Source organism: Sylvia atricapilla, chromosome 3, assembly GCF_009819655.1.
Source record: "Sylvia atricapilla isolate bSylAtr1 chromosome 3, bSylAtr1.pri, whole genome shotgun sequence".
Lineage (NCBI taxonomy): Eukaryota > Metazoa > Chordata > Aves > Passeriformes > Sylviidae > Sylvia > Sylvia atricapilla.
The window spans coordinates 15,076,748-15,359,169 of record NC_089142.1 but is presented as its reverse complement, the minus strand read 5'-3'; the positions used below and the strand labels follow the sequence as shown (position 1 = coordinate 15,359,169).

The following is a 282,422-nucleotide window of genomic DNA, read 5'->3' as shown; positions in this document are numbered from 1 at the left end:
CTCAGTGGCCCGATTAAACCACTGAAGACTCAGCTCATGAAAAACTGAATATACTAATAAAACTGTGAGTCATCATTCCTTTTTTTATTGATTCTTGTTATCTTTCTGTATCTGAGGCAACAATAAACATGATTTATATGCACTGCCTTTAATTTCCCGTGGTGTTCTAATCTCACAGTGGTGTAGGGGGAAAAGTCAATGAAGATGGATGGTGAGCAGACTGCAAACTGGGAGGCAGATTTCGCCAGAAATTGGGGTGTGGCAGGAGATCACATTGCAGAGATAAGTAACGTTTACATCTCTAGAGCTGATGCCATTTAGAATACATTAAAAGAAAAAGAATGATGTGATGGGTAAGGCAGGAAGATGGTCCTGTCTGTACCCACAGAAAGTGCCCATTTAAATCTCCTTTGTGGATGAATTGGAATGATTGCTTTACACTTATGATGCTTAACACTTATGAGCCTTTCTTACCTCTTCACACTGCTGGGCAGAGACAATTTCTGTGAAAATGTCTTCTATAAGGTCCAAATAATATAATTTATATTGGTGGAACCTGCTACAGAAGTTTTCCTCGCTGAGTCACATGGACAGCATAACACACACGGATCACAGGAATTCCAGTGCCTTCATTTACATTTTCTATGTCCCATGGGTGTTTGATGGAGAGCTGCCTGGAAATAGGCTGTAGGCTCCTTGGCAGGATCTTTCACAAAAAATTAATTCAATCTTCTAAAATATAGGCAGACTAGAAGAAAATTACTACAGGCTATTTTCCGGTTCCTTCCCTTCCTTTCTTTCGGACGCATTGTTGGGGCTTTTTTGTTTTGAAACAACATTGAATTAGCTGTGAAATCATCCCCTTTCATTTATTGTCTCTGATAACATCCTTTTTATGACTGTATTCCAGTTACTGCTGAAATGGTGCCATTTCACTAAATGCTGTTTATCTTTGCAAAAATGATGGTTTAGCCTGCAGCTTCTGGCAGAGCCATGACCCTCGTGCCTCCACAAGGACCTCTGCATATGATACAAGAAAGGCACCACTGGCTGCCTGTGACAATCTGAATGAAGATGAGATGCCAGAGCACTTGGCTGAAATGGGAATCAGTGCTGAGGACAGCTACCAGGAAACTGCTTAGGAGTGCAAGTGCAGATACTTACTGACTTCCTTCTAAAATTACTTACTGTGGCTCAAGATATCAAGAGCATTGGTGTGCAAACAGGTCAGTCATGGGCACAGAAAATGTAGAAGTAAAGCAACTGGGCTTCTCAAAATGCTGTATACCTCTGTAGAGAGTGCCTCAGGGAGAAAAAGAAAAAGCCTTTCCAAGGAATAGCTTTTTGTAGGGCCATTGCAGCAATTGTAGAGGGATATCCCTGGAAGCCCAGCTTTGTCTCCAGTTGCTGTTATTGGAATAAGGAAAAGGTCACATTCTAAGGCAACAATAGCTTAAGCCTTTATGAGCAGCTCCTTCTTTATGGTTCATTTTGTGGCCTCACCAATAAATTATTTTACAGTTTCTCCCAGAGAAAGGCAGCCCTACAGTTAGAGAAAAACCCTTTGGGTTCTGTTTCTCAGCTCCACTATCCTTCTCTTCTCCAGTGAACACAGAGATCCTTAACCTACTTTTACGTTATTATGAGGCTCAGAGCCTGTGCTGCTCCCTTTGAGGACAACTGGAAAGCTGCCACTGACTTCAAAAAGAGCATGGGCAGGCTTCTCATTAGTTAACATTTGTAAAGTGCTTGGAGGTACTTGGACAAGAGATGTTACATAAATGCAATCAATATTGTCACTTGGCTGTCAATGCTGCAAGGCTGTGCTGCACCTTTGTCAGCAGGATCTCCATTCACACTCAGCACCACATGGCTGAGGATTAGGGGTTAGTTAAATGCAGATAAATAATCTCCTCAAATTCAATGCAACTATTCATCTACATAAATAAAGCTTCTATCTTTGTCTAAATAAGCAATTCTCTTGTTTGTGTGGAAACCCTTTAGAAATATATATTAACACTAACTCTTGTTTCTGGTGCAACTATAAAGCATAGCTACTTGTTGAGGAGTTGTATGTTTCAATCATCACAGATGCCTTGGGAATAGCAATATAACAATAGATACAGGAGGTGAATGCTATTTAATACTAACAATTCCACTGCTCATGTTGACTTTTGCCAGTTAATAGTCAAAATGAGCTTTGTTTTCCAGTGACACAGAGTCCACTAACACTGATGAGTTGTTTAGGTTACCTAAGTACTTTGGTGCCATTTGTTCCTTTCACAATCCATGAGAATAAAGTTATTTCTTTTTCATTTTACAGAATTCATATCAATATTCCAGATTCTGTGGGCGTTTCTTAGTGGTTCCATGCATTAACTTTTTGAGTTAACTTTGGGCAGTATTGCTTGACTGTATCATCTTGAGGCCACTACAACTGGAGATTTGAAAAAGAAGTTAGAGGCTTGGGAAGAGACTCCAATAAATGCAGTGTATAGAAATCACCTACTGCAATGTGGCAGCAAGTGCTGACAAAGAAAGGTGGATATGCTCCCCTGAGGAGGATCCATGGCACGGGGCTGGTAGAAAGAGGCAGATTTCAGATGAGTCTCTGCTCCTTGCACCAGTAGTGGCAGTAGGCTAAACAGTGAAATCCAATGACTGAAAGGCAGTGACAAGCACAAATCCCTGTCCTGTGTAGACAACTCACATTCATACACAGGCTTGATGTTGTATGAGCAGAGACATCATGCAGTATGAGAACTATAATAATATATGATTGATTTAATTATGTTCCATGAACCATTGCCTTTTTTTCCTAAAAATTCAGTCCACAAGATAAAATCCGGCATCAAGTCTTTTGATAGATTTTCTAATATGATGTAAACTTCCCCTTTTCTATCACACCCCTGAAATTCTCCATCAGCATTCCATATGCATTTTTTGTTACTGAGAGCCTAAAATTTAAAATTTTAGTAGTTCCTTTTGTGTATTGTCAGCACTTTGTTGTATTAATCAGTTGGGTTATTCTTAGCAAAAACAATGACATGTAAATTATTAACATGGCCGTGTATCTACCTTACTTGTTTGAGGTAATTAGCAAAGAAATATGAAGATCATCTGTGGATAATATACTTAAAGAACCAAGCATTCTTGTAAAAGTTAACATTATTCAATTACAAAACTAAAATTATAATGAGTCAAGAGGAAACCTACTGTGTATTTGAAAGGGCAACTAAAATGCACTTGATCAAATCAAAATCCCCACATTTTTTTCATGTCCAGCACATAAAGAAAGCAATTCTTATTGTAGACAGCTGGTTTAGTAGTCCTTAAGGAGGAGGTACAAGGAGGTTTAGGCAAACATTTGCAAGCAGTGCAACTGAGCTGTACTTTTCATTTCTTAGACACAGAAAGTGTCTTAGACACTTAGAGTGTGATGGGAAGAAGCATTTAGCCCATTATTCCAGTCATGACCCAGCAATCATGATGCCAGTTCATGCATCATTGATACATTTGGTATTTGAATACTTTGAGACACAGCCTTTCTACAGTAGTGGATGTTATTCACTGTAATTGTTATTCACTTGGACTGTTGCTTTGCAGCCACTTTTAAGGTTAGTGTTTTCAGAGCTGCTGTTCCCTTCTGTACAAATATGACTTCTCATTCTCTTACTTTATTTGTCAATATTAAATTGTGGAACACTTCTCTGCATTCTGTTTAGTGATTTTTCTAATAGTAATTTCTCTAAAAGTTAGGTTTGTATTTTCAATTTCTGCTCCATCAGTCTTTGTGCTGCACAGGGATATTAAAGCCAGCTCAAGAGGAGCTCACTGTAGGCTCGTGTTGCTGAACAAACCCAGCTGTTTCCAGGCCTCACCAGTTCCCCTCAGCCATATGCCAGCTCCAAAGTTCAAACAATTTCTCAGCCAGTTTGATGACTGATGAGTAGATTGGATAGAGATTTGGAATTTGTCTGCAATTTGCCAGTGATAACCCAGAAGTGGAATGTTAATGCTGCTCTCTGAGTTAGTCAGATGTGGGAAGCTTTTTACAAAACTTCATTGCACTATGTGGACAAAAACTTCCTTCTCTCTCTAATGCTTGAGAGTAGCTATTTTACACAGTCTTCAGGGTGACTGATTAAAAAATTAATGTATAGTTGCTTAAATAGTTTAAATGCTGAAGTGTGTTAAATCATCAAGCTGGAGTAATAAGGATGGGTATTTTCTCTACTCTACTTCTATTCAAATTCAGCCAACTCAGTATTTTATGCCTGAAAAAGATTTACACTGACATTTGAAGAGAAATGTCGAATATATGTTCCTTGTTTAAAATGTGTTCATAGAATCACTAGAATATCCTGGGCTGGAGGAGACTTGTGAGGACTATTAGTCCAGCTCCTGGCCCTGCACAGGACAAGCCCAAGTCACATCATGTTCCTGAAAGCATTGTCCAAATACTTCTTGAACTCTGTCAACCTTGGTGCTGTGACCAATTCTGCAGGAAGCCTGTTCCAATGCCTGACTGCCCTCTGGGTGAAGAATCTTTACCTAATACTCAGCCTAGACCTCCCATGAGTGAGAACAGATTAAGTGACAAGGTTGGTGATTGGCAGTGCCTGACTATAATGCATTGAACCTGAAGCTCCTTCAGACTGGGATTCCATTTTGCAGGGAGAAGACAAAAAAGTATTTCCTTCAGTTCTGAATATGTGGGGAGAGCTGGCTTTATTCTTCCTACTCACCTCCAACATCCATCATTTATAGAATTGGGAGTCTTTGCTCACAAGGAGGCTGGGGAGAGTCATGCTGTCATTGCAGTATCACCTCCTGCATTAAGTGCCACAGGGTTGCCCAGTGTTGTCTAATCTAGAACACAAATATGATGTCTTGATATTAAAATTGACAGAAAAATTAACAAGGAATATGCAAAAAAACTCAGTGTTGCAATTTTTTCTTGTTTATAGTGAGACTATATCTAGCACTAGTTTCATTTGCATGAAAGGTAGAGGATATTTCTCCTGGCCATTTATTCAGGCAGACCCAGTCCTGCCTGGAGCCAGCAGTCAGTCATCGCTTGTGCAGCTCCACTGAAACAGATGGAGTTGGCCTCTGCTAAATGTTATCCACCCTTTTAAATAGTTATGCAATCAAGTCTGGATCTTACACCTATGTACTTTTTCTTAGTAGTTTTTTTAAAAAGACTTTTTCAGTTATGTAGCCCCTTTTCCTGTGCATTGCTTCACAAGAGTGGACAACTCTTGACTTGGAAGTGGTGTGCACCATAGAACACTGACTTCATGCTTGAAAAACTACATGGATTTGTCATTTCCAGCAACTTGGTCTTTTCTTTCAATAATTGTGTTTATGAACTGAAGCAAAAGATGTAGAATATAGACCAGCACAGAGACAAAACCAGCAGCTGATTGCACAATATGGACAGCTGTTTTATGTTTTCACAGAACATTCAGGAAATATTTTGTTATATTTGGTACTCACACCCTCTTAATTCAAAGAGGCTCTAATTTATATCAACTAAATATTGTAGCAGTGAAAATCCTTGTGGCAAGCACAAGAGGTTTGTGGTAAAACAAGAGACATAAAAAACTGTCCGAAACATTTTATGTCAGCTATTTAACTTGTTAGAGCTGATTTGTTAATTGACTGTGGCTACCTATACAGACTGTTATCCATTTAAATTTTAATATGGATCTTAAATACACGTAAATTCTGCCCAAATGCTGAATATTCTCCTTCTGATGTCAAAGCCCCACTTACTACTGAACAACAGCTCCAATTTGTTGAGAGAATACCCTGTGCTATGACTGCAGTGGTCAGAGAATCAGATATGACCAGTATGGAAGATATTAGGTCCTGGGGTTTTTTTCTGGATTTGGCCACCTCTCCCACAGGTGAATGGAACTATTAGTTTCAATGCTCAGATTTCTTTTCATTGAGTTCTTAAGAGCACATGACCTGTATCATTCTTGTTGTAGAATCAAACTAATGATGTGCCTACCAAGAATTTTGAACCTTTTTCATTCTTTCTTTGCTCATTTCAAACTTATCTTCAATTCTGGAGAAAAAGCCATATAGCCATGATCAAGTTTGGAACAATTTTTATCAAATGTTGTGATTTCTGTGGATATCCATATTCCTTTTAAATCATGCCTAGTTTGGCAATCATATGAGTGCACTATTTGTAATTCACCAACATTCAGTTATACACTACATTGTAAAGTTTATTGCTGAACAGTTTCTTATTTCTTAGTTTATTTCTCATCAGTTTACTATTGTAGCTAAGTAAGGACATACATACATGAATGCTGAGAGGAAACTGACTTTGGGTGGTTAAAAGGAGCCAACATTTTCAATTACATTTTCAGGTTATTATTTCTTACCCCTAGCAGAAAGGTAGCATCCAGACTTCAAAATGAGATGCTAAGATTTTATTATTAATTGCAGGCTGGCTATGGGTAATTGATATAAACGGTTATAGTTCTAATGACTTCACCACAATAACTTAATTAAGCAATTGAACCTGACAGGCAGTGCATGGTACAGGGATTATTGCAGGCCTTTAATAAAACATAAAATAAAACCCAGGGAATTTCAGCTACCATGAAACTTCTGAAAACAAATCTGTCCACCTTGTAAAAAAAAAAAGAAACCAATGGAATTTTAGGTTAGCAGAAAAAGAAAATGGTTAGTCTTGCATTTAGTAGTCTAAGGATATTTATCACCACTCAGAAAAATCTGCTTATAATACTGCATTTATTTCTCATAACCCATTGCAGGATGACTTTTACCCTGGAACCAAGATTCAAACAATAGTTTCATGCTAAGATATTTTCCCATGTATTCTGACAAAAAGCAAGAATCATTAGGAAACCAACCTGAAGATGTTCTTTAGAGGAGTGAGCAGAGATGGAGACAATCTTCTCTCATTAAGTTTGTCTGCTTTTCTGGAGACAGCTGAAAAGACAATCCAAAGAAATAGTATTAGCAGCTAAGAGTTAGTGGGATGGAGCCCAGTTTACTTGAGCCAAGCCCTGTATTACTGTCAGAGCTTTGCCAGCTGACAATATAGTTTGCAGCAGATGAGTTTTTATTGACTAAAGGCTTAGTTCTAGAGCCAGTTATGTAATACAGAAATGCCCAAATCATTTACTTAGCTAAAACAGTGAGGTGAGCTGAAATTCTGCTGTGCTAACAAAAAGCTAGGTACTTATCACAACCACTCTACTGACAGCGACTACTAGCACAGGTGTGCTATAATGCTTTGCAAAACTTTACCTTCGAGTATTTCAAATCTAAATGTAATGTGTCAGAAAAGGAATGAGAAGATTAGGCCAGTCAAAGCCAAACTAGGAGTTACTTTCCTTTTTCAAGCTTTTGAGTTTAGCATGCTGCATCCTATATGGAGAAATTCTAAAGAATTTGTTTAAGCCGCTTTCAATCTGGAGTAATGAAATCAAGACTAACATGGAGCATATTATGTTGCAATAAAGTTTTGATGCCTTAAACTTTAGCTTTCATGCTTTTCAGATTCTGTGCTGCCTAGGGGTGTAGTTCTGAGCCTCATATTAAATGTTAGTAAGCTCTCTTCACAGAGTAGGTAGACAAAACAAATCCTTTCCCAGATGGAGACCAAGAACAATGGTTGTGAGTTTTCAGACCCAAAAGCATAAACAACAGTGGGCTGAAGAGAGAACACAAGGAGAGGACGGAGCTTCATAATGTGAAGCTGTAATTGGACAATTAACCCCAATACGCAAATGGACAAAAGTTTATAAAAGTGTAAGACGTTTTGATGGGTCATCCATTTTGTGACCATTTTGGGTCCATCTTGGGTGTAGCCCTGGTCAGGCTGCCCAAGGTGTATCTTTAAAGGCTTTTTAATAAATATCTACTTTATCCTCAGCTCTGTCTAGTCTCTGTTCTAGGTCAGCCTTCCCAAGGCATCAGTTCAGCTTTGTTTTGATCCTTGCTTTTCCATTTGAGCTCTACTATGAGGTCTTCCTGGTCTGTGTTCAGTCTTAAGTACCTGAAGGGAACTGATTGTTCTTGTTGGATGTTTGATCGGTGTCAAGTGTAGACAATAGTTAGGTACCAACACTTAGCACAGACTCCTCACTGTATCAACATTGCATTGCATTTTGAAGGCTATTAAAAAAACCCAACTGACTTCATCTTCTGCTCTCTTCCCACATCCCCCTTGGACTTACCAAATATATCAAATATCCCCCTCCCATCTAACATTGGTGACAGGCTGTCTTCACAGGAGCACGTGCTGCCCATTGAGGATCAGAGGATGGAACAACGGAGTTGTTTGACCTACGCTGGAGTTAGCAGGCAGTCAAATGAAGAAGATGCCATTTCTATTTAGTTTGCTGGCATCTGAACAACCACTGGTAAATGAGTTGATGCTGATGAAGGAGGAAAAGAGCTGTGAAGGTGCCTGATGAACTTCTCATGGCAGTCCTGATCTAAATGCCACAGAGGCATTTCTGTCACTTTGGCACCAGAACGAGGGCTGACATTCCTTTTGTTTCCCTTTCTAGTTATCTCTCTGATATGCTTTCTTCCTTGGGCTGAGGATAATCACATTAGGAACATACTGTGCTTCTATGTTTAGATCTCTAATTAATTAATTCAATAGGGTAAGTATAATTAGCCTCACTTTGAGCCACTGTAAGAAGACAAAACAATTTGCTCTACATTTCACCTCAAATCATTTATATATATGCTTTTATATCTATGAAAATTCCCCATTGTATTGCTTCTAGTAATAAGTTGTCACACTTACTTCCACACCCTGTGTCCCACATCTCACTTCCAAGCATTTATTTCCAAGTGAACTCAGTATTAGACTTTTGCCCACATTACCCTGTGATGCAGATGAGAGGCACAGCCTCACATAGCAGCAGTGAATCTGCCTTGCAGGTCACCAAAGGTAAGGAATGAAAACTTTGAAAATTTTCCTGTTTACTCTAAATAAACAGATACATGTTGACATTTAATTTCTCCTAGTCAGCTATTTGTAAGCACACTCACTTCTTAAAGGAAGTACAAAGTTATGTGTAGAGGTTCAGTAATTTTGAAAAAGATAGACTGTAGCAGATGAATCCCAACACAGTTTTCTATTCAGTTGTCATTCTTTGCTATAACAGACTGAAAAGGTGCATTCATAAGCCAGAGTCATTCAGAAAGTTAATTTTTTTTTATCTCTATTTTATGTGATTTTTTTAAAGAAGGGAAAATTTAAAGAAATTTTGAAAATGTTTTTGGCAATTGCATCCACAGCAGCACATGTATTCTGTTCAGCACAATCATTACATGGAGCACACAAACCCCCTGTTTTCATTTGTTGAGACTGACTTTTAAGAAGCTTTCTCACCAGTGCATACAGTTTGGTCTGTATGTCCGTTTTTGTGGCCATTATTAACTCGCAGTGTGGGCTATAAACCCAGGCTTCCTCATCTGGTGCCAACTGGCATCTGTCACCACTCCCTCCTTATCTGCTACCTCTGCCAGTTCCCAGTGTGAAATGAGGCCACACCACGCTATCGTCGGGATTAGACCTAATGCACTGAGTTCTGTCTGCCCTGTTTATTTTTACCAACTTATTTAGATTCCCAGTCTGGGCATCTGATGTCCAGAAATGCTGGTGTTTTAATAAGCAGTAAATCCACACAGATGCAAAGCCTGACTATTTCCTCTTGCATTATTTTGTGTGTCCTTAGAGGGCATGCAGGAGATGCAAAATCCTACAGCACAGAAAGCCCTGCAAAAGTTGTTTCCACACCACTGCCATGTGTGTGTGCAGGTTATAGAAGGACCAGGGGACATGAGGAAGGACAATTGCCTGACTGTGACAAGAGGCACCTGGAGCCAATTGAGCTAATGCCCTGCAGGTATTGACCAGATAATTGTTCTGCTACCATTTCCTAAACTAGTTGTATCTGTATTAGATACTGGGATAAAATGGATGAACAATAAATGGATGTAAAACTTCCTCCTCTAATCGTAATGATGATTAGATAAAAAACATATGATTCATTTATAACCCTGATCTGAAACTGATGGAACTAAACCTAAAGTAAATCAGATGCCAAGGCACAAAAGAGCAGGGACACAAACATGAGATGAGAAGTTTGGTTCTCCTGCATGGAAGAACGTAAGGGAACTCCACAAAGAGAGAAAGCATCTAGCAGCTATTTAATGCCAATGCAGAAGTATCCTTACAGTCTTTCCTAAGGGTTCCAGTCCAGTCCATTTTTAGACACAGCCAATCTCTTACTAGAAATTTCAGGTAGGAATACATTGCACTGTTGGACAGCATTTTTCTTCACAAGCTAAAGAGAGTTCTCATTTTCTTCCCTTCATTTTTTCCTTATTACTACACAAAATTTTTCAGCATCATGAGTGTTTACACCTTTTTAATACTTATTTGTCTGTTAAATCCCCCAGTACCTTCTCTACTTTCCTTAAATTAGCAACCACAAGTAACTAGTTGGAAAGTAATAAAAACATCAGGCTGTCATTTAATAAAACAAGGTTAGCAAGGTTAAGACAAAAATGGAAATTAAGCAAGCCTCCAAAGCAAAAAGCTGCAGAACACTTCCAGAGGGTGTAATGAATTTCAAAATTTTATGCATGTTCATAAAGGAATTAGATTAATGGAAGAAAAACACTTCAAGTGCAGTGAAAAGGAAGATGTCATCTCTCAGCAAGTCAGTGAGTTGTAGATCACTGAGGAATGAGTGGTGAGCTGGGGAAGAATCACACATGCTTCCCAAGCACCTTGTGTCAGGCACTTTCAGGGAAGACTAATGATCTAGATGGACCTCTGGCCTGGTTCAATACATCAGTTCTTACCATTTTTTATTATCCCTTTGGGATGGGTGGATTGCCTGTTTGATTGATGTAATTTATCTACTGTATTACACAGAAACTCCGCCAAGAAAACAAATTGCTATATTCATCATAATGTTGCTGGGACAGAGGTCGACAGTGCAGGGCAGCACTTCTGGGCTGATAAAGGTACAGCCTCACAGCCTGGGAGAGGGTTTCAGAGAGAGATGCTTAAGGTGTGTGCTTGCGTGGGGGAGAGATGGACTGGATAAATGCACAGCAGCACGAGTCCACTCGGGTTTTGCTCTCCCCACCTCCCGCGGCAGAGGACAGATGCTCTCCGGGCAGCTGAGCGAGGAGCAGCAGAGAGGAGCTGCGGCAGCCCCGCAGCGCTGGGGCCGGCCGGGGCCGGGAGCGGGGCTGAGCTCCGAAGGGTCTGTGCTGCCGGGGCCCGCTCACCGCAGCCCAGCGCGCTGCTCCTGACCAGCAAAACATCAGCACCCTGCCGTGCAACAGCGCTTGAAGTGCAGAAGAGTCATGTTTTCCCTGCGTGAAGTTCATCAAGAGGGGCTCCAGGACATTGACAGAGGTTTCGCTAACCAAAACTTGCACTTCCAGGCCATTACAACCTCAGGATTGTACTTTCTTATGCACAGATTCCTCTTTTCTCGCTTCACTTTCTGGCTCAGTCAACAGGGATGGTTGGCTTCTAACAAGTTCAGCACAACTGAGGGCAAGTGCCCAGAGCTAAGTGATGGTACTTGGATCAGAAGAAGGTGAAAGAGCTGATAGAGACTCATGGGCACAAACCAGAAGGGGTTTCAGATCTCTGTCTCCTTATCACTTCAAAGAAAACTACATTCATTTAGTCCAAGGAAATGAAACGTAATGCTGGCATTCATTTTTTTTAGTTTTTCTCAGTAATTTAAGAAATCAGACTACTGAAGTTTCAAAAATAAACAACACTTGACTGTTCCTGTAAGTTTAAATAAACAGCCATTTATTTAGAAATACCAAACCCAAACATCTGACATATAGCACTTGCTACTGGGAGAAGCATTGTCCAAACCAGTCAACCTTCAGCTTGATTTATTACTACCCAGCAAAAACAGACCTCTGCCACAAGCAAGGCATTGCAGCCTACAGTCCTGCCAGTCAGCTGTAGTCTCTGATTATATTTGTCCATAAAAAGACCTAATAATCATAACCCAAATAATTATTGAATTTTGGGGGTTTACTGGTTTCATTATTTGAGTTAATTTTTATCTTAGTTATAGTTATTATTGTATTTATCTAGCTGTCTATCAACATAAAGAAAGAAGGAGTCACAGAGCAATTACTGTTTTCTTGATCTTTCCATGTATTCTGTGACTGCCTAACCAGAGCTAAGATGGTGACAAACATCCGTGTTCTTCCATTCAGTTCAGCATAGTTTTCTTATTTGTGGAAGCAAGAAAAATATTGTCTCTACCAGTTCAGTGCTCTGTTCCTATCAGTTTCAGTGCTCTGATGCATTTCACTCTTTTTTTTTCTGTAATTCACTCCCCTTTCCAAGTTATAAAATATTTGGGCCAGGTACTCTGCTCTAAATTGAGTTAAACCTGCTGAGGACAAGTTTCAAGAGCTCATGAGTAAAAAAGAACCTTGTTCATCTATTTGTTTTCACCTTATTAAACCAAAGCTAGATTGTATTATGTATCCAATTGCATTATAATCATCTTAGTACATGTGTCTGCAGTAGTCAGCAACTCACAAGCATATGGTTATATGGATGGTTTTATGCCTGAAATACTTCCAGTGGTTTTGGGGGTTATTCCAGTATCAACATCCTCGTGTGTGTTTGTGTGTGCAGGATCAGGGTCACAGCTTTCAGGGAAGTCATTTCTAAACAGGAGCATGACACGCTACATTTCACACTGTGACAGATCTCTAGTAATACTCAAATCTTCAAGAAATATTCTCACAAGAGTGTGACTCAAACCAGCCTCGGCTGTCAGCACACGTAAGGGATCAAATGCTCAGAAAAAAAGAAGTTTCAAAGCAAGAAGCCAAAGCAGCATAACTATGCTTATGTACTGCAGGGCAAAACCCAGCTGCCAGCTGGGTGACCTAAACGTGGTGATTGCAAATTAAAAGGAAAAATGAAGATGATGAAGAGTGTTAGACTGAGGGCTAGTTAAGGAGTTTACATGACTTGGCTTTGGCTTTTGTCTGCCTGATTTTGAGGTTTGGTGTTTCTACCCCAAGAGCACAGTTGGGATTTGTGGGGTGTTATCAGTATTAAATACTTTTCATGGCATAAACTACTAACAAATAAATATTTTCACAAAGCAGCACACACTTAAACCACTTAAAAGTTTATAATTATTACTTCTATTTTCCTGCTTTCAATCCCAACTTCAGAATTATTTACCAAACTTTGCATTCTGCATTTTTTTTTTTGTGAATGTAGCAGGTTTTCTACATTATGTTTACTTGTTAACTTAATTTTTTTCTCTCTGGAGTGTCATAGGCTACCTTACGTGTTGATGTACTAGACAACTAGAAAATATTTTTAATTTAATCAGTGTAGCCATATGATGTCGCAATCTCCTTATGACTAAGCAATATGTTATCAATAAAGCCTTGTGCTTATGGTCTGTGGACACGCATGGGATTTCACCTGATATTTATTGTCTCTTTCCTACCCTTCCATCACTCTCCTCATTCTCCTCTCAGCAGGGGAAACAAGTACAACTTCTTTTATTTTCCTTTTAGGTGTAGGTCCTTTGCAGTCCTGGCATCCTCCCCTCTATTTTCTCTGTGTCCATCCTAACTGGTTCTGGTACTGCTTTTTAGAACAGTAGTTTTGGTCATGTTTATTTCCCCCCTTTGAGGATGTTTAGTAGGGAGCATCTTTTCTGATATTTTTCACTGCCATCATGACTAAGGTGTTATGCAGAGCTGTGGTTCTGCTCAGTCAGGGGCTTCATCACATCTGCCATGGACAGACAACACTCCTTGGCATCTCCTCCTACTTGTGATCCTCAAACTGCTGCCATTTATGCACTTGCTAGGCCAGTTCAGTACAAGTAACCTTCTGGAAAAGATGTGGTTGCTTACCAGCGCTCAGCCCAGGAGAATGGCATCTCAAATGACATATTTATAACACATCTTCATTTAAATAGAAATAACCACATTCCAGTGATTTTAACCCCCCGAATTCAAAACACATCCATTTCTGGCTTTTCCAGGGATTTGCTTCTGGTTTGAACTATCTTTTAGTGACCACAGCTGTTCCTCCATGTCTCTGTATGCTTCTTTGAGCTATGTAAAGAATTGCTAACATTCAGTATGGTCCACACATCCAGGCTGATAATTCAGTACCGCTTTCTCTCATGATGAATGACTGCAGACCTAATGATGGGTTCTCCAGATAATGGGTTATGGCCTCTGTGAAGTTTGGTTTCAGCTTTCCCCCCGAGGGATTGGTTGCCTCTTCCAGGTAAGAGGCTCTCTCGATTTAAAGTGAACTCGTGCTGCAGTTGGTTCTTCAGTCGCAGTGTTTCTAGCTTCCCCCTCCACGCCCTGATCATCTCCTTTCATTAAACACTCAGGAATTTCGTGTGGAATTAAGACAGCAGGTGGGCATTCGGGTTCAGACGGGCAGGATCTCCCTCTGGAGGCCTCCAACAGCAACTGCTTCTCTCCTTTGGTTTCAGAAACCCCGCCGAGAAGCGCTTTGGCAGAACCAAAATGCTGCTGAATATCAGCTCTCTCACCTCGGACAGGACGCATTTGATTTCTGAATTGCCTTACACCACCAATCCTTCCGGCAAATGTGGCTGCTTTTTGCCAGCAGCTCCAAAAGCTCTTGGAATGGCGCCTCTCCCCGCTCCATCCCAAGGGCAAAGGCGGGAGAAGGGCCGAGGGGTTCCCTGGGAGAAGGGCCGAAGGGCCGGGCAGCAGCGCAGGGGCGCCCTCGGGGCTCTCGGAGCCACCCGAGCCGGCTCATCTGACAGGAGCACCGACTGCAGAAACCTGCTAGAAATGAGTCTCGCTTCTATCAGAAATGAGATAATGAAAAGATACTAGATGATAAGGATGATAAGGAACCAGAGGAAAAACTAAACCAGCACATAATGAAGCTTCTAATGCTAAGGTTTGAAAAGCGTGCGAGGACAGCATGAGCTGCTTAGGGCTTTAGACGTGTTCAGGGGTTAGTCCCACATGGGGGGGACTTCAGTGTCATAGTCCCACATCCAGCCAGTTAAATCGCTTTTTCTGAAATATGCTCGGCATAAAATGAAGTATTTCTGGGCATAGGGAGGAAGATATGCAGGCTACCAGATTTTCCCAATGAAATATTCCGGATTTTATAAAAGGTTTACAATTGTGACTCTGAAAATAATAAACGCGCCTTTTTTTTTTTTTTTTTCGTTAACTGTAGTAACTTGTATCAAGAACTTAGAATCAACATTTATTGTAGAGACGATGTTGAATTAAGTGAGTTTCACTTGGTATCTTCCACTTTACTTGTACCTTTTTTCTTCACTTTCATGAGTCTTTTGAACCCATGTTCATCAGGTCTCCCAGTAATAAGCTGCTCTCCATTACAGTTGTAAAGGATGCTATCAGACTGAAACCCAGCAAGAGGGAAAGGTTGTTTGAAAAGTTGTATTTCAGCATCAATATCTGTGTATAAATAAAAGGCTTCCATTGAATTTCAGCCAGCTAAGCTGGTAAAAAAATTCTGACTAAAGAACTCAGACTGAAATTTATTTGGAAATTCTACTGGTTAGCAAATCAAACACCTTGAAATCAAAAAGCATCCTTAGTAGTTTTAAGATAGGAACTTGTTTCAGTAACAGTTAAAAGATGTGTTTCATATTTTAAAAGTATATCTAAGCTTAAAAAAATGGGGAAAAAAGTTGATGATCTGAAGGGAAGATTGCGGGGCAAACCCATGCCTATCTGTAAACACAACAAGAACTGTATTCTGAATAATACAAATAACTCTCAGGTATAAGTTGTTGGAAGGTAAAATGTTTGTCTGCTTTGTTAGTGACGTGGGAATAAAGAAAACGGAAAGGTAAGCAAAAATATTCCTGCTCCCGTAGTAGCTAAATGCAGAATTGACTTCCATCACTAAGAGGCGCTGCTGCATCAGGCCCATGGGCGACTCTTGCTCGTCACACGGTGAGGTGGAGCCACGCGTAAATAAATGCCTGCACACACAGATTTGCAGGGTTTTTTTAATGCTGGAATGTGTATATATTATCATCTATCTATCTATCTATCTATCTATCTATCTATCTATCTATCTATCTATCTATCTATCTATCTATCTATCTATCTTTATTGATCTCTGAATTAATATTCTTCTTTCAATTAAAAAAAATCTTTCAGCTTAAAAAATACACTTTACTGATTGGCTGTTCTATCTTCCACCAGAATTATCCTGTATTTTCACTAAGCTGTGAAAGATTTTGTGCTGCACTTGTGATATAGGAAACCGTTCTGCAAGTTATGATGATGCAGACAGCAAATTCTTGGTGCCTGGAGGCTGTGTGAGTCCTCAAGCTGGTAATGTACATTAAAAGGAATTTTAGATCTATAGAGCCAACTCCCCTTTCATCAGAGGATCTAAGATCAGGCTTCTTACCGTGATACACAGAGCATGTTAAGCAAGATTTCACTCCTTCAGTTGCAAAGATGGAGTTTCAGGAGGGGGCATAGCTAAGCCAGAAATACACACAAATATTGTTAAAATTTTTCGTGCCGCTAAGGTGGCTGCTACCAATTGGTAGAACTTGTTCTAATTTGCAAAGGAGTTTTTTCATCAGAGTTCACAGCAGGCTGGATTTGGACTGGGATGGAACAGGGTAGGAATCTCAGAAAGGATTTGCAGTTGATAAGGGTGAATAAACCTATAAAACGAACCTGTACAAGGCTGCAATGATCACCACTCCAGCATGCAGCAGGCCTAGAAAGCACAGGCTGGGCTTAGTAGGCTTGTCTTGGGTTTGTTTTTTATATCCTTGCTGTGGGCACTGGAAATCCTAAAGATAAAAATAAAAGACTATAGGGTTATTAGTGGTCCATATGACTCTTCCAAGATAGTTTTTAGGAAAAGGAAGAGAAACACAAACAGTACTGCACTCTTTGAAGAAATGCAGAGAAGAATATCAGTACTGATTAAAAAGAAACTATCATCTCAAAAGAGTGTTTGACATATAACAATATGACAATTTGAATTTAATTGATTTACATTCATTACAATTGCTCTGTGAACCATTCTCCTCTTTAAAGTTAACTTAAGAGCTTTTATTTAAAAGGAGACAAACCATTAAAAAGAAATGGGAGACAAAATACATTTGCAAAGGCTTTTGCAGATATAGGCTCTCACATTTTTTGCATTAAGAAAGAAACCCCAAATGAGCACAGAAGAAAGTAGTAGTTACAACCAAACCACAGCAATGTTTACTGCTTTCCACCCCTTGAAGATTATTTAACAATTAAATTAGAGGAGGAATGTTTTTCTATTGTGATTTGTGATGGTGAAACTATAAAGCAATGTACTTGTTATGGTTTGAAAACAAACCGAGTGAGAGGCTCCAAGTCAGAAATACAATTTAATGAGAAGAAAAGGGGAAGAAAAAAAAAAAAAAAAAAAAAAAAAAAAAAAAAAAAAAAAAAAAAAAGATAAAATAAAATTAATGCGGTAATATAAAAAAAGACCACTGACAGATTCAGAATACAATCTGAACAGAGTGATGGAAGAAGTCCAGGTGAGGTGATCCTCCTGAAGGAGTGATCTCGTACAAAGGTCTGGTAGCTCTGGTCCTCTGGGAATCCAGTGGGTAAGGGCTGCCTGTACTGTCCCAAATCCCAGCTTATATCCAGGTGAGAATGCTTGGCTCCTCCCCCTGGGTGGAGCATCTCACAATGGGATGATGAGTCACACAGGAGGCCCTTGATGGCCCATTAAAGAGAGATAGCTCCTGAAGGGAGTTATCTATGAGTCATGCACAAGGCATTGATGGGCCATTAACTGAATATGGTGATAGAATACATCCTAAACTACAACCCTTTTCAAAGAAACGAGTGTAAGGGTATAGTTTCAAACACAGCAAAGCTGCAAAAATGCAGCCTGCCTCCCCTTACCCACCCTTGGCTTTAGCCCTTGAGCTGGTACTTGCCTGATCAAATCACAGGCCAATTAAAAAGTTTAAACTGACAGAAAAATGCACTACTCACTGAAAAAATACAAGTCAATTCATTTTTTCCAGGTCATTTCCCTTAGCTCAGACACCAGGTGGTCAGACAAGCTCCAGTGCAAGGGACAGCATGGGAAGAGGTGCCATGGGGATGGGATCAAGTGTCCATTTGGGCAGCAGTTGCTGCCTCAGCTCACGTGGATCATCTGACTGAAACATCACTTTCGGCCTTCATCTCTTTCTCATGTGTGAAATCCCGTGTGATTTTTGGACAGCCTTCCTCTTGTGGCTGAAGCCTCTTCTAAGCTTTGTCTCTGTGATTTATCATAGAGCAGAATCATAGAATCATAAAATCATTAAGGCTGGAAAAGAACCCTGAGTCCAACCTTTGACCTAACACAACCATATCAATTAAACCATAGCACTGAGTGCCATGTCCAGGCATTTCTTGCACACCTCCAGGGATGGTGACTCAACCACCTCCCAGGGCCACCCTCTCCAATGCTTAACCAACCTTCCAGTGAATTCTTCCTGATGTCCAACATGAACACACTATCCTGGCACAGCTTCAGGCTGTGTCCTCTTGTCCTCTCACTGTTGCCTGGGAGAATAGACCAACTCCCACCTGGCCACAGCCACCTTCCAGGCAGTTGTAGAGACTGATAGGTCACCCTGAGACTCCTCTTCTCCAGGCTAAACAACCCAAGATCCTCTTCAAGACATTAACAATTATGATATCTTTTTCTCTTCAACTGGAAGATCAGTGTGGTTTCCAACGCATTTTCTGCTAGTTAACCTTCAGAAAAAAAATCAGTTCCAATCAAGAACTCAGAGAATTTATATATATTCTTCCTATTTCCTTTGCTACACGAGCATACCAGAAATAGTCAAGGGACATTTTGGACTTCCAAGTTACTCTCTCCAGCTGCTCTTCAAACCTGTAAAGCAGATTACAAAGATGCGCTGTCAAGATGCTTACTCCTTCTGCCACTGCCACTCCTGATGATGGTGTTGCATGGAGAGGGGCCTGACCCACCAGGCCATGCTCAGGTCCTCACCAAAGGCTCACAGTCCTCTGGAAAACTCTGCTTTCCAACAGGACAAGTTATGAAGGAGGCAAAGGGTATTATACCAGAGGTCAAGAAGATATAAGATTTGGCTCTAACATAGCAGTGATACAGCGTTGTGGGATAACAAGGAGCTGAAAAGCCCTTCAGCATGTTGCATTCTCTGTAGGTGTCAGGACAGGAAGGTAACATGAAGGGTGGTTTGTATCATCTTAAGCATTCACACCCCATGCCTCCAATTATCCCTGTGAGAACAGAGACTTGTTTCCTTTTTAAATTATGCTATTCTTTTGGCATCAGATGCCTAAAAATTACCAACATTGTTCAGTGTTGTGCAAAAGAAAAAAAATCTTTTCTGGATTTAAGAGCAATTGTTCCACTGTGATAGTTTGTAAGTAGGAGACAGTGGCAGACTCGAGACGCAAAATTCAGTTCATGCAGACTACAGCAAAACAGGAAAATGGGTCAGCCTCTTCAAGTAGAGGGGGATTTATAATTGTCAATATATAGAGTAGGAACATAGTAAAAATATTCAGTGGAGCTTAACCTCTTAAAAATTTCAACTGCACTTTAGTTATAAAAATACTAAGAGTCCATGAAGGAAATTCTGCCTAATTTCCAGTATATCTTTGTGTAAATATTTCTCACTGTAGCAAATCATCAAGAAATCATCAAAGCAGACAATATGACACTTATATTTCTGTCTTCAGCAATCATCATAAAGCTACATATTCCTTTAGAATGGTAAAGGCATAACAGCAGAGGTGGCATCAGAATTTGTTTTCATTTCTCAGCATTAAGATTTTGGTGCAAAATATTCTAAATAAAAATTAATTGATTATGTGGTGATTGCATTTGTGTGAATACTTTGCTTTCCCATGAGGTCTGTCTTTACTACATCCCAGTACAGCATCAGCAGTGTCCGTCCTTTGCTTTATAGTTCAAGCTCAACAATTCCTTCCATCTCCAGAGCCACGACAGAATTCATAATTGAACAACTCCATGTAAAGGAAAAGTGCCTTCTGCCATAATTAAACATTCCCTCTGTGCTGTAAACGTCATAATAAATCAACCTACATGCTGAAATCTTTCAAATTACTAAAATTCTTGTATCTCAAACTCTTGTAATAATTCTTTAATTTCAAAGCCCATCAGCAAGGTTAAATAACAAATAATCTAAAGGAATAGTAAAGGGACAAAAAAATAACATTTATCTGATAATATAGTGACCATGTATTCCATGCAAAATGTCCCACAACAGCAAGGGAATGACTGTATTTCAACAAACAAAGCAAATCCCACAGCATTTCTCCTTCACTTTCCCATGGTGCGAAATTTGGAATAATTGTCTTGCTGAATGTTGCAGCTTCTACTCAACTTTCACTGTTATTTTTTTTGAATTCTGTAAGGATCTAAAACACATAAACTCTTCTGCTTGTCCCCAGCTTAAAAAAAACGGATCAGTTGATGAGTAGCACAGAAATATTGTGAAAACTCTAGGCTGATGTTCATTATGCTTATAATTTTTTCCTGTAGCAATTGTGATCAGAAACTAACCTTTAACTAAAATGATATCTAATATTCCTCTTCCAGAACTGGGCATGATGAAGATAAACAATGGTCATAAGTCTTGTGATAAAATAAGCTCAGCATGCAAATGTAGCATATTAGGAATATCTTACGCATGAAGATGGAAAAATATAGTACAAGAGGTAAAAGTAAATCAACACACAGGATGGCAGTCACCTCAAGACTAAACAATTTTTGGGTCCTGGGAATTCTTGTCAGTATGGATTCATCCACACAACACATTATGTCAAATCCTTTTTTCCCAATTAAACAGAATGGAGTCTTATTATCTGATTGTTTTTCTGGCAAAGACACTGTGTTTTCCTCTTGTGCTTCTAAAATAGAGAGGCAGACTCTAAACAGCTGGACATTCAACAGAAATGATCTCATTCTTTAAATCTGTAGCGTCAAAACAAGACAGAAATAACCTTTGAGTGCAATGAAAATTTTTTTAAGACTAAGGCCCCATGCAGGAAATGGGACACTCAATTGTTCTTAAGACCTTTGATATGTATCTGTCAGAAGAAATCTAAACTGACTTTTGGAAAGGAAGAATAAAGTGGACTGAGAACTTTCTTGTAGCTGCACCATAATTAGGTTATTGTTGCCAGGCTAATTTATAATCACTGAAAGCCTCTGCTTTCCCCTTTGACTTCATGAAGAATATGACTGCAGGACGGAGTAAGTTTTTCCAGTAGCCTGGGTAATCCCCGTTTTTCCCACCCATGACTAAAACCACTCTTTGCATTAGTGGTTTTCAGCTGCACTTCAGATCTGAAAGCAGAACTCTTATCAGTTACTGAAAAAAAATCCAAGACATTGTGACCAATACTACTGACAGAGCTACAAACCCTCATGCCAATAACGGGTATGGTCCAAAAAAAAAAACCCCTTTGTATTCCCAAGACACCAAGATTTTAATATAAACCCTGAAGTATCAGGGTTTTTCAGGGTTTGTTGTGGCTCCGTGAGTGCCAGAGTCCTCAGGAAGCAATGGAAACAGAGACGAGATATGTGTGCAACTTCCCAAAAAGTCCTTAACTCCTGGTTCCCATACACCACTGCTTAGTGTCAAAATACTAGGGGATTTTCGGAGGTGGAATTTTGGAAGTTTGAGTCCCTGAGGAGTTTTGTACGAGTAGGGTTTTATTTTGGTTGAATTTTGTGGTTTGATTTTTTTATTGGATCAAGAGTTTGAATAAATTTTCTGGGTAATCTGGAACAGATTAAACCTCCAAGGTGAGAGACAACTGCCAATGGAAGAAAAGTTCCTGCTCACAAAGGCTTGTCTTTCTCCCATTTACTTGAAAAGTTGTTCTACTTCTACACATGTGCCTTTGTACTTAAGGATATAATTTATTGTGATAACAAACAGGATACTTTGGTCTCCGGGAGCAGCTGCAAGGGGCTTTGGAGCAGTGGTGTGGAAAGAGCAACATCCTTCCTGCAACAACCAGCAAGAACAGCAGCCAGCCCAGCACAGAGCCAAACTACAGTCAGCAGTCTTGGTTCATCTCAATCTAAATCCCCCCGGAATTCCTGCAGCAAACAGTGTTTGACAAGCTCCTCTGATGAGCCTGCCACAAAGACCACTTATTACCTGAATTTCTGCCCCAGGTTCCATTTCTTCCCATCATCCTGGCAGTTACCCAGGCTGTGCAATGGGGGCTAAGATCACTTTCTTTTTCAGGGGAAGAGGGACTTTAGGAGGAGGCAGGAAGTTCAAGCCCAGTAGCTGTGTGAAGGGGACCACTGCTGTTGTGGGGCTCGTGGGAAACCACAACCAGCAAACTTTTGATGTCCCATGACCTAGAGTGTCAGAACAGAGTGGTGCAGATGGACTGCAAGCCAGCTGTCCTGCAGTTCAGGGCCAGGCTGTCCCATGCACTGCTGTCACATCCTCCAGACCAGTTGGAATTTATGCACACCTTACTAATTCTGAAATTTCCTCAAAGATCTGACAAAATTGCTTGAAAATAAAGAAGCTTTGCCCATATGTGGATGCAGAAAATGTCATAAATTATTAGAGCCAGTCAAAACCAAAATCACTGAGATCTTTTAATATTTTGCTCTAAATCAGGACATCTCTAAAATCAGAGGATCATACAATGGCATGGGTTGGAAGTGACTCTAAAGACCATGTAGCTCCAACCCCCTTGCCATGGTCAGGGACATCTCCCACTAGATCAGGTTGCTCAGAGCTCCCTCCAGCCTGGCCGTGAACACTTTACGGGATGGGACATCTACGATCTCCCTGGGCATCCTGTTCCAGTACCTCACCACCATCACAATAAAGAACTTCCTTCTAATATCTAATCTAAATCTACTTTCTTTTACTTTGAGTCCATTCCACCTTGTTCTGTCACTACAAGTGCTTGTAAAAATGAGAAATTCTCAAGTATTTGGTTTATAATTATAAATGTAAGGATTATAAACAGGCATTTTACGTAGACATGAAATGTTTCCTTCTTTAACACATTAACCTTTCAAAGAGGCAGAAAAAAACACTATTCACTTGAATTTTTTTTTCCCACTTATAAATATTGTTTTTAACCTGACATTTTGCTATTTTGGAGACAGGATATTGAAACAAAGCAATCTGTTTCATCACCATCACCATGCAGCCACGAGGCTGGGGTCTGATCAGGCATCTTGTGTTCTACACCTGCAAAAATAGACATGTCCCAGGTTGAGTTTCCATGATGGGAAATTACATCCTTTTAGCCAATCAAAAATGGATAATGGAGGTATGAAATGGGCAGAGCTATGACCAAAAGCTGAAAGGGCCTTGTCAGACTTGGTTCAGCAGACTCATGCTTTCACACAAAGTGCTCTCTGAGTGGAGATTTACCAAATCTTTTGTCATTGGAAAAACTGTGCAAATGATTTGCATATTCCATTTTTCTATGCTTTTCTGTGAACCAGTGCCTTGGAAAATAGACTGTTCTTCACAGCCAAGAACTCTCTTCAGTCAAGAACTCTCTGAAGAAGGAAATCTAAATGTCAGAAACCCTCAAGTGCTGCAGGATATTGCCTCAAGTCCAGTCAATTATTCCACCTTTTTAAAGTTTTCCAGAATTGTTGTTCCTCAGCACGGGACCCTGAGCCACTACTTCTTAACCTAGTCCAAGTGTCATGGATAATGGTGACTGGTTTCATGAGCAGCTTCTTACTGACCCAAACACCCTACAGGAACGTCTTTGGTAGACTGCAAATACCACACAAAACTACCAAGACTCTACAATCAGAGTAAGTTTCTGCTGCAGCACAGAAAAGTGTTTATGGAAGCCAGCACTTGAACATATTCTTAGATTTTAGAGACTGAAAGACTTTATGTCTGCTTTTCTGACTACTCATCCATCACAAACCTTTAAATGGAAAAGCAAAGTTTACATATTTTGTGAGAGCCCAGTTTGCTCAAGTTTTGGGAACTCAAGCCCCTCCTGCAAGACATTCAGTCTGGTCCAAACTCCCTTTTCAAATTTAAAGATGGATATGAATACATTTGAAATAACTCCCAACCATTGTCCTGGACTCAGGAGAAAATGAAGAAGAAATGAGAAAATTCTTGCCCAAGCAGTTATGAAAAGGGCCATTTTGGCTGTTGTTCTCCTCTGTGTTTCCAAAGTAAATCTTCTTGTCTCTTGCCTGTCTGCTCATACACACCCTGGCAGTTCTACCTGACTGACACCATCTGTTCTTCCCATGCTTGGGGACAGAAATTAGTCTCTTCCATCTCTGTAAGAAACCATATAAAAACAAATGCTAAAAATGTATTGGCTGTCTCTAATACACTGCAATGGCTTAAACCAGTGATATTTACATAGTGAGCCACATTAAATGACCAAATTTTTTTGCAAGATGTTGCAAATATTTGTTGACAGTAAATATGTGACATGAATATCCAGAATGTCTATGAGAAAGTGGTATTAAAACAACATTTCTGCAGATCACTGTTCAAAATAAAGGCTTGGAAATTTGTAGCTGAAGTATGTTTGCTACCTTAATGTAATTTGTAGATTTATCTTAAGGCCTGAAATTTAGTGAAAAAGAAGTATTTAATAAAACCAAAAGCACATAACAAACCAAGGTCTTCAATGTTTAAGCAAAGAGAATAAATGTTGGTTGTGGAGAGGAACTATGACTCTGAAAATTAACCACACCCCCCCCATAGGATTCTTTCTCTACACTTTATCTTGTCATCTGGGATGCAACATTGCTGTATTATGTTGCTTTGGGTCCAACGGATTTTTAACTAAACTGACAAAGAAGTGTAAATCCTTAAGGCAAACCCCCCAATATTAGTCAATTTTATCAGAATTAACTATTAACTATCAGCAGGATTTCATGTAGAAACTTGCTGAGAAACTTCAAATTTTTTTTAAAAAATGGATACTGTAGTAACTGTGAGCTAAAAAAACTAATGAGTGCTTAAAGCTTGAAATCTTAGGTCTTATTTATAGAAAGTCTGAAGGGTGGTAACCTACAAAGGCAGTTACTGATATTTCAGCTTCCTCTGCTTTAAGGAGAAATATTTCTATGTCTGTGAAATAAGCAGCGTAGAAAACTCTTAAATTCATCTTATGTAGCTTTATTGGCTGCTTCATTCAAGCAAGAGCAGGCTGACACTGCCATAGCAATGTCAGATGTTGTTTGCTTAATAAAATGTCTTTCTGATTAGATTGTGGGCAGATATCTTGACATTAAAACTATTAGACTGTGGTGGAATTCACTTAATTTAGGAATAAGTTTCTCACAAGCATTTTATTTCTTCTTTCAGGCAGTGAAATCAGAATTAAACATATATTCATCTTTCTATAATCAAGGCATGTTGTAAAGGATCTCCCACACAGCCCTTACTGTGACTCTGCTTGCAGGGAACAATAACCTAACGCTTCTCCAGGGGACATCCCCTTAAAGAGACCTTGAACGTTTTTCTGAGAAATCTGTTCCTATTTGACGCTGTCAGATTAAATATCTCTGTTTCAAGACAGTGTCCTACTGTTGGTGACTGGGTCTTTCCTGTTATTTTTTCCTACTACTTCCAAATAGTGGGGTAGTATCAACATGTTTCTTGAAGTTCTCTGGCAGTTTCCAAAATTCTAAATCACAATTAGACATGCAGTATCACACCCTGTGCACTTTCTGCCACAAGGGAAGATCAAGCCTTACAGCCTTTCTGCCTGAAGATGTTTTTTGCATCTCTTCCTGATGAGGTACTAATTTATATCCCAGAAATTGACTATAAAATATTAAATATCAGAGTTGTATCATATTTACCTTGGTTTTATAGCAACACATATTACTGAGCAAGGTGCAGGGCAAAGGGGATTCCTGTACCATACTGACATAACATCAGTGTGCTAAGTTACATTACCAGATGTAACACCTAAGTGTAACAAAATTTGAAGGTCATTATCATGGTCTGTTGCAATGGTGTCATACAGTCTTCAAAAAACACAGAAGTTATGAATAGACACTATGTTACCATTAGCAAGCAGTTTGCCTAAGAGATTTTTTAAGACTAAAAGTGGTAAGTAGTGTCCAGTCAGAATGAACTCCAGTACTACACACAGTAAAGGTCAAAACTGAAATATCTGGCAGACGCAGAGACTGACAGCATGTTGTGTGACATAATTCTGTCCATCTCACTACAGAGACTTCTTTATCACCACCAACAAAATAATTGGGTTAGAAAGGGAAAAAAACCTGGTGATTTCTACAATTTCTCTTCTATAAGAAGAGTGAAAATAACTTGTCTGAGCTTAATACCATCATCACAGTGAACTTGTACCACCGTACAAATGCTCTCCAGTGACTGCAAATCGAAATTAAGTATTTTATACTCAGTTAGATGCTTGTCTGTTTATGTGTACAGGAGATTTTGTGCCTTCAGGGTTGGTGGCATACATGTGCACACTTCAAATAATACCTTCTCACTAAGCAAAGCCAGCACTGCCTCTAGACAAAACCTACTGCAAGCACTGGCTACTGGGCAAAAGCAGAAATGGCAACTGGTTTACATATGGAATTGACTTGCTCTTGAGCCTCCAGTCAAGCTTTCCTCAGGATATTGTGGAAGGAAATACTGAGTGGCTTTTTCTCTTCCTTGAGCTATTATTAATTGACATTATTTCGATAGTTCCACTGCCATCCACCTTTTTCCTTGGCTTTCAGTTTACTGGTGAAAGTAATGTCTAAACAGAGAGTACACATGAGGCAGGGATTACCTGCCAGCTTCTTCCTTTTAGTGTCATTTAACTGCATAAACTAGGGAACTGTAAAACTGTGAGATAAAAGAACAGAGTATTTCAAAGAATAACACTGAAGATGCTATATCATAGCATTAAGATATAAAGGCTTATTGTGGGAGTAGCTGGGTTTGCAACCTCAACTAGTTATCAAAATGGGCAAGGAGCTGCTGTTTTAAACAATGTGTGTCCTCTCCTGCCATGGAGATGCCACATACATACCCCACTTTCAAAAGAAAAGCATAAACAGCCTTGCTGGCTGCATGGAGAACAGTCACCACTAATGAGGCTCTGCTTCTTTCGCTTTTCTGTGAAAAAAGGTCTACAGATATTTTTGTTCACAGGCATGAAAGAAAGGGATGAAGAAGATGCTGACTTCGAAACTCTGAGTGCTCACAGAAATTGCAGACCAGTGACAGGTAATTTATTTATTGTCACTCTGTTGTGAAATCACCATATTAATTTCCCACCATTGTGGGAAGATTAGCTACTATGTATTCTGGTGGCCTTAAGTGTAGAAATAACCTGCCTTTAGAGGTCGAAAAAACTGTCCCTGAAAATGCTTATTATCTTGGTGCATGAGAATCCATTAATACAGTGAAGGTGGGATGCAGTTGGAAGGGATGAATTTTAGAAGACACTTAGTAGAAAGTAATGGAAAGTAGGTACAAAACCTAACTGGACACCAATATGCCAAGAGTAGTTATTAATGGACCTGCTGTTTAAATTGAGGAGTTGATCAAGAAGCCTATTTCTATCAAGCTTGGGGGCACAGAAACCTGGCCCAGGTCCAGTTTAATTCAAAGTTTCATTTGTAACATGGATGATGGACTATGCCACATTTCTATTAAATTTACAGACAACAGGAAACTGCAGAAGACTGAAAGGATATTGGCTGACAGGATTAGAATTCAAAATGGTTTGGACTTACAGGAAAAATATTCAGAAGAAGACTTTAGAGGGAATTCAGAGCAAGTGTTGGAAACCTATATACTTAGGCCATGTTTCCACAGTCATGTGAGATTCACCTTTATCACCTTACTTAGTAGCAGATACAATGTTTATCATCATAATTTGCAACCTATTACCACAGGAGCAACATGCCATGTTCATCTCTACCTTCAGCAGCAGCAGTAGGCTGGATATCTACCTGGAAGTGGTCAGAGAGCTGTGTGAAGAGGAATGGAACCATTCAAAGCTCATCACACACATCACAAAGGGACAATTGTACAGCCATCCATGGTACTAAATTTGGGCTGCTGTAGTTCTGCCATCTGCAGGACTTCCCAGCTACATTCCCATTCTGTTATTTTTGCTACTGCTGCTTCTAATTCAACCGCATGCTGAGAGAGTTCAGGGGGCTGACAGCTGGCTCTGCCAAGAAAGTGATTATTTTTTTGTCAGAGCAGCTCTCAGAGTCAGCTTACCACATAATTCTATGAGCTTGTGCAATGTGAGGGGTGGGAATGTGTCTAGGGCTGAATGGGGCAGCAGGAACTCAGCAGTTCAGATGTGATCAGCTCCAGGTGCCATAGCACTGTAAACAGAGAGAGGCCTCAACTAAGACTTTTGGAAGTCACTGTAGCCGTGTGAATAAAGGGACTCCCCCTTTGAAATAATCATCCCATGAGAATAGGAGTGTCTCAGATGTGGGATGAGCATCCATAGGTGGCTGTAGAAAATGTACTCGATCACCTGATGGCCAGAGGAATATTCCTTAAAGGGAAGAAAAATCTCAGACTAACTTGAAAAGGATTCTGCTTCTCTGCACGGCATTTGCGGGAGCAGAGAGGAGCAGATGGCACCAGACAGAGAACAAGAAGCCGAAATGGAGCCCCGGTCACCACCTGTGCCTGCCACAGCTTGTTCACTCACCCGGGACAAATGGGAGGGGCAGATTGTGGAGATTGCCCTCACCGACTGTGCTGTGCACAATCCCTGACCACTGCTGGCTGTGCTGGGAAATTATGCATGTGCTGGAGTGAAAGCAATGAACAACTGTGTTCTGCAAATCCTGCTCCTAGTCTGTTTTAAGGAGTTATTCCTGCACCCACCCTCTGCCTCTGCCAGACCTGACATAGGGCTGGCAAGGCCTGGATCCCCCAGACTGCTGGTTCATTGATTATTCCCAACACCATGTTAATAATCCTCCAAATTACTCTTGCAATTCTTCTGCTTGGCGAAAGTGCAGACAACCCAGAGCTGTTAAAGTGTAACAGAATTTGTTAAAATGTAACAAAGGCTGAGCTACACGAAGACAATGGCAGTTCTGAAAGGCAGAAGGGACTGTGGAGAACTGGAAAGGTTGGAATCATGTATCCTTCTGTGTCCATCCCATCTAGTGACTCTTACAATCCACTGTTCCTCAGTCAGAAGGATTTTTCAGTGCTAGAAGGCATCCTGTTGTCCTGGGGAAATATAACCACTGCCACACGTAGGGCACAAATGCCATGGTGTGGTGGTGGAGGAGGATGCAGGAGAGCAGAAGGTGGCACATTGAGCAGAGATCCCTTGGCCACTGCCTCTACCACTCCATCACCTGCTCTCTCTCCAACAAAAGCACAGAAGATACGATCACCTGGATAGAAACCATGAGGGAGCAATAAAAGCAATTGGAGGTCTAGAAACACAAGGAAGGAAATGAAGAATAAAGGATATTTATCCTGTGGAGGAAAAACAAAGGGAAACCTCATAATAGTCTTCAGAACTTTTTAGTGGAGAGGAGCAGAGCAGTGGAATTAAACTGTTTGCAGCAGTTACACTCACTAAGATTTTAGGATCTGGTCCAACAAGGCCTATGAGGAAGCTGGTGATACAATCTTGGGATGAATTGATGACCTGTGCCACCTCTGACTAAACTTTTATGATCTTACAATTAACACACATCATTGCATTTGAATCCTAGAGCAGACAAAGCAATAAAGAGATTCATTAGATATGAAAGAGGATTACAGGGATTTGGTTAAGAATATTGCTGTAATCAGAGTCCCCTCTTAGCACACTGAAAGGATTCTGCTCACAAATCAGAGGCCCAGATAACTCTGCAATCCATACTCCCAACACCATTCCTCTTCAGTCTTCAAGTTATTATTCAATTGCTCTTTTAACTACCTTTATTACAATTTGCTTGAATTCATTTAACTCAAATAAAAAAAATAATTACTCATATTTACCAAAATCAGAAGGATTTCATAAATTGTACTTTTGTATATATTATATGTTGCCACCTATCTGAGCACCGTTCTGTGGATTTAGGACTGCTAAATAACATTAAGTTCTTTATCCTTCTATCATTATCCTAAAGTTCTTCTTGGGTCCTTTAGTGTGTTGCATTAACAAGTACACTCTGGGAAAATGCTTCTGGAATCACCTCCTGTCTTTTAAGATAGCATCAAAATGGTTATAGTAATTATTTTGTCAACCAAACCCATTTTATTGAACTACCTGCATGATCTGTTTTGAAATTAATGATAACAATGAAACAGAAGATCAGCACAGGAACTCTTTCAACAGTTTTTACTCCTCAGTTAAATTACTCAATGAAAACAGTAGTTTTGCTGAGCTTTTCCACTTTTTACTGTCCTTTAGCAGCTAGCTTGTCCTTTTACTGATGCATTTCTCTACCTGAATCTCATTGTTTGTGTCATTTCAGCTGCCTGGGTGAGCTCATGCAGTGCTACAAGGAGAGGAAGCCTGGAAGCAGTGCCTGGTTTTTTTGCATCCCAAAGGACAGGGTGAAAAGTCATTTTAGTGCTTTGCTATTTCTTACACTCCAGTGCAGAATGGCAATGTAGAATACAAGTTGTGATCATCAGATTCCAGATTCTTTGTTGGTAAAATGAATCCTGGAAGAGCAGACATCCTGGTACACTGCAGGTTTATTCTGGATCCTATTACTGTTTCCTATCCCCTGTTTCCAAACACACAATCTTAATTGCTTTGTGATTCAAAAGGTTGACCAGTTTACTGAGTTCTAGGGGGGTTGTACCTGGGAGAATGGGGAGCTGATTTGAGAGCAATTGCTGTGATTCTTCCCTTTACTTCCAAACAGATTATCTTTTTCTAAACACAAGAAAAATCAAAATAATAGTGTATAATTCCATAGCTCCCATCCTCAAATCTTTCCTATTCAAAACCTGATTAAAAATCCCTTCTCCTTTCTCAGCTTTTTCTCAGATCACCAGTATCAGACTTCTGTGGGTGTGCCCTATTCCAGATTTATTTATTTATTTATTTATTTATTTATTTATTTATTTACCTGAGTGATACTTTGGCCTCCTTTTGTAAAGAAAACCCAAAAAGGACAAAACAATACCCAACAGATTCCTCTGTATATATATATGTGCTTTCTTTTGGATGAAGCCAGCTCGTGCTTCAGCCTCTTTTTTTCTATTAAAGTGTTTAGTAACTTCTTAATCTTAAATGAGGAATGCTATATACAACAGTATACTCATCCTTGATGAATGTCCTGATAAATCCTGATTTTTTGACTGCAGTATAGGAATTTGGGCCAAGTGGGAAAGAATATCATAAAGCAATCCTTTTATTTTTCATGTGAATTTTGCAGAGGTTTCAAATATGCTTAAATTAGCTTTGTAGACTGCACTTCCCTTGGCCTTTGTCTTCTCTTCTGTTTATTTATGCTATTTTAGCCCCTCCAGCAATATTCAATAAATAATAATTTCCTTTCTGTTAAAAACTGCCATTGTATAATTTTTGTTCAAATGCAGGTTTCCTATAGCTTTAGCTGAAAATCACCATCACCACCAGCCTGAGGAAGCTTAATTCAATAAGTTGTTAGTGCAGGCTAGTGCTTAAGAATTTACCTCACAGAAATTAGGAAAATGAAAGCAAACACATATACAGTTTGGCTATGTTTCTACACAATCCTACATGAAGTGAAAGTCAAAGGATTTATTGTTTCTGTTACAGGTTGCATATCAAAATACACTTGATATGTTAGCAGTTTTGATAAGCATATGACAGAAGGAGCCAACAGAAGTGCATTTCCCATTGATACTGAGTCTGTAAGACTGATTCAGCTTCAGGCTGATTTCCAGTTTGCAGACTCAATAGACATTCAGTGCTAGTGGCAGAAAGATTAACTGCCTGCTTTTCCAACAGAAAACTCCTCAGAAAGGAGAGACATCTTGGGATTTTTGAGATCAAAAAATTAATATGTCCTGCCCATTCAAGAGACAGAAGGGTTTTTTTAGTATTCACTGAGTGGAATTCTTCTTATCTTTTCTCAGACTGAAAATAAAAGTGCATTGAGAGATTTTATCCTAGAATGACTGTAGCATGCAATGTCTTCACTAGCTGTGACAAAAGCAACTTACAAGATGAGTTTCCAGACAGATATTTAGTCTTACTCTGGTACCTTTACTGTGCTACTCATGCAGACATCCCTCCATCACTGCAGATTTACTGCTGCCTCCCCACAGACATGCCAGCAAGCTCACGTTCTTCCTTTGAAACAACACACTTTGCTGTATATACTTATCTAATCTGAAAAGCTTTAAATCATCCTGGGACCTCCTTAACAGAGGACAGATCCTAAAACATCATCTTTATTTAAAGCTTTGTTGGCAAGTTCTTTGTGAGACATACAGTAAATGCATTCAAATGAAAAACAGGTCACCCCACAGCACCTTGCCACTGAATCATTGCATACCTCCCTTTCCTGTGCTTCAGATGCAAGTACTGGGTTTTGCCACTCCACTACATTTTAGCTATTTTCCTTTAATAAAGGGAATCCAAAGCATCACCGAATCTAAGTTTTCAACTTGTTCTGTTGCTAAGTTTTATAAAATCTTGGCATAAATGAAAACTTTGTAATAAAATGAGGTCAATGCAGGACTGCAAGGTCACTGAAGAGCACGTGTTACACTGTACCATCGAGTCAAAGTGAGCTACCAGTAACAAACCATGACAATGGCAACAGAAGTTGTAATGATTTGTGGCTGCCTCACAGTTGTTCCGAGTTCTCCACAAACCCTAGCACTTGTCATGCATGTAGGATGTCAGAACCTGCTAACAATAGTGTATGAAAACAACACACTGTTTTGCAACAAACAGGCATTATGTTAATGAACAAAGCCTAATCACTCTTTTGGACTAGATAATTATCCCCCTTGTACTTCTGGAAAGGCAGAATTGCACAAAGGAGAACTGCACTAGCTCAGACATGTGGTCAAATAATGGCCCAACTGAGACCTCAGTGCCTGTGGGTAGGTTTTATTATTGCTGTAAAGCAATGATAATTTGTGGTAGCTAGAGACAGAACTTGTCCTCTGCAAAATCCTATAACAGTGCTTTAATTAACTTTTCCAGAGTTTTCCAGACAGTGCTTGCAGTCTATAGCAGAGCTGACTAGCATCACACAGCACCAGGGAAAAACAGAGCATTAAAACACATAATGGACACAGGCTGTCACAGGGAACTCCGAATGAGGATAGAGAGGTCAAGCACCAGCAAGAGGTCATTTTATGTAAACAGAAGTGGAGAGCACTAAATTTAGTCAGCTGATTATTTATCTCATATTACATTTTGCTTGAACATTTGGCTGTGGAATACAAAAATGCTAATGTGACTCCATGGATATTCTTGAGAGCATAATAAATTTGTAGAGTAGATAGATAATCTCATTGAAATAAATACTTTGGACCATGCTGAAAATAGCACTCAGGACAATACCACTTAGACATTAGAGATATTACAATAATTGGTTTCATGTAAAACAGATAGCTAAAGACATTGGATTAGTTCCCAGGAGTGTGCTAGACTACATCATTGAAGATGGGTTCTTTAATTGAATGCATATAGGAATAGACATAACAGCTTGAGCCATACACAGTATGTCACAAACCTTAACAATTATGGCTACATTTCATTTTGTACACCATCCCATCCCCATAAAATAGCTTATTTCAAATTTAAAAGTACAGAATCCAATATATTTGCTTAAGAGACATTTTATATTCTTTGAGGAAGGAGACACATCCTCCTGCTTTTTACTGAAAAGAACCAAGTACAATCCTGGAGCAATATAAATAATAAATCTCTCTCTTACACATTTATAAAGACTCCATCAGTATGATACATATTTAACATACAAGCACTTTATATTTCATTATATATGTATGTGAAAATTAACTCCACTTTCTAGGTTTCCATATATTTTCCTGTATAACTGGTTTGAAAATATGGGCTACTTATTTTTATTTTCCCTTTTTTAGTTTTATTTTCCATTCTTTGGGTTTTGCTTCCCTTTTTTTTTTTTTTTTTTTTAGTACCTTTATGGAAGCTGAAAGACTGTTTGCATCTATGTTTATCCTTTTCCTACATTTTAATTTTTTAAAAAGGAGATGCTGATATCTAGACTGTTTTTTGTTTAAGTGCACGAAACTAAGAATTTTTATTGGTAGAGTGTACCTATACTGTTCCAATTTTGCAGTTGCATATGTGGAAAAGTAAAAACAGAGCAACTCAAGCCATAAGGATCATAGATTAATCCAGGGAAATAATCAGACATCCTGCATTAGAGAACTTCCTCAGATTTTTGGGGTTTTTTTGGTGTTTGTTTTGGTTTTTTTTTTCCCCCAGAAAGATAAGTATTGTAACCCAAATCTCTACCTTCAGCCAAAACCAACTCTGCATTGTAATGGCTCTCTTACGAGCATTATCACAAGACAATAGCAGCTTTGGAAACAGAGTGCTGTGTTTTCTGTAAGTGTAAAGATAATGAAAATATGTGAATGGAAATCATGTGATTTCCTTGGAATGCTTTATTAAACCTCTTGATTGACTCTCATAAATTGCTTTGCAATTACTGCACTAATTCTTTTCCCTGGTTAGAGATGAAACAATGTAGTATATACTCAACAAGTTTTCTAACACTTATAAAGGCATCAGAAAAAGTCTGAGCTGCCTTCAAAAGAGCATATGTGCTTTGAAGCATATACGGGAATTTTTTATAAGTTTTGCAGAATCTATTCTTCTCCTACAGGACAAAATTAGATTGTAAAACCATAAATATCAAATTAGGTTGCTTGCAGTTTACACCAGTGTAGCCTCATTTCAGAGGTGCTTAGAAACCACAGGAGGGAGTGGATTGCATCAGCTCTCAGCCTGGTGAAGACACTTTCCATAACTCGCCATGCATGCACGCAGCAATTGTGAAGCAAATCCTCATCTCAGGTTACTTTGACCCTCACGGACAGTCTAGTTGTGTGGAGCCAGATTGCCTTCACGAGCTGCTACTTGGGGTACTAATGCAGGGGAATTACGTGGCTGCCTTAAGGCTCCTTACATGCATCACAGTAAGCAACTGCGCTGCATCCAAGAACTACTGCATTCGAATTCTTAATGCCAAGTCAGTTACTGGTGTTTATTTTTTTGTTTCCTTCAAACAGTATTGTAAATGTTTATGTTAGCATGAAGTAAAGATTAAAAAAAATTTTTAATCATCTCCTACACACCAAGCAACATGCTGGCATGTGATTTGTTTCACTTCATTGATAATATGCTCAGAGCCTTTTGTGCTGAGGCATGAAAAGTTAATTACTTGCAGCACAGGGTATTTGTTACATGTCCTTGTGTTAGTATTTTCTGGATAGACTATTTAAATGAATTTTGAGGTACTAGTATTTTTTTGGTGTTGTTATTCTAATGCACATCATGATTACGTACATTTTTCATCCTATCTGGACTTTAACAATGGATTGCTTTCTCTTTTTCCTTTGGGTACTGATGACACATTCTTTTAGCCACTGAGAGCTGTGTGCTAATTACCACTTTTCACTATCTTTTAGATATTATACAGTGACACCAAAAGAAAGACTGTCAGATACCTTAAGAGAGTGAGTGTAACTCAGTTCAAATACAAATAAAGCTGATGTAAAAGGACTGAGCTTTGTGGCATCCATAAGTCTGTACATTTCTACTGAAGTTCGTCACTGTCTGCCACTAATCCCACAAAGCTCAGTAGGGATCAGCTGCTGATAACACCAATGAAAGGGGGTCTTCGTTACAACACTCTGGGTTTTTGTACATATTGAAGACCTTGTGAGCCTCATTCAGATTTGTCTGTTACTTAGCAAATATTAACAGTGTGTACAATGCAGTGCTTCAGACAAATCTGTATTTTCTCAGTGTTTTTTGTGTTATTTCCATTTATCAGAAATGTTTTATATACAATTCATGTTTATGATTTAATTTATTATCAACAACAAATGCCTCATAAAAATTATGATTTTTTTGTCTTCTCTTTAGTGGCAAAATAATGATTGCACAGATAAAGTTCAAAGCTAGAATGTTTTACCTGTGGTGGATTTATTATTCCCATTATAAAAGTTGTGTTGAAAGAGTTAAAGCTGGTTAGCTAGTTATCTCAATTCTCCCCGTTTAATGAAATTATTTTGTTTCCTTAAACTGCATTTAATAAGTAATAATAAGAAAGAGTGGAAAATTAATACACATCTTGCTGTATTGATTTAGGTTTAGTTCATTCTGTTTTCTCTCTGAAGTCTACAGGCCTTTCGGTGTTGCCTAATCTATTCATTTCTGACATGCACATCTTTCTACTGCCTAAACGCCTGTGCTGGTCTTGAAATAGCCTCAGAGGTTATTTAAATCCACATGCTTTGCTTTTTCACCTGTTCACCATTCCCTGCATACTTCTATTATATACTTCAACACATTATAATTGTAGTCTAAGAAACTCCATTGTCTATTGAGTCTAACTTAACACTGAACCACATTATCCAAGGATAGTCCCTACATCCATAGTCCTGCAGCCGCAGGAACACTGCTACATCTCCCCTTGAGTTCTGAAAGTGCCTGGCAGCAATTCCATACTCGAGACTGCATTTTAAAATTTAAATTTTAAAATTTAAAACTAGTATTGGAGGGTAATGACTCAGGTTATGCAGATACAGGTAAGATGTGAGCACAGTTAAGACTGTGGTACTATGGCAAGTATGATGAGAGCAGACTGCACAGTTATTTTTAGATGACAGGGCAGGAAATAAAATGATGTGCTTAAAACCCACAAAATGCTAAATTCAAACCTACAAAGTGTAGAGTCATTGTGACTGAAGCAGCCATAATTAGCAAAGTGAGGCACCAAGGCTGGTGAGAAGGCTGGAAGGCCTGTCCTGTCCTGCCTTCCTCTAGGTTGGAGCAAAGGCAGCTGAGGGGGTGAGTCCATTGCTCTTTAAATCTTCCTGAGGAATGGACATGGGGAGAAAGGGAGGTGATGAGCTCTTTTCCCTGGGATGCAGTGACAGGACATACAGGAATGGTTCCAAGCTGCACCAGGGAAGGTTCAGACAAGACATCATGAACATTTCTTTACTCTGAGGGTGGTCAAACACTGGAACAGGCTTCCTTGAGAGACAACCAATGCCCTGAGCCTGTCAGTGTTTAAAAGGCATTTGGACACCATCCTTAACAACACTGAATGCTGTTTAATGACATTTAATGTCAGCCCTGGCACCTGGCAGTCAGGCCGTTGGAGAGATGGTCACCCTGGGTTCTATCCAGCTGAAACACTCTATCCCAGTCTATCCATATAGTCACAGTGCCATGCCATGCAAACTACATCTTCTCAGTATAACTTCTCCATTGAATCCTTCTGCCTGAGCGTCCTTAGGCAGAGGCTGGCCCAAGCTGTACAGACTCCCTAGGGTGTTTCCCTACCACTCAGGGTAGCTATGAGCAGTTCCCTCAGGAGGATGCAGACTTTCTGTAAGCCTGGAATGCCAGATAGCTAAATACAATTGTCAGTAGCTAAGAACACCTCTGGACCGTGATCTTGTTCAGGCAAAATTCAAGACCAGAACCACCACTCTGAAGAGAGTTCAATTCTGTACTGTCTAGGACCTGTCATGTCCCCTACCAGCAAGAAGTTGTCTCACCAAGTAAACTAATTTCCTACCATCTTCCATGGATTCCAGATCATCAGATACTGGCAAACAAAAAATGTAGCAAAGGATAGCCCCTGAAAGGCATCCAAGGCAGCTAGTTCATATAATCATAGGAAAGGTTTGGGCTGGAGAAGACCTTAAAGATCACCCAGTTCCAGTGCCCATGACAAGGGCAGGGACACCTTCCACCAGAGCATGTTGCTTAAAGTTGATCACTGCCAGATATTCCCATTCAAGGCAGTTGATCTTGCATATGTTTGAATAAGTGAGAACTTTACCATACAAAGATAGAAGATACTAGACTAGTAGACTTATATTTTTTGTTTCTAAATGTATTCTCCACTTTAAAGGTCATCATACTTTATTTAGCAGACATTCATGAAGTGCTTGATCTTATATGCTACACTCTTAATTGCAAGCCTGACTCTGGGAAACAAAATAGAGTTATGCTCTTCTGTTTAAATTATACTTTGTTTTGAGCCATGCCTTATTACAATACAGAAACTTTGAATTTCTATGCTTGTTTTCCATGTTAAAGCCAGGTGAACCTCAGTCTTAGTTCTCTTTTTTTAGGCTTTGTGTACTGAATTTAATTTCTTAGGGTTTTCTAGTATTCTAAGTAGCTTTTTGAAGACAGACCAATTTCTAGTTTCTAAATTCCAGTGGGGCAACACAGCACTCCTCTCTTCTGAACTGAGTTTCAGGAATTGGTCCTTTACAGCAGATTTGTGAGATGAATAAAGGTGCTTTGTGCTTCACAAAAATACAGGTTCTTTTTTTTTTCTTTCTAAAAATTCTTGAATCTGAGAACATTCCTCATCTTTTCATTTTGTGCCCATGGGAATTAATGTCTCTTCATTCCTAAACACCATCCAGTTGTCTTCCATGTAAGTGCTGTCACCTGAAACTTTGCTGATTCTGGCACTGAACTGTAATTCTTTAATTTCTCAGAAGAGAAACCACCTTATCTCAAGCTATAGGTCAGGGCAGTGTATTGAATATGGTCTGGTGAGTGCAAAAGTGGCTGACAGACTGCTGACCTTGCCTATTTTCATGGTGATCTGGAGCTGTAAGATCACAATAAGTTCAAAAAGTCATGCCTATGTAAGGGTACCTCCACTGTGTAGTCTTTAGATACAGCTGAGCTGCTGACTGGAAGGATGTGGTTCAGCATGACCTGAACCTTGAGAAGTGACCCTTCAGGATGTGCTTGTTCTCACAAACATTGTGTGAGATACTGCAGAGATACCTACAACTGCCTGGGCACTAGAAAGACTGAGTTTCCCTCTGCAGATGTTGCTCTCCTCCCCTCATGTCAGCAGGCTGGTTTGTGGCTGTGGTGGTTATGGATGGTGACACAGGGTGAGGGAGCAGCCCAGCCAGCGGAAACGCAAGCCCTGCAGATGAATGTTAGAAGAATCTCTCTGGGACTGTGGCAGTCAGTATCCCCGAGGGCTTCCCATCTGATGTGTGTTCCTGAGATGGCCCAAGGGCCTGAGACTTGATCCACGCAACACAACACAGCCCGAGGCTCCGTGAGCGGGGTGGCACTCAAAGGCATCCTGAAAGACAACACACAGCAGTGCACACATTCATCCAGGGCATACCTTACATCTACTGTGACCCTAGGATATTAACATTGAATTTCAAATAAAATACATGGTGTAGCTCTGCCAAATCTCAGTAAGCAAAATTCTGATTACACTGAAGGATGTTTCAGTCTTGTCCAGTTTCACCCTTGGTGCAGCATGCCCCCCACTGCTGGTTTAAATAACCTCTTTGGGAAGTTTTGAGGGAAACAGAAAAAATGCCAACACTCTTCTCCATGTTTTCCTTCTTGCTTTTGTCTACACACTGTTATTTCAGTTACAGGTGATGTTGTTGCTATTAATATTAGGCAAAATAAATCTTCTAAAATTCTCCACAAAAGTCTGAGAGCAATGCAAAGGTACATGATGCAATGTAGTAAGAGTGGGAAAAGCATACAATCACATGCTTGAAACAGAGATTTTGAAGTAGGTACTTCCAAATGCAAAAGGATCTAAAAAATATATATTTTTCTGAGCTAACTTTTTAAATTTGCAGAATTCACACTTATTTGTAGAAATTAATCTCCGGAAACAGACCTATGAGACCAAATAATTCTTCAAATAGGATTTATTTTCAAATTAATTCTAAAAGAGCAGACACACTTGCTATTCTAAAGCTGCTACATGTTGTAATTGGTATCATTAAAACATGAGTTAAATCTCCAAAATCATAGAATAGACTTAAAAATTACCAGATATCTGCCCTTTTGGGGATTAACACATTTGGAAGTCATGAGAAACCTTTCTCCAAAACTGTGGTAACAAATTTTCAAAAATGGAAGCTGTTTTGAAAGCGTTTCTCTGAACAATCAACACCAAGGATTGATACTTCATGGAAAGAATGTAAGAAGTGGGATGAAATGACAGAATCTACTAATAAGGCTCACCACAAAGTGATTTACTTATCTGCTATGAATTATATGTACTATAGAAATTTCCTGAGTTTAACATCCACCTGCCTGAAAATTGTCACCCAGTAATTAGCAGCTGCCAGACTACATGTATTTGTATGCTTATTTTTAAAGTTCAAAGATAAGTGATGACGCTAATGAAATTTTTTACAAACCATCTTCTTGTTGTGTTCCCTCAAAACATCCTCAACAGAATTAACAAATACACCTCAGAATCACTGTAAGTATTGACCACACACAAAGAAGGCAAAGAAAACATATCTCCTCAAACTATCTAAAGCTACCAAAGAAAGAAATTCTGTGAGAGCCCATTGACATTAAATAAAGATAGAGCAAATAGAAACAATCTGTCATGGAGCTGGTCAGTGGAAGGCAATAATGACACATCTGCTGTGGGTTAGAAAAAACAACCTTACACATTTTGGGTCCTATCCTAGGCAGCTGCTTGAGGGATCAGCATATTCTAACCAGATCATCATGTTCTTTCTCTGCTATTCTCACAAGTCCCTTAGCATGTCCTCTCATTGAACAGGCATTAATTTTGCCTCTGAACCATGAGGTTTACCTCCAACTCTGACACGGTAAATTTCAATGACAGAAAGTCTTTTGCGCTTTCTCTCATGCTGACCCTTATTCTTGCAATAATTCCCCCTTATACACACCAATCTATCACATAATCCTTCTTGAAAATCCTACTTAAAATGTCTAAAGAAACATTTGGGCAGCAGTCTGTGAAGATCATTGACTGTAATACAGACCAATAATGGTCCAGTGTTTCCTTATATTCACTCAACTGCCTTTCATTAGCTAATTTTAGATATTAGGATCTCCAGAGGCTGCCTTATTTTTCTGTTTCTATAGCACCTGGTCCTCACTTTGAGCTCTCACTTAGTAGCAGTGATGCAAATAAAGATTTTGACATACAGATAAGATTTCTAAAGGCTCAAAACCAACCATACAAATAAACAAAAAGATAAGAGAATCAGTTATTTTAAAATCTGTCTTGATATTTTGAAGATCTGACATGTTTTTAACAACACTGACTGATGTAACCATTTATGCTGATTTATTGTCAATGTTGGAAGAAATGTTTGTACAAATCAAGTATTCTGATTAATGGAACTGTAATCTATGTATATCTAGGAGATGAGAACCTTTTCAGCAATGTGCAGAGCATGAATCTTTGGAAAGTATTTTTACTATTTTTTCCTCTTTAGTAGAAGACCTCTAACTGAGTGTCTGGGTTAAAGAAGGCAGGGAGAAGGAATGCAGGGGGAAGGCAGGCAGGCAGGCAGGCAGGCAGGCAGGCAGGCAGGCAGGCAGGCAGGCAGGCAGGCAGGCAGGCAGGCAGGCAGGCAGGCAGGAAGGAAGGAAGGAAGGAAGGAAGGAAGGAAGGAAGGAAGGAAGGAAGGAAGGAAGGAAGGAAGGAAGGAAGGAAGGAAGGAAGGAAGGAAGGAAGGAAGGAAGGAAGGAAGGAAGGAAGGAAGGAAGGAAGGAAGAGTCCAAAACCAGAACAGGAGGAGCCATGGTGAGGAAGCAAGCAGGAAAAACCTAGAGACAAAATAGTAGAACCCCATCCTGCACAAGCAGGCTTTGTTCACAGCTGTCTCATTATGAAGCCATTCCACTTCAATACTTATTCACAGGTTCAAAGAATGGAGTGTTCAATTATCACTCATAAATACCTAAAGGGCAGAGTGTAGGGGTAGATGAGCCTGAGTATAATATTGGGACCAGAAAGTCTAATAATACCCTTGAATATAACAATGAAGGAGTAGAGAACCAGAAGAATAATTCATTGAGGTGTTAGAACTATAAAAATGATGGAAAGGCTGAGGAAACAGCCTTTCAGTGAGAGACACAAGACTCACACACACACTAATAAAAGTGTTACTGCAAAGTAATGAGGTGCCATGTGTCAGCTGACTCACAGTCACCACCTGGAAACTCAGCCTGGGTTTGTGGCCAATGCAAAGCATTTCAAATTAACTCTTCCCTCTTTGGAAGAGGGGAGTTGTTCAGTTTGGTTTATCAAGAAATAAGCTGGGAAATTATTTCATTATTTCATGTACAAGAATACTTAAAAGGAGAAAAGCCTGAGTACCAAATAGTTCCTTAACTACTGAAAAATTGGAATAATAGCTGTAGATTCAATTAGCTGGTATCCTAAAACACAACAGAAGCAGAGAATTCTCTGAACTGTTCAGTCTTCAAGTCTAAACAACTTCCAGAAAGTTTACCCAAGCACAAATCTTTTGTTTCATAGAGACAAGCTGAGGCAAAGGCAGCCTATCAAGCAAAAAGGCCTTGCAGTTATATTGGGATGGCAAATTTAGAATCTATCTCAGTTAAAGACAGAAGATCAGATACCACTGCAATCATCTAACCTAACCTGCTGTACGAAATAAAAGCTGTAGAATTCAAAGACTCACTGCATGATGGTACTGTCTGCCCCGTTTTCAGCTGGGATAGAGTTTATCTCCTTCTTCCCAGCTGGCAGTCCTGTGTTTGGAATTTAGTATAATGTTGATACTACACCAATTTAGTTGTTGCCAAGTAGTGTTTACTCCAAATCAAGGACTTTCTATTTCCCATGCTCTGCCCTGTAAGCAGGTGCACAAGAAGCCAGGAGGTTGCATAACTGGGACTGTGATCGGGCCAAATGGATATTCTGAACCAGAGAATGTTATGTTCATCATATAAACTGGGGTTGGCTCGGGGCATCAACCACTGCTCCGTGATGGGACAGCTATTGGTCAATGGCTGGTGAGCACTGTCCTGTGTATCACTTGTTCATCTTCAGTTTTAGTCCTCTCTCTCTCCTCAATAAAATGACTATTTTAATCATTATTATTATAATAATATTTATTTTGTTTCCATTATTTAATGGTTCTTAGCTCAACCCACAAGTTTTTCTTTATTTTGTGATTTTCCTCCCCACTGGGCAGAGCAGCAGTGATGAGTGTCTGTATGGTACTTCATTGCTTTGCACTGGGCTGGAATTAAACCACAATGCCATCTCAGCTGTATCTACTCCAATATCAAACTGTGGATGCAACCACTAGAGGCTGCATTATTATGTTGCAGATTTGCGCTATATCTGATAGAAGAGCTGCTTCCGAAAGTCCCAGTCTAGTAGTATTTGCCTTTCAGACCCCAAGTTTTTCATCCTCTTCAAAATGCCAAAATAAATAGGCCACACTGGAAGCTATGGTAGGCACTTTAAGAATGCTAGTGTTTACTAAGTTCGGGTAAGACTGTGATTAGTGTTGCTTTAAAAGTACCACCATCAGCTGACGCAAAAATAAGACGTAAGATCACAGACTTCTAGCAAGAATGAATAATTATACCCAGCTATATTTATTTATTATGTGATGTACAAATACAGACAGGAAGTTTAATGCACTAGTAGCAGAACCACGTATACCTTCACATGTTGTAGTAACTGATCATGCATGAGTACTAACAAAGAGAGTGGCAAAGAAGTTAAAAGCAAAACAACAGTGGTGACTTTCATAGCAGAAAATAAGGAATGATTAGGATGGAAAAACTATTAACAGTTAAAAATGGAAAGAACATGCACATAGTCCCTGTTCATTCATTTGATTTACTACAACCAGTAAAATAAATATGGTTTACAAGCTTTATTATTTATGCTAAAGGATCTAGCAAGGATTGCAAAGGGCAGTAACATCTGGGAAGGCCTAGAGTTATTTATTAGGACATTTTACAAACGGCAGCAAAAGAGTACCTGCTTACTCATCTGAATTCCCTGAAGAGTTTTAAAACAGAGTAATAAAGAATCACTTACAGAAAGCTAATAACTGTATCACCAGAGGGGAGTGAAAGAGCCACAGGAGAGTTTCTGGGCCAAAACACAGACTTCTGAAGCTTTCTTCAGGAATTAGCTACAAGTCCTAAGGGCTTGGAGAGCTAAAGAAACCACTGCCGTGGATCACATCCCCGTATTGCCAATGCAAGCTGCACCATGCCCGTGCAGTGACACCTTGCCAGCGTCCCTTTTCCTGCGTCAGTCACAAACGCCACAGCTCGGGCTGAGAGTCACCCTTTTTGCCTTGAGTAATCCTTGTGGCTTTATACTAAAGAAAAAAGCACCACCTCTGATAGCTTTTATTCCTCGACTACAGAAAAAGCTTTCTAAGAATTTAGATTTAAACGTTACTTCGCCTAAAAGTATTTTTGCACGGACTTCTTGAGAACGACAGCATTTCTCTTTAGCTCCCTCGAAACGAGACAGCGAACTCGTAAAACAGATTAAACTGTTGAAACATAAATTACGAGCTGTGAGAGAAGAGACTGTCCCCGCACCTGTGGACAGTCCCGGAGAGGACAGCGAGGAGACTCGTCCTGTGGGCTTCAACCTGTTCCCCCTCGCACCAGGCAGGCGCCGCGCCTCACCTTCCCCTGCCCTTGGGTTTTTGTTGTTAAACACCACCCGAACCACAGGGCTGGATCCGTCCTGCCTGTCGCCGGGATTACCCAGCCGGCGCCTGCCACCTCCTCTCCCCTCGGGGCTCGGGGAGGACGGACTGAGGGCGGCAGAGGGAGGGGGCCGCCATCTTCCCAGGGCGGGCGCCGGCGGCGAGAGCGCGGCAGCAGGTCCGCTCGGGGGGCTGCAGGGGCCGCGCCCCCGCCCCGCCGGCGAGTGAGGAGCGAGGGAGGAGGAGGAAAGCGAGCGGGAGAAAGCGAGCGGGAGGGCGGGGTGTGGAGGCAGCGCCCGCGGCTGGGCGTGTGCCCGGCCCCCGGTGCTGCGTGACCGCGCGGGAGGAGCGGGAGGAGGAGTGTGGGTGCGGGGAATTTCCTTGTGTGGCGGCGGAGGAACAACACCGCTCCAGACGGCGGGGCTGCGAGGAGGGCGCTGCCGCCGCCGCCGGTTGCCGAGCGATGTGAGGGGGAGCCCCCCCTGCGCCCTCCCCTCCCTGCCCCTGCAGCCGCCTGCTTTCCCCCCTCCCTCCCCTCGCTCATCCCCGCCCCGCCATGCCGGACCAGATCTCCGTGTCGGAATTCGTGTCCGAGACCAATGAGGATTACAAGTCACCCACCGCCTCCAACTTCACCACCCGGATGGCCCAGTGCAGGAACACGGTGGCGGCCATCGAGGAGGTGAGCCCGGGCGGGGGGCGCGGGGCGCGCAGCCCTCTCTGGCCTGGCTGCAGAGAACAAGGCGCTACCGGCGCTGGCTCCTGCCGCTCCCTCTCCCGCCCGGCCCCGAGCAGCGCCCTCGGCTGCCGCTCGGAGGAAATGGGGCTCGCCCGAGTGGAGAGGGGAAAGAAAAGGAGCGGGGGAAGGGCCGGGGCGCCGCTCCCCCGGCCCGCGGGGCTCTCGCTCCGCCCGCCCCCAGCGCACGGCGGGGCGCGATCGCCCGCCGCCCTCAGCTGGGGCCGCCCGAGCCGTCGCTTCTCGCTCCTCCCGACGCCCGAGGAGCCCCGATCCGGGCGGTTCCGCCCGCTTTCCCCGTAACTGGGGGGTGGAACTTGAACTCGGCAGTCTCCTCCGTCAGCCCCTTCCTTCCCAGCGACACCTGAACCGCCTTGGCCTCTCCAGCTGCCGCGTGCGGCTTCGGCTTTCCCTGTTTGTCCTTTCCTTGAGTGTGTGTGTCTGCCTGCCTCCGGGCACAGGTGGGATTTAATCCGCTTTCCAGTTCCCGCACACAGAAATTTAAACGCACTTCCCCGGGCCATAGGGTTTAAGGCCGCCTTCCCCGGGGATCCGCTCCCTCAGGGCCGTGCCCGCCCGTCGGTGTGCGGGCTCCCGGCTCCTGTTCCTTGCCTCCTCCGGGACGGCCGGGCTGCGGGTGCCTGCCGGGAGCCGCTTTTGTCTCACCGGGTGTTCCTCTGTCTTTAAAGATACTCGGAACGTGCTGTTGAACCTCATGGGGAGAGCCCGCTCTCTCTCCCACGGGGAATATCTGCCAGCACTCGGGAGAGGGAGGCTCTTTTCCCTCCTGTTTCAAATCAGAGGGAAATCTGGGACAGGTCTGAACACAGTGAGAGCACATTCCATATCGCAGTCATACACGCACAATGAAATGAGAAGCGTCTGTGTATCTTGACTCCTCTAGCAGCTTCTCTGAGGTAACTTGTAGGAGGGGGGAGCCTTACTTGTGCTGCAGATTAATTTGCTCCATCTACCTGTTACATCAGTTCTTACAGTGTGTGTTTAGTTGAATTGTTTTGCAGTAAGCATATATTTTAAAAACAGCCTGTTCAGCAAAAAGAATCTTGTCAGTTGTTGATGTCCCTTCTTACAAAAGAAGTGCCACTAGCAATGGATTATTAACGTGTCTTAAGTGAACAAAACCCAGGTTAGGTGTTTAAACACCCTTTTCAGGATTTTCCTGTTTTGCCAGTTCCCAAAACCACTACAGCAAGGAGTTGAATTCAAAATAATCTTGTTCCTGAGGTAATTTTCTGCCCTGCAAGCTTGCACTTAAATGCCTGGATTTAATTATGCTTTATTAACCCAATAGTCTTAAGACCAACAATTCTGTAACAAAGACAACCTCTACCTGAATATTTATAGTAATGAATAATTTTAATTGTGAGGTAGAACTCCTTAATAATTGAATAATACAAGATCGAAGTTGGTATAAGTATCTGGGTCAAAAGAAGTTTTGTGAGATTTAGAGATTTTTATTACAGTTTAACTGTAAAAAATAGTTTTTTTCTGTAAGTGGAATTTAGTGGATTGGTGTTTGATTTTTAATGAAACTCAAGCAGAACATGAAATCTTGTTTTGTATCTGCATGTTTCTGCTATTAGATGCTGTCTGCTATCTTAGTACAAAATTATCTTTAGCAATAATGATGATAAAGAATGAGCCTAGTAAAGTTTGCTAGGCAGGAGGTGAGAGATTGCAGAGACTGGCAGTAGTTGTTAATGGTATTGATCTCTCTGGCACTTCTGGCAAAATATCAGCAGTTCCTGTCTGTTTGTGCTGGTGTCTGAAAGCATGTGTGGAATTGACTACTGAATCTTTTTCTCTGTAATTTGTCAAGAACAACAAATATATTTTCATGGTTTCAAAATGGTGAATTTTTTTTTCAGCCTTAGACTTCTTTGGTTTGGAAATACTCAAGTCCTTCAGCATGACGTGCCTGGTTTTTCAGGTTAAATGTGATTCTGGGATAAAAAGCTGTCTATAAATTGTGTAATAGGAAGTCAGGGCTCAGCACCTTTTTTCTGGGAGCTGGACAAGAAGTAGCTCATCAACTTGTTGTGAACTAAAGCTTATTACAGAATGCATCTAAAATGTTCAGGGAATTCAAAGAAGCTCTGCACTTGCAGTGGCACTGGTGGTGTGAAGCCTTGGCTTCCAGAGCACACTGCTCTCTTGCAGCAGGCAGTGTAGTTCTGGGGACTGGGAAGTCCATAGTATATGATTGAGGGAATGTGTTACTTTAAAGCAATTAATGGGTAAACTAAAACTGGCTGACTGCTGACTTTGTATATGCATTGGTTTGAACAAATGACTGTAAGACCTAGTTTATTAACTGAAGACACATTTTTGGTTCTCAGGATATTGTATACATTTATTAAATCAACAAATTAAGTGATTAATACTGATACTTAGAGGATGTCTCTTCTACTCCCAGAAAATCCGGTTCTGGAATGGAATATTCAACTGCCTGCATGAAGCCAGCTCTGGCCTCCCAAGTCTGGTGCTCCCTTGGGAGCAGTGCAGAAGCACAGGAGTGGGAGGCTGCTGTGACTGACTCAGCTGTCCACAAACACAGATATGTCTTCACATCCCACTGGGATGTCTTTTGCACTTAACTTTGCTGGCTACTAGTTTTGTAATTCTGTCTTTGTTGATTAGCAGGTATCTAATAGTGGCTTAAAAGTTTAGTTAATGATGCTTTCCCTGGTGGAGTGGAAGAGGCTTGTTAAGTGAGGAAATCAGTAAGATGTTGGACCATTAAAAATGTATCATTTATCTGTGTATCTTTGTGGGCAGTGGTATTGCCTTAAATCTGAACTTGGATTAATTGACCTCTATCAGTTTCACAGTATGGTTGATTCTTAGTATCAATTGAAAATACTTCCAGTTTTACTGCTTTATGTGATTATATACACTGATTATAGACCATGGATCAAGGCTTTTGAGATCACAGAAACACCTGCATTGCAGTTTGGGAGCCTGATGCCTGTTCAAACACTTGCAGAAAGAGCATCTGATTCTTTGCTGAATCTGTTTCTTTGCTCTCAGTAGTGGAAAAGGGATTAGGAGAGCCATGCTTGTGGAACACAAAGTGATTTCAAAGGAAAAGGAATCATATAATTTCTGCATTGTTCTTGGATTAGGATGCTAACATGTTTAGCAAAATGTTGGGAATATTTCACTTCTTCTGAAACAAAATTGTTCGTGAGGAATATGTCTCAGGCCCTTACAGGTTACTGTTGAATCTTTACATGTGTGATAGTGACTAAGATTAAATAAGTTTTAATTGATAGAGTGCAGAGCATGGTCACATGATTGGGGGAGGGATTGCTTGAAATCAGTAATCTGCTCTGACAACTGCAGCCTTTTTAATTGTCTGTTTCTATTAAAGGTCACAGGATCCAAAAATTTGTGGTGACCATGCATTATGAATGCTAAAAAATCTGGTTTCAGTAATGCTGTTACTTAGAACACACACTTCTGTCTTTTATATGCTGTAAGCAAAATAAAATAGTCCCTAAATTGTAATGAAATCTGCAAAGTGGTTCTAGTAACTGTGATAATTTAAAAGATTTTTAGAAATTAGTGTAATGAGTAATTGAATGACTAGAATCTAATCGTGCCACTTTTTTTTTTTTTTTTTTTTTTTTTTTTTAAGCATGAGTTAAGTTTTACAATAAAGAGTGGAAGTTTTATCTTTGGACTGTTTATTGGGGGCAAGTGCTGGACAAGTAAGTAGGATAGGGAGCAGTTTTGCAGGCTACTGTGTAAACAGAGAGTAGCAGACAGTCCCTGTGCTGAGGACATTTCCATCTCAGTTCAGGACTGAGGTACAAAATTTACCCACCTACCTAAAGTTCACTGCATGCACGGATTTCCCTGGGAAGGGAGGAGAATGGAAACTCTAAGAGGAGTTTAGTAGGTTACTGGAGCATCTCCACGGCACAGTGGCAGTTGCCACTGGGATAAATGTGCTCTAAAAAGTAGAGAGGACAGACATGTGGTGGAAATATTTAAAGTGTACAACCAAAAGAAGCAGTATGGTGGCACCAAAGATGGTTTTAGTACTCTGGATAGAAATAGGTTTCAGTTGCTTACAGTCTATTTAAAAAACACTCAAGGAATTAATGTTAGAAGCATAACTTGTTATTTCAGGTCTCTACTTGAAGAGTAGAGAGTTTTATAGGTCCCATTCCATGATGATTATACCTCAATAATTCTGTTATTTTACACTTTAAGAATTTTTTTAAAATTATCAATCTTGCAAATGCAACATGTCATTTCTGTATCAAAGCCTTTTCTTCCTGTCATTTATAATGCAATTTTCTATCAGAAATGGCAACATCTTGCCACCCAAGGCAATCCACAGTTTTCAGCTGGCTTGGAGTGGTGTAAGGGATCGATGCTTATTGAATTTCATTCCCTCTTGTATGGTACAATTCTGTAATATTCTCTTCTGCATTTTGGTTCTGCAAAGCTAACAAGGGGAGATGTAATAACAGCTTGGTAGGGTGGAGGAATGTGAGCCTGGATACATGGATACATATGTATATTTACTTTTTGCTGGTTACATTTATAGGCCTGGATTCTGTTTTCCTATAGTTGATGAATGTGCCTTGCATTTCAAAGTTACATGAGGAGGGTGTTTCTGTATAGGTTGAGAAGCAGTAGGAAGTGTCATATACTTTAGTGCATTTTGAGAAATTTACTATGATTTCTTGGATGTTTCTTTTTAATAAAATATATCTTTATACCCACTATAGCATGCTCTTTAGTAGAACATATTTGCACACTTTCTTACCTCATTACTAAATACACTTCCATAAATACATGTTGTTTAAAACTTTTTTTGTGTTCCACTTCTGCTTCCTTTCTGGAATCATGATTCTCTGTCATCAGCATCCAAAGAGGTTTCTGGAAAAGTCATTATAACACAAAAGGCATGATGATTTCAAAAGGAGTGTAGGAATTGTTTTCTTTTTGAAAGGAATATAGAGGATGAAAATTGCAGAAATACAGGAGCTAAACTGTATGTCTTCAGCTGGAGCTTTGTGCATATTTTCAAATAGACAGTTTAAACCTTAAACCTTTAACATCAACATGCAGTCAGTTAAAACAGTGTCAAACCACAGAAAGAGATTTCTGTGCACATCACCTTAGTGCATTTGGTGATGAATCTGCTTCACATTAACAAATGCTCTCGTTCCTCCTAGGAGAATGAATGAAAAATATGGATTTATAAAGAAAAATATCTGTCTTTCTAAAGTATTTTACTAATTGGGGTTTTGTGTTTTGAGTTTTCCATAATGTTGCTGTGTTTTTCAGAACCATCTTATTTGAATCTTGTGTACTTCATGCTGATGCTAGAAGAGGGTAATGTAGAAAGTAGCTACTTCTGCTTAGGTTTAATCCACCTTCACTTCCTCTTCTAACCTTCATGGTGTTCTCTGTATACCATAATATGCAGCAGTGTTAGGTAAAGATGAAGCCTTTATTCTGAAAGGCATTGCAAAGTCACAGGACAAAAGCATAATCCCTGCTCCAGAGTCCTTACATGACAGTCCACATGTCAAGTGGATCTGGCTGATCAATACAGGTGAAGAAATGCAAGAGAACTTGGTGCACCTGACTAGTGCAGTGTGTTAGTAGCTGAACACTGTGAAGTGTTTTCTTTTTATTCATATCTATTGGAGTAGTGGTTATTAAGCACTTAGTTCAGCTCTTAAATCTACTATATTTTTATGATTTCCATCTTCCATGTGAGTATGTGTATGTATTACATCCAACCATTCCCTGTGTAAACTCCAGCACTGCACCTTCTGAACCTCACTCTTGACAGCCCACACAATCTGTCTGCCCCAGTTTCCCAGAAACAACTTTTCCACTTAAAGCTCCACCAAAGTCTGGTCTGGCCATATTTAGGCTAACTCCTCCCTCTCTTGTCTTGGGTATCAGGCTTCTTTGTGCTTTCAAAATATTTACAGTCTCCTTATCTTTCTTAATTTCTTGAAACTCCTTTGCTACAGCTCTTGCTGCTGCTTTGTCCTACGTCTGTGGAGGTCCCTGCCTTGGCCCCAGCCCTGTCCAAGGTACTGGAGCAATGACTGGAGCTTAGGTGGGCTTCATGCTGAGATGAAATTCCTCTCATGGAAGTGCCAGTGGCAAGAGCCTTCATTTGTTCTCAGCCCTTGCTGTCTCCAAATAAATCTTATATTCTTGGTGAAGTTGCTAGAGAGGGAAGAAGTAATGTTAGAGTCAGGCATCTGTCATGGGAAGCCAAGATCCTGACTTTTATACAGAAGCTGGAGGGGCTAATGTGAGAATCACTGGTTTAAAGGAAAGAATCAAGTTGTGGAAACAAGTGAAGTGTCTATCTATCTATCCATCTGTCTATCTATAGGAGGAAAGTCATTAAACTGAGAGCTGGTGAGTTCAATAGAACCAAAGGGGTCATGTAATAAAGCCTGAAAAATGTTCATTAAATATCCCAGGAAAGGGGAAAATTGTGAGAAAATCTACAGACTTGAAACAGCTCAGGAAGAATGTCACAGATTATCTGAGCCTGTTAGACATGTGGAGAAAAAAACAGGTATTCAGAGGAAAGTTTTATATGAAAGAATATGTGTAAAGATGCAGTACAAATTTGCGAAAGTCAAGTTTCTTTAGAAGTGACAGGAGGCAGTAAAGGAAACAAAAACACTCTTAAGCACGTAGAATTGCAAGGAGAAAAAGAAGACATAATATGCTGTTAGAACGTGATAATATTAAAGATAATGTAGTTATTGCCAAATCTAAACAAATGCTTGCTGCAGTTTTTGAGCTCAAAGTGTAGGAGAAGACAGAATGGATGGTGAGAATAGAGATGCAAGTAAGCAAGGCAATAAACAAAATTGTGAACTTAAAGCACTCAGTTTGTTGGGGCTTCAGACAAACCCTCTGAAGACTGGCATATCTGATGTAGCACAGAGGGTTAAAAAGGCAGGCAGGAATGGAAAGAAGAGGAAAAATATTTGCATCTAAAAAAAAAGTATTGCAATGAATGCAGAAGTGCAGACCATGACTGTTAAGTTGAGGAGAGGTGTTCTTACTCAAAGATTACAAATATTCCTGGATGAGTGGCAAGCACGTTCTGGTCTCCTCCTGCTTCCAGAAATGCTTGAAAAACACTCTAAACATGCATTTACAGCAATTACAGCTATTCAAGACACCAGTGCTTTCACATTTGTAGTGTAGTCAAATGTTCAAGAGGTTCACATTAGGAGAAATTGTGTGTCTCCTTGTTTACTCTTTCAGTAGTGCTGGAAGCTGCTTCTGGGAAAACAGAATTACTGAGAATCATACTTGTAAAGCTGTACAAGGTTGTTATACCAGGGTTTCGTATAGCATTAAAATCTCTCCTTTGGTCCATTTTAACTGTGAATGATTTTTTTTTCTTTTTTTTTCCTTTAACCCAACTGGAAAATGTAGTTCTAGTTATGGAACAAGCAGAAGCTTGAAGTTTGTTTGTATTAACTTTACTGCAAATTGAGGGCAGGACTTCTTCTCTTTGTTTTGGTAACCTTTTCTCCATGTAATCTCATGTTTGTTAATATGAAGCTTAAGCTCTGTATGCAAAATGTTTACTGTACAGCTGCTCTTGGTGGGGACAGAGACAGCAGCTCAAAGAGTTTTAGTATTAGAGGTGAGATTTTCTGTGATTAAGGTGACCACAATCTTCTTTTGTTTAAAGTAAATATGGACTTCTTTTCTGCAGTTTACATCAATCTAGGGATTAAGTGGTCAAGTCCATTTGGCTGGGAAGCAACAAAAAATGGTAACACAAGAAAGGGAAGACTCATAAAGTAATGGGCACCTGAAATGTTTAAGAGGTAGCATGGAGATCAGTCTAATGTGAAGAACAAAAAAAGAAAATTGGAATTGAAAACAAATTGAGAGAGTTATCCAGAAGCAGAAGTACTGTGAAGGCATATGAGGAATTGAAGGGTCAGGAATTGCCATCTGGGGAGAAGCATTAAGGAGGGGATAAGGAAATGCATAAAAAGTCTGAGGAAGTTCTGAGGAACTGGAGTTGACAGGAACTGCAAAGGAAGAGGGAGTGTGGCAGTGTTCACACAGGAAGGAGGGTGAAAACACAGGCCTGAGCACGTGGGGGCAGGGCTGATGTGAAAAGGAGCCGTGTGGAAAGGAGACGGGCAGGAATATAGGGAAGGGGTAGTGGTGGAGGACAGGGAATGATGGTGCTCTCTTAGCTGTATCCTACTGTGTAGTTTAGGAATGGAAGAAGGAATTCTGTATGTTCCCCAGAAAATGTGATGTAATACTAATAATTATGCAGACTTTATGAGATATTATACATATCTAAATTTTATTTGGAAAGAGAAATTAATTTACCTTACAGGGGAGAATTTATGGATGAAGGAACTGAGATACAGTATTGTTACTGAACAGGCTTTTTCTTATGAGCAATGATGCTTTGCAGGAAATTAGCTTGGGTGATGTAATTCAGTACTTTTCATCTCAAGTAGTTGGCTTTGTTTTCAAGTGAGTAGGTGTTGGACAGAATTTGAAAAATTCGCTTCTTTGTGTGTGTGAACTCTGCTTCACAAAAATATTTACTATGTCAGTGACATACTGTGCAGTGAAGTGTATTTCTTTGGAGTACATTCTTTAAGAGGTGGCTGTAAAAGTTAACATGAAAGAAGTTATAGTAGAAATTCTAGCATCTGACTTGTTAAACCAAGAAGAAATAGAGAACTTAGAGAGAAGGCTGAAATTCTGCTCCTTGTTGTCTTGGAGCAGTGTGGTGTCCAGAACCATCTGCTGTTTGTGGACCCCTCAGCTAGCCCTGATTAAAGATCAGATTATCAATGTAGTTGTAGCCTGAAATGTATAATTCTGTCTGGGCATTATGCTAAGTATGTGTATAGATGAATCAAAACAGCTGAAGTGATTAGAGCTGAACAAATTACTTTCACATCCCTAAAGCTTTGTAGTACATCTAAAAAGCATATAGGAAGGCAAAATGGTACTGAAGGGATGTGGATGTTCTTACAGATTATTTTCTCATGTTTTTTGGTTTCTGTTCATTGTTAGTGAAAGATTTCTTTCCTAGAATATGCAGTTTCAAGGAAACTTAGACTGTATTCTATGGAAGTAAACTCAGAAACAAATGCATTTAATGATAATTTTAAGCCACTTCAATCAAACAGGATTACTGTTTGGCTATGGCAATAGGAGTAGAAATTTCCTTAGCATTTGCAAACACAGAAACCCTGCTCCATAGTCACAGGCAAAACATGCAGTTTGGAGTTTTCCAAAGCACATGTTTTTAATAATTTGTTTATTTTTCAGCACTGTAGGTGTGTGTTGCACAACGATAGAAAAAATGCCAGCAGAGTCCTCCTACACTCTGAGCTCCGTGTAGACTAGATGCTAATTGTGTTGATGAGAATAGCATTGAAGCAGTAAATCTTTTGTAAGCTGCTTTTTGTTTGGTTTCATTCATTCTTCTCCTTAGTTCAATCTCTCCTGTTGCTTAAATGGTCTGGATGTAGATGACAAGTTTTTCAGACAAGTATTTCCAGCCCAGTCTGGGCTGTTGTAGGGATGGAGTGGCCACATTTGGCTCAGCCCTCCCTTCCCCAGGCCATAGGGATGTGGCACTGATGTGAGGACACACACACGATGTTTGGTTCCATTCAGCCATTTGTCTCTTCTGCTTCAATCAGCTTCAATCAGTTGATTCAGTGGCTCTTCCCTATTTCATTTAAGAACAGAAGTTCTGATAGGCGTGGACATGCTTCTCTGTTCTAAATTGCTTCAATTTTAAATGTTGTTCTTTGTCTTAGGTAATGTCTTCTCTTAAGTAACAGTTGTGTGTGAGTTTACCTTTCTAATGCTTCATTGATGATACAGAGAAGTACCATCTGTTCAGTTTTATAGATACCTTCCATGACATGAACTCTCTCATTATTTTGCCAAAGTCCACTCTGGGGATAAAGCTTTTATTTTTGCAGCAATGTTATGTAAATGAGTATTGTATATCTACTGTTTGGTACACTAATAATTGCATCACTTATGATTTGTTTACACTTTGAAGCAGCTGTCTCTAGTGACAGGAATGTCTGAACTGTTAATTTTAGTTATACTTAAACCTGCTGAAATTCCAGTAGAATTTAAGATCATTGCTTTCAAGACTGTAGTAGTGTCCTGTGATTTCTGTGTTGAGCACCTAAAATGAATGGCAATTCAGATGCATTCTTTCATTTAAGTGTATTGATACTGAGACCATGCAGAGTTTTTCAAAGGTATAGTGAATTACAGAGAATCTGGAGTGAAAATCACAGGCTGAAGTCTGGAAGCAACTATAGAACAGAAATAGTTTTATAATGTTTCAAGAGAAAATAAGTTTTCTCATTTGACATTGGCTTTTATGTGTAATAATGCACCATTAGTATTATAGGTACATGCTGTTAATAAATTTCTACCCTGATAATAGAGAGATGATGTCCAGTACTTTACCTCTGGTGAACCTTGTTTTGACAGCTGGTTCTGTGTGTCCCCAGGAACAGTTGGTTCATTTGAGGTGATTTGTCTTACTCTCCTGAAGTCCCCTCTAGATACCTCTGCCATTCTTTGTTGTGGGAATATGGTGTCCTAAGGGTTTCTGGTATGTCATAAACAAGATACAGTTTGTGTGCCTTCTGTTCCCTTTCAGAAGGGACACCTTGTATGTGTCTGTCAGAGATGTTTGTGACACCAATTTTTTTTTTTTTTTCTGTTAAGAAGCTCTCAGAGTTAAGACTGTTAAGACTGAAGTTGATTTTGCTATGTTGCTGTAGACTCTTTTCTAGGCTAATTTCTTGTCTTTAGAATTATTGGATACATAAAGAAGAAGAAGAAGTCAAAGGAGTGTTGGATGGGGGGGATAGATCAGTTTATGGCATCCATCTGATCTGTGCAAGACACACTGCAAAGGTTCTCATTTTTAGCATAGAGTAAGTGCATCATACATAGGCAGGAACAAAACTGTTTAGGTTTTCATTGTTTGATAGAGATTGTGACAGGAGTGTCTGCCTGGTTCAAGTAGAGGTTTTGAAGTCTACAAATTCCAAATTAGACCACTAATATGGGAACTTTTGAGTATGTGAGAGTGTTTTGATTTGTTAATTGCTCCCATAAATAACTAAAAATTCTCTTTTCAGAAAGCTTATCACGTGCAGAATAAAAGGGCATTATGTTCTGCAAAGATTAATTCTTGTTGCTTCTGATGGTGTCTAAAAAGATTTAATACTGGGGAAAAGAGTTACTGAATTTAAAAATCTGCAAAAGGAAAATCCCATCAGCCAGCTCATCATAATGCTGTTGAGTGATAGAGGGTGAGGATCAACTTCTTCCAGCAGCTGGACTCTGAACCATGAATTGCTTTGATCGATCATGACAGCACACAGAAATGCAAAAACATGAAGTTAGAAAAAAGTCTCTTGCAGGGTGAGGACCAAAGAATTCTGACATGGGTTAAGGGTTGGTAAATGTTACTCGTCCATTCAAGACTTAAATCATGTTGCCTATGTTACTTTATTTTACATGGTGATAGATCTTACGATGTTGAAGGATGTAATATTAAATAAATGGAGATGGATATCAGGAATTGGCTACTACAACTGAAAGAATAAACAACAATTAAATATTAAAAAAGGGAGTTTTATTTACACACCCTCTGTTCATAAATGAACAACTGTAAAGAGTAAGTGCATAATCTATTACATTACTTATGATATCTTTATTTAAAGTCCAGTCATCTTGTCTTTGAAAGCAGATAGCTGCAGTGTTGGAGAAGGAAAATGTATTTCTCGGTGTAAAAATTAGTTAATGCAGGAGGTGCATGTGTTCTGGAGAAACAGTTGGCATAAGCAGCTTCCACTCTTTCTCTAAGCATGAGATTTTATTTCACAAAAATGCTTGATGTCTGTTTCCCAGTTAAGTTTCCCAGTTAAGTATCTGTCGCATTTCTAATTTTTTGTTGTGAGGGAAGCCTGTGGAAATCGATTAATACACAGGTGCAGCGCCTGTTTTGTTTAGTGTGAAACAGTCTCATTTAGTGACTTGTATTAATAATGTAACATTTTGTATCTCTGAACCTCTGATTTGGTATTTCTCTTCTGATACAGGTGGTCTGTTAGAGAATTCTGGTTTTTAGGCATCCCCTCTTTGTTTTAATAAATGCATTGTACAAAGTCATGCTCAGGTCTGATTTTATACACAACACAAAGCAGTGCCAAATTCTCCCATCATTTCCCTTTGCAGAAGAATTACCTTGCACTTTCAAGTATTAAATTCCCCGAGCACAGTGGTATTGCTTTTTTCCACCATGCATATCCTTAGCTCAACAGTTTACTACATTCTTCTGCCAAATACACCAGTGCTTGTTTAAACAGATTGCTTTGGCATTGGGCCCACAAGAACCACGAACCCAGATGCTGGAGAAAGAATATTTTTGTGGAAAGGGACCTTTCAGAGATGATTCTGCAGAAACTCTGTTCTTTTTTTGCAGGTTTGTCTCTGAACCTTCAGTGTCTTTAAGCTGACAGGTCTCACACCAAAGAGCTTATTTATACAAATTAACTGTCATAGCTACTGCAGTTTTTCACATGCATACTCCAAGTCAAGTAATTGCCCCAAATTGAAGTGTCTTTTTTTTAATTACTGTTGTTCTAGGATACATTCAGACGCTACAATGCCTTGTCCCAGACTGTACCTGTAAGGGTTTTTTTCCACCCTTTGTATCAGTCCCTCTGTGAATGTGCAAGGTGATCAGTGGAAGGAAACTGGAGAGGATTTAGAAAAGAAACCAATACATCGAAGGAGGAAATGACATAACAGTGGAGAATGGAAAGATGATTCTGGAGAGGGATAACATAATTTAGGAAGGTTTTTTACCACCCTCTGTAGCAGAAAAGTGGATTGAAGCCAGCAGTGTTGACAGTTCATTTCTAGTAGAAAAATAACAAACTGAGACAGAATGTCTGTGGATATCTCTGATCTTTTGAGTCAGCAAGGATTAATTACCGCAAATATCAGATTGCCTGTAAAGATACACCAGAAAAGCCAAGCTATTGTGCTTCCTGGATCCAAGTATAAAAAACTTGCTGTTAATTTTTAAACAAGACCAGTCCAGTGCAGCACAAGAGCCTTGTCTTGTTCTGCTGTCACTACAGTAACTATTTGATTGCCTCTCTTTTCCTTAACTGACCGAGTTTCTTCCTGTTCCCGTTTGGTTTGGGGAAGGATATTCCTCTATGTGTTCAGCATCTGCAGCAGCCTCTGGCACTATCTGAAGTACTGGAATAGATGAAGTGCAGGATTTAGGACTTGTTGAGTAGCCCGATGTTTTAAAGCAAATTGCTAAAATCAAGCATGAGATCTGGTTTTGTTTTAAAGAGATAATGTTAAGGTAACTGTGTACAGTAGATCAAATATCAGTGTGTTAATATGTTTTTGTATATTTGTCAGTTAGGTGTTCAGTATAGGGAAGAACATGTAAGTGCCTGACCCCAGGATAATTTTTCTAATGACGTGATGATTTATTTCTCAAAATTTTGTTACTGCTTTAACAGTACTTCCAAGCATTTTTTTGTGGTTGTTCCAATGAACTCTTATTTTACAAAATGGTAACCCTGAGACTTTCCTCAAATTCAGATCCAGTTGTATGAATACTCTCAGCAAAATTCCATCCAAATAGCTGAAAATGTGAAATAGTTACTTTTACACTTTCCAAAAGGAAGCTGCTGTGTTAGAGATATTAAACTGTTTTAAATAATAAATAAAGTAAAGGTGATGGCTGGCTCCTTCCTCTTCCTCTGTCACTACTTCCCAATGGTATGCTGACAGGATTATTTTTTTTCTTTCCCTTGTCTGAAATGAGAAAATTTGGGCTTCTTGTTTCTCTCAAGAATAGCCTGTTGGGCTGTGCAGTGTTTATGGTTGAGAGTATCTCGCTCTTTTGTTTTTAAACTCATTACTGGAAACTGAGGGATTATCCTGGGGAAGGATGTGTACGTGCTTTTCCTTGCTTGCTGCCCCGAACATCTGCTCTTGGCTGCTCCTGATAGAGGATATCAGGTTAAATGCAGTGTTGATCTGATCCAGTATTGCTGTTTTTCTATTGCTTCACAGAGAATTAATTATTTTCTGGGCCACAAAAAAAAAAGACACTAGTGTGAGAAGACTTGTGTAGAGATAAAGACCCAGACTTCTGCTGTACCTTTGGAACAAGAGGTGCTTAATGAAATACTGGAGCCTGGGGACTCTCCTCTTATGCTTCTACTGCCCTGGATTTCCCCGTACCCTTTGGCTCTGTAAAAGGTGCCAAAATCATCTCTGGGATGTTCAGTTTCTGAGTTTCTGTCTTCCTGCTATTTTTCCTCCCTCAGTTAAATATGCTAATAATAGAACAGTTTGTTTCTCCTCTCTCCACTGGAAAGAGCAAATAAAACATTAGTCTTTTGTGCCTACCATCTATATTGCACAGATCTGTTTAGACAATATAGAGTTGGGGATTGATGCTAATCTTTTTCTTTTCTGGTTTTTTTTGGGGGGTGAAGCAGCACAATCAAATATTTTAAAATTGTATACCCTAGTGGGCTTAAATCTTTCTAGGCAATGTGAAACAGACTTAAACAGAAATTATTATTATTATTATTATTATTATTATTATTATTATTATTATTATTATTATTTAGATCGAGGCATACAGAGTAGGATGTAAAATAGCATTTCAGGATGTTTCAGTAGTCTCAGACTGATTTCTTCCTGGTAAGATGGATTTGGTTCTAATTAGTTGACACATTTTACTGTTCAAAGTAGAAACCTTTGAAGCAGCAAAAATGGAAATTGGCCTTTGGCAAGTGAAACTGGACCTTGTTCCTACATGTGGAAAAAAGCTTTGCTACTTATCGCTGGTATCTTGAGTCCTCTGTCTTGTGTTCCTTTAAAAATCCACATTTGATTTTGATATGCTTGTTCCCCTCCCTAGTATACTTCTGATTATAAAGTAATTTACCTTAAAAAGTGTTTTCATCAGATTGTCATCAGAAATCACATGATTGTAAATGAACAGAAGACATAAATACTGTATTTGGAAAAAAGATTGCACAGACAAGGACACACTCAAGAAGGTGACTTTCAAGTTTCTGTTTCAGTTCACGTGCATAACACCACTTCCACAATAATGCGACTCTTTATGTACTGTAGAAAAGTTTTTTTTCCCCTTTAAGTCAAAGCTATATTTATTTGTTTTAGCAATAGAGAAGTTTGAGTGCTCATCAGTAGAAGCTGAGTGGGACCATGAAAATTATTTATGTGGCCTCCTAGACTCAGTTGTGTTGAAACAAATGCTAGAGTAAGCAGTCTTACAACAGAGTTTTTTGAGACAAAACTAGAAATTTTTCATGCGAGGACAGAATGATCCCACCATGTGAAATACATTGTCAGTTTTCTTCTTGTTCAGGATTTCACTGGGTATTTTAAGCAAATTAAAAAGAAATGCTATTATATGTAACATCTGAAGTAATTTCAAAATTCCTTGTTTCTGAAACTACTGAGAATGCACGAAGAAGTTGAATTAGGGTGCATTTTGATGCATTTGTGTGCATTGGTATAGTGTGGGTATATTCATGAAACAAACACAAGCTTAGAAATGTGAACTGTAATGAAGCTACAGCTGGATTTAAAACTGGTTTTCCAGTGCTAAGATGTGGACAAAGAAAAGGACAATGAAATATGAAGAACAGCACTAAAGACAAGGAGCTGACATTTTCAAGTTTTATACTGAAATGACTCCTTTGAAACACTAGATGTGAATAAACACCAATTTCAATTGTGTTCAATTAAACAAGGGCAAAGTCCTCCTCTCTATTTTTTGGTCTGTAAGCAAGACTGAAATACAGTATTAAAGATGCAAAGCTTTTCAGTATTTTGCCCATTGGTTGTAGGCACACACAGGCAGTGTTAAATGTCACACACTATGGGAAGATTGCACCGAGGGAGGGAGGAATAGACAAAACCTCCTACAAGAGCAAGTGTGGTTTTCTTACTACAGTTGGAAACATAGTAATTGTATTTCATAAATATATCCAGGTCCCTCTTCAAAGGGCTAGGTATTTGTTTTCCTTGATTCCTGTTTGGAAAGCTTTCCAAAACGGAATTTTCCCCCCCAATTTCTAGTCAGTTTGTTAAGGTTCAGGTAGAGCTTTGCACTGACACAGCTGAAAAGACCAGCAGGGAATGAAGACAGGACCCAAAAAAGCCTGACCTGTACAATTAAGGTTTTAGGTTTTGCTTATTGTGCTGTCCTTGATACTGTCAGTGGGATATTTTCCCCATTATCCTTTGTTTTGAATTTTATGTGGACCAGCTCTGTGAAATGGGGGGGTGATGCTCGAGTTGGCACTGGTGTATTAGAGGCATTAGCTGCCATTTCTGTCTGACTCTGGTTATGCTGTGCCTTGTGGGTTTGTTCCTCTGCTGCCTGATCCTGGTGAAAGTGGAAGTTGGTTGAGGGTAGCTTCAAACCAAAATGATGACTTTAGTTAAGGAAGAGGATTTGAGTTTTTTTCCTTACTGGGAGTTTGTGCTTTCTTTCTTTCTTTACTGGGAGTTTGAGGCAGTCTTGGGCGAGAGGATTTTATGAACTCAAAGACCAGTCTGGATCCCTGACCATGGTAATACAATTAATCCCATGCATTTATTCTTCCAATATTTCTCTTCCTTAAGAATTATCTTCCCCAAACTAAGGTGCAAATATTTAGTATTTTCTCAGCTGCACACACAAATCTAAGACTTAGCTGAGAACTGAATTTGTAAGTTTGAAGTCTCTGGCTGTCAGCCTTCTCTTTCGACTTTTGCCTGTTTTGCTTGTATTTGGAGACATTCCTTTCACTTGGACTCTAAGAGAGTGATTGCCCTTTGATGCAGCCATCAATGAAATTATTCCTCTGTAGGCAGCTGATCTGAGGTTGCTTTTCTGGGGTTATTTTTAGAAATCACCAAATATACAATGAGGGAATTAACTTCATGTACTCCCATCTAAACAGGTGACTAATCTAACTTTGAAGATCACACTAGATACAGACTTGTTTTAGTAGATGGAATGCAAGTTGCTGAAGAGGGTAAACAGATCAGGCATGGCTTTTATGGGCTTGCTTAGATTGTTTTATTTTCCCCTTCCTCTGTACTTCAGAATTCCTGATGAAAAGGTCTCTGCATTCTCCTACTAATATGTTTCAGATGTGAGCTATAGAGATGCTGGAGGTAAAACCTCCAATGGTTATAGCAGTACCACAGTGCTGTAACCATTAATGTTAAGGCACTGTCTAAATTGCTTGGTTTCCATGGAATAATGTGAAGATTTTGTTCAGCTGTTTGAGTCTAAATAGATTCAGTTTAAGAATACTACCAGAATCAGGGGGCTTAATACTTCTTTTTGCATTCACTATTAAATATTAATTATATTTAAAATAATTGGATGGATTCCTAGGGGCTGGCTTTTTCACATTGTGTCTCTTACACAAATGATTAACAATAAAACAATGGTAGGTCAGATGTGTAACTGTTGCAATTCTTTGAAATGTTATGAATGAAAACTGGAATTAATTTTGTGGGTTTTCTTTGTTTTATCATGTATCATGCTAAACAGCTCTTGGCATAATACAATTTGTAGTGTTCAGTATTGTTCTTCAGTGGGGTCTAAAGACATCACCATCTCTGGAAACTATATTTTCTTCAAGTTTCACAACTTTTTATTTTTGTAATTAATTTGTATAACCATAATTCTGCTTCTCTGTTCTGGAACAATTCCACATTTTTAGCCTGCTCATATTTCACTTCAGTAAGCAAAATGGTTGCCTGCTTTTACTCCTTTCTTTGAAACAAATTGATTATAAGTGCTTGAGCATTCTGGGCAAGATTTAAACTTGAATTTTATACAATGTTGGGGAAAGCTTAGCCTAGTGTTAAACTGTGTAAAAGATATCTGAGAGATATGCAATTTATTTTGCTCAGCACAGCAGTTAGAAAGTTCACATAGTTGAGAATGCAATTAACTAAATTATCCAGGAAAACTGAAATTAAATTCCATTTTCAATATTCTGCCTGGGGAAGTGATATTGCTCGTTTCTCCAGCAATGCCAGAACAAATGATGGGTGAAAACTGTTTTAAGCTTCTTTAATAATTTAGCATGGAAAGATGATAGTGTGTAAATTGTTTCCTGCTGAGTGTACGTGGTGCTGGTCACCAGCCAGGGATGGAGGAGGTGTTTTTTTGGGCAAGGGGTCAGAATAGGTTGCATGGATGGGGGTGGAAGCAAATGGCAAGTAATTTATTAATTATGCAAATAAAGTTAACTGTGTAATAGTTGTAACTGCAGCAGGTTTCCAGGGCAGAAATTTGCCAAAGGACAATCCACTATTATGTTTTTCTCTTTTTTTTTAGGCTCTGGATGTTGACCGGACTGTTCTCTATAAAATGAAGAAATCTGTCAAAGCCATAAATTTATCTGGTCTGGGTAAGTACATAATTCCTGTTAGTTTATATTGGTGAAATTGGAAGATTTAAGCGCTCAGATGTCATACTGAATCAGAAAGAGTTATACTGGTAACTCTGAGAAGAGAAATATGTGCATTTTAAATGGCAATCTTGAACTAGCTGTTTGATCATGACCTCAGTAAGGATGAGATATTGTGGGGTAGCTGAACCTCTTTTGCTGCCATATTGGTACCAAGTGGTGAAGCTGTGCTCTCCTCTTCTCACTGGATGTAGTCTACCTGCTCCCTCTGTCATGCCTGCTGCTTGGCAGATCCCTAGGTGAGTTTTTAAGCTTGTATAAAGCTGCATATGCAGTGAGATCAACTTAATTGGGATTAAGTGAGCACCTGAAGTGGTAGGGCCATGTGTATCTTCAAAAGATGAGTGTGTAAGGGGGTGAAATTACCTCCCTTTGGCAGCAATAAGAAGCTACATTTGATCTACTGCTTTGTGAAACCTCAGTCTCCCTGGTGGCTTCCACTTATGTATGTTGAGAACTTCATGACAAGAGGAGCTGATGAGCTGCAACTTTTTATTGTCATGGTGTAAAAAATCAGATATTTTTCTTACAATGCTGTATAAAATACAAAGAACTATTGCTGTATGCATTTTTAAATGTGTGCCAATCTCTTAGGGTTATGTATGTTTATCTTCTTTGAAAAAAATTACCGAAGCTTTTGTTTTTGTGGATCAGCAGAATTTTGTGAATAAGAAACAGCATTTGTTTTTATGCATAAGAAATGGCATTTGGTTGGCTTTTGTTCTCACTGTGCAGTTCACAGCAATTAGAGCTAACAAAACCTATATTAAATGCAAAATAGATAGGCCTGTCAACCTTGGAGAGCCACCAATATCTGACAGAACTTGTGATCATGGTGGTGTTCAGACAAGGTTAGAACAAGAACTCTTGTTGTGGTATAATTCATCTCAGCTAATTGAAAGGAAGTTCCTTGTCGAATGTTGTAAAGCTGTTATCTTTGGATTTGGAGAGTCCAGTTTAAGATTCATCAGGAGCTGTTCCATTGATTTGGCATCCTTTCTTCTCTTCTTTTTCTTGCTTGGCTGGTTTTTTTTGGCTATTGAGGGTTTTTTTAATTGTATTCTAGAGTGCTAGACTGTGCCTCATAATCAGGGTACCTGTTAGAGCATTGTAACAAGAGTCTTTGCATAAAGTCAGTACCTTGCCTGTGTTTTAAATTTGTGCTGTCCACTCAGTCTTGACAAGAAAGGTTTGGAGGCATTCATCTTCCACCAGCAGAAACATCACTAACCAAGCCACTTGTCAACCCCTGGAGTTTCTTTTTGCAAAACAAATCCCATGGTCCTACACTCAGAAGAGTACAGTGACTGGATTTTTAGTATAGGTTCCCTAAATAGTTAATATACATGTTTTGTCTTTCTTTTTTAATGTGAGAGTTAACAAACCATTACTAAGGATTACCTAGTGACTCCGAATTTGTACATAGCCTGGGTTCTTACTTAAAGAAAGCCTCTAAACCCTCAAAACTGGATCAAGTTTCTTATTTTGATGGATTTCATACTTTTTGTTTGTAGATAAACTTTTAAAATTTGTCAGGAATACACCATAGAACAGGAAGAGTATTTTGGAGGGTTCCATGAGAAAAGTAGTTTTTTGTTTTCTTCAGAATCATGTGGGGAGTACCAGCTCAGTTAATAGTACTGCTGCAATAAACTACCATCAGCATTCTGGCGAATGTCTCAGAATCCAGAAGAGCAGTTCCTGGGATGCTGGGGAATAGAAGACTCCTGGGGGTGCCAGGTGGAATGGGTGTTGTCCTTGTTTCCTCGGGTAAAAAGTCAGCATGGCTCAGCTACTAGTTGCACATCTAACCATAACACTTAAAGGTATCAGCCTTTTCACCTTGCAGGGGTAGCTTTCTCTTTTTGCTGTAGGGATTGTGGCCTGACCTCTTCTCTCACCTGGGTTCATGTAAGCTAAGCTGGATGCAGGAAGCACCAAGAATGCAGAAAGCAGTGTGGAAATAATTCACCTTACTGGGTAGATGTGAGATCTAAGGGGAGCTGTGACCTGCCATATCCTCATTTTTGCTGCCTGTGCCAGTTCCCTGAAAGCTTGTTCAGCTGTATATATGTCACACAATAGAATTAGTTGACCATCCTTACTTGACTCTACAGCAAAATTTTTGCTGAGTACTCAGCCCTTGCTGTTGATGGTGAGGAAAAGAAATAACTTTTGGTGATAGTACTCACTTTTTAAATGTAATAGCTATCTGCAAACTATAGGCTGCAAATTGAAGTCACAGGCTGCAAATTCAAGTGCCCAAGTTAAAGACTTGTAGAATTAATACTGTTGGTGTAATTTCCATTCTTTGTGTACATTATGTTAATTTAAGCGTCTTTAATTAAATGGTGTTTTACCACTTCTGCAGAGGTTTTTGTTTCATATGTTGGAAACTGGAGAAAATTTGTTGCTATTTGAGAAACAAAGTTCTTGAATGGCTGTCCATAGAGGACACATGAACACACAGGCTAGCTTTTAGTCTGGAGCATGAAAAGTTTATTGAATGGGTTGTATAACTAATTCACTGTAATTTGGGAAAGGACATAGTATCAAAAATTCTTTGGATATTAATGTGTTGATGTGTACAAATGGGCTTGAAATGAAACTGAATCAATGCTTGTTTGAACAGATTAATCCTCTCTAAATAATCTCCAAGGTTTATGCTAGTCTCATGTAATGACCAAGACAGTCTTTGTCCTTATTAATGCATAATTTGTTTTCTAGGTTATGGAGTTTGTTTTTTTGTTTGTTTTTTTCTTGACTTCCTTTGAAGCTTTAGAAATTGTCTACAGCTAGAATAAGAAATAGGCAATGTTAACTTTCTTAAGTGCCCACTTGGTGTGCTTTGTCTACATGCTCAAGCTTGACATGGTCACTAAACTTGGGTTCAGAAATACATTCTGTTTCTGTTTTATTCCACAGATCAAATTGACTTTTGCCAAAGGGACTTTTTATGCCTGTCTAAACAGGCAATTAACCTGGTGACCTAGGAGTAAACCACTTGGGCAAAGTAATTAAGACTGAAGCCTCTCAGATTTCCTTTATATTTGAATCAGGGGAATTTATTTTATGCCTAGATTTCCTCTCATGTCCTGGGCTGAATATCCCCCCAACATGTGCAACTCAAAGCTTTCTGAACGTTGATTTTAGGTGTGTGCTGGATGAATTGTCCTGGTGTAGCCCAGGACCACTGGACAACTTCTAGGGCAGAGCTTCTGGTTTTGTTGTCTCAGAAAGGAATCTGGTTGTCATGAACCAGAGCTCCTTTCAGAACTGAACTGGCCTGTGGTAAATGCAGATTGCTTGGATTTGCTTCATATTCCACAGCTGCCCTGAATCAGAGAAGTAATGTGGGTATGGTTTTGCCTTCCTTCATAATGTGGTTTATAGTCCTTTTCTCTAGGATGACCCAAGTGTGTTTGATCTATTGCCTTCTGTTTAGAGATCTAAGACTTTGCCAGCACACTTTAGCTCCTCTGTTTGTTTTTCAGCACACAGTAAAACATAATAGCACAGAGTTAAAATAAGAAAGTGTTAATAGAAGACTCTAAAATCTGAAAGTTCATTATAGGAGTTGGGAGTTGTTATGAAGTCTCTCCTACAGTGCAGAAATACTATGGGTCTTTCTAGAGTGTCAGATGTTTGTCTTATCTTGGCACATTGTCATTTGTACAACATGTGGATAGGTACATGCAAACCAGAGTTAGTGAGATGTGTCATACTTCTGGCTTATCAGTGTTATTTGTAAATAATGACTGTTTTTTGTATCAAGCAAACATTTTTAGCAATAACTCTGGAAAGTTGTTTCCTTTAAAAAAAACCCTCAATTGTGATTTCAATAACCTTATATCTACTGATGATGTCTTCATGTTTTGCTCTTTTTGAAGCTCACGTGGAAAATGAAGAACAGTATACACAAGCACTGGAGAAGTTTGGTGGCAACTGTGTTTGCAGGGATGACCCAGATTTGGGAACAGCGTTTTTAAAATTTTCTGTGTTTACAAAGGAATTAACTGCACTCTTCAAAAATCTGGTAAGAATTGCTTAAGAAAAACATGGAATTTTAAAGCCAAAGGCTGTATTTCGGAATTATAATAGCTCTTCATATTGAAGATAATTTATGCTCTAGCAACCACTTCTTAAAAAATTCTCAGCTTATGAAAATACCTCATGTTCTAGGCTTTCCCCTTGCAGAAGTCAAAACTCTACCCAAACCAAAGAAACCAGGAAAGAAACCACCACAAAACAGAAACAGAACAAACCCCCTTCTTCCAACACTTCTTACACCTAAAAGCCTCCCACAATAAAGTTGTTAAAACATGCATTATAAAACACACACCTCAATTTACTTTAAAACTGTGAAACCAGCAAAACCCAACTTGATTTACTGTATGATCATGATGTTTTTACTTTACTTTTTCCCACTTTCCATTTGTATTTGTAAAAGGAGATTTTAGTTGCTGTGGAAGGCTGGTTTTGCTTCTCAGGGAAGTAAGTCAGGGAAACAAAATCAAGCAAAACGCTAAAACAACAGTATCCTCTGGGGAGCTATTGGGGACCAATCCTCCAGCTGAAGCCAGTAAGTCTTAAAAGCCTCTTTGGTGAGCCAAATGGGATGGAGCCAAATGGAAGAATGGAATTTTTAATTATAAATGGAGAATTTTCAGCCTCAATTTCACATTAATCAGAGGGTACAAAAAGGACAGATTCTGATTATATCCTATGGAACAGAGCTTTCCCGTATCTTAAGTACCAAATTTACTTGAATTCACAGAACTCTTATACCGGGAGCTAGGAAGGGGAAATGACCCAGATTCCCAGGAGCATTTAAAAGTCTGTGTCTGCTGAAATCAGTGGCATGGAGACACATCAAATGCTTTTGTGAGACTAGACCAAATGTCTGTAGTTTGCAGCCAGCTGGTCATAATCACATCTTTGGGGAATGTTTCCAGCTGATGGGATTTAGGGCAGTTCCATTCACTCTGTGATGCTGTCCTCTCTTTTTACCCAATGATGATATTGATGAATACAGCCACAAATGTATTTATCAACAAGGAAATGTATTTTGCATTGATTGCATAGATCTGAACTTCTCTGGGTGGACAAATATTATATTCTGTACCAGAAGAGACATCCTGATTCAGTGTGAGTCAGTTATCTCAAGTCTCTCATACAGGGGCAGGCAGCTCCTATGGAAAGGAAAATGGAATGGGTCTTCTAATTGATACCTTCTGTTGACTAAAGCTCCCTCTGTATCATGTATTAATTCCAGTATGATGAATTCATTAGGCAAATGGATCTGGGAAATCTGATGTTTAGGTGGTTCTAAAAAACAATCTATTAAAAGCTATACCCCCTCCCCAGAAAAATCTTTTAATGTATCACATTTCAAGAATATTTCTGAAAGCTAGAAGGTGTTGGTTTTTCACCAAAAATCTTAGCTATTTGTTCTCTTAAAACCAGAAACTACTATATTTGGAAAATGTTTCTGACAAGAGAAACTTTTCTTCCATACTTTGGAAAGGAAAAACACCAAAACATCTATAGGAAGTTGAAATGCATGTTTTTGTTACCTTTTGTTATCGACCTGAGTGTTTTGTGTGTCTTCTCCAAGAAATATTTGTAGTTCTTTTTGCTGTGAACCAGTGGGTTTATTTTTAGGAGCGGCTATGGCCTTTTGCTTCAGTTTGTGTGTATAAGAAGAGAATAGGTCATAAGAGAGTAGCTAAGTCTGTAGTTTTTCTCAGTTTGTGGTTCTTATTTTCTCTATTTTTGAAGGGAAGAATAGTTTTGCATAGCCATGAATGCAATTTTTTTTAAATATTGCAATAGCTTAGGCACCTTCTCTCTTTAATACAGTCTGGTGAAGAGCAGGTCTCTGTAAAGTTCTGCTCCTTCCTTATAGGCCTCCTATTATTGAGGTTTGAAGTTTTTTGTTTTTTCCTGACTAGCAAAAGAAACCTAATGGTCCTTGACTTTGGTGTCTCAATAGGAAAATAGTTTCCTCCAGAAAGAAATACATATTAAAAAAAAAAAGATATGAACTTCATTATTGCTTGCAAATGCCATATTTATGAAAAAGAAATCTAGAATAATGAAAAAATATAGCTTTATGTAGCTTTGCCTGTTAGAAGTTAATGCCACTAGAATAAATTTTTTTGTCACTTTGAAAATCTGTTCATAAATTCAGTGTTTGAGGCTTAGCTTTCTAAAAGGTTAAAATGGTATTGACCAGTATAAAAGTTCTGTGCAGTCATTGGCAATAATTTGGGGTGTATTTTGTTTGTCATAGACATATGTGCATTCTCACAATGAGGTGACATACCCAACTCTGAATGCTTTTACTGACATTAAAAACATGCCTCTCCTCTGATGTTTCCTTGTAGCACTCCACACATTTTGGTTGTAAATATTTTCATCAAAAATGTAGCCAGGGCCGTGCAACCTGCTGCTGTGGAAAAAAACCATTCTGAAAGGTACTCTTTAAATAGACCTATCTCTGGAGTTTCACAGGGTGCTGAATTTCCACAGAAGATTTTAACTGAAGTGGATGGGGAATGTGCAAGGAAGTGAGAGGACATGTTCAGACTGGAACAGATGCCAAAGCTATTAACACTGGCAAAGCTGTAGGGCTACTGTCAAGTTTTGCTTTGTCATATATTTTACTTTTGTTTCTAGAAGCTGATGTGTTCTGTCAGCTCTTGGCCTGGATGGCATTTAGAGCTGTAGCTCCAAAGTGCTTCTGCACAAAGATTTTCCTTAAATTGGTTCTTAGTAAGGTAGAGAAAAGCCATTATAAAGTTGTTCTGCTTTAACTGGAGTTTCAGGTGCTTGTTTTTCCTAGTAATTTTAAAAGTTTCCCAAAAGACTTTGAAGTTTTTATGGCCTTATCAAGGCATCAGTTTTTTAAAGTATTTCCGTAACAGCTGAAATTGTTTTTGGGTTTAATCCTAAAACCTGTATGCTATTCAAGTTAAAGTTTAGGTCTTTGGGTTTTTATAAGTGTGCTTATAACCTTTTATAACTTTGCTGCTTTTATGTGTGCACTTTCAAATAGTGCATAACATTCAAAAATGCCCCACCCCAACCTTTGTAGTTTTTCTTAACTTTTGAAGTGATTTATAAATGCATCTTCAAGATATGAATTGATATTTTCTGTGTACAAGATCCTTGTAACCATTTGTTTTAGCCATTCTACCCAGTTTGCATGATTTGGATCACTTTGTGATATATACTATGCAATTATTTTCTCTTGCCAAAGCTCTGATCTCAACTTACAAATTTTTCTTCAACTTCTGTTTTTTAAGAGGGTTGAGCAATCAATTTGTCTTTTTGGTAGTGAAAGATGTGAAAATACTAGAGGCCATTTTCAGAGGTAACATACTACATTTTCTGGCAAGCACAATATTGCTTGGTGATGGCAACCTTGTTACTAATTCCTAATATAATTACACCGCCCACTAGAGTAGGAGGAGCTCCCAGGTAGGTTAGGTCAGTGTGGCACTTGCTTGTAGTGTTAATTACTCTGTCTTCTTAGGTAGGGATAAAGGTGTGAGCCTTAATCCAAAAAATGTTAGGACAAGGAAAGGCTCATTGCAATACGTTTCCACTTTAAATATTTTCTCCTTTAAGTCCTATTAAATTGCTACACTGAGAAGAAATAAACTCTAGTTGTGCATCTTTGTCAACAGTCCTTGGAAAGGGGTTTGATCAGTGAAGATGAAGTAGCTATTTAATAAATACCATTTTCTGTATTTGCTGTTGTTATACATGCTCTTGTCCTTTCTTTTTCATTTATGTAAATTTAAAGCTAATGGAATAAGCTGGATTGAGAAGAGTAGATCTGATATTTCAGCTCTGTGGAAGGTAGCTGGGAGTAAGAGATTCTATTTTCTATTAATAATCCTTTGATTTTTAATCAGAAAAAAGGGAAGAACAGCAATGATATTTTTCTGACCATATGCTCTTGCTTTACTTACTTTTTTAAATGTAAGGAGAAAGAAAATTTGCTTAACTGTAAAACATAACAGCAAAACTGAAGGAATTATCTTTTCTGTATTATATAATGAACTTGAAAAACTTATGCCCAGATTTTTCTTTGTTTACACCAAGGTTTTAAAAAACAATGTTTGATGCCTGAACCTTCATGAACATATTTTTGTTTAGAAGGACTCACTTAAAAAAACTCTACAGGTATATATATTTGAGATTGGAGTATTATATATGGACCTTAATGATTTAAGTTGTGAGCTATCTGTTTTTCGCCAGTACACTTGGGGAAAACTTGGCTAATACTAAAAATTAAAATTAAATAGTACTGTTTGATTTATGCTTGTATAGATATAAACCAAGATGTAATAATTCCTCCTTAGCAGCATGGGTTCAGCTCCTGGAATCAAATCTTTATTTTTTTGCCAAAGGGTATTGATCCAACTGGAGGAAATTCAGAGGACAGTAATAAAACATGATTATGGCTTCAATAGGTAGGTTCATGAGGAAAGTTTAGAAGAATTTTAAATGTATGGTTTGCTTCACAGATAAAACTCTGGTTGTGGAAGAGGAAAATAATAAATTGTATATAAATGGGATCTCACTCTGAAACTATTAGGTGAAGATTTCCCAGAGAAAGTGATAGAAGCCTGCCACTTAGGTCTTTCAACCTAGCTTAGAAAACGTGCACCCTGGAATTCTCCACTGGCAAGGAAGAAGGGCTAGAATAATGGCAAATCTTGTCCTTCCTTTGCTTTTGTAATTCTTCATTTTATGCTTTTCAGATTTCCCATGAAATACTTCCTAATAGAGAAGTTCCCAGTTTGTAGTTTGTGTATTGGTGCTAATAATGGGGCTGATTCTAAGTAGTCAATGGTGGCAACACTTAATGTCTTATGTGAAGACCTATTTCTAGGCAGCTGTGCCAGCAGCTCCATGTGGACACTTAGTGGTGCTCAGCTCCTCCCTGTGGCGTGGTGGGTGGTGTCCCAGCTCAGCCACACCTGTGCTGCAGGGGACAGGTGGCAGAGAAGGGGCAGCATGGTGTCCTTGTGTGTGAGGGGAAGGCATGGTGCCAAGAGGAAAGTTTGTGCTGCCAGTTTTTGTTGCAGCTTTCTCTGATGTCTTGGGGGTAGATGCTAAACCTTAAAGTTCAGACAGTGTCTCATCTGTAGTGGGTGTTCTGATTTCCACTTTCTACCTGCTGTGTTGATTTGCCTTGTCCTACTAATGTTCATGTGACTAGAAAAATTATTGGAAACTATTAAATCCAGTAGCACTTGCCATTAAAAAAACAAACAAACAAACAAACAAAAACAAAACAAAAAAACACCAAAAAACACTTAATGATTTGTCAGCAGGCATTACTGCCATCATCTGCCCACACCCAAGCTCAATGATGATTGAGAAGCCCACAGGCAAGTACAGGGACTGCATCTGAAGTTTAGTAATGGCAGTAGGAGACATATTGTACTGCTAAACTGCCTGAATTTTAGTTTAAACTGGAAAAGTTTCAAGTTCTGCATGTTAAGAAAAGTATTTCACATCTGAAGTATACTGAAAAGGCTTTTTTTCCCCTTTTTGCTTGGATTTAGCAAACAAAACCTACAGAAGTATTGCAGGCACCAGTATCCAAAGCTCTTATGGAAAAGAGCTTTACTTTAAAGTAATCAGGCGGGCAAGCAAACAGCGAATTTAAATGTTTAACCATAGGCCCTTAAAGCACTTTAACATCTTTCCCCTTTACAAATGCTGGCTTGCTTGTTGCCTCTACCAGCACTTCTGGCAGCTCTGTGTTTTGTTTATATGTTCTCTCCCCTGCCATTTCTTCTTCTCTGAGCCTTCTCCGACTTAGAAAGTTTTAATTTTTTACCCTGTCATCTTATTGGAAACTGTCAGAGGAAAACTGCAAGTGCCAAAGGAGCAGCGTTCGAAGTGGAAACGAGGTCAACTATTTTTTTCCTTTCTTTTTTTTAAACATACGGAATTTGCTAGTTTTCTCTGAGATGGGATGACTTGAATTTCTGTGAAGCTTTCTTGCAGCTTTATGTATTTTTTTAAAGCGTATCTTAAAACATAAAGTAACCAAAATGTAGAGGCCATTGCATATGTTCTACCTCCTTGTACTCTGCACACAGAGTAGGAGCTGCAACATATTAGTTCTTCTCTGCATACCAAAAATGGGTCTGTATTTTTAGATAGTTCAGCTTATGCTTCTCAAGAAAGAAGGGGAAAAAATGTAAGATCTCTCATCTGTATATTGCTTTGCTGACTTATAAATATGAGGGAATATGATTCATCTAACTAGGTTAATAATGACAAGTTCATGCATTATGTATGATTACTTTTGTTGCAAATACAATAGGAGCATAGGGGAATACAATAGACTGATAGTAATATACAGGTGATGGCACACAGAAGGAATTAATTTGAATAAGCAAACATTCAAAACTTTTTAAAAGAATGTAGAGATTTTATACTGTGGGTTGGTGGGGTTTTTTTGTTTGGTTTTTTGTTTGTTTGTTTGTTTTTAATTTTTATTTTTAATTTTAAGTTGCGTTGGACTCCAGGACACATGGTGTGCAATTCTAGCAAATATCCATAACTATTTTGGAGTCCAGTTGATGTTTACACATGATTATGTTTGGGATAATACTTCAGGTTTTTTTTTTTTTTTTTATGACTTACAGAAAAATCAGTTGTCTCGAGTCTGCTGTTGAGAAATGCTTTGTTCTTTATTCCTGTCTACTGAATTTGAAGAATAATTAAATGGAGGCAATGAAAGTATTGTTCCTTAAGTTAGACATTTGACTACATCATACTTACAAAATAGAATAACAAAGTAGAAAACTTCGCATGGGATGGTATCTTGAAAGATACCTCTTCTCTCTTCCAGCTGAATAACCATTCTGGATGTGCACTTGTAACTTCTAGAAGTTTTGGAGGGTTTTTTTGTAGTTGACGTGCAGTTTAAACCTTTTCACTTATCTCCTGCATCTGCAGCATATAAATTAATTGTCTTTGGGAATGATTGTGTTGATGTGTGCATGTGGTAGTACTGCTGAGGACTTTAAGGTGGATGGTTTCCAGCACTGCTAGCTAAGCGTGTGTACCTGTTGCTCATTCAGTTTTTACAGGAAGTACTTGAAAAAACCAACCCAAACACAGATGAAATTCAACTAGTTAATTCTGAAGGGCTGTGGTTGAGTCTTGTAGCTTGTTGGGGAGGAGAAGAAGTAGGGTAGAGGAGGGAAAATGTGATTTGTTTAAAGAGTTTGAAAGACCATATTTTCCATATTTTTTAGCTTTCCCATGCAGAGACAATCTGTGTAACCTTTTAAATTGATGAAGGTTCAGTTTAACTGGGGACTGAAATTTCAATCAAATGCAGTAGGGTAATTTCTTCAAGGAGCAAAGGTGGGGACAGCAGAGCTTTGCTTGTTTGTTTTAACAACAGCTGTTACATATCAGAGAATATGTTCTAGTGAGGCCACCAAGTAACTAGAGGGTGATAATATTTTGTATTTTTCAATTCTGGGGAGACTGAAGCATCAATAATTGGAAATAATTTTGTCTTGAAATTTTAGTAGTCTTCCATCTCTGGATGGATTACACTAAAGGGGACTTTGATGTCCCTGACATTATTCCTGAAGAAGTGAAAGCATTTGTTCCTACACAATACAAAGTTCTTTCTCTAATTTGAATATTTGAAATCCATCTTCATATAGGGATTTCAGAGTTTCTTGAAATAAATCACATTTTAACAGAACAGCATAAAATACCAAAAAAAGAAGTAACTCAACCAAGGGCAACTTTTAGTGAACTGCTGAAAAAGTTGTTCTGATTTTTTTTCTCATCGTGTTACTCTAAATTTTTCTGGGTTTTACTCCTCAGAGCAACCAATCCTTCTGAGTAGTTACAGTTTAAACTCTCTGCCTAGGCATTATGGTCCATACCTTGAATGTTTTCCCTGAATCATAAAGGAGTGGGCATACAGTGTTTTCCTAGCTGTTTTATTCCTAGTCTTTCTTTGTTCTTTTTCCTTATTAAAATATTATAATACAGGTACTTACCAAAAACCATGACTATTTTACCACTGTGTTCATTTGAAGTAATTTTTATTGTTTTGAAGTACTTATTTTCTCTTTAATTACTTACATGCTGAAGACCTCATAAAATTCTTATTTCAAAGTTTGTTTGAGATAAATAAGGCAGATGTATTACTTTTTAAAAGCAAATGGAAAATACTGGAACGGTGGCTATTTTTCAGGCCACCATTCTTTGTCTTTATAACTTCTGTCAGAATAAGATTCAATGTATTGGGAGAGTGGCAGATATGTTCTATGGAATAGGTCTGAAGAGGCTGGAAAGTAAACAAAGTTAATGTAAAATATGCTCGTGAACTTAAAATTGTCAGTGCTAAAAAACAGCATAATTATTTTCATATAATTTAAACGGGGAAATAAGGCAATGTAAAAATTAGTGGTCTTATTTTGCAGACACTGTTGGATAAGATATTTATAATCAGCACTAATTCTGGAGGTTTCCTGCTGGCTTGGGTTATAGTGTTTCCAGAGTGAGTTTAATTAACTCTTGTTGCTTTCATCTTTGATTACTGGCTGTGCTGATAAGCATCTCCATAAGGCAGGGATAGGAGATTAATATGTAAGATTTCCTGGTGAAACTTTCTGAAATGTGTGTATTAAGACAGTTTGTTCTGTGTCTAAATATATTAACTGATTTGGTGTAATTTTCTTATTACAGATTCAGAATATGAACAACATAATCACTTTTCCCTTGGACAGTTTGCTGAAGGGAGACCTGAAAGGAGTAAAAGGGGTATGTCTTTCTATATAGAAAGGATCGTTGTTGGTACAATAGATACATTTAGCAAGTGTATTAATGTTATGTGTCCGAAGGCATAGGATACTCAAGTAATATATTAGCACAATAAACGAGACTTTGGAGGTTTTGTTTGTTTTCTGGGTTGTGGTTTTTGGTGGGTGTTTTTTGTTTTTTGGGTTTTGTTTTGTTGTTTTGTTTTTTGGTGAATCAAGTAATTCCTGCTGTTTGTGGATTCACATACCACATATTCTTGACTGTGTATACAAAATATTTGAGAAGCTTTAAAAGCAGGCCTGAGATGTAGAAGATAAGCAGGGAAAGAGGTGTAAGATTTAGATTTTTACTTCGTTGAGTAAAGGGTAGTACTATATTTTAAAGGATTATTAGCATTCTAGCATTTAGCATTCTAAGCTTACCTGGAACTATTAAGAAACACACATTAGCCTGTATGAGCATAGGATTTTTCTTAAAGAAGCTGAAATTTGTTTGTTTATGCCCCAAGGACATTTCCTATTTGAAATAATGGCAACTTAGGACTCAAATGTTTGTGATAAATTTCAGAGCCTATGGTGAGCAAACTTACTTGGCTTATGCTTTGTTTACCAGTGAGCAAACAGGAAGTGACTGGCAGCTATTGTTCCAGGACATGGAAGGAAGGAGAAAAATATGTACATAGACTTTTTTCTGTAAATTACTGGAGGATAAATAGATTATTTAGTAGGCTAGACTTACTATCTTTGTGTTGTATCCTTACCACATTTCACTTGTGTTCTTCTCTGAGTCAGAATAAATACATTTCTCACAATACAGTGTTTCCCCACTGCGTTGAGAATATAATCAAATGGTACTTCAGTTAATTTAATAGTTGTCTCAGTACCTAACTAACATGTAAGAATTAGTTCCTAACATGTAGTTGCAAAGTTTTTACAGTGTCTGACAGCTAACATTTTTTGTAGTTGTCTGTTATCTTGAACTTCATCAAAATTTCACCTCTTGCATTTTTAGACATCAGTGAAATAACTTTACAACTTGTTAAGATCATTTTATCCAAACTACCATATTTAGAGAAAAGAAGATAAAGGAATTTGGAATATAAGTAATTCAGAATTCTCAGGGAATTAGTTATACTGAGCCATAAGGTCTATACTGTTCCCATTAAGTCAGTGGAAAATGGATTTTTTAAACTTTAGTGTGATGAATCAAGTTCTTAGCCAAAGCTATACTGCTGCCTGGGGGCAGGGACTTCTTTGCAGTAGAGCCAGAGATAGAATGATGAGAAACTAGTTACTTTGATTAACTGATAGTGTGGTCTTGGGATAACATGTTGTTATACCTTTTAAGAAGTAAAATGGAGCTGTAAAAGTCATAGTAAAAAGCATCGTAGAGATGCTTTTAAAAACATGAGTGTATTCATTCTCTTTACAAGATTGGTTTTCCTGTGTGCAAGACTGCTTTTGCACAACCCTTGGGCTCAAGAAAGAGTAGAATCCCTTGTTCTAGTAGGCACTGCAAGTGGCCAAGATGTGTGTTCATTGTTAGAGCCACAGTATTTTTCATGTAAATAGCTGGCTGTTATTTTTTCTCTTTTTTTGACAGGACCTGAAAAAACCCTTTGATAAAGCTTGGAAGGACTATGAAACAAAAGTGTATGTATCTTCTCAACTTTTATTTAAGAGGGAAATGTAACTGAAATCTGTAGAGGTTGTTACTTAATGCTAAGGTTGGATGCTCTCAGCAGATGCAGCATGTACTAGAAGTGGATGTACACCTATCTGAGGCTTGTAAGTTGTGTCTTATGTTGTGGATCTGACTCAGCTTAGCATAAGCCACTTGTTTGAAGTTACCAGATGCACTGTATGAACAGCTATAAACTATGTTTATAAAACCCAGAATTTTATGTCCAGCTAAATAAATTGAATGAGTCAACAAAGCTCAACACCTAATATCAAACACAATTGATTCTGGCTCCTAGTAAATCTGAAGTAGTTCAGTGCCCTACATCAGAGACAGTTGTTTCCAGGGTTGGCCAGGTCAATTGTATCAGTACAGCTGACAGTCTCCTAAGAAGAATTTTGTTGTGAGTTTTATTCCACATTACAGTATTACCTGGATTATGACTATCAGTTTTGTGTCACATGTCCAGTATCTTTGTTCTTCTGAAATAATGCTGCCTTGTATCAGATCATCTCTGATGGTACAGGTCCAAGAGAATAATGTATGATGACACTATTTAACACAAATAACTTGCAGATCCACAGCCAATTAGACTGGCTGAAAATCTAGCATCATTGTGTATTTTTTTAAATTGCACAAAGTTATAATGATTCTCTGGTGCCCTGTTAGTTAGTCTGTCTGAAGTCTTCAGAAATTATTCCTGTAGCTTGTTCTCCCACAAAAACAACCAGTTAGCTAATTTTCATTATTCCTTTTGTGAATAACAATGAGAATGGCCTAGTTATTGCTTTCTAGCATCAAATTGTAAGGAAGACCTGTGTGGCTTTTGGTTTTTGAAACTGCCCAGCTATAGCTGGATTTTCATAAAAAGACATTCTGAAATACTGAGATAAACCTCTGGTCTGTCATTCTAAATCCATAGAAGATTGTGGTGGTTCCAGTGTTATGTGTTCCTGGCATGAGTGAGCAGTCTCATTTGGTGCCATACCAATTATTGACTATTGAAGTAATTAAGATTTCTAATCATTGCCTATGGCAGTAGTCGGTGTCTGAGGACAGGCCTTAAAGAATAGTCCTGTAATTTAGTCTGCTGTTGTCTAGCACTGCTTGATTGCTGGATGTGAAAGCTTGTTGTGTATGACTATTCATACTGACTTCCCACAAAGTTTATGCGGAGAATTTAAAATAAATTCGTGCACTGCTGGGACATACGCCAAGAACAATGTTACTACTGGGCCAAGACCTCGAGTGCTTTTAGGATTTCTGATCTAATATTCACTAGGATGAGTGTGTTGAAATGATGTAAAGATTTGTACTTGATCATCAGTTTGCTCAGAGCTGGTGTTTCAGAGTCAGATATACCAGAAATATTTTCAGTTGTCATTTAATTTAATTAGTTACTTGAGAAGTAATAAGTCCCCTTAGAAAATGTATTTGTGTATTTTGGGATTTTCATTTGATGTTATGGACACGTTGGAAATGTTGTTCTGTGTGCTGTGTCATTCAGGATCTGAAAACATGATGCTGACGATGTGTTTTCTATCTGTGGGATTGAATCCATTGCTACTTGTATGATATAATGATATTTTTTCTTTTTCTTTCAACTGGCAATCCTTTAGAAAACTTGTTTTATGACTGTGTTCAAGTAAGACACTTGGGTTTTGATCTGAAATGGATTTCCTTTTTCCACTTGCAGTTATCTGTGCTTTCTGCAAGATTTTTTTAACAAATGAAGCAGACCTCCTTGACAATGCTCATTTCTAAGCCATTTATGTGTCAGGTTATTCAACGTGCAAAAGTCGAAGATAGCCCATATTCATCAGGAAATTCTTTCAGATCCATGAACCATTTTTTTGGTATTTCTAAGTGGTATGCTGGTACAATTACTGAGTGCTCTATTTTATTTTAAGTGGTTAGATGTAAGCTCCACATCAATATTTCAAAGTTTTAAGCTCTTAGTCCAGCCTGTTGGACTCCTTGACTTTGATCAAGACCAAAGTATCACCTGAGCCTGAGGCTCAGGGTAGGGAGCCTGGGAATTCTGTGTATAAGAAAATTCTTTCAAACAATGGGCTGCTCTTCTTTTGCCTTTTTTGTAGGTTACTCTACAACAACAGAAATTATTTTTCATGGAATAAAGTTGGCAGTCAGGGAGTGTTGTTTTTTGGTGCAAGCTGTGTTGCTTTATACCAAGGAGCAGACCAGTTTTCCATGGTTTTATTGAGTTAAACTCAAGTCTTGGAACTTCCATGAGACCCTTGCCCCTGCAGCAGGACTGTGGTATTTGTCAGAGCTCTTGTGCATAAGATCAGTTCCCAGATAAATTGAGATGTTACGAGCTGTCATTATGGAGCATTTATCTTTAAAAACCAGAAATGGGAAATTTAATGATGTGATTTTCAATTTAGGATGAGAATATTAATTTGAGCTTGAATCTGTTCAGGTCAGCTGTTTTCTCATACTAATTTTTGGACATAGGAAAACACTGAGATTTTTCTTGGTTGCTATTGTACATGCTGCTGAGGTTTCTTAAGAAAAGAACTTTTCATTCTGTGGCTGTCCCGAATGCATCTAAACTTCCTTATAGCTGTGTGCTTTGGTCTGTAGCAGTGGGTGGATGCAGAGTCACCTCAAGAATTCTTAATTGCAAATTTTGGAGGTTTTGTTGTGGTATCTTCATGCTCTCTGGTTTAATAAAAAGGACAAAGGAACTGAGAGAGGTAACTTCAGTCTCACCTACACCTTGTATTGTCAGAGTAGAATGGTGGACATAGGTGCTGATTGCCAGAGGTTTGCTCAGCCTTCTTCAGTCTGTTATTTTTGATAACTCCTTGTTTGGATTGTGCCTAAAACCAGTTCTAAGTGTGTGTTTAGTGAGCTGTCTTTTCCAGTGGTATTTCTTCACATATGTAAATAATTCTTTTAAAAATTCTTCCTGGTTATTTTTTTTTCCTTTTACTTTTCTCTTTGGGTTAACAAACTATTCAAGGCTGCTAGGCTGCTCTTTTTCTGCACGTACCTCTGTATCATATGCTTAACATAGTATTAGTATTGTTCATCTGCATTATTTTGTCACAAGTACAGACCTGTGAAGCTACATGCCAAATAATGAAGTGGTATTTTTGTAGTCTGTTGGGAAGTGACAATTTTCATATAGATTGCTGTCTTTATAAGGAAAAAAATTTAAGCTTATTTGTCACACTGCCTCATCTCTCTTACTTGCACCTTTGAGATGACCTCTTTGGTGTAAATATACCCAAGAGTGACCTATTTGAAAAGAAAGGAAGTTAATTTAAAAATGGTACCTGCTTTGCTTTATTCCCATAACAATTTTTGAGCTGCTGCTTTAACCTCTGTACATAATTAAATGTGTTTAAAAATTCCTGTGTATCTAGTTCTTGTTTGGAAGAGAGATGTTAAGATCCATTCTGATGCTTCTGGATCACCATCCATCATTGTCGATTACTATGCACCTCCTTTGCCCTATAGTCACCTATCTTCTCAGACTGTTTTCCTTAGGATCATCTTAGCTGAAGTAACTGAGGGAAGCTGGATCCCTATTTCTTTGTAGCCTCAGGCTGCTCTTGAATGAGGCAGTATGAGGAGCATATAACCTATAGATTCATGCAAACCTACCTCATTCGAAAATTGGGACTATCCTGAGGTGACATTCATGAATAATTTATCTTTTCTCACCATCAATCATTAACATGACTCCGTTGGAGCCATTAAAATTTTTAAATGTTTTTAAAGCCTTAAAGCAGTGCATTTCTCAGGAGACCTCAGTTCAGTTGTTGTTTCCCACATCAGAGCTGGGAGATGCTGCTGGCCATCACAGCAGTGCAGCGGGACCGCTCTGTGTCCTTCGGGAGAGCTGCTTCACACTGGGCTCTTTTCCTTCCGAGGCTCTTGCTTTCCCCCCGTGTACTTAAACACTAATGGCAGGCGTGCCACGGGACCATATGGGGAAGGAGTACACATGTCATAAAAACTGCTCATTCTCCCAGCAGACAGATCGCATTCAGCAAGGCGCTGAGCCAGATATCACCCACATGCTTCACTTGGATCCTTCCTGTTGTGGTAGATTCTGAGGTAAAGACTTGGTATCAATTTTACACAGGAAATAGAAGTATAAACTTACTGAAGCATATTATTCACAATTTTTTTTAGCTGCATATGTCTGTATTCTGGAAATAAATATGATTTTCCTGAAAAGAAAAACATATTAATTTTTTAAAATAGAGTTGTCTTATTTTGGGACCTGTAAATGCCTATTATCTTCAGAAGCCTTCTTTAACAAGTGTGCTAATATTATGAAATGTAAAGGTTTAATGGAAACTAACAAGCTATTTCTGGGAAGGCTGATTACCTCTCCTCCTTTGCCATTCTCCTTTTAAAAACTGGGCATGAGGTCTCTTGCACAACTGAGTAAAGAGAACAAGTTGTTTGAATGGGCTTCTGGCATTTTAAGATCCAGGCATTAACAATACATTACTGAGAAGAAATGCAAGCACTGATATCTTGAAATAACTATAATTGATTTGTTTCTGAACTATTTGAAGGCAGTGGAAAAATGAACAAAGTCAAATACAGTCATCTGTTAAGATTCTGCACAATTATTTGTTTAATTGATGCTATTTCCAGTTTCGTAAACTTATGTTTTACACAATATGAAAAAATTTTATCTGAAAATTCTTCAAGCATTTCTCAATATACTTCTTCAGAACTGTAACTTGACTCAGTAGACCACTGGTATTCATAGCTCCTAGATACTCTGCCTTGTTTCCTTTTAATGCAAGTACATAAGACAAAGTGGATATGGCAGCTTGTGAATAGTGTTACAGAATGAAAGTGCTAAACACTTTCAGGTTGCTTAGAGTCATAGAATAATACAATCAATAAAGTTTGAAAATACCTTTAAGATGATCAAATTCAACCATAAATCTAACACTGCCAAGTCCACATCTAAAGCATCTCCCTAAGTATTACATCTACACATCTAAGTGCCTGCAGGGATAGCAACTCAACCACTCCCCTTGGCAGCCTGTTCCAATGCTTGACAACCCTTTCCAGAAGAATTTTTTTTCTAATATCCAATCAAAACTTCCCCTGGTGTAACTTGAGGCAGTTTCTTTTTGTCCTATTGCTTGTTACCTGTGAGAGGAAACTGAAATTCCATTCCTAAAACCTCCTTTCTGCTAGTTATAAAGAGTGATAAGGTCCCCCGAGCCTCATTTTCAACAACGTAGAGAATCCCATCTCCTTCAGCCACCTCAGACTTGTGCTCCAGACCCTTCAACAGTTCTGTTGCTCTTCTGTGGACTTGCTCCAGTACCTCAATGTCTTTGAGGGGCCCAGAACAGGACACAGCACTTGAGGTGTGGCCTCACTGGTGCAGAGTACAGGGGGATGGTCATTGCTCTGGTCCTGTTAACCACACTACTACTGATGCAGGCCAGAATGCCATTGGCCTTCTTGGCCACCTGGGCACATGCTGGCTCATGTTCAGCTGGTTTCTGACCAGGACTGCCAGGCTCTTTTCTGACAGACAGCTTTCCAGCCACTCTGCCGGCAGCCTGTAGCGCTGCCTGGGGTTGTTGCAATCCAAGGCAGGGACCTGGCACTTGGCCTTATTCAACTTCATACCATTGGTCTTCCCCTATCGATCCAGCCTGTCCAGATCCCTCAGCAGTGCCTTCCTACCCTCCAGCAGATCCACTTTCCCTTCCCAGCTTAGTGTCATTTGAAAACTTACTGGGAATGCACTCAATCCCCTTTTCCAGGTGATTCATAGAGATATTACTCAGGACTGCTCCAAAGCTGAGCCTGGGGAATACCACCAGTCACCAGCTGGAGTAATTCCATTCACACCATCACCTGCAGGCTCTCCAGGCAATTTTTTTTGCCCAGTGAACAGTGTACCTGTTCAAGCCATGAGCAGCCAGTTTCTCCAGGAGAATCCTGTGGGAAACAGTGTCAAAGGCTATACTGAAGTCCAGTTAACTACATCCACAATATACTGTTTCAAGTCTAAGAATTCATATTTAGCATTTTTATTTTGAAAGACACTACCTACAATTTAAATGGAAAATTCTTGGAATGAATATGCAGATGTTATATATGAAATAATGAAAATATCTGAGCACATTTCACTCCTTCTGCCCTCTTCCCCTTTATCATTCAGAGCAGGATGTATGGAAGGGAAACTTTTCCAGCATTTCCAAAAGGAAAGGGTGAATTCTTCATTGAGGACATGAGTGATAGGAGAGACATGCTTTATTGTGAGCACTGAGAGGCAGTAGGGTGAAATAAAATGGAGGCTCTTTCACCCACACTCAACCTGGCTTACTGCTCTGTGGAGGAGAGGAAGAATGACAGAGTTGCTTCCCAGCCAGCCAGTTCACTACTGCTGCATGTATACCGGGTGCTCTGATTGTTTACCCTTATTGACTGGCAGAAAATAAATACAAGTCTTTGCTGCTTATTTATACCATTATCTGTATGAGAAAATAGTTTTATTTGAAATGAAAATTGTTAAAAATGGGCCAGGAGACCTGCTCCTTTGAAAGGCCTTTATTAGTCAGCTCTTTCAAGGGGGAACTCGAGGAGTCGCCTGCGCCGTCGCCGCTCCTGTCGCCGTTGTCGCCCTTTTGGCCGTCCTCGCCCGTATCGCAGTTTTCGTCCCGGCCACCGCTGAGGAGGTGTCAGGTGAATCTGCTGCTCTCGTTGCAGAGTCGGGAGTTCCAGCTTCACGGGAATCCCCAGGAACTCAACTGGGCTCGTGTGGTCTAGGGGTGCCACTGTTTCCTAGTCTCCTTGTGGTCATGGCGAGGCGGCAGAAGCAGAATTCAGTCCCTAGGTAGCTGAGGGTCTTCTCGTTGTTGTAGTGTCTCTCTTTTATCTGGATTTTGTGCTGGGTCGCGGCTTTTGGGTCCGCTTGCCGGCAGCTGCACTTCGGTTTTGGAGCGGTGCACCATGGAAGTCCTTGGATTTTCCTATTAGGCGGGGCCAGCAGTTCGAGGAGCCGGCGAGGAATGGGGACAGCCTAGCCCGACGGAAGGGGAAGGGAACCCGGGGTTTTAGACGAGGTATAGAACTTGGAATAAGGTTTTGAGGGTACAAATTTTGGTACAAACAGCATAGCTTTCTTGGCAGACAGGGTACAACTGGCATAACATTTTAAACAGCATAACTTTCCTACCAAATGACAGACTGTGTCAAAAATGGCAATTTCTTACATTTTATTCATTTAAAAAATTGTAATTTATATTGAAATAAGGTTGCTTTTTAAATTGAAGTGGTAAAAATAGTCTTATATTGGAAAGTGAATGAGTGAGACCATTCACTTTGTATCTATTTGACTTTACTGTTGTAATTCTTCATCTTGTATTTCAGCTTTGCTTGTCTGTTACCCACATCTGAGCTCACTGTATGTTATGTGCAGCTGTGTTGTAAATGGACTGATGTGTGCTCACATCTTAATCTTAGTCAGCAAAGTCTGCATATGTGATATGTGCTGCATGAGCTCCAAGAATAGCAGCATTACAAAACATTTGCTGCTTTATTATTGCTTCTAGGGGTTTTTTTTGAGTTTTCACAATTTTCCTATTAATTTGGATTAATTGATCTGCCCGGAAAACCTGAATGCCCTGCAACATTTGGAAATCCCACAGTGTAGTGTTACAGGACTGTTTTTGCCAAAAGAATTTGGTTAATGTCACAATAGACTGACGCTCGAAGCTGAGTTGATCCTTGCATTTGGATAGGACACTCAGCCAGCCTTTAGTACCCAGAAGATTTGCATGCAAAACGGCTGCGAAGGGTTTCTTTGTTTCTCTAAAAACAAAGTGTCCTGTAGTATCAGTCAGATAGGAGGCAGCACGTTATTGTGGTAAAACAACAGTTTCTGAGTTACAAAGATGAAGATGTAGTTAGATATTAAAAGCATAAATAATGAGGAACTGCAAATGGGAAATGCACCAGATATGTATCTCTGATACTTGTCACTCACAGATGATTTGGGGTTTTTAGTAAAGTAGCTTCTTGAGGTTTTTGAAGACAGGTAGCCCGAAGCTCCACCAAATGGCTTCAAGGATATCTTTCTCTGAATTACTTGATAGAGGTCAGTATGTTTTCATCTTGGTTTAACTATTTTTTTGCCTGTGGAGTATGATTTGTCCTTTAAAGAGCAGAAAGAACTCTTTTACCAAAATCTAGCTTTCTTTAGGAGGAATACAATGTATGCTGTGATATTGTGCATAATGTTTGACTCTTTGGCAGTGTTAGCTGTCTTTTGGTTTAGAATCTTTTTAGTACTGAGAGATCCCTTATGACATGCTAATAAACTCCTAAGATTTTGGAGGTGGTTTCATTTTCTTATGCTTGAGTATTATTCTCTGTAAAAAATGAAAAAACTATACAATAGTAATTGGTAGTTATTAGCCTTCTCTCACCTGGTCGCATGTTAGTGAGTTCTCTGGCCTCAACAACTGTTAGGTTAATTTGGAAATTGAGAGAACTGAAACATCCTGGCTCTTTCTTCTGAGGTTTAACTGTTTTAGAACTATCAAGTATGATATAATGTAAACTCTTCTAGAGTGTGTGCTAGAAAGGAGCTGCATTTTCATTATTTTCTGGTTTTTCTAATGGTTTATCTTTCTTGTTCAGGATTGTCTGGTTAATTCTTTTGTCTGGACTCTTGTTTTCTGTGCCTTCAAAATAGTGTAATTGTGTGAGAGTGCTGACTTATTCTTCATGAAAACAGAACATTCTGGAACTGACTTTTAATTCAGGTGACTGGAGGTTTGCAGAGTATTTATTTCAAAGGAGAGGAGCATCCTTCTAAATGTCTGCTTCTGGCGGGATGTGATGGGCTGAGGGAGGAGCACAGTGCTGGCTGGATGTGCTGGCTGCTGGAGTATTGCACAGAGCTGGCTCTGCTCTGCCTGCCCATGCTGAAAGCACAGTGGAGCTTTTTGTATTGCTGCTCAAAATGCTTCCTAGTGGGAATGCTGAGGGGAAGAATTAATGGAATTAATTCTTGTTTCCCCTTGCTGCTTAAGGTGTAATAGGAGGCAGTTCCTCATTTTTGAGGAGTGTAAGTGCAGAATATTTTGTTGACTTGAAGTCCTCAGACCTTCTAGACATTTTCCCATAAGCTGTTAGGGTAATGTTAACATCAGGTTAAGAGAGTACTTGAGACGTGTCATCTTTTCAGAGAGAGAGCTAAGAGACACTTGACTACCCAAGAGGAGGTAGGACAGTTGTGTGTGTTATTTATTCCTCTGATCTCCTTCCTGTATTCCTGTGTAGTGCTTCCTCGTGTTCAAAAACAGTATAGCATTTCCTCAGGAAGCTCTTTTCAGAATTTTGAGGTTCTAGACAGTATGAGTAGCAAATGAAAAGTCTTCAAAAAGTAAACACCCTTATGTATTTTCTTTCCTTAATGTATGTAATTTTTTTTCTATATTTTACTTGTCTAACTCGGTTGTCAAATTATGCTACTGCATTTAGGAATAATGTGGAGAATAGCTTTAACAAATGCAGAAGTGAGTTTATGGGAATATGCCAGGCATTGGTTATTCATTTATATTCCACAGGAGAACCTGTTTTATTCAGAGCTCTTGGAAAACGTTCATGGAAACTTTTAGGGAATTAGGACAGCTGGTCTAGCAGACTTTGAAGTCTGCAACACAGCCGGCTGGTCGGCATTCCCAGTGCCAACTGGCTCAGCAGCAAGTACAGACAGCAACTGTGATTTTGGCTTAGGAAACCCTGTATATATAGAAGATGACTTGATGACAGGCAAGACTCAATAAATCTGGTGACATAATTGAACTTCGTTAACCAGTGTTTGCTCTGTTGGGATTAAACATCTCCCTATGTTTTCAATTAAAACTCATTATTTTTCCCGTATTTTCTTTCTTTGGAGCAAGAACTTAGTATGTTCTTCTCGTTGATTGTCTTTTGGAATATCTGTCAGAACATTACTTTAACAGATGATTAATTATATTTCAGCTACTGTATGTCATTGCTGAGCTTTAGTCATTGTCAAATTTCAAATGAAATGTCATCTGGAAGTAAGTTGTATGCAAAGCTACAGGAGTTTGGCTCCGCATCTGTCAGTAGACTTCGTGAATAATCTGATTTCCTGAGAGGCTGTGGATTTCTCACTTCATTGACTGATTCTTTTTGCTTATAGTACAAAAATAGAGAAGGAGAAAAAAGAGCATGCTAAGCTGCATGGGATGATTCGTACAGAAATAAGTGGAGCTGAAATTGCAGAAGAGATGGAGAAAGAAAGAAGGTTCTTCCAGTTACAGATGTGTGAGGTAAGATTCAGTGTGAAATTATTATTGTTCCGCTGCTGTTTTTGGGAAAAGTTTGAAAAATGCAATTATTTAAGAGTATCTGTGATATTAAAGGGAAATGCCAAGTTATTTGTTGACTCCATTTGTGAAAACATATTTGTTTAATTGTTCTGATGGGCAACTTTGCCCATCAGAACAATTGCTGGGAATTTAGATATTTTCTAATTTCACTTAACAGGTAAATTAATGCAAATAAAACACTAAGAGATGATAATAAATAAGTCTTTGTACTACTACTTCACCGTAAGTTATTTCAAGCCCTTGATCATTCTCTGAATTGTTCCCTGTGCTGACAGCTGTTGTGTTATTAGGAGGAGAGGCTCTAGTCTAGCACAGTGCTTGGTTGGTGCAGGAAAAAAGTGCTAGGGCTGGAATCCAGTTGTCTTTCAAGCTGTTTCAGGATGTTTCTACTTCAAAATCTCTGTGATTTTGCAGTATGTTAAATCTGATGTGAATATTTTTGGTTCGTTTCATTTAAGGATATGTCTGGTTCTGTGGTTGGGAATTCAAGTTGCTGTGTTCTTTTTTAGTACACATTAGCCCCAAAATACAACGTGGGTGTTTCTGCTGCCTTTCCTGTGATGATGATAGCTAATTTGACTCAGATGCCAGCATAGCATAACTACAGTTGTCCTGAATATTACTTTTAGTAACTACATGCACTCATACTTAAGAGAAAAGTTTCACATTCCTATACAGAATCAGACTAAAATGTTCAAAACTGATAAAGGGATTTCAGTAACAAATAAACATATGGATGTTGTCAGCTAATTGCCCATCTGTATCCTTCCTAAGAAACAACTAGGAACAGATGCTTCTCTCTTGCTGTGTCACAATAAAGGAAGAGTTCACTTTAGTCAGTTGTACTGATAATGAAGGGTGAAGTCTGTGAAATTGGATCAAATTACCTTAAATGTGGAATAGCTGAAGTGTATCCTGTATTTCTTCTGATTTTGAGGATAAGAAGTTATACCCAGTTACCTCTAAAGAATCGTGATAAAGGACTTTGGTTTTGTTTTGATAGTAAATCAGAAGGGTGACATATTGAAGTTTTATCATACAGGTTAGTACAGTAACTAATTAACTAGTACAAACTAGGTCTCTATAAATTATGAAAGTGAACTGAATTCCAAATTCCTAGAGCTCCATTTTAAATTAACAGGAGCTGGAAAAGTGATTGTTGTAACTAAATATTGTCCAGTGCACATCTCTCATTTAGGCTGATCATTTGTTCACCTGAAGCAGCATAAGAAGCTGCAACATTGTAAGCTGGCACTTGGATACTGCCTTGCTTTAGTTGATTTAAAACATTTAGGGTGAGAAGGGGAAACCCAGATGCATTAGAGCATCATTAAGAAGACATTCACTTTTCTTGGATGTCACTGTCCAAGTTGGGGTTAAAATTCATTGTCATTTAATGGACAGTTAAAGACTTTGATATTTGATCAATTATACTTCTGTTTGCATGGCTGACACATTGTATGCTATGGTATTTGGGGAGGAGCTGCCACTTAATGTGGACTTTGATTGTGCCTTATGCAAAAGGACAGTAATTACACTTCTTTTGTGCCTGACAGTAGATTCTTTGAAAAATCTGCTGCTAAACTATAATTTGTTGTAATTACCACATATAAGGATTTGATAACTATAAAATCAACAGACAAATTTTGAAACTTTTAAAAATAATCCCTCACCTTTTTTTTTAAGTAAACTGCGTTCCTTCTTAATGACATCTGTTTAGAAATGAATTTAACAGCAAGTGAGATACATTTTCAGATGTGCTGCTAGGTGTAAGAATGGGTTCCTAAATGTACTCCACAAACCCTCTCATGCTTTCTTTAACAGAGGCTTTCCTTAGAAGCCCTGAAGGATATTCTTACAATTTGAACAACTCATAGTGAAATATCCTCACAGGATATCAAAATTCAGTAGTGACAAGAATTCTTTTTGTGTGATTTAACTCCTGAAGCCAGTTTCTGCTGTGTTTTCTTTTAGATTTTGTAAATCTGTGACTGTTAAAACTTGTTGAAATATAACTGAAAATAAAATGTTAAAAAAAAGCCTGTAGCAGTAATAAGTAATTTGTTTTGTGAATTACTGTTTTAATAGTACCTGCTGAAAGTCAATGAAATCAAGATTAAAAAAGGAGTGGACTTGCTTCAGAACTTGATCAAGTATTTTCATGCTCAGTGCAAGTATGTTTTGGTTTTTTTTATCTCTACACTAACTGGAACAATGTTTTGTTTTCAGCGCTTGACATCACTTTTCTAGAATTTTCAAAATAAATCTTAAAGATTCAGCTGTTCTTGCTGATGTCTTTTGACAGGTTGCTTTTCTCAGATTAGTCATAGCTTTTGTTGCTATAGTCTGAAAAATGTAATGAGATTGATCTTGTTACATTGAATATAATTGTATGTTCCAAAGGAATACTGAACATTAATTCACCATGTTTATAAACTACTCTTGAAACAGGGCTTTTAATTTGATCTGTTACTTAGTGGTACATTAGTTTTGATGGACTTCTTTGAGTGTATCTAAATGAATTCTGTACTCAAGAAAAATAAGTTGCATAAGCAGTGGAATAAACCTATATTGAAAGAGTCACTCTTTTTCTAGTTTATTGGAGGAGGACCCAGTAGTAAAACACATAGCTCTCATTAGAATTATGTGCTTGTCTTATGATGGTGTTACAAATCTGTAGCAATGAAGTCACAGCTATAAACCTGAAAGAGCCACTGCTAACTTGTTGAAGTCATGTAATTTTTCATCCTAAAACACCAGTCTGCCTCTATGTATTTTTTCCTTAAATAGCTGTATTGCTTTTAAAATCAGCTTCACTTGTAGTGTCATTAACCTTCTCTTTCCATTTAATAAAATTTTAGCAACATGAATGTGTGTTATACTGTCACTTTCATGACTACTTCCCAGAATGAGAATATATTATGTTGCAAACAGTGCAGCAATATTTAATCAAATACACATGTAACTGTGATTTCTTAAAATTTATTTTTTAAATCTCAAATAATTTTTTAAGAACTGGAATACTTGGCATAGATAGCATAGTCAAAGATGTAGCATATTCAGCTTGCATGTAGACCATAATTAATACTTGGGAAACAAAGGGATTCTCCTTTAGTAAAAAGACTGCATCAGACATAAAATTATGTGGCTTCAAGAAATTACAATTATTTTATAACTACCAGAGCTTTTGCTGTTCTGCAAATAAATCTTAATTGTTCTGGGCCTTCACAAAGTGTGATGAGAACTTGTATTTGAGATGAGAATGAGGAAAATTTATGTGGCAGTGGATTGTGGCAATTCTGAATCTAATTGGAGATTTTTCATGTTAGAATAAGCTATGATGGAAATAAAGAGGTGGATCAGTCAAAGATGGGTTAAAAAAAGTTTACTGTTTTGAAGCTTACAGGGTGACATAATAATATGCATGTCCTACTTTAGCAACTTTTTAAGCAGAATATACAAAGTAAGGTTTCATAACAGCTTGCTTTTTGCTTTTCTTTTTAAGTTTCTTTCAGGATGGGTTAAAAGCAGTTGAAAGTCTCAAACCTTCAATTGAGACACTCTCGACAGATCTTTATACAGTGAGTTGCAACATTTCACGTTTGTGTAAAAAATTTAGTTTTTTACAGTAGAAGCATGATTCTTTTGGTTCAGGCTGCCTAACTGTTCTAATAGTCAGCATTTAAGGTTTAGAGTAGATTGTTGGTAAAATCTTGTTTTATAATGGCATTCAGAAGCCTTAGTTTCAGTTCAGGACCCCACTGTGTAAACTGTTGTGAAAACAGCCTTTGCTCTGAAGTGTTTATTAAGTGGAAAATAACATGTGGTTTCAAATGGAGCACAAGGAGGCAAGAGCATTGTGAGGTAATATCCAGGTCTTAACTCAGCATTATCCTAACCATTATCAAGTTTTGTATCTGAAGATACAAAGGAAAATAAACGGATCACATTATCCTTTCTGTTTGCTTTCATTCTTGCTGAATATTTCTCAGAAAATTATCCAATTATGCAGCAAATTTGAAAGATCTGCATTAAAAAAAAGAAAAATTTATTTTTAACCTGTGTTTTTCTTCATTCAAGATTAAACAAGCACAAGATGAAGAACGAAGACAATTAACACAGCTCAGAGATATTTTAAAATCAGCACTCCAAGTTGATCAGAAAGAGGTGAGCATATAAGGTGGTTTAACTTTGGAATGCCTATTTTAATTACTTGTAATGTAATGTTAATATTTAAAATGAAGTTATTTTGGCTTTTATCAGACATTTAGTTCATTTTGTTAATTCATCTTTGTTTTGATGCTCATGTTGAATGTTTCTGACAAAGGCATTAAAAAAAAAAAATGAATGCCCACTAAAAAGATGAGACTTACTGAAAAATAATTTCTTTTTGTTACCTGTATTGTGCAATACTTCAGATGGTGCACTGTTGCTCAAACTGAGAATGAAAGAACTTGGGCAATATCAAGAAGACTCTATTCATGGAACCTGATCTCACAATATTGTTCCAAACTGTACAATGATTATGTAAAACTGAACTTCAAATCCCAAAACACCTCTGTCATCATCTGCACAAATGACAGTCAAGTTTGCTACTCAGCTGCAAAACGCCAGTGTTCAGATGTGCAAGAGCTGAGTCAGTTTGGCAGTCTAATAAGTATTTTTTGAGTTCCAGTTATGATTGCCATTAGATTTAATGAATTCTGGAGTAGTTTCAAACTCTGATCTGGAAGTAAGCATCTTCTGTATGATGTAATCCTAAATATTGGGTCTGCTTTTGTTTCAGATTGCTAGTGCCTCCTCTTCATATAAATAAATGCCAGCCAGCTTCCTTTGTGGAGCTGCTGGGCCATGAGTAAGTGGTGAATGAACCCCACCCCCTTTTCAGATTCTCTTTCTGAGAGGGATCACAGTGAAATAGTTTAGTCTACAGAGCTCAGACTTCCTTGATCTTTTCCGGTCTTGCTTTGATCTTCCCATAAAGGTTATGGTGACTCCTGGCTTTTACTGCTGACAGACGATGGTTGTTGGGCAATGTAATCTAGTGAAAGATGTCCTTACCCACAGCCAGGGGTTGGACTTGGTCTTTAAAGGCCCCTCCCAACACAAAGCCACGTGATTCTGTGACTTGCTGACAGGCATTTGGAATGGTCTCGAATATTCTTCACTTTGTTACCTTGGGTAGTTTGCGGTAATGACCGTCATGTACTAAGTCCCATAAGATCAGCAGGCACTTTCTTAGATTCTGCTGGCCATTCAGGGCTCACTGATTTGCCAAAAACTTCCAAATTTCAGCTTGGTAGAGGGAGACACTGTGGAAATGGTGACTACTTTGGGTTAGTCATTGACTGCCTACTCCCAAGGAGTCTTTGCTGTTCAGGGTGTGTTAGCAGGTGTCGTCTTTTAACTGGGTCTGTGCTCAAGAGAGATAGCAGAAGTAGTTGGCTTTCATGGTTGCTGGGAATATCTTATCAGTGATACTGATATTAAATATATATGGAAGATGTGACAAGTACACATTTTTTCATGGACTCAAAACTTACTGATACACATAAATTTATTCTTTCTATTGGGTTTGTGACATTTAAAAATACAAGCATAGAAAGTGCTTTATGCTATTATCATTATTTATTAATTCTTCAAATTTAGATATAGATGCCTATTTGCAGAGCATGAGAATTATTATAATTATTTTTAAAGCTTTTTGAAAACATCAATTAAGCAGTGGGATACCAAAGAGTTCTTATATAATTTACTGTACAATCCACTAATATAATTCTTGTTGCACTGTAATTTTCTTTACTATAACTGATTTCTTTTTCCTTCCTGAAATGCATTTACATTTTGTGACCGAAGTCTAGGAGAGTAAGTGTTACTATGTTTTAATGAAAATAGTGGCATGATTTCCATTCAGATTTCAAGAAACTGGATTTTTTTCCTCTGAGCTTTTGTCTGTTGGCATGAAAAGACTGCTTCTTTCTCCTCTTTGGTATATTTTATTACCCCAAAAAACCAACCAAATAAAAATCCAGAAAAACAAACAAACAATCCATTATTAAAAAAATCAGATTTTTCTTGGGAAAGAAAATTGTTATAAGACAAATTGGTGATTTCCTTTGTACTTTGTTTTGGAAATTAAATCCAGTTGCTTGATTTGACGTTCTTGCAAGATTTTGAAGATATATGTACTTTTAATTTAAATGGACTTTATGTATGAAATGACAGAATGTTGACAAATATTGTTCCTGTTATGTTTAAAAAATTGAACACACACAAGCACTCTTAGACAACCTTTTTTTGTTGTGCCTATATGCATAGTTTCTTCCTGCACACAACTTCCTCAAACATGGTTTGTATTGAAACTTCTTTTTGAAATGTTATTTTGTGTACACATTCATAATTTTTAATTTTTAAGCTTTTATTTTTCAATTGTAGAAGTTCTGCAAGTTTCAGAGTCAACCTTAGAGTTGTATTGCCTTAACTGTTCTTGTTCCCATGACCTTGGGTGAGGTCATCTCCTGTGACTGTAGTGTTTAGATTTGTTTTTGCTTCTTTGGTAGAACCTATAATCTATTTAGGCCACTGCAAAAAAAGGGTAAATGTTGTGTTTCTTGACAAAGATTATGGTAGTTTTGCTGTAGGAGAAGCTGCCAGCAGGGGATTCTGGTAGATATATATTAGCAGAGAAAAGATAGATACATCTTTTGAAGATTTGTGGGGCTGTAATAGGGATAGGGATGGGATAGATAAGGGATGGATCACTGGAACTTCTTTTTGGCAATGATCCTGCAAATGTCACAGAAGCTCAGGTTCTGGGAGAGCTATAAGTGCTTTTTTTGGCAGCTTTACACACAGGAGTGATATAAACAGTCTAAAAATCCTGCTCCATGGGAGCTGTAGAATGTCTAGCCAAAATTTGTTGTGTATAGGTTGAAGCACCTTTTATGAAAAGTTCCGTTGTGTTCATGTGGTGGGGCTGATAAATAGGATCTTAGAATATTTATCAGTAGTAACAGACCATCTTTGGAGAATACCGTTTTCACATTTTTTTCATTTTTTAGCTCTGCTGTTCAGCTTCTCTTAGATGTCAGTATATGTTTATAGACTTTGGAAGAGAGAATTTTAAACCTTTCTATGGTCAGTGAAGTGATTCACTAAGAACATGCTGCAAATTTTAAATGACTCAACTCTTTTTATATGCCTATCTGTATTTCAAAGTTGATAAAGTAGTCAAAGTTCAGTTCCTTAGGCTTGTGTACTTCAGCCTGTTCTGATATTGTTATGGTCAAAATATACTGAAAATGACAATACTCTGCACTAGGTGTGTAATACTCTGCACTAGGTGTGTGTCCTCTATCCTGTGGTGATCCATTTCCTCCCATAAGTAATGTACATTGTTTCTGCAATGAGGCTTTTGGGTCTGACCCTGTTATCTGTGATTTGTATCTCTGTTTGTGCAGTATGCACACCAGAAATAAGGGAAGATCCTTGGAGAGCCTGCTTATGGAAAAGGCGTGCTGGAAGGAAGGATGTTAATTGTGATGGTGATTTGTGGGGTAGTTACTGTCTCTTAGGTGCTGAAACTAAGTCATGAACTTCTTGTCAGACAGCTGTGGAAAACCATCATTTGGCAATCACATTGGACGGTATTGATCTGGACATGGCCTGAACTGAGAATTTAAAATGGACAATATGTTTGTCCTTAAGATCTTTTCATGAAATAGTATTAAATTTTTGAGATATTGTACATAGGCATGAATGTGTGGAAATACACGTCAGCTGCTGCGGCTTCCTCTCCTGCTGAAATAAGGCAGGAAGCTTGTGTTATTGGTTTGCCAGTTTGGCCAAACACAGCAGCTGAGCATAAACAGATGAAGGGAGGTAGCTGAAATGAGGCAGAAAATAATGCACAAAAAGTAGCAGCACAGACTAAAGTAATGGGAACGGTGCTATGAGCAGGTGTTGGAGGTCATCAGTAATCTTTACGTAATTGAGGATGGGGAGAACTGAAATTAATTTCCTGTCAGGCCTCTAATCTTGAGAATGGAGTTCCTTTACTGTCTAATGGGAGGCAGAGATCAAGGCATTGGCAGGGCACAATAGGCAGTGTCAGATCAGATTTTCTTCAAAAGTCAGTAAATGTATGCGTGCAATGGTTTTTAATGAGTGACAGGAATATTTAAAAAATGTTCTGGCTTTGTGTTGTGTAGAGTGCAAAACCAAATAATTCTGTGTAAACAAACAAGAAAAGAAGGATGAACAGACTGGTTTAAATCTGAAAACATGCTTTGGCAGGCACAGACAGCTAAGTGGTAGTTTTTTAGGGCTTTTAAAAGGCTCAGATGATGTTGTAGCTACCTGGTATGGCTTCCTGGGTCACCTGCTGAGAGGCAGGGAGATGACACAGGTGGCTTCTCTTGAAAAGGAGCACCAAGGAATGCTGCGGCCTGTGCTGTGCTCAGCTTGTGGCTCTTAGGACTACTGAGCTCTAGCAGTGTATTCAGGATGAGCCTGAAATCTGCAGCTTGGAAGTTGGAGTCCTAAGTTCTGAACAGAAGTGTAGGTGGGAGCTCTGTCCCTACCATCATGTTTAGAATAGCTCATAGTCATATAAGTGAGCTACTTTGTGTCTTTTTTCCTTACTACGCTTGTATTATATGCCATATATAGCACAAGAGTAATTATGTCCATAGAGCAATGATAGCAGAAAAGAAAAAAAATGAAAATTTTAAGTAATAGTCATTGTTACTGTGTGCATTTAAAAGTCCACTCTGTCATGCTACTGCTGTTAATATGGTGTGACACATCAGATTCCTCATTTTCAGGTTCTTATTTTTTAAGAGATTGGACTCTTGCAGCAGTGGGTCCTGCCTCTGGGTAGTTCTGAGAGCAGTGAGAAGAGTTCAATTAATCCTTGTCTCTTGCTGTCTCAGAATTCTACTTTCTTCCAGATATTTTGCTTTAAATTATTATTTTTTGAAAATGACTTTTTAATTTGCCTGTATGACTCCTGAACTATGTTTCTAGGAGGACTCTTCAGCTTTTCAGACAATAACTTTACTCAGTTTCCCCAAAGAAAATCAAATTGAAATATACAATTATTTTTTTCAATGGAAGAGTGCACTAGCAACTGCAGGTAATAATAGTCTTCAATATTCGTACCTTGCAGTGTTTACATGAGTTGGAAAGGCCACTGCTCAATTGGATTTTTGATTAAAACCCCTATATATTAAGGCCAAGAGTAAATCTAAATAAAGGAAACTAAATATATTTTGGCAGTTGCTGATAATGGATCCTTCTCAAATATATTTTGTACCCTCTGAAAAAAGAAATGGATCTTGTTCTCTCTCACTGAGGAGGAAAAGTGTGCTTCATTTGACTTGTTGGATTAGAGCAGGAAGGAAAAGCTCTTGAAAGTTATTAATGGGGGTAGTTTGGTTGAAAGTGTGGAATGCATCACAAATTGCTGTTGATTATTTCAGGATTCTCAGATTCGTCAGAGTACAGCTTACAGTTTACATCAGCCTCAGGGAAACAAGGAACATGGCACTGAGCGGAGTGGCAGTCTCTACAAGAAAAGTGATGGGTAAGTACTGCTGGAGTTTGCTGGGAGAAATATTGGGTCCTAGGAGCTCAAGCAATGTAATACAAAATATATTTAAAACTGTCAACTTTTTTTTTTTTCCCTTTAAACTAGAATCAGAAAAGTGTGGCAGAAAAGGAAGTGCTCAGTTAAAAATGGTTTTCTTACAATTTCCCATGGTACAGTAAGTATTTGTTTACAGTATTTTATGTACATGGTTGCTAATACAGAAAGGCAAGCTATGCTGGTCTATATTTATGATTTGGAATTAGCTAGATTCCTGTTTCACCGTTTTGAATATGAGGGATGTATTTTTAAGGCTGCCTTTTAGAAATATACCAAGACATACACAGTGTCTAAAAATAAAGCTATTTTAATGTTCATTACTGTTAATGGGGAAAAAAGGCTTTTTTAGTGACTCAGTTCATGTAAATGTTCATATTTTACCAGGCTATCTAAAAATATAAATTCTAACTTTCTTTTTTTTTTTTAAAGATATGATTGGGCATTAAGCCATTTTTCAGATACGAGTTAAAGAACTTCTTATATTTGCAAGATAAACTGAGAGTTTGCTGAATTGCTTTTTTCTGCTGCTTTATGGTAGTCTGTTAGCTCTTTAGGAGTAGCTGTTGAGGAAAATCAAGTCTAAAAACAACTTCTATCAGAATGATAGGAAATAGAGAGTTACATATTCCTTTTTATTACTGCTACTAATATTTGAACACATTAACTATAACTATTACACATTTGTTAAAATTTTAAAACTTTATGCTTTCATCGTTTGGACCTTTTGCACATTGCCTTCAACTTAATTTTCTTTTCCTGGAACATTTTTTATATTGTTTTCTCAAAACTTTTAAGAAAGTTTCTTGAGGCAAAAAATAACTCAGTGACAGTATTTCCCATTCTTGGTCTAATAAACAGTCCTGTTTCTTGGTCCTGTTATGAACTGTTCTGTTCTTCATCCTGTTATGCCTGTTGCTATGACTACAAGTTGACCCTGGCAGCAAAAATGAATCAATCTCTCATTTGTGCATCTAACCACAAGCAGCTGCCTTCAGAATTGATAATCAGGAGTTAGAAGGAGTGTAAATTAAGGCCTGCAAAGCAGAGTCATTACTGTGGCTTTGGAATTGTCCACTTGTTTAGGCCTCTTCTCGTTTGGGTGTGTAGGAGGGTGTCTTTATTGGAGAGAAGTCTGTTGTATTCTGTGCCACTGTCTCCATGTGCTGTCATTGTTTGATGTTGGACATGTTCTACTGGTACCAGTAGGAATGTAGGTGGGACAGCTTGGAGCTGGCAGAGGCTACAAAATTTACTTGTGGAGCAGAATTTGAAAACTTTCTCTTGCAAGTACAGTTACTGAGTCTATCAAGATACTGTTTTCTTCTCTTTCTATAAGCTGTCTACCAGATGCTCTGACATTTTTAGAAGCAGTAAATTCCCACTGAAATGAGTGGAGCCGTAGCTGAAAATCAGTTCCTAAGGCAGATATTCAAATGTGAATTTAGATAGGTGTGTTTCACAGGTTTGATTCGATGTTTTTATATTACAACACTTCTTGTTTTAAAATATACTCCTAAAAGGTATTTTCACTTATATGCTCACTTCCCTCTTATGTATTGATGACAGCTTTATGTAAAAAATTAATGAGTGTTTCACAGACACTGAAACAGGTAGAAGTGATTTTTGTTCATTAAAAGTTTTCTAGGCTGCTCTGAGTGTCTTCTGAGAATATGGAAGGAACAACATTGATTTCCAAGCTTCTCAGGGTTGATATCTCCTGGTCTCTGAAATATGGTGTGTTGTTCTCTCATCCCAGCAGTTCAGCAAAATCTCAGAAATTCAGTTGTCAGTTTTGCTTTCTTAATCAAATACAAATTTGTAAATACTTCTCCTTTAAAGGCTAAGTATTCTTCATGGATTTCTCTTTGGTCGTGTGGCCTCTTTATGAGGGACTACTTTGTCAGTCCATAGAACAGCTGTCTTCAAGCAATTGCAGGTGCTTAAACTTGCTTGCCAAGTGCTCCTGATAGATGGAGAGAATATATTTGGTTCTCTGTCAGTCAGTCAGCTGTGACCCTGTATGTGCCTGCCTGCACTGGCATATGTGCAGAGGTTATACTTTTAGACAAGTAAAAGCTTCAAAGAAATCAGCATTTGTACACTGAACGTACATGGATGAAAACACAATGATAGAAGAAGATTGAAACATGTAACTAGGAATTCATAAGTCCTTTCTAGATCAAGAAATCACAAGGTAAAAAGATTTCAGAAATGTCAGATTCCTCAAAGCTGGATTTTGTTTAAGAAGGTTCACTGGTTGTTTGCAAAGAAAAGAATATAAGAGAGACTCCTTATCAAATTTTTTTGTTGATCTTTCTTTACTGCTGAAAACTTCACTGTGATGATTAAAAGGACAATCTGAAGGCAAAACAATTTCATCTTTCTATTCTGAAGTTGATCACTGATATCCAGAAAAAATGCATGATGAAATCAGCCAACCAGTCTGTTAAGTGGACGTATTTGTTCATGCCTTTTGTAAAACCAGCTCTATATCTCTTGTATTGTCTCAGAGACCTAACTTTTTAATTCCTACACTTCTGTTTGTTGCTAGGACAGTTTATAAATCAGTTTTGCTGGATATGGGGTTGCCGTTTCTGCAGGAAGGAACGTGAGTTGATGCTCAGGTCTGTGTATGGCATGAAAGGTGGCAGCACTTCTCAGGGTGTTGGCATGTTAACATGGGTGTCCAAAAACTCAGCAGTAGTCTGAAATTTAATTGTCTAATCAGAGACTTGATCAGGAAAGTGAATCTCAGAGGTTTCAAACAAGTTGTGTAATAGTAGTTATATTTGTTAGTTTTTTCCACATGTGGTGTCTCCTAATCCTGCCAAGTGTCTGAATCAGTGTGGCTAAGGAGCTCACACAGCCTTACCTCCCTTTGTCTTCAAGCTTCAACTTCTCCCCAGGCAGCACCTGCCATGTGATGGAAGTGAGTTGTCCACAAGCAATGGGCACAGGCCAGGGAGGCTGCTGGAGAAAAGCTGTTATTTGGCTGCAGGATGGAAACATGAATGAGGTGCTATCAGCCACATGCACAGGATTTTTAATACCCTTGTTAATGCTGACTTCAGGTTAGGAGTTCTTCAGATAAAAGCTTAAGAATATGTATGGATTCCAACATCAGCATATTGGCCCAGGATCTGTTATTGTTGTTGCGGCTGTTTTTTTGGGTTCTCAGATTGTGATACTGAGCTCTTACACTGCCATTCTCCTGTCCTGAGGGACAAGTCCTGTGTGCATTGGTCCTTCAGACCTCTCTGAAGTATTCTGCTGCATTCATTTACAACTTTGTATTTCTTAAGTTGGAGAAAACTAAGTAGGTCCCAAATGCATTTCAGATCCAAAGTCCTGGGGCAAGAGGATTTTCTCTTAAACATGAATTGCATTTTTACATTCTGATAGAGCCTGTGAGAAAGGTATATATGAGTTGCCCAGTGTCTATATAATTAATAATTTATAAGTTTTTAATATATTTATATATAATTTATAACTAAATAATTAAAACTGTATGCACTTTTACTACTAAAAAGAAGCCTGGAATTTGAAAAGCTATTTATTAGGCAGAGAATACAATGCGATTGTCAATAAATTGTCATCTTGCTGCCTCCAAAACCTCTCTTGGGTATAATTTGTTTTACATTGCCCAGCAAGTGACCTGCACATTTATTGTTTCAAAGCTTGCATGACTTTGTTTTGTCTGCTGCTTATGCTGGGCAAAGCATGAGCCTGCTATTTTTCAAGGACACCGTGCTTATTTTTTTCCATAACAGGAAAAAAAATACACAATTGTTTCCTTGCTTATGTTTGTCCATGGTTTTGATTTTTTTTAAACTGGTCTTTATATATGATGATACTATTCTTCTTGGCCAGCTACATTGTTTTATCAGATCATTTCAAGGGAGTCTGTAATCTTTTCACTTGCTGCCCCTTGTTTTTTGAATTAAATGTTTTAATCAGTAAATTTAGATGAGATTGTGAGAATGTCTACATTTCTTATGATTCATTGTAATTTAATGACAATATGTGATAGTACAGCTTCATTTGGTAATAGTTTTGTTTAGATGTTTAAATCCTATTTTAGTAGCTTAATCTATTAATACTGTTAGAATGAACAGTAAGTGTGGAAATGTGTTTGTGAGTATTGCCGTCCTTATAATAGTCCTTTCCTAATGGTTTAAATTACTGATTTTTAGCTATTATTGTCTAGAGCAAAGATTGACTAGTTAAATCTGCTTTATGATTAATTATTCTAAAAAAAGAGTGAAACTAGTTATCAATTGTAGAAAGTGAAAGTCATTCCTCAAGTCAAGGTTGCAAACCAGTCTTTCTAGGTCCTACCCAAGGTCTGTAGCACAGGTAGCTTAAGGGAAAGAAGGGAGCAGAAGTGCTGTTTGAAAAATCTTTGTAGCCTTTATGTGTCTTTGAAAGTGCACATTCCTTGGGAATCTTGCTCTTAGTAGAACACTGTCACTTTCTATTCAAAAAGGCTCTGAAATAGCTGAGAGGAACTTGACTAGAAAATACGTATCATTATAAAATATACATTATTTCACTAGATGCTTTAGTAATCAGCTAGCTCAATTTACTTTTACATATGTTTGCAACAAGACTTCTCTGTGAAAACTTATTTTCCTTCACTTGGTTCCCTTTACTGATTTGAAAATTCAGCATTTGTTCTTAACTGGTTATCTGGGGACCCCTTAAAGACATTAGTGGGAGTCAAAATAATTAATTATTGAAAATTAAACAAGTAATTTTTAAAAACTAAATGTCTGAATGTTAGGGGATTAAATATAAGGATCAACCTGTCTCTTTTTTGTACCCAGTTCCTTCAGGTAAGTGTTCCTGGTTAGTGGTAATTGAAGAGATTCTACCCTTCTTCCTTTTAAAATTCTAATGTGTATCCAGTTACCAGTAGACAAAAAAGTCAAATAAAAGTAGCTTATGAACCATGATGCAGAAGAAAACATGAATGAAGACCTGGGGACCTAAAAAATTTAACAGCCATTTGTCAGGTCTTTTTGGCCAATGGGACCTTATCCAATGCTTGCAATCTGCAGGGTTCAGTCAGTATGGATATACTAAAATGTGTATGTTTTGTCTTCAAATAGGCTAACCGACCTCCAGCAAAGCTCAATCTGTTAACCTGCCAAGTGAAAACAAACCCAGAGGAGAAAAAGTGTTTTGACCTCATATCACGTAGGTTTGTTGTTCAGGTCTTTTTACTTGCAGCTCATAGCAGAATTTTGCATTATTTCTGTAGATGTGTCAGTAATCCACAAGAACATTTCTGCCATTGTAGAGTGCTTCCCTTTATAAAATGCCCTTCCTATGACAATTTGACCTTTCAGTTATTTTAGCATAATGCAACCAGCTCTGCCTGTTTCTTTGGAAAATCACTTCTTTTTACAAGCTGTCTTCACTTCTTTTTTGTACTTAATTTTTTGCTGTCTTACAACAGAGTAACTATTTTTTTGCTATGACATTGCTGTTCATACTGGAAGTGTCCTAGCTGATCATCTTGAAAAGTTACAACTTTTGCACAAGATCAAAAGACTCTTGTAAAACTTTTTAAAATTTAAGTCTGGTGGTTGCTGTGCAACTGTGAAGAAAATGCTAAAAACATTTTTGTTTTATCTCATAATAGATAGAAAGGTGAGATAAAGAATCTACGTGTTAAACCCACCAAAAGTGAATAATTTTTGGATCAGAATGTGATGATACAAAATATCACTAGACTATTTTACTGAAATACATACCTCAAATTAGCTGGGGAGAAGAATATAAATATATTCCTTATTTGTTTCTTTATTGAAGCATAAAGTTCTTCTGCATTTGTAAATGTAAACTGTGCTGCTTATGTGAATAGACTCGAATGCTTGTCTGCAGCATACAACTAATTCATTTCTGCTCAAGCAACTGGGCTTCCCTGTTTACTTTTGCAGTTTCTTTCTTTGTTGATGACCATGTAATGTTTTGCCCAGTATCAGCTTATTGAAATGTTACCACGCACTTGAAAGGGCATAACTGGCCTCTTAGACTTCTCCAAATGACATTTTACTTTGTTTTACTGTAGAGTTAAAAAATTTCCTTGTTCTTCACAAAATGCAAATTGCTGTATCGTGGCAAGATAAAATCTCTTAATGTAGCAGTTTCCTTTCTGTTCTTGCATATGTGTTCACTGTCTTATTATTTTTCATGCTTGAAGCTATATTTTAATACCTTTTAGCCTGAATATTTTTCAAACTTTAGAAATGTTCATCTTAGAATATTTTTGCCAGTAGCTTTTCCTCTGTTGTTCTCACCAACTATTTGCACTCCAGCTCAGTCATTAAACTGTATCATATCTCATTCTCCATAGACTTTAAACATATTATGCCTTTTTTTTTTTAGTAATACACTATGATAACAATACTTAGAATTAGAAAAATAATAGTGAATTAAAAATTGTGACCTTGGTTTAATTGAAACAGCTTAGGGCTCATACTGGTTGTAGTTTGGACTTTGTGTCTGTCAGATTTTTTCTGAAGTTTGTGATTACTGGGTTTTTAGAGCTCGTTTGAACTCTTTAAGTCTTTCTCACATACACAGATAAACTCAAATATGGACTCTATATTTTACTCCCCTCTGTCCCAGCAGAATTTTATATGTGTGATTACTGAGGTTATATCCAGAACATGGAACTTTTCCTTTGCTTTCCTGCTTTTTTGTGATAAGAGCACAGCACTGAAGAAAGCAGCTTCTGTTTAAAATGCATCAAGCCACCTTGTGTAAACACGGATGTAATCATAGATAAACTGTAGGTAGTAAGGTGAAACTTCTTAAATAGACTTTTTGTCTGTCGACACACTCCAGTGATGAGAATAGGGACCTCAGGAATCAATCAAATTTAGATTTTATTGAGAGATTTCTGCAAAATGAGTTTTTCAATAACTTTTTTTTAATCAGTATGTGAATTATTTATTGTGCAGATGACAGAACATATCACTTTCAAGCAGAGGATGAACAGGAATGTCAAATGTGAGTTACTTTGCTAATTTTATTTTTTACTGATTTTTATTGATCTACTGAAACTTGCTTTGAAGTTCAGAAGTGCCATAACACTTAATAGCAAAATATTACTGCCATTTTAGATGGACATCTGTGCTACAAAACAGCAAAGAGGAAGCTTTAAATAATGCATTCAAAGGAGATGATAACACAGGAGAAAATAATATTGTCCAGGAACTGACAAAAGAAATTATATCTGAAGTCCAGAGGATGACTGGAAATGATGTTTGTTGTGACTGTGGAGCACAAGGTGACTCAATTAAGCATATTTCTAATGGGTAAAAATTCTTTGTTTCATGAGATATTTAAGCTAATGTTTCATGCTTTTACTTTTTACTCATTATTTCACAAAAATATATACATAGTAGAATATGCTAACAGTTTAATGGAACTACTTTAGTAAGATTGATTTGATACATGCTTATTTTCAGAGGGGAAAAAAGTTAATAAGAAGCTTATTTTTCTCCCATGTTTTTTGCTAATTGTAGCTTTTAATCAAATGAACTTACGTAAAATATGGGTCAATAATGTAAGATTTAGGTAAAACTGAGCAGCCATAAGTTATTTGAAGCATTTTCTTAATACACCTTTTTTCTTTTTTTTTTTTTTCATCATGCTTCACTTAGTCAGACAGGGAATATGTCTAAGGCTGTACTCATCTTGAGGAGAATGCTCCTGCTGACTTTAGTTTGCTGTGTTGGTTTTGTTGATCAATGAATTTCTACTTTAACCCTCTTCAAATTATTTTAAAAATCCTGCTGTTTCCTGTGTTCTTTTATGTTGCAGGGGCACTGCAGGACTTAGGGTTTTTTGATGTAAAACTGTAGCTGCAAACATCAGCTCAGATGCTGTATTGCACTTTACAAATCAATAGTCACTTCCACCAATAGGTCTTGTATAAGACTATGGGAAGACTCAAGCCTGCTGTCTTAGAAAAGGAGAGTGTAAATGGCAACTAACAAACCTTTATCAAACAAATTAATTGCTAACATGTTTAATCTTCAGAAATTAATTATTTGGCTGGAAGATGAAGGAATTATGTAGCAAATGCAAAATACCAAGAGAAAAGATGGTCCAGGGCTATGAAAGAGGAAAGAGCCCTAGTATATTTGAAGTAGTTGAGTGAGAATCTTGTACTGTGTGCTGTGTGTGCACTTTTGAATCACTTCTGCTTCACTTAGTCAAAAATCTATATTTGAAGTACAAAAGAACTCCAACCCTGTAAACATTGTTATTTCAGCTTAAACTGCACCTGTGTTCTCAGTTGAGAGTCTGACACCACTGTGTGACACCACTGTTATACTGGTGGTGGGAAAATGCAGTTCCTGAAAGTTGTTTGAAGAATGACAAACTGGAGTGGTTAAGGGGCTCCCTTGGGAGCAGTGACTTGCACAAAAAATAAAAAAAATTCTCCTCTTTACTTCTTTCAGCATTAAAAAAAGATCTGTGGTTTTTTTCCCCAGATAGAGTAAATGTAAGGACATAATTTTTTAAAAAAATGTACAAGAATCTTATTTTACAGAATTTCCTTTCTGTATTTTGTGTTTTTAAATGAAATAATTGTCTGAATGAATTTTAATTCTGTGGGTGCCTTCTGTTTCAGATCCTACCTGGCTTTCAACAAATTTGGGAATTTTAACTTGCATTGAATGCTCAGGAATCCATAGAGAACTTGGTGTTCACTATTCCAGAATGCAATCACTTACATTAGATGTGCTGGGAACATCTGAACTTTTGGTAATCAAATTGCTTTTATTAACTTAAAAATAGTTCTGTAAAATGCTTCTAACACAAGTATATTTTTTGTCACTTTAGCAAGATGTTCCCATTTTGAAGTTGTCTCTGGATAAAAACAATTCAGGAAAGCTTAATTTTCAAAGTTTATTGGAACCTTCTGGAACATAGTGTCCTACTGTAAACTTTTATTTAGAACTCAAATTAGTAGAGGCTTCATATTTTTTGTGTTTTCAAATCTTTTTATCCTGAGTTGCCTTTTAAAAGAATGCAGCTGTTTGACATACAAATGTGCCCCAGATTAAAAATTGGAGGACTTCACAAATACTTAACCCATTAATTATTTAGAATTATTTTAGAAAACAACTTTAATCTCCAAAGGAAGAAAATGTATTCAGCTTTGCTGCACAAAGAAGTTACCACTTATCAGCTGCTCTGTGACAGTTTGTATGTCTGTTCTTACCCAGGACAAAGTATTTGCATTTATTGTATGAACTGGTGTCTTGATGGAGTATTCTGCAGTTATTTGTTCATGTAGTAAAGCCCAGTTGAAAATTCACATCCAAAAAAGTCCTTAATCTGTTTGTTATTGCTGACATAGCAGCAGACCAAGGAATCAGAAATAAGAGGTCCCAACTTTCATTTCCCCTTGTTCTCCCCTTGTTATGTGTGTGGCTAATAACTGAACATGTTTATTAATTGAACTGTCGGATATTGGGTTTTTGCAGCTTGCAAAGAATATTGGGAATGCTGGATTTAATGAGATTATGGAATTCTGTCTTCCCGTTGATGAGATGGTCAAACCTAATCCAAGCAGTGATATGTAAGTAAAGAGCCTCTACTTCTGAGAAAGGCTAAAGAGAAATATTAAATTTAATTTAATATTGTTAAGGGGTTGTGCCATTATGGTTTGCACTGGAAGGCCATGTAAGATGGGTAATATCTTATTTATGGTCTTATAGCTGAGGAGTAAACCTTTCTTCAGATGCTTTGCATGTCTGTTTCAATGAGCTTTATCTGACTGTACCTTTTGTAATAGTAAGCACTATCTTACCAACTCTTTGAAACATGATTTGTGGGACAGAAATAAATTAACTGTGACTTGTTGGGAACCTTAAAGACATACAAGGATAGGGATTAAAACCAAAGCAATTAATTTTGTTCTATTTGAAAACAAAAAAATTGTAATAAAGTGTGTATTTACTTGAAAGACACAGAACAGCATTTAGAAACTACACCTAGGACCAAAGTGCGTGTGGAATGAAGACAGAATGTTTAACTGAATTCCTCGAAAGCACTGAACAGTGATGGCAGAGATACAGCAAGGACAGCTGCCTACTTGGCTGGATACTACTCATCATAAAAGACCTAGTATACAATGCAGAAACAAACCCAGAAGAGTTGGCTCTGGATGAAGCTGATTTTACATTAGGTGGATTTTTAGCATTCTGACAAAACCAGTGTTCAACAAGGCAGTTTAGATAATTTTTGACGACTACTATCAGTAATAATTCAGAATATTAATATTAACAATTTAAATTACTAATAATTTTACCATATGCTGAATCAGTATAATAAGAACACTTCTAAAAATTTGTATTTAAGAAGATCATTTAGTTTGATACCTCTGCTTATCAAATTTGGGGCTATTTTATTGAAATGAGAACCTGAATGCTATCAAATGCTTTATGAACTGGAGTTATCCATTGTTATTACTTACTGAGGTTTTTTACTTCTTGCCCGTTACGTAGTATCTAGATGATGAGGTATGACTTTGTTAAATGCCTTCTGTGCAATGCTGTGTACATCCCAAGAGCTGATAAGGAATTATGCCTTTGGGAGACAAGCAAGCTCCTGTTTTGCAGTGATGGGAAGAGGAGTAGATGTGTTACTGGGCATCAGCAGCAGAAGTGATAACTTGTGCTGAGTCAGGTGGACCAGGTTTTCATCTTGGTTTAGAAATGTCACTAAAAGCTCCAACACATCCTCCCTGTTATAGCTGTGATGAAGAGTTTAAAGGACATACTCACTGCTGTGAATTCAAATTCAAGGCCTGTGCAGAGGTATAAGATAGTTGTTGGTGGCGGGGTTTTTTTGTTTTTGTTTTTGTTTTTTTTTCTTTTGTTTTGTTTGTGGGGGTTTTTTGGTTTTTTTTTTTTTTTTTTTTTTTTTTTTTTTTTTTTTTTTTTAATATCCCATGCCTTTCATCCCTTTCCAGCATGTATAGGAATACCAAGTCAGGTAAACATAAACCTGCAAGGCAAAATAAACCAACATTATGAAGTCTTGATGTATCTTGTGTACATAGAACTGGGTAGTCTTGATCTCAACATCATGAGAGAATTTGGAGGAAGAAATTCGTGGTCTGTATTCATATTGGATATTTGATTCATTTTCTGTAACTACATTTCATACTTGAAATATGAGACTGCATTGTTACATGCATATTTTAGAAGAAAAATTATCATAATGAGTGATTTCAAATTACTTGCATGTATTTATGGAAATGCTAATGTATATCTTCAGCTGAAAGTTATAGAAGTAAATCTATTCAATTTCAGGAATGCAAGAAAAGATTATATTACTGCCAAGTATATTGAGAGAAAATATGCAAGGAAGAAGCATGCAGACAATGCAGCTAAATTGCATGCTCTTTGTGAAGCAGTGAAATCAAGAGACATTCTTGGATTAGTTCAAGTGTATGCTGACGGTGTGGATCTCACAGAAAAAATTCCACTGGCCAATGGCCATGTAAGTGTTGTAAATTTTATAGGACAGATTATTTTAAGTGCAATATGCATACATTCATTAAAAATATTTAAAACAATATCTGAAACACTGTTCTGAATGCATGTCCTTTTAATGATATAATTTAACAATATAAAAGAAGATACTAAATAGTTTATTCTAAAATTGTTTCTAAGCATTACCTTATTTTAAATTTATTAAAACATTAAACATAAAATAATTCATTGATCTGTTAGTTTTCAACCCATTTATTTATTTTAAAGGAACAAAAGGGACAGATGTTTAAATGGTAGCGTTTGAATATTTTGAAATTACATGTTTTAATTGATTTAATGAATGTCTTACTAAAATTTCTTCAGAGGAAGAAGAAATAAATGTCTTTTTTCATTTTTTTCTCAGGAGCAAGATGAAACAGCACTGCACCTTGCTGTTAGATCAGTTGATCGAACATCCCTTCATATAGTTGACTTTTTAGTGCAGAACAGGTAAGTATGGAAAGCTGAATATTGACATTGCTTTTATGCAAAGTAATATAAATATTAAATAAATATAAATGCTAAAGTACTAGAGCTGTATTTGCAAATGTAATTTTATTCTTTAAAAATCTTCTCATGAGAATGACTTAATAATGTAGGGTAGGAAACTTAAGTTTAATTACCTTTCTTCTTTCTTGTACTCCAAAAGTGGCAATCTAGATAAGCAAACCTGTAAAGGTAGCACAGCCCTGCATTATTGCTGTCTAACAGACAACGTTGAGTGCCTCAAACTGCTGCTGAGAGGGAAGGCTTCTATTGAAATAGGTAAAAGGGTAATGTGTTCTTCGATTTCCTATTTGCCATTGCTTCAGATAAGAAACAGTGAAGTTGGAATATGTGTGTTTTCTCCTCCACAGTGTATCATAATTCTGTAAATATAATCTTCATTATTAGAGAGTCAATATTCACTGTTTATTTCAAGTTTAAAATTGACTTGTATATTACACTTAGTGTTTTAACAGATCTAGATTTTTAATTGCTGTTTTGTTGTCAAGTAAATATACTGCCATTTCATACCTATCATTCATATGTATATGACATGTTGAATTGCTATTGCTTGTCATGTTCAGAGGGTTGATATGAGTTGGACCTACCTCTGAAAGAAAGAGATGAGTTTTTGAGTGTGTTGGTCTAGTACTTCAGTATGCGGGTTTGTCTTCAGCAATGGATGTGTTAATAGTGCCACCTCTCATCATACATTTCTTTTTTTGCTGTACTATAGCAAATGAAGCAGGAGAGACTCCACTTGATATAGCTAAACGTTTAAAACATACTCACTGTGAAGAGTTGGTGAGTATTGTGATATTCTGTGTGTGCATTTCATGTCTCATTGTTTAAGCTGAATATTCAGTGAATATATTACAGATGAAATAGTGGTGTACTAGAAATAGTCATATCCTCAGAAATAGTTATATGCTTACATAAAGTTATATGCTTTTGAGAAAGCATTTTTTTTGAGAAAAAAACTGTCTTTTTCTTCAGATGTGTCAGAAATGCTAAAATCTTTGAGGCCAGGGGTGATTCTATTGAGCTGCTAGTCACAGATGCAGAAGTAAGATTGCCTCAGTGGATTTTTGGATGACACTAAGTTGTGTGGGAGTGTTGATCTGCTGGACAGTAGGAAGGCTCTGCTGAGGGATCTGGATGGGCTGAGGCCAGTGGTAGGAGGTTCAACAAGGTCAAGTCTTGTATCCAAGGTCACAACACAAGGTCACAACAACCCTTTGCAGTGCTACAGGCTGGGGCAGAGGGCTGGAAAGCTGCCTGGTGGAAAATGACCTCATGGTGCTCGTCAGAAGGCAGCTGAACATGAGCCAGCTGTGCCCAGGTGGCCGAGAAGGCCAGTGGCATCCCGGCCTGTATCAGCAATAGTATGGCCAGCAGTGACCAGGCAGTGATCGTGCCTCACCTTGGCATTGGTGAGGCCACACCTTGAGTCCTGTGTCCAGTTCTGTGCCCCTCACTAAAAAAAAAAGACTTAGAGGGGCTGGAATGAGTCCAGTGAAGGGCAGCAGAGCTGGTGAAGGGTCTGGAGCACGAGACTTACAAGGAGTGTCTGAAGGAGCTGAGATTCTTTAGGATGTTAAAAAAGATGCTCGGTGGTGACCTTGTCACCCTCTACAACTACCTGAAAGAAGGCTGTAGACAGGTGGGCATCTGTCCCTTCTCCCAAGTAACAAGCAACAGTATAAGTGGGTATGGCCTCTGGTTGCAGCAGAGGAGGTTTGGATTGGATAGTAGGAAAAATTTCTGCGGAAAGGGTTGTCAAGCATTGGAACATGCTACCCAAGGGACTGGTTGCGTCACCTTCCATGGAGGTATTTTGAAATGGTGTAGATCTGGGACTTAGGGCTGTGGTTTAGTGGTGGATGTAGTGGGTTTGGGTTCATGGTTGGACTTAATGATCTAAAGATCTTTTCCAACCTAAATGATTCTAAGTGTCTGACATCTCCTTGAAATCTAATTACTAAAGTACTTTTTATGAGTGAAGGCCGTGGATGAAGGCCATTATCTCATTGCCCAGAGAAGTTGTGGGTGCCCCATTATATTAGGAGAGTCAAGGTTTCTTTAATAAGTGACACTGATTCAAGAAAACTGCCATTGTAGTTTATTTCTTTGAATAGCAATTTCTAAATCAAAGCAAATACAATGTGATGCTTCTTGTCAGAAAATGGAGAATGGATCTGCAGTGGTTAATGAAATGTCTAGTTGCTTTTGATGTATTTGTGTTGCATTTGGCAACACGGCTTAATTTAAATTTACTTCAGTGCATTAACTTTCCAGATTTCTGAAATCAAGATTCTTGCTATATGTGAACTTTGTTTGCTTTTAAATATATTGTTTTAAAATAAGTGCTGCACATAATGGAAGTGTCAACTGTGATCTTTTTTGTTTTCCTTAGCTTACTCAAGCACTGTCTGGAAGATTTAATTCTCATGTTCACGTAGAATATGAATGGCGGTTACTTCATGAAGATCTGGATGAAAGTGATGATGATGTGGATGAAAAGCTGCAGGTTTGTATCAACATTATTTTTATGTACACATGTATGTGTGTGATGTTCATAATTATTTCAGTAACTTTGCTTTTCTACTATAGGTATGAGAACACTGTGAAATAAATTTCTGTAGTGAAATGCAGTAGTTTAAATTTTTGTTTCTGGAATTACAGTTGGTCTTCTTTTTGCTCTTAAAACAGGACCATGTGGTGCAAAATTATAATTAGCCATGTGTTATATCTTCTTTTCAATCAAGTCAATAGTTGATTTTAACACATCAGTAATATTTAGTTCTGCTGATTGTGAAGCAGATCTAACATGAACTAGGAAAATTGCCTTTACAAAGCAAGGCACCTCAGACTATCTCCTAACGTTTGTGGAACATCTCAGTCAATGGCTCTAATTTTAGAACACTTTATGCATTGTTTTGTCTTCAGCTGAACCTGTGCATTAAATATGCTACATCCATTAACAACAGGGTAGGGTCTTAATTCTGAATCTTCATGTATAAAATAATTTTTCATTTTCACACTTTCAATACCTGAAACGTCTAGTGGAGTTGTGGTACTTTTTTCTTTCTACAAACTTTAGCATTTTAATATTTCTCTTGCAAAATTCCCCATATCAACTAGGGCATGAATTGCTAACACTAAATAAATAACATAAAACCAAGTCTCATGTGTTGGGTTTTTCTTTGTTTTCAGAAATATTAAAGCCTGACAGTCACAGGTTCATTTCCATTACCTTCACAGAATATCTTTAAAATTGTTAGGTCATCAGACCATTAAATTGGCTTAAATGTTTTGGAGACTATTTTTGACATCAATAGTTTCTCTGTTGCAAAATACCATTTTTACAATGCTCTGTGTGCATAGGACTCATTTCCCCATGTCCTGTCACTCTAGTCCAAAATAGCTGTTACCTCTGGTGCTTAACTTGAACGAGTTAGCAGTAGAAGGTGTCACAGGCCATTCCTTCTAAAGCACAATTTCTACCCTCTGAGACTCTTCTTAAGATTTTTCCTTAAAATTTTGGTATCTGTGAAAGAATCTGGAATCTGTGAGCTGCTAGATCCAGTTCTTCTGCATAAACATACTCTATCTGCATGTTTATGAATTCCTATGTATTTTATCACCCTCCAGATAATAACAGTAGTAATGATTGTTTTGATAAAACACGTGGAAACATTTAGAGGTCTCAATTTTTCCAGATGTAAAAGTTTTTGGTAATTTGCAAATACAAATCCTTTCTGGCATGATCTAAGTTTGTGTTTTGATCTCTTCTTGTCCTTCACTTTCTTCATTGTTGCCAGTTGCTTTCTGCAGTTGATTAGGGTTTTTTTGACTAGTCTCTGAGCTCCGTCTCATATAGGAAAATATCTGCTGATCAGCAGTGTGGCTAAAATAATGAAGCTCCTACTTCATCACCTACTATTAATGGATTTATACTGCAGGGACTTTTGAAAGGAGATTAAAGACTATTAATCACAGAGTCACAGTGTCTCTGACTACATTGTTTGCACGGGTGAATGCTGCTGTTTCTTAGGATCACATCAGAGTTTTGTTTTTAAATGTCAAGCTACTAGGTGTGTCTTGCTGGTAAGACAATTGAATAGATTTGTAATCTATGTCAGAAAAGATCGTGTCTGAAATTTAAATTCTTCTAGTCCAGAATATTTCATATAAAAGAGAGTGTAACCTAAAAGAAGGTTAAAATAATTCAGCTGGTTTCTGCTGTTGGTGTACACTGTGGCTGCCTGGTCCTACCTCAGCTTTTACCTCCACTCTGGCATACATTTGTCCATGTATTGAACTGCTTCAGTTTGGTGAGCCAGTGAAAAGCTGAATCATAAACACAAAAAAGAATATTCTGCCAGTTTAGAAAACAGAAGAAGGTGTGGGCTGAAACAAGTCTCAGAACTAGGACAGTGGAAAGGTTAGGAAATGGAGAGTGTCAGCCAGTGAGGAGTGAGGCTGCTGAGCCAAAGCAAGGGTAGAGACTATCATGTACATCATTCTGATAAATCTTGGAGCTATAGTGCTATGCTGTAACATATCTAAAGGCCCTATGAGTCCAATCCAGAAGTAAGCACTGAATGTATTCAGATGAAAATCAATTGCTTGTTAGTGATACTGCTGATGTAAATCTTTATTCTGCCTAAATGCTGTTACTGTAAATGGTTATTTTAATTTCATACAGACAATATGTCAGTATGACATGTTTATGTAGCACTATTTCTGAAGGTATATTTATGCTGTCTGGGCTGTGGATTGTTAAATCCCATTGCTGTACAAGCTACATGAATTTGTAACTCCAGCTATTTTAATTATCATTTGATAACAGTAATGACTATGCTTGCTGTTGAAACAGGAAGAATAATGCTAAGTGCAGATAATTGCTGTAAATCTCAAAACCAGCAAATCAGATACAATTTGATAACATGTGTGGGATAAGTAATGTTCCATCCTAGCTGCCAGTTGAAGTAATCTCCCAAACTTATCCAGTGATACTAGTGAGCTAAAAACAGTTAATGAGAAGTTTTGGCTACTCATGTGTTGTAGGCTGAGCTAGAGGTAGACTACCTAGATGGAATCTTGTCTGGGTTTTGAGGTCATGATCATTTGGGATTTAGCTCTGCTGAACTTCAGATGAGGCTTAGGACCTTCAGTTGTTTATTTAGTTTTGAAAATACTGCTGGATATTTTGGTGCAGGGAAACTTTACTTGATCCAGTCTGAAAATCTATATTGGTTATCTGTGTAAGTATAGTCTTGTCTATATAGGGATACAGTATTATCCTGTAGCAGGGTACTACAGAAGAAATGAGAATATATTAATAGTTTTGAAGTGCAATTCACCTTTAATCTTTTGTTGTTATTGTTAGAGTGCATAGTTATGTTGTCTTGAAGAGGGCAGAATGTATGTTTTAAGTTATGTATTGAAAGCAACAAAAATGCATTTTAGAAGCCATTTTTTCTTTCTAGAAACGAGTAACTTTCTATCAACGAATAAATAAAGTGAGTACAACTAATGTGGTATCAATGAGTACTTTTTTTTATTGTGTTAAAGCAACCCAGTCCCAACCGGAGGGAGGACCGGCCTGTCAGCTTCTACCAACTTGGATCAAACCAGCTTCAGCCTAATGTAGCATCCTTGGCAAGAGATGCAGCAAACATTGCTAAGGACAAACAAAGAGGATTTATGCCAAGTATATTACAGAATGAAACATATGGAGCAATACTCAGTGGCAGTCCACCTCCCATTCAGCCTGCAGTACCTGTTACAAGTAGTGCACCTCCTCTACCTCCAAGGAATATTGGCAAAGGTACTAGAAAATATCATTGTATATTAAAAGAATAGGATCATAACTTTTTTGTAAAAATAATTTAATTTTTAGCTTTTCTCTTATAGTTATTTTGCAAAGGTAAGTATTGGAACAATTATTGATGGCCTCCTTGTGTATCCTTGAAGTGAATCTACATAACGTGTTCAGAGATTGATTTTTTTGGTATACCTGCCAGACAGTACACAATAGTGTTTGGGAAAACAATACCCAGATAACCTCACCAGAGTTAAACTATGTATTAAAAGGATGGCTTCAGTCAATGTAGTTCATAAATTATTTTATTTTGTTATATTCAATCTTTTCATACTTCTCTTTCTTGAAGTTATCATTGTCAGAGTTCAGTGTAAAGATAAAATTTCAATAGCATTTGTGTGCTATGAAACTTTGCTTAAGACCTCAGAGGATGGAGAGTGTATGCAGAACATGAGATTCTACTCTTGCAAATTCTTCTCTTAAATACATGCTTCAGGGTTGTTGAAATAAAAGTGTAAGTGTCATGATGTGGAGAACTAGATGATTTTAGAAACCTGATAGCTGACTGAAAATACAGCTGCCAATTTCTGATTGTCCCCAGATCATTAGAACAGTGTAAAAGTATGTGTCTCATCCTGATTCAGAGGGCTGTGTGCTTGCAAAATCTGCCATTAAAGCTGATGCTGTGAACTTCATTCTTATCTTCAAATGTAATCTGTTTGCATCATGGTAAAGAAACATAGAGCAATCTGTATAGGTCTTCTTTGTACAGGTCATATTTGGTGTGTTTCATTGTTTTAATGCCTTTATTAATCCACCATCTTTCGTGGAGGCTGAATTTATGTATTCAATTCAATTCAAGAAGAGTTACTATTAAACATGGTTTTCTATGGTGTTGTAATTCAGACTCTGTAAGAGCAGATATGATCAGGAAATGTTCTAGGCACACATGGATAGCTTCTGCCTTTGGGGGCCCTGTACAGAGGTCAGAATGCAGGACTCTACACACCAGTGATTGTGCCTAAGATGGCAAACTGATCTTCTGTGTAATAAGAAAAGTCAGTTATGGAATGGCTGCATAAAAGGGGCAGAAAAACTGAGCAGAAAAGCATGGGTTTGAGTTACTTGGAAAGGGTAGCATGGGACTGGGAGAAGTTTAGTTGTGTGTAAAACTTAACCAAGGAGGGATTACTTTAACATTTCACATGAACTCGAAGTTTAATATCTAGACAACATTTTTTTAGTTGGTGGAAAGGAATATTTTCCCCACCAAACAGGAAAATTGAATCAAGGAGCTTGCCTGGTTTGTTTAACTGTTAGATTATATCTCTGAATTAGTAATACAATTGAATAGTTAAAAAGACTGTTTTACCCTTCGATATTATTTTAATCATGGCAAATCATACCCACAGTTTGCCCTTGATTAAATGACACATTTCAAAAAGTGTCATTTTAATTTCATTCCCAACCCCAAACTTATTGGCATCACTGTAATGCAACTCATGCTATGAAGACTTGCTGTCTGCCTTTAGATTATTAGCTGATATTCTTTACTCTAGCAATGTGTTAGCCTATTCATTTATACACTTAGTTAAAAGCTATAATAGTATCATTGACCGTAGCTTCTTGTCAATTGCTGATGTTGTTAATGTTATGTCTATTATTGCTCTTTTATCCTCATAGCCTTGGGCTGTTTTCCAAGTCTTCTGGGTCTTTTATGCTTTTCCCTGCAACCTAATATTTGTTCATACCTTACTCTGTTTCATCTTTTCTTAATATGATACTCATGTGCTGAGTAGGGAGAAATGGCATAATATGTGCAAAATACTGGCTTTATAAAGAAAACCTATGGAGTGTTTGTATGTAATGAGGAAGCAACTCTTCAGAATGAAGTCATTTAAGAGGCTCTGAAGAAGTACGTTGTGACTGTTTCACAACTAGTTATTACAGCTTCTTGCTTGAGTGAAATTCAGGTTTACAGTTTTATTTTGTTTCTAAGTCAAAACTGATGTTTCATTTTGAGTCAGCAATGTATGCTCATGCTTGTGGAAGAGTGAGGTCCTTTTCTTGCCATACCTGAGAAAATTACAGTTATCAGTCAGGGATTAAAGAAGGTAGCAAGACTTGTTTTCTGCCTTCTTACTGAGAAATCTGCTTTTTCAAGTATTGACGTATTTTAAAGTAATGACTGGAGACAAATTCTGTTTAGGTAAAGTGTTAGAAGTTTCTGGGTGAAGTCTTGCTGTGTAATTTTTAACACCAGACTGGTTTCTGCTCTGGCATTCCATCAGGATGCAGTGACTATAGGTGTTGAATATAGTCTTGCTGATTATAGTGGTCTAGCCACATCATTTCTGAAAGCACAGGTGTGAATATTAACACTTTGTGCTTAGGGTAAGCAATAATAATAATGCAGTATTTTCCTCTCTTTTTAGTTCAGCCTTCAGTTCTTGGCAGTGGTATTCAGACAATTTCTTCATCTAATGCAATGTGGAAGACAAATTCTTTAGGAGTGGAAAGTGTAAGCAGGCAGAGGTCTTCATCAGATCCACCAGCTATTCATCCCCCTGTGCCGCCATTGCGTGTAACATCTACAAGTATGTTTCCACTTTCCCCTGTTTTCCCTTCTACTGTATCTAATCACAGTTGCCTTATTTTTCCATTTCCACAACTCATACTTCCTCTTTGGTGACTGTAGCTTTGGCCTATCGTTCCCATCCAGTAACAAACTGTCTTCTCTGATGCTCCAGTGAGGACTGTATGGTCAGCAGGAAACACCATCTATTACTAGAGCTAAAAGGCTCTATATATCTATATATGTAGTTTTAGTACTGTGTTTCTCACTAGTTGTAAAGGTGAGTGTTACATGTAAGCCTGGGGCTGTGTCTCCACACTGTGCTTGATTCTTGCAGACCGCTGGAATGCAAAAGGATGTTTTGATTCATTGCCAGCTGCTCTTGTGGTGGTTTTAATAATTCAATAGCAATTTTAGTTAATTGCTAAACCTAGTCTGCTGTTAGTTGTGAATCAGAACAAGATTTTAAGAAAATGTGTTCCTCTGAATAAAATTTGCCAGATATTATTCACTTGGTTACTTTTCCATAAAACACAGACTGAAGGCCTTGACTGAGTAAATATTAGCTCTTTAAAAAATGTTTTCTGATCTACTGTTTTCAAGAATATGTCTGACTTCGGTAAGAATTTTCTTTGCTTGCACTTTCATGCTTGAATAAATTTAAGTACTTGTGAGCTCTCCAACTTTGACTAGGTGAAACAAAAGGTAAACTGCTTTCCAGAGAGGTCTTCCTTCCATTACATGTAATAAAGCATTTTTCTTAGATGAGGATAAGTCCTGTAACAGGAGAACCTGTAATGAGAAGCCAAGAAATGAAATGGTAAATAGAAATTTAATTCCATGTTTCTGTCTGACTTTCCTATATAGATGTACTTTCTCCAGCACCACCACCTCCAGTGGCAAAGACAGCCAGCATTATAGAAGCTTTGAACCAGCAATCCAAACAGCAGCCAGCTCCTCCACAAACCAAGCCAACTCCACCACCACTGCCCCCACAACCTCCTAGCAGAATCTCTCAGAGAAAGCCTATTCCTGGGTAACTGATTCATTTTAGTGATTAATATAATTCATCATTTTTAGTAACTTAATTTATCTATAACATGCAATCATCAATGAAGCATGCATGCTTTTGCCAGTGATGTGTTCTAGAGGGTGGGAATGAACAGAAGGCAGATGTTGAGGATGTGGATGACAAGGATTCCTACAGTAAAAATAAGACAGCCTAGTGATTTAAGGTTATATGACTTGCAGAATATTTCCAGAACACCTGGCTATGATGAAGATAAAAAACCACAAAAAATATTCAATTCCTTATTCCCATCTAGTAACAAATAGGAGATAATGGGATCTAATGTCTGATTGTGCCATTTATTGTTCATGCTTTGCATAAGTTCTACTCCATTGAATCTTTTCATTCATGGCAGAAGTAAAGAGACGTGGAAAAGAAAATAACCCAACTTTTAAATTTGCAGAAAAATAAGTTAGGAGGGACAAATGCACTGGATAACAGGATCATATCCAAAGCATCCTTGAGAAACTGAAGTAGTAGACAAGGGAAAAGAAGGGTGTCATTCAGTAACTCTTAGTAATTAAGGTAACTACAGGAATGAAACATGGAGAGCAGTAGAGTGTGGGTAAGCGAAAGTCCTCATAAAAAGGATCTGTAAGGACATAGTAGGTAAGGCAGATGACCTAGTGCTGTTGTGGAAGAGTTAGGGTATAGTTTTACCATAGTCTCCAAATGATAGGAATTAATTCTCTCAACTGACTCAATATCAGTGGTGCCTCAGCAAGACTGCTGTGTTCAGTTTGGGGCATTGATCATCACAATCATTTCATCATAAGATGAAAATTACTGAGGTGGGAACCAGAGAAGATCAATAAGGTAATGAGAAGCCTAGAAAATAGGGCCTTTGGGAAAATTTTGGAAGAAATAAGGTTTCATTTGCAAATTGGGACTGAAAGATGAAAGCAACCTTGACCCTTGAGCTCTTTTCTAGCCCTTCTTTGGCATGTACCATACTATCTAAAAGGTAGACACAAATTGCTGTAATGTGGATGCATAATTTTAAGAAAAAAAAATAAAATAACAGTGAAAGGAACTTCAGTTCTTGGGAAAAGAGACAAATTGCAATAATCAAACCTGTATTATTTTTCTGCCTTATTTTTTAAAATGAAGTGTAACTTTCAATTCACTTAATCAAAAATACAGAAGGAAAGTAGTATTTTTAAAAGCAAAATATGATTCAGATTTTACTGAAGACATGCCAAGACATGTAATTTGGAAAGTACTCTATATTGTTGCTTTTTGAGTTCTTGTTTGTTTCTGAAATGGACCAATTTCCCCACTTTCTGCACAGGACTGAGAAGTCATCTGGCTTAACTAACAAAGGGCAGACCAGAGGACTTGGGTCTCTACAGCAACCTGGTAATTGTGGTTTAGAGATTTATTTTGTTGCAATTAAGCTGTCATAACAATCAAAGGGAAAGTGTGGGTTTGTTGAGATTTTCTTTATTTACCATACGCATTTAAATATAATCAGTACCAACATTCTTCTTGTTTCTTTTTGTGATCGTGTAGGCCCTGATGCCTCAAGTTCTTTAGCATGAGCAGAGCTATGAGCCAGTTAAAGTCAATAATGGGACCATGTAATAAGCAGAATCACAGAATGGTTGATGTTGGGAGGGTCCTCCTCAGGTCATTGGGTTTAACCCCTTTCCTCAAGTAAGGACTACAGGAGTGGATCAACCAAGAACTGTGGGGAGAGGATGCAGAATCCGCAGCTTTTCTGGGCAACCTGTGCCAGTGCTGGGTCACCCTCAGAGTAACAAAGTATTTCCTCACAGTTACAAAGTGTTTCCTGGTGTTCAGACAGAGGCTCCTGTGTTTCAGTTTGTGTCCACTGCCTCTGGTCCTGCTTTTCTGCCAAGTGGCCACCAACATATATTGGTGGGTGGCCTGTCCATCCCCACGTGCAGGATTTTGCACTTCTTTGCTGTAGATTTTCCCCTGATGTCTGGACCAGGATTCCTGAAGACCTCTCTTGCTAGTAAAACATCAGGCAAAGAAGGCATTCAGTAGCTCAACCTTTTCCATATACTGTGTAACCAGAATCTCATCTTATTCAACAAGGGGTCCACACATATTCTCTAATTTTCCTTTTGTTGCCTATGGATTTGACCTTGTTGTCTTTGACATCCCATGCTAGATTCAATTCCAGCTGGGCTATAGCTTTTCTAACCTCACCTTAAAACCTACTCAAACAAAGGATGCATTTTGAAAATTTTTGGGTTTTTTCCCTGTAGTTTGCATATGTCATAAACAAGGTGTGAGATACACATTTTAAGATAGAAAAATGTGTTTCTGGCTTGAAAATCCAGAGCTTATGTAGTGTCACTTTTAATTAAATTGCAAATTGATATTGCTCTTTTCATGATAGTAAACAGAGTTCATTATTCAGAGTTTGTTTTTCACTTTGCGTTTTTTTGTTGTTCAAAGTAACTACCTTTATGGGACATGACAATAATGTAATCCCCATAAAATCTCTCCAGTAAAGTTTGTGCAGATTCTGTGGTGGTTGTAGTGGAATTTCTCCTCCCTTGTTCCCCCTTCTACTACATATTTTGTATTCATTTGTTATTACTGTGATTCTTTTTAATTTCCTCTTGACACATCCCAGGAGATTTGCTAATGGCTGTCTTCTGTGTGTGTCAGGAGTCTCCTGTGAAGGATACAGCACCTTGATAATGATGGTCTTTAGTAGGAAAGAAAGGCTTTAACAGCATACAGTCTGTAGTGAAGGAAAGAGGGAATAGGATATTTGGTTCTGCTCTCATCTATTTTCTCTTTCGTAGCATATCTGCACTGTTAATTGTCTTAGGTAGTTATCTTTGGGAAAAGTGGCCTTTTTGGTAAGGAAAAGGATGGAATTCTGTTCAGTTATTTAGAAAGAACCAGTAAAAATTAAATACTCATGGGATATAAAATTATTTATATACTTTTAAGAATAATTAGTTTGATTTCAATTGATACCATCACTCTTCCATTTTTTGAAAGCATGCCTAATATTTACTTGGTTTATTTACCTTAGCAGGAGAGTCATCTTCTGTATGTGACATTCCAGGAACACAGACTGGTTCTACAGCAAATACTTTGGCACAAATCCAGCCACCAGCACCAATGCCAAGGAAATCACAAATAGTAAGTACAAAATGTGGTGTTTGATTTTGTTGATCTTCTGCATTCTGTCAGACACACTGTAGACGTGAAGATGTGTCCTGCTATAATGAAAGTGTGAGAACCATGAAACATACAAGGCCTGTATCCTGTGTTCAAATTTCTGTGTGACTTGTACTAAATAGGAAAACATTTTTTCTTGAATTTCCTGTAGGATAGTATGTGATTTTAAGTTTAAAAAAGCAAAACAGTTGAATTCTTTGCTCGTGTTCAGATGTGACCAACACAGAATTATGTTTGACTTATTGGAGATAGATAAGCTTTATGAGTTAGTGACCCGATGGTGAGCTTGGTGAGTCACTTGTAACACATGGCTTCATTCTCAGTCTTCACTTCAAGTAAGTTATAAGGGAACTCTTGTGCTTTTATAATGGACAAAGATATACTGACAGTTGTTCACATAGGCAGTTGAAATGACTTCAAACAAGACTAGTAGGAGTCAAGCTCAAAACACAAGAAACTGATTGTTTGTGCTGTTGGTTCTCAGCATTCACCTGGTGACAGGAGAGAAATATCTTGGTAAGCATATCCCCAACAGAAAGTGGTTAATTCTGTATCTTTCTTCTCCACCCTTCCCCAGCCTTACAGTGACTGTTAGAAAAGAAATGCTGGATTTAGATGGACTCTTGATCTGATTCTGTGGCTTTTTATACTCTTTACTTATTTTTAATCTAAGACTATGAATGGTAACACATACTAGTGTTAGTACATGTAATCTTGTACTGGTGTAGGTAAAGGGATGTATTTCCAGATGTCAGTGGAGCTGTACATCATGTGTAGTTGACTTGGTCTTTAGTCCTTGCTTCAATTTTATGTTGCTTTCTTGTGTGATAGATGTAAGTGATTCATATCCTTGATGATGACACTGTATCTGGAGGAAGCAAATCACAATATGGAGAGCCTGTACATTTCCGAGATGCTGTGTGTGACTGGGTCTGGGCTGTTTCATACATTCTGTGTAGCAGTGTGGTTCAATGGTAAATAATAAACAGAGGTGCTCTTCTGGGCTCTGCAAGAGTCTTGTTAATGGCTTGTAATGAAAAGAGCTGCTTCCTTCAGTCCTCTCTCTCTCCCTTCATCCATTTTTCCTTAACCATGTCCACTGAGATAGCAGTTCTCCACGGCAGAGTTTGGTGTGTTTGTGTGCACACTGGTCTGGAGTGCACAGAGCCCTTGTTAGCTGGTTCTCATTTGATAATGATGAGAAGCCTCAGAGATATCATCTTGCATTAATTAAGACTATAAAATTTTCTGGTTTCTTGCCTCCCCCACTCTTGTGCAGCTAAGTTACCGTCCATCTTGCATTAAAATAGCCTTCACTTTTTAGGCCAGAAAAAATTAAATGGTCTAAGTAGTTGTCATACTTACTCTGTGAAGCTGTTGGACTCTGATCCTAATTTTATTGTGTGTGCTGGGATTCAAGTGTAAGCACTGGTTACATCCTTTCAGCACATCTGAAACAGCTCCAAACCTGACTTGTATAAACTGAAGTTGTAGTTTCTCAATATTGTTCTCTCTCTCTCTCTCTCTTTTTTTTTTTTTTTTTTTTTTTTTTTTTTAATTTATTTTATAGGGCAAAATGATTTAGCTATGAAGGAGTGGGCTGTGCTGGCTAGTTTTGGGGTCAATGTCTTCAATGTTTAATGTTAATTACACAAAATATGAATAACATATCTGACTCTCCAGCTGTCTCTAGGTCTTCAGTAAGGTGAATTCTGTGACTGAGCATATCAGCTGGGTGGTTTTCTTCTGTCACAGGACAGAGAAGTAAGGGAAAATCTGGCTCAGGAGTGTGATTGATTTAGCTAAAGCACCTTGACTATCTAGCTAAAGCATCTTAGCTGAGATTTAGTCAAGGGCCCCTCAGCTAAAGAGCTTTAGCTAGATCAGTCTAGCTAAAGTTCTTTGGCTAAATTGCTCCGTTTAGCCTTATACTCCTGGCATTTTTTGCTAAGTCTTTACCCTGCCAGGGAATCCAGAGGCCAGCCCAGGTTTAGAAAATGATTGCAGAAATGCTCCTTGCATAAAGAAAAGACAGATCTAGTTGTACATGCACATTTAGCCAGTGGCTTATCTCCTACACACTGAATTTACCCAATAGCCTGTTTATCAGCTGGAAATTCCTGATTCGCTTTTTGCTGTCTTTTTTTTCTTAATGTGATATTTAGATTTTTGAAACCATATTGTAGATACATGGGAAACTTCCCTAGAAGAATTTATTCCTCTGGGAATGAGATCTATTTTAATTTCCTTGCCTTCTTAAGAACAAGAAATACCTGTAATTACTGCACTTTGAAGTTAGTAATTATATCACTGTTGTACTAATGTGAAGCTTTTTCCTTTTGACCTAAAAGGTAGCTGTGGTTCAGACTGTCACTTGTCTGAGAGGGAGTGTCTGGAAAAATTGCTGTGCTGCAGTACCAGGCTGGCAGCTCACAGGGGTTAGAGAGCCTCAGGGTGTGCCTGCCATAGAGCTTTGTTTATATTCGAATTTATATAGAATTTATACTAGAATGCAAATGGTGCTTCTAGAGGAGTATAACAATCATGCTGCCTCCATCCTTCCCCATCCACATTCCCTTTATTTCTCTGCATGGTAGTCGGCTCTTACAAAATTATACAGTAGGAGACCATTGGACAGTCCTGTCCTCAGCAGAGCCATTTTGCTGGTGGAGAAAAGGAGAGTTGTAAATGGAGTCTCTTGTCCCTTTTCAAGCTTCCTGCCCCATGGCTGACCTAACTAGAGACTGGGACCACGCACTGGGGGAACTCCAGATGGTGATGAGACCATCTTTTCCTTATGCCATGTGGAACTTCTGTTCCAAACAGCCACTGCATTAACGGCCATCTCAGACCTAAATGGCACTTACAGCTCTGCTCTGACACCTTAGGGTAGAAAGGAGAGGTTTTTGTTCCCTGTGGCTGGGAAAAGAGTGGACTCATGGTGGAAAGCTTTACACTCTGCCTCCAGCTCTTGAGCTTCTTCAATTGTTGAGTTGTTTTGCATGGAAACATTGTGTAGGCAGCATTATTGTTGGTCTGCAACAGAGAATGAAGAGGCTGAAAAGAAATGCAGCAGCAGACTGCACTGGAAAAGGTGTGAGATGAGGAAAACCAGAGTGAAACAATTTTGATATCACTTTGCACAGAACATGGCTAGGACTGAGTCCCACTGCCATTCTGGAATATTGCAACTCCTTACTAAACTTTACCTTTGAAAGTGCTGCCACAAGACACGTATGGCTGGCAGTCTTCAGAATACTGCTGGGAGGCAGAGGATGTTTTGGTGTGTTTGTACACTACTGAAATGGGTTTAGCAAATTAAAAAGGAGCATGTTGGCAGGTGGCTCAGGCCTCCTGATAATTGTGCTGCTGTTACATTTGCACAGAACTCAATCACCCCGTCTTCTGAATAAAATCATGCTCACCGCAGTGATGTAGATCTCTAAAGACAGGTTTGTGTGAGCCAACATGGAGAATCTCTAAGGGAAACATGGCCTATGTTATTGGCACAGTGGTCCCAAAAAGCTGTGGGTTGTGCCAGATTCAGCCTGAAGCATGAGCACCCAGCATAAAAAATATAGCTGACCTCTAACCTATTAAAAATAGCAGTTGGAAGCAGTTCTGAAACTTTGTTTAGATAACACCAAGTCTACTCTGTCTCTTCTATGCTGTATTATTTACATTCAGATTTTTTTTTTCAGTCAAAAACTAAACCCAAGAGAGTAAAAGCAATTTACAACTGTGTAGCAGATAACCCAGATGAACTGACTTTTTCAGAGGGAGATATTATTGTAGTTGATGGTGAAGAAGATCAGGAGTGGTGGGTGAGTATTTTGCATTTTGTGTTGACATGCTTTGAAAGAAAGAAAATAAATCTTAGAGGTTGACATTCATTTTAGAAGATCCCCTGCTGGGTTTCCAAATAAAAGTTTCATCTCATGGAAACCTGAGATGAAATTTCAAAAGTCAAACTTCAGACAAGCTTTTAGCTTTTCTCATTCAGGAAAAAAAAAAAAAAAGAAAAAAAGAAATCTGATTAGTAGGGTTCGCAATACACTGGAGACATGGTCTGCATAATCCAGAAAATTTTTGGATTGTCAGCCATTAAAGAATCTGCTATTACAGGTGCTATGTAGTGGGTGTCTGTCCTGGTTTGGGACAAATTTGGAAGGGAACTTCCACAGGGATGTTCCCTAAATGGCAGAATTAAGCAGCCCTTCCCCCCACCTGTTCAGGAGATAAACCTCCTTCGAGAAAAGTGGAAAAAACTGTTTATTTAACAAGCAAAGTATTCACAAGCATAAAAATGGATACTATTAAACAATAAAACCTCTTGCTGTTCTGAAGAGAGATAGCAAATTCAGGAAGTCCTTGTTGTGGGGTTTAGCTTGTAGTCTCTTATCTGTCCCTCCTGTGCTGGAAAATGCCACGTTCTGGTTCCTGGTGGGCCATAGGCATGAGCTGCTGGTGTTTTTCTGAGTTTTCAGTCCAGAGCAGGCTGATCAGTTCCAAGAAAAAGAAAAGGCACTGTCTGGGGAACTTCTCTGCCTCAGCTAGCTAAAAAACTAACTAAAGCATATCTAAAAGCAAAGGAAAGTTCTCTCCTGCTGTCTGTGCTGCAGACAACACACACTGAAGAGAGAGAGCTGAAGCTCTTATCTCTATGTTTTGGATACATTTGCCTCAGACATTCCACTGCTTCTCCTTCTCTCCCCCTTTGTTCTCAGATCTAGTTTTAAAGGTGCAGAACCTGTTTCTGGGCTAAACAGACAACTGGGGATACAAATACAATACAGCATCATAAAGTCACCCCAGAACAGCATCCGAGGAGAGCTCTGTATTGTCCTCCGTCTTCAGATGCCTAGGACTGAGTCTATTTGAGCTCAGAAACCATCTGAAGTATTTATATTCCAGAGTCTCATTGGCTAAAACAAAATATTGGAAAATTATTGTGCATGAAAACACTTGCCTTAATCTGTTAGCTATTGAAGAACAGAGCTTCAGATTGCTTCCAAATTGACAATAATGCTGTATAAACACAAATAGATTAATGTAAAACCTGAAACTTTTGAAGCTTGATCTATCTTTATGCCTCACAATGATGGTTAAAGAGGCAACTCAACAGAGGCCAAATGTGGGCTGACAGGCATTACAGATTGCTCTGGAATTATGCAGCAGTGGTGCTGTAGTAAGATGTTTTATATTCAAAGAACTGGATAAAACTTTCAGATTTAATAAAAACCCAACCTATAGCTGAAAAACATGGACCCTGTAGGACTGAGTTTTCCTACTGGCAGAAGAAAAGTAGCACTACTGCAGAAAAGATTTGGTGAGAGGCTTGTACTTCAGGCAGGAAGGTCACTGGTATTCATTTTGGTGATACTGAAATGTCATTTCAAGATTTAACTTGAAAAATATTTTGACTCTTTCAGATTGGTCATATTGATGGAGATCCCAGTCGGAAAGGAGCTTTCCCTGTATCATTTGTGCACTTTATTGTTGACTAGATTGCTACTGATAAGTGGAGACATTTCTCATTTCCAGCAGTCACAGAAATAAGTTTTGTTCTATTTCATTTCACCTACCTATCTGCAGCCACCTTGCCAGAGCACTGCCCAAGTCCTAGGTACTGTAGCTTACTTTTTTATTGCCATTGTTCTGATTTTGGGACTTTTAAACTTTTTTCTACGTGAAAACTTCTCATAAGCAGTTTACACTTTAAAAAAAAAAAAACAACTCTTCCTGTATTTTTCAAGGTGAACTGAAAAGCTTTAACAATCAAAATCCACGTGTCTGAATATCACAACATTATGAATGTTCTTATTGATCAATTCACTGTAATTTTATTCTCCTTTTTGTAACATGACAGTACAACAGTTCAGTGTTGCTTCCCCAGTCAAAGAAATTGTGTGTGCATCTACCAGGGCAGTGAATTTATCCAGTTCTTGACACTGTTTGAAGTGTTGGAACCAAAACATGCAAGCTGCTGTGTAGTTCTGAAATGGACTCATTCAGTAGCTTGTCATACTGGCTGTCATCAAGGATGCCATCAGTTGCAGAAGAAATTGTTTTAATTATGTGTCTTTGGCCAGGTGAAAGTGAAAAAGTATTTCAGTTTACCACAGGAGAAACTTCTTTCTTTCAGAATGGATGTAGATATTTGCTTAAAGTTATCTGAAATCTGTGTTAATCGTTGAACTTTCTAGTTCTAATTTTGTGAGCTTGAGACTGTTTTGTTTTTCTATGCTGCATGTGTGTAGAACCTGTTTTTTGAATGTTCTTTATGTATGTTACATCCATTTTGGTCATTTAATGTGACTACTGCTGGTTAACTAAACTATGGCAATATTAATGAGTTACTACATTAACTCAAGGATTTGAAAACTGCACTTCCTGAAATGTACTTAACTATGATGATGGATTGCAGAGCATTTCTTACATTTGTCTCATTATAGCATTTAGCCTTTGTTTTTAAATTCTTGAATTTTCTTTAAATCATCCAGCAATGTGTTCACAGAGAGAACATATTTGGTGGAACACTGAGGTAATTATCCTTGGTCAGTAAGATACCTGACACCTCACAAGTTTGCTACGTTATGTTCTGGTTTATGAAATTTGTGTGCCACTACCTTGCAAACAATGATAGTTTGCCAACTCACTCTGTATTTATATAGAATACCCACATATATGGTAGCTACACTGTTGTTAAACTTGTTTTACTGATTTGAACAAAAGCTAGGCCGTGGATAGTTCCCAGTTGGTTGATGGAATATAAAACACAAATACAGAGCTGACATCATTTTGATGTTTGTATATTGTGACATTGTACCAGGTTTTGCTTATGCTACAGGAAACAACTGAGGCATAGGATACAGAAAATCAATGTCTAGGTCACATTGGCTTTGATCACGTTTTGTGAACATTGTATCTCTAGATTTATCAAGAGAGCTTTGAATTTCTGGCAAATGGTGCTTAAATTGGCCATTTCATATTGGAAGGAATGGAAAACAGGCCACCACCACCATCTGTGCTTATTTGGAGAAAAACCACGCTGCAAAAGTGCTGGAAGAGCAACACTGATCTCACCCTGTATCACCCTTCCTAAATGGTACCGTTGGTTGATGCCTCTCGGGCATGTGGGTACAGCCACGTAGATGTGTGACTTTCACTTCCTAGATGCTGTTGCTGCAGTATAAATGGGGAACAAACTGGAATGTTTCAAGATATTTTTATTGCAAGTTGAAGCAAATTAGTCTGTATTTTCAAAGTTCCCAGTAAAATGATAGAGTAATAGTTTAGCACTACAGTTTTATTCACTTACTGATACATTCAGTTTGCAACACTATTTTGTATGTTTCTATCCCTGATAGAGTCTAGAGAGTAAATGGGCATATTATTTTGCACAGATCTCCTAATGTACAGTATTTTTAACACAGAATCTTATAGTGTATGTAACAATTCGTAACATTAAAAAATGATAAATTTCCCTTGAGTTCTGCTAGAAGAGGAATAGAGTAAAATGTCACAATTTTGTTCACCAGTCACTTAAAAACCAGGAAGCTTGTAGACTACAACTTAATAGCACTAACAGTGCAGACAGATAAAATCCCAAGGACCAATAAGGAGCAGCTAAGCAAAATTATCCCGTGATTTTCTGTGTTTCTCGAAAGGTTTTCTCCTCTGGCAGAGAAAAATGAAATTCTAGAGCCTGTAGATATCTATTTATAATATAAAATTAAGAATTCTAAGTCCAAAATTTTGGCATATTTCATACAACTTTTCAAATCTGATTAAAAAAATCTGTTAATAGACAGACTATTAGGTTGCTGTGTTAACTGTTTAAAAAGGAGCAAGTGACACTTAAAATGCAGCTTAGAATGCTATGAGATGTATAATATTCAATTCAGTTGTTTTTATTTTGTTTAGTTGCAGAGCAACTGTATATATTGTATAACCTAAAATCAACTCTTATTTTCAATGTCCTGGATGCAGTGATTTATAATTAGAGCATGATTAATAAATTTTACTCTTGTTAACCAGTCAAATGTCTGGAAAAATAAAACTACTTTTAAAATCACTTTTTCTGCTTCTGTTCCCTTGCATTGCTTACACAATATTGTTCTTTTTAATGTATAAAAATGACAAATACTAACAAGTAGCACTTGAAGGAAAAAAATGTATTTCTTGTGAACTTTAGTTGAACAGAAAAACTGTAGATGGCACACCTGAGATAAAATTAGAGGGATAAAACACCAAGTAACTCCCTCTTACCACTTTGATTCTGCTTAACCCCAATATTAAAAGAAAACAAAAGCAAAGTCTGTATTAACAAATTGTTTCTCAGACAACGAGGTAGAAGCGAGTGTCAGTTTTATTTTACATATCTGCAATATTGACATTAACATACAAAACATGGTTTAGGAAAAAGAGGAATTGTGTTAAATATAAAATTCTGTAATGTCCTGGACAGTGAAGATGGAATCTTCAAGTCATGTTTGGGGAATGCAGAGTACCATGTGCAAGGTTGTGTGGCTCTTTGCACACTAAGTCTGTCCTAGGACTGTGTGTGGCTCCAGGCCGTCTGTGGTGTCAGGAGGGGCCCCCACACAAACACAAACACAAACACTGCTGCCGAAGGAAATCAGGACTTCTCCGACATTAAAACTGAATCAAAGGCTGTAGACAACACTTTGCAAATGGCTTGTGCTTGCTCCTAAAAAACCCAAACACACACGTTAGCACTTTCTGAAAAACTTCTAACCGCTCAAAACTCATTTAAAACAGAATGTGTCCTTCATTTTGCCTTGTGAGACCAGATTTCACCTGTCTGGCCTGCAATGACACGTAGAAGCTGTCTTACATGAGCTCTTTTGAAGCAAGTCAGAGTTGCTGGCTGTCAGCATAGCAGGCACCAGCATTCAGAATGTCACTTCTTGTGTTCCCCCAGTGCTGCCAGCCAAGGGTCTGTGTCATCAGAGCATCCTGACAATTAATGAACTCTCCTACTCATAAGAAAGGATCACCTCCCTTGCTTACACATACAAGGCTGCATGCTCTACTTCCAGAATTTTTACTCCATCCCTTCCTGCTCTATAGCTTAACAGGATTTTGTCTTTGGAAATACAAGTGGAGATTGTCCATAGGAGCTGCCACAGCACTCTTTAGACTGGAGAGAGCTTTCGCAGGTGAGTACAGTCACTGGCAGTTTTAGGGAATGGAAGTGTTTTCCTCAAAGCTGATCCAATGTAGGCAAGCAGGGCTGTTTTCCCCTCCTCAGCCAGCACACATTTATACCTTTGTTTTGTTTTGATTAAGCAATCCTCCTGCCAAAAAGCCTTCACAAGGGCCTTGGGTTTTACTATCTCCCTCTACAATCAGAATTGCAATACCTAATTAAATACAGAAAGCATAAACTCTTACCAAACTATTGCACTGATATACCCAGAGGCTGCATTCTTCAGAGGCTGCATCTGTTGTCTTCAAAGCCAGTAAACTTTTTCCTGCTCCCAGACCATCGTCATAGCACACCATCCGTACAATCAGATAGAGAGCGTGCCTGTGTAACACATCCTGAAAGCACATGGCAAATAGAAGTTACTCTGGAACAGCTATTTCAGTTTTCCACGTTTTTATTCTCATTTACAAAAGACTACTTCAGATTTGTTTCCTTGGTAATTTGCTTGGTTTTTTTACTTGGGAGTTTAGTCAAGATTTTAAAAAGTGGTTAAGCACAAGTTTAGCTTCAATTTTTGCTTCTGTTTTAGAAGTGCATTCCTGTGTGGACTGTGAAGACAAGCTGAGAAAGATCTTGGAGTGACTTTGGGACACCTAGTAGATGAAGGAGGCCTGCAATAGAGCAAGAAAGGGACTTTTTACAGGGGCTTGTAGTGACAAAAAAGGGATTTGAATGGCTTTAAACTGAAAAAGAGTAGGTTTATAGTTGGTTATTGAATTTAAGGTAAGAAATTCTTTACTGTGGGAGTTGTAAGGCACCAGAACAGGTTGCTCCAAGAAGCTGTGGATGCCCCATCCCTGGAAGTGTTCAAGCTCAGGTTGGAGGGGGCTTTGAGCAACCTGGTCTAGTGGGGGGTGTCCCTGCCCATAGCAGGGGGGTTGGAACTGGAGGATCTTTCAGATCCCTTCCAACTCAGCCCCTCCCATGATTCTGTAATGACAGTCCTGGCCATAGTCTGAAAGCACACATTCGCTTCTCACAACCCTCACTCACCCTCTGTGACAGGTGCAACACTCTGTCCTGCTGCACAGAGGTAACAAAACAACTCCATACCTTCCCAGTATTTTCCCAGACAATCTCCTGTCTCAGTCTTGGGAAGGATACACACAAGAAACCGTTCCCAGAAGAGGGTACAGACATGGTCCATTGCTTTGGGGGACAGTAGCCATGTGGCTGTAGCCTGGCTGTTTGTGACCTAAGCCACAGCATGTGTCCTGACTCTTCCAGAGATCTCATCTTGGAGAATTCTGCTCTCCATCAGAGCTGCAGGATTTCCACCATAGTCCAAACACTTCTAATTTTGGCTGTTCCAGAAAGAGATTGGTAGAAGACACCCAGTACAAGGTCTCTGCAGCCCTACTCTACACAAAGCCTTTCTTCTCCAGCCATCCTGCCCTCTGATCATACTCGTCTGGTCTACTCCAGTCATACCACCTCCAGGGTCTTAGGAATTCCAGCAGCTCTGCTTCCTTGTTCATGGCATCAAACACCTGTATCTGTCAGCTGAAGGGTCTAAAGAAATGCCCACTTTGATACAGAAGCTGTAAAAATGGGCAGTGAGCTTGCTGCCTGCCTTGAAACCCTGGAAGGAGAGCCCTCCACCACAGCCCTAAGGTCACCTTGCTGAGAAACATCTCTGTCCTGAAGCTCACTTGGCTCATTGCTCACATTGCTCCCACCATCAGCAACTATCACACCATGCTCAGGGCAGCTGGAGCCTGCCTGGAACTTATGAATCCACCCTCCCATCTCTGTAAGAAAGATGCCAAAACTGTTCACCAAATTACTAGTAACTCTCAGGAGCTGCTTGTTTGGAACTTGCTACAGTGCTAATGTGTATGTGTTCTTATCACTAGAAGAGGGATGATAGAATTCTTTTGCATACAGTCTCCTTGTAAATTAATTTCCTCCCATCCTTTCAGTATCTTGGAATTTTGTGAAAAGAATTTGGTGAACTAACACACTGAAGGACAAATTAAATGCCAACAGTGACACAGATGCAAAAAGCCAGAATTTCGCGAACAATGCAATGCAATAAATTGTCAGTGCAAGCCAGCTTAACCACAAAAGGCTTTATCTGCTTGTGCATGCTTTCGGCTTGAAGACAGAAAAATGATGGATGAAAGTCTTAAATTAGCTATTTGATCTTTATCAAAGCACAAAGGAATTTAAATAATAGTGTAACCTATGTTTTTAATGAGAATTAAGAATTTAGGAGAGCAAAAACAGAATTCAAAAGAATTCTGAGTAACAACTACTACCCTTCCTCCCAGGCATTAGAAGAAAGTATTTTTATTTTCTGAAGGGACCAAAGGAAATTTTTTGGCTTTCTTCAGAGCATTCAGCTATTAAGCAATGCTGTTCCCTGTGCTCAAACTTGAGGCTTTTATGAACAGGCATTGCTGGGTTGTTGATGGGTCAAGGCTTCACAAGGCCAAGTATTTATGGTATCTGGGGCTCTGAGGGCAACCAGAAGGAAACCACATGGCTGCAACACAAAGCTACACAAAGGCAACTGGAGGGCCCTGGGGAAGAGACCGGATTTTTATTTTTAGCAAAGAAGCTACTTGAAGTGCACGAAAGGAAAATAAACTACATGTAGGAAATAATGCAAACAAAAACTAGGCTTGATCAATATAGCAGAATCATGAGGCTTTAATGCTGGAGTGAACTCTAACTCTTGGATTAGGAGTGCAAGGATGGAACTTAAAAGAGCTGGGCAACTCAGGTATTCTTAGAAAAACCCCATCCTTTGTTTTTCCCTCTTCACAGAAAAGCAAGAGGAGCTGCCTTACTATCTCAGGCTAAGGAACATGGTCTTGGCCACCACAGTCACACTTCTTTCCCCCATGAAATAATGGCAGGACAGCCACAGAGGAAGGAAGATGTGCCCAAAGAACATTACCAAAGGCTTGCTTGCCTTTTGTCCAGTGCTCTATCTCAAAAGTAACAGCTTTTTGCCATAAAGCCCACCAGGAAAACACAGCCTGCAGAGATATGACATGAAGCAGTGCTGCTGGGAGAGCTTGTTTGTTTGACTTTTGCTCAAAGCCAGAAATGACATTTTGGTCACACAGATCATCTACCAGAGAAATAAATGAAAGCACTTTTCAACTCTCATCAGAAAGACAAGTTGGGTGAGGCACTTACATACTGATCAGATGTGGAAACTTTAATGCCATATTTGGAAACTCCCATAATAAACTCCTCTTCACCTGGAACAAAAGGTAACTTTCCATCTTGCTTTGGAGGGAAACAAACAAAAGCCTTTAGTGCAGACAGAAGAACATGAACAATGAAGATACATAACAGAAAACATATTTATGTGTACTTAGGTCCACTGGGTCAGCACCACCAGAAACCCTGCTCAGATTCTGCCATGTGGGGTCTGGCCAGCACTCGTGCACTCGCCCAGCCTCTTAATGTTATGTGAAATGCATTCAGGGGAGACTGGACATTAGGAGCCATTTCTTCACTGGGAGGTTGACCAGACACTTGAACAGGCTTCCTAGAAAGGGGGTTGATGCCCCAAACCTGGCAAGTGTATAAGAGGCATTTAGACAATGCCCTTTACAACACATTTAACTGTTTGTCAGCCCTGAAGTGGCTGGGCAGTTCGAACCGGTGGTCACCGTGGGTCCCTTTCAGGATAAACACTCTATTCCATTCTGCTCTATTCTACTCTATTACATGGTTCCAGAAATGAATTTATCATCTCAGCAGAGAGTTTGGCCCTGTGGTCAAATCAGATTGGCTGAAAAATCATGCAAGGCCTACCAGCTGCACTGACCAAGGTGATCTGTACTCCACTGGCAGCACTTTTGCTGTTTGGCTGCAAAAATAGTTTTAGCATGTATTCAGAAATGTCAAGTTGCTGCACGATAAGCAGACATTCTGTGCTTTTAAAAATATATAATCAGCTACCTAATGAGAACAACCAGTCATGGCTTTTAGTACAAAATTAAGTACAAGCAACCAGAGATTGGCAAGGATGAACCAAATATTATTCAGGTTTTCTGGTCACAGGTTCATGAGTGATTGCAAGCAGAAACTTGACATCTTCCTCTATGGGAAAACTTTTACAGTAGTGAAGAATCTGGGGAGATATTCCTTCCTCCTTACTAATCCTAACTGTGCTGGAAGCAATGTAACAGCTTTCAGCTGGGATTTGTTCAATAAGGACTCATGAAAAGGGCGTTGTTTCTGAAGCTGCTTCTGCCAAATGGTGCTCTGGGTGCATCTTTTCCAGTGATCTAAAATTATAGAACTGTGATGGCTTTTGAGATTCATAGGTTAATAGTTAAGTATGCCACTTTCTGCAAGTCTAAAATTTACAGATTTGAAACCACAGGATAAATTTAAAAAGCCACACCTAAGTTTAAGATGCTTTGACTTTGTTGGTATTGCCTTTTGTAACCCACTTACCTGTGCAACATCTATGTAGTTTATCAAGTCCAGTGGCCCTTCAAGACTTTGGCTCTCATTGTATTTCAATTTTTCAATGGCACCAACATATTTAACTCTGAATTCTGCACATGTATCAGAATTACTATTGCTTTGTCCTGCAACAAAGTAAAACAAAGCCGTTCTGAAGACTTCCAGAACTATAATGCCAGTCTAATTGCTGTTAACAGGGCTGATGTACTGAATTCCTTCATTTTGCAGACTTTCATCAAACACTTATTACAGTATATTAACTCCCCTCCCCTTTAATGAACTGTACTGGGTTGATTTAGAAAAGGCCTTGGGAAAGGCAACAGTTTTGTATGCATCCATGATAAAGCACTGTTCATACCAATTCAAATGTAGAGTTAAAACCCTGAATCAGAAAACACAGAAAAGCTGGTTCTACTTTTATGTCTAGTTGTTTCAAATTAACTGTTTGGTCCAACAGTGATACACTGTAATCTGCTGACTAAAAAGAAATAAAATCAAATCTTGTTTCCATTATTTTGGTGCAAATATAAACTTAGAAAAGCAAAAACAGCCATCTAAAAAGCTGTGCAAGATTTGTGCTGGTAACAGACTGGAAACACAATTAAGTTTTTCCTTCCTGAGACACTTTACTTTGAAGAGTGACTTAATCCTAGATGAATCATTAACACTTACAGGCTTGGGGCTGTGTCTACAAAGACACAAAGTTAATCCTGCTCCAGCCATAATTGCTCAAGCTCTGTTTACATACCTGAACTTTTTGTGGAGTCTGTATCTAGGCTGGCCACAGTACTAGACCTGGAAAGTCCCCCAAGACTGGAATCTACAGACTACGAAAAAAAATAATCATCAGATCAAAGTTACTGAGAATGTGGTAACAATGCACCTCTAGATGTGCTGCCTCAACCCTTTTTTTTCCCCCCTAAAAAGCCCTGCACTTTATGTTCTAGGTACTTCAGCAGCACTGGAAAGTGGGTAGGAAAAAACAGTACCACCTGTTTCCTTCCTCAAGTTATCTTTCTGCCTCAATGCAGATTGGACTGATAAAAGCTCATCAGGAACCCTTGAGAAGTCCACAGATACTTTGAAAGAAGTATGAAATGACAGAAAAAGAGAAAATGAACCTTAAGGTTATATCCAGAGAAAAAGAGAAAATAAACCTTAAGGTTATGTCCAAACTTTTCTGGTACTGCATTTTTACATTAAGAAATTGACAACTGCATGGTTGTCACCAATGCTTGAAATAGCACATGAATGCAGGGGAAAAGAAAGAGAACCCTGAAAAATCCAGAATATTCAACTGATCATTCTAAAACCGATCACATAAAACAGATTATTCAAAATTAAGAATACTTTTAGAGATACTGAGAACCCAAAAAAGTACTGAAGGATCAACTCATTCTTAGTACCTAGCACCAGGCAGTCTTTAAACACAAAATTTAAGAAGAAATGTACTAATTTTTCCTTCAAACCTTATTATGTGCTGCCAGAAAATCTTGTGTTTGTGCAATTCACTGTGGAAGTGACTGAGTATTCATCTCAGAATCCATGGGATTTATGATGGATAGGTATTTTTAGCTCTCATAATGCAATCTGAGGGATGGAAATACAAAGTTCTCCTTGTGGAACACGGCATTTTATGGAAATCACATCCTACCATCAGTGCAAGTGAGCCACTCAACTGTTAACTTGTAACAAACCAAAGTGCTTCACAAAGAGAATAAACACCACATTCAGCTTACCTTGCTTTTAGTGCTGATCTCACTGCTTTGTGAGCTGCTGCTGCTGTGTCGCTTTTTTCCTTTTCTAAACATTTTTTCATAATTGGATCAAGGATGATCTTCTAAGTAGAAAAGAGAAAAATTAAAGCCTGTCATATCTCCAAGGGAAGGAGGTCCAGGCAAATGCCAGTGACTGTCCAAAGTGGAAATTTGCACAGGACTCCGTGAACAGAGAAAGGAATTTCACTCTGGTGCTCTTCACGTGTGACTGGGGAAAGTTCCTCAAGCTCTCTGCTAAAACTTCTCTGTCCTTCTGAATCGTCAAAAAAGGCAACTACCTAGTTTATAGACTGTTGCAAAGGTCAGTTTCAAATGCATACCTAGATTTAGAAACAAGGCAAAATTTAAAATTCCTATTCCCACCTAAATGTATTTGGTGATTTTTATTGTTGACTATAATCTAGCTGCCCTATAAAGTGCATACAACTCCAATGACTGTGTTTCCAGTAAAACAAACGAACAAACAAAAAGTAAAATCTATCCCCCCCGACTAAATACCACCCCCCAACAAAACAAAACAAAAAAACCCACAGAAAAACCCCAACCTACTTTTGAAGAACTATTGATTAGAATACTCATAGGAGCAGCCATTATCACATAACATATTCCTGAAAATTAAAGTAAAACGCGTAGTGCATTTGCTGCATTAGAACGGAGTTCCCGTGAGTTCTGAGAGCATTCCTGAAGCATTTTCCCTGTGCCTGCCCTACTGCCCCCTTGCTTCACTAAAGCTTTTGGCTGGCCAGTGTCAAGCGGCAGGATGCTGGCTCCCTGTTTCTCTGGAACCCTATTTCTCAGCTTCAGAGACGAATTATTTTCATTACAAAACCTCAGAAACTTTTAGCAGGTGGAAGAAAGAGGACGGTAGAAGACGACAACCTACGGAAGAAAATAATGGAAGAAAGTGCAGAAAAATAATGGAAGCAGCACAAGGCGGAGCCTAGATGTGCCATGCAGTGATGGGTCACAGTCCGTAGGCCGTCCCTGTGTCCTTCGCTAAGCAAGCCCTGGCTCTCTGGCGGACTAAAAGCCACTCTCGGCAAGCAGCGGTGCACGGGACAGGGCGGTTCCCAGCACATTCCCGAGTCCCGGCCGCCCCAGCTCCCAGCGCGGATGTGGCAGCGCCTCCCGCACAGCGCCCGCGGCCGCTCCCGGAGCGCCTCTGCCGGCTCTGGAGGGGCCTGAGGGGGCGCCGCAGCCGCCGCCCCCAGCGATGTGGGCCACTCCCGGGCCCTCGGCACCCCCGGGCTTCCCGCGGACCATCTCCGCCCTGCGATGCCGGGAGCGGCCCGGGAAGCCGCGCGGGGCAGCACCGCACCCGCCTTCGCTCCTCTGCCCGCTCCTCCCTCCGTCCCCAGCCGATAACCCGCCAAGTGACAGGACGATGTGGCCGCTGCTCACCGGGAGCGCCTGCTCCCGCTGCCGTTCCCGTTCCCGCTGCCGATCCCGTTCCCGCTCCCGCTGCCGTTCCCAATCCCGCTCCCAATGCCGCTCCCGCTCCCGCTGCCGCTGCCGTGCCGATCCCGCTCCCGATCCCGTTCCGGGTCGCCCGGGGCGGGCGCAGGCGCGGCGGAAGGCGGAAGGCGGAAGGCGGAAGCGGCGCGGCGCCATGGCGGCCAAGCGCAAGGCTGAGGCGCTGATCCCGGCCGAGGAGAGCGACCAGCTGCTGATCCGGCCCCTGTGAGCGCCCGGGGAGCCGCGGGGCGCGGGGGGGCCGGGGCAGCGCCGCTGGCAGCCGCTCCTTGCCCTGGGGAAGGTGCCGCCGCGGGCCCGGCGTGTTTCTGGCGGCGCCACAAGCGTTGTTCTTGGGACAGCGGGAAAGATGCTACCCCAGCCTTATTCGGCCCGATTTGTTACCTAGGTGCACTTTAACTATACGTGTCAATAGTCTGAGACTCGAGCGCTCAGTAAAAAACAAAAGAGGCCAAAATAATTTCCTCAGACAGGTGGTTTTTTATTTCTGCTGAGTTACGTAGGGCCTCATTTCCTTTGAGATAAGCACAGCTCTTCAGGTACTTTGGCCAGCTGAGCTTAAAAGGGCCGTGCAATTGTTATTTCTGCACGGCAAAACAATCCCAGTAAAGGCATCCAGCGGAGTTACATCTGTGCAGTGTGGGTTGTTTCAGTCCTCATGACTTTGATATCCTTTTGCAGAGGTGCTGGCCAAGAAGTAGGAAGGTCATGCATCATTCTGGAGTTTAAAGGAAGAAAAATCATGGTAATTATTGTGTGGATATATTTGTATGTCTCCCTAGTGTGGTACTTCAGATCACTGAAGTGATTGGAAATGTTGCAGGTTAAATTCAGCCTCTGCACTGAAGTCAGACACAGTGCTAGAAAAAGCACATTTTGTAGCATTCTGGAGCAGTATAGTGTGTATGATCTTAGGCATCACAGAGGCTGTGCTGTAAAATAAATCCATATCCCCATATAGAATGTATGTGCTACCAACCCAAATTATTTTGCTTGAAATCCAGTGCTAAAAGTAATGTTTCATGAAGAAAAAGCTTTTTTTGCATGATGCTGAAAGTTACCAGTCACTGATAACAGTACTGTAGACCAAGATGGAAGAGGGTTTTTTATACATTCTGTTAGAAGCTTTAACTTTCTTTCGTTTTTCAGCTTGATTGTGGAATCCATCCTGGGCTGGAAGGAATGGATGCTCTTCCTTACATCGATTTGATAGATCCAGCTGAGATTGATCTCCTCCTCATTAGTCAGTAAGTGGCACCTAAAAGCACAAATGACTTGAGGTCATGGTCTGAGCTGTGTTCACTTGTAGGTTATTAAGAGAGGCTGAAAATAGGTGTTATTTAGATGGTATGGAAAAATTCTATTTTCCATATTTTTTTTCAAAGAGTTTGAAAGATCTCCATTTAGAATTAAGAACTGGATATTGAGGATATTCATTCACTGTTGACATTACACGTCTTCTCTGAGCTCACTCTGATTTCTGGTTGTTATAACCTGTTTAACATCATTGTGATAGCTCCTGGAGTGAGTTTTCTACACTGCAGAATAGCATTGGTTGTGGTTTTTTGCTCAATTGGCTTTGAATTGAAAAGGTTCTTGGAGACTTCCTCAAGCTTTGAATGTGGTTTAAGTGTTGCTTAGTGGCTGAGTGATGAGGAGAGCTGTTTCTAAATTATGTAATCAGTAATAAGCAGCTCTCCATAAAATCCCGAGGTTTTGTGGTATGTGTTTGTTCTACCTTATTTCAAAGGTAGTTTCTTAAGATGGGTCGAACCAGAAGTGTGAACAAAGAATTTGATTTTCAGATACCATGTTTTATTCTGTAGTGTGCAACATGCAAAACTAGGATCATGTTTTTAGCTTTCTTGTATCTTTGATGTTTAGTGTCCCTGGTTTCCTGTTCTTCTTCTCCCTCTAAATTTAGATGGAAATTACAAAAAGAAGGTAATTTTAATACTATATATGTAAAACCTCGGCAATTAATGGAGAATTTCCTGTATTAGTTTTACCTTTTCTTGGTTATGTTTCTAGCCACTAATCTGCAGAACATAGATCGACACAGTTAACAACAAGGTTGAAAATTCTGTTTCTGGGTTTTCATGACACCCCATTAGTCCAGTGAAGTAGTGAATTATAGATATTATATATTAGTGTGGTGTAATATGAATGTATTAATTGGACTTGTGTGTCTATTTTAAGCTTCCATTTAGATCACTGTGGGGCTTTGCCATGGTTTTTACAGAAAACAAGTTTTAAGGGAAGGACATTTATGACTCATGCCACGAAAGCTATTTACAGATGGCTTCTTTCAGACTATGTTAAAGTCAGGTAAGCTAACCTGTGGAGTGTCTCTTCCTGAATTATTTCACCTAAACATCCAATGGAAAACTTAAGGTAAAGCTACCAAAAGTGGCTGGATGAACCTGGATGTTGTCATAAATAGCAACATAGCATACAATATATAAGTAATGAATCATCTTACTACCTCATGGATAGGTTGTAGTGAATTTTAAGCTCCTAAAGATACAATTCACTCTTCAGGACAAGAACAGATTAAATATTAAATGTACAAAGAGTGCTCTGTTACTTACACATTGGGGTTTTTTTCTTTCCTGTATGTTTGTTTTCTTGTGTTTCATGCCTTGACACATTATTTCCATGTGACTGCAATGGTCCTGGGCATCTCTCAACTCAGATGTTTTGAGCTTGGATCTAAAACCTGATAACAGTCCTGTTCTAACTTGTTTCTTCTGGGCTGGTAGGAAAACCATGGATCCATGTGGTTTTTGAGGATTGTTACAAGCTAAGTTGCAGATCTCTGTCCTGCACTAGGAATCTTACTGGTACTTTTTGAGAAATGCAGAGCAGATTCTTAACTGAAAAGACTATTCTAGCATAGCCTTTCAAAAGAAATATACTTTAACTCTCCTTAGATGAACTACATTAGAGTAGCTGTTGTTGATTTTTAACACAGGAGATGCAGTGTTACTGAATGGAAATCTGAGTGTCAGTGGGGAAAACCCAGGGAGTGTTTTTTCCACCTGTTCAGATGAGCAGATGTTTAACCATTTCACTTCTATCCAGTAACATCTCAGCAGATGACATGCTGTATACAGAAACAGACCTTGAGGAAAGCATGGACAAGATTGAGACCATCAACTTCCATGAAGTGAAGGAGGTGGCAGGAATCAAATTCTGGTGCTACCACGCAGGCCACGTTCTGGGAGCAGCCATGTTTATGATTGAAATAGCTGGTGTGAAGGTATTTTCTCTTTATTAAAAGTTAAAATCAAGCCTGAGTACTAGTGCAGTGCTGTTGTTTTCTCTTATGCCCCACCACTGTGGTTGGAGCTGTCCAATAGACTTGAACTCAGGTCAAGAAGAGGCCTTGGCTTAGGACATGTATTTTCTCATTGAATCAAACTGGCAAGTGACACAGATCAGGTAAGATATTTGGATTGTATGGGAGTCTGAGACCTGACTGAGATTTGGAACCACTAAACATGTTTCTCTTGCTGGTCTGATCAGAGGCAGGTGGTAGCTGAGGCAGTTGTGTGGAAGCTGCATTTCAGTAAAATCTGTGAACAGATATTTGTTTCTGTAATTCTCATTTATGTCCCTGCCTGTCTCAAATGCTTTGTCAATGTATGTGAGTTACATTTTTTTCATAACACTCCTATGCTGAAGTACCTAAAGAAATAAGGTTATTATTAATTTTAGGCATGGAGGGATTAAGTAAATCATATAATCACAGGCATAGCTGTGCCAAAACAATATACTTGAAACATATCTCATGAACTGGAGTTCAGCAGGATAATCACTCTCCAAGGAAAATTTCACACAGCCTTGAAGAGGGAAGAGAGAAGGTGGTTCTGAGGCTTGCTGCCCTTTGTTCATGATTTATAATGATTGAGTATTACAAGAGTTTTAACTTTAAAAAAATCCTAGAATAGAACTGAGTTTACAATGATCACAAAAAAAATTTAGATCTCTTAATGTTTCTTTTTTTTTTTCTTTTCCTGATTGAGGCATGAGAAAGATTTCCCTCTTACTATGCATGACTCAAATAGATCGGGTTTTAATGTCATTATTTTCATTAATTCCCTGTGATAGTAGGTTAGATGGCAGACCAGGTGTCTAATGTCACTGACTGTATGTTATTCATTATTCACATATGGAAATACTATTAAATAATGTCAGTTTTGAAGCTATCAATTTGGGTGCAGAGAGTAGCATTCCACACTGTAGAAAAGAATCCGTTAAAAATAAATAGCAATTAAAAATTACTTCTTGGTGTAATGGGGAACATGATTATTCCATTTGGAAAATCAATTAGATGATAGGCTTTCTTCAGTATCAGAAAATATTTAAAGAATTTTTAATAAATAATTTTCTTGAATTAGTCATTATATTTCCATTCTGGTATGTAAATGTAGTTTGATCTTCGATTTACTTCTGCTTAGGAGTTGGTGAATTTCATGTTTTGTGTATTTTTACTTCTTTGTGGTCAGTGCAGATATGCAGAAGGCTGAAAATGGCACCTTGATATCTGAAACGAAAAATAAGAGCTTAATAATTGTTTACTTGGTTTTGTTGGAATTATGGTGCTGCTTGAAAAACCTTTACTATTGAGGTTTAAATACTTGTATTGTAGTACGGTTGACCTAATATTGTAAGTGCTGCTGACATAAGAAGAGTCTTATTTAAAGTACAGCTGACCTTTTTATCAAAAATTCATTAAAACTGTCTCTGCACAGCTTTTTAAAGGCTGCTGACTGGTAGAACCTGTAACCAGAACACTTGCTTCTCTTTTTCTCCAACAGCTCTTATATACAGGTGATTTCTCAAGGCAGGAAGACAGACACCTGATGGCAGCTGAGATTCCCAATATTAAACCCGATATTCTTATAATTGTAAGTTTTGCAGAATCATTTTTTTCTGTTATGGATTAGGGGTATGACTTAATTAAAGCCAAAACAGAATGACAAATACAGTAGAGGTTTAGTGGTACTGATTTGTGTTAAATATCCAAAAGACTTGGGTGTTCAGAACTCTGACATTGCTTCCCATTGTATAGAAAAGTCTAATTATAATTTTATAATTCTTCTGATGAAGCTCCTTAAGGTTCTAAACAAACCTTTCTGAGATGGGACATTTATTAGATTTCAACTTGTGTTATACCAACCCAAATTTAACCAGACAGCTATTTTAGTAGATCCTAACCTGCTTCCCGATATGTTAAGAATTTGTCCTTGGTGGAGGTGACCTGTGTGCTATTCCATATTTTTGTTTCGTTTTCTGAGTGAAATTATTTTATTCTGAATCCATGTTTGGAAAACAGCAGGTCAAGGGAAACTTTATAAGTAACAGTTTCAGCTGGAAACAAACACTGGGAACTTGAACAATTATTTCATTTACTATGGCCCTTCTAGCTGTTCTCTGTAACTGATAGTCTAATTTTAAGTCACATCAAGGTCTTGTATTTAGTGTAATTTTTGTATTTTAAGTCTGGGGTTAAACCGTGGCACATGTACCACTGTGGGCCCTGTCACTGTGATCATCAAAACATTGGCAGCATTTCCAGTTAGGAAAATAAGTGTGTCAAATTTGAAACCTCTTAAAAGAAGCACTGAAATTAATTGCTCTAACTTCTTAGTGCTAACAGGATCTATCTGTCTAAATTGCTCAGAGGTATTTGGGAGAGGGGAAGTTTTTGTTACTTGCCTTGGCGGGGTGGTTTTGAGAACTTGGGGGTGGTTCTGACTTTCCTCTCTCTGACCTCTCTCCCTCCTCTCCCCAACATGTTAACACCAGAGTGTTGATCTGCATTTCTGTTGGGTTCAGGGAAGCTCAGGAATTGTGTGTCAGCCCTTTCGATGCCCTGTCTCTCCATTTGCAGGAATCCACGTATGGCACTCACATCCATGAGAAGAGGGAGGAGCGGGAGGCGAGGTTCTGCAACACCGTTCACGACATCGTGAACAGAGGGGGCCGAGGGCTCATCCCCGTGTTCGCCCTGGGTCGAGCTCAGGAGCTGCTCCTGATCTTAGGTATGGCCTCCCCAGCTCCTCTCAGTGGAAAGGCACATAAAGGGACTGAGAATGCTTTAGATACCGTAAATCCTTGAACAACCCCTCAGCCATTCACAGCCTGTGAATGTCCAGTAAACCAACCAGCAGCTCTGCCTTGTGAAGTAAGATGGGAGACCTAGAAAAGGAAGAGATGATGGTGTGGTAATATGTGCTTGGCTTTTGAATCAGGATTTCAGCAATTAGGGACAATAGAAAAATAACCAGTTAGAACAACAACTATTTTACTTAAACTGGCACGCTAAAAAAGTTGTATATTTTCTTCTGAAATTCTGTTTTTGTGCTTTAATTGACAAACCTGAATGCAAAACTCTTTTTAGGAAAAGCTTAGAAGACCATAGAAGACACTTCTAACACTTCTGAAGTAATAATAATAATGAAAAGTAAATTAGGCTTTTGAGCAAAAAGGAGTGAAAATTACCCATGAGCATAACAAGCTACTTCACATAAAATATATAGATAGTTGTTACGAAGTACTTCAGAAAAAAAAACAGCTTTTAAGTAAGTTATTCCCAATCCTCTTTGCTTCCTTTCAGCACATTAGTTTGTACTGTTACATGATTTTTTCACTAGTCTTTCTGCTCATTCAGCTGTCAGGATCAAAATATAATTATCTCTACCTTAAAATGCATATATTTAGGGTGTTGAATATTAAGTGTTTCCTAAACTACTTGAAATTTTTCTCATTTTCCATTTCAGTTCAGCTCAGTATTGCAAACTAGTTTGTTTTCAAAATGTCTTACTAGTCTATTCAGATGTTAACAAGAAATTCAGATCTAGGTATGGAGTAGTATTTGATGTTGTAGAATTATTTACCACTTCTCATTGATTGAGAGGGGTCCTTTAATTTTTAGAGAACATAAAAACTGAACATTTTCAACCTTGTGTAGCCATTAGGTTGTAATTTGCTTGCCTCTCTTTGCTGTGTGTAGATTTTGAAGTGAGTTTCTAAAGATAAGCTTGGAAATATATCTAGGAAAGCTAGACATGCAATTGGATGCCTAATTAGGTAGAAAATACAATTGCATATCACATGCTTACACAGTTGAGCCTTCAGGCTTTTGTGTTTATTTCTCTTCTTTTTGTAACTGTATGACAAAAAATAAAATACTGTGTTATGGTGTAGAAAATCATGATGATGAATTCAGTTTGTGGCTGGTTATCTTTTACTGGGTGTTTCTACCTTACACCTGAACTTATTAAGGTAGCCATGGCAGTGATCCTCTCTGAAATGTTGTGAGAAGCTTTGCCTGCAAATCAGAAATGTTAGGTAAAAAGCACATTGTAATGTCATTGTAAATGCACAAATACAGCCAAAAGAGTGTACCTCTGTTTTTGGACTATGGTGCATCAATTGTGCAGCATAAATATCTTTCAGACTAGCAGAACTGTATCCAAATGAGAAAATGGATAAGTTATATTTGTACAGCTGCATTCAGATCTCTTCTTTGTGTTTAGGAAAGGTCATCGCTTCTGTCATCAATGATAAAATAAGTTGTGGTTAATGGAAACTCTTTCCTTGGTTTTGTTCCTTTTGGCTTGCAAAATATAACTGTGCTATACAGAAAGCCAGGCCTGATAATTCAGTGATTCCTTCTCACCTTGAACTCCGTGGATTTGTTTTACAGGATGTTCATATAGTAAATTCTCACAAACAAATCTGTGTAGATGTCCCTGGCTCTTAGATGTATAATTAATATTTGACAGGGACATTTTAGCTTTATTTAGAGGTGTAATAATGTAGACTTATTGCAGTGTAGTATCAGGTATACTTTTATACCTTGTAGCTGAAGGTGGGGATTGCTTGAAATCTGACCTGCCAAAAGGATCTGAAGTTCATCTTTGTCATGTTTGTTTGCTTGTTTGTTGGTACTGGTTGTAGACAGTTCTAGCTGGTGACTGTTTCAGAAAAGCAGATGAAAGCAAAGAGGCTATGATGGTGATTTTCTGTGCTAAAAATCCAGATAAATCTGATTTACAAGAATTACTAATGTTTCTGAGAAGCACACACTTAATAAATAATCCTGCGGATGGAATTTTGTATTTTATTGTTTGGTGGCTGGGTTTTTGGTTTTTTTATTTATTTATTCTTTTTTATTTTTTTGTTTATTTTGCGTTTTTAGATGAATACTGGCAGAATCATCCTGAACTCCATGATATCCCCATATATTATGCCTCCTCCTTGGCAAAGAAATGTATGGCAGTTTATCAGACATATGTCAATGCCATGAACGACAAAATCCGCAAGCAAATTAACATCAACAATCCTTTTGTTTTCAAGCACATTAGTAATCTGAAGGTAAGCTCGAGTTTCTTACAAAAAGGTGAATTTGACAGAAGAGTTCATGTTGGCTGAACAGTTTGCATATTTAGTATCCTGATATCACAGAATATTTTGAGTTGGAAGGGACCCATAAGGATCATGTAGTCCAACTCTGAAGTGAATGGCCCCTCCAAGGATTGAACCCACAACCTTGGTGTGTTTTTGGCACCACACTCTAATCAGCTGAGCCGATCAATGTCCTTAATACCCTAATAGATTGATTAGGTCCAGGTCTGTATCTTAGTTATCTGCTGTCCCAGTGCTTAGAGGGCTGTTTGAGGGAAGCTTGTTCCCCAGCACTTTTTCTGCTATAGATCCCTGTGCTTGCAGCTTACTCCTTGTGCGTATCAGTAAAAGGATTTTTCCTGCCAAGGGCACCTTTTGTGAGCATGGGGTATAATCTGTGAACATAGGGCCCTTCTTGTATGTTGTTCAAGGGTGCAGCTGGGCTGCCCTTCATTTAACTGATAATCTCACTGTGTCATTCTAGAGCATGGATCACTTCGATGACATTGGCCCCAGTGTTGTGATGGCTTCTCCAGGTATGATGCAGAGTGGCTTATCCAGGGAGTTGTTTGAGAGCTGGTGCACAGATAAGAGAAATGGAGTCATTATTGCAGGGTACTGCGTTGAAGGAACTCTTGCTAAGGTGAGTTGCTAATGCACCACAACCTCTTAATAACAGGTAGTGTTCGTTTTAGGTTTTAAAAGAATTGGTCAATAGCAAGTGCCTTTTTGATGTACTGAGATTGTTGTTGGTATGTATGAATATGTAGTCAAAACTGATGGCTTTTGGTTAATATTAATGAAAAGTGCAGAAAATTTGCCTGTGGTCCTTTCCAGTGATATTGTATAGAATAATCTTTTCTGGGGGCAGTTACCTTGTCATGGGGAAGAATGCTTGGTACTTCAGACCTCTCCTGTGCTTAAATTTTCAAGACAGTAGCCCTAATCCTAGTTTTAGAGAAGCTGATATTAAGTCTAACATTACTTAGATGTCAGAGACCAGACTGCCTTGTGCACCTTGTGCCACCAACCATCTGTAGGAAATGAAATCCTTCCAAATTCCAGCAGCTAATTTTGCCTTTAGAGACAGAAATCACACACTTGTTACTGGTGTGATACGAGCTAGAGAGATTTATCTGGGAGAAGGATGAGCCCTCAGATGTGCTGAGGATGCACAAGATGAAATGGTGTGTGTTGTGTCTGCATTTTTCATGTCTGAGTCTGTGTTCTGGGAAATTTGAGAGATTTTTTTTCACTGCTTCACATTTAATAGTGCTGTCACTATTATTTCATTGATTTTTGAAATGTAAAGCATTAGTTATACAGTGCCTATAGGACACTTTACTTTTTTTAATTAAGGTGCTTTTTATTTTCTAGCACATCATGTCTGAACCTGAAGAGATCACGACTATGTCAGGGCAAAAACTCCCACTGAAGATGTCTGTGGATTACATTTCTTTCTCTGCTCACACAGATTATCAACAAACTAGTGAATTTATCCGGGCCCTGAAACCTCCACATGTGGTCAGTATCCATGCTGCCCATTTCTCCAGAGTGGGATTCATCAAACCAGCTCACAGCCTTGAGTCAAGGCAGGGATTGGTGTATAGCAGTAGCCAGCATCCCTGTGCTTTGAATAATTGAAGGTGGAGATTTTAATCATTTTTTGTCAAGTTATCTTAGCAATGTAAAAATGAACTTGTTCTTGAGTGTCTGCCTGTGGGATCCCTGGGGATGATTTTCCAGACAACGGTGTAGACCATAATCTGCTTCAGCAGTGATTTGAGCTAGTAAGATGCAGTGTGGGATAATGTGAAGTTGGGGATGCTGGTATTGGAATAATTCACTGGAATTGACCTTGAAATAGGTAAGAAAACATGTATTGAAGGTATGTTCAGACAGCAAAAGACAAAGGCAGCACTTGGAGGGAAAAGCATGAACAAATAATGGGGAGAAGTTGGTATGAAGAACCAGAATGTGAAAATGGGGACTATGATCTGAAACTGGTGGTGAAACAGTGTGCAAGCACAGATTAGAAAGAAAAAAATTGTCACAGAAGAGAAGAGAATTACCTTGGCAAAGAAAATTGTGAACTGTGAAGCATTCTCTCTGAATTGCTTGTTTATATCTACACAGAGACACAAAAACATAAAGCTAACTGACTTCTGTTGAACTTAAATTAATAGCATGGATTTTTCAACTAATACTCAGGATTGTGAAATCCTACCCTTTGAATAATGCAGAGAATTCACAGAAACAGAACTGTAATTGAGCTCATGTTTCCTACACTGTCACCTCATGGAGTTCCATTTTTATAAAGATGAGATAGAATATGGCAGTTTTCTTGGATAATTTGCATACTAAACATGTCTGGTTGGACAAATAATTTCTGCTAAAAAGAAAACTGTCTTCTTTAATAGATTTTAGTTCATGGTGAGCAGAATGAAATGGCCAGGTTGAAAGCAGCATTGATACGGGAGTATGAGGATAATGATGAAGTTCATATAGAAGTTCATAATCCGAGGAATACTGAAGCTGTGACATTAAACTTCAGAGGAGAAAAACTTGCCAAGGTATGAAATCAATGTTTTCTTATATGTAGAACAGTATTTTCTTCTGGTGTTAAAACTACGTGTTATCTTCCTAACCTCTGTTTTTAATTGATTTCAAATTACATGTTTTCCAGGGTCTCAGAGTATATGAATGTTTTGTGTTTAGTTGTATTTGGGGTTTGGTTCAGGGGTTTCTATTTTAAGGATTTTTTTTGTTGTTGTTTTGGGTTTTTCTTTGGTTCTTCACTCTTACAAATTTTTCTTGTCTTATGTCTCAGAAAGTTTATAGGTTAGTCTGACCTTCTTTTTTTTTCAGAGTTAATTTTGCACTGATTTTTCTTAGAGAACCATATTTCATCTCCATAATTACTTGAAGCTGTGAGTGCTTCAGATTGCCTTGTTGCAGTATATATGCTTTTTCTCTGCAGGTGATGGGATCTTTAGCAGATAAGAAACCAGAGCAAGGACAGAGAATTTCTGGAATCTTAGTTAAAAGAAATTTTAACTATCATATCCTTTCTCCATGTGACCTCTCCAGTAAGTACAGTGATGTGATCAGTGGGTAATTTAATTATTGTGTCATTAAAACACTTATAATTCTGGGGGGTTTCCTGCAGTTTTGTGTTTCATAAGTAATTAGTGAACATGTTTGCCATAAATTCTGAACTATTGAAGTGAGAAAAAAGGCATTTAACTCATTGTTCACTCAAATTTAAAATCTTCTTTCTCTAACAGAAAACAAGCAAAATTCCATTTCCCTTCTGGTTACTTGAAACCTTTTCCTCTGCAAGAATATGCATAAAACATTCAATGGCAACCAAAAAACGCCTCAATCAATAGTCTGACCATTTTCTAAAATGTCATTAGTTTTTAGTGTAAAAAGCTGCAGAACACAGAAAATGTATGTGTAGTTCTCCTATGGTTTTTGTAACTCAGGGAATTGATCTATTTTCAGAATAGAAGAGGAATTAAATCTAAGGTCAGAAGAACTTGGGGAAAGCAGTTCTGCTGCCCTACTTCATTGTTTGTCTCTAATAGGCAGGATAATAAAACAACCTGGTTTCCTAACCACAAATACCTTATTTATCTTATAATAGGTGCTCCACCTTCCTTTTTATAAATTGCTCTTTTCAGCCTTCTTGTCTTAAATGTATCAATGCCATTATTTATCTATAATGGCAATTCTTAAGGAATTTATTAGAAAGTAAATTCAGAGGGATAATTTTTAACATGTACTTTTTTCCATGGTTTCAGATTACACAGACTTGGCCATGAGCACAGTGACACAGACACAAGCCATCCCCTACACGGGCCCTTTCAATCTGCTTTGTTACCAGCTGCAGAAACTCACAGGTGTGTACCTGGGAGGACAGGGTCATGGTTTATACTGGCCAGCTGTCAAAGCAACTTCTAGTCTTCAGAGGTCTTCTGAGTGAAGATTTCGTCGTATTTTACAGCTTTCATCAGGCTATTCAGCTTCTGCCAGATCCAGTTCATGAGTGTGACACAGCTTTGGGGGGGGGATTCTACTGTATTCATATTGCAAAGTGATGAGCATATAGCAATACAGAGCATAGGCTGATTTCTGTCTCTGTCAGCCCTCAAAATGAGCGCTCTGGCCACTCTGATGGAAACTTAAATAATTGGTCTTGTATCTCTAGCCCCAGATGGAATGGCTAATGCCATCCTGTTAATCAAACCAAGAGCTCTGTCCTCCTTTGTGGCAGACAGACTCTTCTGTGCCTCCCACAGAGGCACAAATTGCCTTTTACTGGATGAGAAGCCCTTTAAACCTGACACAGGGATGATCACCTGTGCCTCTCTCTGGCTTTCTCAAGTGTTAGGGGCAGCTCCTATCCTAGGTACACACACCTTGCAGATTCCTTTCCCAGATTTAAAGCCCAGAATTTTTTTAGTTCTCTAGTATCAGATATCAGAATCTAATTCTTCTTATTAGTGAAGAGAACACCTATATTCAGCTGAGGTTCAGGTCTCATAACCTGAGTGCTGCCAGACAAACAAGTGCTTTTTGTTTAAGCTCTATGCTTTTATGTGAGCAATGGGTTATCCTTTAAGGGAGTAAGAGCTGGTTACTTCTGCAAATGGAGCAGAATTAACTAAATTTTTCACGTGTTTTCTTTTTTGTTGGTGTACTCACTCAGTGTACTAAGCTAGTCAAATATGAGAATTCAAACCAAATAAAATGGCCAATATTAACTAATAAAAAAAAAACTTCAAACAATCCAGAACAAAGAAAATAATATTGTCATGTAAGGGAAGAGAGTATGGAATTCCATATTGTGAGCTGCTTTGAGCAGTTGTGATAACAGACAACCCCTCTATTTTACGCAAATGAAGTTAGTTTTGTTTCCAGTATAATTTCATTATTGCTAACCATTTGTTGTCACTTCTTAGGTGATGTAGAAGAAATAGAAATCCAACAAAAGCCAGCTCTGAAGGTTTTCAAAAATATTACTGTGATCCAGGAACCAGGCATGGTAGTCCTTGAGGTGGGCATTGGTGAGGGAGAAAGAAGTACTTTGTTCTCCACTAATACCATAGAGATGTCATGCAGAATTCAATGTTTTAAGGAGCTTTCTGTTGTATAACAAGTAGAGCAAAGGCTAGAACAAAGTTCTTCTGAAGCTGTGGTCCTGTGTGGATGTGTGTTACTTTATTTATCTGGTGCCAGCTGGGGTTTTGTTTGCTCTGTCTCATGAGCAGATTTGGTGCCCTTTTTTCATCTGGCAGATAATAATTGGAAATAACATCAAATGGTACTGATTCCTCCCCCAAATAGTTGTGGTAATTATTATTTTGTAAATGTGCTCACAAACTTTGAAAAGCTTGACTTTTTCATGGGAAGTTACTGGAGTACTCCCAGTTAAAAGTAGTTAATAATTTGGTGTGAAAGGTATGACAGTCATTTGAAGCTGGAATTCAGAGAAAAGAGAAAGGAGAATGCAATTAATGTTATATTGTTTTCATGCTGCCTTATTCACTCAGTCCAAATCACGAATTTATTTTTTTTGTCTTCTAGTGGGTGGCAAATCCTGCTAATGACATGTATGCAGACACTGTGACAACAGTGATACTGGAAGTTCAGTCAAATCCAAAAATTCAGAAAGGTATAAGTTTATTGTATGTTTATTTAACTTAGGTATTTCTTTGTATTTTTACATCGAGCTTAAAAGGAAATAATGCCTTCCAATAGATTGCAATCCCTTTATTGTATTTCCTTGCCTTGTGGAACTTACTAGGGAGTAAAATTTGCTATTTAAAAACAGAATAATTACAGGTTGATCTTCATTGTTTGTGACACATTCATTTGTTGAAACTTCTCTTACATGGCAGCCAATAACTGACTGTGGAAAACATGGCCTTTATTTAAATTAAGTTTTAAATCTTACACAAAAAAAATCTAAAGTTAAGTTTTGGATGGTCTAACCCAGGCCATTTTATGATTCTATATGGGCAAATTGGTGTTTACTTTCACTTTACCCCTCTTGTCTTTTTATTACATATTTTAACAATTTTGTATAATAGAAGTCAGTGTTCCTTAGGTGTTTAGTCCCATACCTGACTCAACACATTTGTTACAAATGAGTTTCTAAATTCCCATAACAGTTCTTACTTTGCTTAGGGGGGTGAAGATTTTCCAGTCACCTTGACCCAAACAAATTCAGAGTGTAATTTTCTGATCTTGGTTGTGATCATTTTCAGTATATATAAGCCGTTCTGGCTATGTCCTCATGTTCTGCTCTATGAAATGAACCAAAAATAGAAATTTTATTTTTGAATTATCTTTTTTTTTCTTTCTTTAGGCAGATGGAAAAAACCCTTTTCTATTTTGCCAAATATTTTTTTATTTCTTACTGTAATATCTGCTTTAGCCTGATTTTTCGTCATCCACACTTTCTCTGTATGATTTTTTAGTAACAGTATCTAGATTCTCCATCCTCCACTATCCTGAAATTAATTCTCTGTATTTTTATATGCCTTTCAGCATTATCTCCCATGTTGTTTTATGGTGCTGATTTTGTCAGTTAATCTCAGGTGTGACTTCTTTCAGTTGTGTTTGTTTTTGTTTTTTTTTTTTTCTTATTTGGAGTAAAAGCATTCAAAAGAGTTCTTGCAGTTGTGTTTTAGGATATCTTCACAGGATCAAAAGAGATTCAAATTAAATATCTTAAATTACTGTTGCTTAGCTGACCATGGGCCTGTGTTTACATCAGTGGACTAAACTGCCTGTGTTTACCTCAGGCACATGGTCAGGTTTATTCCTAGGATGAAATTATATCTTGCTTAGTATGTTCAGTTACTGCATCTTATCTAAGGAATGGTTGATTTTAATATATTTATTCAGGTTTTTTTTTTCTTATTACTAAGATTTAAGGTCAGTCGCTTGCAGTTTTTCAAAGAATTTCTCAGAAACTAAATGCTAAACCACCACAATATTCTATTTAGTTTTTGGATTGTTTTTCAGGAAAGCCAGTTTGTGATTAGCATTGATCAATTAGCTATTCTTCCTTTCCAGTAAATGTTTGTGAAAGTAATTTTTTTTTCTTTTCAGCTGCAGTAAGTAAGATTTCCAAAAAAATAGATATGGATGTATATAGGAAGAGAATGGAAATCATGCTTCAGTAAGTTGGTATATATTTCTCTAAAGGAAAATGAGCAATGTTAATCATGTAAATAGAATAGTCTTAGTATAAAAGGGTTTAAATGTAGTTATGTAAAAATACTTCATGCAAATTTACTTCAGTCTAATTTCTGGGAAGGCCAGGAATTAAGTAAAAAAAGAGGTACAGTAAAAAGTTCTCAGCTCCACTAAAATTTTGAATTCAGTTATATCTTCCAGAAGCAGATTTTTAAGTTGTTTTGAAAAATTATACTACAAATGGTTAATAAAAACAAGTTTGTATCACATCTCTTTTAAAACTTAGTCTGATGTGTATCCTGTTATTTATGTAGAAATCTTGCCTCTTTTGAAAGGAAATTAATCCTTCTCTTTATTTATGGTATTATTTTGGTATTACACTTACTGTTATTTGATACCCACTGTCATAATTTAATTCCATAATTTTAATTACATTGGACCGAGTTGTTGCTGAAAGGTGATACTCACCTGACAAAGTGATCCCAGGGTTAATAGAAAAACCTCTTTGCTGTTTGGCCACACCTTACACTCACAGCTCTTTGCTTTAGGGATATGTTTGGAGAGGACTGTGTGAGCTCCAAAGATGATTCTGTGCTGTGCATCACAGTGGATGGAAAAACTGCCAACATTTCCCTGGACACTCGGGTAGGTAAAGCAAAGCCCCTCGGTGTGGGCTGTGTTCAGCAGCCTCCTGTGCTGCACACAGGACTGCCCACACTGTCGTGGACTCACTTGCTAAGGAAATGTACTTGGTGTCAAAACAGAGAGCATTCTTAATTAAAAAATGCTAGCAATGTTTATGCAACAAATGCAGTACATTTGGGGAGAACCTCAGTATTTTTCATCAGCTTAGCTGTATTAAAAAAAAAAAGAATAAAGAAAGATTGTAGACGAGAAAGTGAGTTAACCCACATTTTTTTAATGCTTTTAAGCATGGCTCTGGTCTGAGTAATTGAACAGTTACAGGGTAGCAGTGTTGTTAATAATTTTTTTGTCATCTTGATACTTTTGGAGTTAAACTGAAAGCCTGAAATTCTCACAAAAATAAATACTTTATTAATTTGCTACCTTGGTCCTTGAACTGGATGTCATGCATGTTGGAAGGGTGCTTTAAGAAGCCATCACATCTAGTTATGTGAATAATTTTAAACTGTAAAGAATGGTTAAAGTCATGTCCTTCATGTCCTTAAGCATTTTAATGTATTGACTTTCTGTCATTACTGAAAACATACTAAACATAGCTTGTGTATTGCCTCTATTCATAGTAATAATACAATGTAAAGTATTCTAAGGAGTAGTTCTCACATGCTCTACTTAAGGAGTCACAACCAATGTTTTAAGTGTTCTACAAACCCAGAAAAAAAGGTTGGCCGCTGCCAAAAAATTACCTATGGAAACAAAACAAGTGAATGTTGATTACCTTAAGAGAATAGTGAGTTACAGTGGTTAACACACAACCTGTGCCATCTCTTTTCAATTCTTTAATAAACATTGCCACATTTGAGTTTGTAGATGGTAGAGAAAAATACAGGACTGGTGAAAGAACTCTTGAAATAAATTAAAACATGACTTGACTGCAAAGGAATGCATAGTGCTTAATCGAGAAGTTTGATTTCGTTTTTGTAATGGGCTATTATTGTTAAAAGATTTGTGTACTGACAGAAACCCCAATGGCAGGTCAGTTACAACAGGGTGCATCTGTGCAGTACTTAGTGTGCAGTCTGTTGGCAATGGCAAGCTTGTGCCATTGTGAACCAGATTTTACAAGGCTGATCTTCTGTCCTTCTTTACATGCTATGTGTCTTATAAAACTTTATTGCCTTTAAAATAAAAAGCTGTTGAGTGTAGATCTGATTGGTGGGATGTGGAATTCTGTTTTCCATGTTAACTCAGTGCTCTCACAGTTAACATGATTTTAACATTGCTAGGTAACATGAAATGCATGTTTGCTGTTTAAATGCTATTTTTCCTCACTCAAACCTTATGGTTGGAAAGAGTTACTTGATCAGAAGCGTAAGAAGTTAATACTGAATTAAAGGAGGTTTAGTCTTAGAGTCTAGAAAGGCCACAGGACCAAGAACAGTGTTAATATTCAAATGCTGCCCTTTATTTCTGAGGTAGAGCAGTCAGGAATGTAAATAGAGTTTCATGTTTGAGGTGGGCATCTTTCTCTGGGAAAATTAGTTTTACTAAAAAATTAATTTATTTGGATTATTTTTGTGTAAATGTCATCATGTGTGTGGGAACATCAGTGTGGTGCCTGTCCCTCTATGACTGCATGTGTTTTGCAGTGTTAACCGAATACAATGTGAGTGAATTCACAGATAAAATGAAATCTCCAGGAATGAATCTTGTGTGATTTTGATTTTGAATTAAACGTAATCCACAAAATTTAATGTATTTCACATAGCAATTTTGAGCATAAAACTCGGAATTAAGCTTCTTGTTCCTCAGCAGGACTTGTTTTATGTCTTCTCTGAACTCCTCTACATGCTAGCAGACTGCTGAAAAATATACAGTGCTGCTCTTGATAATTTCCATGGCTACTTTTTCCTTTCTCCTTATGAGCATTCTTTGTGTGCTGAAAGGGAGCACCAAGTGCCAGTTGTTGTAACATCCTTCTCTTTCTGTCCCTAGACAGTTGACTGTGAGCCAGGAAGCGAAGATGATGAATCCCTGCGTGAAATGGTGGAACTGGCAGCACAGAGGCTTTATGATGCCCTCAGCCCTGTATACTGACCTCTGTAGATAACCTAGGATGCCTAAAAAAAAAAATTCTTTTAAATTTTCGATTTATTTGGACTATTTTTAATGAGTAATTTTTTTTCCTGAGTAGGTCAAAGGTTTCAGTTCTGTGAATGTGAAACTGCTGAGCTATTTCACATAATGGATCAGCAACCTCATAACAACTATATTTGTGCATATAGATGCAATTAAATCAGGCAAAGTGTGCATATGTTCTCTTGTGCACATACACGAAATAATTCTTAACCTGATACAGAATTACAAAGATTAAGTGGAGTTTTGTATTTTTGAATATTAAAACCATTTGGAGGATAATTTAGATGTACTGGGTTTGCATCTATAATTTTGTTCCTGTTGCGGAAGTGATCGGCTGCATGCTTGTGTCTACTGGAAGTCAGAGGGGTCTTGAACAAAATTAAAAATGGAATCCACGTCTGCATGGTGGGGTTAGTTGGAGCTTTAAAACTCTGCATGCTGGCATTGCCATTAACTGGGCTAGAGGTACATCACCAAGCGCAAGGGAAATGGGGCCTTATGACCTCTGACAGCCTCATCTGCCCCAAGCGGGCTGATCCCTGCGGCCTGGGAAAAGGGACACGAGCATCAGAAACTGCGTGACTCAGAGCAGAATTCCAAACACACTGTGATTGAGGCTCTGAGGTAGCTGCAGTTGCTGCCAAACACTGTCATGCTGAAAAATGTCCACAGAACCTGAGTTTTCTACAAAAGAACTGTCTTGTACACGCTTTTCTTTCCTCCTTTTGTCAGCTGATTAAAATCATAGGAGTAGTAGTACTAGCAGAATTAATGTATGAGCAGTATTAGCAAAATTAGCGACACTTTCCTCCCCAAATTGCGTCGTTAGCAAGGTAAACAGTATGAAGTCTTTTAACTGAGGTAATTTGATTTTCCTAAGAAGGAAGTCTCGCTTTGAAACAGATAAAAACCATAAAATTGCGCGCGTTCTTTTTAAAGTGCATCCAGCCAGGACAAGGGGTGTGTGAGGGGATGGGTCCGCGGCTGCCCCGGGCGCGCCCTCCCCTCGCCACTGAGCCTTTCAAGAGGCGATGGAGGATTGAGCGGGGCTGGACACCCGAGCCCGGTGTGGAGCCGGGCCTTCCCACCGAGCCCTCCTGTGGAGGTGGGCGGAGCCCCGGCTGCTCGGCCCTGGAGGGAGCCAAGCTGAGGAGTCAAGGAAGAATTTCGCAACTTCAGCCAGAGTACCTAAGACAAAGACAAACCTCCTAGCCACGGCGACCTGGCTGGAGACCCACAAGCCCCCTCGGGATTTTATGTAGATCTGTTACAATTGATTGGTTCTGTACCCTTTTCCTCCCACCCTGGTGTCCCATAAAAACCCCTGAGTTTCCTCTGGTCGGGAGAGGTTCCTCGTCCCTGAATCTCTTTCGCTGGTACCCTCTCAATAAAGTACCACCTGCGGAAATTCCATACGAGACCTCTCTCTCTCACCACGGCCAGCTAAAAGAGGGGCTAACTCACAAGGGCATGAGCTAAGAGCACTGAGCTGAAATCACTGAAAGCTGAAATCACTGAGCTGAAAAATCACTGCTCTGCCCGATGCTGAGAAGCCCCTCTGTCCAGCTGAGGAGCGCCCTGACCCCCCAAGGAGCTGTTTCTAGCGAGACATCCTTTGGGGTGGCTGTGGCTCTCTGGGTCCCAAGCGGCAGACCCCATCCACCAGCTGGCATACCCTCCCACCGAGCCTTCCCACCGTGTCCTCCCACCGAGCCCTCCCACCGGGCCGGCCCGTTCCCCGTGCAGAGGAAGCGCCGGGGCGCCTCCCGCCGCCGCTCCCGGCGGATGTCCGGCCGCGGCCATGGCGCTGGCGGAGGCGGGGGCCCGCGGGCGGCTCCTGCGCTGGCCTCGCGTCCTCCTCTTCGGAGACTCCATCACTGAGGTAGCGCCTGAGCCCGCGATTCCCGTATGGAGCTGCCCGGCTCCTGGCACCGGGGCCGGCGGCCCGGCAGCATCCCGGCCGCTTGGCTGGTCTGAGCTGCGGCGGGAAGGGGTCGGGCCGTGGGGCTGTGCCCTGAGGCTTCGCGCCGGGCGGGCGCTGTGGGATTTGGGGCCGTTTCACAGAAATTCTTGCGGTCGCTGTGTTGGAGGTGCAAAGGTGAAGGTGAAGCTGGGATGCTCCGGTGCCAGGAGTGTTTTCCGTCCGGGGGTCCAGCGTTGTGTTGTGCCCGTGCCGTCTGCAGGGACTCCGCACTCTGCCCTCACGGCTCCTGGTGTATCCCAGCTCCCTGTGCCCAGCTCGCCCAGCCCGGAGACAGGTTCTCCATTGGCGTGGCTGGACCACGGCCTGGTGAACAGCTCTGAGGCAGCTTTATAGCGTTGGTTTTGGGTCCCTGCCTGCTGTTGTGTGGTGGGTCACGGAGCTGCTCTGATGAAAAAGTAGCTAAGCAGAGAGCAAGTCTGTGTTTAATGGGAGATGGGTGTCTAAGCCGACTCACTGTGCAGAATTGTAGCAGAGAGGATGGTGCAGCAGTGCAGAGAAGGAGAAGGAATTTGGTTTTCCACATCTGGAAGAGGTAGATATGAAATCGCACTCTGAAGCAGCACGGAGAGAGGATTTTTGAGAGGTGCTCACCAGAATGAGAGGATCTTAGAAATAAAGTAGAAAAATGCTACAAACAGACATAGCAAACCCTCACAAAGTGAAACTACATTCCGACAGCAGTCAGTTTGGATTTTGCAGGCACCACAGCGTCCATGCCCCCAGAGGTGCCAGCCCTGCGTGCCTCAGATGCCAGTGGCGTGCCTGGCTAAAACCAGGACTGTTTGACCTCAGAGGAACAGGGCAGGAGGGAGGAAACACTGCAGCAGCAATGCCAGAGGCCATGCACAACAGTTTTTGAGGTGGGAAGGTGCCAGTGGTGGGGCTGAGCTCTGGGCAACAAGTTCTTCCAGTGAGGATTTAACCATTTTCCTTCTTTTCAGTACTCCTTCCAGGAGAACGGCTGGGGGGCATACCTTGCTGAGAGACTGGTCAGGTAAGAGCTTAAATTTCCCAAGTAATTTTTAGCTTCCAGAAACTCATGCAGCTTTTCTAAATGAAAACCAACAGTGGTTAATATTTAATACATGTTTATTTATTGGCATTTATTTATTTAGTGAAGTGGAACTGTCTTCTGGGCAGCATGCCCAAAGCTAGTGGAAATACTCATTGGGTATTTCCACTCAAAGCTTAATTGGAAATTGAAAGTATTTCTTAGTGATTTTCAGGATTGTTGTTCTGGTTCCATGGTGAAAGTAACAGGTAAATACTACGTGTGCAGCCTGTGTGTGCACTTTCAAAGCATGATCCCATTGAAAACTCATGTGACATCTCATTTTTATTGAGAGGGATAGAGGCAGATGGCCTGGCAGAATGGTTCAAAGCTTCTTGAGTTTTGTTTTGGTGGACATAGGAAAGGTGTTCTTTTTGATATGTGTCTCTGTTTCAGAAAATGTGATGTTGTGAACCGTGGAATCTCAGGGTACAACACCAGATGGGCTAAATTGATTCTTCCAAGACTGATCACTGAAAATACTGGTGGTGACAGTATTGTTGCAGTTACCATTTTCTTTGGAGCTAATGACAGTGCTTTGAAAGGTAGGGTACCTTGCTGTCTTCTTTTGGTTTTTTTTGTTTGTTTTTTTTTTTCCTATGCCCTGTTCTCTTAAAATGATTTTACAGTTTAGTAGAATAGGCAGAACATTTCACAGGCTTTCCCTGCTACTTCTCCAGGAACTGAATACTCTCTTTTCATTTACACAGAGGTTTGTTTTCAGTTATGTTGTTTGTATTTAAACCATGCAGTACCTTCCATTTGTCTCCCTGTCACCAAGTTTTAATACTAGAGAAATAAATTTCAGGGTGCTCAACTTAGTTGTGTAGCAGATGACTAATGTTGGAGTTGGGCATCCAGCTGTTTTTTCTGTCTTTAAAGGAGGCTGATGAGTCCTCAGCAGATGGGCTGAGGAAAGGAGGGAAGGTAGCATTTGGATTCTCTTTCAGATGAGCAGAGCAGGATGCAGAGTCTAATCAAAATGATAACATCAGTGCATGAAGGACTGACTGCATGTCCGTGGGACTTTCCAAAATTTTCTCTGCATCCAAGAATATTGGAAATCTCAGGTTTTGGTTCAGGCAAGATTTGAGGTGATAGTTCTGATACTAAGATACGAAGTTATAAAAAAAAATCTTTAAAAAGCCCATTTTTGGGCTTATTTCCCTTTTGGAAATGCTGTCTTTAAACTCTTGATTTGTCTGCTTTGGGTATTGAGGGACAGAATTTTTCTCCCACACCTCCTGAATCCGTGGTTGAGGGGAACTGTAGACTGGAAATGAGTGTCCATGGCCATACTGTGTACAAGTCCCATTGTGCTGTGTAAGAAACCTGCAGGGAGCTCAGCCCCACTGATGCCTGTGCTCCACCCCTGACAGAGCTGAACCCAAAGCAGCACGTTCCTCTGGAGGAGTATGCCGCCAACCTGAAGGGCATGGTGCAGTACCTGAAGTCAGTGGACATTACTGCGGACAGGATTATTTTGATAACACCACCACCTCTTCAGGAATCAGCCTGGGAAAAGGAATGTCTTGCCAAAGGTAAAGGAGTGATGAGGATGGGTGGAATTTCTGCATTTTACCAGTGGAGTGTAGGAGACAGATCCCAGGTTGTCAGGTGATTTCCTTTGTGTGTGTGCCACATTGGAGTCATGTTCTCTGACTTGTTGGAACAGGGCTGCTGTTTTACTAAACAACTTCTGGATAAGCTCATGGAGTAACTACCAAGTAATTACAAACATCCTTTCCGAAGTGTTGATTGATCTGTTAATGCATAGAACTGACAGAAGTGGCTGCCGTCTAAGAACATGGGGCTTGTCAACATGTCCTAGGCAGATTCCATTGTGTCCCAGCAGCTTCCAGAATAATAAAAGTAATGGAAGAAATGTTGGCATTGTGGGCCTTAGAAAAAATTTTACTAGGTACAGTAGATTTCACATCTCTTTGGAAAAGCAGTAATATCCCAGCCAGGTTTATTTTAAAGTTAAAAAAACAGTACCAGAGAATATCATCTTCTGAAGATGCTAATAAAAGTGCCTGAAAAAGAAGAAAAGGGTAGTTAAATGATTTCCCATTATGTTGTTTGAGCTGGCTCTAAAATTATAGACATAATAGCACCACTTACTTTGTGTTCCTGAGCTGGTGGAAATTGCCATAATCCCACTGACTCCAGCAGTGACTCTTTATATCTCCTGAGAGCACGTTCTCTTTTCTGTTGGGACACCTTGTCCAGTTCTTGCATATGTATAAAAAACTTTTGAGTTAGGTCAGGTAAATACAGAGCTGGTGCCTTTGTGGCACAGTTTTCTATGATTTAGATGTTGTTGTTTATCTTAAGTCATGTTGTCCATCAAGGCAGTAAAACTTTAAAAGATAACCTGAAGTTTAAACTGCATTAAATTAGACAACAGTATTGTATGATTTTGCATTAGGAGGCTTTGATGTGATGTCATGTGAGCACACCTCAAATGCTGCTTATCTGGCTCCCAGCTATCAATGAGCACTTGAAATGTTAATCCACTTTCCTCTTAAAACTGTCCTTTTTGTGGGGTAGGGATGAAAGAAATTTAAATTTGCAGCATTCAATCTGCCAGCATCTGTCTAAAAGAGAGTAGTGTTTAGGGGTGGAACAAAAGACAGGGTGATCTCAGACCATGGACCACAAATGAACTATTGTGGCACAATAAGCATAGTATCAGACCATCTGCCCTCCAGTATCAAGGAGAAATTTTCTGCTTTTTTCTAGTTTTGTCAGATAGGTATCAGAGCAAAGGAGACTTGGGAAGCAGGAGGATGGTGATGTTCACAGGAGCATTCATCCAGGTGTGAAAAGCAGCAAGAGGGCTACTGCAAGGAGCAGTTGCATGTGGAATTGGACAAAAAGCAGAAGGCAACTTGTAAACAGATTTTCATTTACTTAACTCTGTTTTACCTGCCTTAGCAGGTATATGAAGAGTTCTAATCTAAGCACTGCTTTCACTTGAAGCTTGCCTGAGGTCTGCTTGTTGCTGTTGCTTCTCTCTCAACCTGATGCATTTCTTCAGAAGAGACATTTTCAAGTGACTCAGATCCAAAGGGTGCCCTGAAAAAGACCACACAGGCTGTAGCTTCCAGCCACGTACATTGCTGTGCTTTGGGTTTGGTTTGTGGTTGGTGGTGTGTGCTGGTTAACACCCGGTACACGTGGTGTGTGCCCAGAAGGCTGAAGTGGCCGTGGCTGACGTCGTGTCTCTCCTGCTGGCAGGGGACAAACTGAACCGCAGCAACGCCACCACGGGGCAGTATGCCCAGGCCTGCGTGCAGGTGGCCAGGGAATGCGGCACCGATGTGCTCGACCTCTGGACCCTGATGCAGAAGAATCAGGTACGATGGAATCAGAAATATTTGAAACTGTCACGAATTGTGAAATTGCGTCATTTAGCACAGAGGAGCTGGTGGCGCTGCATTGTCACTGAAATGATATAAAATACATCCAAATTACACTTTAGGGAAGGAAAAAATAATCCAGAGTGCTTCATAGTTGGCAGTGAGAAATAACGCTTTATACAGCCTCGCCATGGTACTTGCTTAGCAAATATCCCGAGTACGTTTTATCTAAATAGCCTCTTCCTTGGACTTGAGTCAGGGAATAGTTTAGGTTGGAAGGGGCCTCTGGAGGTTTCTTGTCCAACTCACTGTGCAGTGTTGGGCTAATTTCAATGTCAGATCTGGCTGTACAAGGGTGTTGATGCTTCTGACCAAATACCCAAACTCATTTGAGAGACTGCAGACTTTTCCTGTGAGCAGGTTTGCACCCTGAACCTTCTCTCTCCCCTGCTCTCCCCACTGCAGTAGACTGTTGACTTTGGATTGTGTCACCTAATCCCATGGTCTTTTACTGATGAATAGCAGTGATTTTGGCCATCAGAACATTCTCTCAATATTTTAACATATACAGTGAAAAATAAAACCAGTTTACCAGCTGGCTTTGAAGAATTACTAAAGACAGCCTCTTTGAAGCTAGCAAGTACACTAATACGTGGTTTAAACCTCCCTTGCAGGATTTTTCTTCCTATTTGTCAGATGGTCTTCATTTATCGACAAAAGGCAACAGCTTTCTAGCAGCTCAGCTTTGGTCACGCCTGGAAAACAAACTGTCTGCTCTTCCTTCACTGCTTCCTTACTGGCGTGACGTGGACCACACGAACCCTGAGGCCAGTCTGCTGTGACATCCCTGCAGGGAGGAGCTGGGGCAGCCACGCCAGGCAGAGCCAGCCCATTATCCAGCAACGTGCTGCAAACTGTCCTCAGGGAACGAGGCACTGGAGAGCCCCCAGCCATGCTCCTCTCTGTTTCCTTCTCTTGGTCTGTGGGAGAATAAAGGTGAGACCACTTGGGGTGTGTCCTGGGGTTGTTTTTTTCATGCTGCTGTTGACAGGATAGCTCTTTCCTTGGAGGACTGCTCTGTGGCCAAGGGGTGGAGGCTGCCCTGAGCAGTTCCTGGCTTTGCTGAGCTCTGGGAACTGTACTTTGATTAATACCATGTACTTGCCTTAAATGCAGAGGAGCTCGTAAGAGGCAGTAGTGTGGAGTTTGTCAAGGGCCATTAGTGTCAGTCCAAATTAATTTGTTTGGATGTAATACAGCAGGAACAGCAGTTCCCTAAGTTCTTCTTTAGCTTTGGTAGTGATAGAGACTAGAGCCGGGCTTTTAAAATTGAACTTACTCTGGCACCAGCAGCAGCTTCTTTATACCCAGCTCTTTGGTACAGGCACAGGTTTCAGACCAGTGCATGTTTTTGGGCAGTATAAAACTGGTGATACACAAGCTTGGAGAAACTACTAGAAAAGGTCTGCATCTCTGCTGACAAAGCTGCACCGTATGTCATCTGCCATCAAGTTAAGAAGACCTTTACCAGTGAGTTGTTAAAATAATTTTACAATTCATGTAACACATAAGTGCTGCAGACTGTGCAGGTTTTGGCCAAGAGAACACAAACTACAAAATTGCCTTTACAAACCTAAAAAAACGTTGCCTGCAACCTAGATGAAATTCAACAAGTATTGAAAAAAATGGTTTGGGAAATGATTGTATAGCAAGCCAGATGGCAACAAAAATGAGGATACAACTAACGGTGCATAAAAATCAAATAGCATATCAGTGCAGATACAACCCCTCCATAATTCTGGGCTGTATTAACAGTTATGTTGACATGGAACAGGTGTCCTTATTATGTAGGGGGTGAGAGAGTAATGAGAGGCTCTCATGCTGTCCTGCACTGTTAGTGCCATTAGACTGCCTTTGCTTCATTAAATAATTAAGACAAGCTGGTCAAGACCTGTCATCTACTGTGTAACAGTGCTATAAACTGAAGCCTAAGTAGTTATTTTTCATGTGCTTGGAGCCAGAGCAGAAGCAACTTTGATGTATAAATATTTATGAGTATTAAACTGGACTATCATTTCTGTAATAAATACTTACAGTAAAGACTGGCTGAAGAGCAAAAGGGGTTCCCAGTGGGAAGCTGTGGCTCTTTTTGCCTTAGGTGTTAAAAACAAACCATGCAAGTACTGCTTTTAGTTTCGGGAACACAGCTCAGGCTGGGGAACGGTTTCCAAGACCTGCTCCAAATCTCCATTTTCATGCTCCCAAGTAACTGCCACTGTGTGGTTTTCACCTGGCCTGTAAAGACCTTTGTGCTGAGACCATGTACTCACAGATGTGGTACCTGAACAGACAGTTCAGTACACCCCCATCCCTTAGGCACTAATGTCACCATCTGAACTGATGATAATCTGCAGGACACAGGGCAAGACCAGCTCTAGCCCGGGCAGGAAGCAGGCAGCCCTCAATGGTGAAAATCTGCACCATCAATAGTCCAGGTCTGGCCTCTGCAGCATCTGAGCAGCAGAAATCCTGGCTCCTGCCTGGCTGCATGCCAGACTTTTAACTCAGGCTTTGACAACCAAAGCATGGAGATCTTTTAGAAAAGGACTGCATACAAACAGCCTAGAACAGTTTAACTCTTTTTTTTTTAATACAAAAAGGTTTTATTTTGTTGGGAATTAAATTAACTCCTCACACATGTACTTTGCACTGAATCAAAAAAAGAAAACCCGAACAAAAAACAAACAACCCCAAACAATGTTCAAAACCAGCATATAAAACCTAATAGCTAGTCAGATAGGAATACCGTAAGGCACACATTCAAGTACTAGTGTAACAAGTATCCTTGGGTGTGGAGGAGAGGGAACGCTCACACAACTTTGCAGCACAGGTTCAGTTCCTTTCCCTCACATTTAAAACCATGGGCTCGCAGCAGCCCTGCTTCCCTGTGGCTGAGTCCAGGCTTGTAACAGTTAAATGGTTCTGCCCTTGGCCATGTTCTGTCAGTTTTATCAATAGATTATTGTGGGAGAAAACAGCTGCAGAATGGAGGTGCTGCTCTACTACCAGGACAGACACAGTTCTCTGTGACTCCACTGTGTCAGTCCATCTGCTACTAAACTAAAACAATGCTGGTGTGCCAGTCCCAGCTCACCTGAAATATCTCCAGGTGTACCAGAGACACCATCCAATGATCAGCTTTTAACATCACCTGTGTGAGAATATGTATTCACAAAATCTCCTCCTTATACTTACCCTGCAAGTTTTAACAAATTTATTTGTTTACTAAATTCACGATTGTTTTTAAACAAATGCCTCCCCTGCAATGGAGTGATTTTTTTTTCCTATCATTCATGCAGTAGGAGCTTCCAAAGGCCTCAGAGACCTCAACAAACTGAGCTCAGTAATTTGAAAATTTCAACAATAGTGTTGCCTAGTTTAAAATAGCATTTGGAGAAACATTTCTGCACCAAAACTGCTGTAGACAGCAGTTTAAAATATCATCTGCATAAATTATTTCTTTCTTCACAGTTCTTTCTCCAGCCAGACCTGTGACAAGCAAACCTTAGTGCAGAATGGGAAGCTCCCAACAAAAGCCACCAAGACCAGACAGCCTCACCACTGAGGCAGAAGAGTTTCATGCTAGAGGAGCATTTCTCCTGCACTGTATACGGTTTAACAGCTTCTGTGATCCTTTTATTTATACAGAAGCTGGGCATCTTAAGTTTCTTTATTCAGATTATGTATTTCACTGAATGCTGCAAGACTGTATTTTTACCTGTTTCATTACTCTCTTTCTGTTCCCAAGGCATTTGCTTAGGCTTTTGGTTACATGTACCTTAAATTGCTAAAGTATCTATTATGGGACATACTGCAGTGTTCATTTTGGTTTTAAAAGCCCCTTAATTTTGTCTTATCAGTGCTGTCAGACTACAAAATATTAAATTATAAAAAAAGGCTGATATACACAATCCAATATCCATCGGGATATTCGGTTTTGCACCACAGGTTGAAGGAAATGTTAAAGGTCAAGGAAATAGAAAAACAAATCCAAAAAGCTTCAAAACAAGCCAGTTCTAGTTTGGATTTTCCTTTTTAAAAGATATAATGCTCTAATAAATGTAGTTTAAGGAAGGTCATACACATGACCAGCATCTGCAGTAGGTCACTTCCTTATTCTCCCACTCCCTCACAAAAATATATATACATATATTTATATTTATAGAAATGAAATGGTTTCAGATCCTTATTTTGCAGACACGAGTCATACGTTTCGAAGGCAGCAGGGCACTAACACTCTGTTTCTTTGCTGTCCACCCGGTTCTGGCGCTGCAGTTTGAAGGACGAAGCTTTCTCACTCCTAATGACAGGGTGGTCCGTCAAGTCCTCGAACGATTTGGCGGCCGAGCTGCTGTTTGGGAAAGGGTCCTTCTCAAAGGCGTCCTCGTCGATGTGGGAGTCGGTGCTGGGGTCCTCCTGGATGGTGTCCATCCTCTGGTGGTCCTGCTTGGGCGGCGCGGGCGCGGCGGGCGCCAGGGGCTGCAGCGGCTGGTGCCGGCTGGCGGCCTGAGCCGCGGGGAACGGCTTGATGATGCGGACAGAGGCCGAGTCCAGGCTGCTGAGCATCTCCACGTTCTGCAAGACACAGGTGGCCACGTCACTGCCTAAAGCAACCAGCATCTAGTCTGAGGTTCAGTTTTTGCAGAATTTTTCGAAGGGAGGAGGCACCTTCTGAGGAGCAGCTGCCCTCCTGTTAGAGCAGCTTAAAGGCTACCAGGTCCTCCATGCCACTCCCTAAAGACAGAAAGGCTGTTCTGTCTCTGCTTCCTCCTCTGTATAAAGCACCACAGGTGACATCCTCACTGGGAAGAGCTGATGACTCAGCCCTTCATTCCTGGGGCCCAAACTGCTTCGGCAAAGCCTAGGACTGGAAATGCAGGGTCAAGCCACAAGACACACAGCTCTGTGCAGGGAAACGGTCTAAGGTAGAGCTTATTTCAATCCTTTAACTTGGAGAGTTCATGGTTTCATGTACAAGAAACTGCACTGAACACAGGGTCAAAGACTGCAGGGACCAGTGTCATCACAACTGAATTCTGCAACCCAAATTAAGTTCAAACTCACTGATGTCTGCCTCTATTTCAGCATGGTTTAGAAAATATCCAGAGATCTCTAGGCATAAAAAAAACCCCAAGGACCTCAGCAAATGATAATACTGGGAAGACTGTTTACCTGCTACTAACTGCTCCATCCTCAGCAGATTCAAAAGACAGAAAATCCATTTGTTAAATTGTTGCTGATGCAAGGAGGCCATTGGCTATACCTGTGCTCTATCTCCTGCCTCTGGGTTTTTCTCAGTTAAATGCAGGTAAGAAGCACTAAGATAATTTTTCTCATGGCACAGCTATGGGGCACTGAAACAAAGATCACCCTCAGTTCTGTCACAGTAGATGGCAAAGACACACTGCCTCAGTGGTCTCTGACTTCAGTATGCTTCCTCCAGTGGTTTTACAAGGAAGAGCTCTGCAAGGCTTTTTTCCCTCTCCCCTTACAAAACAGCATTTCCTTAACTGAATATTTCAGAACTGGATTGTCAAAGCACAGGAAAGGATACCCAAAACTATGTTACAAGGTGCTCTGTGTTGGACTGTAATTAAAATCTATGCTGGCACTTTTTTGCTCTTCCCCTCTCCCATCTGCAAAGTGAGAAGTGCCGCTGATGGGCCCCTTGAGCAACTGGAAGGCTGTAGCACATCTGGCTGCTAGAATCTACCTCCTGCAGACAGCCACTGCAGCAAAGACACTGCACTTTGCTGAGATTTTTGAGCCTCATGCTTGAGTGACTCCACTTGGCTGGGAACAAGTAGCCTGTGGCTGGTGCTGCATAGTGTGCTGTGCTGAGGGGATGCTGGACATGGGTAAAGCTGAGCAGAGTGGCTTCCTGCTCCAGAGGCTTCCTGCCCCTCTCTGCTGCACCAGAGGGGCTCAGCCAACAAGGCTCAGCTCTTACAGGAAGACTCAGACCCTGCCATGCTGCAGTGCTTAGTAAGAGTGAACAGAAGGCTTGTTCAGGAACCAGCTTCCCCTCACATGGATTCACACCTCTGCAGCATGGGGCTCAGGGGCTCTTTCTCTCTCTTACTACTCTTTCGGTCAATATTCTGCAGACAGCTGAGGTTCAGGTTTTCCAATACACGTGAGACAACATTCTGCCAATTCAGACTTAGACAACAACTTACACTGGGGCAAAACAGGGACTTTGTGTTCTCCTCGTACTGTTTGTCCAATTTCTTGTCCTATTGAAAAACACACAACAAAATAAGAAAGTTAATTTCTGTATGGCAAAACCTTTTTCCCACAGGGACATAGCACTTTGTGGGCTCTTTTCCGTGCCCCTACTTCCCATGCCTTCCCCTACATCCAGGAGTGCTTGTGGGCACAGACCCCTTTGCTGTAAGCCCACACTGCTGTTGGCAGCACACCACATGTCCACACTCCCATTGGCCATGAGCTTGCTGACTCTCTTCATGCACCCACCCAAGATTAACTAAGATTACTATCCGCTCTGGGTCTCCTCTCAAAATGTGGGTGTCATTTCTTCACAGGGCATTAAAAGACTTTGTTTTTAGTGATAAAAATACCAAAATTATACTTGGGTAGAATTCAGAAGGCAGAGAAAGAAAATCTGCCTGAGAAAGAATGGGAAAGGCTCCAGGGAATAGTCATGGGAGCACTGGGTCTGCCAGGGCCTGGCAGAGTTTAGCAAGAGTTTTGCCTACTGAAGGAGCAGGAAGCCTTACATATGCTGGATTTCCCCCCAGGGTTTGCTAAAAGCTTCCCATCATTTTCTCCTGCAGCCATCTGCCATTTCACATATGAAGGGTGTTCTCACAGCAAAATCCAACAGAGCAGTTATCTCTAAGACAGCTTACTCACCACACAGTGCACAAGGATGCTGAGAGGAATCCAAAACAGTAACGAGAAGACAAGCACAGAGCCCACAATATTATCTGCTAGGAACTTCCCTGTGAAACAGTTCAGATGTGTCAGTTACCTACCAAATACTGTTTCATGAACACACATCTATCCCCCCCTTCTGCTGGCCACTGCTCAGGCAAGTGAAGCCTCGGAATTGCTCAGAGAAGCAAAGGCTGCCTACTTTGGAGTAGGCAAAAATAAAATTACACAATTTTAGGAAATTGTATCCAGTATGATAACAGTAAGAGGTTTTTCTTTGTTTTTCTCTGAAGAGAAATGATGTGAGGCTGTAATATTGAATATGGGTGGTTTTGGAACAGCCTGTACTGAGCCAGCCAAGCTGCCCCTCTCACTTGTACAAGACATACTGTGAGTCCACTACCAAATTCTGATCTAGCAGTCATGTGATCTCTAACTACCTCCACAAACAAAATATTTGAATGTCAAAGATACAAAAACTGCCCCATCCAAGCAGGCTAAATAACTTTATCAGTTACCTAAGAAACAATTTTTTGTCCCTGAAACTTGAGATGGAAAGCTGCAGCTCAGATAATTGCATTGTGCAGGCACAGTGGTGCCATGAGCACACACAGTTAGGGCTCATGACACAGCACCAGGTTAACCACGGGTTTTGTCTGGTGCCAATAACACAGAGCGAGACACTGGGGGTGACACCTGGGGTGAGGTGACACCTTTGGGTTGCACAATTGGGATCAAGACCAAGGAGGCCCACTCAGTCACAGGGAGTGACTCAGCACAGGCACAGCGTGTGACCTCTGGTTTTCTTAAATGACAGAGAAAGGAAGTGTTCCACTCCTGGTCTGCTGACATTTAAATCCCACTGAGAGGCCCACTTTATACCCTGCTGAATCTAGCTGACCTCTAAAGAGACTGGCTGTTATTTCGTTTTCTCTAACTGACCTAGTTCTTGGTAATCAGACAAGAAGCTATGGTCCCTTTCACAGGCTTGGAAGATGCCTAGAAAAAAATGGAGTACAAAAATGCAAAACAATCTCCCTTCCTTTCAGCTTTAAAAGGTGAGAGCAGTAGTGTCAAACTTCAGGCAAAAATATAGTTTGATATATCACAAGCACAGCTACTAGCCTCCCCTTGCACATGGGTGAGTAAATGCAGGCAGCTAACCCTCCCCAAGGCTTTAGAGGTTCATGTCATGAACTCAAAAATCCCCAAAGGATATGGTTATGTATCTTACCAAAAGTATTGATGCTGAGTTGGTCTATGAAATCCCAAAATCGTTCAATCACATCCTGTACTTGCTTCTCACATTTGCCCTGCAAAAGTCACAAAATAATTTTATGCTACCCAAATATTAAGTACTGCCTTCTTGAAGAGGGAGGTACAATGATAGTAATGAAATGAGAACTACAGACTGCATGACTTCACTTACCTTCTGAATACAGAATTACACTCATGCCCAATAGCAGCAATACATTTTTACTGCTTTTATTTTTATCAAGTTTCAATTCAATTGCAGTCTGAATCAGATCAAGTTGTATTGTTTGAAATGTGCAAAATTCACTCCACCTTTGGCCCGTGTTAGGGGACATAAAACTGATGTTTCTGGAGAGATTTAAACACTGGAAGCCTCAGTTCCCATTATCACAAAGGAGGCTTCAGCTCTCAGGAACCCAAAGTTACAGACAAACCCACTCCCAGATTTGGCTGTGCTGGTTTAACACAGTAGAACCTTCCAGTTCTGCCAGCAGAAGGACTGGGGCATGCCCTCCCAAATTCACCTCTGCTGACACCCAGTTTAGCTCCAGCCACTGGGGTCTGCAGGTGCCCATGCAACTGTACCGTGGAAAAGGCCACTGAGTGCCAGCAACCCATCAGTCTCCATGCCACAGCTCACTGCCCCTTTAACATACTGCTAGCTGGATTTTCATGTGATTGCTCCCTGACCTGAATTATTGGAATAAAAATTAATTGGGCTAACGGGAACAACTGGAAAGGCAAGCCCTGCAAACCCAGTTGAGCTTATGGCAGTGCTCAGTCCCTTCCTTTGTGCAGGGTGCCAGCTGGTTGAGCTGTGAGGAGGAGCAGAGGGAGTAAAGAGCAGCTCCAGAAGGTAACAGCTTCCCCTTGCATGGGTCTCTGCAGAACTCCAACACCCACAGCCTCCAACACCCTTTAATATTTACCTTGTGAAGAGGTACTTAAAACCCGTTACCCTGCTCAAGCTTTGGCTTCTCTTTCCCAGCAGAGTCCTCCTTCCTGAGGACTCACCCCCAGCCCAGCACTGCTGGGCACACTTACATTTGTGTCACAGAACCCCACAGTGCAAGGCTTCCCCTTGCGCAGGAACAGGAACTGGTCGTTGGCATCCACGTACGGCGTGCACCTGTCCTGCTCGTCCCGGCAGCATACCTTGCAGGAATTATCTGTTTCTGAAATAAAGCAGCAAACTCATTCCTTGGAAGCACAAAGAGTCACCTGCAACCCACAACCCTACACGAATCCTGGCTGAGCACAGTCCTGACCAGCTTTCCCCCAGGGAAAAGCAGGACCAAGACACCCAATTTCAGGCACTGCCAATCAAGCCTAAAACTCAATCACATGTCCTGTGCAACATATGAAGGGGTACAGAGGAACCAAGCTCTCCAAGCTGATACTCCACACTGCACAAATCAACAGGCCAATGAAGAGGTTCCAAACACATCCAAAAAGACAATTCAAATACTTCTTGGGCTCTGAGTCCTCTAGGCTCCTGTCTCCTCGGCTAAGCCCTCCCATCTCAAACAATGGGGCTCAGAGCAGTTCCTTGTGTTGCCCCGTGAAGTTTTCATCCTACTCCCAGCTGCTTTGCCATTTAGGGGATAATATGGACAGCAAAGGAGCAGGAAAAGTCACTGGCAGAAGTATATGGCAGGTAGGTTAGCAGGGGAATGACGCTGGGGTTCTATATTCTCAAGACATTTAAATCTCTTTGAAATCTTTCTCTAACCCCTTTCTGGAGGCCACTACTCCTCTGCCACATGCTGGATCCAGAAGTCGGTTAGAATCTCCTTACAACACCCTCTTGTCCATCTGTGGTAGAGCTGGAAGGTAGGAGAGTGTCCTCTCCTTTAGCTGGAGTATGAGACCCTAAGTCTCATTATCCAAAGTTAATTACCCAGTTTCAACCCAAACCACCAGAAGACAGGAGGACATTCACATTCCCTTTTTAAACAGGGAACAGCTGAGGAACCCCAACAGTTCTAACTTTTCCAGGAACCACAAACTCAGCCCTGCAACAGGCCAGCCCACAGTGAAGGCAGCACTCTCCAAGGAGCAGAGATGTGCTCATACAAGTGCCAGTCCCAGCCCTGTTTCAGTTCAGCCTGTGTCACCCACCATTGCATGCACACGACCGCAGGTTCTTCTCCCTCTCGCAGAAAGGGACGCACTCCCCGTCCTTGCACTTGCCCATGTCCACGCACACGGTGTCATCTGGAGCGTTCCCTGGAGGGGGACACTCACTGCTGTTCCCTGCAGATGGAAGCCAGCAGAGTGGAGGACTGTGTTAGAGCAAAGGGCAGAGCACCTAAGTGTGCAGAAGAAAGAAGGAAAATAATGGAAATACAGACTTATCCCAGGAAAACCCCAATAGCTTGTTCTTGGCTTTCAGCTGCAGGCAGCCTTGCCAGCTGTTCTGGGAGGCAGCAGCTCTGGAGGCTTTCAACAGCTCAAGCACTGTAGCACTGGCAACTAAGCAGTAGGTGCAGACCCTGGAGCCCCCCTCAGCAAAACACACACTCTGACTTGACTCCCTGCCTCCAAGAAAGACTATGAGGAAGAAGTAAACAAGTGGGAAAGTGAAGCCGAGTTGCAGTAATTCCATCCTTTCTATAGCAAAATTCATTCTTGTCACTCCCCCAGAGTGACACACTCTGTTTTGATTTTTCTTCTTTCAAGGGAAAAAAAAAATTAACTTTTCTTTTTAAAGATCAACTTTTTTATGTTCTTCTGGGCAATAAATCACAAAGTGACTCTTGAACTACAATGAAACTCATTATAGGAGCATATATTGTGATGCTTAACTGGTCTCTAAAATTACATGGACCGGATGACTAAAGGGCACTAGACTGAAAGTGGGTTGAACAGGACACTGAGCCTGAAGCACTTGGCTAGCTGACATACAGGGCACAGAAGCACATCCTACCAGTGCAAAAAGACTCTCCTTTACAAGTGGCATTTATGGCTTCCTGACATTTCTTTTGTGCACTTTCAAACTGGCAGCCTTTACAGCAAGGACTGTTCCGGTCACTGTGGAAAGATCAAAATGAAAAAAAGAAGTATTAACCAATTAAAAAAAAAAAAAAAAAAAAAAAAAAAACAAGTACAAGTGTGACAAAGCCAGAGAAAAAAGATGTTTAGGAAATAAAAAGCTGCTTCTTGGAGATTGACTCATTGATTCAACCCTTGTTCTCTCTGCCCCCTCCCACAGCCACCTTTCTACATACACATTCACTCTTCATGTACTGCAGGTCAAATCACACAGAAAGTACAATATATTGAGAGACAACAGAGGGATCCCAAGGCACTTGGATCATCCTCTTGTAACCTGCTGTGCAACTTGGGACAAGATCTTTCACCCTTTCCTTCCCCAAACACTTATCCCCCTTCAGTTTGTCCTGAAGGTTTCCCACTTTGTATTCTGCATTGTCTTTACTTTCACTGTTCTCACCTAACACAAGAAGGTCCTTAGTACAAAAACACTCATTAAAATTGATGGATTTTCTTGCTAAACAACAGGAATTGCACAAGTTCTCTAATGTTACATAGTGTAGAGCTGAATTAAAAAAAAAAAAAAAAGACTGGACACTGCATTGCAACAAGGCCCCAAAAATGAACACCCCAAAAAGCAACAACAGGAAGAGGAGTCATTCAGTGCAGCCACTCTGTTGTCTGTTCAAACACATTTCGCAGCAGTCCGGAATTACCAGTATGTACCAGTGTAAAAAAACACCTTCCAACACAAACAAAACCAGCATTTGCACAGAAAGTGTGCACAGGAAATTTTTAATGCTTTTTGATTGCCTAAATATGTTTAATAGCAATGACAACACAGTAATAATTTTCAAGCCTGTGGCTCTTGACATCTCTCAGGAAAACAGAATGCTGTAAAAATTAATGTATGCACACAGAAGCCTTTCATGAAATCTTTCACTGTTGTGAGCTCACACATTCAACCTTACAGCCAGGAAAGAGGCCTGTGACACTGCAGGTGGCTTTAAGAGTTTTCAGTCCAGCCTAACATTCTCTCCTGTGTAACATTCTCTCCTTACCTGCACTTGGCACCATCTTTCAGTTTACAGTCTGCAGAGCAGCAGGGATCAGCCAGTTGGTATAAGAGGCCAGGATCACATTCCTCCCCTTCATCCACTCTGGAGTTCCCACACACTTTGTTGTTGCGCTCTTTGAAGCACTCCTGGGCCTTGATCTCTATGGTCCTATGGATGGATTTTTTGCTGCAGCTTGAGAACATCTAGAGAGTCACAGGGGAAAAAAGCAGCACTAAGTGTACCTTTTTCTCAACAAGTGGCATCTAAGACAGCCACAGGCTCCCTATGCCTCTGAGCTCTGGCATCCCAGAAAGCAGTTATTCCCTCTATATAAAATTGGAAAAATTTTAACACGGGAAAGTAACAGTTGGGTCAGTACTAGACACTGCTGCACCCTGCAGGGATGCCCCCACACAGTCTGGCTCAGAGCCAACTCCAGCTCTCCCATGGCTTCAGCAGCCCCACGATGGGATGTGAAGCTGCAGCAAGAGAGGCTGGGCACAGTCACAGGCCAGAGCAGACTGCAGGCCAACCATGCCCTGCAAGGCTGGGGCCCTCATCTGCAGAACAGGCACAGTGCCAACTCCACACTGCCAGGGCAAGCCTCCAGCACAGCTGTGGTGCCTGGCAGCCCCTCTCCAACAGCAGCTATGGATCACCCCAACACTGTGTGATACTGAAGGTCCTGGATTTGACTCTTGTTGGGACTTGTAGCAGCATATGGCCACAGCTAATTACAAACAACTAATTAAAATGCACCTTGACATGCTATGAACTCCAGTGAAACCCAGATTCCAAAGATGAGTTTATCTTGCGGAGAACCCAACTGCATGCAAATGTTTTCTTATGGCTAATCCATTATATCCTGGTGGTTTCAAACTACAGGAATCATTAACTAAATAGATTTGCCATGCAAAGGGTCACTGACCACAGCAGAAACTTTTGTGTTGATGCAAAACTAAACAACCATACCTTGTTGTTTTCATGATCCCCACTGACAGCAATAGGATACATGACATATTTCCCACCCTGGTCTTCAGTGGGGGCACACTCTGGCAGACTGTCAGGATCATGCTCTGCTCCAAAGTTATGTCCAAGTTCATGTGTTGTAACCAGGTCAGCCTCCTTTTTTGAACATGAAGAAAACAATGTTGGAAAAAGTTAGTCTAAGCAGTAAAGGACAGAAGACCCCAGCTATTTTTAGGCCACCAGCAATACTAAGATGCACCAATATGGTGGGGAATTTCCTATGAACATTTTTCTGGTTTTATAAGTGAAGAAATGAAGGTAAATAATTGTGGTCCTTTCCAAAGTCAAGTTCAAGGACTAGATTTGAATATTAAATCACTGTTAAAGGCAAAATGCTGTCATAGAATACCAATTCAAACTTGTTTTCAAAGCAGTGCAAATGCTTAAATAAGAAAGTTTGCTTCTATGTAGCTGGAAGGCATGAAAAGTTAAAACAAAACCCAATCCAAACAAACACCAGCTACAACAATTAGTCAATCACTTGTTTAACAGATCTTGCCATTAGAATTATTCTTTTAAATGGACAATGATATTAGGAGTGCTGAATAAACTCCACTACTGCATGATTTCTAGGAAAGACACCTTCAGTTGTGGCCCAACAGGGATGGATTTCCAATATCATTTATGCAAGACACACCTGCCTGTGCTAAGGATCCCAAACCAGCTCTGCTCGCTGTGCACCGCCCACGGCGCCTTCCCCAGCAGATGGTGTCAAGCTCACAAGGTGACAACCACAAATTAAAATCAAACAGAAATAAAGAGAACCACAAGGAGATTGGGCTGCTCTGGAGAGGAACTGCTGCTGCTGCTACTGCTGCTGCTGCTGCTGCTACTGCTGCTGCTGCAGCTGCTGTGTGGGCGCGGGAAGGACCAAGCACTGCCATGAGCTGCCCCAGTCCGTGTCTAAGCATGGCTAATGTGGGAGCCAGAGACAGGAGCGCTGCCTGGGCATCCCTCCTGTGCTTCACTATGTTTCGTTTGAAGAAGAGTTTTAAGAAGGTTGTTTTGGTTTTGTTTTATTTTTAAACCAAAGTGGATACCATGCAGCACTTTCCCTGTGAAATCAGTGTGAACCATCATCCCAAGCCCTACGCCTGCCACTGGGAAGACAGACAACTCAACTTCCTTTGTAATCAAAGGCAGAGCTCCAGTCTGGAGATTGAACAAATGCAAATAGCATGGCAACAGCTATTGCTAGAGCTCTCTGTCAACATCCCTCTAACACAAAGCTTTACTGTCTTTTTTCCCCATCTTCTTGACAGTTTCTGTGCCAAGTTTTAGCCCACACATCAATTATAAATTCCTATTATAATCACGCTACAGAAAAGCACAGCTGAGAAGCTGGTAGAAGCCAGCAAAAGCAAATTATGCCCAACTTTAGATATTTAATAGAGGCATAGGCACTGCTGTGGTGTCTTCACAAGTGAGACAAAGGTCTTATTCAGGCCTTTGTGTATTCACTATCTCAAAGTATGGAAAAAAAAATCCAGAAAGCATCAGCTTACATTAAGCTCAGTATTAGCACTAATCAGCCCTATATTACTGTTCTCTGCTCTAGTTACTCAGGACACACAAAAATCAGGTGGAAGAATTTCATTAAAAGGCTCAACCTACATCTCCTATTTTGCCTGCTTATTCTGTTTGAGGGTTTGTTTTGTTAGAGTTTTGTTGTTTATTTGGGAATTTTTTGTTAAAAAAATATACATTTAAATTCATCTTTAAACATCAAAAACCTGTTTATATCTAGGAAACTACAGTTCCTATGAGACACTAGCTGCTTCCTCATTCCTGTTTCACAGTGAATTCAATTTTCAGTTTCATTCCATCCTGACCCTCCTTGTCAGCTACAAAAAAAAAAAAGATGATTTTTGGTTTATGATCTATATCCTTGTCCCCAGAGATCTGACTCCAATGGAAAGCCAGCAGCTCTTTTCTGAGAGAGCTTGTCACAATCCCATGGCACACATCACCAGCACACATGTATGAGGAGAACACTCTTCTACCTTTGTGAGGATGGTCTTCCCATAGTTCTTGGTGCTGGTCAAGCCACTGTTAAGATAGATATCCTTCTTTGCAATTTGACTGTAATAAGCTAAAAGAGTAAGAAATAAATTAAAATTGAGAAACATTTTTCTTGTGTTTCAGGGTACTTTTGGGAAGAGACAGAAACTTGTCTGGGGAAATGAACAGCTTTACAGCTTCATTGTTCTCACAGGCTCACTAGTGAGACCCCGCCTCTTGCCAGTTTTTGGAACTGGGAATCGTTGAGGCACAGCTTCAGCAGCTCATGTATTACAGTAAAGGCGAAAACAGCAGAAATTTCCAAGACAACAGCATCTGGCATTCCAGAACTGCTGCAGGATGCCCCCCCACAAAGCAGCCCTTAGACCAGAGATGTTTCTATACAGCCTGTTCACTCCAGATAGCTCAGTGACTTTGATTAGCAACTTTGATCCTTCCCACTTTTTCCAGCTCCAGCCAAAAAATATGGCCACCACTTCTATGTAAAAAACCAACTACTAGAGTCTATGCAAATAACACAACATACTCCACGAAAGTTGGCGAAAAGAATTAAACATGAATAACAAAAACTAGCTTCTAACCCATGACTGGGACAGAAGAAAAAGAAGCCTTGCCTTTAGGACAAATGCCACCATGGCTGTTAGGTCTGGGAGAGCCAACATAAGCCAATCCAAGTGTTCCCATGTCAAAATCTTGATAGGTGAAGAGATGAGCAAGGCACACGTGAGCTGCTTTCTCTGCAATATCAAAGCTAAATTGCTTACAAAAAAAAAAAAAAAAAAAAAAAAAGGTCAAATCTCTGTTAGCTTACAGTGCTTGTTAGAAGTCTACAGATAATAACATTTATTTAATGTGCCAGACAAGTACCTCCTAGATCTGGTTAAGTCAGAAAACAGCATCTGTTTAGCTGTCCTACAGAACTGCAGGAAATTAAACTAATGCCCAAGTAGACTGTACACGTTCATTTACATAACTTGTCTATTCATTTTCCCTTTTCACAGGGAGGGCACAGCCAAGTACAATAACTTGATGAAGGTCACAAGGCAGCCAGTCTTAGGGCCAGACATATCAGGACTGCCTTTCTGACTCAGACCACATTAATAAGACTAACTGATGTCTGCTCTAGAATTATGCAAGGGAGCCCTTTACCACAGGCTACAGGGCACAGCAGCTGGTTTGACTTTGTGTGACATCTACAAGTCATGCAAACGGGAGCTGAGGACTTTCACTCATTACTGCAGAGCAGCCATGTGAATGAACACTTCTCTGTTACAATTTTTCAATGGTTACAACCTACCTCTAGCAGCATTTTCACATCCCAGGCATCTTTCTTATCATCTGGGTAACTTCTTGCCATATTATAATGCTTTTCTCCAGGTCTTACAGGATTTGGCTCATTGTGGATGATAATCTACATGTCAAAAAGGGCAACAACAATGAAGAGGAATTTTAGTGAGTTTTATAGCTACAGAAAAGGTTTCAATCTAATTTTAAATGTCTTCATAGATCTGTAAGGAGGAAAATTTAGACTGGAAATTTGAATATTAACTTTCCAGCCTCTGCTAGTTAAATATACCAACTAAATCCTAAGTAACTACACTGTAAGTAACCCTTTTACAGGACAACATCAGAAGTTTTCACCGTAAAATTCTACTTTGAGATGCATTTTACTTTTAGAAAAACCCCAAATAAATACAACCGGTATAAATAACTCCGTATCATTTGAGTTCTAGCTAACAAAATGTATGTTAAAGGACTGCTACTTTCCAAGTAATCCAGAATTAGTTCATCATGTTCTCTACCCCCTCTCTACCCAAGTAATGCTCCTTCTTTTTGCCTGAAGAACCTTTTCTCAGCAAAGGGGCAAGTGGTTTGTACCATGAGTCTCCATGTCCCACATCACAGCTCTTGCAGTACACTGAGCTGAATCCTCCTGTTTTTAATGCTGTTTTCCAGATTTCTGTGCACTAACTTTGAGATACCATCATAGAAATTGAAGCCACTACATTCCCTGTGTCCATATACAAGCCTCTACACTTGCATGATGTCTAAGAGAGTCATGAAGTTCTTCTAAGAGAGTCATAAAGACAAGAATCTGTGTTTTCACATGTGTTTGAGGCCCACTCAGGCTTTGTAAGCCAAAGCACTAGTGACATAAATATGAAATAAATACATGAGTATGTCTGAATGAAACAAGATTTGCTCATATTCAGGCAAAAAAAAAAAAAAAACAAAACAAACCAAAAAAAAAAAAAAAAACAACCCAACACCTTTGAACGAGGAGTAAATATGGAAAGATTCTTCCAGAAAATTCACATCTCAAACATTGCACGGAACTGAAAATGGGCATTGTGTTAGATCATTAACACTGGAAAGATGTTATTTCAGAGTACTCCTGGCTGGAGTTAATAATGTAGGATTTTATTATTTTAGCTCTAACCCAGACAAAACAATCAGAAACACTGCTGTTTAAACCATGTTCCTCTAACTTGGAAGCCCTCAGCAGAGCCCAGTGAATACCTGCTCTATCTGTATGCCGTACCCATTGAAGGTTCCATCGTCCCAGGAAGTGTTTCGGTAGATGTCATCTACTCTGTCTATCAGTTCAATCTGTGTGAAAGAGAAGAACAGGTCACCCAGGTGAGCTTTGAAGGAGCTAAAGACATTCAGAGAAACTGCAACACAGCTACCTAGAAACAGTCACTTGAATGAGAACTGAACCTCGTGTAAAGTAACAAGACAAACTCCCTGGATCCAAGTACTGTTGGTCTTGGATCAGTATTATCCAATATATTTGAAAATTTTCCATCATAAAAAAGCAGCACAAACTTTTCCATTTATCACTTTTGTTTGTGTAGTAGAAGAGCAGTAACATTAAAAACAAGACATTTTGGGAAACACTTTGTTCAAACACTAATTTTCCAGATTTCTTTGAGGGGAAGGGCAGAGGAGGGAGCTGTTTTTACTGCTTTGTTTTAGCATGGTGTTTAACTAGTTTAACTGACCCCCCAGGCTTGCTTCCCTCACCCAGCCAAAAACCTATTATTTTCCTCATTATGGTTCAAGCACAAGGTTCCAGAAAGTCTCTTGTCAGTGCTCACAATCAATACCTCCCTTTTCAAGCTGTTCTCTTAAAAAAAAAAACACTTCTACTAAATATAAACCACCAAACTTGCTGAGGAGAAGTGACATTCAGAACTACTCAATAATAGTTTATGTTTTATGTTTTAGTTTTCTGATCACTGTGTTGTTAACAGTACCCATCTACCCAGGAAACACAACAGGGATCAGCCTCAGCAGGTCAGATGCTGAGATAAGAGCACCTCTGCAAACACACCAAATGAGGCCCCCTCACCTGAAGAATGTAAAAGCATTTCTGGGGACAGAAAGGTCAAAAAGCCAGCAAAATTGGAACAGAGTGATAAGCACTTCAAAGAGTAAAGCTCAGAGAGAGACTTCTGACAAACAACAGGCCTCTAAACCTGTTTTCATTTGTTTCATCTCCAGTCCCCAAATCACCATACTCTCCCCTTCTGTTGAAAGGTGTGGGTAGGCCTTGGTCTAGTTCACAAAAACCTCATCATTCAGACAACCCCAGTGTTTCAGTTGACTCACTCAGTAATTGGTACACACAATGGAGCCCTGCTTCCCTGAGGAAGGCTGAACACCTGTCTGCTGATGGGAAGTAGTGAATTACTTCTTTTGTTTTGCTTTGGTGCTGTGAACAGCTTTTGCTATTAACTGTTTCTATCTGAACCTACAAGTTATATCACCTTTACTCTTCTGATTCTCTCCCCACTCCATCTGGGAGGAGAGAGCAAGTGGCTGCCTGAGGCTGAGCTGCCTGCTGGGGTTAATCTGCAACACCAATGTACAACCAAACAAGCCGTTTACTGGGCCTGCTTCTAATTTATTGTTCTGGACAGAGAATCCTGAAAGAATGTGGAAAAGAAGATCTATATGAGTTGCTTTAACCTCTCATTAAACATGCTAGAACTTTAAAGAGGCTCAGATCATTTGCAGTGGATTTCAAAATCCAGGAGATTCTAGAGCTCTGACTGAGAAAAGAGAAGTTACTGGGCAGAAAATGGCATAGCCAACAAAAGTATATGAAAGGAAGGAATTTGCTTTTAAGTGAAATTTGAAGACTACTGAACTACATTAGCTTCACTGTAGAATACTTTTAAATATTTTACTTTCCTAGGTAAAAGCTACTAAAAGTAGTATAAGCTGTATGTTGTTTTAACTACTGCATCACTGTGTTTTCCTGCATCTATTCCAGCAAATTTTAACAGGCTACATTTACTCACCAAGTAATTTATAGTGGTGCTCTCTTCCCCACGGCCCATGTACTTGAAGAAACGATGATCTGCCACCACCAACATCTTACATGTGTTTTTGGAGTTCTCTTGAGTGGCTCTTTTCTTCCGATGGCTGCTTTCTAAAGCAAATATTTCAAATAAACCTCAACACCACTGCTGAGTCTATTGTCCTTATTTAAGACCTGAATGTGAGTGTGGGTGGGCTCCTGGGAGGAGAATGGGGATGTTTAGTTTTTGTTCAGGGCTTTTTCTTTTTTTTTTAATAGCTATTCTTAAATTTTGTCTTCCTAACAGTCCTCAAACTTACTGTAAGGAAAAGAGTGCATAGCAGTGAAACTGAGTTATTAATATAATTTACCAATAGAGCTTTTATGGTGATCACCACAGCCTTAACACCTCTCCTCCTCCTGTTCCTAATCATTACCCCAACTTTTGCTGACACAGAAAAGGACAGAGGAAAGAGGGACCAAAAACTCTCAAAACCCCATCATAGTTCAAGATGGGGTTCCTTGAGTGACCATAGAGGCCAAACAGGTCCTGCTGCACAGTGCACAGAAGTACAAATTTGTTTTAAGAGGCATTAGGAGTGCTGCCTCCCCCCTTCATCCCTGCAGTGAATTGAAATTGCTAATTTGTTTCAAAGATGCTGCTAAACCCAAGGTATGGACACTCACCTTCATTTTGTTGCCTGTCTTCCAGTCCTTTTGGCAACAGTTCATCTTCACTCAGCTTTAAATAACCACATACTTTGGGGGACTGCAACCTTGAGAAATCTTTTATATCTTCAGATTTGTAGACTAGCAGTCTTTCATCTTCCACATCATCTACAAATCTCCACAGTGGCTGACAGAACAAGAAGTTAGGAACACAGTGAACCCGAAGTCCAGACAAGTAAAAAACTTTATGTATGTACCATTGTATCTTCACAGCTCTCTGTCTACACACACAAATGTACAAATGCAAATCATCTACAGCAACAAATCTGATAAAATGACATCCCCAAATAGCCAACAGAAGTCACCTCTCTTACGCTACATGGGAATCCAGAAGTCTTGAGAGCATCTTAGCAAAGTAGTGGCAGCTACCTGATAAGGCCACAGGAGAGATTTTTTCTTCTCCTCAGAATCTGAGCAAGCTTAAGAGGCTTCTCAGGTTCCTCTGCTCCCCTCTGTAACAACATGGTGCCAGGAGGATATCTTTAACTGCTAACAAATGCACTGACCAGAAGCACAGGAGGAGGCAGGTTACAGAGGGCCTTTAAGCACACAGCAGAATGTGGGCTCTTCGATGTTCAATAGCTACCAAAGTCGCTCACAAGCATGAAGATTTCTTCAAAACCAAAGACCATGAAATCTCAAGGAAAGAGCAGATGATACACAGCAGATGACAGAAACCATCCTTTTACTTTACTGACAAGTCCTATTATTATTCTGAATGTTAAAGCTAAAGCAGCACCACCAAATATGACACAGACAGGATCAGTTCTTTGGCCAAAGCCAAGCAGCACAGACTGCCTGCAACAACAACAGAGTGCACCTGGCTCTGGGTCTCCTCTGACCCTCAGGCAGGGCTCTTGCAACTTCAGCCAGCCATTATTTAGCACACTTTGCTTTTGCTTCACAGCAAAAAGGTCCCCAAACGTGAAGGCTGGGCCACGTCAGCAGCACAAACCTGAGGGTTCCACACACTAAGACAAGGTGTAAGGGCAACAGTGGTTTGCACAAAGGCCCACAGCCTTTCCAAACCATACACAACTACCTTGAAAACAAAAGCAGGAAATGGCAGAGCAGCTTTGTCCATGCTGCCTTTGGGGAACAGACTCAGGCATGCTGCCTCTGTGACTGCACACAGGAACCATCTCATCCAGGGCTGTTAGTGACCAAAGCTGACCTGGGGACACCACCAGGGAGGCAGCATGGGTCAGCCAGAGGCTGCACACCATTGCCTGTCCTCAGCTGCCCAGACACAGTCCGCCAGGAATAGGGGATTGGCTGCAGAGAGACAAGGCACACCCACAGCTGCTCTGGACCACAAACACAAAAACGCTTTACATCACAAGCAAACAGCTACTGTATGTTCTCAATGTAAAACACAAGTACAGCGATTTGAGCACTTTGATCACATTTTTATACTTTAACAGGACAAGATTTCTCAGGCTTACCCCTAACTCTGCGTATTTTTGGGTTTGGAGACAATTACAATATCCATATAACACTCAGCCATAATTACTGCTATTCAGCCATTCTAATACTGCTTGTGTCTGGGATACTGCACTGAACATCTCATTATGACAGTCTCTAATTATATATTTCTTGAATATGCTTTTTAAAACCAAGAGTTCAAAATAACACAAGCAATGAAAATGGTGAAAAGCAAGGCAGTAGGGAGAAATAATCAGATTTTCAGATAAAATAACAGATTTTCAATGAAGCTCTAAGAATGGGAAAACTTCCAGGATGTAACACAGACAGTTTTAAAAGCTTCACAGGTATTTACTCTGTTCAGACTGTCACAGTTTGTTAGAGGCCATGATTACCACTAATTTCTAACATTATCCATCCTGTTTAAAATACACCTTCTCCCTGACGTATCTAAAACATGCAACTGTCAGAGAATGCCATCACTCACCAATAAAAGCCAACACTTGCAAGCCAAATTTGTTTCTTGTTTCTCTCCCTCCTCATCCCAAAACAAACCCCACCACCAAATCTAGTTTGAGCTACAGAAGCGTCAACGCAACTAACCAGGAAGAGGAACACCCAGAGGAAAAGCAGGTGATTGGATACAGTTTTCCATAGCATACCTCGATATTGTATTCTTCTCCATCAGTATTGATTCGCACTGTAAAATCTTCATCCCCAATATGTGCCACAACCTTGGAATTATGCTCTCCTTTAACATAGGAATGGAAGAATTAAATTCATTCAGCTGTTTGCATGTGCTCCTGCACAAGACACCACTCATTGGGAGTTTTTAATTGTTTCTAAAGTTTGTGACAAATCACCTTCCTCATTTAAAGAAAGAAATTAACCAGCACTTCCCCCAAGTCTTAACTTCCCACTAATCATGGTCAATGAAACTCAGATTTAACAAAAAATTTTACAGAAAGTGTTGAGATGCTCTGGGGATTAGTAATGGGGGACACAATATTTCTGCCAACAAAAGCAGCGTGTGTCTAAATACTATCAGACAGCAATTTCATGGCGTCAGCCTGCATTCCAGCAGAGAAGTCTCACGACATCACAAAGGCAAAAAAGAAATCAAAACAACTTAGCAGAAGTATTAGTACTGCATGAAAGTGGAGCATGGCATCTTTCTTTACAGAAAAGTAATCTACAAAGAACTATCTTTAAGTCTTTTAATCGAACAGTCTGGGCATCACTGCATCACCTCTACCTCGGCTTTGTGTTCCGGGGGAAAGAACATCCAAGTCCTACATTCCAGCTGGAATTAAACCTACCATCAGCATTTAAAAAAAATTATAATTTGCAAGCTGCTGCTTAAGCAAATTATACCTCTGTGTACTGCCAAACTAAACACAAGAGTCCTATCTTAGGAGCTTGATGCAATGAACCCTACCACCCCCAAACCTAAAAAAATCCCCAAACACACCACAAAAACAAACCCAGAAAACCCAAGAGGATAAGAACTACATTAATTTCTTCATCCTAACCCTATCTGATGAAAATGAGGGAAATACAGCATTTACTCTGCCCAAGAGCCTTGAGCAAAGCTGTGGTTTCTCAGCACTGACCCATAGTCTACTTCATACTAACCAACAACATGTCCGGTGAAAAAGTCCTGCCATTGAACATGATACTCCTTCTCCTTGCCTTCACCATCCACAATTAATGCTTGAAATTTTTCTGAAAAGTGTTCAGCAGTTGCAGTTAAGTATAATTTAAAGTGCCTGTAAAAGAATTTACTTACATTTATTTTTAAGCAAAGTATACACATAACAGATACATTCAATCTCCATTTTACTGAGGGTCCAAAAGAAGTTAAAAAGCATTAATTCTGATAAGCAGGCTACAAAAACATATACTGTGTAATTCATAACTGTAAATATTTTGGAGTCACAAATGTTTAATAAAAAAAAAACCCAAATCCAAAACAGTCAGAGTTTGCTCACAATGTGCTTTCTACATTTGCAGCAAAGCAAAACCAGTTTACTGGTAACTATTTAAAAAAAAAAAAAAAAAAACCCAACAAAAACACACACAAAAAACAGACCAAGAAATTTCTTCATCTATTTGAAAAAATTATCTTGAAGTTCTTACTTTCTGACATAATACAGGCATAAGACCATAAACAGAAGTCTGAACTCCCTACATTTTTTACAATATAGTCACAAAAACTAAATACTATCCCAAGAAGTAAGCTGATAACCTTTTCTGGAAGAAGCCTCATGGGCTCTTGGTTTATGTGGGCTTTGGGTCAAAGATTTTTGGCATGCTCCTCTGCAATTACTCTGTAATCATCATTGACAACCTCACCCTAAACCCAGGGTGCATGAGGCATTGCAAAACAAGGACAGTCAGCCATCTGATCCCATTAACCTCTCATAATTGCCCCTCCAAACTGAAAAAATTTGCCTTTTCAGACATTCAGAGATTCAAAATTTATGCATAACTTGCATGACAGCTGAAAATGACACAGGGGAAGGCACGTGAATACAGAGAGGACAAAAGATGTCAGACAAACAAAAATCAATCTATATTTGTTAATACAAAGTGTTATTCTCATCCTGCTGTCCATTTCAGATTCACAATTTCAGCACTCAAATACCTGCAAGGTACTTTTCTGACCCTCAGAATAGAACCCCTGCAATCTTCATGCCTTTTCCCTTCTACTTCTCCTCCTCCCTTCACCCAAGACTTTATTTGCCATCTTACAACAAAAATCAAACAACAAAACCAAGCCAAACAAAAAAAAAATTAAAATAAATATTTTATTTAATGGGACATTTATACTCAATAGGAAAAGGATTAAACCTCCATGAAAATAAATACAGTAAATCTCTTGGGCAACACACCACACACACTTCCCAAACTGAAGGCAGAGATTGATTTTCAGGAACCAGAGAACAGTCAAGAAGTACTGACTACATTGCCAGATGAGGTGTAAGTGAGATCCAACCCAATCAGCAGGAGTAATCTACATGAAACTAAACCTAAGAATAAAACAAAAGAAATCCTAAATTACTGCCACTTCAGCCATCAGAGAAATAAAATAGAACTTACTTTCCCTTTCCTCTGAAGTCATATAACCATGCAGATCACTAACCTAGAAGAACTGGCCAGTCATGACAGAAAACAAGACAACGATTTCTGGGTTTGAACCTGCACATTATTCATCAGAAATGGAAGGAAAATATTATGCTATTTCATCACTGGTGATTTAATTACCTTTGCAGGGCCGAAAAACTTAAGAGCCTCTCTACGTGTGTCTCAGGCTGGAGGTCCCTCTTCTTCAGTGAGTGTTGCTGGATGCTAGACAGAGAGAGGATGTCGTAGTCTGAAAGCATGGACTCAACTGTGTCTGAAAGATCAACAAGGAAAGTTTTACTTTCAAAAGACCTTATTTTCAAATGCACACATAAAAAAAGAGCAAATCAGAGACTCCCATTTCAACAGCAAGACCACAGTTTGCTCTAATTCTAGGATAAATATCATACATTTCTGTAATGGTCTCCTTTGTGCAGGCAAGTAGAAATCAGAGCGAGACAAAACACAATCTGAGGGAGACAAAGAGAGTTTGCTTCACTTTTCCTAAAATTTCTGAGCAACAAACGCATCATTTTTACTGCCACAGCAACATAGAACTAATGTCCCCCCTGGCTGCCCTCCAGAAACCAAATGGGGAGAACATCCCCATTTCTCTGGGATGAATTACTCTCCTCACCTGCTGAGTCCCCCCATGAGTCTGAAGAAGAAAAAAATTTAAGCTAGGAGACTTAGACCAAATTAACTGCAGATTAGACTGTACTGGGCCTTTCTGCCCAACAGTAGTCAGAAAACAGGTATCTGCATAGCACAATCAATCAGAATTAATTAACATGGCAACTTATGTGAGACAGGCCTGGTTTCCCAAGACCTTACCATCATGCAAAACTCCTTTTTCTACTCAGAAAAATTGTTTAGAGAAAGGAGACTAAGTGCCTGAATTCCTATGGGAGCAGTACACATTACATTACAAATTACACACATTACAAATTCAGGTCAATATTCTGCAGATGTTTCCACTATTAACAAGTGCATGACAGCTGCAAACAGTGTTTGGCTCTTGCTGATAAAGCCTCCTGCTACTTTGTAAAGGCATTTCTTCAGCAAAGAACCCATCCACATTTTTCCTTCTCTGGAGCACCCACCACCCAGTGAGACACCCAACAACCACCCTGGCTTTCACTAGTACTGACAGATTCAGTTGCTATTTACAGCCTTAACCAGAGGCTCTTATTCCCACATCACTGTTTTCCTTCTCAGCCAGAGGTGTTCACTCTTCACTGCACTAAATGAGGATTCACATGCGTTTTACATGAGACAGAAGTGCTCACTTGTACGTTCTTCATGTAAAAAAGTCCTTGTTTCTTCTCCCCTCACTTCCAGCTATGCTTCTAAACCAGACCTGATAGCTACCAAAGAACTTATCTGTTGACAAAGATGGCATTCCTTCAGAGCCCCTGGTCACTAGTTTACCCTACTCAGCAAAGCAACCTCATGTATTTTATTTGACTTCTAAGTAAGCAGCACCACTAACAAACTGTTTTACTGGCTATTGTGCAACAAACAAAAATTGCCAACTTGAAATCTAGATGCTCATAGCTCTTGAAATAATATGGTTTTTTTCAACTTGACAGTCAGTACCATAATTTATCCCCAAATCCATGCCTCCAAAGCCAAGGAAAGCTTTAAAAAGCATGCACTGATGAGGGCAAAGGAAGTGCCTTGCTTTTCCTTGTGCAAGAGGGTGGATGGGAGAATTAACCAGCAGTTTACAGCCACACTTGTGCTTTTGTACACTGAAGTGAGGAAGGCACAGAAGCAAAGATGACCCTCACAGCCCTCCTGGCCCTGCACCAGACCCACTCACAGAGTGAGGCACGGGTGACACGGCTGCGCTCTGGGGCAGCAGAGGCACCGAGCAGCAGTTCCCAGGTTTCTCCCTCCCGGCTGCTTCTCCTTGAGCAACAGGAAGGGCAGTGCAGTTGCAACTTCCTGATTTCTGTTTACAACCCACAGGTTGAGAGCACCTGCAACTGATTATCATGTGTTTCGGGTTATATGCAAAGACAAGTTTCTATCACCGTATTTTCTGTTGTGGGGATTTCCCTCATACATGCCCCACTGCTGCATGTCAAGCAGGGCCTTCATCTTTAACTTACCATATGCTGCAGAGCTGGTTCACTAGAGCCACACAGTGAGTAAATGCCTAACTTCCCTCTCTCCAAACACCTCTTTTTTTCTTAAAAAGTCTGCTCTAATTAATTGCTTTTTGTCTGGCATCTACCCTTATCCAGAACCACCTAGGAAGCGGGTAGGAACAGGCAAGGAAATCAACTCTGGAAAAAAGAAACCTCATTAAACCACTTAGTTCTGAATTCTTTTAATCATACTTGAGATTCTCTCACCACACTCAGCTAGAGCTGACCCCTCAATTAAAGTCAATGTTGATATACAGGATATCCAACACTGGTTTATGATACAAAGCAAGCATGTGGCACGTGGAGCATGAAACGAGGTGTGGTACCACTGCCGTGCTGTTCAGGGACTTGCCAAGAACAAGGTCTGCCCGAGAGGCACAACCCTAGCTACAAACATTACTGTCCTTTTCCACCTCTGCCTCTGAAGTACAGACCAGAACCAAGAGAAAGCCACGCCAAAGAGCAACATTCAGTTGCCACTATGGCCAGACAAAATGTCTGAGTTTCATGGAAAGAGAACTGAGAAGTCTGCTAAAAAGGAAATCAGGCTTTTTTTATTCAGTAGGCAGGTCCTTCTCCACCTTAATATACACAAACACCCTTCTGGAAATGCCCCACAGAGACACAGGAAGGGTCGTAAGAACAAGACCTAAGAAGTTCATGAAGATGAGTAAGATGATTCTATCGAAAGAACAAATGAAACACACGGCACTCCCAGTTCCTGTAACCCTGAAACAAGAGTGCACTTGTTCATATTTCCTCTTACCCTTCCTAAATTTGTTTGCTTTTAGTTTTACTTACAATGTAAGTAGAGGCTTAAGACATGTTGCTCCCAGACATAATCTGTTAACTAATCATGGTATCAGACAGATGTGGAACAAATGTATTGGTAATACACTCACACCAAATTTTTTTGTAGAATGTTCATATTGAAAAAATGAATCCATGTGCCTGGCTTATTGAAAATAAAAAATGAAGTGTCATTATTTTAAAGAAAACACAGAACTGTACAGAGTCCAACCGTGCAGCAATCTCTGGATGGAGCCATAGAAATCATATACTTGACTTTTTATTCAAGTTTAAAAATCTTTCTGGTATTCCTTCCCCATTATCTTCATTACATTCCAAGAGTCATTTCCCATGGGCTTCAACAGACCTGAGCTCAGTTTTCCCAAACCACTTTTTTGTGGTTCATTCCCTTCCACACCCTCCTTGATTTCTTCATTCCTGTCTTTTTAGGGAACACCTTAATTACATCCTGATATGGCAAGTATTTATTTATTGTCACCAGCCTTCACCTCATGGTACCTTCTTTCCCAGAGGGAAACCTCCTAGGAAAATACAGAAATGGGGTTTGTAAGAGAGACAGGGAGGGAACGTCAGTGACAAAGATGATATCCCAAAGCTTTCAAAAAGAAATCCACAGCAGTGATCCTTCTCTACCCCCAGCTTTGAGCTCACCAACTCTTCTCTCTTTTTCTTCTCACCTTGTTTCTTGGCTAAAAGCCTCCCAACACAAGCCTTCCAGACTTAACACAGGAAAGTATCTTTTAATAAACTCTGCTCCAGCACTAAAGAGCTCAAGAATGCACAGGGGAACAGCTTAACGCCCTAAGTTGGAGGCCACTGCATGTATTTCAAAATAAGTTTTCTCTTTCAGTGCTTAGCTAGCAATTCAAATACCAATGTCACCCATCTCCAACCAGCTTGGCTTTCATAAGTACAACAGTCAATTCCCATGATCTCATGCCCCATCTATTGTCCAGAAACCAACACGCAAATGTGGCACGTCAGCCATTTCATAAGCACTCTTTTGCACTGCATTATTTATGGAAAGGTTAAGCTATCTAGAAACATGAAGTTTTAACCCAGAAGATAAAATTAATGTTTTTTAAAACTGTCTTCAAAATTATCATAGAAAATGTTCCTACCTAAAACTCAAGATCCAAAATTAAAACAAACAAACAAAAAAATTACGTTCGGGATTTAAAAAAGACTACTAGACAATCAATGGGGTTTGCAGGAATGATTGCAGTTATTTCTCCAATCATCTCAAGGGAATAAAAGCAGAGATATTTTTTCTGTCAGAGACACTGGAATGAGATGACAAGCCTACAGGGAGCAGCAGTCCTAGAACAAGCACTGCAAACACACTCAGGAAGGATTTTGCAGTGGGACTGTTAAATCAGTGTTGTCTCCAAGACTGGAAAAGGGGCTCCAGGCTGTATTTCATGCGGTACTAATTGACTGCCTCTGGGTTCTGATCTCAAGCTGCTTTCCAATGGGTATCAAACACCTATCAAGAGCTTATGAGCAGCTGACTAGTAACAATTTTTCTGATTCAGCTGAGGCGTGACTGAACAGTTGAAGGGTTCCATATTCTTTATTGTTACTATTTAGTTTTGTATGCTTTTCTTGTACATTAAAGTATTTTAATTAAAGCAACCAAATTCAGAGTCTCAGAATTTAGACCAGGAAACACAGACTGGAGTCTTTCCAGCTTGAACCACATGAGCTAAAGCAGATCTTCATCACCCTACATAAAACAGCTGCCCCTGTGTTTGCAGCAGCAGCCGTTTCTGGCTGCAGAACAGCAGGATCATTTGGCTGCAGCACCATCCCAAGGAGTGCTAATGGGGAAGGCAAATACATTCCTATTTCAGCTGGGCACACAAACCGTCTGTGCCAGACAGGAGGTGATGCAGTCATGCCTAAATGTTTGTGGATACCTTCTCTGAACAACTTACACTCCTTTTAGGAGACTGTTGATGAAGAGGACACATTGAGAAGGATCATCGTGGGAAAGCTGTTCTGTAACAACTCCTTGCAAGTGCTGTTACATCTTTATCCAGTACATCTGGTACAGAGACATTGCCAGAGACACAATACAAAGTGAATTGAAACACTCATCCCACACAAAACAGCCCATGCTTTTAACAATTTAGATAAATCATGTTTACTTCTTTCCACTGAAGAGTGGTTGCTGTTTTCCTCATCTAGAACATGTAAACAGAAGAACTTGTGCAAGAAACAAGTTCAAAGCAAGAACCAAATACACGTCCGTGTTCTAATAAACCGTAACAAGATAAAAGTTTACACTCTGAGCACATTTCTGGACAAACCTGTTAGTAAGACTAGCCAGCCACGTCAGCACTGCTGAGTGTTTCAGAAGGCATGTTTTTGACTTGATCCCAGCTGCACCAAACTAGTTAAACCACATGAGAAAAGAAGGTGCTCACATTCAGTCAGCAGCAGACGAAGCCTCGGGGTACAGTTACCCAGCCCTCAGTGCTGGGAGGGCAGGGATGCTGCTGCTTTATTGTCCACCAGTTACTCCTCAGTGCACTTCTGCAGTTACACTGGGCAACTACTCTCTCCTTATCACACATTCAGACATGCCAGTGATGGGTATCATGGAAAAGCTAACAGCTTACTAAATACCCTTTAGCTCATCTCAGGAAAAACTTGTTCATGTAGCTGCACCTTTACACTACTCCAAAGTTTTATCCCCACAGTAAAATAAACATCTGTTTCTGGGCAGTGGGAATATTTCCTTAAGGGTGTAAATTCTGTTTAGCAGAAGCTGTATAGATAATTAAGCTGCTGTTTCTGGTGGTTTTGAATACAGCTGAATACCCACAACAGCTTGTACATGTTACCTCACATACTTCCGACCTTGCAAATTATCTCCTTCACTAATCACATCTTAAATAAGGACCAGTAAGGAACAAAACTGATATCATTGGATCTACTTGTTGTCCTGTTAATGACAACAGACCACTTTTCAAAGGAAAAAAGAAAGCAATATCCTGCTGTTATATTTTAATTGACATTATAAAAAATAAGGAAGTCCACAGAATTAAAATCCTCATTAATAACTGTAACAAGAGCAATGCAGCCATCCCATCTTACACCAGAACAGCATCATATGACTGGATGCTCAAAAAACGCAACACAACCCACCCCCAAATCACATGCTTTCATACATTCTGCAGAGAGGAACTGCCCAGTCACAGGATACAGCGTTCTGTGGAAACAAATAATTTGTCTCTCAAAAAACTACAAGCCTCACTACCGTACAAAGATACCACATCACAAAATCCTGCTGTGTCACAAAATAAGTTTAACTACTAATTACTGTGTAGTTTAATTACATTAGACTACACTTGTGAGACCAACCCTTTCATTTCTGACTGCATTTCTTCTCCTTGTGGATTCATTCACACATGAACTTCCAAAATTCGAGGCACCTCACAGGTACTGAGGGGCAGAATTTTACTATTTCAGTGACAATCGGGAAAGGTGAGCAAGGAAACCAAGGGATATCATGTTCTTGTTCAACACCTCAGTAATTATGGATCAACATCTAATGAGTGGCAGCTGTAGGTGCCTCCCTTCCTAACAGAGCCCCCTTGCCTTCCCACTTCCCATACACAGACGTAGGTTAAAAATGCAACTATCAAGGAGGGAAAAAGTACAAATAATGCACATTGGGGGCAGCAGGGGAAGACATGGATGGATATTGTGAAGAGATGCAGGGCACAAGTGACATAGATGGGCAGTACTATCACATGTATCTGCAAGAATGGAAGACACCAGGAAGACCATTAGAACCATTGAGAAGGTTTGCAGGACATCCACCAAACAGGCAAAGTCATGTGCTGCACATGCAGATCGCAGCAAAGGACAGCAGGATAAACTGCTCTTTGTTAAAGAAACTTGGCTCTTGGTTTCACAGCAAAGCACATCCCATCATCAGCCTGGCAAACAGGGAAAACTCTACAGTTTACAAACAAGCTGGGGGGGATCGACATTTTCACACCAGAAATGAAATAATGAAATATAAACTTTTATCTCAAAAACTTATCTCTGCTAACTACTAAACACACAATTAAATCCTAATGTAAAATCAGAGTGCCAGAGAGTATGGTTGGCTGTGCTTCCTCAGAGCAGAAGTCCACACTGGGGATGCACATGCACACAAAAATTCCAGAGTGGCACAAGCATGAAACTGAGATGAATCACTGCTGCTATCAGCAATGTACAGCAGCAGTGAAACTGTCAGTTTTTACTGGGGAGAAAATTAAACTACCCCAAATCTCAAATGCAAACACGAGTTTTACTTTTTGTCCACTTTAAGGTCAGAACAAATTGGCATTACTGAAAACCAAAGTCATGCTGAGCACTGGATTATGCTCCCATTACAAAAATCTTGCAGTAGTTAAAGGTAATACTAATTACTTGGAATTTAATGTAGCATTGACATTCTTCTTTTTGTTGACCTTGAGTACTTTTTGAAGAAATTACACATCAATCACTTTTTTCAGTTATAAATGCAAACACTGACCTATTCATGTGAACAAATGAAAACAAACCTGAGAAAAGTACTGGAAAAATTTGATACTAAGTAACTTCATGGAAAAAACTGCTAATCCACAACACAAAAATAATACTGATAATTTGCATTCAATAGGGTCATGTCTACACCAAGCATTTGCTGTTTATATGGAGACAAAGACACTGCATCAATAAATTCCTGCAATGACTTTGAAATAATCCCACCACATCCTGGGCAGGGACCACATGCTGTGGGACTGTTTGTCCTTGAATTCTCCACCATGTGATGTACAGCGAAAAACACAATCAACCCTCAGCTTCTGGGAACAAACTGCAAAAACAGTAATCTTGCTTCAAAGGATAACCAAATGGGGTAAGAAACAGTAACAAAAAAGGTAGATCATGGTAGGGAAATGAATCATTTGACCTTCACCTAAGTCTTACCTCAGTCTCCAACAGAAACTTCAGTCCAGCAGGATAAAATTTAATCTTGCATTAAGATTTTTGTCACTAATCATCTCATTGCACATTCTTGACACTGAGCTAAACTTCCAATCTCCAAACCCTTTGGCAGCAAGTTACATTCCTGGCCCTTTGGACTTCCTGCATTTTGTCACACCAAGTGTGAAGAATTCAAAACTGACTGAAAATCAATTTATGCTGCCCTCTGCATCACTTAGCTCCCCTGCTTTATTCATCAACACCACTACCATGTGCGGTTTTTTTCAATCAACAATTTCTAAACCCAAGCCTTGTGATGTGTATCAGGTAGGTTTGCACCGAATCATTTGTACCAGCTTCCCCAGCTCATGCAGTTGTTCTGAGTGGTATTTCTGCAGTGTGGATAAAAAACTGGTGGGAATCAGGGCACCCGCCTCAGACTTTATTAGTGCAATTTGGCAGGTAGGAAAAGACCCTGCGGTGGTTTAGCATGGATTGTGATTGACAGGTTGGCTGACGAATGGGAGTGTTTCTACACCTCTGGAGACACAGCCTTAAAATCCCAAGTTTTCGGGTGACTCTGTCTCTTTCCTTTTCCAGTCACGGAGAAGGAAACATCACCTCGTGGGTCGGGCTGGTCCCCCCGGGGCCCTGCCTGTGGGACAGTGGGTGAGGCTGGCCGTGTCCCCTCTGTCCCCTCCGATGGCAGAGGAGGAGGAGGACTGCAGACCAGAGTCTGGCCCTGCACCAGCACCACGGTGGCCGTGCTCTGGGCCTTGGTTGCCAGAGCCGCTGGTCCGAAGGAGGAGAGACTTTTAAGAACTTTTCTCCGGAGCCCCAGGAAGCTGATCCAAGTTTGGGTCGCTTTAGATCTGACCAGGGGTGGAGGAGGTTTCGTCTATTCATGTTCCTGAGCCTGCGCTTTCCCTTCCTCTCTCCTGACCATCATCTGTGGCCTTGAGTCTCCTGAAGAAGAAAAACTCTGAGCAAAGACTTTAACCCTTTTCCCTCCTCCGTGGAAGACATTTGAAATGGAGAGAGAGAGAGCATTGAGAAAAAGTCAGTGAAAGAACTGAGAAAGACTATTTTGAAGATGGGATAGAGGAAGTGGACATTTCTGACCGGACTTCTCTAGATGTGAATTATGGAGAAATGGACTGTTTTTGTAATATCCTAATGTTGCTTGGGGGAATGCAAGTTCTAGCCAAAGGGCTATTGATATTGATGTATTGATATACATGGGTTTTAATTAAGAATTTTGATTAGAATATGTCCCCGGCTCCTGGGAAAGAACAAGGAGGTTTCTATTTCTTTTGAGAGAGAAGTGAATTTAGAAATGGAAGAGAATGATTTTGTACTGGAAAAGCATTCTTAAAATGATACCCCAAACATGTGGAAGCCCATGAACAGCATGGAAAACTTATATGGGTGAGACTGCACAGAATCTGCAAAAATTCCGGGTGGTTGTAGACTCTGTGAAAGCCACTAGATTTTTTTTTTTCTTGTGGCGTGTTCTCCATAACCTTAGAGAGGCTCCTCTCCCAAGGTGATGTAGAATCGTGTTTAAATGGTGGCAACTGACTGAAAAATCATAGTTTTCTCTCTGTGGTGTGTGAGAAAGTGAACAGTTGAGGGGGTGGGGGGGAAGGTGTTTGAATGTCTCAGCAGGTCTCATTTTTTTTTCCCTCTCTTTTTCTTTAGTGTATATTAATAAAATCTACCTGGTTTTACTTTTAAGTTGTACCCGTTTTGCCTTTTTCTCCCAAAGTCCCATCTCCCAGCTGATAAACTAAATTTGGCAAATGTCAAACCACGACAGACCCCCAGTGAGTGATTTAAAGAATATCATCTGCCCAGCCAAGGAACAACTATCTTATTTTAGTTCCCTGCCTAGCTTGTGACAAAAAGTTGTCATTCAAAAGAGGTAACAGTGGAGTAAGACACATTTCACATCCAGACTCTGCTGGGGACAATCCTGGTTACATGCTGCTTGGTGGCAGTACAGAACTTGTACCACTGTATTGTAACAGAGATTGAGGCAGTTCTTTAGGTACATTCAGTGACCTGTTTCAGCACCCAAGGTGGATATTTGCACTGTTACTCTTTTCAAGTACATTAAGCTCTGTTACCATTCAGATATGTCTGAACTCTGAAGCAAACAGTATAAATATTTTATAGCTACAAAAGGTTATCTTCAGAGATAAACGACAACAAAGAGAGAGATTTTGAAAGAGTTGCCATTAATTTTTCTGGGGCCAAACTGCAGTATCAGCCACCTGTATGGAGAGTAGAGTCCCACTTTTCTAGAAATTGATCCCTAATGTCAATGTTATTAAAAAGAGACAGACAAACTGAGGTGGATACCATCCTGCCTCTATCCCTCACCTGGAACACAACCACTTCCACCCCTCAAAAACTGGGCAGGTGCTTGGACAGCCACACTGTGAGCTGCTCCACAATAATGGAGCTCACAGAGAGAAAATACACCCTTTACTGAAAATAAACCAAAACTAAGGGAACAAAAACCCCAGACAAAAAAAAAAACCCACCAAAAACAAAACCCCACCCCAAAAAAACAAACAAAAAATCCAAAAAACCCAACCAACCAAACAAAAAACAAAACCAAAAACCAACGAACCAACAAAAAACCCAACAACAACAAAAACAAACCAAACAAAAAAAAAAAGGAAAAAAGAGATTAGCTTCCAGACAGCTCATATTCCATGAATGTGCTCACAGGAATGGGGAAGGGATTAGAAAGCTGAGGTCAGGTTGTGGCAGTCCCATTTTAGACCAGTTTAGACTCCTGGAGCACCACACCCTAAGATTACTTCAGCTGAAAAAAGCTGGAAAATGACCCATATCTTTTTATCACTTTTTCTATTCTTTGTCAAATTCTTTTCTTCACTGTGTATTTTTTTTTCTCCTTGAAAAATTGAACTCAGAAGTATTAGCAAGTTCTCAACAGAAATCACAAAATGTTAATTCATGAAACTTCCTTAAAGATAGTTCTCATCAGAAACCTGATTTCAGTTCGCAAAAATTAAGCTGTGGATAAACAGAGCTTTCAAAATAATACCACTGAAATTATTAGAAGGAAAAGACGATACATAGAAAACCAAGCTGTAAGATGAGGACAACATAACTCCAACAAAAGATGAACATAAAGCCCCAATAAAATAGGCAAAGGTATTTTTAAAAGCAGCTTGTAAAAGGTATAAAGCTAATACTTGAAATATTTTTTATTTTATGAGAATAAACCACACAGCTAAATAACCAAAAGGGCTAGTAAAATAAGTAAGCTGCAAATATAGCCCCAAGAATAGATGCTAAAGGCCAGTTCTAATAATTGACCTTAGTATTCACTGCAGAGGAGATTAAAAAGATCCCCCAAATGAACTTTTTGTCATGGTAGGGCATTTGTAAAGACTTGTGTTTGAGATTCAGGGGAAGAGGATTTACAACAAGTCAAGAGAACGACCAATAAATCAACAGGATATGAATGTATTAACCCAAGAGTTACAAAGCACTGCAAAAACAGAACTGGTCAACTCCTAACTGTGGTATGGGACTAAAGTGCCACTGGTGTAGTGTAGGGGGTCTGAAAAGACCAATTTCCACTCCAGGTACCATCTAAGGGCCCCATCAACAATTACATTCAATGTCCTGATCTGGCAAACAGGTAACAATAACAATGATGGGCAAGTTACTACACCTGGGGCTAAATAAGACACCAGGAAAGTAGTGCCTCCTATATATTAGCATATGTGCATATATGTATATACAGGACTAGTGGATAAAAGTAACAGCTAATGTAGCACACACATTTTTCAAGCTCCCTCACAACATACTTTTGTAAATTAAGTTTAGGGGACAACGTAACAAGTGATGAAATTCAAGTTGTAAATGTGTGGAATAACACGTGAGGAAAATAATTCCTCATTGTATTTACATAGCAAAGTATGTCAGTACAATTACCACCACTCAAAACAAAATGAAAAACCCAAAACAAACAAAAAACCAAAATAAAACAAAAAACAAACAAACCCAAAACCACTCCCAAAAACCCAAAGAAACAAACAAACAAAACATAAAGGAAAGAGAACTTGGAATGACTATTAAAGACCAAAAACTACTCAGAAAAGAAACAAAATCAAAAGCATTCATCATTATAAATGTATGGTGCCTTTGTATTACAAATGGTGTCCTGCATATGTCCTGACGATAACATCGCAAATAAATAAAAATCCAACACAAAATATACAGACAAAAGTAATCAATAAAGTCATGATTCTTTCCTCATACTAAGAATTTTTATATAGACTAATATTTTCTTGCTTAAAAGATAGTACAAGTGAGACAAACTGCACAGGTATGTCAGTCACTAAAGGTGTGAAATAAATAAATAACTCTCCCAAAGTTTAGAAACAAGAAATGAGGTTTTCCTCCATGCAGTATTTCATAAAACTGAAGAGCTCACAGGCCAGGCACAGTGGTACGTGGGCCAAGAAGATAAAAGCCTGCACAAACTTTAAAACTTTAAAAGATAAAGACTGCACAAACTCATAGCAGGCAGGTCCTTTAGAAGGCACAAAGATCTGACAGCCCAAGATTCAACCCCTGTCCAGGACCTCCCTGACCTGCCTGATGCTGAAAGGACACACTGTGTTTGTTTTATTTCTATTACACTTCCAGCAGCATCCACCACTGAGCCCCATCCTTCCCAGGTTCCTGCAGCCACTAGCTGCTGAGGTGTGCACAGAACCAGAAACCCACCTCAGGTGCAGGAGAGGAGGGCAGGGGTGCAGCCTGGACACCTGTCAGGAAATATGCTGAGAGATCCAGGCTAAGAAAGGAGACTTGGAGCAGTCCCTGCTGGCCTCGCTGGCTGGAGACAGGACAAATATCTCCGTGTGAATGTACAACTGTTTAATCACTGGAACAGTGTTTGGAGACCGTCTTTAGATAGATCAGTTGTTGATTTGAATGTCAGCATCATCACATGTTAATTCCTGCCCTGTATAGCAATGGGCTCCAGGAAAGCAACAGAACTTAGGAAAAAATCATTTCTGCACCTTGGATTTTTGAAACAGGGATTTTCATGTGGGGGCCAGAAAAAGCTTTTAAAGGAGACAAAAATTTTGCTGCTCCAGTGATGCAGAACTATGGCACAAAGAGGAAAAACGGAGCAAAGACAAGGATCCAAGAAGTATGTAAGACATGGGTCTTAAGGGCAAGACACAGCCACTGCCTCTTGCAAGAGTCTACCTGCCATTTCAGTGATAAGCTTTTGCTTATCAAACGGAAGTCTACAACTTGTTCATTGCAAAGCAGAGGCTTAGATGCGAAACTGTTTACAGAAGTTAAATAAAGCAGCGGCTCTCCTCCCTGTCAAGCTTTTCTAGAGGTCACTTTCAGCTCCAATGGCTCCGGGCTCTCTGGTGACTCTCCAAACAGAACTATGAAGGGAAGCCATTTATATGATTTTGCCCAGTGAGGCTGTGCAGCCTCCCTCACTGGAGATATTCCAGAACCGCCTGGATGCAATCCTGTGGAATGCAATCCAGGGTGACCCTGCAGGAGCATGGAGACTGGACCAGATGACCCACCGCGGTCCCTTCCTACCCGACCTATTCTGGGCTTATCCCGCCTTAAGAGCATGCAAACTCCCGTGAGGAAAACTCTTCAGCAGACTTCGAGCGTGAAGACGATGGTGTCTCCCGGCACTGAGCAGTAACCCCAAACAATGCCCATCAGCGAAGCCTCCAGCAAAAGGAGCGCCCTGCCCCACCCCACACACCGCCGTGCCTCCCCCGCCCCGTCCCGCCGCAGTGGTCTCTCCCTCCTTCTCCCTTCTCTCCCCTCCGCGGTTGCCGTGGTCGCGCCCTGCCCTCACCGTAGCGCTGCGGGCGCTGCGGGCGCCCCAGCGCCTCCAGCCCGCCCGGCCCCCAGAACAGCACCAGGGCCGGCACCAGCCACAGTCGAAGCCTCATGATCCGGGCGCAGCCTCCTCCGGCACTGCGCGCCCGCCCGTTCGCATCCGCTCGGGGCAGCCTCGCCTTCCGCCCGCCGCGCCGGGCCCGCCGCCCTCCTGGGCCCGCACCCGGAAGCGCGGGAGCTGCGCGCGGGGCATTGTGGGGCGAGCGGGGCCGCCATCTTGAGAGGGGGCGGTGCGGAGGGGAGGCGCACGCTCCGCTGTGAGGGCGGGAGGCGGAGGGCGCTGCTTTCGTGAGGGCGCCGGTGGGGCGGAGTGGACGGCAGCGCTGTATGGCCCCTGGTCCAGCCTGGCTGCTCCTTGCAGGGTCATCCTAGACCACATGGCACATGACTGCATCCAGACGGTTCTTGAATATACTCAGGGAGGGAGACAACACAGCCTCTGGACAATCTGTTCCAGTGCTTGATCGCACGCACAATAAAGTTCTTCCTCGTGTTCAGGTGGAACTTCCCGAGCAATCCTTTCTGCCCATTGCATCTTGTCCTATTGCTTGGCACCATGAAGAGGAGTCTGGCTCCATGCTCTTGACACCCTCCCTCCGGATACTGAAATACATTAATGAGCTCCCCTCTCAGTCATCTCTTGTGGCTGAACAGGCCAAACTCTCTCAGCTTTTCCTTGCAAGAGAGATGCTTCAGTCCCTTGATCATCTTTGTAACCTCTGCTGGACCCTCTCTAGGAGCTCCATGCCTCTCTTGCACTGAGGAGCCCAGAACTGGACACAGCACTCCAGATGTGTCCTCACCAGGGCTGAATAGAAGGGCAGGATCACCTTCTACCTGTTGGCAGCACTGTTCTTCCTGCTGAGAGCACTTGCTGTCTTGGGACATCCCCACCAGGCCCCCCTCGTGGCCTTCCCAGGGCGGGGACAGACCCCTGGAAAGGGAGAAGGCTCTGGGTTCTGCAGCCCGTCCCTGGGGACAGTGTGGGGTGTGGGCCTGCCTGGGCAGGACCCCGATGCTCTCAGATCTTGCACACTCAGCAATGCCACCCACAGCTGCGTTTGCTGCTTCTCCCCAGCCCGTGTGAGTCCCATACTCGGTGACTTTACAAAGTTTTGTGTAGTTTCCTTAGCACAACTGAGGATTGTGGCACTTAGTAGAAGTAATAACAGATAGGTCCACGACTCAACAGTTCCCAAAAACCATGCCTTATTGAGATGAAAGCACAGAGAATGTACTTGTGTTACAGGTTAATCTTCTCCAGAATTAGGTGGATCTCTTACCTTTTTGCAGATGCCTCCATCAAGTGATGCACTCGACAGAAAGGGAGAAAAAGTCCTGCTTAAGCTGTACTACTCATTAGTTAACCTGAAATATTTAAAAAACATCAATAAAAATACTAATTTTTCAATTTTTCATTACACCATAATAGCAGATACATCTTAAACCAAGAGTGTGTTTCCCAGTTCTTCTCTCCAATGATGAGAAGATTGTAGAAGATTGGAGGAGGAAGCTTTGCACTTCCAACAATTTGCATCTAGTGACTCCTGAAATCAGAGGTTGTGTCTTCCTTAGCAGCCCTCACTGTATCTCCTCCATACATTTGTTCGGTTGATTTGATGCTCAGGAAGTGCCACCTGAACATGAGGAAGAATTTTTTACTGTGTGAGTGACTGAGCACTGGAAGAGATTGTCCAGAGAGGCTGTCAAGTCTCCAGACATATTCCAGAACCACCAGGATACGATCCTGTGCTTTGTGCTCTGGAATGGCCCTGCTTAAGCAGGGAGCTTGGACCAGATGCTTCACTGTGGTCCCTTCTGTTATAAATGATAAGAAGCCAATTCAAAATAGCAGAATTTATTTAGCAAATTTCAAAAAAAAACAATTAAAAGCCACAATAAAATTGGACAACATTGATCGAGTGCTGGGTGGGCAGAGTGACAGTAACAACGGTACCATCCAACCTCAGCCACACACCACTGGGTCTCGGCGTACAGTTTTTGTACAGTTTATTCGCCCTGAGGCTAAGTCCATTGAAACTCTAAATATTCATGTATCTCTTTACTTCCAAGTGAGGTCTTGAAAGGGGTTCCCGTAAGTATGAAAAGACGTTGATAGTCTTCCCGGATCTCGTCTTTGGGGTGCAGATTTGATCATCCTCCAGATCCCCTATCATCAAGATTGATATCAGATGTTGAGGAGCTGTGGAGGCCCGTCATTGATGAATGGGCCATCTCCAGTCCGGCTATGTCATTTCTGTTGCAAATGTTGTGGTTTCACAGCTTGCACCACAGGGCTTGGAATCTCAGAGATGCCCTGGAGTAGCTTTTTAATAGACCAAATCTTTGATACACGAATTTATCCATTACATTTACCCCACTTCCAACATTATCCCTTCTGTGATTTCTCTGATTTTTCTGATTTCTGTGACCTACTGCTTGTAAACTTGCAGCATCCATATCATCCTGTGGCAGGGGGTTCCACAATGTCACTGTATGTATGAACAGACACTTTCCTTGCTTTCAACTTGACATTTTGTGACACCATGTGATGACCCAACCCTGCTTCTTGCTTGGGAAAGGACAGTACATCAATTTTGCCTTCTTTGTGCCGGTCACCACTTCAGAGCATCCATGAAATCCCCATGCAGTCTGTTAAGGCTCCTCTTGCAGACTGACAAGTCCAAGTGAAATCTCCTTCTTTCCAATGAAGTGTTTGTTGCTATTCTATGAACTTCACCATTTCTGTTGTTCCTCTTTGTGATGGTGGGACTGGAACTGTATATGGTGTTCATGACAGAGGCATATACTAGATTTATAAAGTGGCATAACACTATTCCCTGCCATGTTTCCAATATTGCTTCAGAATATTTTTAATATTCAATATGCTGTTGATCTCCACTGAGCTGGCATTTTCCTACAAATGACATTAAACTTCCCAGCTCTTACTCCTGATATGTAGTGCTCAGTTCAGACAGCATTGTTCCACATGTGTTGTAGGACTGTTTTTTCCCCATGTGCATGGCTATACATCTGTCTGTCTTCATGATCATGGTGTTTTCCTGCCAGGCACTGAGAACTCTGTTCAGTTGCCCACATGGGGGTGTCCAGTGCTGTTCCAGATGACACAGAGGGTCTGAGTGAGGCTTTAGAAGAGTCTGGGGGTCCCTGTTAAGTCCTGTGCCAGGGCAAATGTGTCTCCCATATGGTGTAACATCAGTGGAGGGGTATGAGCCCTGAATAGAGGAAGGTCTTTCTGCAATTCTCCACCGTGCCTTTTCTCTCCTTTCATGAATAACACTTTATCTTCAGCAATCTTTGTCTTGTCACTTCTTACCTTACTGAGATTATTCATGAATAAGCACAGAGATGTGAAGGTGCTTAATTTCATTATGAAAACTGACCATATACTTAGTCTTTTAACTGCATTTCGATCCATGCTGAGATCTTCTCTTTTTTTCCTATGGTTGTTTAGTCTGCTTAAGAAACTTCAGCAAGAAAGTTTTGGAAGTCTTTCAGAAATCTCAACGAGCTCTATCTCTGCAATCCCTCTGTCTTGGGCTTTGTAACCAAAAAATAATGTTTATCTGTTGAAACCCGGCTGGGGAGATTTCTCTTTATCTGTTCGGGAGGGGGTAACTGCCTTCTCTGATAACAAGTCAGCTGTTAAAAACCAGGTGGAGCAGTGTTCCTTATCTCTGCTCAGATGGGGCATTGTTGCTTATCTCTGTTCACCCTCCCATTACCCCCACGGGGATATCTTCTATTAATGGACCGTTAAAGCTCACCAGTGACATGACACATTACATCATCCTACTGTAAGATGCTCTACCCAGGGAGGAGGAGCCAAACCATCTTCACCTAGATAAAAAGGAGCCACAAGTGTCACCAGACACGCAGTGTTCCCATGGGACTCCCAGAGGAAGACTGGACCCATCTCTGGACCCTTGTTTCCACAGGATCATCACTGCTTCCATGAGGACCACATCTGCCACTCCAGGAGGGCTTCCTTTTGGACTGTTTCCAACACCCTGACCAACAGGGTGTCAGGTTGTATGTCTGATTCTCTTAGGGGTTTTTTCTAAGATTTCTTGTTTGTTTGTTTGCTTGCTTATTCTTCTGTACTATAACATTTGTATTTTTTTATATATCCCTAGTAAAGAACTGCTTTACCTATTCCCAAAATCCTTGCCTGACAGCCTTTTAATTGCAAATTTATAAAATTTGGAAAAAGGGGGAAGGGGCTTACATTTCAAGGGAGACTCCAATCTTCCCTGGCATCTAAACCCAGACACCCTCTTATCTAAGTGCTTGCTGACACATTCAAAAGACTTCAATCTGAGTTTATAAGGCATGATTTCTCTTGGCAAGAACAATGTTGACTAAACCCTTGTTGACCTTTTCCTGGTAAATCACATCTCCCCATGCATGCACTAATTATAGTTGTACTGGTCTGTGCAGAATAGGTGCCACTTTTAATGGTCACTAGTTCTCCAGCTTTCACTTAGAAACAATTAAAAAAGTAATGTAGCATTTGATACAATCCACTTCTTAGATGCCAAGAAAGTTTTAGGCAAGAATTTATACCACAGTTAGAATCTCACTGCACTGCAAGAATTACTGCATCCTTGAGTTTCCTGGGTGAACAGTGTCTGTTGATAATTTGTCACTATTTGTTTTGTGTCATGATCATCTTTTTAAGTCAAGGTCTCCATTTTAAACAGATCAAAGAAAAGGCCAATGATGAAGTGTTCCAGCAGAGGAACACACACTCAGGAGGTTCTTTTGGGTTTTCCACCATGGCTTTATCATCTCTCAGTACTGGTTTTGCCACCAGTTTGGTTGGTGAGTTTCAACTTCTGGTACCTGGTACACTAAGATTATTGAAATAAACTGATTATTTCAGATCGTCTTGAAAATTATTATCAATGTGTTACTGGGTTTATGCATTTTATGACTATTTCCTTTTATGTCATTCATGAAATCTACCATAATCTTCTGAGTTACAGATTTGATTGGGGTTTTTTTCCAAATTAAATGTCTTATTTTGGTTAGCCTTCCCTTGTGCGTGATTAATCCATGTTTGTACTTAATCTCTCTGGCGTTTGGGATTTGGTTTTTGGGTTTGTGGATTTTTTGGTTTTTTTTATATAGTACAGCCATTCTGAAGTATATAATAAATAATTTTCCTCTACCCATGTTTTGATTGTAGTGACTTTCTGTAATTTTTGATCTCCACTGAGTACAGAGTTGAAGTTTCAGGTAGATGATACTTCACCAGCTGAAAAGATGTCTTTTCAGATTAATAGCCACTAAACAAGTGTTTATCATTGTAAGTATTTGGTGAAGGTTACATACAGCATTTATAAACACCAATTTTCATTTGCCATTTTATCAGATGTGATTTAATGTTGCAGGATCTTTCTGCAGATCTTAGAATGAACTTTAGATGGAACATTTTGGAATGGCATTGTTTTATCTGTGAACTATTTCCAGATCACATATTGGAGTTCAGAGGTCCCAGTACAGATCCATTTTTTTAAATCAATGGATGGACTACCCTATCTCTCACTATTTTGTAAGATATGAAGGAAGATGCAGAAAACCAGGTAAAAGTTTCTTTTCCTATTAGCACTTGAATTTTCCTACTAACTAGGCTTTGTCTGTCTTCCGTGGCACACTGTCTCCTACAGCACACTCCTGGATAAGCTGTCATGCCATGGCTTGGACAGGAGCACTCTTTGCTGGGTTGGGAACTGCCTGGATGGCTGGGCCCAGAGAGTGGTGGTGAACAGTGCTGCATCCAGCTGGGGACAGTCACCAGGAGTGTCCCTCAGGGGTCTGTGCTGGGGCCAGTTCTATTCAATATCTTTATTGATGACATGGATGAGGGTATTGAGTCTTTCATTAGTAAATTTGTGGATGACACTAAGCTGGGAGTGTGTATCAATCTGTTGGAAGATAGGATGGCTCTGCAGAGAAACCTGGAATGGTTGGATGGATGGGCAGAGTCCGATAAGATGAAGTTTAATCAGTCCAAATGCCGAGTTCTGCACTTTGGCCACAATAACCCCCTGCAATGTTATAGGCTGGGCAAGGCATGGCTGGACAGTGCCCAGGCAGAAAGGGACCTGGGGGTGCTGGTGACAACAGCTGAACATGAACCAGCAGTGTGCCCAGGTGGCCAAGAAGGCCAATGGCATCCTGGCCTGGAACAGGAATGGTGTGGCCAGCAGGAGCAGGGAGGTCATTCTTCCCCTGTACTGGGCACTGGTGAGGCCACACCCTGAGTGCTGTGTCCAGTTCTGGCCCCTCAGTTCAGGAAGGACGTTGAGATGCGTGTCCAGAGGAGACAACGAGGCTGGTGAGGGGCTTGGAAAACAAGCCATATGAGGAATGACTGAGGGAGCTGGGGTTGTTTAGCCTAGAGAAAAGGAGACTCAGAGGTGACCTTATGATTCTCTATAACTTCCTGAAGGGTGGCTGTGGACAGCTGGGGGTTGGTCTCTTTCTCCAGGCAGCAACTGATAGAACGAGAGGACACAGTCTCAGGCTGCATCAAGGGATACAGGTTGGATATTAGAGAGAAGTTTTTCACTGAAAGAGTGATTAAATACTGGAATTATCTGCCTGGGGAGGTGGTGGAGTCACCATCCCTGGATGTGTTTAAAGAAAGACTGGATATGGCACACAGTGCCATTATCTAGCTGAGGTGTTAGAGCTGGGTTGGACTCCATGATCTTGAAGGTCTCTTCCAACCTACACATTCTGTGGTTCTGTGGTTCTGTGATTCTGTGATTCTGTGATTCTGTGATTCTGTGATTCTGTGATTGTTCTTCCATTTACTTCGTATCTCACAAGGACACTTTAATAATAAAAGTTGATTGCCTGTAAATATTTTTAGGGTTATGGAACTGTGATTTTGGTATTGACAGAGCCCATCACAATGGAGTTGTTAGATTAAAGTGTTCAGACTATTGCGATTTATTAATAGCATAACAGTATGTAGTTATTATGAAAATTGTCACTGATTTAGCAATATTGTTTATGCCACATTAATAACAGTAATTTATTTGGTATCAGTAGGTTAGTTTAATAGCATGTCTGAGTGTTAAAAAAAATAAATTTGTTTATACAAATATATCATCTTACATCCAGTGCAAGATCTTTTGGAGTGTGTTGATACTCAGTATTAATGAAAATGCATTCTTTCCTTCTCATAGTAAGGAATTTGAACCATTTTATTAACATGAGCAGGGACTAAACAAGGATATGCTAAATACATAGGATATGATTAGAAATTAATGTAAAACATCATGTAGTGCGTTAGTGAGGAATAGTACGAGTACAGTACATTGAATAAAAAAAAAGAAACCAAAGAATTTAATATATAAAGGCAGTGAATGTGTTTTCCTGTGTTAGGAGATGTGGAGTAACAGCTAGCTGAGTAACTGACCCTGTTCACAAGAAGAGTTCCTTTAGGAACAACTGGTAAGAGATAAACCCACTACCCAGAATGAGCACAAAATATACAGTCTAGTAGTTTGATTGGAAAGGAAGATGGATTCTGTGGCATACCCTGGAGGAAGATGGTGGATTACCTTTGTTTTGTGAATGTTTGAAGAGTAAATGATCCCCTGAGGAAAAAATCCTGATCTTGGTTCTGAGCTAAAGAGATAAGCAGAGCTCCTCCCCACCCATGTGGGAGATGTAGGCTTCATAAAGCTGCATATTTTCCCATGGGAATTACTGAAACCTGCATTTCATGTGTGGCTTTTGAATCTGTGTTAGGCAAAGTCCTGGGAAGTGCAGTGACTTATAAGAAGTGTTCATACATTGGGAGGAGGATGGGTTGAATAAGTTCATAAATCTCTTCTACTTTCATGATCATCTACAGAAAGGAAAAAAAAATCTTTAAAAGCACCTGGGAGTTTCTCAAAGTGAAATAACCTCCAAAACACAGAAAAATACCCAACAGCAAAACATCATCTGTGTTTATGTTGTACAAGGAGGTTTTGTGTTTGTTTCATACCATGGAACAGGGGACCTAACAGCAAGAACAGGTCTGCAAGGGTTAACAGGCAGAGGACTGGCATACTTTGGCCTGATTGCTGAGATTGTCTTCTCCCTCTTGCTTGATAAATGAGATCTGGACTCCTGTGGCATACCAGTTCTGAAGTTTCTGTAATTCCTCTCTTCCATATTTCTTTTTTCTCCTCTGTTCTCTTCCATGTCTGTCTTTCACCAAGTCATCTGACAGTCTCCTCTTTTATCTCCATAGATGTTTTTCTTTCCCATATATAATTTCATTACTTTGAAGGCCTCACCCTTACTTAGTGATGTTTGGCCTATTGTCACTTTCAAAATATGTAAAGTAGCACTCCACGTTAGTGTTCCAGGAGTTTATGGTACATTTCCCAACATTTCCCCTACCTACTCAGCAAGACAGGAATTTGGCTACAACTCTTGAAATATACATATTCCAATATTTTCTGACATTGAGGAACTTATATGGTCTCCTGTGGTGTTCCAGGACTACACAAATATGCCACAGCTGGACTGATTTACCTGCTGTGCTAGTTTTGAAATCTGCTATTACTGCATCACAAAGGAAAGCAGAGACCAACATGAGAGAGCTTTTTAAAGGCAGAAGCAACCTGAATTTGTTCTTCATTGTTGTGAGGATATGTTCTCTGTAATTATAATAACACATAATGCTTTTCTTCTCTGAAGCATATCAAAGTTAATCTTCCCAGGGAGGGAATATACTCTTGTGAAGTTACTTCCTGTTACAGCCTTTCTAAAATCCACAAAGAAATTACTTGGGCCGACATTCTGACACAAAGTGGTCCCTATTTCTTTTATCTGCCAGGAGATGGTGCTGCCAGTCTTCCATCTCTTCCTTTCCAGTCTTTAGGAAAGGTGGCACGTGTTTATGTATAAATAATGAAGATACTTCTACCATCTGACTGGTGCGTTTTTGTCCTAATAGGGTTTTTAAGAGAAAAAGAAAACACTTTTCCATATTTAAAGCTTACTACTGTCTTACAACTGGACAGACATATTTAAGATTCACCAGACTTCAATGGCAAAGTCATTCAGGAACTTTCCAGTGTTTTTTAGTGTTCCATGGCAGGATGATGAATATAAACCACTTAACTTTATGATTTCCTGAGCAGTTTCACATATGCCTTTGTCACCTTTACAGACATCTGTGGATACACTCTGGCAAGATGGTTTGTACTTTCACAGGCATACCAGCCTGTTCAGAGAACAAGAGCTGTGACACTGCTTTAAATGGAAGCAAGATGCCATTTTAAAACTCATCCTAAATCACTTCTTGTAATTTAGACAGTTTTGTCAGCATCAGTGTTAACAGGTCACATGGCTTCAGGTTCCACTGAGCAGATTTCACAAAATTTGGCCTGAAAAGACCTTGCAATGTATAATGGAGAGACACGTTCTCTTCTGCATGATCACATTTATAAATACGTGTGAATGCCACAGAGCAACGTACTTCCTTTTAAGCTTAAAGAATCCATCTTTTTTGCTTTGTTTATTTGGTATCAGATTTTCTTTTCATCAGTGCAGCTGTTTGATAAACACTCATGGCCACAGTAAAAAAAACAAACAAAATCCTAAAAAAAAAGAACTGGACCTAATGTCAAATTCCCAGGTTGCTAAGTTCTGGTTCTAACATACATCCTGATGATTTAACATATATCCTGTTAATTTCTCTTACCCACCCAACAGCTGTCACAGACACTGGTGGAAATTAACATCTCTGGTATCAATTCCTGCTCTTCAGAGGATGAATCTCTTTTCTCTCCTAGGAAAAAGCTTCTTTGATGTGAAATTTATTAGAGGAATCTAAGTACGAGGTAAAATATGTTTCTTCTGGGCAGTATTTTTGATCAGACATTAGGACCAGACATTATTCCAGGAGTACTGTTAATATAAAGGCAGCAAATGTGGACCTTGTGGAAAGTAATGGAGTGTGGGCCAGTCTCCAACTGTACTATTTTGGTGTATGAGGCGCAGAGAGAACTGATGCCAGTATACTCCAGCAGCCTAAACAAAACCTGGCAGCTGGACAACTGCACACCAACCATAGTGAAAAACCAAAACACCCCAAAACATTTATCTGATTGAATTTCTGTATGTTTGGATTTGGAAGGATCTGCTGGCATTCTACCTTATGCAGACTGCTTTGCTTCTACATTTGTGTGTGTGTATGTACTATGTCTTTATATACACATGAAGAGTTCCTGTTTAGGCTTAGCATTGTATGAAAGAGACAAATGAAACTCTTTTGGGCAAACTGAAATCAGTGTTCAGTGGCTTCACAAGTGAGATTTATTCTCATGCATTAGAATTGGAAGGTGGTGATACTCCTGCATTTTTTTCCCTTGCAAGCTAGGTTGAGAACATGGTATTTAAGTGTAAGTGGAGACTTCAGCACGCTATGGAAAATTCATGTATTGAATTCTGTACCATCTGCATTACAAAGAAACAGAAAAAGAGTGGGCTAGGAAAAGGCTGTGCTGGAATGGATTTATGCCTTCTAGGGATTTTTTGGCAGTACCTCAAAAACAGAGCAAGTCATGGAATACATGGAATGTAGCATTAGATTTTGCTTGCTACTCCTAATTAGAGCGGTAGTAGACCATGTTTGTGAATGAGGCATCACTGAGAGTTCCTTGAAAAGAGATAAATGCCTGAGCCAACCAAATAAGACCTTGCATTTTCCTTGGGTTCCACAGTGAGAACTGGAGTCTCCTGCAGAATCAGATGCTCTTGAAAAAATTGCTGTGATGAGATGTTGCAGCAATTCTCCTTCTGTAAAATGAGAAGTTGTGTGCCTGTCTTAATGCTCCTCTGGGCATTATCTTAAAGCCTCAACAGAGGGAAAGACCAGGACAAGAAGATCTCATGTAGTGACCTGGTGACTTTGCAGCAAGAGGACAGGGCAGAGTTACCCTAAATTGCACCACTGACTGAATGAACTCATTCACCCCAAAACTGAAAGAATGCAGGCAGGTTTTTTGCTGAACTGCTGCAGTCCTTAGTGTCTACAAGCTATCAACCTGTTCAGAGGTTTCATTCTCCTTAGTTTTTTTTGACCCTGTCAACTCACTGATATGTGAGCAACGTAAGTGTGAAGCATTGCTGCTGCAGGCTAGCAAGTACTTCACACTCTGAATAGGTGTAAGTGCCTGCACTGAGCAGTAAATCTGGATCCACGTCCTCACAGTTCTTTCTCAGACAAAATAATTCTTCTGAGTATGTGAGTCCAAGAGGATTTATTTTTAAATCTTTTCTTTACAAAGAAAATTTCACCAAATGTCTTTGGTCTATGAACACTGTCAAGATCTTCAGGTGACCAGGATTCACACATACTATCTATTTCTAAAAAGAAAAGGCAGCCTACATCTGGGACAGCAGTTCACCACTGCAAAATGGGCCTGCACGTGTGTTGGACTTGTAGACAGCCTACTGATGTCAGGCTCGGGAGAACCACTGGCTCACTTCATCCAACAGTCAGGGTTCAGGTGACCCATACTGGCCATCCTCCTGATGAAACTTTAGTGAAGGAGCTGCATTTAAACTGCTTAAGACCTGTGTGTGATTCAAGTCACCTGCCCATCAGTTGAGATTTCAACATTTTTTTTAATATGTCTTCTTATTTATATGCCTTTGATGTCTCATTTTCATGGTGCCTCATTTCTCTCCACTGCAGGGCTTTCAGTTCTGTGTGCTTGAAATGTGACTCATAGAACCACCACTCCCCAGCCCTGCCTGATTACACTGCTCTGGGATGTACTCACCAGCCAGATCTGATAGAGGACACACAGCAGGAAGACAGAGATAAGGACACTTCCAAGAGACACTTCTGCTGCAGGACAGTGCTGCTAGAAGGCATGTTCACTTCTACACCTGTGCAGACTTCAGCCTTCTTCTGGCCTACCTGCAGTGGTTTGGTTGGAAGTATATTCTATGTAGTGGTAGTAAAGAGCCTCGAGAGACCTGCCCTCAGCAAATATGCTGGCTTTGTTATTCATTGAGCTGTAGCTTAGATTGCCCTGGTAACACAGCTCAGCCATCATAAGGCAGCTGGGAGCACTTCGGTAATTCTGTAATCACAAATGTCAAACTAGGTCAGGAGTCTCCAGAAAGTTTGGACCACTGGAGTGTAGTCAACTCTGAAAACTTATTTGATCCTGTTAGTAAAATTCTACCTAAACCATGTTTTCATATGATTATGTTGAGTCCTTACCAGTGGCTCATGAGGCACAGTAAGGAAACCACTGGCCAAAATACTTAAACTGTGACTAACTTAAGGTACCATTAAGGAGATTCTCTCTAAGTCTCCTCACCTTTCTGTGTGTGAATCAGTTTTCCAGCAGTAGAGCATGGACAGTGATATATATTAGATATACAGTGCAAGAGCCAAGTGTTCATAGTTATTATACACCTGCTGACTTAAAGCACCAATTTAAAAGGACTGGGAAATAACCTGGAAACAAGCACAGTGCAAGACCCATTTTAAAGTGATTATTTTAGATAATTTTCTTTATGAAAAGTGACACCAGGCTTGTGTTTCTCACACATGACTGCAAAGAGTTATTGGTGAAGAACTGGCAGGCAGAAGTTTCTAAGGTCCCTAAAGCAGAAAGCACAAGGACAGAGTTTACTGCAAATCTAGGACAGAAACTCATACTTGCTTATTACTCTTTTAATATTTTTGTTCTCAAAAGAATACTGATTTATATATAACTGGGGAGGTTAATATGGCACTTTGGAAATTATTTTTGCACTTGGGGAAAAAGATAATAAAGGGAGTGTTTGAGAAAACGTCTGTTCTGAGCAAATGCTTCTTAGTTAACAAGGTAGGTAAACAGCACTGTAATTAAAGGACTCAAACACTTTTGAAGTTGCTGAGGATATGTGTGACAAATATCATCAAGAATGTGGTTCAAAGGATATAGTTCATATCTCTAAGACACACAGGGAAAGTCTAATTCTGATCCTATGCTAGTTGGGTACCTAGCTTCAGCTGAATCAAACTTACTCTGTTGTCAGATGTCTGCCCTGGGTAGCTTTTCTTGCTTTATCTGGGATGCTGAGAAAAGATGACCCGTGGAATCAGTGTGAAGAAGGAGCCTGAAACAGGTCATAGAAAGGGCCTTGAAAGATGGGAGGTCAGTAGGGTGACCAAGAAGAAGTTTAAGAGAAAAAGACCCCCAAACTCTACACTGCCTTCAGGGCTTTTGCTCTTTCTTTTGTCTACTTGATACCTTCTTCCCCTTTCCTTTTCTCTTTGAGCTTCACAAAAACTGTTCCAGTTTGGCCAGTTAAATGATGCTGAATATGATTTATTGTTGCTTGTGTTTGTAATTAAATCACACTAAATTCTTAGGTACACTCATAGTTTATTTTGTTGCCTGGTTGGATTTTTAAAATTTATGTTCACAAACACAGGTGAAAAAGGGAGTGAAAGGTGTAAATAGTTGTGCAGAATCGAGGTCTACAGTTGTTGGATTTCTGGATTGTCTGGAAGGCTCCTCCAAGGCAGCTGGCTGGGAAGATTGAGACACAGGTGAACACTTGTGGTGGGATCCCCTGGGCCTCCACTTACATTTTCAGTGTAGGGGCAGCAGTGTATGCACAAGAGCTCTGGACTCTTGGAGCAGTGCTTATCCTGCTTAGGTGCCTTTGCCATGATTATAGACTGAGCAGATATCTGGACCAGCATCTTCCTGTTCTACTGGCGAGGTCCTGCTGTAGGAGTAGTTTCCCAGTAGGAATCAGTAAGACCATCACATTGTCCACTATTAATTAAACCTTCCTTTTCGTCAAAAGTCAGTTTTCTGTGTGTTTTGATGAAAACATTGCTGGAGCCAGTGTAAGCAAGGATGTATTGCTGTTGTTTCTGAGGCAATTATACTGAGATTAAAGAAAACATCACTTTTCAGGGCCTTTTACAATACTAAAGTGATTAGAACAAAATTAAACCAGTTGAATTTTAGTGTGCTGCTGTTGGACAGGTTTTCTCATTTACCTCAGCTGATACAATTCCAGGTCTTTTTCCCTTGAGTATACAGATTATTGGCTTTTCTGAGTATCTAAGAAATAGTCTAAAGCATGATTCACCAAGTCTCAGTCTCCAGAATGCAATGATAGTTCCCCAAGAATAAAAACACCACCACTGACTGTACAAATATATTCATACTTAATAACTTTGCAATAAAAAGTCTAAAATAAAAGGATAGTATAAAAAGAAAATAAATTTGGGCCTTGAGAGAAAAAAACCCCACAGCAACCCCATGCTGTTTATGTAAGATGAAATAGGAATAGTGGCTAGTTTTACACAGGGCAACTTTAATGTATTTGTAAGTGGATTAGTGAGAACAACTGACTTTAATAATGTTTTTAATGCTATGTAGAGTATTGGGATGATTTAGCATTATGTGTGTTTGAAAGACATGGCCCTGAGAAACCTGTAACTTTGAAGTTGGACTTGCTCTGAGAGGAGATATGAACCATGTCATTTCCATAGGTCTGTTCCAGCCTTAATGGTTTTATGACTCTAAAGCATTATTGAAACCAAGCTGCTTTTATTAAAATATTTGCCTTGTTAGTTGTTGACAGCGTTGTGTAATGATAAGAGCAATGATATTAAGGCATGATATTAAGCTATAAAAAGTCACAATCAGTAAAGTATGAAGCCATAAACAAACAGCTGCACTTTATAAATATGTGTGTGCAATTTATGCAAGGTAGAAAAACAGTTTGAGGGGATGTTTTGTAAGATCCTTAAATGTATATTGCTTGTCTTGCTCCTATTAATGCAAGATACTACATATATGGTAGTAAGTAAACCTGAGCACTTTATTTTGTATGCATTTATTGCTTTTATATTTCTGTTTTACTGTGCAAGCTTCTAGTATTTCCTAGAGTATTTCCCATTTACACCATGTTCAAATGAGCTATTTGAAAAGATAAGTGGATGACTAAACTGGCTGTTCTTACCTGTATACAAAAACACCCAGAAAAGAAGAATTTACCTCTAAGGATTTAGACTTTTATTTATGTTTTTTTCCAGACCACATGACCAGTAATTACTGTTAAAAGTGGTTTCTAAATAGTCTCCAACCAAGACAACATAATTAATGTAATGTATTTAGTAAAAAATTTTAACATTATTTTTCTGTTCCCATCTGAGTCCAGAAATCCAAGTTATGCAAAGCTAGGAGTGGCACAGGACTGCCAACTTACAGCTAATGATGTGTGGGTAGTGGCATGGGGTCAGCCTAGGTCCTTAGTAACCAAAAGTTGTTAGCATCTGATTATAACTAATTTCCAGCATCAAATGAGTCAGTCCTCTGCAAGCAGACACGGTCAAATCTCATAAATAAATATATATATATATATACAAACACATGTAAATATATATAACAAAATTCTTATAAATAAAATATATATTTCAGTATACACACACTAGCACAACTGAAATTACTTGATGTATTACTTACTATTTCCCACCTTTTATTTCTCATGAATATGGTGCACCTTTTAGGTTATAATTTTAAAGAGAGGATTCCAGATCCACTTCTCAATTGAAGTAATAGGAGTCTTGCTCTAGATTGTTTCATTTTAAACTTCTTTAGTGAACTAATTTTCTGTGGTTAATTATCAGCTCATCTTGTTTCTTGCATTAATCCCATATTCTCCTGTTTCCTTGATTACAGGCATCACTACCAGGACATTTCATTCTGGAACAGTACAGAAACAGCATCCCACACAATAAAGCACAGGAGGACTGTAAACAAGGTTTGCCTTTTGATGCTGAAATTTGTTTTTACCCTTAAGCCCAACTTGTGAAGGTAAAAAGAAATTGGATCATGCAGAACATCTGAAATTGTAGTAAAACAGGTTTGCTGACCATGCCTGTGTTTTGCTAGGGTGTAATTTGGATTGATGCTTCTGCTAAGGATACCAAGCTTCTTTCCTTGGTGAAGATCTTAACTTTTTGTCTTTTATTTACAATTCTTCTTTTTGTGCACTTTAAGACTCAGGAGCTTTCACTGCTCGAAGGTATTACTCCTAAAGAGACATTGATCATGCAGCCTAATGAGTGAGAATCCAGTGTCATTCACTTGGAACCAACAATAAACATTTCAAGACCAGACCCAGAATACAGTGCAAAGTAGACAAATAAACCTGCCTTGAGTCTGACAATTAGGGATGTTAAAGTCCCTGTACCTGGGATTTTGTTATGTTGCCACATCATTCATCATAATTTGCATTTCTGTAGGGAGGAGGAGTGCTCCTGGCCTCTCCTCCCGTGCATTTCTCTTCCTGAGGAACCATGCAGTGTGGGGGTCAGCACGTGGACAGGGGAGGGAGAAGGGAGAAGTGTCCATCCTTGCATGTGTTTTTGCATTCAGGCTGTTTGATCCCAGCCTAAGAGGGGCATTAGGGACAAGCAGAGATGGGACAGCAGCAGATTTCAAAGGCAGTATGCATTTGTGCTGGACTGCACTGACTGCATAACTGTGACTTCAGAGGGATCCTTCAGAGCATGTGTCCAGTGCAGGAGCTGGTTGTCAGCAGGAGACATGGCCCAGGAGGACAGGCTGCCACTGGAGCTTTGTACCCCAGCAATTCCTATTAGATGAAAATCTTCACACATCACTGGCAGGGAGTATGAATCAGCACAGCCTTTGAATTGACGTGATTTGTAATGCTCAGACTGATACATTTTATCCCACAACACTGTTTAGAAGCAGTACGTAGAGTTTTTAAGCTAAGGATGCTTGAATTAAGAAGTAAGTAAACAAATTGCTAATAGAGAACAGGAGTTTTTGGAGTGGGTGGGTGCAAATGGATATGAAAGCTGAGTGACAAAGGAAGAAAACCAAACAAAAATACATCAAACTGCATCTACCAGTTACTTTTGTCTCAGTGGAGTAGGTCTCTAAAGCAGTTTTCCTGAACAGCAGCAATTACTCTATTCCAGTTGGAAAAGGAAAACATGGGAAAGCTTTACAAGTCAAGGGAAAAAACAAGCAGGAACAGACAGGAAACATGCTGTTAGATGTTAGGATTTTAAATTTTTGGTCATTCCTTCCACAAAGGCCCCTCAGTAGTCAGACACTCCATTTCTAAATGTTAAACTTCTTCATTATCACAGTATTTTTCTTATTAACTATTGATATTTTTATAATACACATGTGTTTATTTATATTTCTTAAGACCTTGAAGATTTTTTTCTCATTGTTTTAGAAAGTAGGATTGCTTTGCACGGGAAAATAATTTAGAAGGAGAATGCAGGGCATGGAAAACTATTAACATCCATATATCTTGTCCAAGTCTTTGGCTCCACAGGTGGCAGGGTGGAGAGAATGCTTCTTTTGGCTAAATGAGTAGGAAAGAACTGATTACCAGGGCCAAAGGAACACAGGACTTGTCCAATCTTGTACATCCAAATAAGTCTGTAATAGACGTCTACTTCAGAAGGCCCTATAAAATATGTAGTCAATAAATTTAAGCTAAAAGACAGGGTTTAAACATCCTCTAACTCAAAATACCTAAAGAAAAAGACTGAAAGCTACAACTATTCAAAAAAATAAGGTACGAAAAACCCCAAAAGGTACAAGAGGAGGTCAGGAGAGACTGGGCATTGCAGAGGCCCTTGGTTTCTGCAGTAATAGAAAGTAGAGGACACAGAGTTCTAGCAAGAAGCACTCTACTCCACTTTCTCTTACTGAGGAGGAAATCAACCTCAACAGTTCTCCAAAAGTGGATCTGAGAGGCAAACTCCTCCTGAATCTCAGTTGGCTAGATGAGCATCCATCTAGTAATTGCAATCAGAGTTGTGAAGGATCAAAAGGGTAAACATCCTCTTTCAGACAATACAGTGGTTTTGTGTAGTTCCCATCAAAACAGCAAAGTGTTTTATTGGTCTGTGTATTCTGCTTTTTAAAGTTCTTTATCTTGTACATCCTCACTTCTCCACCCAGATGCAGTTATTTCTAAGTGCATTCTTATAATCCATTATCATCTTAATGCTACAGTCAGGACTCTCTGGCCTTCGTGTTTGGTTTTGTCTGTAGGTATGATGTGAATAATGTTAATGGAGAATGATTACAGATGGGAGGCACCAAGTGGGAATAAAATTCCACGTAGAAACTCTGCAGCATGAGGTTATGTTAATAAAATGTATTTCAAAGACTTATCCCTTGATAATAATCCAAATGCTTATTCCAAAATTCTTCATACTGCAGAAAAGATCTGACACCAGAAGACCTCTGGCTACCTCTCTCAGGGGGAACAGGTAGCCTGTTCAGCTAGCAAGAAGCACCAAGTGATGGGAAAGGAAAAGAAGTCTCCTTTGGATCATGACAGCCAGGTTATGGCTGATTTGTAAACAGCTGCAAAAAAGCCATCTTAAGGCCAGTCTAACCAACTGCAGACTTCAGCACAGCAAGCTCATGTCATATGTATGCAAGGTATGGTAATGGAGAAGTAGTCAGCACAGTGCTGCACTTCCAAAATCTTGTAGATGAGTTGTGTGGGGTAACACTAAAACTGGGCAATAGAGTATATTATTCATGCAAATGCTTCTTGGAGCTCTTCTTTTCCATTCTTGCTTCTGTTCACACATCAACTGCACCAAGCAGAGGTCTTATGCAGCTGAGGCTCATGCAGAGCTGAATTCCAAGCAAAGCAGATGGCAAGTCAGTTTTAAGGGTTTTTTCTAAAAGACCAACATAAACATATAGGACTCTACGGCATTCAATTAATCGGTGCTTGCAAGGTGATGGAATCAAGAATAACAGGATTTATTTGTTACACTGAGAGATACATTTTCCATATTTTTTTTATCCTTGTTGTCAGTCATGCGATTGCATGACTAGTTGGGGAATCAGAGACAACTCCAATGGAAAAGAGAAATTAGGTCATCTGGTTCCATCCTTGCTGCCAGGACATTACTGTTCCCTGCAGTGGATCACTTCTCACACAGTTATCTTTCCAGCCATCTTTTACAAGATGGAAATACATTTCAGAGTCCCATTTAGCTATGGCATCCAGAGCTTTTGAGGACTTTTTATTTGGCCAAGAATGCTTAATGAGAGAATCAGTACTAACAATTTTAAATTCATTTCAAAGAAAAAAACCCCTAAATCTCAGAATCTCATTCTCAATAAAAAACTTTTTAATAGAAATACTGTGCAGTATTTGGGATAGTCTGGGACACTGTTTTCATTAGAAAGGAAATAGTTTCTGTGACTCAATTCTACCAATTAAACAATAGGTTTCCTGCTAAAAAGATCAAGCAACTCATCCTGTAAGTTCTTTAGGAAGCATCCAGTACTTAAGATGATACTGCTACTCTGAGCAGACTGTCATCAGGAGACCCAGCACCAGTGCTAGCTGACTGTTGGGATTCCAGGTTGATTTGACAAATTACTCCAAGTTCTTGGATCCCCATCCTTCAGCAGAACATGTCACTGGGCAAATACTCAGACTCTACAGAGCAGGATTGGTTATCAAGGAAAAAAAATAAACGCAATTGGAAAAACAGTGATACAATTTACACATAGGGAAATGGCACAGAACTTCCCTTATGGCAGATTTAGCATGACTTTGATGATGCCTGCAAATGCAAGCAACCCTCATCTTTTACCACTAGGTCACCATGCTCATTGAGTAAATCCAGGATTTGAATTAGTAAGTGGCACTCCAAGTTATTTCCCTAAGGTTGACCTCCTTTCCCAAAGGACCCATTTGCTTTATTTTACCTGGAGATAAGACCATGTAGCTTAGTTTAAGGCTTGATTGACTTTCTGAAGTTAGGCAGGGATTCTCCAAACTCTACTCAGCAATTCTAGATCACTTCTTTTGGCTACCAAATTCTCATCCTTCTTTGGTGTCTCACACTTATCTACATCATTTCTTGATGTTTTTAGACCATCATCCTTCACTAGAGAATTTTGTTTGAACTTTACCCTGCAGTAACATTCTCACCAGAGAGGATTCAAAGGCATTTGAGGAACTTCAGCAAAAACCCAGCAGTTCAGAAACAAGCTCATCATGAGAAAATGAGTAATATCTTCTCCAGATCTTCTCTAAAAAGATCACGACCACTGCAACCTCAAGCACAAGTGCATGTGGCTGCTTTTTATGCCTCACCAGAGAAATGGTAAGATTTTCTTGATAAAAGATGCCTTTTTTTCCTTCTCCAACAGAGGAAGAGTGCTTTCAGATGCTCCAGAGTTCAGGAATTAAACAGGTTACTTCTCTCTAGTTGCCTTATTAAATTTTCAAATTAATCCACATAGCTTTTCCTTTTGTCCCCAGCAGAACTACAAAGACACTGCAGGATGATTCCATCTCTGCTATAAACCCTGAAATTCTTATTATCCTACTTGTCTTTTAAAGAACATGAGAACATTCCTTTACATTCCTGTAATTACACTATATTTACATTCCTTTAACGCTTGACCTTGTCTTAATTTATATGGGCTTTACCCCAAGATTTTAGGTAGTCACTGCAGTTACTGAAGGTTGTCCAAAACTCATCAGTCATGAAAGGATCAGCATGCCAGGTGGGAGTTCCCAGGGTTTGGATGTTCGTGTATGTCATGCTCTCCACAGCAGGGTTGTGAAGCTTTACTGTAGTAACAAGAATCATTAGGTTCACAGTGACATGACAATTTTCCTTGGCTTTGTTGCAGTAACAGGTTTCTAGATTCCTCTTGATGAGGAAAGATGTGGTTACTAACAGGAGAACACACTAAATTATAGACCTTTTGTGGGTGTAGCAATTTCCTACTGTTAGAGAAAAGCAAAACATTCCAGTATTACAAATCCGCTGAACAGTCAACTTGTTTTCTTTCCTGTGACTTTTCTTATTGCACCATTTAATCCTAGTGATTTATTAATTAATAGTAAAGCCTGCCTGGTTTTCTCAGCCACTGAAATTTAGAAAGTCAAGGAATACAATATGAAGTTCCAGGACGCTGATACTGATCTCATATTTGTACCTGGATGGGAAAAAAAAAGGTTACATTTAGAAAACTTGAGCATCTTTTAAAAATTAAAGTGCCTTTGATGAGAATGATTTGCCTTTTCTCCTCCAGTTCTAATTGGACCAAAGTATTTGCAATTGACCCATCAACCAAGCCAGACAGATAAGCAACATTTCCTTTTTATCTTTTAAGACAGTGAACTAACAAGTGAGCCCTTTTTATAAAGAGCAGCCGTTTGGAAAATGAAAATACTTCTTTCAAATGTCAATATCCATGCTGTTAAAGATCATTCTCTTTGGCAACCAAAACAGTTCCTTCTTCCTCAGCTGTTTTTTCCCTTTGCAATAAATTCTTTGCAGATGCACTCCCAAGCAAATTGCCTCCATTACCAGCCAAATTATCACTGACAAAATACAAATCTAACTATTGCAGAACATCGATGAACTGAATCCTCCCTAAAATCAGCAAAACTTTGAGCAAAAGGATGTGCAGCATTAGGACCCACCTCTGAAAACCAATTACTATTACAGATGTATTGAAGTTCTGCACAATGTACTAACCCTGCATACCACAAAATGTTCCTGGAGCCTTCTGTAAATCTAAGACTCCTTTCTGTGCAGAGCTGCTGACAGCAGAATGCTTACAAGATTTAGCTAACAGGCAGCACTGACACAAAAACAACAACAACAAAAAAATAGCTAAGAGAAAGCTTTTATTTGGATTTCTAGCTATCAGCAGGATGAGGACCTGGAACAGGCTGTACCCTCCACAGGAACCATTTATATTATTTCTCAAAATCTATATTTTTTTATTATTTATCAAAGCTACTGGTTTTGAACCATATTCCACAGGCTCACTAGAGGTGACCATGTGCTCTTGGTACAGAACAGCACGTAACACCTCAGTGCTGGTAGAATGGAGCAGCACAAGCAGAGATCTAAACATCTTTTCAGCCTTGACCACACACCAGACCTTCATGCATGACATCCTCACTTTTAAGTGACAAAGTATCTTAAGTCCTTCCACTCTGGACGCAATAACAGGAGACAGCAATGCCTGCATTCAATACTGACAAGACAGGCTCTGGTTTTCTTACTCTGCTGCCTTACACTTTCAGTAGTGATCACCTTTCTGAATCTTCTCCCCTCTGGATCCTACACACCTGGCACCCGGGTGCAGTCAAGGATTTTCAATGTGCAAGAGATGGGAGCAATTTGTGCCTTCGACATCCAGAGTGCCCAGCCCTCACTCCAGAGCCTCAGGAGACAGAGCCATGCAAGGACAGCTGGAATAAAGCGGAGCAGGAGTAACCAGAACATTAGAAACACATTTGTAGGGACGGAAGTTTCACAAGTAGCTTTGAACTTGGCTGCTAAATAATTCAAGCAGGCCTAGCAAAAGCCCTAATTTTGTTTCCCACTGAGCATTATTGAAACTATCCCAGATGGTATAAAACTTGAGGGGAGGGACAAAATGGAATATCAAAAATTGGGTCAGTTAAATTGACTCTAGCTGCAATACCACTGTACACAAACTTCTTTGGTGATGCTCTGGTACTCCTTGAGAAGTTCTCTTGTTTCTCTCACTGATGAAACTGCCAACCATCTCTCAAACCACAAACCTTAACAGCAATAAGCTGGCATGAGTTTCCACTTGATACAATGCTTACTGAGCACTAATATTTTTTAAAGCATTTTGGTATAGCCACATATTAACAAACATCTGTATTTTGAAGTGTCCAAATAAAAATATATTTAATATGGATGCTTATTCTATGTTTGGATAAGACCTTACTGAAGAGCTGGTATATGAAAATCGAAAATTATGTACTCAAGGTCCTGTAGTTAAACTGATTAATTCTAACATTAAAGGTGAATTAAGTAATGAATAAAATTCACCAGCTACTGAAACCTTTTAAATCATATAGCAATATCTTGTTCAGACCATCCAGTCTGATCACATTAGCTCTATAAATGAAGTTTACGTCACCTATACATTGAAACCAATAAAATTATGCTAACAGAACAAAGGTAGCTTTTTGTGTCGGCCTGGATTTTTCAGAAGGGATGAGTGGCAAAACCTTGGCTCTGCCCAAATATATCAGCCCAAATATTCTGTTGCCTCCTGGTTCATGTTAGCATAATTTGACCTATGAATAGAAACACACGTATTTTTTAAACTTCACTGAGCTGATTCATGCATTCTGTACTACAGAGGCTTCAGTATCTCTTAACATGTGCACAAAATCTCTTCAGAAGCCTTGAGTTATGAGAAGAATGTTGTAATGTACAGTGTTGTTATTGCTGTTACTGCTGAAACCAAACTCTTATCACTCCCTGGCTGTCACACATCAGATTTCCTGGTGAATGCAATTTAGGTAATTCATAGCATAGAAACAAAATCTCCTTCTCATTTTCCTCCTTTTTACAGGACTGTAATGACCCTCTTTTACTGTTTCAAACAGATTTACAACAGACTGGAAATATCTAGCATCTGCCCATCAGTAATAACATCAGCAGCCATATGTGATTTGAAGGCAAGGCCTAAAAAAAGCCCCATTCTCTCTCCAAACAGGTTTTACAAACTGTCCTTTTCCTTCCAAAGTAGAAGAATTTTACAGTGACAGTGGACCACAACAGGAATGAGGATTTAACTAAGCATAGAGGTTGGACAACAAAGAATATAATTTGCAATAAAAAAGTTTATGAGCCAGTTCTAATGGCATTTACAGAATCTCTGCTCAGGAATTCTTACAGTGATGTCAATGCACAGATCCTACACTACAATCTACATTTAAACTAGTTTGCATATACAGAAATACAAGTTTTAAAATACTTGATGTCCCAGTTTCAGGCTACACTTTATTATCAGGTGTACTCATGACCATGTGGCAGAAGACAACAAAGCATTCCTCTAGGAAGCTGGAGTCTTTGCAGCATAGCACAAAATATCATGGCAGTAATCCAGAGCTGGTACTAACATTTCACCCTCCCACTCTGGCGTTTCATACAGCTGAAAGCTGGCCAAGCTGTAATTGCTGGAGCTTTCAGCAGCCGTGTCATCTAGCCACACTCACACAAAAGAGGGCAGTTAGTTCTTGTTACACAAGTCTGGGATTTCAGCTGTACAATGAGAATTTCAAGTCTGTACTCTTCCAGTGGTGTCTGGAATAAATTACAAAGTCTGCCCTTTTCCTACATATGATGATTTATTGCCCAAGTTTACCTGGGAGGGAAAGACTCAGAGAAGTCACTTAGGGAATTACAATCCATCCTTTTTATTTGTAGTATCATCCCATTCCCCTATACATTTTATTCTCTCTCTCCTCCCAAACAATGCAAATACTTGGCTGAATTTTGGAAGTAACAATGAGGAGAGATGCTGCTGTAGTCATTATTATTGAAATTTAAAAGCTGATGCTGCAGTCTCAAGACTTTTTTCATGTAAAACGTAGATGCAATCAACAAGAAACAAGTAGAATTTGCCCAGCTTGATAAACATCACAAAGGCCATTTCATAAATTAACTTATAATCTAGATACAAGGCCCAGCTGCTGTTCCTGTAAGGAAAACTGACAACTCTCTCAACAAGGTGCAAAAGAAAGGAAACAAGAGACCAGTGTTAGCTGACAATGTAGTGCAAGCTAAGACAGCAAAGCAAGCAAACCCTTAAATGAGCAGATAAAGCTGACTGCTAAATGTCAGTACCCAAACAGCTTTACTAGAGAATGGCAGCACTTAGGAGCTAAAACCTTTATGAAACAAATAAAGGATCAGTAAGAAATGTGTGGGTGAGGGGAAATTACGAAACCAAAACAGTGATTAAGAAGCATATGAGTTTATGTAGAGTCCTGCCACACAATACTTTGACAGCAATTCAAAGTGACTGCATGAAGAAAATGGAATTGGTACAATTTTTTTTTAGAGTAATACATGTCAATTGAAGCACAGAATCTGAACTTTTATTGTAGGAACACTCATTGTGCACACTCAAAGAATGAATAAAAACATGGATGGTGAAAGATATACCACCAGAAGCTTTCAAGGACTAGTAATATATATCCTTCTTCGTAATATGATTTGTTGTCCAGCCACACTAACAAGAGTTAAATATTTTCAAAAACCCACCAACATGGGAACGTAAGAGGTAGAGATTTAGGAAAAAACTCTTAAGGGACCCAGAGGGAAAAGAAAAAAGCAGAGCAACATATTGTTACAAAAAGCTCCAAAAATGAGGGAAAACAATAACACAAAATGTAGTCTAAGAACAAGAGAAAGCAGACCATGATGTAGCAGCACACAAACTAACATTCTAGAACGGGACAAATTACTCTGCATTACTAAACATGTAGCTGGAACACTGTAATGAGATCCATCAGGAAAACACAAGAGAACACAGCAGAGAATTCCAATAGATTACAAAAAAATTTGCATCATTTAGATGAGAATATTTGCAAGCCATGAAAGACTATGAAGAAACTGGTTATCTTTTCTTAGTTCATTACTAAGGTGAATCCATTTCCTCTATATTAAGTTATTAAGAAGTCCACATGTCAGATTAACTATGACAAGTTATCTGGAGTATTTTTTTAAAACAAGTTCATTTAAAAGCAGACTTTTAAGAAGTATGCAGTAAATTCGAGAAACACCTTTCCAGCATAAGATACTTTCTTTTTTAAGTTCAGCCCTTAAGTTATTATATGGAATTGTTACAAGTCAACAGTAGGTGGTTTATAAAATGTAATTTTATTTAATGTTACTTTGCTGTTACAGAGGGCATAACATTTTCACAAGGCTTTTTTGGGACTACAATCAATGATTAGCAACACACAATAGTGGTCCAAACTCTCTAACAATCACTGGACAAACTTGACACCTTCTCACATGTGCACAAACCTGCATGGAAAAGTACTAAATTTTATACTTGGACATGTGAACTTCAATTGGTTTTCCCATTCCAGTGTATTAAGAAATGACATGCACTTTTAGTCTGCCAAAAAGCACTGCCTGTTCTCCAGCAGTAACATGCTGCTTCTAATACATAGTAAAGTGAATACCAGAACTACAAAGGCAGGAGTGTAAGTGAACTTTTATTGGGAAGGGATATCAACTTAAACAGCAGCAACTGAAGATTAAGAGAAGCCCCTGTTTTTGAACACACAAGCTTCTGTATTACATGATACGGGAAGCAACTCAATTTGTGGTTTTCCAAACTTTAAATGCTCTACTTGATCTGGCCCAGTACTTCCATATTCCTACTGAAATGAACACACAGTAGCATGTGAAAGTCAATTATGGAAAGGAAACCCTGCAGAATAAGAAGGGAATGTGGAGAATTAAATGCTATGTGGAACACTCTTTAGTTGCAATTAACTACATTTTCATATCTTACTGTAATACAAAACACAGTCAACTGGCAGGAACTGGTTCAGATTTGTTTTTAAATACCAGGTACACTTTAGTCCGCTACATAAGTGTTTGGAAGTTACTTATGTTTATATGAAATGAAGCTATTAATACTTTTCTACAGCAGTAACCGCACACCAGGAAGGCCAGGACAAACACAAATCAAGGAATGGAGTTTTCCCAAAGCTGCAGTGTGAAAAGACTATAAATTGATTTCCATACACATGGATGGGTTTTCTTTGCTATAGGAAATCCAAGTGGAGCTATAAGGAATGGAGACGTGTAAAAAGGTTTCTTGAGAAGGAAAGGGAGAATGACGCCCCACGTGCAGTTTAGTTTTCTGCACCTTCTGCAGCATCACATTCTTCTCCTGCACTGTCTGATGTCCATAACTAGAAAGAAAAGAAAAACAGTGTCAGCTTTCAGAAGTGCAGCTTGAATTCCAAAAAGGGACAACTACTAACTGTAAGGGAATGATAATGAATTAGACTTAAGGATGCCCACAAAGTACCAGTGCATGGCACTGCACAACCCTGGCTTCCAATACTTCCTGGGAGAGAGGTAACTGGACAGAGCTCCCCATGCACAAGGCACGGTGAGCTTTTCCCCTCATGCAGAAAGGCAGAGTAGCATTCTCAATAGCAGCTTGTGCTTAACAGTGAGCTGTGCCATCCATCCCAGGCTATTCAACAGCCTCAACAGCAGCTCCACAGGCAACTTTCATTTCAAATGCAGCAGTCTGAATCCTGCAAGTGTAGATTGCCACTTTGATTATCAAAGCCAAGCCTTCTAACAACAGCCACTTCTACTGAAGGACTATTGCAAAATAATAGCTTTTCTTGTAGTTTTAATGCAACTTAATTGTTCCATAAGGCACTTTTCTTAAATGGTTTATCATTATAAGAACATACTCAAACAAACTGATTTTATTCTTAGTACATTGAAATTTCAGAGCTTTTGAAGGAAAATCAGGACAACAAATAAAGCAAGCTACACTGCATTACACCAGGCGAAACTTTGTTTTGAGGCAGTCATCAAAAAAGTTTGACTAAGATTCCCTGACAGACCACAGATGACTGTTTTAATTCTTGTCCTATCTTATACACTAGGTTGGGCTGAATGCCCCTTCTCCCCTCTACCACAAGGCCATCATACTAGGAAGAATGTGAGCTAATCAAGCTGCTATTCCAGATTACACAGCATGAAGCTGGATATCCACTTACACAACATTCAAACTAAGTTATGAAGAGGTATCATAAGTAAACAGCCCAAGTCAGTGTTGTGTGTTGCACTAGAGCAAAATAAAGTTTTTTTTTTCCCATCACAAATTCAATCTAAGCAAACAACTGGATCACAGAACCAGATAATACATAAAAAAGCAACTTACTGTTAGGTTGTCTCTAAGCAACTGCATGATGAGAGTACTGTCTTTGTAAGAGTCTTCGTTCAGTGTATCAAGTTCTGCAATTGCCTCATCAAACGCCTGGAATAATTAAACCATTTTTAGCCTTTCTATTAACTGATCATTAAGCAAGCGGAAGCTAAACCTATCAGAAAAGGTAGCTTAAACAAAAAAGCAAGATCAGAACTTAATGACCTGCTCTATTTGAAACAAAACCATACTAAAGACATAATAAAAGCTTGTCATGCTGTAGAAAATTTAAGTCACATTGTAAATACAGCCTGCTTGTACCCTTCAATCCCACTAACAATACCGACTACGAACCCAAAAACTTTAAATAGGATAATTCCCTTCAGAAACTCTAGGAAGTAATAATTCCTACAGTTTTAAGCATAAACTCTTTACTAGTTTCCCTGCAGGCATACTGGGGGAAAAAAAAAAGTGACTTACTGTCTTTGCCAGTGTGCAGGCAAGCTCAGGATTGTTGAGAATCTCATAATAAAATACAGAGAAGTTAAGAGCTAGACCCAAGCGAATTGGATGTGTTGGCTGCATCTCCTTCTTGCTGATATCAAAAGCCTCCTGATAAGCTCCCTGTGAGTTTTCTATTGTTTCTGTAAAAGAATGACAAACAACAGTGGGTTTGGGTTCACTTAAATTTTTTTAAAGATATTTCTACCAAAACCAATCCCTTAGCAGGGGACTGAACAGTGCTGTATGAAAGACTGTTCTTAGGAAAACACTGCACTTACTTTAACCAAAGTAATGATTGTACAACCATCTCAAGTACAGCTGCCTCATTGACAAAACACAGGGAGCAAACTAAGCTACTACAGAGCAAAGGTATTAAAGAGAAGATAAACACACAGAACCTGGTAAACACAAGCATCCAAAACTACTGTATTGCTTCAGTGGGTGAATTAGGTGGGAGGGGGAAAAAATCATTTTTGCATTACTTTTTTTACAGAACTCCCTACTTCATTCCTTGCACATGCTGGACATGTTAATGCAAGTTATGTGTGCAGAAGGCCCAATTTCTTGAGGCAGCCTGGAAGGCATGTATAGCATATTCCAGAAAAACTGAAGGGCTGCCTCCAAAAATTGTGTGTAGACAGGTCAAGATAAAAAGCCCCAATGTTGTGCCCAAGATAACTGGGACAAACACCACAGAGAAAAGAGGTTACCAGGTCAGAGAGTACTTCAGGAGCGCTACCTATAGTCTATTCCAGATTCACTTCTGATAGGCAACCAAAGGGCCAACAGTTGCCCTAAACATGCTGCAGAATGCAGGGAGACTGCAGGAAAAGAAAGTTCATTGTCAGAGCTCAAGATAGGACTCTGTGAGGGAGCTACCTAGTATTGGCACTGCTCTAGCAACTGCTGGTAAAAGAGCTTGGTAAATAAAATCTAATAAGTATTGAAAACAGTCAAGACAGATTCGGATTCTCCAGTATTTACACAGCAACGAGTGCTAAAGGACTCCATTTGTTGAGAACAGGTGAAAGAAGGTAAAAAGCTAGCAAGGAAATAAATTAGCTTCCAAGTACATAAAATATATTTGAAGCTGAGAAAATAAACAGATGCTTCATGGTGGAACATCAGAAAAGCTTAAAGTCTTGAAGTTTGCAAGAAGTTAAGCAGACAAGTTTGCATGGTGCTAGACATAAACTGTAACATAAACCCCAGCAGGATCTGCTAACAAGGTTCTATCAATCGATCACTCTTGCACTGTATCCCCTATCACCATGTGTGGCATTTGACTGCAGTCATTTTTAGCCAAGAGGAGCTGGTATTTCTGTGCTTGGACAAGCCCAGATTTGTAGCTGTTGCTTGAGACAAAGCATAAATCGGATGATCTTTGTGAAAGCCAAAGGCAAGTTTTCTCTATTACCCTTGTAAATGTTGCTCCTTGAATCAGATTATGGGTTAAGAAATTCTGAATGCAACACAATAATGCAAAGACTTTTACTCCATTCTGTACATCTTCACCTTTCAACTTGAATGCTCCTACAACGGAGGGAAACTAACAAAGCCTTTACTGAAGTGACAACCAGCCCCATCCTCCCACTGTGCACTGCAATCAGTTACAGGCGGCCAACACTGTCAGCCCCTGCCATGCCCAACCCAGGGGACAGTCACTGCAGCATCCACAGACTCCAGCAGCCCCTCTCCTCTGTGTCACAGCATTACTGCACAACTCATTTTAGTTTCTTATGCAGAAATACATCAGTAGCTTATGCCATACCAAGAGTTTTTAACATCACAACGCTATCTAGGCACCTTGCAAGACAGTTCTAATAATTAATTCAATACAAAGTCAAAATCTTCCCCAGAAGTTCCTGAGATACTTACAACTATCTATGCACCTGTTCTAACTTGTAGGAAAGGTCTACAGTCCTAGGATGCCCAGGACCAAGTGGCAGTTTCCAGGCCTTTCCTGCTGTATCCAAAAAGGTGAACTAAAATTTCGGGAACAGCATTATTCCCATTGAAATCAATCATTTTAGAGTACAGCTCATGCTTTTTGGCTAGAGTATCAACCTAGTCATCTTGTGGCTTTTTTATAAACACAAGTGACTACAATGAAGTCTGCTTCACAGTGAAATGGTTAAAATTTACAGATCAACAGGACTCTACCACGGAGTACAAAATGTTACAGAGTTTTGTACCCACCTTTATTTTAGTAAACAATTACAAACAAGCAAAATTAAATATATTACAATACCTTCACCTACATTGTTTCCCAGAAGATTTGAATAAGTGTTATGGAGCAAATATTCAGGAGTTTCAGGCAGATGACAGGAACACTAGCTGAAATTCCCTGGCATACTCAGGGTTTAATCAGAGTTTTACTCTCTGACTGTATGAAAACTGGAGCTTTCTGACTGAAACACAGCTAACTCATGTGAATTTGGAGTCTGCATTTCATTTCCTGGCCCCTCACCCAGGGACCAGAGCTGTGAAAGACCCAAGGTACTTACGTTTTCTGTCATCACCACAGGCAACCTCAGCAAGGTATCGGAAGTAGTCTCCCTTCATCTTCAGGTAGAAGACCTTGCTCTCTGGATTAGTTGCATTAGCTATTAAATATTTGTCCAAGAGCTCCTGAAACAACAACAAAACACAAGCTGACATACTGCAAACACCACTGCAACTAAGTTCAATCTACTTCTTTCCTAGAAGTTTGGATGGACTCAAATGTTTGCTACAAAGCTAAACGAAGTTTTAAGGCATTTTAGATAGATGCACACTTATTTCAACAAACTGAGTATAGGCACAAAATCAGAAAATATATTAAGATGAATAGACAACTGCAAGTTGTCTAATCAGACTGCAAGTAACAAGGAAAGGCTTACTGGTGTACAGTTTCAGGGTCAAGTTTAGTTTCAGGATGTGCACTTATCATTTCAAACACATTGCAAATGAGTAAGCTTTTACTGGAAAAGCAAAACAATATGTAGAAAGTTTCAAAGTTTTGGGGTTTTTTTTTGCATCAACTGTGTTTATGAGGCTTGTGATCAGGAATCCCCAGCCCACCTACCACAGGGAGTCAAGGATTCAAACCCATCCAGTCAGCAGCCAACCTCACCAAACTCCACCAGCTCTTCACAAGGCTCTGAAGGAACGCCTGGCTCCAGCACAGCAGGGAGGCATCCCTCATGGCCGCCTTGCCATTCCCAGAATGGAAAAAGCTATACAGTGCTCTCCAGCACGCCCTGAGCTGCTGCAAAAATCACTTCCCTTGTTCACAGCTCCCCTATCTGATACCCAGAAGGACAAGGAAAGGTTTGCAAGCCTCCAGCAAGAGAAGGTAAGTCTCTCTCCAAGACTGCAAGTCATCCTAAGACAGGTGAAGAAAGAAGAGGTACAGGACTTTCCCTTGGAGAACAGGGTAGTTCAGAGAACTGACAAGCAACAGAGCAGCTTCTGGCTGACCTTGTTCCTGAACTTCAGAGATTTTACCCAACTCATTACTACAACCACTCATGTTCTCCAGAGTTGACAAAAAATGCAAATGAGTTCCCATACACTCAAGGAAACCCTCCAATACTCAGAGAAACTTCACAGTAGGAATGTAAATGATAAAGATCTCCATTTACTTATTTGGAAAGTAAACAGGTCGTAAAAGGAGCAGAAAGTTTCCACAAAGCTTGCAGCTGGCTAGTTAAGATTTTTGTTACAGGAACATGTATCCAGATTTATGAAGCAGCTACAAAGGAAATATTCAAGGAACCGTTAGCTTTCTGCACAAAAATCCTTAGCACTTTAATTGGGTACTAGAGCACTATAATAAAAAAAAGCTAATTTTAGACACAAACCTACTCCCTATGCACACCACCATACCATTATTACTTTCTTTAATGATCAATGGAAGCAGAGCAGTCCAGTTCAAAGCATTCCAAGTCCACTTGAGGTGTTGACAACTATTTTAAACTGACACTTGTAGTAGGGTACTTCCAACTGGGTTAAAAAAGGCATTTTTCATCCAAACTGTATGTGTCCCATGGATGTAATATACAGTGCCCAGACAAGTAAGGAAAGTACAGAGTCACACCTGCCCTTGATACCACCCTAGAGAAAACAGCAGGAAGGTAAGATGACAGCAAGCCTGACATGCCCTTGCATCTACCAAATCAGAGACATTTTAGGAGTTTCTGTAGGGCTATAAAACCACTGCCAAAGCCTAGACACTGGCTATTTGGCAAAGGCATAAGTGAGGAATCTGTGTAACAGTTTAACACAGTCAAGTATGCAGGGGCCTGAGCAAACATATAGAGCAGTACAGCTCACTAGTGTTACCGAAAAAGCAGCAAAATTTTAGGTCTGTTTCAAAACAAGAGTTACAAGGTAGGAGGCAGATGGGTAATACAACACCATATTAATACTGTTATTGTGCATGAATCATTCCATATTAGAATGAGTTATTCCCACTCTACAGATTTCTGCAAAGAAAAAACTTCACATTTTGGCTCCGTGTTTTCCTGCTGCTTTTCTCATGTGACAAAGTCCACATCAGCCACAAAAGTGCAACACTACACAAACCAGTTTCAGAGTCTCAGAAACAACAGCGTACTAACCTCAAGACTAACATTTGAGTTTTATTTTACAAGAAACTGCCCAGAATGATGAAATGTGACACACAACACACCTGTGGTTTTGAAAGGTTCCATAAATCTGTAATGTTTGAAGTATTACCACCAGCCTCTAAAAGCCATCCTACAGCTGGGAATGCATTAAGTGGCAGAGATGTGATTTATCCATGTGCTCAAGTTAACTCTGCCACAGTCTAAGGAGCATTGACCAGACAAGCAGTGAAGATACTGTATGACATTTTAAACCAGGTATTTCACAAAACCATATTTTTGATTTATCTTTTAAATGCTGAAATAAAACTTTCAACACATTACAACTATATTAACAAGGGAACAATCAGGCATTTTTCTTTTATGCTTTCCAAAACATAGAAATTTACTGTATACTTAGCACACAAAAAGTATTACCCATTTTATTACAAAATTCTGTCTTTGGAGGCAACTTTAGCACTAGAGCTGATCTGGCTTGATTATGGCTGAAAAATACTTTAACCCCTGGAATCTAATGCACACTAGAGAACGTTTACAAGAAAGCTTTAGCAAGGCTGATTTAAGCCGAATCTGAACGCCACATTCCCTAGAGCATCAGTGCCCACTTCTCCTTCCCCCCAGATGGGGTAGGCCACACACTTCTTCCAGGAACACGAAAGGATTTCATCATGCCAGCCCTACCACAGGCAAGCTGCACTGTGGCCTGTGTGTCAGTGCATCCTTAAAATGCTGCCTTCATTACACAGATCAGACAACCAGTGGGTCTGTCCAAACTTCTGAGAAGCTGAGAGAAAAAGTGATGCTGAGAATGAGCTGCAGTTTTTCAGACAGCAAAGAGTGGGTTATTTCCTAAGTACTTCTCAGGTGGAGAAGATGAGTAGCCCAGCAGCTCCTGCTCCCCATCTTGAGGCCCTCCTAATGCTTACATAACACAAGTAAGGAAGAGACTTGTGCCTTTTCTTTAACTAGGTGGAACATCCTCATTCTGGACTTGACATATTCAGATTTGGTTTTTTAATAGCCTTAAATGGAACAAGATCTCTGTTATGAATCATGTGGGTTAGAACAGAATCCAAACAGACTCTGAGTGAAGCTGATTATTTATCAGGCCACATGTTAATCTTTCAAATCAATAAAGTATTTGGTGTATTTCATGAGCTATTTCATTTCATCTTTTTTTGGAAGGCATTTTACCTCCCTCTCACAGACAAAATACTGGTGGGGTAGTGAGAGCAGACAGCACAGTAAGCCAAATTATTTACACTGTTGCGAGTCAGAAATCTCACGATTTCCTGCATCTGTTTGCTCATCTTTCCCCAACCTGTACTTTTTTACCTTTCCAGCAGACAGAAATCAGCCAGGAATCCTTATTTTAAACATCAGCTGATATTAAGTAAAATGACTACAGGCAGGCAAAGCAATGAAGCAGTCACAGGGAGCCACAAGTTTTTGTGATTTTACTTAGCGAGAGACAAGGACGGCCAGAAGTATGATTCTGGGATGAAGTATGGCAATAAGTAGACTGCCATCCATGCTCACACACAATGTGCCCACCCCTTTTGTGTATTAAAATACAGCTGCCACCATCACTTAAGAACTGCAGCTCTTCCCATCACCACCTGAACCAAGCCTTGAAAAACAAGCAATTATGTGCTCTGCAACATGAAACACGCCTCAGAAGCTCCCTGAAAGCCACACAATGTCTGAGCCACTGATCTGCCCTGATGGGGGTGACTCTCAGAAGCAGGAGCAGTATTAAGATGCAGGAATCAAAGCTCGATCCTCAGCCCAGACCCTCTGTGTCCCACTGCAGTTGCACTACAATAGGCTTGCAGTGTGACAATGTGGTTGGTAGCTGCTGCCTCTCCCACCCTGACATATTGCACTCATGCAGCGTGCTGGTCCTCCTAGAGCATGACAAGATTTCCCACTCCATTTTGCCTAAGTGCTGTTCATCCACCTCAGTTTATTTCGACCTTTGCAGTGTGCTAAAACTCTCATCATCCTAACAGCATCATATTCTCCTATATGATATTCTTTTCCTCTCCTACAGAGAGGCTTATTTATTGTAGAGATGCCAACAGCAAAAGGCTACTGCTCCCTGGGAGAGGTCTGCAGCTGCCTGAAGAAGCCATGGGGAGCAGGCTGGGAGCCTGGCAGCTAGATACTTCTCCCTGAAAGCTCTTTTTTTTTCCTTTCTCTCTCCATTGGCAAACATATTCCTCTACATGCCAAATGAAAGTTACATTTCAATTGCCTTTTTGGATCCTTCTCCATTCTACTCTTGTTCTTTCCCAACTACATAAGTATCCTCCCAGTCTCTTTTCCCCTCTGTTTAAGTAGGCTCAAGGGTTGAACATATACTCGCTGACCACTGCAATTAACCTGAGCCAGAAATACTAAGTCAGTGTATCTGCTCTCATCACTTCCCCATTTTTTCAGCTTTATGTAAAGCAAGCCCTGAAGGAATGTCAGCCATACTCCACTTGAAGGTACGTCTGACACAAAGCAGCTCCCTGAAGACAGGGCTCCTTAATGATTATTTGTGGCATGTGCATCCTATCAACCTTTCCTTACAATACACTGGCACACCTCCCCTGCAATTCATGTCCCAGTCCCACTCCACATATGCTTCCTGTTACCTCTTTTCAGGGCAACAGCTCATTGAAAAAGCTGACATTAAAACAAAATCCCACCAGTCTTTCCCCATCTAAGCCTATTTTAAAAGGCAAGACTGACTGAGACATTAGGTTCAACCACGGTGTACACTAAATACTTGCTATACTGTTTAACTGCAGGGTAGGTTCAAGTGGCAGAAAAATACCACTGCAATCTGATCTGTGCTGTTCTCTCTTCCCACATATCCAGCTATAAAAATCTCAACAGCAAAGATGAATTTGGAAAAAAAACAAAACCAAACCATCTTGAATACCAAACTGACCTTTTAGCTTCCTTCAGCAGTTGTGCCATTTAGAACTGGACTTCAGTAAGAGTAGCAAATACAAGAATGTTAGTCTCCTCATATATTCCAATACCACTAGCTAGTGGATATATTCTTCACAACTAATTCAATAACAGAGGATGAATATGAACCAGGTCAGCAACAGAGATTATCTGCTCATTACAAATATTTACAAATTACAAATTGGTTTGAGACCAATTTTCAAAGCACACTAAAGACAGTGTGTGCCATGTGCCAGCAGGTACCAACACAAGTTCTCCATGTGGTAAACTCAAGTAACCCAAAACATTTACCATGTCACCATCACTCAGATGTCAACACCTATGACATGTTCGGGTCACATCACCAGCACCAAGTTATTTAATGTTATGCTATTAAAAGACTGATCTACATTGTCATTAGCATTTCTCACTGAGTACAGTTTATAATTTTTATCGTAATTTTACTCCACTAGAAGGAAAAAAGTCAATGTAAAAGCAACCATCAGAAACCGCAATGCTCTCCAGAAGTTTGTCCCATAAGTTAAGCTGTTGCATGGTATTTAGCAAGGAAGAGTGTGTCAATGTTCTAAATGACTGGCACAGAATTTTCTGAGTAAGTCCATGTTAGATAAAGTTTGATTTTTCAAGTCAGACTGCTTCAGCAATAACCTTGGCACCCTAAGCCCATATATCTTATTTCAAGTTGTTTAAAAGTACATTATTTCAGCACCATCTCTATCTTCTGGGAATGTAATTTTAAAGGCTATTTTTAAAAGTGAGCATCCTAATAGTTTGTGACAAGTAATTGGTACTTGCAGGTTTTAGTAATTTAAAACAATGTCCTTCACCTTGAACCTTCATGCTTGAACTCCTATGACATAAAAAGCATCCAGAGGAAAAAAAAAAACCTATAGTAGTAATTTTTTTGACAGAACAAACTCTAAATATAAATGCTTATAATATTAAAAAAATTATATTCCTCCTCACCACATAATGGAACAAGTTCAATTGTATGGAAAAAAAGAAGAAAAAGAAAAAAGAAACCAAGTTGGACTTCTGCTCAGCAGCTCTTAGCTGTCCAAGTGTTCTCAGACGCCCCAGCAGAGGAGGTGCTGTCATTCTACAGAGAACAAATTTGTCACATGCCTTACAGGAATTAGACTAGTTTTATTGTTGCTTCCTAGATGTTTCTTTGTTTTCTGAACTGACACTGAATGATCTGTATTTTGAGGTTTAGGTGCTTTTTGGGTTTTTTGTTTTGTTCATTAAGGAGCACTGAAGCTCACCAGGAGAACAGATGTTCTCTGGGTAACAGCAATTAACTGATGACAATGTTGTACCACAAACTAATTGGCAAAACCCCCAGAACCAAAAAACCACCTGCAAGTGAAAAAACTGTTTCAAAGTAAACCTATTTTGAGACAAGGTTTCTTAAAAATTATGCACAAGCACATAGTGCACGTCAATACCTTTTTTAGCAAGTTAACTCACCACCCTGAAACATAGATTCAACACAGAGTCCCATCTAGATGAGCAGCTTGCATCTCACAGGAACACCATGAAGTGTGTGAGGAGACATAAATTCAGCCAGGGCTGCAGCATGCAAAGTGTCTGGAAAGATTATTCAATCTCAAGTATTTTTGATGGTCCATCCAGACCCAATATGAGGAGAAAAGACCTAGAAGCAGCAAAGAGAGAAATGGTTTCCACCCTAACTGCAGTCAAAAAGCAAAGCTGAAGTTGGTGAGGCAGCTCAGATCAACATGATCACCTAATATAAGTTAAATGTGAATTTAAATACATCAAATATCTGACAGCACAGTTGATTGGTGTGGGCTCAGACCTTTCAATAAGGCTTCTACTCACAAATGACTGCCTGTTTTAATCATCTAGCAGAGTGGTATTTAAGACTTCTTGACTATTTCAAGTATAATCAGTCATTCCAAAGTCCACAGTATGACTCACTGAAACCTAGGTGTTTTTTAACGTTCAGCAGTTGTTTTCTTGACAGGAAAGGGAGAGTCCCCTGCCACAACAGTAAGATCACTTTACTTTCAACAGTGTATTTCAGCTGAACTGATTTCTTCATCCTTCAGGATTCAAGTTCTATGCATCAACTCCTTTTGGGAGAACATAAAGTGATTTTCATACAGACCTTTCCAGACTAACAGTGTTTCAGTTTATGTATTGAGGAAAATATGCGTGCACCTTTCCAGTAATGGCATGGCCTTAAGATGACCTGACAAAGTACTGTTGAAAGCAGAGACAAACATACCTGACATGAAAACGGAGAGGGTGACCTAATTCATTTTTTTCCATTTGGTTCCATGTCTTTGTCTATACAGTTTTAAAAACTGGCAGCCAATACTTAGGACTGGCCCTGAATGAAATATCTGGAATCCCACTTAACAAATGCACTGGAAGCCTGAGCTGCAGCACGTCTGCCCACACTATTCCCACCTGGGGCTGAGATTAATTTAGTCTAGAATTTACACTCACTGCTTAAACTTCTCCTCAAGTTAGGAAGTTCTGTGGTCCCCAGAGAACTATGTAAGCCAGGAACTAGAAGTGTGTGGAAATGTAAGGTCTCCTTTCCACAGATTTTCAGACAAAATGAACAATCCAGTGAAAGTCAGAGAATTATTTATGTTTTTATGGAAGAGTCTAAAGTTTTCCAGTTTTCTCCCATCAAATGTAGAAATGAGTATTAAAAAAAAAAAAAGTCATTCGTCTTTTAAAAAAAATTATAAATTTTTGATGAATTAGTGGCTATACAACACAGCCAAAAGCTTTCAGGAAAAATTCCTTGGTATCTGACATATTTATCTCAAATTGATTCTAACATTCTTCCGTGACTGCGTTTTACATATTTCGAATTCCTCAAAATACTTCCAAGTGCTCTTCTCTTAGCAAGCACACATTTCAGACACCAAATCCTTCTCTTCAGAATCCTGGCCATCTAAAAGTTTCTTTCAGCATCCATTCATGACATTGCATAATATGACAGAATCAGACAAAAAAGTCTGAATATTCATTTAAAAATACTTTTATGGTCTTCAGCTACAACAGCCCAAAGGTAAGATTAAATGACTGACTGAGGTATATCCAGACTAACAATGCTCAAGAAGAGCAACAGCACACAGGAGTTGTGATGTTAAGGTACATTACCCTTATGCAAAGAACTCATTTTGTCTTGCTTTAGTTCTCCTCTCTCTTTGGGAGTCCGTGATCAGAGGCTTAGGATGACTGAAACTCAAAATGGTAACACAAGAGATGCACTTTTTTCTCATTGCATAGTGGAGCTTGGAAGATCCTTTTGCATCATTCAACTTTATCGTGAAGGAAACCCAGCAATATATTATTTCACTCAGTCTATTAAGAGTGTGCCAGTAATTTGTTATTCCCCAAATGAGACAACCTACAACAATGAAATCAAACCTTAGGTCAGAAAAACTGAAGTCAACATTTCAAGATGACCCGGTTACAACATCTCAAAGTGAGCCATGACTTTTTGCTAAGGCCCTGCTACCTACTTTTATGAAAAACTATTTCTGCTTACAAGAATTTTGCAAAACGTATTTAACTTCAGAACAAAACTTCCTTAAGTTTGGTTAAGGAATGATGTGGCTGTCAATCAGGTAAGACTGTATATGGTGTATTTAGAAAAGTTATTATTAAATAAAATGCAAATTCTTCTGTTTTCAGAGCTGAACACTACTCCTCACTACTTCAGTGAATGGATCACATAAATTAAAGGAGAGAATAAAAAGAATAACAGAGCAAGTAATAAACCTTTATCAATATTATGAACTGGTAAATCAAACCCTTGATTACTGTAACAAATTTAGAGAAACCTAAAAGCAAAATCAGTTCTTAGATCTTGACATCTGATCTTTTGGTGGGTGCCATGACCACAAAATGTGAAACTCAGCACTCAAACTGTTTTGCTGCCTAAGTGCCCAGCTCACACAAACCAGGCACTGTTATATATTCAGATACACAGGATGGATTAGCAAATTACAAGCTTACAAATCAGCAGTATGCACAGCTGAAGTGTTCTGATGTCAGTTCCAGCTTCCTGGGATGCAGAAAGGGTGAGGAGGAACTTGTAAGCACTCCTCCAATAAACCTGGTGGAGCTCTACAAAGTGCTACACATGCAGTGCACTAGAATAGCTATTATTTACTTTACCTGTTTGTGACAAAATTGGCTTCAAGTTTATTGGCAGTAAGAAAGCACAACCACAAGTAACAGAGGGGCACCCGGCCCCTCATTCCCAAAGGCCAAGAGCATAAAGCTACATATGAAAACATTGATTAATCAAGCGTGCACCTTCACCTGCCAAACTTACAAAGTATATCCAGGCACTCTTACCAGCCCTTCCTCTGCTCTTTCCCTCACTACCTTCCTCTGAAAATCAGGCATTCCCCATTACTGAAACCAGAATACCAAGCTGCAGTACCTGTACAGAAACTGGCACAATCTACTCCTTTAATACTGTGCTAAACAACCCCAGTTTGTGCCATGATAAAGAAATCAAGTGTAATAACCTTCAAAATCAAGTGTGTTCTTTCCTCATCAAGTTCTCTCTTACATACAGTCTTCTGTGTTTTACTTCAAAAAGGCACCTATCATATTAGTATCCAAGGTAGCAGAAAGGCCTGTGAGGCAAAGATAAGTGTGACAGTGATTTACAAAATCTGTTAAAAGCTTCACTGCATTAGCAGAAAAACAGAATTTGTGGTTTTGTTGTCCAGTTCGACCTAGTGAGCACATCCTAATTTCTCAAGACCACCAAAGCAGTAAATGTCCTCCAAAAAATTTAGTAATTCTAGAGAGCATTCAGCAGTAGGGGGAGGGGCAGCAATCAATGACTGCATGGGATGGAGGCTTCAACTACCATTAGATTTCCTTGAACTATTTCTGGGTAGACTCTTTAACAGTTCACACTCTGTTCAAGAACCTCAGTGCACATTGTTTATGCAAGAATCAGTCCCTTCTCAGAAATGATGAGGTTTTCTTTGCACAAGAGCGAGGGAGGATTCCAGCAGCAGATTCTACTGAAAGACGACACACAAGGTAAGAGGGTAAAACTATGACTAAGCAAAGTTCAGATCTAAGTTTCAAGTATATTAAACTAAAAAAATTACAGCATTAAGTTCCACAATTCTTACCACAAATGTGTTGATAGTTGTTAGAAAGTTGTGCTAAGAACACAAAGGAAAAACCTCTCTCCACAAATTACTTTTCATTAAAAAGATGATTTATTCCAAACTATTTGTTCAATTCACATTCACTCCACAATTCTGGACTTGCCAAGAAGCAACATTCCCAACCTGACTTTCATGAAGTAGCCTTTCCTTTTAGTCAATCACTTAAGAAGAGCAGTTGCTTTAACTTAAAAAAGGTTAAAAAGTAATACTTGGAACCCTGTCTCAACCAGGACTGGGACAACTAACTTAAGTTCAAATGCAATATTAAGTGATTAGCACGCCTGACCTTCAAAATAGAACTGCATCCTGCACAGCACCCTGTATCAAAAGACTATGTAATACCCTTTTACTGGGTTTCACCTCTACACCACATATATTTCTGTACAAACTCTGTCTGTTCCCTGACAATAGGAACACAGAGACAAAGAATTCACAAGACATGAAACTTTGGTAATTGTTTACATAGCAGCATGTGGCTGATACCTACTGAATCTGACAAATTTCTGCATGTGTGATAAAAACCCCAAAGATTTCATTTTTCTGTAAACCAAAGGAAACACTAGGGAAGAAACAGGGCTATGGTCAAATTTACCTGACATCAGATATTTTAGCTGACATGAGGAATCTATTCACTACTGCAAGAAAACGCCAACTTCACTTTCAATGGACCTCTGAACTTGTGCTGTTGAAACAAACTGCTCTAAACATTACCTGCTAGCATGGGGATTTTTTGTTCTACTCATTCAGTGACTACTTTTAGAACTAGATCTATAAAATGGGTAATAATCAGAAGCAGACAGATTTTTTACTCATTTTTATTAGCTTTTATTGTTTCTTAATTATGTGAAGCAGCAGCAGGAACAACATTGCAACCTTGGGCAGGAGGGAGGGAGGAAGGAAGGAAAGGGGAGCTGGCAAGAGCAACACACCAATCCGTGCTTTCAACAATTAACAGTGCAATCTCTCAGAAGACAAAAGCATCCTATCAGCCTTAAGACAGTAAAAATTCAGACAATACACACCTTATAGCTCAAAACTATTTCATTGCAGGCACTGCCAACAGGGTGGCAAAAAGAATCAACAGCACAAGTAATGTGACTGTTCCTTCATTTCTGAAAGTTCACAATGCCCTCGCTCATTTCTAGAGAAACAAGCCAACATGGGCCTGACACAATACAATGTAACAATGTTTGCAGAGGACACTGTGAAAACAGATGTTGGGAAACAACTGAAAAGCCTCAGGTATGTAACTTTTCTACACAAAATTTTAAAATAATATTAAAAGAAACCACTTGAATGTTTCAGCAAGACACACAAGAAATAACCATCAAGACAGTTGCTTTCAAGCCCTAATGATTATGCATCTTCATCAAGATTTAAACTGTGGAAAAATTGTTATCAAATCTCCTCTATTACCCCAAGAAGAGCTCCAACACATCAGGACCTAGAAACTGGGCACAGGCAAACACACACAAAACCCCTCAAGCTGCAAGTGGAGAGCGCTTCCAGGCAAGGGCTGCTGTCTCCTGTGCCTTTACATTACTGCTCTCTGAAGAACAAAGGAGCCTGAAGCCAACATAAGTTACAGCCATGCAAAGGGACCAAGGCTCTCAGAAAACCCACCAGTTCCATCTGCTTCTCCAGAAAGGTTCCAATTCAAAAGTTAACTTTTTAAAAAACTAAAGTCACTGAACAGTGGAGTGTGCATACAGTTAAGCAGATCTTATACAGTACATTCCATCTTCAAAGTATCCCACATCATTTTATTAATTTTATGAAAGTTGCTGCTGCATCCACCTCTTCTACATTAGCTGGTACTGGTCTGGAAATCATTCAGCTTAGGAGAAGGCAATATGAACTTTGTGCTCAGAGTAGATGAAACAACGTAGTTCAACTTTATCTTGAGAAAAATAAAGTTACCAACCTGTTTCTTTATTCAAGGAGAAAGGAGTTTCAATAACAGTTTTTTAACTATGAGTCATAAGGGATGATTCAACATTAATTCTCTACATTACCAAAGAATTAGTCAATCAATACAAGGAGTTCAGCAAAACCTCCTAGTCAATCTTTCAAATAAAACAGTTGTGGAAGTTGTTTGACAGCCAAGCCATTTCTCTGTTAAGAGCGACTCTCATCTGAGAGACCAGTCATAAAATTAACAGTTAAAAAGCATTCAGATCATGACTACTTGCAAGACAGGAAGTTAAAGAATGACAGTTAAAGAATCAGTAAAAGCTTTATTTTTATGTATGTATCTACATACAGATATTTCAACCTAATTTTGAATGTTTGTATTCCAGTGGTGATTAAATTGAAAGTTCTTTCTCAAACCACAACCTGAAACAATGCCTTACTTATTTGGCTTGGGGCATTTTTTGCAGGAAAAAAGTAATTACAGATTCCATGTTCCTGACATTTGATGAAAAAAACAGCAGTATTTTTAATGCTGGGACAAGTATTTCTAAATGAAGATTTAGAAATATGCCATATCAGTAGTTTAAAAAAAACTTTTGAAAAAACTGTTAGTAGTATGACTAACAGCAGTCACACTCCACCCAACACACCCACCCTTGCTAAATCCAAATACTCCAGATGACAAGCAACCTTTCCATACTACTTGCCAGCAGTTGTTACAGTTTAGCTGCCTTCCTAGAATTAAAAATGCATCTCTGAGGTTCAGCTGAAGAGATCTGAAAAAGCTTCAAGGCATTACCATAGTACTAGAACAGAAGAAATTATCATTCAAAGGAGGAGCCAAAACCATTGTGTGGCTCAGCTTTAGGAAACCCATCCTTTGTAACGCCTGCTCATCGTGAATTCCAACCTCTCACATGCCGACTCACCGATCTCAGGAGTGGTAGATGGAGGAGGAAAGGGAGGGAATCAGAAGAGAAAAGAACTACATGGCCCTCAAAGAAAGAATAAAAAAAAGAAGGCTTGCAGTAGATAGCCAACATCTCCTCCCACCAAAGGAAGGCACATCTCTGCAGCAGGTCAGGACAGGACAGGAAAAGCTCAGCTGCAGGTTTTGGTCTTCACTACTTCCTGCAGCCTTCCAGGCCGGAAGGGAAGAGCTGCCAACAGGCCATTACTGAGAACAGAGAGAAACTAGAGTGCGCTGAAAACTTCATCTAGCACAGGAAGAGCTTGCTTTTCCTACAGCAGAGGTCTGTGCTGGCACAGCAACCACAATATCTGCTGGCCACCATCAGATCAGTGCAATAACTTCAGCAGAGACATTGTGGGAAGTGGTCCACTGCCTCTCCCTACAGAACCATGAGCTCCTTGTCAAAATGGTACAACCAGTATGAGATTTTAATGCATCACCTGCTCCAAGGCATTAGATTTGGACAGTCTAATTTGGACAGCCCAAGGACAGAGGGAGATTAAGAAGTCTGAAGAGTGAGCTTTATATGGAGGTCCCAAGAAGTTAGTTCTGAAGTGGAGGTACTGAGTAAAGAAAAGAAAGGGTGACACAAATGCTGTCACTTCCTCACAGTGAAAGCTTCTAGTGAAACTCTTGTCACAGGAAGTAGGAATCCTACAGGACTCCCATCTTTCTCACAAAGGTGAAAGTTTCACAATTTCAATACAATGTAACTGGAGAAACAATTTTGCTCTTGAGGAAGGCATGGGCTCTTAAAATGCATTAAGGAATTAACTGCTTTGTAAAGCTAATAAATATGAACATTATTTTCAAGAAAAGACAACTCACTTTGATTTAGAAAGAGGGAACAAACCTAGGTGGCAGCATACAAGGAAGCATATAGGTATTTTCAGCACAATCCAAAGAAGTATTCCCTGTACGTGAGCCAGAACACTTAATCAAAAAGAAAAATCAGTTACTTCCAAACCAGTCACCTTTAAATTCATGTCTCCTAAACCACCGCAGGATAAATTTACCTCAAAATCGTTTTGTATTTCCTTATAGACTTGCTTCCTCCTGTTCTCACATTAGCAATACTAGACACCAAAAAAAGAGGTAACTAAGAGGAGCAAATCAGCCACTGAAGATTACCTGCCACAGAATTATGACTGCATTATGCACATGCAGTTTCTTGCAGATACAATTCCCTGACCATGTAGAACAGGGTTCAGCAGCCTCCACACTGCTGGCACACATCTCTTGAGCTCCCACTACAGTGCACTACAGTTTTCTTTAGCATCTGGAATTCTGCTTCCATAGAAATGTATTTCTGAGCTTTGATGCATGCTTAGGGTGTCATTACAGTTTTTATACCTTAGCTTTTACATTGCTCCATAATTACTGCAAATTCATCTCAAAGATACCTTGAGAAGTCAGCTTGCATCTAACAAAGCCAATTTCTACATCTCTTTCCCACCTTCAATACAGATGTCTAAGTTTGTAAAGCCTAATGTTATAAAACATTCCTCAAAATGTCTCCTGAAGACCCCTTGAGAATACTTTTCTTCATGAGGAAGTAAACGAAATACACACATGGTTTCAACGTTTTTAGCAAGTTATTAGCTGCTCTGAATAAAGGGGTTTTCACATTTTCAACTTATCTTACGAATAGGTAAGTTTACTAACCACAGCACAGAGGCTAAATTCCCTGTATCTTTTCAATTACCTGGTGAAATACTGCATATAGATCACTTCACCCAAAACCGTACCTACCTCACTCAAATCTGAGCATCTCAAATACCTCTACACGTATAGGGCCAACTGCATAGTGCAGTTGATCCTCCTCATCATGGTGACCCACATAAGGGCTGTAGAAGTTACTGTACTGACTTCACCTACCCCACTCACTACATGATATGTCCCAGCCAAGTTCCCAATGTTTTCCCCCAAGTAAAGCAGCAGACTTAAATACTGCATTTTTTACCTTAAACAAAATATAAGAAATAACAAAATCCCCACTTACCAGCACTGTGGTGCAGATGGACCTGAGCTCAGACTCCACCTTCTCCCGATAGTCCTTGATAAGCTGCATCTTCTTGTCACTGGTGTCTGTCTTCTGCTCGATGCTGGAGATGACCCTCCAGGCCGAGCGTCGCCCCCCCACCACGTTCTTGTAGGCCACGGAGAGCAGGTTGCGCTCCTCGTTGGACAGCTCGGCCCCTTGCTCCGTTACTGCCTTCATGCAGGTGGCCATGTCATCGTAGCGCTCGGCTTGCTCAGCCAGCTTGGCTTTCTGGATCAACTCGGTCTTATCCATGGTGGCTGGCAGTGGGACAAGAGCAGTGTAGTAGCAGAAGCAGAAGAAGCTGGAGATATCACACTATCAACACGAGAATGCACCTCAAAACCTGACAGAAAGAAGACAGTAACCATGATGCCAGGATAAACACCACCGAACATGATCCTACGGCATCCATTGCAACCCAGCAAAAAACGCGAGTTACCGTGAGCCTTGCTTTCCCTTCACCATCTCCAGGTGCTTCACCTGGAGAGCTGGACTGCAACATCTTGCCCTTCTATGCAAGGCTATGGGGACTCGTCTCAAGGGTCCACCCCTCGGGAAACCACGACCTAGAAACCCAGCCGAAGAAGTCACACTGGGTCGGTGCTATCCAAGGGACGGCAGCCTGCCGCCCAAGCAGTGGAATTAGCTGGTTTTCCATCAGAAAAAAGTCATCACGCCTCTTTACCTTCGTGCCCTACGTGAGCACATTAATATGCCCTCTAACAGGGACTCGTGAAAGGATTGCTGGTTACCACCCAGCCTGGGGCCCTCGCCCAAATCCCTGCCTTCGTGTGCTACCTCCCCTGCGGGCTAACGCCGGAGACAGGAGGCATGAATGCCGGGACTGGCGGGAAAATACACATAATAAAAGCCGCAAGACGAGCTCGGCCCCAGAGGACACGGCAGGGGTTAAACCCCTCCACGACCCGCCTCCCTGGGGGCGAGCGAGGCCGGGGCCGCGAGGCCGGGGCGGGGGCCCTGGGCGCTTCTCCTCCCCGCGGCGGGGCGCGGCGGACCCGGGCCTCCCGTCCGCCCCGGCCGATGCCGATCCGGCCCTCGGCGCGGCGGGGACCCCGCGGCTCCCGGTACGCGGCAGCGGGTGCGGTCTCGGGCTCAGCGGCCGCGTCTCCTGCGACGGCGGGGGGCTCGGGGGCGGCCGGCGGAGTCCCCGTGGCGACGGGGCGGGAAGAGGAAGCGGCGGCGGGTGCGAAATGGCGGCGCTGGCTGCACCTCCCGCTCCCCGGGGCCGCCGAGCTCTCCACGCCGCGATCACAAAATGGAGGACGCGGCGGGAGGAGACAGCGGAGCGGCGCCCATCCCGCCGCCGGCCGCGGCCCCGCGCTCACCTGGGTCCGCCGGGCTGTGGGGCCGGGCCGCACCCGGTCGGTGCCGCGCTCGGGGCTGTGGCGAAGAGAAAGAGCCGCTCCCGTCTCGGCCGAGCCAGCGCTGAAGGGCGTTGGCGCGCGCACCGACCCGCTGCGCGGCCCGCGCCCACGCGGCCAATCGCGGCCCGGCCTGCGCGCCCGGCCCCGCCCCCCCGCGCACCGCCCGCCAATCGGAGAGGAGCGCGCCGCCGCGGGGGCGAGCGCGGGCAGGGCGCGAGCTCGGCTGGGCCCGTGGGCTGCGGCTGGGGCCACGGGGTTTCCTCCAATGAGATCCAGGGTGGGGTGACGTCACTGTCGCCATGGTGACGCCGCTACAACCCCCCTCCCCCCCCTCCGCCCCCTCCCTCGCCGCTGCCCCCCGCCCGACGCCCGGGACTGGGACCGGGAAGGGGACCGGCACCGGGGATGGGGAGATGGCGGGAGGGGGCCCGGCGCTCCCTGTGGGAGGCTCCGGCCAAGGCGGTGCCCGTGCCGGCGGCGGGGCGGGAGCGACGGGGGCGAGGCGGTGCCCGCGTCCGCACCACGGCGGCTGCTGTTCCGCCGCGGGCGGCCGCGCCCTCGGGCCGCTGCTCCCCGCAGCGCCGGCGGGCGGGAGCTCCCTCGGGAGCGGGCGGCGAGCCCGGCCCTGCCCGGCTGGCCCTGCGGCGGCTCGGGCGGGGCAGGGCCGGGAGCGGCCGTGCGGCCCTTCCCGAGCGGGCAGGACGGAGTCCGGGTGCTGCCGCCGCCAGGTGCCGGCGGCAGGCGGGTCTAGTACAGGCACTGCGGGGCTCCGTGTTCCCCAGTACGTGTTCCCGGAGCCCCGCGCGGAGGAAGGCAGCATTTCCCATAAGCAACTATCAGTGTATTCTCTTGATTTCACGTTAATTCTCTGGAGGTCAGACCGTGCTATGGCACTCAGTAGTAGCGCGTTACCCACCCGTGGCTGGATAAAGGTGAGGCACCTATGGTCATGTGTAGGTCCAAAACGTTGGCCGAGGGGGTGCGTGACTTGTGTGCCCTCCCGCTGCCTGAGCCTCAGAGGATGTGCTAAGGACACGGTGGGTTTGTGTCGTTGGTCTTGCCGTATAAAATCGGGACAAAAGCATCTGGTGTATCAGGGCTCAGGCGAGGTCAGGTTCTCCAATGTCTGTGCAGTACCAGGTCTGTGCGTGAAGTGATGAGATTTCTCACCTTTGCTTTCAGCGTCACCAAATATGGTCTCACTGAGGAACTTCAGCATCCAGATGGGATGATGAATTCTCTGAATCAGCCTCAGGATGTTACTGTCTCAACTCATAAAGCTCCTGGTGTGTGTTTTGGACTAGGATTATGTATGTGGAAATTTGATCTATGCTGTGAACAAGACAGTTTTCTTTGTCATTTGAGTTTGGGAAACATTCCTTTATTAAAAAAAAAATAGACTTATCGATAAGAACCTTTTCAAATTTAATGAAACTCAGAAACCACTCTGGATCTCCCCCAGAAGCAACCTCTTGGTAACTTGATACAGTTTTATGATGCTCATTTATCCTTCCTTCTGTTAGTGGGATATGTTCTCATTTTCATTACTCCCTAATAATTATCTTCATTTACATGAAGTAAAGACCAAAATTGACCAATTGTGTAACAAAACCTTTTTTATTAACACCATGTCTCCATCAACTACCCATTTCACCTGCAAGGCATGGGTGAGTGTGTTTTATCTGAGGAAGGACAGCTGACCTAATTTAGGCTACTTCCTTCACTGATTCACCTCAGAAAAGGGGAAGATATTGAGTATTACCTTCATACCATTTGGTTCCTGTCTCTCTCCCACCTATTGAGAGGCTGCATTAAGAAATACAGAACCAAGTTAAGAGTTGGGAAGTGCTGGGCAGAGCAGTCTGTGTGCACAGACTAGTGTGATGGATGCAGACTGAACTCCACACATGATGCAGAGTCAGATGTATGTGTGCAGAGCAGCTGTGTGTGTCTGGCTTCAAACCCCCTCTGTGCTCCTTGCTCTTCAGGCTTGGGTTTTGTGGGCTTATGTGCCATGAGACTGCCCAGCAGTATCGATTTTAATCACATAGCCATAAGCTTATTTTCCCAGAAGAACCCTATTGTTGAGTAGGAATGTTGTCCTTTGGGGTGCTTTTCTCAGAGAGAGCTTGAAGAATTTGTCATGTTTAGATTAGAAAAGTGAATGTTTAGAGGAGATTTGATTTGGTCTCAAAAGAAGAGTAAATGGCATGAATGTAAAATTGTTGTTTAAGTGGAAGACAAATGTGTGTGAAATGGACATTAATGAATTTAGACTGTGAATTAGAAGAATTGAAATTTCCAAAGCAATGAGGTAATGAGACAGTTTCCCTGTGCTGAGCACAGGAAGCCCATCCACTTAGAAAGCAGAGCCTAATGAGTTTATAAAAGTGCTTATGTGATGTAGTTGCCTGGGATAGCAGGAGAGTAAGCTCCAGAAGCTTTCCAATTCTGTGTTTCTTTCATTGCTTATTCTGTATTCTTATACATGCTTAGTCCCTGAATACTTCAATGTACAGTTTACTGCATAACATTATCCTTTATTGAATTAAAAAAACCTAATTTCCTGTAGAGCATTTCAGGAGTGCTATAATCTTGCTGACCATTAATGACTTTTCCCTTGTCACCACTATGAAATTGTTGGTATTATTTTGTCTTCTGTGCAGGAAATTAAGAATATCAACACTTCTGGTTACCTATATGAAGAAATTTAAGACCCTAATTTCCCAAGTGGTAAATACTGTATCAAAGACCTTCATTTCCAGGGTGGTAAATGCTTTAGGCTACTTTGCATGTACAGAAAGTCCACCTCCCACTTCAGATGCACCTACTCACATTCAGCAGCTTAGCAGCTCACACCACAAATTACTCAATTGGGGTGTGGGAGAAAAATGAGGAATATATATAATGCAAATTCCTCAGACTTACATATGAACTTTACAACAGAGTTAGAAGACAGTTTTCTAGGGCCTCTGTTATTTTCTATGAGACTCTTGCTTTTTCCCAGCAGAACCAGCTCCCTCCATCACATGCTTTCCATTTCTACAGCAAAGGAGATTGAGCAGGAGCTTCCTCCCTACTGTCTGTGCAACAGGTAAACGGCAGGTCAAAGTGGCATCTCACAAAACAAACATACAGCACTGTGAATGAAGGTGAACACACAAAGAATCTCCAAAAGCAGACTTCTGTCATGGGGTTTACCCAGATTACCACTGAACAACAGTAGGAGTGAGCTCTATGGATATGTAGCGTGCTCCTGAACTATCCAAATAGTCCTGTCATGGGTAGCAGTAGAAAAACTTACTCATTTTGTGTCCTGCCTTGAGTGGGATGGAAATTCTTTACAACTAGTCTCATGTCTGTTCACTTAATGGGAAGAGAATCTACCTTATGTTTATTAAGGCCCTGTGTTCTGGGGTTAAGGACTATTCTGTTTTACTACCATACTCCTCCTGTAATCTTTTCCTTATTATCAGCCCCTTAATTTACACTACTATTCCCTCTCATTCCCTTCTGATTCCTGCCTTCTGCTCAGCTCTTGCCTGTACACTTGTTCTCCTGCTGTCATTCTTTCTGTATCTGTACCCTCTGCCCTTCTTTTGTTCCAACTTTTACTGAAACTTCTGGGCATAGAAGAAGACTTGCTTAGGAGGCCTAGACATTTAGCAATCTTATATGAGAGCTGGAGTCGAGGAAATTCTGCAGGCAGATTTTAAGATGTCAGCTGATCATATTAAGATTGACTTCTCTCTTTGTGTTTTCCATGTTTGGATAGTTTTCCATGAAATCAGCATAAGATTAAACTTCCATCTGACCAACTTCTTGAAGGGATTAAAGGCACCACTCTGATGGTTGCAGGTGCTGGAATTCTTTGTTAATCACATTGTAATAAAGTGTGTCATCCTGGACAAGACTGGAATTCCCTCTGATTTTCTCTCTGAGAAACAGCTAAACCATTCTAGCTAAAACAAGAAAAACATTCTAACTGGGTTCATATAGACTGATGTGTATTTAAGCCTTTGGAGAGGAACTAAACTAGTGGTTATGACTCTTCTAGGTAAAACTTAAATTTACTTAAATTTATCTTGCACTTGGTTGGGGGACTTAGGAAGGAAAGGATAAGATCTCTTGTTACTCTTATATTGTTTGCTCATATCTTAAAGGTGCTAGAGGGTGGCACAAGTGCTCTTACATTAAAAATAGAAAGTCACCTGTTTAAGAGGCTGAAGTATCATCAGAGTCCAGTTACATGACAAATAAATGTGAGTCAGTGGGATTAAGCTCTTTAAACATTAGCCTGATTCCATATTGTGTCTGTACTGTGCTGTGAGGAGGCCACAGGACTTACTAAATTTTTGAAAATATTTGCGTGGCTTGCTCATTACCGGTATAAACGAATTGCTCCAGAGGACAAGTCTCTGAAGATGCTGATGAATGTGTAGCTAATGGTGGGTGCTGTTTTATGCAAATAGTTTTCTTCTGCTGGGAGAAGAGGGATCAAGGAATACTTGGGTTATGAAGGCAACTGTCAGTGCGGGAGGGTGGTGCTGAACCTCAGTTTTGCTGCTGAGTGCCATTTGTCTGGTTTAAGTGGCTTCAGGATAAGTATATCTCTATGCTGTGGGTAGTTTGGTTGTTGCTTGTAAAGGATGGTATTGATTAATATTTCTATCTGCTGCAAGGTAAATGCTGCTGTAGTTGGATATGCTGAGGCAGCTACTGATCCTGGTTGATAGGAGTGCTTCAGTCTTTGTTTGGCACTCTTTCTTCCCTCCTACCATTTCAGTATTTGATATTAGATTCCATGCCTCTTTTTGAGAGGTGCAGTGAATATAACCTTACTGAACATGATGGGGTTTCTCTGCATCCTTTCCTTCTGTGGCATGTGGTACTGGAGGGTGCAGTAGGCTCTGGGGAACAGAGTCAAGCCTGTCACCTCACCTTGGTGAGCCATCTGTCTTCCTCAGAGAGCTTTCCTTTTCTCCTGATGGCCTGGGAGGGAGGGAGGGAGGATGCTGGCTGCACAGGACCATTCTCTTTTTTGTGCTGTTGGCATTAAAATGCAGGTTTTTCTGTTTTGGTCCTAAGCAGGTCCAGTGAATTGCTTGTGATGTAGATCCAAAGCCCTGGGACCTCACTGTGCTGCAACTGCTAAGAGACACATGGTGTGGTGGAGTCCCATATGGGATTCCTCTCCAGGAGTACCCTGCACTGGTCTAGCTGGACATAAAGCTTCTGCAGATTTCCCTTGGGCTTTTCTTTTATTTTCACTGGCTCTGTCTTAAGAGTGTGACCTACAAGTAGGAGGACAGGAGCCAGAGTTCATGGTATCCCTCAAAGTTGAGGTGTGTGCTTTTTTTATAGAAATGAAGCAAATAGCCTTTTAATGGCTTTTGTTCCTTTACATGCAGCTTTCTCTGATAAAGATTGATAAAAGGTCCCCTTTTGCATGAACAAAGATGACTGGAAAAAGTCACTCAGATTGTCAAGTAAATTTTATCCTCCTATCTGGAGGGAACAGGAGGGCTCCTAGAATTAAGACAAATGTAGCTAATGCCCTTTTAATGGTGATTTGATTATTCTTTCATTACAAGTAACTAGTTCCCTTTTCTAATTATATGTCTTGCTTTTATCCAAGAAAAATTACCCAGTTTATGGGAGTGGACCTATAGAATTGCTCATCCATTAACAGTTTATTGTAGTGCTATGAGATTGCTGGTTTCAGAAACTGTATTGCAATAGATTTGTATAGATTTTTGGTTCTTCTGCCACTTTGCAAATGGTCATGACAAATGAGAAAGCAGGCACTGAGGGTGGATGTGCAAGGCAAAAACCTTATGGAGATGTCAGAGAGCACAAACACTGTGCACATTTAGTGTGCCTCTTAGGGAGTGAGAAGTATTGGAAGGCAAAAGGGTGCTAGGGAAAAAACCAAAATGCATAAAGGTGCACTGGTACTTGGAAAGGCTTCAGGTTTATTAAAGATTTAGCAAATTCAGGGAGAGCTCTGTGTGTGTTTGACCTCTGCACTTCTTGGTCTTGCTCTCTTTCTCTTCTTCCCTTTCCCCTGCAGCTGCCATATGAGCATATTATTCAAATGGGAGAAGGGACATCAGTCAGCCAAGTGACACAGCGGGGGCAGGAGAGGGAGCATTGGAGGTGTAGTTGGGAGCATGATTTGAGAAAGTCACTGCAGGTCACTCTTGTTAGTTTTATGATGGGCTAGGGATGCCAGCAGGCAAAGCTGGTCCAGAGAGGTAGTATCTCTTACTGTATCAATTAACAGTTTGAAAAATAGACAAGCATTTGATCTGAAAGTACTAGTGTCATTTCTCTGTATAATCTAAATGTACTTTTTTGTTCTGTGTCATATAATATTAAGGCTGATGGGTATCTGAAGGTCAAGTGTTCATCTATACAGGTAAACTGACTGGTTTTGTGATTGTGGATTGTGAATAGTTATACCTGTAAATTATAAGTAAACTGGGGTAATTCCTTACATGGAAACTCCATTCTATAAAGAAATCCACTTTTATTCATGACATATGCATGCTAGGGGAGCAATAACAACAAACTATGATTATCAGACTATTCCCAATGTAGAGCAGCCATAAGAATAAAGTGAGGAAAGGGAGAGGATGAAAAAGATAGAGATGCAAAGAAGGCAGTCAAGTGGTTGAGATAGCTGTGGGAAGATGTAATTTAACTATCCTTCCTCATCTGATATTTACAGACTGAAATTATGTGTGTAGTAGCCCTCAGAAATTTGTTCAAAGGTGAGATATTTTGGTTTTGAAGATTTCATGCTCTTCCATCAGCACAATGTGGCAATAGGATGTGCACATATTGAATTTTTCCAAACAATTTCTAATTACAAGGTTCTTGGTTATGAATTTAATGAGGACTCGGCACTGTCTTTCATGTACAAAGATCAGAAGCCTGAGGACTATGAAAAACGCATGTTAAATTTCTTGCAATTCATGATTATATATCGAGTACACTATTAATAGTGATTTATTTGTAGAATAAAATAATTCTTCAGTGGAAGAAGGGCATAGCATATGAATGTATACATACATATTTTAGGCTGAAATGCCCTTTGACAAGCCAAGAACAGGGCCCTATTCATACATCTTTAGTAAGTGAATTAATTTTGGCAATTAACATACTGCATCTCTGCTTTACTGAAGTATTTTATCACTGTTACACTTGTCTGCCATCATTATAGGCAAGCTGCTTAATGATGGCCTGTGGTAATGCAAATTGTATCACTTAATTACTTACATTAATGTTGTAGGAAGTTTCAGGTACACGGAGTGAGTGTCCATGGAGCTACAAGCAAGGAAAAAAGCTTTGGACTGGGGAAAGAAGTGTCTAAGTGTGGTGTTGCCTCGTGCATTGCAGGGTTGAGCTTGGTAGTGGAAGGTTTAGCCTTCTGGAAGAATCAAGTGAGAGACGCAACCTCCCTTTCCCTATTTTCATGTTCTACTGTAAATGAGAGAGCAGAGCTTTCTGTTGAGGTGAAGAGCTCTGCTTGCAACATACAGCCCCCAAAAGAGCACAGTAACATGCTGATGTTGGCTGTGTTGGCAGATAAAGCCATTTGTGCAGCAAGAGATACACTTTGAAATAGATTCAGATGTGGTCCTGGATATTTTTTTTTAGATGGAGAAGAATATTTCATATTTCTGATGCAATTGTTTTATTGTTAGTCTTGGCACACGGCCATTTAATTTGTTTGAAGGAACAGTAGTTGCAGGGCGTGATAAGTAGGGTGATTGTCATCAAGAGTCATTTAGTGTTTTGCTTTTACGGAGCACAAGCTCCTTTTAAATCACTTTAAAAGGATGAGGCCTGACTTTTGTCTGGTGTAAATCAGAGAAAAATGCTGTCTGTTTCTAATGTGTGTCTTTTGTATTTAACTAATTCCTTGAAGATTTTTATTGTAAGCCCATTGTAGGATTTGTACATTCTCATTTATTCTGTCCTTACTTTTGAAGTTCTTCTGTGGAATTTCAAAAGTAATGACAGATTAAATGAGTTAGTTATACCTCTGTGGACCTTTTATGTTTCTCATATATCTCTGTGATGGGAGACTCGGTACTGGACACTGCTTGCAAGGTGAGACTGTTGATTTAGACAGTGGTTTAATGCTTTCAGGACTTTTCTCAGTATGATTCTTCCTGATATACTGTCAGCTTTATAAAATGACTCTGAAAATTGTGCAAATGTTCTGATTTTGCTGACCACATCAATACTTAAATCATTTTGCCTAGACTATACTTGATAATGTGGCATTTCCTCTGTTTCCGGTTGTCCATTCAACCAGCATTTGTTAGGTCTGTATGAAGGTTTTTCACAACCTTGTCTCATAGTTCTGTTTTGACTGTCAGATAACATTGTGTCATTTGTAAATTTGTCCTGTTCACACTCTTTTCCAGATCATTGGTCAAGACGTTGAGCAGTAGCCTACATCTTTAGGCATTGTGCAGTCTATCTTTAGCCTGAGTGAAAAGTAAAGCCTGTATTCCACCTTTTTGCTTGCATCAGTGACAATGGCGGAACCTGATGCATCTGAGAAGGCCAAACAAATCTTGTCCCTGTAGACTTTAGCATTGTTTGAAGTTTGAACCAGTTCGGATAAAAAAATATGCTGTGAGCAGCTGTGGTGGCATCAGTCTCAGAGTGGTTCCAAGAAACCTGTAGGTGTTGAAGGAGTGGAGCCTACAGATGACTGTTTCCTACAGCCTCAGAGCCAAGCACTTGGGTCAAACCACCCTAGAGTACTCTGGCTGGCAGCTGACACTGTGGGTGGCAGTGAAAAGTAGGCAGAGGAATTGGGGGTGTGTTGGGCCCTCTGCTGAATGGCTAAGCCTGTGCCCTGCAGACTCCATTGTGCTGGGATGGATGCAGACACACTCCATTTTCCCCCCTCTTCCTTCCACAGGTCTTTCTAGTCATTACTGCAGAGATGTATTTCTGTATATAGCTTGTCAGTCAGCATGCAGGAGGTAGTGTGGAAGTCCACAATCCCTAGAAACTCTGCTTTCTTTGCTATGTTATATTCCCAAAGCTTCAACATAGGAATGCTTAGTCCTGGCATCTTTTACATTCCCAAATGATTGCCTGGCTCCAACTCAGCTGTGGGCTTTGCACTCTTCTCGTGTTGCTGAATTATTGATGCACTTCATTGCAAAAGAGCTCCTTAATGCCCATGTTGCAGCACAAGAGCCTGACGTGAGACATTCCCTTCTCATCCCTCAGACAAACATAGGCAACTTGCAGAGGGAATGGGTTGGGGTGAGGGAGGAGAGACTATATAAGCAGATGGGGAAAAATAGGGTCAAATACACCAGGATAGGAGTCCCAGCTGAGAAATCACAACAAAAAGACATGTTTCATTAGTTGGAAGGAGATGGCTATGTCTAATCCAATTTGGAAAGGAAGATCCACATTAGTTTTCCACATTTTGCTAAGGCAGCTTCTGAGGGAGTTGTTCCTGCAGGCCTGTCTCCCCTCTCAGGTTTACCTTTAATTATGAACAGCAGAAGTATGCTGGGGGAAGGCAGTACAGGGTGTGTTGGAAGGTTCTGTGCTTGTTCATGAAGCATGAGAACAAATTCTGTGCACATTTCAAGGCAAGAGCATGTCTGGTTGTCTACATCTGCCTCAGATTCTGCAATCCTACCTTACAATTCACTCATGCTGCTGGTGCAAGTGCAGCCTAAATTTAAATGCGTGTCCCTTTGTATCTACCTCCTTCCCTCCACCAAAACAGCCTCTTGAGCAGTACCTCTTGAGCCTGAATTTGTCTTTGTTCAACAAAAACAACCCCCAGTTCCTTAGAATATCCCAGCAAGATCCCAATAAGACTTTTGGTACTAGCATGTTAACTTTTTTACTGGTGAAAATAATTCATACCTCTTGGAATCAAATTTTGGTTTTTCAGCCCCGCATCACATTAGCAAGGGATGATTGTGCTTAGCTAGAAATATAAGGTGTTCCTAGTTGGCTGCTAAATTATGGGTTTCTAAGTTTTTAGCAGAAATTCTGGTGTTAATTCCTAAAAACATCACTTTATACTCCATGATCTTCAATTTTAGTCTGTCTGTTTTACTCTTAGCCTACCTGTGCAATACTCTGATCTTCCTCTGCACTGACACAGCCTTTGAATCATGTGACATGCTCTCGTTTCATTAGCATGTTTTCGTTTTCTTGTGCCAAGATTGTTAATGAAAGTATTAAATAAGATCTGTTCCAAGGTCCCAAGCTTGAAGAAGCTTTAATTGGATGTGCAGGGTACATTTTGTAGATAAACAAAGGACACAGCACAGATCCTCATGGGAGCAAATTGGCCTATGGTCTTCTGTAGAGTTATTCTGCTTATTCAGAGGATGCTGCTTCATTTCAGTCTTTTGTCCTGCACACAGATAGCAAAACAGTCATTTATCCTATGGCGTGGGTAGCCTTGTAAGGACTATGAATATATGATTTGGATGAATCATGATTGAATGGACAGCACTGATGTTGAGGTGGAAGTAGGACAAATACTCTTGCAGTGACTGTAAGGGAAAAACAAGCAAGAGAGTATTGTGCAGATGTGGGAAAAGGTAGAGGATACACAAGCAAAAAGCCTTGAATAGACACATGAGGAACTTCACAGAAATATTGTATGTTCTTGAGACCATCAAGTCAGAAATGCATTGTGCTCCTGGCATGACTCAAACAGCACTTGTGAACTACAGATACATCTTTATATAAACCACCAAAGTGGTTTATATAAGCACACTCCCTCCCAGTCTGAGCACCACTGGAGAGCTGTGTCAATGAACAGTCCTCATGCTAAGAGATAGCACTACTTTCGGTATAAGTTCATTTCATTCCAGCAGTTTAGTGTGAAGTACACTGCAAACCATATAAACCAGTCAAGCGTATTGCATATCTTCTTGTGTATGGAATACTATTGTCATAATGTGTACCTTTTACCTTATTTTATGTGCAGAATTAATTGCACTTTCTGTGGAAAGGAAATATATTTTCAGTGGATTTTTAAAAATCAAATAGCAGGAGCACATAGAGTAAACACTGAGCAAAACCGCATTACTAAACATCTGAAAAGCAGTTAGGAGTATTAAAACCATGGGCTTCAGAAAAGTTACCTGCTCCTCCAGGATCCCCCAAAGCTGTTTTGCTATTGGGTATCAGCCCTTTTCCCACACTCTTCTGTCTCTTTTTATCACACTGATGATCTGGAGATGCGCAAAGGAGAAAACTAAAAAATTACTTTCCAATTTACAGACATTTACCCAGCGCAGTTGTCCTTTAGCATTCTCCTCAGGTTTAGATCCTCTTTCTCACTGACTCTGTCCAGACCTAAACAAATCTGAAGTTACAAGGATTTCGTCTTTCTAAATTTTTCCTTGTCCCTTGAGCCTAAAGGCAGTTGTCTAAAGGCAGTGCTTTTCTGGTAACTCAAGGAGAAATTTATTAAACATGGCATGGAATCCTGGATATCCAGGGAAAGAGCAGAGGGTAGAAGGCTATTAACTGAGAGAGGCCTCAGGGACTGTGCATGTCTCCATTAGGAGGGCTGATGGCTACTTTTGGTATGGGGTAGCAAGGTACATGAGAGGAAAATTAGAAAGTGGGCACTCACTCAAATTAGAAAGCTGCCCTCAATTTGAAGGATCTCACTGTCAAACTTGTTGCAAGCAGGCAAAACTGAAATTTTTAAAATGAGGATAAGGTCAGAGAATGAAAAAATACATCTTATTCCTCCAGAACACTGGGCTGAAACTAGGCATAAGCATACTCCTTCCCAGTCTGAGCACCACTAGAGAGCTGTGTCAATGAACAGTCCTCATGCTAAGGGACAGCACTACTTTTGGTATAAGTTCATTTCATTCCAGCAGTTTAGTGTGAAGTACACTGCAAAACTGTAGGAAAGCTGCAGAGAATTCCCTACAGCAACTCTCAGAATTGCTTTCCTTTAGCAAGTGTCTGAATAGCCTGACCTCAGCAATTTCCCTCATAATAATGATTTATGCTGGCTCAAAACTGAGGGCACCAATTAAGCTGTAAGCCAGCAACACATCTCTAGAAGTTTTCTTCCTCTGCTTACAGTAAGCACTTTTAGAATAAAAGAACTTTGCCTTCCAGCTGTTGAGGTTTTTCTTTAGCTGTGAAATGCTTTTTTTGACTGATGTAATAATGCCCTATTACTTGAGAAGTCAGCTCAGTGGAGGTGGAGGCAATAAGTTTCATCAACAATGTAGACAAGGGGATTGAGTGCACCCACAGACCATTCAAAGATGACACCCAGTTGGATGGGAGTGTGTATCTGCTGGAGGGCAGAAAGTCTCTGCAGAGGGATCTAGACAGAGGTATCAATGGGCTGAGGCCAGTGGTGTGAGAGTCAACAACATGAAGTGCTGGCTCCTGCACTTGGTACAGTCCCAATAACTCTATGCAGTGCTACAGGCTGGAGGCAGAGTGGCTGGAAAGCTTCAGATTAATCAAAGCCCTTTCCATCCTGGCCTTGAACACTTTCAGGGATGATGCATCCACAGCTTCTCTGAACAACCTATTCCAGTGCTCCATCCTTTGGAATTGTCCCTTCCCCAGTCTACCATGTAAACAGATGCTCCAGCTGGGACTCAGAACCAAAGCGCAGTCAGGTCTTGGTGACAATGTACCATCCTTGAAGTCTTGCTCTATTTATTTTTTTTTATCACAGTTAGGGTCCTAACTATCCCTTTCTATCACTCATCTGCTTTTTTTCCTGCACTAAGCAGTTGCTAGGAATTTGACCAAGAGGCAGGCTTCTCAAAAGGTCATCGGTTCCAGACTTCAGTATGGAATTGTAGTGGTAAATCAGCTTGCCACCAGCTAGAATACTGAAGATGAACACTTTGCTCTTTGCCAAAATGCAAGAAAACAGGTAATGGCTGTAGCAAAACCCAGGTATCTGGCAAAATATGTTGGGATGTCAGTAGAAGAATATGGGATATTTTCAGAAGAAGGATCCACTTCCTGTTATCCTGAAAGGGTTAGGCTCCTCCACCAGGTTACTGAATCTGCCTGCAAAATGGGTTTAAATCTCTGACAGTTTGCAGTAAAAAACATGAACTGCAGGAGCAAGACTAGTTAACATTATTCTACAAGCTCTCCTATGAAGATCCATGGAGAAGGCAAGGATGACATTCTTCTTCTGTGGCATTGATCTCTCTCTTGTTTCAGAGGGCCAAAAGGGAGGTGGAAAAACTTGTGACTCCTTGACTTGAGAAACAACTGACTGCAGTGTTGCTCTTTCCATTCCTGTATTAGTGTTTTAGCTGTAGTTCCGCGGTTGTACTAGTCCTTAGGCAGAAGCAGATCTCTGGGCACACTGAAGTAGGAATTGCCATTCCCAGCTGGACATAGCTATCATTGTTTATTGTGTACTAAGTGTTCATCTCAATGCTGTTAAGCTCAAATCAAGTTTGTGATATGCACTGTACATAACTCCTGTCACTCTGACACCCAGCTAGCTGGAGTCAGGCATGGAAAGGAAAAGACAAAAATCACTTTCCTAGGTCATCCCTTACAGTAGGATATCACTCCTTTTCCATTTCACCACATTCTTTCACAGTCATGGTTGGGTCTGAAGGAGAACCTACCTTGAGTCTACTGCAAAGCCACCAGCTTGAGGCACAGGGATAAATGTTAGTGAATGTTTACCTGCAGGAGAAGAGAGAGCGTGGCTTGTGGAGCATCTTGGTCTTTTCACTGAAAGATTAGGAATCTCTTTCTACAAGGAAAGGGAACAAATACCCTCTGTTCAACTCTATTCCCTTTCAGGGATGGGGAGAGGCAAGGTTCCCTCCCCTTGGTGAAGAAGTCAGGACCAGCAGTAGAATTGGTCCCTGAACTCAGGGCATCATATTGTCTACCTTCCTGTGTGAATTTTACCATTCATGTGTCCCCAAATCTGCACAGACACTTCCTAGCACACTTCCAGAAGGATGTGACATGCTAAGATACACTAAAGACAGTGTGCCTTGTTTGTACAGTAATTAGCTCGTCCCCATTTTGATTGCAAGCTTTCACTGCCACATACTTGGCAGAAGCTTTGTTCCTATGATATTGCAGGTGTACATCTGCCAGGATGGATCTGCTCTGAATGATGTTTGCTTTCTTCAAGCATCTGTCCTTTGAAGCATTGTCCAAAGCAGACACTTCCTTTGTAATGCTTGTCAAAAATGGCTTGAGAAACCACCCCAACCTGCTTCAAGCCAGCTTCTGGGCTGCAAGGAGGAATATGGCCACAACAGTGCATCCCATTGTTAGACAAAATAAAGATGAAAGTGTTGCTTTTTTCCTGCTCAAAGAAAGTGAAGTGAAACAGGCGCCTCACAGCTTTTGGTATCAACCTAATTAAATGGAAAAATTAGGGCCATAAAGTAATCTGCACTTTATAGCTGAAATCTGATCTCTGTCCAAGCATTTCAAGGATGTTCATCATGCCTGTAAAGAGCATTATAAATATGGCAACAGAACACACTCTAATTTGTGCTGCTCTTGCCGCAAAGTACCCTGACAATTCTCCTTCTGTTGTCATTCTGCATCCTGAGAGATGCTGAGCCCCTATTAAAGCTTGAAGTCTGATGGGGGAAGTGTGTCTGCCTGACCCAGGTGTGTCAGTGAGTTGTTGAGAGGATGTAAACAATTTAAAGGCCATAACCTGGAGTCCTGCATGTTTTCAAGCAATGCCTGGGCAACAGGCAGTGATACCCTGCCTGCAGTACCTTTGTGAAGCTCCTATCACTTTGTCATCATGCCTGTACTTGGTGTATCAGGGGCAGTACCCTTGTAGGTGTGAGGTTACTGCTGTATTGAGTCCTGTCTGTGCCTCCATCTCAGCCCTTTCCAGAGGTACAGAGGTTGGGAAGGACATCAGGATCTTTCTAAGGAAGAAGCATTTGGAGCATAATGCAGCATTTCACTTGTGCAGCCAGGAAAGCTTTGCTCACACAGTAGCTGTAGATAACAGGAGAGAGGCTGTTCGACACAGCCCCTGCTCCCATCATCTTCCACTGCCTGGATGTCACTTCTTTGCTGCCAAAACCTCCTGCCCACATTTCTCTCGTAGAGTTTTTCAGGCTTTGTTTTATTGATGAAATAGATCTAATCCCTGCTAATCCCTAATCTCACCTAATCTAATCAAACACTGTTTAAGAGCTTGTTAAAACTAAACATTAACATCTAAGTAATATTCCAACACTCCAAATAATTTCATTCCTTTTGCTCTTAATGCAATATCTTCCTTTTGTTTAATGCGAGTTCCTCACCCATTTTGAAGGTTCTTGTGTATGCCTACACAATATTTAATTTTATAACATATCATTTTACCTGAAATCATTAAGAAAATTGAAGCACTCATTGAGCCTTAGGACTGAAACACTGCTCAGCTCAGTTTAGAAGTTCAGCTTTCACCCACAGATGTAAGGTCCCTAAATGTTACAACCACCTCAGTTATGGGAAAAAAGGAGATTGTATTAACAGATTTCTTGCAGCTTAGAGTATTAATTATCTGTCAATTAACTCAAAAGCATCATTAAAGGCTGTGGGAGCTGGACACTTACTCAGGTGCACTGGCTCATGCCTGGTGGTAAAGCCAAGCCAAGACGAGCCTAGCCAAGCTACAAGAAAAGCACATTTCACTCTCCAGATCATTTTAGCAGGTCCTTTCCTAGGGCATAGCTTGTTGTTTACAACAAAGGAAATATTACAACTAAAACACGGTCCCCAGGGGGCACTTCCGTGTCTCCGTTAACCGGAGGAAACAAGACACGCCTTCCATGTGACCTGAGAAACTGCTTTCTATCATGCCAAATGGACCTGAGGTAGGCAGAGATGTCAGAACTATCCCTAGGCTGCTGTCTTTTAAAACTCTGCAGCAGTTAATGGTTGTCAGCTCTGGGAGATGGAAATGTAAAATGTATTGCAATGCTTTTGAAGATTACACCAGAACCCTTGTCTAATCAAAAGGTCATGTATTGCTGTGATGTGTCCTGAAATAAGAAAAGTAATCCTTCTTCTTAATGAGATGAGAGCAGCGCTGCATGCTGATATAGGGATACACTTCCCTGTTTATATTGTGGATTGTTTCCTACCACTTGCAAACTAGAGCTGTGCTTCATGGAAATGCTACATGAGCACTTAAAAGTCTTCGGCTCTTGCTAGCAGCCATCATCTTGTGAGGGGTTCTCAGAAGTCTGCAGGAGCTATTTTCAATGGGACAGCAGGTCTCTCTATTCCTCTGGATTATAAATTGTGTTTTTAGGTTGATCTTCATATTCAGAGGTGTGTTACTGAAAAAGTCAATATTTTATCAGCTGTCTGCATCTTAATTTTGAGGACAGCTAATGTCCTCAGAAGTACTGAGCACTCATGATTCCTAGGCTTCTGGCAGCTCACTTCTAAGTTTCAATGTATATATTTGACTATAATACCTTGCATTTGTTATGCAAGCCATGAAATATTTTTTAAGACGGGTCTTTTGTTAACAATAGGTCAAGTTAAGTTGCAGTGCTTTTTACAACATATATTTTGTTAAGAACTTTTGATAAATGCTAAACAATGGGAAGGAAGGGAATATCTTCCATCCCTTCCGTGATATCACCACACTATCGGGTTGTGAGTATACTACAGGGGAATTCTACCTTGACTTCAGGAGGCTGCAGGATCCCACTGCTTGCAGCAAGGCTCTGAGCAAGATCCTTGGGCCAGGCCACAGAACTCTTACCTAAAGGAAACATCAAAAATGTACTAAATACTCCAGCAGAATGATGCCCAGCTCTAATTAGCAGAGGAGAGCAAAACAACAAGAAAAAACAGTAAAAGCCTGAGAAGGATTCGCCAGAGGTGGTGGTTTAAAATCTGCCCTTATATAACTTGTTGAAGTCACCAAATATGAACCTGGGGCAGCAAACTCATTCAATTTTTTATTCTATAAATAGTTTCCTCTCTCCAGTGGCAGGAATCTAAGATTTAATAGTGGTTTGGCAGTTTGCAGAGAAAAACCTGAGCAGTGTGCCAGTTTGCTGGGAGGGAAGAGCAGAGGGACAGTGAAACACCCTGCGACTCATTCTCACTGCAGCCAACTGACTTGATGTTTGGACTTAACCCATTTGTGGGATTCAACCTTCAACATGTCCGATTATTTGGAAAACATAGGAAAGCCCAGATCTCGGAGGAGGCACTTCCTCAGCAGCCTGCCTGCCTGCCTGCAGCGCTGGAGCCTCTGCTGCTCTCCTCGCTGTACTTCAGCACCCCGGCAGGAGATTCCTGTGTTTTTATGCACATCAATTTCTGCATAGTTTTTAACGTGGGGGAAAAGCACCAAATATATTTGGGTTTGTTTGATTTGGTTTATCGTGGATTTTTTTTTTTTTTTAAATTATTATCCCTTACAGTTTGCATTCCCAGCCTGGTTCTGTGTTGCTAACTGGAAATGTAGACTTAAAGGAGGCAGTACTGGAACTAAAGAAACCAGGCAGGAAAGAGAAAACAATGGCTTGGATAAAAATCATTCCCCTGGACAGAAATGGATAACCAGAATGAGAGGAATGAAGAGGGATCCCCAAACTCCAGCCCCTGTCTTTGGGAAGGCTGGGGAGAGCGGGCAAGCTGAACTGTGAGTATAGGAGCCCTGTAGGAAGGGAGGGAGCTGGGGGCTGCAGGGCTGTGTCAGCGGGAAGCTGGAGACCGAGGGAGCTGGCTGCAAGCTCCTGCACCCCCAGGATGGGCAAATGCAACTTGCTTGGCCTGGGGACAGAAGGGGTTCATATAGGGAAGGGAATATGCTGGGAGACCTGTGTGCTGAGGCATTATACCTCTTTGGCCACGAGTCACTTCAGTTTTGTTGGGGATGAATAAAGGGGTTTCTAGGGGGGAAGCTGCAGATTCATAGCATTCAGCTGGTGGAAAGCAAACCTTTTTCTGAGAGAGCCACAGTAGGTGCAGTTGGTCACAGCTTAGTGTGAGCCTTGGCAACCCTCCCAGGAGAGGGACACAAGTCCCTTTGCTCACTGAGCATCCCTCCTGAGAGCCCCGGAAGGAGGACAGTGTCTGTGGCACGGTAGTCATGATGGGACAAAACTCTCAGTTGTTGTTTACTGTTGTTAATCTTCAGTTCAAAAATAATACAATCACATCAGAGTCATCCCTGCCTCTGCTGTGAATGCTCTGCTTGGAGGAGGCTTCAGAGGGAGGTTCATGGAGTGCAGCTCAAGCTGCAGACCTGCTTTGTGTCACTGACACAACTGTGCATGCAAAACAAGTACACCCAGAGCTCTGTGCCCCAGCCTGACCCCAGAGCTCCTCTGGGCACTCTGTGTGTTCTCCTGAGCAACAGAGAGCTGTTTGCAGGGCTGATGCTCCTTCCCAGCACCATCCCAGGTGCAGCTAGCCCTTTCCTTTCAGGAATGCAACCTCCTCAAACAAGAAAAGGAGGACTAACCTCTCCAGGAGATACCTAAGGGGATCAAATTAGGAGAAAGGAACCTCTCAAGATTCTCCTGTGCTTTTGACCTGTTATCTCACCTCTCCTTAATAGTGGCTTCTGCTTTAGGGTGGGGCTTTATAATGGTCATTTGGTGCTCAGGTCTCCATCCATGTTGCAGTCAACCTGTACAATGCCTGTGGAAGTAGGATTCATTGGCATCCCAGCTGGCCCAGGTTTTGTCCTGCTGCCCCTTGCCTGCTAAGGAGGTTCTGTGTGCTCCAAATAATGTATGAGGCTGGGCGGGGAGAAAAGATCTCCAAAGACAGCATCTTGAAATGCCAGGCTGCAGTTCTTGGCCAGGCATTTCTACCTTACACAGAAAGTGGGAACTCGGTTCTTAAATACCTTGAATGAGATGTTTTCAATTTATAAAACTTTTTGAGATTCTTCACCATTTGGCTTTCCACATTTTTGTTCCTTGTGCAGAAAAGAACATTTAATTTTTAAGAAGACAAGGAGTATGTATGTTGTTAGGTAGCAAATGTATTAAATATTTCATCAAGGGCAATGTTTTAATAGGCACTTTGGGTTTCATGTGCTGTTTACTTTTGATAGCTAAGGTGAAAACTGTTTGTTGAGGGAAAATGTGATCTGCTTTTGTCAAGACTAAATGTCTTTTAGCCCAGTTCATTACATTTACTTGTCCATGACCCTGATCAGAACAGTAGTGACACTAGTTCATAATCTGATATTTCTATCAGCAGCCTGATGAAAGACTAGGGGCCACAGGCTTTAAATGTTGAGCATTACACTATTTTACAGAAGTTATGCTATTAATATCATGGTAATTTTTTTTTTTTTCAACTAATTAAAAGTTGTCATATGGTCTGTCTCCTACATGTGGAATGATACCTGGTCCAAACAAAGGCAGTGCTGAACTTCACAAGCATGTGGGGTTAGATCCTCATTTGGAGCAATCTGTGTTTCGTACCTTCACCTCATTATGCCTGTATTTAATAGATTTCTATGGCAGTTAATGGTGGGTTGTGTTTAGACATTTACATATGACTTAGTGTTATGCTATTTACATACAGAGCATAGTACACAGAAATACAGTCTGCTCTTTGGAGTCTGATAAAATGCCAGTGAGCTTGTAGGTGTGATGCAATGTATCTGTGATCAGGGACAGCTGAATCAGGGATTGAAAATGAGCTGTCAGGGAAGATGTCATGAAAGCAGGCTCAGCCTACAGTGCCAGCTCATCTAACCTTTGGCTGCAGGGGGAAAAGGGAGGAACATGTTCTCTCTTCTCCCATGGTTTAGTATCTAAAATGACCGCATTAGCACCTGCAAAAATGAGAAATAAAAAGCAGTCTGTTTCTGGTATTCCTTTTCCTCCATAAATCAAATGGTATTTTGGGATTATTAGAGTCCTATAGATTAAGTGGTTTGACATAAAATAATTTTGTTGCAAGTTGTGAAGTGAGAAGTGCCGAAAGGAAATTTGTGTTCTTCTTCTTTACCAAAAATTGTTGTCCTCCTTCTTGGCTGTACAGAGAGGATAATTCAGACACAATGGGCTTGTTTCCCTCCTAAAGGAAGCAGCACAAATCAATATTTCTATCAGGGTCAGGACTCATCTGCATGGGAAGTCAGACTGCTGTAATTGTAGCTGTATTGCTGCAGTTATGAAATATAATCTCTCTTGTATCCTCTTATTAAAGGATAAAGTGTGACTTCTTTTCAGCTTAAACTACCTCTTCTGATGTTAAGAAACATCAGCTATGTTGAAAATGGCCATGGTTCATATGGGAAGATAAATAGTCACATGAGGAACGAAATTGCCAGCATGATTAATTAAATTCACACCTTTCTTTATAGTGGTGTAATTCCCCTTTTCTGTGGTTAATGTCAGGTTCAAGGAAGTGTTAATACTTCCTGCAGCCTTTTTAAACTTCTGTTTTGAGTCTGCTGCTAATGAGCTGCCAAAGCAGAAAACTTGAGTTTTGACATTTTAACAGGAAGGTGCTTTTTGCTGCTGCAACCAGGGCTGGGCAAAGCCAGAAGTCAGTGGTGTAATCCTGTCCCTGAGACCTCAAAGCAGTGGAGAATGTCCCATAAACATTATTGTTCCCACTTTTACGTCCTTGTTTGTTTGTGTTTGGTTTAAAAAAAAAAAATCACATCTTGGCCCTACTGATGCTAATGGCAGAAATTGGAGAGGGTTGGAGTGAGACAGGTTTTTGCCCAGAGAGTACAGAGCATTTTTCCAGGAGTTATCTTTGTCTGGTTCCCAGCCTTGTGTTCACTGCATCAAGCAATGGTTTTTGTCTAAAAGAATGAGTGAGTTCTGTAACTCTTCCCCCATCAGAGTGGTTAGTTTTATCATCTCCAACAGGATGCAACCATATGCACAGAAACTTGCTCAAGTCTCTGCATGAAGGATGAGCTTGGGCTGGTAATAAGGACTGACTTTTAGCCCCAGGGACATTTCTCCTGGTTGTTTGTCACTACCTGCTACACCTCAGAAACCAGAATGATCCCCCTTCCATTTCTCAATCAGACTGGAAAAAAGATGCAATATTGTCAAATATTATAGTCAGCAGTTTCAGTGCCAGAAGGACTGTTCTTAAGCAGATTCTCCTTGGCTGGCAGCGTGCTGTGCACTGTGCTGCCATTGGTGGTGACCTGCCCTGGGGACAGAGTCCACTGTTGGCTGTTGGCAGTGCCTGGATATCAGGTAAGTTGATGCCTTATTATTCTGTCTAAAGGCAAACTGAAATAAAATGGTAATCCTTGTGTGATTATTAAACATACATGTTCCTGGTTTTATTCTATCAAGAAAGTTAAATCCTGTGGTTTTGCTTTAGTGTATGCAAGCCTTTGAAAACCTAGGTTACAAAGAAGTGCAAAATGTCTCTTAGAGCCACTGAAAATGTTGTGAATAAAGAAGGACCAACAAATAGTTTCTGCCTCACAACTTGATTATGTGAAGATTCCATAGCTAAAATCTGAGGTCAGAAATCTGCCTCCTGTGTCCTAGGGTTCTGATATGTTTAAAACATTGATAAGATGATGCCCATCACTGGTCAGAAGAGCTGTATTTTTTACCTGTAATTATTTTTTAAGGAAAAGTATGTTAAATTATCCTGTCACTAAGTCCATTTTGACCAGTGCCTTACTATGTGTTAACAAAGTATTAAAACCCAAATTCTGCTTTCTCCATAAGAAAGTGCACCAAAATCCCCTTTTGCTTGCTTTGGTGAAGGACAACACATGATACCTGTGCAGGGATGATCCCAGCTTTGAAACAGTGGATCTCAGCTTAGTGAAGAGCTGACACACAAAGTCAGGGTGGGACCAGGTTTGGGTTTTGTCTCTCTCCTGAAACAGCTTCTTTCACCTGAAGCTGTAGGAGGTGAGGCAAGCTGAAGAGTCTTCCTTGCATCACTCTCGAAGACCAGCTCCACATTTCTATGTGATGGCTACAGAGTCATTTCCCATACAAGAAGACGCTATTCCAGCTGACATCCAGACCAGAATGGTTAAGTGATCAGACTTACCCCTCTTTCTCAGCCTCCAGCAAGCTTAATACTCCATAACTCTGCAGAGCCCAAAGGTCTTGCTGTGTGAGCTGATCTGTAAACTCAATGAATATTTTTGGTGCAATATGGGCTCTTGTTTTGGCTGCCATTTTTCAGGGACTAGCTCATCACTGTGCAACCAGCTCTACCAGTCCCTAAGAGTATGTCCCTTTGTGCTCCAAACTCAGGTGAGCTGCTTTGCCCCTGTGTTCACTGGGGACAGCACACCCGAAGCATGGATATGCTGCATTCTTCCTGGGGAGAAGGAGGAGCATCACAGCTGGTGGAAGTTGATCACCTCTGTGTTTTGCTACGTGGATGGATGATGTACAGGCAGGTACAATAATGTGCCTTTCTCTACAGTTTGTGGCCATTCCTTTTCTTTTTCGTGCCAGACCTGTTTCCTCAATACTTTGAATTAATTTTACTGACCTGATGTGCTTGGCATGCAGAGGTGATACTGCTGCTCTGAGTCACTCCCGTGGGATGAGGTAATGCTCCTGCTGGCTTCCCCACGTGTTGGGCGGTGGCTGCTCTCCCCCACAGGAGTGGTGATCCAGAGACAGAGCAGCAGAGCATCAGGGCTGTGCCTCCTCCCAGACCTCACTCCTGCTGGAGGCTACTATATGCTCCTATTCTCCTTTAAATTGATTAATACCCTTTCCTCAGGCTTTCCTTATGCTTTTTTCTCTGTACATATTGCAGGTAAACGCCACAGCCCAGCTCTGCTGGTTAATAGGGGCATGGATTAGTAAGTAAAGGTTTTCTTCTTGCACTGCATGTGACCATCTCCCCTGTACAGCAGTTCCTCCCTGCCCACTGCCAGGGTTGAAGCTTCCACCACGCACTAGGTGCCAAGTTTTGGCCAGTGGCATCTGCAGGTATCACACTGCAGAATGTCCCTTTTCTCTTGGGGGCCAGCCCATGCTGTGTCTGTTTCCTGTGAACACTTGCCTCCTTCTGCTTATGGCTGCATCCCTCTGCATCACTCTGGATTGCTCTGCATCGTTCTGCATCCCTCTGTGTCCCTTTGTGTCCCCCTGCACATCTGGGTGGCCAGAGCAAGGTGTCAGGCCAGTAAGCAGGTTCCTTCTCCACCTGTTCCTCCCGTTGGGAAGCAGTCAAATCTGAGGGAGCAAGGCTTGCTGGAGGCTACGTCTGCTTTCTCTGCTCAGAGGCCATTCACACCGTGTGCCCGAATATGTATTTTTAAATTATGTTGCTACTGGCTCAAGTGCCATTTACTTGGAACAGGCAGGTTTTCCTCCAGTGCAGCAGGGTATTTACAGCCCTGCTATGGCTGGCACAGGAGGACACACCTGGGGGCATACCCAGGTGGTCTGACAGTCCACCAAAGCATTGACTTTCACTTGTTTTTTAAATGTACATATCATATACTATATCATATATCTTTTAAAAGATATCTTTATATTTTATGTTACTCTCAGCCCTCCTCCCCTCTTGCTGGGAGCAATCCTCCCTGTCAGGATGGAGCCTCAGCAACAGGAATGTGGGACCAGGGGTGCCATTGTCCAGGGACCACAATGCACACTGGGGACTTTGTGGCTAATCAGTTCTCATCTGCTCTCCCAAAGCTGACAAAAGCAGGCATAAAGCTATAACAGAAGCACAAACTTGGCATTACCAGATCCCATTAATTCTCTATAAAAGCAATTATGTGTTGATGTCACATTGAGATTTCATACATATCAGGGCTTTGCCTCTTATTGCACAAATCTAGTGCTGATGGTGGCAGATCTGCAGCCACAAGTTCTCATACAGTTCCTCCAGCACTGATGGCTACAGATGTTGCCCATGCTGTTCTGTAATATGAAGGTAAATCAACAGAGGGATGTCACTTTTGGCACCTCGGAGGACTGAGTGAGTTTTTCACTGTACTAGAATGGTTTATGTTGGAAAAGACCTTTAAATCAGATGTTAACACAGCACTGCCAAGTCCACCACTAAACCATGTCCCTAAGTGTCACATCTTTTAAATTTCTTCCAGGGTGGTGGCTCACCCACTTCCCTGAACAGCCTTTTCCAATGCTTGACCACCCTTTCAATGAAGAAATTTTGACTAGTATCCAATCTAAACCTCCTCTGGAGCAACTTAAGACGATTTCCCCTTTAAAATTTTCCCATCACTGTGAACAGTAATTATCTTTGTGAGCACTGCCAACATTGCATCCCTCATGTTCAGCTGCTATTTGCCACCACTGCTTTCAAAAGAGATCGATATGACAACAATCTGTGAGGAGGCATGTTCCCAGACACCTAAGTCTTCCAGCACATAAACAACCCAGGAGATTTTTTGAAGACAGTACATCTCTGAGTGAAGTAGGAGGTGTCCTGGGCTCAGGGAAGACACAGTGATGAGGTCATGAGTGGTCTACAAAATACCTGCACCCTTCTCACACTATTCAGAAATCACTGCTAGATTTTACCAAGTGGCCAAAGAAGCCGAGGCAACACTCAGTAGCCTTTAAGCCTCTGACTTAGGTGGAGAAGTGTGCTAAAAGGCTTTGAAATTCTACATCTAGCTGTATAATAAAAACACCCACATCCAGTGGTACTTGTGTGTCTGAAGTCTTCAGATTTCTTATGCATGCTGTGACATTTCCCCTCCATTTAATGGCATTAATCCTAGGCTGAGATTGCCTTGGCTTGTTGCTGGGATGCTCTCCTGCCCAGCCTTTTGCTACAGTTGAGCAAATGAATACTTGGTGATGTACAGAACTTGCCATTTGGGTATTATTTTTGCTACATATTTTTTTCTTAAATTCCAGCACCACTTTTTTCTCTCTCCCTCTCTTTCGTGTGTTACTTTCTGTGTAGTGTAAGCCCATCTGCATTTAGTCGAACGAGTGGGAACTGTGGGCATGCAACAGTACATGATCCCTTCCATTACATAATTAAATTGCCATAATGTATATGACTTAGAAATATGTCTGAACAAGTTGCTATGAATCATACATTTTTCAGCCTGAAACTGCCCTATTTAGCTTTTATTAATCATTTCACTGCTCCTACGTTTCAAAGTAAAGCTTCCCTTTGCTTCAACTCCAAAGGCAAAAGGATGGGAAGCGTGAAACACATTTCCATCTCAGTTATTCTAGTGCAATATGAACATAAGGTAAATTACAGCACGTGCAGTTGAGATCAGAATCTGGCACAGAGTCTCTGTGCCCCATGATAAGAAATTTCTGCAGTCCTGACCTACTGAACTATAAGTAACAGCAAGCAAGTAGATGGGTAATTGTAGTTCAATATCTCACTTAAATTTTGGGCACAGATTTGTGAGGCAAGTTTTAAAAAAATTTGAATCTGTTGTTTTCTTTCCCTGCCCAAGTTGCTACTTGATCAAAATAAAAACAACAGCAACAAACTTATTCTGTCTTTGGTAGGATCCTGCTTTAAGCAAGATACATCTTGTCTTTATCAGAAGCTCTCTCTGATGAGAGAGAGGATCCTGCCAAAAACATGGGAGAGATTTGGCTAGAACTAAATGTGAGAAGTCAGTGGTAAAAGGAAAAAAGTCCAATGTCTGCTTATTTACTCTGTGTCAGACTTTGTCTTCGCTGGAGTTACTTTATCTTCCCCTGTGCAGCTCAGAGCAGATCTTGGCACTGGAGTGTCTGAGCTTTTGCAGTCTGGCTCGAGTAGCCAGGGTGGCTGAATCAGTGTGTCTGGGGAGGAGAAGCGTGAGTCAAAAGTGACACATTCTCGATTCAAGAAATCCACTCGGTTCAGAGAGCGCTGCCACAGCTCCTGGGCTCTCTGGGGAGGGAGTGGGGCTGATGGGGCTTGTCTCTGTGGGAAGCTGCCCTGGCCTGGCCCCAGCAGCATTCCCGGGCGGTGCCTGGTGTCTGGAGGCTGGCACCAGCTGGTGATCTCTCGGTGGGATCACCTACCCTGCGGATCCCGGTGGGGTCTCGCTGGTTCTCCCCACACAAAGCAGTATCAACAGGCAACCCGTGTTTCAGACTGGAATCTGCTTTACTGTGGATTTTGGTGATTCGCATTCCTTCCTTTCTTTCTGCCTTATTTCTTATTTCTGTTATGTCAACGGCAGCCAGCAGTTGCGAGTCAGGGGCATCTTATTACCGTGCGGAATTTTATAGTGAATGAGTAATCGAACCTCTGCAGTGTGTTTCAGAGCCAGGCTTGCAAAATCACTGGTGTAGGAAGGCTCTGAGTGCCGCGCAAAGGAAACGCTGAGCAGTCCTGCCCTGCCTGGGGGAAGGTAGCGAATGCACGTATTCTGGGGAGAATTTCATGTTCTGTGTTTCCCAGGGCGGACTCGCGGCGCTGCTGACACGGGTCCAGCCTCTCTTTCCTCACTCCAGCGCGGAGACTGCAGGGGATGAATAGCCAATGCCATGCTGTGGCAGTTCGGAAGGGGAGCGGAGCCTTTGTCATGCAGATTAAAGCACTTGCATTCACACAGACAGAGACTTTCTTGGCACTATCTAGGATCTTTCTGTAGCTTTTCTTCTTTCGTTAGAAGATTCACCAATGTTATACCTATTCCTTGTTAGTATAGGCGTCTAGAATGAGTTTACATTTCATTCAGAGACTATGTTAACTGCACAGTGGTTCTATTTATAAAGATGTACAGAGAGCACAATTAGAAAAATACAGGTGGGGTGACAAAGAGTGGTACCCTTTGCTCTCAGTGGCTATGGTGTTTTCCTCTTGCACTATACAGAAATCCCAGGGTTTCCCAAGGCACTTGTTTATGTTAAATACCCCTGACCTTCAGACTGTCTTTACTGGGTAATAAAAATAGAAAATGTTCTTACGTGGTATAGTGAACTCAACCTGTCCATTTTACACCTGTGTGTAAAATGTCACTGTGATAAGAGAGCATTGTACCCGCCCTGGGACAGTTAATGGAAGGAAATCCTTTCTGGAAGCTGGTCAGAATATGACCCTCCAGGTTGGTGGCACAAGCAAGGGAACAGCCCTGGAGTTCTGCCCTTCTTCCCAGTTCCATGATCAGCCCATATACCAACTCTGTTGCTCACTCTCCTGCTGCAATATTGATGGCTTAAACACTAACTCCATATAACAACATCCCTTGGAAATTGTAACACAATAAAAACATTGGGGTTTTGGATTGTCTGAGTGATTTGTTATGTGCAGCATTTTCAATCTATTTGCAGAACACAAGAGTTCTTGATGTAACTTCAATGTACACAAAACCACACAGACCACTATAACAAAATAATATATGGACCCTATATGGATGATGTTCATATACATCAGCAAAGCCCACGACACCCTGCTTGAACATAAGAATATGTTACATGGCTGTCATTGTGGGTGTAAAAACAAATAAAGTTACTAAAAACTAAAGAAGATTACTGATGCTTATTCTTGGAAAATGTTATTGAATTATTTTTATTAATAATTTCTGGTAACTTCTCCAATGGAAATGATGCAAATGCCTGTCAAGGAGTGCTCCAGGTGTCCTGGTTCATGAACTTAAAAAACAAAAGCTGCTTTGCTTTGATTCCCAATGCAGACTTTTCTCCCTGAAAAGACCTGGTATCAGCTTTCTGGATTTTGCTTAAATGCCTTTTTCTTAGAAAAACCACTGATTTCCATCTCATGCTAATCACCCAGAGCTACCCCTCAGTTTAGTGCAAGAAGTACTGATCAAAGAAGTCATGCTTTACTTTTTGCAGAGGTGAAGAACCACTCAACAGTGTCACAAGTTCTTTATTGTAGTGCAAACACTGAAACTCTTTTTAGAGGAGGATATTTCTGGATTTATCAAGATCCTTAGAATTTCTTAGCCACTCAGGAAGGGAAGAAGTGAAGAGGAACTTCAGAAACCAAGACTTCTATTTTTTTTCTCCTATATATTTTTCAGGTTTTTAGAGTATTTAATTGTGTATTTAAAAAGGACTGGAACACAATGTGCAAGTAAGGGCATTTAAAAAATGATGGCATCACTTTAAATGCCACATTCTAAAGCCAGATAGTTACTCTCAAATGGAGCATGACTTCTGTTGTCTGTCAGCAGCCAAGGACCCCTACATTAGAAAACTGGTCCACATCATTGTCAGTTCCAAATCTCGTCTCAGAAAACTGAAGTGAAAATCATTCTCATTCAGAAGGCCTATGTAGTCAACATTTTATTCCAGTTAAATGTTTCTTTAATTATTTCAAAGCATATTTTCTATTTTTATCACTACTGATCAGCCAATACAAATCAATTTGTGTGTTAAATTGAAGGACTTCTCATTGAATTGAATTAGTTTTTAGCCAGACTCTCATTTCTCACTCCAAATATATCTAGGACTTCTGAGTTGTAGTAGATAATAGATTCTTTTGATAACATGCCCAGGTGTCCTGCAATACAAGAGAATAATGATCTAGAGGGATGTATCTCTGTTCAACTAACAGCTCTTTTACTGTGTATTTGTGTTGGGGATTTTTATAAATAATGGAAAGAAAAGTAAGCCAAGGGAACATTGTTTTATATTAAAGGTGGGGAGTCTAACCCAAATGTCAGAAAATGCAGAGCTTTTTCCTCTGCATTTGGTGAGCTTTGGACCAAATGCCAGGCTTGCAAAATGCAGCATTTTGTGATGGCAGTCTAAACCCCACCACCTGATTCAGGGCTGAAGCTGCTGCCCAGATCAGCAACTCAAACTGTGCTGCCAACAGTCTCTCTCTGTGTGAGGACCATGGTCCTGTTTGTCTTTCCCACCTGTATCTGGGAACTGCTGGGTTGGGTTGGGAGACCTGTGCTAAGAGTATGCATCTTTCCCCTGGTGGGGCGGGTGCCTGCAGTGTGACGGTGCAGAGGGCTGAGGCAGGCAGGGGAGCCTGCTGGTCCTCCAGGAATGCCACTGTAAGGACATGGGCATCCTTGGCAGGAATCATCACACAGCAGGTCTGAGAATGAAAAAGGGACAGTCATGCCATTTCATGTGGTTTCAAGGCATGTTCTTTCACACAGACTTTTTAATAATGTAGTTTGTTTACTTGTAACTGACTTGCTAAGAGCCACAAATATGAGTTCTGTGTTGCTGAAAGACAGCCCTGCTGACTGAAGTTATTTCATCTGCTTCAGGAAATTATCAGCAAACCCCTTCTCGGTGCAGTGCTGGCAGCTTGCCTCCTCTCTGGCCAGCAGGATCACTGTCTCTCAAGTGTGAGACTGAGTTACTTGGAAGGAGTGTGGGACTCCTCAGAGTCTCATCTTTCCCCAGTTTTATTGCACAGATGCTGGTCTGGAAAGACTAACCTTGACTGAAGGTGCTGGGGTTGCTGTGGCTGCTCTGCAGGCTCTGAGGCTTGCCTGCACCACCCTGGGATGTTGAGGTCCTTGGTATGCACTCTGCTGCCCTTTCTAAGGTAAAGCTTGTTACCTTGAAAAGGAATTTATTAAACCTAAAGGTGATCGATGTTTCCCCTCCTCAGATGTGAAGATTTCTTCTATGGCACTCTCAGTCCCTGATGGGTAGTCTCCCACAGGCTGCACTCTTAAAAGGAAGCATTAGATGCACAGCTTTCACCCGACTCTGAAGACAATAACCTAAAAAAGACTTATGAATACTTGTGAACCAGCACAGGAAGGCCAGGTGTGGGTATGACTGAGTCCTGCCTCTACTCAGACACTGGGGCTTCTGGTGAAATGCATCCATGAGCAAAGGTGGGTCACCTGCAGGCTGCAACTCTGTGAGTCTCTTGAGTGTGAATGATGGAGTAAATCCCCAGAGGGACCCTTACACGTGGTCTGACTTCCAGACAGACCTTATAAAACATTAATAAATTCTCTGTGCTGCCTTTCTGAAGGGCCGTGGTTTCCTCTACAGAAGTGCAATCCCATTCCCTCTGCATCTTGCCCCATTGGTTCCCATGCTCCAGTTGGGGCAGTGGGCTCATGGCTCTCTTTTAGCATTGCAGTCATTTTATCTGCTCAATGAGCATGTGATGTCTACCTCTCCTTTCTTATCTAAGCCCAGGAAATGTGTGTGAGGATGGAGAGCTGGACTGAGAGGCTGGACAGCCGGTCTGTTAGCAGGGAGCCCTCCAAATTCTACCCTGGAGGAGGTGGCTCTGCCCCACGATGGCCAAGGAAGCCAGGACATGTGTGAGCCTGCACAGTGATGCTCAGAGGGCTGCATTCCCTTGGTGCTTGTGTTTCAGGACAACTAAGGTAATGCAAGCTGTGATTAAACCTTGTGTTCAACACTGCAAAATAATGTCCTTGTACAAAACCCAAAGCAAAGACAACCTTTCTTGAAACTCTCTAGTTGTAATAATCTTTGGAACAGCAGAAAGGGAAGAAAAATCATATTGTTTCCATTAATGGATGTCCTTTGTTGAAGGACTTTATCACAACAGAGATTTGGCAGTGGAGGTGAGCTGAAGCTGAAAGAGCAGATGCTCAGGTGGTGTAAAATGGCTTTTAGTTTAGTGGAAGTCAGTGGATTTTCATTGCTTTATCCTTTACAAACTGATACATAAACCCCAACACCTTGTGTCTTGTTTCTGACTGCTAAAATTACTTTTTCTCTTAAATAACACTTCTAGGGTGTTGAAAAAGAACTTTCACTAAATTTAACAAAGAGAAAATTAAAACCTTGTGAATTAACAGATTTAATGCTCTGGTTTATTCTAATTCAGTCCTTGGGCAGTTTGCTTTGAGAAAATGTTATGACAAAATCTGGGGGAGAGGGTTTTAAATAAAAATTCAGCTGGATCACATAACCAGACCTTTCTTACATGAAAAAAACCTCCTCCACTTTTGTTTTTAGAAGTAATTATGTGATACAAACTCTTCACATTTGCCAATATCTCAAAGTCAGCCCTGAGCTAAAGGCTTACCTAATGCATTGGGTTTTTTCCCAGACCATGTTTGTCACATCCCATCAGCTCCCTGAGATGCTTCCTGGCCCCTTCCCTGCTTGGTTCAGCTGTGGTCGGTGGCTGAGAGGAGGTGGGAGCCTCCAAGCCTGGCAGTGCCATGCCTTGCTCACTGGTGGTCCC

General features: G+C 40.2%; 6 protein-coding genes and 1 long non-coding RNA gene across 15 annotated transcripts; 3 read left to right on the top strand and 4 right to left on the bottom strand.

Annotated features, from left to right (window-relative positions):
* The first annotated feature begins 45,199 nt into the window (after positions 1-45,199).
* Positions 45,200-131,504, top strand: ASAP2 (ArfGAP with SH3 domain, ankyrin repeat and PH domain 2). 3 transcript variants are annotated; one of them, XM_066314829.1, is made up of 28 exons: positions 45,200-45,498; positions 64,046-64,118; positions 68,069-68,214; positions 76,935-77,009; positions 78,612-78,661; positions 88,891-89,020; positions 91,169-91,254; positions 92,586-92,661; positions 93,161-93,247; positions 98,563-98,666; positions 98,778-98,847; positions 103,841-103,928; positions 105,701-105,749; positions 105,863-106,029; positions 107,383-107,516; positions 108,242-108,336; positions 110,075-110,264; positions 110,661-110,746; positions 110,946-111,061; positions 111,519-111,586; positions 113,199-113,312; positions 116,363-116,618; positions 119,048-119,209; positions 120,055-120,223; positions 121,548-121,615; positions 123,282-123,388; positions 127,129-127,251; positions 128,860-131,504. In XM_066314829.1, exons 1-28 carry the CDS (start codon positions 45,373-45,375, stop codon positions 128,932-128,934), a joined length of 3,090 nt encoding a protein of 1,029 aa, XP_066170926.1. In that variant the 5' UTR covers positions 45,200-45,372; the 3' UTR covers positions 128,935-131,504. The 3 variants fall into 3 exon arrangements, with proteins under 3 accessions (XP_066170926.1, XP_066170925.1, XP_066170927.1); XM_066314828.1 differs by having other exon boundaries at positions 123,279-123,388; XM_066314830.1 differs by lacking the exon at positions 119,048-119,209 and having other exon boundaries at positions 45,201-45,498; positions 123,279-123,388.
* Positions 131,505-131,780: 276 nt separating this feature from the next.
* Positions 131,781-140,348, bottom strand: ITGB1BP1 (integrin subunit beta 1 binding protein 1). Of its 4 annotated transcripts, XM_066314835.1 has the most exons (7): positions 140,279-140,348; positions 138,839-138,939; positions 137,848-137,926; positions 137,088-137,224; positions 135,813-135,905; positions 132,848-132,997; positions 131,781-132,140 (listed from the first exon to the last, which is right to left on the bottom strand). In XM_066314835.1, the coding sequence occupies exons 2-7, from the start codon at positions 138,908-138,910 to the stop codon at positions 132,069-132,071; spliced, it is 603 nt and encodes a 200-aa protein (XP_066170932.1). In that variant the 5' UTR covers positions 138,911-138,939; positions 140,279-140,348; the 3' UTR covers positions 131,781-132,068. The 4 variants fall into 4 exon arrangements, with proteins under 4 accessions (XP_066170932.1, XP_066170931.1, XP_066170933.1 ...); XM_066314834.1 differs by lacking the exon at positions 140,279-140,348 and having other exon boundaries at positions 138,839-139,304; XM_066314836.1 differs by lacking the exons at positions 137,848-137,926; positions 138,839-138,939; positions 140,279-140,348 and having other exon boundaries at positions 135,813-135,901.
* A 103-nt stretch (positions 140,349-140,451) lies between these two features.
* CPSF3 (cleavage and polyadenylation specific factor 3) lies at positions 140,452-159,040 on the top strand. 3 transcript variants are annotated; one of them, XM_066314820.1, is made up of 18 exons: positions 140,452-140,557; positions 141,032-141,095; positions 141,500-141,597; positions 142,550-142,678; positions 143,435-143,612; positions 145,174-145,263; positions 146,250-146,400; positions 148,563-148,738; positions 149,253-149,411; positions 150,146-150,292; positions 151,189-151,341; positions 151,749-151,857; positions 152,575-152,673; positions 153,736-153,830; positions 154,361-154,448; positions 155,894-155,963; positions 156,529-156,625; positions 158,618-159,040. In XM_066314820.1, exons 1-18 carry the CDS (start codon positions 140,487-140,489, stop codon positions 158,717-158,719), a joined length of 2,076 nt encoding a protein of 691 aa, XP_066170917.1. In that variant the 5' UTR covers positions 140,452-140,486; the 3' UTR covers positions 158,720-159,040. The 3 variants fall into 3 exon arrangements, with proteins under 3 accessions (XP_066170917.1, XP_066170919.1, XP_066170918.1); XM_066314821.1 differs by lacking the exon at positions 140,452-140,557 and adding an exon at positions 140,765-140,889; XM_066314822.1 differs by lacking the exons at positions 153,736-153,830; positions 154,361-154,448.
* A 1,489-nt stretch (positions 159,041-160,529) lies between these two features.
* On the top strand, positions 160,530-166,169 carry IAH1 (isoamyl acetate hydrolyzing esterase 1 (putative)). Its single transcript, XM_066314819.1, has 6 exons — positions 160,530-160,643; positions 161,687-161,739; positions 162,193-162,341; positions 163,176-163,337; positions 165,040-165,158; positions 165,836-166,169. The coding sequence occupies exons 1-6, from the start codon at positions 160,563-160,565 to the stop codon at positions 166,001-166,003; spliced, it is 732 nt and encodes a 243-aa protein (XP_066170916.1). The 5' UTR covers positions 160,530-160,562; the 3' UTR covers positions 166,004-166,169.
* Positions 163,690-163,974, bottom strand: LOC136358796 (uncharacterized). Its single transcript, XR_010743164.1, has 2 exons — positions 163,921-163,974; positions 163,690-163,832 (listed from the first exon to the last, which is right to left on the bottom strand). It is a non-coding gene; the product is annotated as an uncharacterized lncRNA (long non-coding RNA).
* A 1,631-nt stretch (positions 166,170-167,800) lies between the features above and the next one.
* On the bottom strand, positions 167,801-204,025 carry ADAM17 (ADAM metallopeptidase domain 17). Of its 2 annotated transcripts, none has more exons than XM_066314817.1 (19): positions 203,895-204,025; positions 190,206-190,338; positions 188,574-188,707; positions 187,601-187,689; positions 185,472-185,640; positions 184,786-184,916; positions 182,996-183,085; positions 181,773-181,886; positions 181,090-181,234; positions 180,457-180,545; positions 178,397-178,549; positions 177,428-177,627; positions 176,302-176,405; positions 175,494-175,628; positions 174,417-174,547; positions 173,353-173,431; positions 172,098-172,186; positions 171,401-171,457; positions 167,801-169,796 (listed from the first exon to the last, which is right to left on the bottom strand). In XM_066314817.1, exons 1-19 carry the CDS (start codon positions 203,989-203,991, stop codon positions 169,452-169,454), a joined length of 2,484 nt encoding a protein of 827 aa, XP_066170914.1. In that variant the 5' UTR covers positions 203,992-204,025; the 3' UTR covers positions 167,801-169,451. The 2 variants fall into 2 exon arrangements, with proteins under 2 accessions (XP_066170914.1, XP_066170915.1); XM_066314818.1 differs by lacking the exon at positions 203,895-204,025 and adding an exon at positions 194,968-195,084.
* Positions 204,026-229,702: 25,677 nt separating this feature from the next.
* On the bottom strand, positions 229,703-251,451 carry YWHAQ (tyrosine 3-monooxygenase/tryptophan 5-monooxygenase activation protein theta). Its single transcript, XM_066314815.1, has 6 exons — positions 251,301-251,451; positions 249,913-250,297; positions 234,765-234,888; positions 232,234-232,397; positions 231,769-231,864; positions 229,703-230,773 (listed from the first exon to the last, which is right to left on the bottom strand). Exons 2-6 carry the CDS (start codon positions 250,204-250,206, stop codon positions 230,714-230,716), a joined length of 738 nt encoding a protein of 245 aa, XP_066170912.1. The 5' UTR covers positions 250,207-250,297; positions 251,301-251,451; the 3' UTR covers positions 229,703-230,713.
* Positions 251,452-282,422: the final 30,971 nt, after the last annotated feature.

Excerpts from the sequence above, each read along its gene's own strand:
- ADAM17 (XM_066314817.1), bottom strand. The coding sequence starts at position 203,991 with ATGAGGCTTCGACTGTGGCTGGTGCCGGCCCTGGTGCTGTTCTGGGGG. Across the intron at positions 190,339-203,894 it reads GCAGCGCCCGCAGCGCTACG|ACACAGTTGAGTCCATGCTT; the intron begins GTGAGGGCAGGG and ends TTGATCTTTCAG. Across the intron at positions 185,641-187,600 it reads GAGAAGAATACAATATCGAG|CCACTGTGGAGATTTGTAGA; the intron begins GTATGCTATGGA and ends TTGTTCTGTCAG.
- IAH1 (XM_066314819.1), top strand. The coding sequence starts at position 160,563 with ATGGCGCTGGCGGAGGCGGGGGCCCGCGGGCGGCTCCTGCGCTGGCCT. Across the intron at positions 161,740-162,192 it reads CTTGCTGAGAGACTGGTCAG|AAAATGTGATGTTGTGAACC; the intron begins GTAAGAGCTTAA and ends TCTCTGTTTCAG. Across the intron at positions 162,342-163,175 it reads TAATGACAGTGCTTTGAAAG|AGCTGAACCCAAAGCAGCAC; the intron begins GTAGGGTACCTT and ends CACCCCTGACAG.
- ASAP2 (XM_066314828.1), top strand. The coding sequence starts at position 45,373 with ATGCCGGACCAGATCTCCGTGTCGGAATTCGTGTCCGAGACCAATGAG. Across the intron at positions 111,062-111,518 it reads GAAGGCTTCTATTGAAATAG|CAAATGAAGCAGGAGAGACT; the intron begins GTAAAAGGGTAA and ends GCTGTACTATAG. Across the intron at positions 123,389-127,128 it reads TGCCAAGGAAATCACAAATA|TCAAAAACTAAACCCAAGAG; the intron begins GTAAGTACAAAA and ends TTTTTTTTTCAG.
- YWHAQ (XM_066314815.1), bottom strand. The coding sequence starts at position 250,206 with ATGGATAAGACCGAGTTGATCCAGAAAGCCAAGCTGGCTGAGCAAGCC. Across the intron at positions 234,889-249,912 it reads CCATCTGCACCACAGTGCTG|GAGCTCTTGGACAAATATTT; the intron begins GTAAGTGGGGAT and ends TTGTTGTTTCAG. Across the intron at positions 231,865-232,233 it reads CCTGCACACTGGCAAAGACA|GCGTTTGATGAGGCAATTGC; the intron begins GTAAGTCACTTT and ends TAATTATTCCAG.
- ITGB1BP1 (XM_066314835.1), bottom strand. The coding sequence starts at position 138,910 with ATGTTTAGAAAAGGAAAAAAGCGACACAGCAGCAGCAGCTCACAAAGC. Across the intron at positions 137,927-138,838 it reads AGATCAGCACTAAAAGCAAG|TCTGTAGATTCCAGTCTTGG; the intron begins GTAAGCTGAATG and ends TTTTTTTCGTAG. Across the intron at positions 137,225-137,847 it reads AGACTCCACAAAAAGTTCAG|GACAAAGCAATAGTAATTCT; the intron begins GTATGTAAACAG and ends ACTTTGTTGCAG.
- CPSF3 (XM_066314820.1), top strand. The coding sequence starts at position 140,487 with ATGGCGGCCAAGCGCAAGGCTGAGGCGCTGATCCCGGCCGAGGAGAGC. Across the intron at positions 141,096-141,499 it reads TTAAAGGAAGAAAAATCATG|CTTGATTGTGGAATCCATCC; the intron begins GTAATTATTGTG and ends TTCGTTTTTCAG. Across the intron at positions 151,858-152,574 it reads TTCTCCATGTGACCTCTCCA|ATTACACAGACTTGGCCATG; the intron begins GTAAGTACAGTG and ends CCATGGTTTCAG.